General features: G+C 34.7%; 2 protein-coding genes across 6 annotated transcripts in view; one reads left to right on the plus strand and one right to left on the minus strand.

Moving 5' to 3' along the window:
• The first annotated feature begins 358 nt into the window (after positions 1-358).
• On the plus strand, positions 359-161,304 carry LOC150100850 (band 7 protein AGAP004871-like). The gene is made up of 9 exons (XM_090401921.1): positions 359-517; positions 119,160-119,208; positions 121,796-121,902; positions 129,402-129,474; positions 138,629-138,711; positions 138,824-139,027; positions 154,511-154,566; positions 157,576-157,654; positions 161,107-161,304. The coding sequence occupies exons 1-9, from the start codon at positions 359-361 to the stop codon at positions 161,302-161,304; spliced, it is 1,008 nt and encodes a 335-aa protein (XP_090258047.1).
• Positions 161,305-177,177: 15,873 nt separating this feature from the next.
• LOC150100851 (WD repeat-containing protein 46) overlaps positions 177,178-288,358 on the minus strand; it is a 240,227-nt gene continuing 129,046 nt past the window's right edge. For all 5 annotated transcript variants that reach the window (XM_090401124.1, XM_090401126.1, XM_090401123.1 and 2 more), the window contains 8 exons: positions 281,656-281,791; positions 259,342-259,441; positions 238,600-238,753; positions 228,821-228,968; positions 212,553-212,647; positions 196,787-196,882; positions 185,464-185,568; positions 177,178-177,326 (listed from right to left, as the gene is read on the minus strand). In XM_090401124.1, the coding sequence (XP_090257250.1) occupies positions 177,237-177,326; positions 185,464-185,568; positions 196,787-196,882; positions 212,553-212,647; positions 228,821-228,968; positions 238,600-238,753; positions 259,342-259,441; positions 281,656-281,791 (924 nt within the window). In that variant the 3' untranslated portion in view covers positions 177,178-177,236. The remainder of the gene's footprint in view (positions 177,327-185,463; positions 185,569-196,786; positions 196,883-212,552; positions 212,648-228,820; positions 228,969-238,599; positions 238,754-259,341; positions 259,442-281,655; positions 281,792-288,358) is intronic.

A 288,358-nucleotide genomic window follows, 5' to 3' on the forward strand; every position in this document is an offset into this window, starting at 1 on the left:
CCATTCCAACAAACTAATCTAACTAACAATTGGTTTTCTCTGTTAACTGCGTGCCTCGTTTAACTATTCGCAGAAGCAAAAACCTGAGCAGTCCATACGAAACCAGCTAAAAGCCCTTGTATAAAGATTCTTGGTTCTCAGAGGATTTGAACCCAGATACAATAAAAAACGTCGTCGTTGCAGCCATCTATTGTTCATTGCTATTTTAAATCAGACAAATTTTATTACTCTCCATTCTATTTCAAACTGGTTATGAAAGTGGCACAGCAAATAAAAGGTACGCAGTCCTATCAACTAGTACCAGTGATAGCAACTACAAGTAAAGCGGTGGCGAAAGTACAGACAGAACCAGCATACGATGTTCCAGCACTGCATTAACCGGTACCATCCTGCAATGACCGAGGATGTAGATGAGAATAGATTTAATGATGTACACAGTTTAGGTATTAATGAAAACAACTTGCCTGAGACAACAAGAGCTTCATTTGGACCACAAGTGACAAATCCTGGCATCGAGGTAAGTATATACTACTAAAAACTACTCAAAGAGAGAAACAGAAACCCAGACTAGTTATTAGCGTACGACAGACAGCTGGCGTCAGAACAATTCGACAGCTTGGCGCCGTTTCAAAAAACATGAAATATGTGCATTCCCTAAATGCCTGACATATCCCTTCTTAATTTATATGCGTTTATTATTATTATTATTATTATTATTAACTTCCTCAAGCAGCATGTAACAGAAGGAACTCCAGGTCAAAAAGAGTTAGATTTGATTATAGTATCAGAGGGCGTTTCAGTTAAAGACATAACTATTCTGCTTCCACTTGGTGACAGTGATCATCCGGTACTCACTTGGGAAGTTAGTAAGTTTATGAATGTTCCATTCAAAAAAGGGGTCACATGCTGAACTACATAGCAGGAAATTATGACCAACTGAGGAGTATACTGAGTTCAGTGGAATAGGATCGGTTGCTGGATGGAAAGAATATCGACGGTGCATGGAAAGCATTTAAACAATACTTAAATGATGCGATATCAGAATGTGTCCCGAGAGTTCGAAGAATAAAGAAAATAGGAGTCAAATTGATGTGGAAAAAAAATAATAGATTGAACTCACATATGAATTTATGGGTTTTAGTGGTACGTAAAATACCAGCCGGCCTGGCTTGCCGAGTGGTTAGCATATCCGCTCTCCAGTCAAAAGGCTGCGGTTTCGAATCCCACTGTGCGAATGGATGTTTGTGATTATCTGTGGAAAAACTAGTGGCGGTAGATAGCGTTGGTATAGTTGCGGTTAGTTGGTGGATTGACAACTGTAGAGGAGGTGCCCTCCCTCGATGAGTCTTTGGACTCCCTGGTATCAAATAATAAATATAAAAATTATCAAATAATAATATTTTTTTAAACATTTTTATTATTTCTCAGATAAATTAAATACATTATAGGGACACAATTATGCATAACAAATACTTTCTCGTACATATTTTTTTTTAAAAAAATAATAATAATAACAATAACTGTTTACAACGTATATTATTATAATATTCATAATGGTGATTATTACAGATGTTTCTTTGCAATTTTACGCTCTATATATACAATATCAATGGATATAATCACTCTATATTGCATACTTTTGTTACAGTTATTACATACATTACTTACATTTATTTACACATGATACTTACATTACATACATTGGTTTACATTTGATATGCACATTACATACATTTGGTTACATATGATACGTCTTGGATGAGAACTAAATTCTCTGCTTTCATCTTCGAAGCATATATGTAAGCTTATCTGAGGATGACACCAGTTGGTTATTATTTATTGGTGTTTTTTTTTTTGGTTTTTTTTGCTGTGTTGGGAAGCTACGAAATCTATGATTGAAAAATTCGCGCGCGCACGCACACACGCACGCTCGTACGCACACGCACGCACGCACGCACACACACACACACACACACGCACGCTCGTACGCACACGCACGCACGCACACACACACACACACACACACACACACACACACACACACACACACACACACACACACACACACACACACACACACACACACACAATAACTTGGAATGTATTGATGCGTCGCTGAACTGGAAGCCTGAACGAATATATTGTGTTTCATTAAGTTTGTATGGTATTTTGGATGCGTGTTTCTTGTTCATAGTATGTCCTTAGAGCTCTTTTCAGGCTATTGTAGTTTGTAAGGTTTCTGTATTCAAAAGGTAATTCGTTTATCATGTCTGGGATGTAGAAGTTTCGCGTGGTCTCTCCGTAGTGATTATTGTATTTATATGTGATATAATTAGTTGTCTGAGGTCTTGTTATACGGTATGTATTTCTGACTGTCCTGTAGTTGGCATCGAAATAATGTTTTAGCAAAGTTGCATAGTGACATAAATGTTTTGCTGTCAGTATTTTGTGTTCTGACATTGCAGTATATATAAAGTCGTTATTTTCTTTGTTCCCAAAAGATCAGTTTTATCATTTTGTACTGTAGTGACATTAGTCTATTTAATTTGTAGGGTGCACAGAAAGCGTATGTTGTTATAGCGTATCTTAGTATATTTTGGCATAGTGCTTGGTATATTAGTATTTTAGGCGTATGGGAACTATGTCTTTTAACCTGCAGAGTTTGCCACATCTTGTTCGGAGTTTATTGTCTAGATGGTTTATGTGACTATTCCAGTTCATATCTGCATCGAAGTAAATTCCAAGGTATCGTATTGTTTCAACCTGAGTAATTGTAGTGGTTTTGCTGTTCTGTGTGTTTTTATGTTGAAAAGTGTGTTGGATGGCTATATATTTGTTATCAACTGGTCGCGTCAGTGGATTTATGAATATCATAAATTTTGTCTTTTATGAGTTTAAGTATATGGAGTTTTTCGTGAGCCTGTCTATGAGCAGATTTATGTCATGTTGCATATATATTTGGGGTATGCATGCGTTATTGTGGATGGATATTATTGCTGTGTCGTCTGCGTATTGGAATATCTTACCTTTCAGTGGTAGCTGATTAATATCGTGCGTGTAAATGTTGAATAGAGTTGGGGAGAGTACAGCTCCCTGTAGTACTCCACAGGTTACTGGTAGCTCTCTGTTTCAGTTTAACCCGATACGTGTGATATGCTTTCTATTTTGAAGGTAGTTCGTAAACCACCTGTGAAGAGGCCCGTCTATTCCAACATGCCTCAGCTTTTCTAACAAGGTTTGATTTGTAAGTGTATCGAATGCTTTAGTTAGATCAATAAAGACTACCATGGCAATTTTGTTTTTGTCTAAGGCGGTATTAATTACGTCTGTAAAGTCTTCCAAGGGAGATGTTGCCCCCTTATTTTTCTGAAAACCATATTGTGTTTTGGGGATAATATGAAAGGTCTCTGTGTATGCTGTGAGTTTCTTCAGTATGATCCGCTCCATAATTTTATTGATAATTGGTGTAATGTTGCTATGGGTCTGTAATTGCTATTAAATTTCTTTTCGATGTTTGTATACGGGTGTGATTATGGCGATCTTTGGCATACTTGGTATCTGTCCTGTTTTAAATATTTTATTTATTAATTTTAATAGGATAGGACTTAAACTAGTTGCATGTTGCTTTATATCTTTAGGTCTTATACCATCAATTCCTGGGATTTTGTTTGGTTTCATTTGATGTATTGAGGAGAGAAGTTCTGCTTCTTTTATGGTTGGGAACCATAATGTCTGTTTTGATTGTGGTCCAAGTGGAGGGTCACGTGTTGTGATTGGGGGAATATTTCTGTGCAGTTCTTGGATGGAGTCTGCAAAGTATTGGTTAAAGTCATTTGCTAGTTGTTGGATAGGTTTTGCGTCTTTCATGAAGCTGTATTTTATGGTTTCGGAGGCGGTGGTGTTGGGAACACAATCTAGCATCTCATTGATCAGATGCCAGGTTTGTTTCATGTTGTTTTGTGCAGAGGTTAGTTTGTCTCTGTAGCTTCTTTTTGCATTTCTGATTTGTGTTGTAAGACGATTCCTTGTTAGCTTATATTCAGTTTTTAAAGCTGTGTTATTTGGATATCGCTTTAATTCTTTCCATTAAGCGTCCTTTCTGTGTATTTCTAGGATTAAGTTTTGTGTTATCCAAGGATTTTGTGTTGTTTTTGAACGAATTCTGACTTTCTTTGTAGCTTTCTTATATATTTCCTCCAGTGTGAGTTTAATGTTGTTGTATACAATATCTGCTGAATCTGAGGCCAGGTGTTCCCAGTCTGCGTTTCTTATTTCGTGGTTGACTATTTCTTCATCTATTATTGTTTTTTGTCGCTTTTCTTCTGTGGGACATTGCATTGATATTGTCTTGGGGTGCAGGTTTAGAGAGGTGAAGTAATGGTCTGCTACTTTGCACTTTATGACTGATGCAGTGTAATTGTTTGGTGGTGCTCGGACGTTTATGTGATCTAGACAGGAGGCAGTGATAATATTTCCGAATATTTCTTCTCTAGTACATGATGTTATTGTTGGTATTAGATTATACATGGATATCGTGTCTAGGTAATGTACAGTGTTGTTCTGGTTTTCGTTTGCAATATTTATGTTTATATCGCCAATTATCATTAGGTATTCGGTTGAGCATATTTCTTGGTGTGAAAGGCAGCAATTGAGTTCGTGTAAGAATTTTATCATGTTTAGACTTGGTGGTCTGTAAATAGCATTTAGTATTATGGAATGCTGTCTATTGGTGGTATTAGTGATTTCGAGCAAAGGGTTTCAGCATGCTCAAACTGATAGGCCGTTTCTTTTGCTATTAATTTTTGTTTGATAAACAGTAATATTCCCCCCCCCCCTTTTTTTTTGTTTGGAGGCATGATCTATGTTGTTGGAAGCCTGGAATTTGGAAAGCAGTCGCTTCGTCATTAGTTATGGATGCTTCTGTTAGTATCAATAATATCAGTGCAATTCCTCAGATAAGCCTGTAACAATGACCAATGTTTTCGGATGCTTCTGATGTTAATATGCAAGATGGAGAGACTTCTCGCTTGTACTGTGTGTTGTTTCCATGCATCAAGCGATTCGAATAATAATAATAATAATAATAATAATAATAATAATAATAATAATAATAATAATAATAATAATGTGTAATCTTATTAAGCAAGAGATTCATAAGAAAAGGACAATACAGAAGGAATACCGTTTGCATAAGCATGACATCCGTTATGAACGTTATAAACAGCAGGCTAGAATAGTCACTGTTGTATGGAAAGCAAAGTCTGAGTATGAAAAGAAACTGGCTTTGCGTGTCAAAGACAACCCATAAGAATTCTATCGATATGCTGCAAGTAAAAGAAAGAATGAATATGAAAGAATAGCTCTTCTAAATCCAGATGGCGTGAGGGTTACAGATGCAGAAGAGCTTGTTCAGTTAATGAGTGTCCATTTCATTAAAAGCTATCAGCCTGGTGAACGCAACATTGAGCTCACTGTTACCTCTTCACTGGATGAAGAAACGCAGGTGTGTGAGGCCGAGGTATTAGAGTTGTTGCACAACTTGAATAAGAATTCAGCAATAGGGACTGATAGAATATCAGCGTGTGCTAAAATTGTGTTCAGCTGAACAGGCCATTCCTTTGACCAGGATGAGTCTCAGAAAAGGGAAGATTCCGCAGGAATGGAAGGAATGTGTGGTACTTCCATTGCACAAGAGTGGTGGAGAGACCGATGTATCCAACTATCGACCAATTAGTATCTCAGAAGTGGTGGTGAAGATTTTGGAAAATTGGTTAGGCCCAGCATTCAGAAATGGGTTGACAGTGAGTCTCAACTTTGCAATGAACAACATGGGTTTACTAAGGGAATGTCATGTTTTAGCAACTTGCTCACATTCTATAATAATGTTACCATTGAACTAGACAAGGGGGAATGCATATACGTGATACTTTTAGATTTTGCTAAGGCTTTTTGACAGCATACATCATTGGAAGACCTGTTGCATAAATTGGAGAAAATTGGTTTGGGTCATACAATATTTGCATGGATAAGAGGGTGGCTGTCTGACAGATATCAAAAAGTGGTATACAGCTGATCGGAATATGCAAAGTTTAAGGTAACAAGTGGTGTACCACAGAGCTTGGTCCACTGTTATTCAATCTGTACCTTAATAATATTGGGAAGGATTTGACAAGCGACATACAGTTATTTTCTGATGATGCAAAGATAGGTAGGGTAATCAGGAATGCTGCTGATATGCAGTCTTTGCAGAATGATTTTAATAGGTTGTAATTGTGGGCATAGGAAAATGGGTGTCATTTCAATGTTAGTAAATGTAAAGTCATTGACTTTAGCATGATTAGATATCCAATTTCGTATTATATTCGTGGGATTAGGCTAGAAGAAACTGGAAACTGACGAGGCTACTACCTTGGAGTGTTAATAGATAGGAAGTTGAAGTTTAGGGTTCCATGTAGCAAAGATCGCAAATACAACTCAAAAAATAATTGCAATGTTGAAACGAACCTTCACATGTAAAGATAAAGATGTTATTTTGCCTATTTACAAGGCCTTGATAAGACCTCACTTGGATTGCTGTGCACAGGTTCTGGTCTCCCATTTTGCGTTGTGATTTTGATATATTGGAAAGAGTACAAAAGAGAGTGTTAAAGATTATATCATAATTGTGGAATACTGATTATGAAGACAGATTGAGAATTTGTAGACTGCAGACACTAGCAAATAGGAGAAATGATTGAGACTTACAAACTTCTGAAAGGGTCATACAGGATTTCGGTTGATGGAATTTTTCAATTTATGGAGGGTGGGGAAAGGACGAGAGGGCATTCTTGGAAGCTGGGAATGAAGGCCGCCAAGAAGGGTGTGAAGTGCTATATTTTTCTCTCAGAGAGTGGTGCGTGATTGGAATGGATTGCCATTGGATGTTCTGAGTGCAAGCAGTGTGATGAATTCAAGAATAAGTATGATAGCTGGTGTGTGTAGTATGTGGCCTCCATCGATGAGTCTCTGACTCCCTGGATGTCTCCCTTGATAATAATAATAATCATTATTATTATTAATATTATTATTTCAATTTATTATTTAAAAGTTAATTTAAAAGTGTCACAAAGTAACTCTTCTTGTAACGCTGAAGACAGTGATATATAATTCATCGAAATCGGCCAAGTGAAATCCAAATTTGGAGTGTGCTGAAAATTGAGCAGAGTTCACTGTGGTCACTAACGATCATAGAACAAAGGACGTCGCCATCTTTACAGTTGTCCAAGGGAAGAAAGGTGAGTCATGATGTGCTACAAGTGCCTGAAGGAATTATCATCCAAAGGAAGTCATATAACCTGCAGGAAATGCCTTAGGAATCTTCACTTCACATGTTCCGGATTCTCAGAAACAACATGGCAACGCAAATCCAATGCCAAGCGAGAGGAATGGAGATGCCTATGCTGCAGAGAGAGCAAAGAAACTCTGCCACCCACGAAGCAACTGATGACGCCACAGGCACAATCGAACGATGAACTGAACAGACAAAAAAATACCGTTGAGTCTTATAATTTGAGTTCTGTAAATTTATTACTAGAAAAAGGTTTAGAAAATATAAAAGCCAGCTTGGTAGATCTTGTCCAAGAACTATTTGATAAACAGAATAAACAAATAACAAAAAAATTAGCGAATATGAAGAGTTTGTTAAATTTAATAATTCAAAAGTTGAAGAAGTCTTACAAACGGTAAAAGACATTAAAACCAGCATTAACGCACTAATTGACAGGCAGCACAAATTGATAAAAGACACATCGGAATTCCATCAAGAATTTAATTCCCTGAAACTACAATACGAAGTTTTAAACCAACAACTACAACATAAAGAAGACCTTGGCATAAACGGTCTTCCAGAAAGAATCCACAGAAAATCTCAGAGACATAGTTTTAAAGTTAGGCCACGCAATTGACATCCCCCTACAGTATAATGATATTCAGACCATAAATCGGATTCCCAGGAAGAACAAAAAACAAGGCTTGCCACGATCCGCACCAGTAATAATCCATCTGACAAGCAAGGCTACAAGAGACAATCTCATAAAAGCCAGCAGACGGAAAACCAGTAGTCAAGAATTTAAATGCATCACAACACAATATGCCAATCTTTATATCTGAGTATTTAACACCTTTCAATCAGAATTTTTGAACGAAGCTAGAAAAGAAAAAACAGAAAAAATGTATCAATTTTTATGGATCAATGACGGCAAAATATTCTTGAGAAAGTCACAGACTTCAAAGTCCATACAAATAAAAAGCTCGGAAGATATAGATAGGTTGCCAGAGTGAAACAAAAGACTCCAACGTACTTCAATAAGAAGATCTCAACACAACAAAAATGAATGTGAACCATCAGATAGATGTAATTACACCAGAATGCATCAGTAATTGTACTTTCGAATCGCTTGATGCATGGAAACAACACACAAACACACAGTACAAGTGAAAGGTCTCTCAATCTTGCATATTAACATCAGAAAACATTGGGTATTGTTACAGGCTTATCTAAGGAATTACACTGATATTATTGATTCTAACAGAAGTATCCATAACTAATGAATAAACGACTGTCAAATTCCAGGCTTCCAACAACATAGGTCATGCCACCAAACAAAAAAGAGGCGGTGTAATATTAATATTTATCAAACAAAAATTAATAGCAAAAGAAATGGCCTATCAGTTTGAACATGCTGAAACCCTTTGCCTCGAAATCACTAATACCACCAATAGACATCATTCCATAATACTACATGCTATTTACAGGCCACCAAACCTAAACATGATAAAATTCTTGCACGAACTCAATTGCTGCCTTTCACGCCAAGAAATATGCTCAACCAAATACCTAATGATAACTGGCGACATAACCATAAATATTGCAAACGAAAACCAGAACAGCACTGTACAATATCTAGACACGCTATCCATGTATAATCTAATACCAACAATAACATCATGTACTAGAGAAGAAATATTTGGTAATACTAACACTGCCTCCTGTCTAGATCATATAAACGTCCGAGCACCATCAACCACGAAATAAGAAACACAGACTGGGAACCTGGAATCAGATTCAGCAGATATCTTATACAACGACATTAAACTCACACTGGAGGAAATATATACGAAAGCTACACAGAAAGTCAGAATTTGTTCAAAAACAAAAAAATCCTTGGATAACACAAAACTTAATCTGAACTTAATGCATAAAGAAATGCTTATTTTTTGCATTTCCGATTTGTGTTGTAAGGCGATTCTTTGTTAGCTTATATTCAATGTTTAAAGCCGTGTTATTTGGATATCGCTTTAATTTTTCCATAAAGCATCCTTTCTGTGGATTTCTAGGATTAAGTTTTGTGTTATACAAGGATTTTGTGTTGTTTTTGAACAATTCTGACTTTCTTTGTACTTTCGTATACATTTCCTCCAGTGTGAGTTTAATCAACCATCACCCATAATTCGAAATTATGGGTGATGGTAAACATACATACACTGTTTTTTTTTTTTTTTTGCTCCGATGTTATCAGTTGGAGGTGACATCACTAAAACGTTATTATAATGACAACCTCTTTTCGAATTTACCTTATCTTGTTTACTAATGTTTGGGTAATGGTGTTTATTTTTTTACTTTACATGAAGAGAAAAAACCAAACGGTATTGAAAAAAATAAATTTAAAATAAATGGAGACTTAAAAGCTTACAATACTTTTTTTGTATGTAGTCTAGAAATTCTAATGATAGTTTAAATTTACTTACAGTCTTTCCAGAATAATTCTTCTTAATGCAAATAGATATTCCAAAATAGTTGAATTTTTATCAACACCACAATGCACAAAAACACAATCTTGAAAGAACGAAATTTCTCTAATAACCTGAAAAACTATTTGACTTTTGTTCCTTAGATTTTCTGTCCATTTGGTACACTTTTAATTCCTTAGCGTTGGGTCATACTATGTTTTTATTCCCAAGGTGGTAATTTTAACCTCAAAACTAATATATCCGCCAGAGATCGGTAAATGCTCACACAGAACAATATTTTTGAAAATAACCAGAAAAACCTAGCTGACTACATCGTTTAGATTTCCACCCGTTTGGTTCTGTTCGTTTTCTTGGATATGACTCATTTCCAGTTTAGTTTTCGACCTCCATCACAGTATTGGAACTGTTTGTATTAATCACATCCTGTAATATATGAGTTGCAGTATTGTTCAAAAGGTATCATTTTCGCATGGTTGGATGTTTCTCAAATACTTACATATGACTAAATGATTAGCATTCACATGATTGTGATGACACATATCCTAAAATTATTCATTCCTGATTAAGGATTTTATATACTTATTGTTTTCAAGTGGATGGCTTTGTTTATTTACATTTTATGTAGCTAGGAAACGGGAATTTATTTCAAATGAATATTAACTCTGTAATATATATACTTTGTTAATTTCTGTGTTATCTTTTATTTGACTGTAATATTATTAACAAATTGTATTTACTGAACCTAACATACAGAAATTAAATAAAGTGAAAAATACAGTATTTTGTTTTCTTCTTATTCTTCTGATTTCACATTTACGCTGATGTTCATAGTGTATGATTTTCCACTAGTGCATTACATATAATTCAGGTGATTTTTCTCCAAGTGACATTTCAAAACAATTTGAACTATCGTTTATACATTAGTACAATTGACTGTTGTCCTCTCAGCCCGATATTTATTTCACAATAGGGATATTTATATATATATATATATTTTTTTTTTAACACAATTATTATATTAGATATTGTTATGTCCCTAACTTATCTTATGATTTTATTTGTCTTACAAATTGCCTTCGTCTATATTCTTCTAACTTCTACTTTCAAGACATCACCAAAATTTCTACTAATATCTGAGTTATTGCTCCCCGTAGTATCCCTAGTATTTGTATTTTAACTGCGCCCTTTGGGATATTTAGTTTAGGATATTTTATACATAGACAGAGAAAAAGAACTGAAACATCTGAAAGTGTAACTATTGCAGTCGTGACACTATTTCTTGTTACTCAACATTAATTCCTTAAACTTCCCGTTTCTTAACATTAATTCCCCGCGTGATTAGGCTCGAATGTTTTTCTAAGGGGTGCATTGGATTAGCGATATCAGACAACTTTTTTATCATTAAACAAAAGGTTTATTATTTCTCTAAACATGGTACATATCAAAATACTCAACTAAATTACTTACACACTAAAATTAGCTTAATACAAGTAGTTGGGCTATGATTCGACAAAAGTTACTACGATCATGCCGCCACAAAATTTCATACAAAAACATGAATTCACTTAACATGGAAAAATTAGATTACCACACACAATTAGATTATTCAACTTCAAGTACACTAACAAAATCATGAACTACTCTAGCACATACTAATGACAATTCCGATTCTCTACACATCACACTAGGCATTCAAATTCCTCAGGCTACTTGATTACTCAATTCACACTAATCAAACTCAACATTAACAAAACCATTTACTTCATTAACATACAACTATGTCATTAACTTTCCTTTTACAATATAGTAGGCACTCAAGATTCTTAGGACAATTAATTATTCACAAATTATCAACTCTAGCTAACTTACTTTTAACACTCTCTATCAAATTCTAAAGTCCTATTATAATATCTCCCTAATCACTTTAACAGTTCCTTATTATGACAATGGTACCTATCACAAACAACTTCTAGTTAACATAAGACAAATTTCACAATACCTTTCTTTAGCTTCACTTACGGGCCTTTACCTTCTACTGAACGAACTTGCTTGCATATTTTCTTGCAATTCAGGGCTATATAAAGATCTGCGCGGTCGGCTGTACTATCCGAAACGAGGACATCGACATCTTCACAGTTTCCTATGACTCCATGGTATATTTCGCTTTCTACATAGGAATACAGGAATAGCTTTCCCGCTCACCTTCGATTCCTTGTTGTGGCATGAGGATATAAACCATATCTCTCCACTCAGGAACACCGTGAAATCCACTAGAAAACCAAACTAAGACCACCGCGACTATCTAAACGTTTCTTTTCCTCTGGCAAAAAGGCAGAAAGGCCTAAAGCCTCCTTGACTATCTAAACGTCTCCTCCTAAACCCAAAAGAGCCTACTCCTTGAAAAAAGCCTCCTCGAGGGGGGGTTACCAACCCTTTTATAGCTGCTCTCCTAACGGAGCCCTTTCTTACTTCTCATTCCCGCCTCCTACTTGTTTTCCATCTGTCTACCAATTGGGTAGCATTTTGCCGCCATACGTCATTTTGATCGGCAACTCGTAACGAAGTTTCTATCCGGACATAGGCCCTAAGCGATATTCCGTTATTTCTCTTGTTAGCTTCTATCTTAACCCCTTTCAAATACCTTTCTCAGAATTCTACTTAATGCTTAATCTGTAGCCTCTTACATAGCGTATTTCATGACTAATTCTTTTATACTTATGTACTTAACTCTTTCATTCTTAATCGCATTACTATATTAATTCATAGTTAGCTACTTATTTAATACAAATTCCTTGTTTAGTCATAATACATCTTAATACATTCTTTTCTTTTGTTATCTTAACTAAACAATAGACCTTTACATTTTACTCAATTTATACTGGATGCAAGAATATTTTATTAATTAAATCATTCTTTTTATGCAGGGGTTTTTATTTATGTTATTTATTTTTCTTGTTACACCATGATAACTGAGAATGTTATATTCTCAGGATATCAGGTGTAACAATATTCTTTCCAATACAAATAAATAATTATTTATTATTATTTAAAATGAAAATTAGCTCAGAAAGAAAGAACGAAAGAAAAACAAAATGTTTACCCTCAAGTAAATATTTATGATCACAGCAAACAAGAAATTCATCAGCTTTTTCAAAGTTTTAAAATTCATTTACATATTGTTTTCATCATTTGGTATCATTTAAATGAAGAACGGGTCTAGCTATTAAGTTCGTTAATGTTTTTTTGATTTTTCTCTTCCAATGGCGAGTATTTTTTGATATATGCATGTTGATTTACTTGTTATCTGCATGATGCGATACCTTTTTATTTTTTTTTTCACTTTTCAGGGGAAATATTCTCCACTAAAATTCTGCCTATTAATTTAATACCCATTTCCTTTTGCTTCCAAGAGTTGACACAGTTTCACTGACTGGATTTAGAAAAAACAATCTCTGGTTAGTTTGTGGCATGAAATTTCACAAGGAAAAAAATGTTACTGTCTTACTTAAATTTGTATAACACATCAACGACACCTAATTTGTTCAAATAAATTTACACATTTTATTTGAATGAAATATTATTTACAATTTGTATTTACTGAATCTAACATTCAGAAAATAAATAAACTGAAAAACACAATCTACTGTATTCTTTTGTTCCTTAATCTTCTTATTGTTAAATTTGCACTGTTTTTCAAAGGTTCTTCCAATGCTTGTGGAATTGCCATCATGTGGTTTTTGATAATGTGACTCTCATCTGAAAGTTAACTTTCATCTGGTGATCATGGGAATTTATTACGGTTGCATATTTATTTTTTTGAAACCAATACATATATTTCTTAGAATTATTAAAAGCACAGAATCTTTCATTATGTTTTCAAGTTTTGGGCATCCAATTTCATTTAAATCAAGAACAAGCCTCCCTATTAACCTCGTAAATGATTTTGATTTCTCTCTTCCTTTGGCAAGTAATATTTGATATTAGCATGTTGATTCTATCATCCAATATCTTAGTTTGTCCAGAGATAGTGAACCAATTTCCCAGTACAGTTGATAGTTATATTTTATTAACAAAGAATTTTGTTTTTTAACTCTTTCAGGTAATTCTTTCCAACTACAAGGTGATTTTGTCAATGCATATCTTACAATAATTCCATTAGAAATACAAATTTCTTTAGGAAATAAATTTGAAGTCTTATTCAAAAGAAATTGGCAATCAATTATTCCAATGATAACTGAAAATTCGTATTTTTCAGCCACTGTCGATTTTTCATATCGTTTTCCTTCATTCTTCTTCTTCTTACATTACTTCATATGGCACCACAAATAAATAGTTATTTATTATTATTATTATTATTATTATTATTATTATTATTATTATTATTATTATTATTATTATTATTATTATTATTATTATTATTATTATCTCTGGTCTTATATTTTATGTTAAATTTCTGTTACAAAATTCTAAACAAATAGAACTTTTCACAAAGAAACTTTCAAAGAATTTTGTGGCTCACCCATTATTTTTACATTACCAAACACAAAACAGCAGCTGCAGTGGATGAACGATTACCTTAAGTCCAAAGTCACTCAACTCTATGGTTTTTTCTTATAGTACTGTTTACACTTACTATATGCCCTACCCTGAACATAACTTCAAAAATGATCCTTTTGCACAGATGACTCAATGACATGTTTTCGCATACTGTTGGATATACTGTTGGTGTGATTTTATCTTACTTTGTGTGGGAAAAGGTAAAATTTGTACATGTGTTATCTGGAGAGTACAAACATTTTTTCTATACCAAACTTTAAGAGCTTAGTTGTGGTACCGTTTTTGGGTTAAATATCTGCTATCTCTCTCTCTCTCTCTCTCTCTGTAAAACAACCAAATTCTAACAATTCGGATTTTCGATTATGTGAATGAATTGTTTCAGATAACTCAAGCAATGTCAATAGGTATCATTAGACAATTTCTAAAATAATCAATACATGGGTATCAGTTTTCAACACTTTTTGTTTCTCCTTCCCTGGCATTAATTTCACAGTAGTGATTTTTTTTAAAAATAATTAAACAGAATTGCATTAAGGTATAAAGTTGTAGATTTAAATATCAAGTTCCATTCAGAATAACTGAGTAAAAAATTCATTATGGAAAAACACAACAACAAAAAAGCACACCTTTTTGTTCATTTAAGTTTACAAATGCATATTTTATTTTGCTGAAATACTATTTTCAAGTATATTCACTGAGAAAATGTAATTACCGAAAAATATTTCACAATATTTATTTTACACTGTTAACATTTTCCACAGAGTTCATTGAATAAAATTTTTGTTACTCACTGTTTCTTGGTTACATTACATCAAAAGAGCTGGTCACGCAAAAGTTTTTTAAATCAGATACCATGGTAAGCACACCTCCATACATTTGATATTGTGTCAGTCTGGAAATGACACCATGCGTCCCTAAACATTCTGTGTATTCTTTTGTCACCAAATATTATTATTATTATTATTATTATTATTATTATTATTATTATTATTATTATTATTATTATTATTATTATGTCGCTATGCAGCTTTGATAAAACATTATTTCAATGCAAGCTACAGGACACTCAGAAATACATACCGTATAACAAGATCTCAGACTACTAATTATATCACATATAAATACAATAATCACTACGGAAAGACCACACAAAACTTCTTCATCCCAGACATGATTAACAAATTACCTTTTGAATAGAGAAACCTTACAAACTACAATAGCCTGAAAAGAGCTGTACACGCATCCAAAATACCATACAAACTTAATGAAACACAATATATCAGGCTTCCATTTCAGCGACGCATCAATACATTCCAAGTTATTTGTGTGTGTGTGTGTGTGTGTGTGTGTGTGTGTGTGTGTGTGTGTGTGTGTGTGTGTGTGTGTGTGTGTGTGTGTGTGTGTGTGTGTGTGTGTGTGTGTGTGTGTGTGTGTGTGTGTGTGTGTGTGTGTGTGTGTGTGTGTGTGTGTGTGTGCACGCGCGTGCGCGTGTGCATATGTGTGTGCATGTGCAAATTTCTCAATCATAGATTTCGTAGCTTCTCAACACAGCAAAAAAAAACAATAAATAATAACCAACTGGTGTCATCCTCAGATAAGCTTATATATATGCTTCGAGGATGAAAGCAGAGAAATTAGTTCTCATCCAAGATGTATCATATGTAACCAAGTGCATATAATGTACATATCACATGTAAACCAAAGTATGTAATGTATGTATCATATGTAAACCAAAGTATGTAATGTATGTATCATATGTAAACAAATGTAAGTAATGTATCATATGTAATCAAATGTATGTAATGTAAGTATCATATATAAACAAATGTAAGTAATGTATCATATGTAATCAAATGTATGTAATGTATGTAATAACTGTAACAAACGTATGTAATTTAGTGTGATTATAGCCATTGATATTATATATATAGAGTGTAAAATTGCAAAGAAACATCTGTAATAATCATCATTATTAATATGATAACAATATATGTTGTAAACAGTAATTGTTATTATTATTATTTTAAAAAACGTTATGTACAAGAAAGTATTTGTTATGCATAATTGTATTCATATAAAATATGTAATTTATCTGAGAATTAATTTTTTAAAAAAATTTTTAAAAAAAAGTATTATTATTATTATTAGTATTATTATTATTATTATTATTATTATTATTATTATTATTATTATTATTATTACGGACGACTCCGGGGAGTCCTTAGACTCATCGAGGGAGGCCCTAAACATTATGTCCACACAACTATATGACATTATCACAGTATCTATCATACCTTGCCTTGAACACCCATAGTGTCTGTTGTGGGTGTTTCATAGCACCCACAACAGACTGTGGCAGCTTATTCACTCATTTACCACTCTAAAAGTAAAGATCCCAGCTCTAACACCCTTGCTAACCACACTCTTTCCCAGCTTCCATAAGTGTCCCCTAGTTCTCCCACCACCAGTCCTGATCTCAAAAATATCCTGTGAATTACTCTTATAGAAACCCTTTAGCAATTTGAATGTCTCAATCATAACTCCCCTTTTCTGCCTATCAACTAATTTCTGCAACCCACAAATCTTCAACCTGTTCTCATAAGGTTCACTCCATAGACCGGCTATCATCTTGGTCACTCACCTCTGGATCCTCTTCACCTCCTCCCCCATCAAGAAGAAACCTAGGTCACCAAATCTGGGCATAGTAGTCGAGATGAGGTCTTATCAAGGCTCGGTACAGAGGTACAACAACGTGCTTGTCTCTCCTCGTCAAAGTATTTTTCAACAACCAAGTGAGTTGATGAGCTGATTTAGCCACTTTTGCAAGGTTTCTCCTAAACTTCATCTCCCTATCCACCAACACTCCCAAGTCCCTGGATTCATCAATCTCCTGGAGTATAGTTCCACCAATGTGGTATACTGCTGCTAATCGTTTCACCCCAAAATGCATAAGCTTACATTTTGTCACATTAAATTGACATCCATTCTCCTTAGCCCAGAACTCCAATCTATACAAGTCTTCCTGCAAGATTTTGACATCTTCTGCATTCACTATTGCCCTACCTAACTTTGCATCATCAGTGAACAAATGAACTGTTCTTCTTATGTCCTTCCCTATATCATTGATGAACAAATTAAACAGCAGTGGTCCAACAACAGAACCATGCAGCACACCACTAGTCACAGGCCGTCTGTCTTTTGGACTCTACTCCTGAATAAACTACTCTCTGATATCTCTCCATGAACCACCTACCTATCCCTCTCACCAACACTATATCAAAAATAAGGCTTCTAAATTAAGCATTACTTATAGTAAAAGCACTTCGCCCCCAGATGGGCTCCAACCACCAACCTTTCGGTTAACAAGCAAACGAACTATCCGATTGTGCCACAGAGGCTGCAAAAATACACACAAGCAGTTTTTGTAAAATGTTCGTAAATGTCCCAAAATAAAGAATCTTTATCGAATTGGATAAAATCTTGAGTCTAATTATATCATTGATGAAATTAAATGATTTGCGAAAATTATCCCCATGATACGAATAGCTGGTAATTTAGTTTTCAAAAATAGTAAATGTCGTACATTTTTAATGAAAATCTCTCAGCTTCTTCACACCTAATAGAAAGAATTTTACTTCCATCAGCTCCTGTATTATGAAGTATTTGTTCCCTTCTTGGCATTTCAGAATATAACACTCACCAAGCTCCATTTTGTAGTCAACTCTTCTTTGCAAGTAGCCGAGGATATCAGACCACTTCCTGCATAACTTTTCCCAAATGGTCCTGGATAAATACATCACACTGTACGTGTCTTCTAAACTAATAATCAGTTTCCATCCTTTTAGAGCTATGTGAAGAGTTTTGTCTCATGCTATTTTCCTGAAGAAAGAAAATTTCAATGACTTTTGTGGTTCACCCATTATTTTACTTTAATTTCCTGGATACAAAACACCACAACACAATACGATACCTGCACTGGATGAACGAATTGCTGTAACTGCAAAGATACTTCACTCGTTTGTTTTTTCTTATAGTACTATTTATGTGACCTTTAACATGGACAGTTCCTTCCAAAATGAAACTTTTGTGCAGATGATTCAGACATGTTTCTACATGATGTTCATATGAGATTATCTTACTTTGAGACATCATAGGGTAAATCTTATCTCTATGGCTCGAAGGGTATTCTATATTATTTGTCCTTATTATGTTAAGTATTTTATCCTCAAAAATGTTTTTTTGATGTTAGACCTTGTGACTAGTTCTCTCACTCATATGTTCAAAATTGTTGGGAAGGGGAAAAACATAGCATTAGGTGGTGGAAGTGAAAAGGTCATCAAGAGGGTGCCAGAGGTCTTCCCTGTAATGCTTCCCCACCCCACCCGTAACCCCATCATCCCCCTATTCTTCCCCTCTCCTCCATAAGATGTATGCTCAGGCTAGTGGAGATGAGCGAGCTCATCATTTGCAGATATTTTTTAGTGATGTCACCTCCAACTGATACTGATAATTTTGGTGGGGAAAAAAATGCATTTTTTTTCCTCCAAAATTATCAATATCAGTTGCAGGTGACATCACTAAAAGATATCTGCAAATGATGAGCTCGCTCATCTCCACTAGACTTAGCAGACATCTTCTGGAAGAGAGAGGGATGAGGGGTTAGAGAATGGGGTGGGGGGAGCATTGCAGCGAAGCATTTCTTTCTTTTTTTCACTCTGCATTTAACAGTATCAGTTGGAGGGTTTTTTCCCTCCAAAATTATCAGTATCAGTTGGAGGTGACATTACTAAAAGATATCCGCAAATGATGAGCTTGCTCATCTCCACTAGCATGAGCAGACATCTTCTGGAGGAGAGGGGGAGAACAGGGGGGATGATGGGGGTTAGAGGTGGGGTGTGGGAGCATTGCAGGGAAAACTGGTCAGGTGCACCACAGCTTTCCAAGGCAGCAGCTTGATCACCCTGTTTGAGATGCCATCTGGTCCAGGAGCTTTATTGTTCTTAAGTTTTTTAGTAATATCATATAATTCAACAGGTGATGTGGGTGCAATATGGTCAGCTCTGATATCTGGGAGATTTAAAGCGTGTCTGACCTGTCTGTGGATTTTGTACAAGTGATTGAAATCTAAGTTGTTGTAAGAGTATTTGCACTGCTCCTCTAGAGCCTTTAGAATGGCTTCTGCCTTATCTACATCTGTGTGAACTAAGCCCTGGTTTGAGATTATGGGGGAACTGTTTTTATTTCTGTTTCTCAGTAATCCCCAGATAGAGTGATCAATAGTAGAGATAGAGGATAACTTTTTATCCCAAACTTGGTTTCTCTGAGTTTTAAGTGCATCTGTAACTGCCCCATTTATCATGTTTTGAGTTGTTTTATCTTGTGATGCACGCATGTTACAGAATCTTTTCCTAGTTCTGTTTTTGTCTCTGATCAAGTTCATGATGTCTTCAGGCAAACGATCTGGCTTGCAGCCAGATTTGTAAGAGGTAGCTACCTTTATAGCAGAATTAATTTGTTGTGTGAGATTTGTAACTGCAGTTTCTACTTCTCCTTTTGTGAGGAGCAGGTCCAATATAATCATTGAGTGCTGTTGACAGTCTTTCCTATGCAATGTAAGAGTGAGAAGGAGGACACAGGTATTCTTGATTTCCCAGCTGTAGTAGAATTGGATTGTGATCGGATGATAGTTCATCCATAGATATGATGCTGTATTGAAGTTGAATATCCTGCAGGATAGCTATATCCAGGATGTCAGCAGTGCGAACATACTGAGATGAGTTGGTTCAGTGGGGCCTGCCACAACAGCATTGCTTGATCCTAAGTAATTAGAAAGGATGCAACCATTCTTGTTTGTGGTTGTGCAGTTCCATTCAGGGTACTTGGAATTCAGATCCCCAGCAATAATGGTGGGCTCTCTGACACATAAGATGGCATTTAGGTCAGAGTGAAGTAGAGATTTTTGGGGAGGGTTTTAAGCTGAGTAGATTTTCAGTTTGCCAGTGGAGCTGGTGACTACTTCCACGCCTGTGATCTCAAGGTTAGTGGTTGAAGGATTACCCACAGAGTGGTGCTTAACATAGTTTTTAATGGAGATGGCAGTGCCGCCGCCTCTGTGGAGTTGTCTGTCATTTCTGTAAAGGTGATAGTCCCATATTGTAGGATAGTCTGAGGGTCTTAAATGAGTTTCACTGATTAATATAACATATGGTTGATACCTATATGTGAAATCTCGGAGTTTCAGAATTTTGTTTTTGAGGCCATTTGAGTTCCAAGTAACTATCTGAAGAGATGCTGGAATGAGTTTGTTACTATTCATTTATGAGAGCTGTGAAGATGACTTGCGTTTTTTCACCAAGAAATCTTTTAGTGGAGGTTTCAGTAGGGTTTGATAGGCTGAAATTTTGTAGCATGTTTGCTAGTGAGGCTGTAATAACAGCTGTTAGATTTTTAGGTGCTGTTGGTTATTTTTGTTCCGGTATTGGTCTATTTGTACGGGTCACATCGGCATTACTTCTTGTTTGCCTTTGGGTGTCTCTATTTTTGGAGGTCTCCGACTGTGACAGCTGAGTCTCCGGTTTTGATGCCTGGGCCTCTGTTGTTCTTATACTGTAGGAGGAGGGCTGATTGACTGCCTCCATCCGTCTGTTCTATAGGTGCTGAGTACTTCCTTTGTAGTTTGGGATGAGGGCCACCGCAGTTGGCACATTTGGCCGAGGTAATCCTCGGCTTTGTGCAGGTATTGGTTGGGTGGCTGTCCCCCACATTTCAAACATCTATATTATGCTCTACAAAGATTCTGGGCATGGCCAAACTTCTGACACCTGTGGCACTGCCCAGAAGATGATCTTTTCCGGAGTGGTTCTGGTGTGATGATGAGACCACAGACTGTTTTTAAGTTGTAGATATCCTTGTATATTTTATGAATCGCAACTAGGACTAATGGCATAGGAGTCTTGTCTGCTTTGTACATTCTGCTGACCTTGACTGGAGGCAGATCTTGAGAATTCAGGTCAGCACTATTTCTGCTGTGTCAATGTCTTAACAGACACCACGAAGGACCACTTTTAAGTTTATTTCAGAACTGAGCGCAAACGTATGATACTGGATGCCTCTGTCGTCCAGTTCTTTGGTCAACCTTCTATAATCTGTCACTGTTGCTAGCTGGATCTTTATGCCTTCATCCATGTTTTTGGTCTTAATGAAGCCAATGTGCAGATTGGACATTGTGGATGTTAGAGCTGCCCACTTCTGCTTTTCTCTAAGGATGATCGGAGGCACCTTTTCTTTGGGAGAAATAGCGGCGTCCGAACCCTGAGAATCCTGTTCCATTTCATTATTGTCACTGTGCGGAAATGCTCGCACTTCTACAAAGTCTAAAGGAGTAGAAGGCACTGAATCTGACTGACCTTCTGCGATAACGTCTGTGACACTTTCCGGGGTAAACATGTCATAAAGTTTCACTTTTCCTGGCCAATTTTTGTTAATTAGTTCACTTAGTCTTATAAATTCTTTATATACCTCCTCGAATATTGTCTCATTTAGCTGTTTTTCCATGATTATCAATGTGAAGTTTCTATCTTAAAAAAAAGAAAAAAAAACATGCTTACCGAGCAGTTGTAGTCTTACTGGCACTGCTACAGGACTCTGTACTATTTTGGCAAGAGCACTGAATCAAAAATTGCATGATATTCAAGACACATAATATAATAAAAGCACCACAATTCCAAAACTGACCAAGTGGTGGACATCACTATCTTCATCTCATGCTTCATGCTCCAGCAAAATAAAATATGCATTTGTAAACTTAAATGAACAAAAATGTGTGCTTTTGTTGTTGAGTTTTTCCACAGTGAATTTTTTACTCGGTTGTTCTGAATGGAACTTGATATTTAAATCCACAACTTTATACCCTAATGCAATTCTGTTTAATTATTTTTAAAAAAATCACTACTGTGAAATTAATGCCAGGGAAGGAGAAACAAAAAGTGTTGAAAACTGATACCCATGTATTGATTATAATAGAAATTGTCTAATGATACCTGTTGACATTGCTTGATTTATCTGAAACAATTCGTTCACATAATCGAAAATCCGAACTGTTAGAATTTGGTTGTTTTACAGAGAGAGAGAGAGAGAGAGAGAGAGAGAGAGAGAGAGAGAGAGATAGCAGATATTTAACCCAAAAACGGTACCACAACTAAGCTCTTAAAGTTTGGTATAGAAAAAATGTTTGTACTCTCCAGATAACACATGTACAAATTTTACCTTTCCCCACACAAAGTAAGATAAAATCACACCAACAGTATATCCAACAGTATGCGAAAACATGTCATTGAGTCATGCAAAAGGTTCATTTTTGAAGGAACGGTCAGGGTAGGGCATGTAGTAAGTGTAAACAGTACTATAAAAAAAAACCATAGAGTCGAGTGACTTTGGACTTAAGGTAATCGTTCATTCACTGCATCTGCTGTTTTGTGTTTGTTAATGTAAAAATAATGGGTGAGCCACAAAATTATTTGAAAGTTTCTTTGTGAAAAGTTCTAATTGTTTAGAATTTTGTAACAGAAATTTAACATAAAATATAAGACCAGAGATAATAATCAGTGAAATAATAATAATAATAATAATAATAATAATAATAATAAATAACTATTTATTTGTGGTGCCATATGAAGTAATGTAAAAAGAAGAAGAATGAAGGAAAACGATATGAAAAATCGACAGTGGCTGAAAAATACGAATTTTCAGTTATCATTGGAATAATTGATTGCCAATTTCTTTTGAATAATACTTCAAATTTATTTCATAAAGAAATTTGTATTTCTGATGGAATTATTGTAAGATATGCATTGACAAAATCACCTTGTAGTTGGAAAGAATTACCTGAAAGAGATAAAAAACAGAATTCTTTGTTAATAAAATATAAGCATCAGCTGAAGTGTGAAATTGGTTCTCTATTTCTGGACAAACTAAGAAATTGGATGATAGAATCAACATGCAAATATCAAATATTGCTCGCCAAAAGAAGAGAAAAATCAAAAACATTGACGAGGTTAATAATGACGCCTGTTCTTGAATTAAATGAAATTGGATTACCAAAACTTGAAAACATAAAGTGTACTTTTAAATGCTTTTGGAAACATAACGAAAGATTCTGTGCTTTTAATAATTCTCATAAGTATATGTATTGGCTTTAAAAAAATAAATATGGAACCCTTAATATTACTACAGTAATAAATTCCCAATGATCACCAGTTGAAGATTAACTTGCAGATGAGAGTCACATTGTCAAAAACCACATGATGGCAATTTAACAAGCATGGGAAGAACCTTTGAACTACAGTGCAAATTTAACAATAAGTAGATTAAGGAACAAAAAAAATAGATTGTGTTTTTCACTTTATTTATTTTTCTGTATGTTAGATTCACTAAACACAATTTGTAAATAATATTTCATTCAAATAAAATGTGTAAATTTAAATGAACAAATTGGGTGTCAGTGATGTGTTATACAAATTTAAGTAAGACAGTAACATTTTTTCCTTGTGAAATTTCATGCCACAAACTAACCACAGCTTTTTTTTTAAATCTGGTCAGTGAAACTGTGTCAACTGTTGGAAGCAAAAGGAAATGGGTATTAAATTAATAGGAAGAATTTTAGTGGAGAATATTTCACCTGAAAAGTGAAAAAAAAATAAAAAGGTATCGTGTCATTCAGATGACAAGTTAATCAACATGCATATATCAAAAAATGCTCGCCATTGGAAGAAAAAAATAAAAAAAACATTAACGAACTTAATAGCTAGACCCGTTCTTCATTTAAATGATACCAAATGATGAAAACAATATGTAAATGAATTTTAAAACTTTGAAAAAGCTGATGAATTTCATGTTTGCTGTGATCATAAATATTTATTTGAGGGTAAACATTTTGTTTTTCTTTCTGAGCTAATTTTCATTTTAAATAACAACAAATAATTATTTATTTGTATTGGAAAGAATATATATATATATATATATATATATATATATATATATATATATATATATATATATATATATATATATATATATATATATATATATATATATATATATACAGTATATATATATATATATATATATATATATATATATACTGTATATATATATGTATATCCCTATTGTGAAATATATATCGAGCTGAGAGGACAACAGTCAATTGGGACTAATGGAAATGAGTTTTACAACTCATTTCCATTAGTCCCAATGAGTTGAACTTTTGTTTTTACTATGTAAAAATAAAAGTTCAACTTGTTTTCAAATGTCACTTGGAGAAAAATCACGTGATTTATACATAAGCACCAGTGGGAAATCATACACTATGAACATTAGCTTAAATGTGAAATCAGAAGAATAAGAAGAAAACAAAATACTGTATTTTTAACTTTAATTTCTGTATGTTAGATTCAGTAAAAACAATTTGTTAATAATATTACAGTCAAATAAAAGGTAACATAGAAATTAACAAAGTATATATATTACAGAGTTAATATTCATTTGAAATAAATTCCCGTTTCCCTACACAAAATGTAAACAAACAAACAAGTACCCACTACTTGAAAACAATAAGTGTATAAAATCCTTATTCAGGAATGAATAATTTTAGGATATGTGTCATCACAATCATGTGAATGCTAATCACTTAGTCATATGTATTTGAGAAACATCCAACCATGCGAAAATGATACCTTTTGAACAATACTGCAACTCATATATTACAGGATGTAATTAATACAAACAGTTCCATACTGTGATGGAGGTCATAAACTAAACTGGAAATGAGTCCTCTGCAAGAAAACGAATGGAACCAAACGGGTGGAAATCTAAACGATGTGGCCAGCTATATTTTCTGGTTATTTACAGAAATATTGTTCTGTGTGAGCGTTTACCAATCGCTGGCAGATATATTAGTCAGTCAGAAAAAGATAGTTTGAGGTTACAATCACCACCTTGGGAATAAAAACATAGTATGACCCAATGCTAAGGAATTAACAGTGTACCAAATGGACAAAATATCTAAGGAACAAAAGTCAAATAGTTTTTCAGGTTATTAGAGAAACTTCGTTCTTTCAAGATTGTGTTTTTGTACGTTGTGGTGTGGATAAAAATTCAATTATTTTGGAATATCTATTTGCATTAAGAAAAATCATTCTGGAAAGACTGTAAGTAAATTAAAATTATCATTAGAATTTCTAAACTATATACAAAAAATGTTATTGTAAGCTTTTAAGTCTCCGTTTATTTTAAATTTATTTTTTGCAATACCGTTTGGTTTATTCTCTTCATGTAAAGTAAAAAAATAAACACCATTACTCAAATATTAGTAAACAAGATAACGTAAATTCGAAAAGAGGTTGTCATTTGCCAATAATCTTTTAGTGATGTCACCTCCAACTGATAACATCGGAGCAAAAAAAAAAGTGTATGCTTGAGGGACACCAGCATATAATTAAATTATTCAGAAAAGCCTAAGCACAACAGTTATCACGAATCTACTCTAAGAATTCCCATCCTTTAACAGGAAGGAAATACCCCAAAATGTATTGGAAATATTTTAAAACTTAAACATAACAATTGATAATTGTAATTTCAATAATCACTGTTCATCTGTTTTGGTAAGCGTAATTCTAATACTGGATAGTTTTTTTCAGGAATAATCATAGGGTACATATTAGAGTATCATCATGGATACATTAGTGAGTTTTCAAGTCTAATGTGTGTGTGTGTGTGTGTGTGTGTGAGGGACACCATCATATAATTAAATTATTCAGAAAATTCTAAAACACTGCCGCCATCACGACTTACTCTAAGAATTTCCACCCTTTAGCAGGAAAGAAATACCCCAAACTGTAATGGAAAATTAGTTCACCCATCTATAGACAACCAAACACAAAACTTGACGACAATGACGGATGTGTAACCCTGGGAAAATTTCAAGATATCTTATCTCAAAAACACACCCACAATTCCATAGGCAAACCAAAACACCATGTGATATCACAGAGAGAAATATGTTCCCCAGAAATTTCCAAACACATAACGTCACGATTCTTATCTCTCTAAAAAAAATACCCACAACGGTTTAAGCGAACCAAAGACACGACGTGATGTCCCTGACAGACGAGGGTCTCAGCGAAATTCCAAATATTCCAAACTCTATAATAACACACATCCACGTCACGATTCCTTATCTTATCTTGATCTTGATCTTGTCAGAAGTGTCCCACCAATCACGACACGATTCCTTATCCACTAATATATCTTCCTTTCCATTCAAAACAATAACGTCACTTATTTACAACTAACAAATGACGTCACTTATTTACATCTAACAAATGACGTTACTTATCTTCATCTGATAACAACAAACATTCACAACACAATCCCTTATCTTATCTTGATCTTGATCTGGTTAGAAGTGCCCCACCAATCACAACATGGATCCTTATCTCTACCATCACCCATAACTCCATACGCGAATCAAAACACAAGAGCTGACGTCACTGACACATATGCCCCCAAGGAAATTCCAAACATTACAAACTCATGACGCCATCAAATAAACAACCAATCACGTCACGATTCCTTATCTTATCTTGATCTTGATCTTGTCAGAAGTGCCTACCATTCTACTAAGGTATCGTATTGTTTCAACCTGAGTGATTGCAGTGGTTTTGCTGTTCTGTGTGTTTTTTATGTTAGAAAGTAGATGTTGGATGGTTATATATTTGTTATCAACTGGTCGTGTCAGTGGATTTCTGAATATCATTAATTTTGTCTTTTCTGAGTTTAGGTGTATGATGTTTTTTGTGAGCCAGTCTGTGATCAGATTTATGTCATGTTGCATATTTGTATGGGCTATTCTTGCGTTATTGGATATTATAGCTGTATCGTCTACGTATTGGAATATCTTACCTTTGAGTGGTAGCTGATTAATATCGTGCATGTAAATGTTGAATAGAGTGGGGAGAGTATGGCTCCCTGTGGTACTCCATAGGTTACTGGTAGCTCTCTGCTTCGGTTTGACTTATAAAGAAGTTCGATACCGTACCTCTTTATATGGCTTTGAAAAGGTCCCTTCCCCTCTGGACTACATCACGGATCTGGTCACCTGGATTTCTTGGGGATAAGAAAGATGTGTAGAGGATCCAGAGGCCAGTGAATTAGATGGTGACAGGTCTATGAAATGATCCTTATGAGGACAGGTTGGAGATTTGGGTTTTTGAATTTTGTGGATAGGTGGAAAAAGGAATCTATGGTAGAGACATATACGTTACTGAACGGTTTTTATACGATGGATATAGAGGAAATTTTTCAGCACAGGCCTGTTAGGGAGGAATTAGCAGTGGTTTCTGGAAAGTGAACAAGGGTATGGTCAACAAGGGTGTGAAGACTAGATTCTATGCGTGGAGAGTGGTGAATGAGTGGAATCAGTTGCCATGGTCTCTTGTAGGTGTCATGACAGTGAATGAGTTCAAAGCGAAGAAATGACAGATGTGGAAATGTTTATTACCTCCCACGATGAGCTACTCACTAGAAATTGTCCATATGATAATAATAATATTTCCAACTTTTTTACTATGAAATTGCTAAGGTTTAAATATTCAATCATCTAATATTCCGAAAAAAGACACTGGTAATGAGCCCAAGCTATCGATGAATGATGAAGGCTTTTCTTTCAGGAGAGAAAGCGAGAGAGAGAGAGAGAGAATAAGGGGACAACTGACACTATCTCCTGGTCCTAAAATCATAACCTTCATAATATTGTTTGTATTAGTGTTAGTTCAACTTCGAATTTTTTGAAATCTCTGGTTTAAAATTCGAGTTTCCTTGGGAAAAAACTCAACTTACCTTACCAAAGGGGAAACTAACTCAAGAATTGGCTGAAGAGCGACTTACAAAAAAAAAACATTCCTCTAACTATCATTTAGAAACGAACCTACAAAGATTTTTTTTCAGCGACCTAGCAGCAGGATGGTTATTAAGATATAGGGTGTCGCTAGGTAAGCACTGTCTTGTTGCACCTAAATTCAAGAAAATAAGGAAAATTAAAAACGAAGGTGTTTTTATGTTGAGGAACAATTTTGTGCTCTTTTGCTGCCCTCCAAACTGGCAGCTCTTACGCACTGCCTTAGTTGCATAGTGGGTCCAGTTGATCAAGCCAATGGGAATTATGATCGGTTTGAATAATTTTGACAAATTTCGACAACACGAATGATCAATTATAACCAAAAGTGAATTCTTGAACATCTTCTGGTGTTCGAAGAATTCATATCAACATTCGAAGTATTAAAAAGTACTGGCTAATCTCCAAGTCTATCCTCATCATGGCTCCCCGCAGGGGTAGGGCTGACAGGGCTCTAGCCTGGAGGCCCAGAATTAGGGGGGGGCCGTCTTGTTGGGTCGGCAAGTTAAGTAAGATTAACAAAAGACAAAAGAAACTTTATAAAATAAGAATGAATATGTACTGAGAGGGACTACTAGATTTTGCAATCGTTTCCTCAGGCTTATGGTTACGCTTCTGAACTTTCCATTTGAAAGGATTGACTTTAGTTTTCGTATTTCGTTCGCCGTCTCGCTTTCTATGCACGCCGTCGTTTCAATGCCGACGCTTCCCCGATGTTACCAGCACACTACGCTACCGGTGCGTATGCTACGGATGCTGAGAGAATTTTATTTTATTCATAAAAGAGAAAGCTTTATTTGATAGTTTTAGTTGGCTAAGTTTGATCTCAAGAAACTGAAAATTTTCTACAAAATTCTTTATTTGAGAAGAATTTGTCTTATTTGAATTAAAATTTTGCTAGTTCGTAAGTAAAAGAAAATATAAAGCTTTTTTAGTTATGATTTTTTTGTATGAAACAAACTTAATTTTTTTTTCCAGATCATACACATTTGAGATATTGAAAATATTTAAATAAATTGCTCTCAAGCAAGCAAAGACGTTCTGGTTAAAATAAATAAAATCCCAATGTCTGATTCAAAGTACAAACATAAGTCCAGAGCTCAGAAGAGAAAACTTAAATCCGAGAGAGAGAGAGAGAGAATCGAAAGCATCACGAGGTCGTCAATTCATAGCCAAATTTTTAAAATCTGAAAATGAAAAGGACATAGTTCTCAGTACTGATCATAGTGAAGGTGGTGATAATGTTTGTGACATTGAAATCCAAACAGAATATGAGTGTCAAATCGAAACTCATAAGGCAGTCGAAAGTCAAGCGACTGTTACATGTGAACCTCTTGCAACGGAAGAAAAGATTTATAAGGAATTGCCAAGAGATCTTAATGGTATGAAATTTCAACGAAAATGAAAGATGAAAGAACAAGAGAACATTTTCCAAGAGAATGGTTAACATTGTGTGTATCGAAAGAAAATCTTTATTGTCTACCATGTCGTATTTTTTGCGACTCTAATAACAAAAACTTAAGCAGTTTTGCCAAAGAAGGATTTTCGCCTAGAAATAAGCATTGGAAAAAGTTGTATGGTATGTTGCCTCTTCATGAAAATAGTGCCGAACACAGAAAACAATATCTGGCTTGGAAATCCCTTTTGCAGTCATTGAAAGGAATAGAATTGATAAAGACTTGCAACTACAAATTCAATATGAAACAAATAAGTGGAGAGAGCACTTCTGCAATGGATTGTAGATGTAACGTTATTTTTATAATCCAGATGTTTAGCATTTCAAGGAGAGAACACGAAGGTTGGAGATATTCATAATGGGAATTTCTTAGGTATATTAGATATAGCCAAGAACGACTTAATTCCCTAGCAATTTTGAGCATCGAAAATGATTTGGCTAAGGTTTTGTGTTATCGTTTAAACTAATTGATCCTAAACCCTGTAGAGCAATGTGTTGTGCTTAACCTGAGCGACAGGTAGGGGCTGCCAAAAATCCTGGCCTGCGAGCCCGCTTCAGGATGTGGGGGGCCCTGATCCTCATAATATTATGGCACATACAGATGTTTTAATCTTTAATGAAACCACCTGAACAGAATGAGAAACAACTGGCTACTCACAAAGGAACTATCAGCTGTATACTTACAGCACAGCAAAAGATAAGGAGTAATTCATCTATATTAAATCAACTAACAGTGTGAGAGAAGGAACTATTCCATTTATAGTAACAGAATATAAACTTTTAAAAAAGAGAGCAAAGATATCAGGGAACGCTCACTTTACTAGTATTATACTGTCCGTCAGACTAAAGCATGATGACTTTCCGTAACAAAACAGGAAATGTCTAAGCAATCTCATATTAAACCACAGGGATCAAAATTGGCAGTATGAACATTAATACTACTGACCAATTTTTAATTATATTTCCATCTACTTCAAAATATGTAGATTATTTGCCATCTACAACTTTGCAAATGCCACAACATACGTCACTTAAGATGAAATTAAGAAAAAACGCCATGTTAGCTCATTGATCGATAAGATCAACCAGATATTAAGAGCCCAACCAAGGCAGAGTCTAGCATAGATTCGCTAGTAAATTAAAATTCAGGACACCGATTAGAACAGCTTAATCTATGAAAAGTCTCTATGGAATATGCGATGTTACTAGAAAAACATTAAAGGATATACACTATGTTGACAAAAGTATTTGTTGGACACCTAGAGGGGGTCAAAAAATGTGTTTTAATTACATTTCTAGTACCTGTGGCTTGAATGATACAATGTCACAGAAATACCACTGATGTGACACCCAACTACTGTCCCTGTTGAAAGTCTATCAGTTCAGCTGGACATGGAATCTTCACATTCAGCACAGTGTGAAACATGCAACACATCCCACCTTTTATTGCCAAACTTATGCATATATATCTTGAATATTTGCGTGTAGTAAGATCCAAAATTTGGATGGCACATAAAGTGTCTAAATACTTTTGTCATACAAGAAAGCAATTAGACGAAACAAAAGAAAATTAAGATATTCACTCTGAATTAACTTCAATATTTCTTAATCCAGCAGAAAAATTATTCCTTTTGGGGGGGGGGGGGAGTCACAACACCTCCTAAAACATAAATATTAGAAATTATTATTTATGGGGTAACAGTAACAATTGAAGAAAGAAAAACCATACGATTTTACTGCATCACCTACTTCCAATCAGTGAATGCAGATTCTAAGAAAGCATAACAGCACATAACAGAAAAAAGGATAGCGTAAAGAACAGCTAGAAAATATATTTCATCTAAAATATTCAAACCTATACATCGTCAATAAATTCAGCATATTTTTTTTCAAACATAATAATTTCGACATAATAATTTTTCAAAATTAAAATAAAATAAAATCTCTCATCTGATCGTCACAAAGCCAAAAAAAAATTAGCTAACGCCTTTTTTCCCGTATAGGGAATAAGCGAGGCCGTTTTAGACCTATCTAACTTTTAGAGACTGTGTGGGCAGTTCAATCTCTACTGGTACCCAATCAGAGATAGCTGGCCCAAGGTAATTACTAATTAAGCGGTACGCAGTGAAGAGAGACGGCTCAACAAGTGCCGCCATCTCGTGGTCCCCAACCCTAACACAATATATTTAATGTCTAAAATAGTGTGGGTTCTACAGTCGATTTTCTTAAGTTTATGGGACGGTTGACTTTATGATGGTTGAAAAAACCCGAGTTTCCGGGAGAAAAAACCCACTTGCCAGTGATCGACTAACCCTGGAACGCATCGAAAAAAGGCTTAGAAAAATTTCCTCTAGGTGCCGACTAGATTCGGAAACACCGAGTCTTCATTCGTGCGGTCAAGCGCCGTGGTATGCAAACGCCACATCCACTGAGCTATACAGGCTATTTTTTTTAAAAAAAAATCAGCTAACACTTTTTTATTCCTGCATATAATGAGTAGGCGAGGCCGTTTAGCCCTATCAAACTTTGGAGACTGAGTGGGCAGTTCTAAAATGTATAAAATGTTAAATTCGTAATAAATATCGATTATTTAAACAATATCTCATCAATTACACCCTATGCATAAGTAAGAAATATTTATTCATGTATTAAGTACCCAATAGCTATAATTATTTGCAGAAATTTATAATCATCCGACAGAAACTAAAATATCCCCTAATTGTTTTGAGCACTATAGAAGCTGGGGATGTAATGGTTGTGATGTGTTTATGCCAGGAGAGGCTTGATGTCAGGGTGATTCCAAGAAGAGAAATCTTGTCTTCTCTGGAAATTCGAGTGTCAAAGATAATACTGGGATGTTTTGTGAGAAATAAGGCAAAACTGGGTTTTGTAAGCATTCAAGTTGACGAGATTATTTGAGCACCATTGGAAGATGGCTCAGAGATCAGAACTGATGGCAGTGGTGGTTGACGTTCTGCGGATTGAAGTGAGTTGTGTAGGGTAACATTTATCAAATAAAAGGGTGGAGTACAATGTGCTGTCATCTGCAAAAATGCTTATTGGGTTGGAAGTCAACTGAAGGTCACTGATTTTACAACAATCTGTTACAACATTCGGCAGTTAAAAGTGACGATCACGAGCACACCATTACAATTAAAAAACTAACAGCAATGATGGCAAAATAATCAAGTGGTTCCTTACTATCTCATGGAGAATTCGATGCACAAGAATGGGCAGAGAACTTGATGCACAAAGAGAAACATGGCGTTGTTTGCCGTAAAGCAGATGTCTCCGACGCTATTAAATATTTACTTGAATGACATCATACACTGACCATAAATGACTGCCATAAATCGAGCCACCAGATGACTCGTCACTGATCGTAGCCATACTAACCTTCAGAAAGCAGTAAGATAAACACAAAATATATACGTATACTGGCCACTGAATTAGAAACTTTTATTTAATACTGTGTTTTTTTTAAATATTTTATTAATACTACCAATATCGATTCTCTTCAATTCCATAAGCGCAGTTCGATGAGATATGGGTCGGGAACACCTTCATTAAATGTCTTGGTCGATTGCTACACACAGAAAGTTCTCTTTATCTATACAAGCCTTCTCGGATGACGGTGATCCACTGATAAAACACTCGGAATGTCTCGCCTTTTGAGAAACCAGTAAGCTGTACTGTTTTCAAAATCGTGGCTCCAGTTAGCCGGGCACCCACAATAAGCCCCTTTGTCGAACTCCAAAAGATCCTTGTTTTTACCATTATGATCAACGCAGACATTCTTAAATAGTTGTCTAAACACGTAGTGATACGCGTCACCAATCATATATGCTGCGTCACTTACGCAGCATATATGCTGCGTAAGTGACGTTTATGTAAGTATATATACATAAAGATTTCTGATTCAGTGGCCGGTGAGTGTGTATAAATAAACATTCAATGTTGTTCCGCAGCAATTCCATTTATCTAAACAGAGGAAAAGTACACACGATGCTGTTTAAATTCTCGAATTTAATCACCATCTATTGAAAAGGCAATAATATACGATACGCATTTCAACAGTCAATGAGAATTATGTTTATGTACCTCCATAACATGGATCACAAAAGTAAAATATCTCATCATCCATGTAGATAACGATATTAAGTGGATTAGCCATTGAATGCTTTCAAAAGAAATTAAGAACTATCACAGCGAAACTATTCTAAAGAACTATCAAAAAAATCAGCTAACGCCTTTTATTCCCTTTATAGGGATTAGGCGAGGCCTTTATACCCTATCTAGCTTTCAGAGACTGAGTGGGCAGTTCAATCTCCGTCGGTAGCCAATTAGAGATAGCTGGCCCATGTCTATCACTAATTATAGCAGCCACCGATGAAGAGGCTGGCAAACAAGTGCTGTCATCTCTTGGTACCTAACCCTAATGAGATATTTTACTGTATGAAATAATGTGGGTACTTCGGTCGATTTTTCTTGAGTTTACGGGATAACAAACCCGAGTTTCCGGGAGGAAAAACCCGCTTGCCCGTGCCAGAGATCGACTAACTCGGGAATCGGTCGAAGAAAGGCTTAGAAAAAGTTCCTCCAGTCGGCGACTAGACTTGAACTTGAGTCTGACTTCAAGCGACCAAGCGCAGAGGACGCAAGAGCCACTTCCACTGAGCTACACAGCCCTACCTTCTAAAGAACTAAGCACCACAAAACTCTTATACAAATCTTTGTGGGAAGCAAGAATGAGAGAGACAGAGAGAGAGAGAGAGAGAGAGAGAGAGATCACATATCATAAATTGCAAATGCAACTCAGGTGATAATTATGATGGTGGAACGAACATTGACATGTAAAGATATGGAAGTCATTTTGCCTATTTACAAGGTTTACAAGGCCTTCATACGCAGCATCTAGACCGCTGTGTACAAATTCGGTCTACTGTGCTCGGAGAGGATAAAGAAGCTTTGGAAAAATCTCAAAGAAGAGTTACAAAGACGATATCGGGAATTTGGAAGGCAGATTGTGAAGACAGATTGAGAGTATGTGGACTGCAGACACTAGTAGACAGAGGAAGAGAAGCTATATGATAGAGGTCAATAAACTTCTGAGGAATTAGAGGATATCTGTTGATAAAAGTTTTCATTATTTGGAATATAGGAAGAAAACAAGGGAATCCGTGAAAGTTAAGTTTGTGTGCGGTTAAGAAAGGGGTTAGAGCAAGATTTTTCTCTCACAGAACCATGAGTAGAACAGTTTGCCTACTGATATAGTGAGTTTAAATAGAAGATATGACAGCTGGTGTGAGTGACGTGTAGCCTCACTCCATGAGTTCTTGATTCCTTGGAGGTCTAAGGATGATAATAAAAATTAAACATTTCGTGCCAGAGACAGAAGCCAGTGGAAGTTAAAATAATACCAGATGGTAGTTTAATAAGCAGTTGTTTGCAAAGGAGCATATGAGAATGCACAGTGCATAGGATGTCACAAATGGGTTGCAGCAGCTGATTACTTCACTGAATTCCACTGTAGTCAGCTAAAAGCAAATACCTATGGACACATGGACACAACGGGCATAAGAACATCAGCCAATGGTTGCCAAGTCTGGTAATCCTGATTCAAGTAGTTCCATGTCTACTGTATGGTCAAGGAATGGCAATAGCAACATAAATCGGTGGACGATATTGTCAAAGGAGGAAAAACTGCTGTCCTGTAGCATGGCGTGGTATGATGGCATGGAGTGCATATTCTTGGGAACTGAAAAATTTCCTGATACGGCTTTTGAATGTAAAGGAGCCTACTTGAACATTTTTTGTTGGAACCTTCATGCCTACAGTTTTGCTATCTGTGTATGGATTTCTTTTATCAGGACAAGGCAAAAATCGTTCGTGAATTGACCAAAAATCTCAAGTGAGCTGAAACTATGTAGGATCCACTGCAGTTTAATCCGAGCGAAGGCCAATATGGGATCGGGTATACATTGGGTCAGTATCCCTGAGGTATATTGCAATTTTCGTGATATTCATGCACTCAGGCGTTGAGGCTGTTCCGAATAACGGATGCTAATCATTATTTGGTAAATATATTAACCAGTGGCGGCCCGTATATAAGCACTGCGACACTGTAGCACCTCCAAGGAAAAATGAAAAAATAAAATTTTGTTTGTGTTTAGAAATAATAACAATGCTTACAACATTATATAAATGCAATACAACATGATAAAGGTTACAGCTTATGTTTTGACATTGATTGAATAGTTAATAATTGGAATTGTTCGATTAACGCTTTTGATTACGAAACAAATGCACTGCGATGTAACGCCGATATTCGTTTGCGCTTGTCATTGCACGTTACGTCATTCCTAGTGCATCTTTAGTATGCTTATGCGCGTTATTTCTGTGAGATATGAAACGTTATTATTTCTGTGAGATATGAAACATGTGCTTGGTGAACTATTTTTTGTAAATCGTATTTTATTTTGTTAAAATAATATAATTATATATTTATTATAGATACAAGGCTGAATTATGACAAGTGTCACTGTTGAAAATATGAAAAGAATTATATATTTTTTCAATTATCGTTACAAGAAACAAATGCACTGCAATCTAACGCCGATATTCATTTGTGCTTGTCATTGCTAATGATACAAAATTTTTATTATTGGTGTTTGTTCGTGGTGAGGATGAAATATTTTTAATAAAGCAATTTTTAATATGTAAATGTATTTATTAATAAATTCGTTACTGATTAGGGAAAAAAGTTTTTTTTTTATATGCAGCACCCTGACTTAACATTTTCACCGGCTGCCACTGATATTAACATACCAACAACTCAGTGTTCGCTATGTAACCCAGTATAGGGATCTCAGTAGGTAATAGTGAGGTAAGGCACATCCCATGAACATTTAGAAAAAAAAATAATAAAGTAAACTTGTTTCCTAGACTATATTTCTTGTCCTGCAATCCCTATAAAATTTTCATTAAAAATTCCTGGAAAGGAATTAGGACAATGACCTTGTAACCCTGAGCTATATTTACCCACCAAGGCTCTCGGCTAGTATAACTATTTCATATGCACTTATCCAAATTATTTCATCTTTCAAGAAGGTAAGTAGGAATTTTCTCCAGAAAGAAACAATTTTTAAGATTGTGGCCATGTAGCTCGGTAGAAGTGACGCCTGCATCCTCTGCACAAGGCCACCCAAAGATAGACTTAAGTTCAAGTATAATTGCCGACTGGAAGAATTTTTTCTAAGCCTTTCTTCGACCGATTCCCGAGTTAGTCAATCTCCGGCACTGGCAAGTGGGTTTTGTTTTCCTCCCGGAAACTCGTGTTTTTCGTCCCGTAAACTCAAAAATATCGAAAGTAGATCCCACATTATTTCAGACAGTAACACATCCTACTAGGGTTAGGTACCAAGAGATAGCAGCACTTTTCTGCTGGTCTCTTGATCGATTGCCGCTTATAATTAGATAATCATGGGCCAGCTATCTCTGATTGGCTACTGGCAGATATTGACCTGCCCACTCAACCTCAAAAAGCTAGATAGGGTCAAAAGACCTCGCCTACTCCCTATAAGCAAATAAAAGACGTTAGATGATGATTATTACTGCTGAAAATTTGCAATTGGCATGAAACTGTACGTTCACAGTGAAATACTGATCATGATTAGGAAGAACACAATATGGTGATATAATTGTTTGGCTCCATTATCTTCACCATATGGTCTATCAGGTTGGCTGAAATGTATCCAACTGTAAAATGAGGATAAAGCATGAAGACAAGTTGTTTATTTACGGATTTCCCAAAAAAACTCGTGCTGGAAATGCTCCAACTCCCTTTGAAGAATAAAATGCATTGTAGGTGATTTTTATGGGGAAGAAAATACTACAGATACATAGACATACCTATTATTCTAAAACATTGTACTGATAAAACACACATAGCACAGCTAGGTTAAAGTTAAGGGGTTGTATATAATACTAAAATTGGGACGCGATTCGATATTAATCAACTTCAAGTTTCAAGTGAAGTGTTATCTAGACTACTAGATGAGTCATCACTAAGTTTTCAACTGTAGCCGTGCATCCAGAATTAATATGACTAACACATTAAAAGACAGAAACGTAAATGTGAAAGAAAATCCAAAAATAGTCGGGCAGATTACATAAAGTATTGGAAAGGAACATGTCGGTGCTGAAACGCGGATGTGAAATTCCATCTATCATGCGTCAATGGATTCTCTCACGTAGGAGTTCAAGCTATTCACAGCCATAGAGGATTGTATCAAAACCATACGCAATAATTCCTGTAGATTCGGTTTATAAGGGAGGTAAATTACTTATTAGTTACCATAAACGTTTCCATAAGAAAGTGCAGGCTCAACTTGACTATAATGTATGCCGTGATTAGGAGTCGCATTAAAAATCACAATAATTGGACAAGTCTGTAGTTATACTAAAACTTGTCCAATTATTGTGATTTTTAATGCGACTCCTATCCATCAAAGATTGTAAACCCATAATACATTAGTACCTTGGATGGGCTAAGAATTTTTTATCCTATTTTTATTATTTTGTATATATATTTGTACTTTTTTAATTAGTTTTTACCTAATCCGGAAATTCTGTCCTAAAGACCAAATATGGGACCGTTCGTCATTTCAGACCTGCAATAAGCAGAAGACCAGACAATAAAATTCAACTGTCATCTACAAACAATCACAAACATCCATTCGAACTCGCAATATGTTGGTTTGAAGTGGGAACCTTGAAATGTCTCCTCGTGACCATCATCACTCATTAAGGTTAATCTTCCACAGTCATTCTTCCTCTTACTTGCTACATAACGAAAGAACTTTCTGGGATTTCCTTTGGCTTGCTTGGCTAGATTCTTCTCATAATCTGATTTTGCCTTCCTTCCTTGACATCCTGGTCACCTTTCTCTTTATATACCCTCCATAACATTTCCATTTTCTACAGCTCATGCTTAATGATATTTCTCATCCATCTAACTCCTATCTGATTAACCCTCCTTACCTTAGGTATGCAATTTAACATTGCTTTCTCTTGATGACCCTTATCTATATTCCATGCACTACTAACATCCTTACCCTGCAGTGTTTTATACCATGGCACAGACTTAAGCCTCTTCCTAAGCTTGTCATAATCACCATCCTTGTAGTTCCACATATACTTTCTTGAGAGAATATTCCTCATGTTTTAAAATCTCCCAAGTCAAGACTGCATGGTCACTTTCATCAATCGGAAGCAGCCTTAGTTACGGATAGCTCTTTTGATCATGTAACCAGGTCCAATACTTTCCCATCCCTATTCTCCTCCATCACATACTGCATTAAGTAATTTTCTGTTAGTAGTTGTATAATTTCTGCTTTCTTCCTGCCATGTGTTCTTTCTTCCTTCCAGTCTATATCTCCGTAGTTGAAGTCCCAAGCACTCGACCTATACTCATTGTACTAATTTGCCAATGCGTATCTTCCAGATCATCTGTGAAACTCCCTGGCCTATGACAACAACAACTGTATATTTTGTCTTACTGGCCTTAATCTCACACCAAACTGTTTCAATTAACAGCCACCATCCCGCCTATCTCCTATTCTTTTTGGCTGTAATCGCTATCATCAGCAGTACCCCTCCCCCATCTTATCTTCTCTGTCTTTCCTGAAAATACTAAATCCTTTACATTACATCCCTGTAACTTACATCATCTGCTGTTAGCCAATCTCACTTTTGGCGAGGTTGCACTAACCAATGCCAAAAGCTCCTCCCTCTTGTTCAGCATCCCTTTAAGTCCCTATCAACCTTTACTTTCTGAATTGAATACCCTATTCAATATTTTTGCTTGAGAGACTAGATTCCTAACTTGGTCATTCTCACACTCACTCGCTTCATAGGTGCCTTTACACAGACTCAGTTGCTTCCACCCTAATTGCTTAAGTTTCCCTGAATTTGCACATTAGGCCACCAAAATCTATATGTATATGCTGAACAACAGTGAAATATGGTCAAGCTACAACAACCAAATCCTCTGCCTATATCTTCACCCCAGTGACATGTTAATGTCCTTGGATATAATCTCTCCACCAAGTAGTATTAAATCCAAACGGCCACAGGGATAAAATATATGAAAACTATAAAATATATCAAAGCTTCATATCCATGTTATGTCTATAGTATCCAAATGTTATATTTACTTCAATGGCCACTTTGCATCCATGTAATTATTGACGTGTAAACACGTCTAGGTCGGCATGGTGGTTAAACCAACCATCAGGCTGAAGGAAACTGGGAAGGTTTGGATCATCAATGATAAGGCAGTGCGGTGTTAATATCTTCAGATGAAAGGCAAAGTTTCTACAGTAGTACTATAGGCATTCTTACCTCCTAGGTGATAAAATTTCTCCATCCAGTGTAATAGCACTGCTTTGTTTATTGGACGTTAGAAATAGCAAAAAGTCATCATACTATTCCAAACAGCTTTTATTTTATTTAAATTGTTTTTTATCAATATGTAATTAAATAAATAGAAGTGGAGGTGATTTATTTTATTGATTGCTCAGTAACGTTTACCCAGTAAGAAGAGGCAAATGGTATCTGTTTGATTGAGGTGGTTTTCGGTTTTCTTCCTAATTTTTTAGTTACCAAAACGTATCTAGTTACTGTGGGAAAGTTTCACCATTGAGACCATATTAAGATGCAAATAAATAGTTTAATAAAAATGTACAATTAAAACCCGACAAATTTCATAAGTCGTAAGACTTACATCAGGAGAACTAGTACATAAAGTTTTACACAAGAAATGCCTTCTTCTCTTCTTCTTAAGCATTCTGCCAATAAGCAGGTTCTTCTCTTAGTAGCAAAAACTTTCCTTCCACTCTCTTTTGTTCTGAGCCTTCTCTTTCAAGGTTGTGTACCTGTCTCCATTCAGCATGTCATTTAACATTGTTTTTCTTACTCTTCCTCTGGGTCTTTTTCCGTCTATTTTTCCTTCTATGGCATCTCTGACGATTCTATTTCCTCTCAGAATATGTCCGATCCAGTTTCCCTTTCTTCTTTTTATCCTCTTTAACAGACTTCTTTCTTCTTCTATTATTCTCTTTAAGACCTCTTCATTAGTTATTTTATCTGTCCATTTGATTTTTTCCATCCTTCTCCAAATCCACATTTCAAAAGCTTTCCAAAATCTTAATTTCTTCTTTCTTCAATGTCCAAGTTTCAGCTGCATAGAGGGCAACACTCCACGCATAACATTTTATTAGTATTTACTTTAGGTTTCTGTCCATTTTACTTCTGAATAAATTCAATTTTCTATTAAAGGCATCTCTTTCCATTGCTATTCTTGCTTTTATGTCACTTTTACATCTTCCATCACTGCTAATCACACTATCTAAATATTTAAATGTCTTTAATTGATTCAATTTTCCCCATTTATTCTTATATACATATTTGCCTCGTTCCTTGCTGCTTTCATTACCTTTGTTTTTCTTATGTTAATTTTCATTCCATAATTTATAAAGGACTCCAGTAATCCGTTCAACAGATGTTGTAATCCTGTTTCAGTATTTGATAATAATGCCTTGTCATCTGCATATCGTATTGCAAATATCTGACTACCTCCAATCTTTATTCCTTCTTCTGAATTCTCCAGTGTTTCTTTTAACATTGCTTCGAAATACATGTTAAACAAAATTTGTGACAGAGAACAGCCTTGTCTTATTCCTCGTCCAATGATACCTGGTTCTGTTGTACCATATATGTCTCTCACCATAGCAGTTTGTCCCATACATAGTGAAATAATTAGCCTTCTGTCTTTCCAATCTATATTTTTTTTCGTTACTTCTACCATCTTATCCCATTTTACAAAGTCAAAAGCTTTTTCAAAATCTATATAACAGATATTAACTTCTTTATTCATTTCCAGACTTCTTTTACTTATTATTCTTAACAGTCCAATCGCATCTCTTGTTCCTCTACCCTTCCTGAAACCAAACTGATCTTCTCCAAGAAATTCTTCCACCTTAGTTGCAATTCTCAGTGTTAGAATTCTCATAAGTATTTTTGATGTATGGGAAATGAGGCTTATTGTTCTAAAATCCTTGCAGTTCACTGCATTACTTTTCTTTGGTATAGGAATAAATATTAAGGTCATAAAATCTTTTGGTAATTCTCCTTTCTTATATATTTAATTTATTATTTTGGTTATTTCTTCAGTTCCTTTCTTCTGAAGTTTTTCAGAATTCTATTCCTTCTGCCTTTCCACATTTCCCTATTAACAATTAATTACCCATATTAGATGTTTTTGATAACTTCACAACTGTTACATATAACTGATAAACCAGAAGAGACATTTTTAGAGCCATCGACTTTGCTCTAAGTTTATCTGTTTTCTAATTTCATGATCATATTGTAAAGTAGATGATCTCTTTAGTCTAGATTTTCCTGTCCAGGCATCAAAAGTCCTGAGTAAGATGTGATCCCGATGTTGGATCTTCATTCTGTTAGTGAATTTAACTGTGGAGAGTTTTCTTCTGTCTTCTGGTATGTGAAGTCCATACTCTTGTTGAGCTTTTAAATAATTTGTGGAGGAGACTGCACCTGTAGTAATTTTTGCTGCTCTTGATTGTACTCTGTCAAGTTTTTTTTTTTTTTTGAGCTAGTAGAAGCTTGAGCCCAGATGGATGAGGCATATTCCATAGTGGGTCGTATGTGTACTGTATATGTAGTCTTGAGTGTCTTCGGTTTTGCATCCCACTTTGTTCCATAAAGCCTTTTGATGAAATTAGGCTTAGCTCAGTGGAAGTGGCGCTTGAGTCCTCTGCACTTGGTTGCTCGAAGTCAGACTCAAGTCTAGTCGCGACTGGAGGAACTTTTAACCCGGCTGTTAACTTTCGTTATAGCCGGGTTTTTATTTTATTAACTTTTATTTTCATCACAGGAACTAAATAATCCATTGGATTATTTTAATCGAAAAATCAGACAAAATAAATTGATGAGTATAAAATAATAACTGCTTTTAATGGATGATATCACACTATAAAATAATGCCATACGAAACGAGTCGTGTTATAATTCATCATAACATACTAATAACGGAATAACTTATGTTAAATTAAATGTCTCTATTTGTAAAATTTTCGGCTAAGTTTCATGGCCATTGTCAATACAGTTATCGGTAAACACACAAAGAGAACAACAATTCAATTGACAGCCCGTGATATTATATGCACTATCGGCTACATGCGAAAAGCTTCATCTGCATAGATATAAAAATAATGACAATAAATAATCTAGTTAACAAATTATTTTTGAAATATAAACAATACATTAATTACAAATTAAGGAGCACATGCATGGTGAATACTAGTCAGTATCTCTTCCCAAAATTAAGAAATGTTTTAGGCAATCGTTGATGTTCAGGTTTGGGTTGTGAATGCGTGTGTGCTTCACAGCTTTCTTTCTACAGTCTTTCCAGAAGAAAATAACTCCTGTGTAACACTTTGGTGTTGTTCTAATGATTTCTGTTTAGTAGATAATTCGTGGCTTGCTAAACGGGATTTGTTGGGTTCTTTAAATGAAATATATTCCTGATGTTCTTCAAGACGAATTTGTGCAGAACGACCAGTTGTTGTTGTCCGTTGAAAAGCTTCTAGATATGACCGTGAGCCTGTAGAACTGCTTTGGAAATCTGTTGGACTTTGATGGAGTAGAGCTTTTCTATGGGGTTATTATCAATTTTCTGTAGAGCAGCGGCAATTGCTGAACAAGAATAGATATGGGCAAGTGTTAGTTCGACTCCTGGACAGTTCTTGCATATTTCATAGCTTCTAGTACCGTCCCGCTGAATATGTTCCGTCCTTAGTTCTGGTGGTGATTGTGGTTATTTCTCTATTGAATGATCAGTCTGTTCATAATAACATAAGCTTCAAGAGCAGAGGATTCTGTAAACTCCAGAATAAGAAAGAGGAGGATATTTATCTTTAGGTAAGGAAGGTATTAAGTTTGCGAACTGAATTGTAAGAAACTTATAAATCAATCTTTCGAAGTAATCTTGCTATTTTTTCTGAAAATCTTTAACACATGGTACGAATTCTGGTAATTTCTTCTTGAGGCTGATTAAGACGATGGCCATAATTATTAATTATTTTATCGATAGTTTTTATATTATAACTATTAGAGATAAAGATAGTTTTGATAATAAACAGTTCTTTGTTTAGATGAGAATCTGTAGAATATATTTATGAGCTCGTAAATATGTAGAACATATTTATGAGCAATCAAATCTGTCGACTACAGATTTGATTGCACCATATTTCTGACAAGGGTAATGAGTTAGAATCAAATATTTACCAGTATGAGTTGGTTTTCTGTATACTGAGAACTGTAGACTGTTATTTGATTGTAGAATGAGAGCAACCAGAGGATAAATTTAATTCTTGTATTTATCGAATTAATTTTTTTCAAGAAAATCTTGAAGATCGGAAGAAAGGAGTTGTTTCATATAGCAAAAACATCATTAATGTATCAGTACCAAATCGATGGTTTAGGTGAAAAAATGTCCATAATATATTGTTTGTTCGAAATATTCCATAAAGTAATTAGCTCGAGTTGAGGAAAGGGGGAGACCCCAAATAATTTTACAATATCAGGAGGAAATTCATTATGAAGTAATTCAATCTTATCTGAAAGAGGGACATTTGTAAAGAGTGAGACTCCATCAAAACTGACTAGATATGTGGATTGTGAGGATAATCCTGAAATTTAATCCAATCTTCTTTCTACATTTACAGGAAACGCTGCTTCATTTATAAAAATTCAAACAGAGTTTAAGAATAAAATTTCAGGATTACTACTGTTTCCACTGCCAAGCACTTCTGTCTCTTCAGTACCACTCTCCTGATTTTTCTCTTCATCCCTTTCTTCTGATCTCTTGCACACATCACACACACTGTACTTTCATCCAGCAACACTTTCTCAGTACACTCACTGCAAAGTTTTGATGGAGTCTGATTTCATGGAGCAAAATTAAACATGATATGCAATGAAGAATATAACAAACCTTGTATTAGTAGTGTCCAGTATAAGTGGACATTAAAAAATAAAATCAAGTAACAGATCAGGAGAAAGAGAAGGGGATGAATTATAAAAATCTTTTCTAATAAAAAAAAACCCTTTAAGACAGCTGTCTTAAAACATTTTTAAAATAAAAATATTTTTCTTTAATTTATAATTAAAGTAATTGTGTTACTCTAATGAATAATATATTGAAAGATTGATTGTTAGGTGACTTTTCCCCATATAATGGAGAATTAAATGGCAGCATTGCAGTATGTCCTAAAACATATCGATACATGGGTTTACGTTTTAATTCATAACCAATGTTCAGTTTACGTGCGAGTTCATATCGTTCTTAAATCGTAGATGGAAAACTGAGTACAATGGAAGATATTTTTTCCCTTATGAGATATGGGCTTTATTAATTTACATCATCAATTCTTATTTAAGAAGAATAGCAGTAAAATTTTGACCGTCACTAAGAATAATATTCCCGTAATCTCATCACCACTTGTAATGTTATTCTTTGTGCCCTTTGAGAGCCATCGGGTCGAGTCAGTTTCAGAATAGCTTAAAGTCGCCAGAATGCACGAGGATTCCGCAAATGCCGTGCACAAAACATCACAAACATAGTCTGCGAACATTTTCTTCGACGCTTCTGTAGAAACGAAGCAATCGATCGCGCATTCCGTTCCTCACGTCCCTCAGAAAGATCGGAGCAGCGCAAACTCGACATCCAGTGTCGGCTGTCAGGTTACAAGGAATAATATTCAGTTCACTTTTCCCATTCGTTTATCTGCAACCGTTTCAGGTGAGAAGCAGTAACAGTAAAAAAGTGTGAATTTCGAGGCGTTTTAAATGACCATGGCATATGACGGAAAGGGTAGAAATAGCATTGAAGTCCAAAAATTTGGAGGTAAGTTAACGGAATTTCTAAGAAATCCTTATATACATATGTGTGCTGTTCGTATAACGTTATCGTCTGCATTTGATCTTTTTGTTACCGCGAAGAAAAAGAAATATGCAATTGCTATAAATATCATTTGGTGAACGATGTAATAACTCCACTGATATCCTTTTTCTTTTCCTTATCGTTTAGTCAATTCGCAACACGATAAGCATGAAAATGCGATAGAATATACTTACTTATATTTTTATATCATGAAATATATTTTTTATGGGGAAGTTTAAAAGTCAAAGACTTATTTTATTGAAGTGTCTGACAGCTGTGATTAATTTTTCATTTAAGTCTTTTGATTTTTTAAAAAAATTTTAAAACATTTATGAAATCTCCAGAAGATCGTGGATTCCCTTTTATCTTTTGCTTTGAACTACAGCTAGGTTTTTTCATGAATGAGTTCCGTTAGCATGACTTGTTGCGAAATGGACGACAGCATATGAACTCCGTCCTTTAGCAACAAGCGAGTTCTATGAATGATTAAAATCGCAGCACGCCTTTATGCATACCATACGAAAAACCACTAATCAACAGCAATTCCATATCTACTAGCAACGTTGAAAGTCTCATTTTCCGACCACTAATTCATATATTAATATGAAATTGTTAATGCGGTAAGTTTAGATAACCTACACAAGCAAGTATTTGATCATTAATAGTACTATTATTAAAAAAAGACGATGAATTGGCTAAGCACATAAATTGTGTAAAGAAAAATAAAGTATTTAATAGAAAATATATTTAGTAATAAGTATCTCGTCACATCATCGAAGTGAATACAAAAGGACAGTTACGTAAAGTAAGAATGGAAATGAAAATCGAACATTACAAAGTGTACATTCTTTCTGCCGCTTGCTAATATATTATTTGAAGCCAAGGAACAATTTAAGCACAGCTAATTAAGATAAAAGAGTCTCCGTAGCTCACAGACGAATTCCTTTGGTCGGAAAGACCTGGGTTTGATTTCCGTCCATGAAGTGAGGAACCTTTATCCGATCTCTTTCGACTAAAGGTGAGTTAGCCGGCCTCATACGAAGGTAGAGAGTTTTTCACCCGGAAACTCAGGTTTCTCGTCCCTTAGAACAGGCAAACCGGCCCCGTGAACGCACATGGATTTACAGCCATGAATATTTACCACCCAGCAATAGGCCTGATTCGTCAGCTATGTGCCGGTTGTGTGTTTGGTTTATAGGTAACTTCTTCTTCTTCTTCTTCTGCAGCTTCTCCCATTTAAGTGGGGTCACTGTTTGTTATGAGTCTCCTCCACACCTTCCTGTCTTGGGCTGTCACCACATCCAAGTTCTTCATCTTCAAGTCCTCTTCTACCAGCTCCCTCCATCTCTTCTTTGGTCGCCCACGCTTCCGCCTTCCTTGCACATAGGAAGGCGGAAGCGTGGTAACAATGAGTTTATATTTTTTCATAATTTTTGCCACACGTTCAGAGATGCCTTTAATATATTATATAGGAATCATGTGGGCTTCTTCTTGTCTAGGTTGATTTATGGGAGAGTAGTCGATTGTTTTTTTGTGTTATTCTTGGATTATATATCCATTTAGTAATGCTGTTTCTTTGACAATTTCCAATTCTTGTTTATGATATCATATTTTTGAGATGGATGGTGAGTTGATGTAGTGTGGATATAACGACCTGAAAAAAGATGGTTTTTCGGTAGACAGAAGTGGAAATGAATTTATCTTGCTCACGTTGAATGTGTACATCAAGAAAGAAAATATCTTTTGATGATTCGTTTTCTAGTATGAACTTGATACGAGGATGTAGGGTGTTGATTTTTTGTAGAAATGAGTATCAAACCTCACAATCTGGTCTTGCACAACAGAATTGAAAACGCTAACCGCAGGATCCAATGGCAAAACGCTAAGTTGCTACATAGATCCATATATAAACGAACGTTTATATAAAGAAAGTGTTGAAGCCTTATTTCACAGACCTAATCTTAATCGGAACGACTATTTAACTATTCCGAAAGTTTGGGAAATTGTTACCCTCAATTGCATTAAATAAATATATCTGTTATATTTTAATTTAATTATTTTTAATCCATGAACATGGGACTGTATACGCAGAGGGATTCCAATTTAACCATGAACGCTAATGTTTTTTAATTCAATTCCTATTGTTGTTCGATGATTGTACGGATGATGTCTCATGATACATAAGACGAATATTTACATAATAAAAAAGTTATTTACTGTGGCATACGCATGTTATTCTATAGTTATGGATAGTCAACAGGTTTTACTATATAAGAAAGTGTAGTGGTAGTCTTACACCGGACGGTGAAATGTCCAGCCGGCAGTGGGATTCGGACTCATGTCCTATTAATTGGTGAGAAGAAGCACTATCTACTCGGCCAAAAAGACCAACAAGTTTGTAAATTACTTTTTCATTATGTTAGTTGCATGCGATTAATATACGAAAACGCTAAATAACAAAAGATGGAAAACACGAAATGTGATTTTTTAAATAGTGGTCCATAGCATTTTTTTTAATAATGGATATTCTAATTGTGGAGTATTATAATATTATTATTATAATTAGATAATATTATTCTTCTGTTAATCTCTCTCTCTCTCTCTCTCTCTCTCTCTCTCTCTCTCTCTCTCTCTCTCTTTGTATAGTTTGTAACATACATCTAAATCATATAAACCTTTGAAAATACAGGATTTATTTTATTTTTATACCTTTTGTAGTGTACAATAGGTAAAAATGCATAGGTACAATAGGTAAAGTGATATCAGAAAGGGCAAGGGAAAGAGAAGCAGGGTTAGATCGCGTGTTTCACTATTGTAAAATATGAATAGAGTACATTGAAACCATGCTGTGGAATATGCCTTTCCCATATAAGGATGGAAATATGCATGATATGTCATTTCTGCAAAACTATGCATGGGTGAACAGAATTATCTATCATTTAAGAAATTTTAAAAGCATATATTTTGTTTCTTAATATGATTTTTATAATGATAATGCGACATTTGGCCAAGATTGGTATCTATGCTTAGTAGTTCGGGATCTACTGGCATTAGTTTATTTTATTTGATTTTTTTTTATGTGAATTTTATCCGATAAAGATTGTAAATCTATCGAACATTTATTATCGTGGGATAAGGGTTAGATAATCAGGTTTTCCTCTCTATTGAAAATATGGTACATTTTTAGCCCAATTCTGGTAAGAAGTTCTGCTGTGAAGAAATACAGTATTGTGATCAATACGAGGGTGGTCTGAACGGTTCTCGGCCTAACAATGAAAAAAATAATTTATAATTTCAAAATTATTTTTATTTTTAACATAATCTCCCTTAAGATTAATACATTTATTCCAGCGATGCTCCAGAGCCATTATCCCGTCCCTGTAGTGGTTGTCGGTAAGATTTGCAAAATACCCCTCTACAGCTGCAATCACCTCTTGATTCGAAGAAAAACGTTGACCACAGAGGAAAAGTTTTAGTTTTGGAAAGAGATAGAAGTCAGAGGGGAGCCAAATCTGGGGAATAGGGTGGATGTTCGAACAATTCATAGTACAGATCCCTTAATTTTCCCATTGCCAAAACACCTTTGTGGGCAGGTGCATTGTCCTGATGAAAGATAATTTTTTTCTTCTGCAAACCGGGTCTTTTCTCACGAACGTTTTTGTCTAGTCTGGTTAAAAGATCGGAATAATATTCCCCGGTTATTGTTTTACCCTTTTCAAGATAATTAATGAACAAATTAATTTAGCATCCCAAAACACCGATGCCATGACCTTTCCTGCTGATAGAACCGAATTTGTCTTCTTTGGCGTTGAACAACCGGCTTCTATTCACTGTTTTGACTGCTGTTTGGATTCTGGTGTGTAATGGTGAATCCAAGTGTCATCCATAGTAATAAATTGACGCGCACAAAATCAGTTTTATTCTCGTTAAAACGCTCCAAGCACTGTTCAGAGAGTTTCATGCGACCACGTTTTTGTTCTGCTGTGAGCAAGCACGGCACCCATCTTTCGCAAAGCTTTTTTATTTGCAATTCTTCATGCAAAATACCATTCAATTTTATCCATTTCAAGGGATACAGACAACACTTTTTGCTTCCTACACGTTCTTTTGAAATGCCTATAGTCTCAGCAATATCACGCACTTTGACTCGCCGGTCATTCAATAACATATCGTGCACTGATCAATGATTTCTGGTGTTGTTACACTTTTTGGACGTCCTTCACGTGCATCATCTTCAAGGCTAGTACGGCCATGTTTAAATTCGGCAGCCCATTTCTTAATTGTCGAAAACGAAGGAGAAGAGTGCCCATAAACTTTTATGGCCTTCGAATGAATTTTTTTGACATTATATCATCTTTTACAAAGAATTTTATAACCGCACGATGCTCAATTTTATCCATTTCAAGGGATACAGACAACTTTTGTTTCCGACAGCTGTATAAACTACTTGATAGAATGACTTGCAATTTCACACTGATGCTTATGACAGATGTATCAACTTAGAAAAAAAAATCTTGCCGATAGCGTTGTCATTTATTGTCGAGGAACGAGAACTTTTCAGACCACCCTCGTAGCTCAACTCTAGTTTTGTGGACATGGGACTATTGGTGTTACCGGAAAAATGCTGTAATTAGGAAATGTATCTACAACTTAACGTCACAGGTTCATTTACAAGATTAAAGTTTTTTAGTTAACGACTGTTACTTAATAAACGAACAATCATTGAGTGACTACGTTCAATCATCGGCATCCAAGGATAATCCTAGTACTTTTGCGAGCTTAGTAAAATTGCTCAAATATCTCAGTAGAAAAAAAAAAGTCTTTTGGTCTTCGTGTGTGTGTGTATGGGGGGGGGGGATAAAAATGAAGAGTGTTCACCGGTTTATCCTTAACATCTTAAATACTAAGTTTTATCAAACTAGATCACAAGTTATTCAGTGTTAAGCATAAATCAAAATGTTTTGAAAATTTATTTCATTCATAAATTAGTTGCTACGAGATTGTTTAATATTTTAAGCCAACTCGTTCGCTTAATGGTGGATTACAATATCGGTCAACTTTTTTGTTTCAGAGTAACTTTGGAGATTTTTATACTTTTCTCAAAAGTCTTCGAATTTATGTTTTTATCTTGCGTTTTCACTTTACTAATGTCATAATAAATAATTATATCTTTTGTATAAAATTAAAAAAAAAGCTATTTAATTTATATACGGCTCCTGTGTGAATGGGGCTAGTAGAGCACACCATTTGTTTTGGTCGTGATGACGGGAATTTCTTCTTCTGTAGAGCATCAGTTTTAGTTATTAATAATAAATTTAAAAAAGAATGACGTCATCCACAGACGCCATTCCTCAAACTCTTCGAAGACCAATCTAATGTTTGATTTCATTTCATTGTGTCTTTCCTCTCTCTCTCTCTCTCTCTCTCTCTCTCTCTCTCTCTCTCTCTCTCTGTCTGTCTGTCTGTCTGTCTCCTAAAAGAAATTTTAATATGCGAAAGTTTTTTTAGCAGTTTTCATAATTTGAAGGAGATTGATGTTGGTTGTCTGGTTGTTTAGATTGTGTCAATGATGCTGGGACTATTAGGCCAATGTACGTCAGTAAATTTAGAATCTTTTCCGGTTGGCTTGCATATGTGATAATAATAATAATAATAATAATAATAATAATAATAATAATAATAATAATAATAATAATAATAATAATAATAATAATAATAATAATAATAATGAGTTTCCGAAGGAAAACGTTTGTCATTATAAGATCACCTAACTACCCCGCCTTTAGTTGAAAAGCCCTTTTGTTTCTCTCCTCCTCCTATAAACGAAGTTAGTTGAATTCAGATCTTAACTAATTAAAGTAGTTGCCACCAACTGCGCTACTGAGATACACTTTCTTCTTTAAGGACTGCCAAAATCTTCATAGAAGAAAATGCGCCTCAGTTGTGCAGCCTGTACTTTTATGATATGATAGAGCGAAAATGTTCTCCTAAAACGAAGGAAAAGGAAAAGATTTCGCGAATACAGTTTGTTCAATAATTTTAATGCCTATATGTATGTGTGTGTGTGTGAGAGAGAGAGAGAGAGAGCACAAAATAAAATCATAAGGCAACAATAATTTCATTTTAATATTTAATAAGATTAAATGTTATCTAATAAATATGAATGCAATACTTATACATAATTTACAACCACACCTTTCCCCGCCTCCCCTCCCCTTGTACTTAATAAGTAATTATTCGTTTTTCATTATCAAAAATGCGGACCGCGGACCGTTAAGTAAAAGGTAGGGAAATTTATTCAGCGTATGGCTCCCACATGAAAAGTTACATTACATTAATCCTTAATATATAGGTAGGGAAATGACTGCAGACAATACAAAAAAAAAAAAAAAAGTTCGCTTCATAATACCATGATTCTACAGCAACATAAATAAAGCGTAATTTTGTTTCTCATAGTTTTGCCGCTGAAACGATTCTACTAAGGCGATGATTTTTATTCCGTTCGTTTATTCCGGTTCTAATGCAGGGTCCGCCTGTTACATTTGATGCGACTTTTTGTACCCCTCCTCAACCGGCCTGTCGCCGGGTCTGTCTTTTTTGTCTGTTTTTGACTGCAGCAGCATGTGTTCACGGGACCGGTAGGCCTGTTCTGAGTGAAAAACTCCGAGTTTCCGGGAGAAAAACCCTCTACTCCGGATGAGACCGGCTAACTCACCTTTAGTCGAAAGACCAGTAAAGGTTCCTCACGTCACTGACGGGGATCGATCCCAGGTCTTTCCGATCAAAGGGCTTCGTGTATACCGACTGAGCTACGGAGGTTCTTAATTGCTGATTCTAAATGAATTCCTGTTTATCATTTCGAATAGTTTTGATATTTAAAATACAATTTTAATGGCGAAAAAATCTCTTATCAATCAGTCTTGAGCCTAGGACTGCTCAAACATGAACTATACACCTTTTTGATAAATGAACGTCGGACTTAATACACCTTTAATAATTGCTTATATACAGTACGATTTGAAATTGTTCAACGTTTCATTTTTGACTATCCATATTTCTCTTATCTTCGCCAAAACTATCACGATATCTGTAACATATCTACATTATTCGAATAGTTCTATAAGCTGTGATACTTTTGAAAAAAAAATCTAACGAGTGTAGTGTATCAAATTTATAGGGCATTGAGGAAACAAATATGTGACTGATTTACTCCATGCACGTAATTTGATTTCACCCCCCCCCCTAATTTTCCACTAAAATGGTCTGACTGAAACGGTTCCACAAATATTGATGGAGATCATAAATACCAAATTTCAAACAAATTTCACTGGCATCGAGCCAGTGAGGGTGAGGCATAATTAACATCTCTCTGAATAATTTTGTCAATAAAAACGATCCAATTAAATCCAAACTTCAACCAATTGAACATCTTTTCTTTTGCGAAATTACAAATTTTATTTATATTCCTTCCAAACAGAGCTTAGTTATTACAATATATAGTATAATTGCTACAAGTTCTGCCTCATTTTACTAAACGTACCTAAAGTCTGTTGATCCCAGCTATAATTTACAAATAAACAGCATATGACACAGCTGATTCTACTTTATACTTAAAAACTTGGTGGTCAGTCCAAACTCGTTTTGATCATATCGCGTAAAAAAAAAAAAAAGGAAAAAGGAAACTGCATTAAAGAAAGGAAAATGTCAAAATATCATCCAATAATTTTAGATTGCAGGGTGAGAAGCATGTTTGTAATCTCTATTGTTTCTTTACACGATGTGCGAGAACCACTTGTGAAGAAAGAGGTAAAAGAGAGAGAGAGAACAAACTTTTTTTGTGGAGGGAATGTCATGAAAAAAAGTGGAGGAAGGTGGTAATTTGTTCAGTTTGTAGTTTAACTGCAAATGAATGTTGAACGGCAGCTGCTCACCTTTTAATCGTTATTGTGGAATGATGGCACATTTGAACAAGTGGCTGGAGTGAACCCGTGAAAGTTGTGGGGGGGGACTCATAAATTAACTCGATTGCACCATGCAGTCGCTTTAACTGATGGATAGGATGAAAAATGTCTGCGAAGTTTTTGGCACTGCAGATAGGGAACAGTATTTAAAACTGGGTGAATTTGAGATTTGTATGATGTTGGCAATTGCACAAATGAGGCTTAGTTTCTTGAAGTATAAAGTAACACAAAGTTATTAGAAGACTATGAATGAGATATGCGAAAGGCTAGAGATAAAAGTCAGTTCAAGAAGAAAATTCTAAGGGTGATTGAAGAACTGAGTGGTATCAAAGGTAAAAGGGAGTGAAGTGAAGTGAGATCTTTCCTGTGAGAAATAAGACAGGACTATGGTTTGGCAGCATGGAACCTGAGAAAGTTTTCCTCGCCCCACTGAAAAAGAATGAAAAGGAAATCAGTAGAAAGTTTTTTATTTTTTGCTTGGTTGTTAACCACGCTACCGGGCAAGACGTCAAGGTTATAATGGATGCGAAGTCCATATAAAAATTGTAATACCATTGATATTACATTTAAATATATGAAGGATACGAAGCATATGAGGATGCGTATTTGATCCATAATGGCCAGTAAGGTGGTTAAGTTAATTATAATAAACAAAATTTTTTTTTTTTTTTTAATCCTATACCCAAATGTAAGCAAACAAAATTTGCGCTTGAAGCATCTTCACGACTAGACTACTTGATGAGATTTCAATAACAGATCTAGGTAGTGAACACTTCTCATAACGCACAGCAATATAGACATCCGAAACGGGCTTGCATTTTGGGATACTAAGGCAAAGTGATTGAAAGTCGACAGCACTCTATGCAAGTAGCTAATGTTGTGAAGATACTTCACTCGCAAACCTTGTTTGCTTGCACTTGTATATTATTATTATTATTATTATTATTATTATTATTATTATTATTATTATTATTATTATTATTTCGAGAAACTCCGAGGAGTCGACAGACTCATCGGGGGAGCCCTAACATCATGTCAAGAACAACTATTCGACATTCACACAGTATCTATCATACCTTGCCTTGAACTCATTCACGGTCATAGCACCCACAGCAGATTCTGGCAGCTTATTCCACTCATTCACCACTCTCTAAGTAAAAAACTTAGCTCTAACACCCATGCAAATCACATTCTTGCCCAGCTTCCATGTATGGCCCCTAGTCTTCCAACCACCAGTCCTATTCTCAAAAATATCTTCTGGATTAATCTTATAGAAACCCTTCAGTAATTTGAATGTCTCAATCATATCACCCCTTTTCCGCCTATCAACCAATTTTTGCAACCCAGAAATCTTCAACCTGTTCTCATAAGGTTCATTCTGCAGACCTGCTATCATCTTGGTCACTCGTCTCTGGATCCTGTCCACCTCCTCCCCATCAATAAGAAACCCTGGCGCCCATATCTGGGCACAGTAGTCTAGATGGGGTCTTATCAAGGCTCGATACACAGAGGAACAATAACTTGTTTGTCATTGCTTGTTAAAATATTTTTGAGAAACCAAGTGCTTTGATGAGCTGATTTAGCCACTTTTGCGATGTGCCCCTTGACTTCAACTCCCTATCCACCAACACTCCCAAATCCCTGGCCTCATCAATCTCCTGGAGTACGATTCCACCAATGTGATATACTGCTGTTAATCTTTTCATCACAAAATGCATAACCACATTAAATTTTGCCACATTAAATCGACATCCGTTTTCCTTATCCCAGCCCTCCAAACTATTCAAATCATCTTGCAAAATTTTGACATCCTGTGCACTCACAATTGCTCGAGCCAACTTTGCATCATCAGCAAACAAGTGAACACTTCCTCTCAGATCCTTTCCTATATCGTTAATGAACAAATTGAAAAGTAGTGGTCCAAGAACAGAATCCTGTGGCACACCACTAGTCACAAGCCGTCTTTTGGACTCAACTGCTGAATAAACCACTTTCTGGTATCTCTCCATCAACCACCCTCCTATCCATCTCACCAACCCTATATCCATCCCCATCTGCTCCAGTTTACTGATTAGAGTTCCATGTGGTATCCTGTCAAAGGCCTTGACAAGGTCCAGTAGAATCACTGTAAACCCATTACCCTTATCCAGTTCAGCCGTCACTGTGTTATAAAATGTGAGCAATTTAGTGAGACATGATCTACCCTTCACAAACCATGTTGTTCCCCATACAGTATCCCATTTTCATCTATTCAATCCTGTATTCTTCTCTTGACTAATTTCTCCAAGACCTTGACAATGATTCCTGATATGCTAATCGGTCGGTAATTTACCACACTAGTCTTGGAACCTCCTTTATGCAGTGGAACTATTTTCCCCTCTTTCCACCCCCTCGGGACTAACCCAGACCCGAGACTCAAATTAAGCAAAATGGTCAAGGGTATTGACAATTCTTTAGCTGCTTCACGTACGACACGAACTAGTATACCATCCATTTGAGCGTATACATAGGGTAAATCAGCAGTTGGAGCGTTGGCAAAAATGTTTACCAAGCGTACCGACTAATAATCGGCAAAAGTATGATAGAAAAAATAAAGGCATGATAGTGAGTGTAAACAAAATGAAAGAGCGAGTGTTGCATGGAGATTCCTTAGTAAGAGGTGTGTTAGTTGAGAGTTTAACAAAATCGTACCAACCTGGTGCGAACGTTAAGAATGTAAGCGAGTCGATTAGAATGCAAAAGCAGCGGGTGAAAGAATTGATAGTGGTAGCAGGTACAAATGATTTGAAAGGAAACAAAATGGCTATGAGTGAGGATGTGAAGGAATTGCTTGAGGTAGCAAAAGAGAAGAATGAGAGAGTTTGGATGGTGAGTCTGTAACCGCGGTATGACAGTGAAGAGTATAGAAGGAGGCCCATAATTGCTAATGACTTTATGCGTGAATTATGCAGTATGAGTGGTATGAAATTTGTGGATGTGTGGAATGAGTTCGATGGGTGCTTAATATAAGTATATTAAGATAAAAATAAGAATATTATAAAAGAAAATAAATGTTTAAGATAGTACAGATACAGAGCCTGTATAGCTCAGTGGACGTAGCGTTTTTGCACACCACAGCGCTTGACTGCACAAAGGAAGACTTCTTGGTTTCTAGTCGCTGACTAGAAGAAATTTTTCTAAGCATTTTTTCGACCTGTTCCCGAGTTAGTCGATCTCTGGCAAGGGAAAGTGGGTTTTTTTCTTCCAGAAACTCGGGTTTTTCGTCCCTTAAACTCAATAAAATCGACCACAGAACCCACATTATTTCAGACATTAAATATGAGTGTTAGGATTAGGGACCACGAGATGGCAGCAATTGTTGAGCCGTCTCTCTTCACTGCATGCTGCTTAATTAGTGATAGTCTTGGGCCAGCTATCTCTGATTGGCTGCCAGTGGAGATTAACTGCCCACTCAGTCTCCAAAAGTTAGATAGAGCTAAACGGCTTCGCCTACTCCCAATATGGGAATTAAAAAAAAGGTATTAGCTTAGCTGATAGTACAGATTTGAATGTTTTCCCAAATGATGAGTATATCATCAACAATGCCATAGATAAGATCGGTGAAACAAAATCATTAACATAGAGGAGAGAGTGGACGGATGAACATACAGACCCATTGTTCAGAGAATTTGAAGAGAGGACATGATACATAGCGAACGACCAGAGAAAGGAAACTGGTGACTCATTTGCGAAGGATGAAAGGCAGACCATAAGATGGTAGCTTGGTAAGCAGGCCTCTTTGCCAGATTCAGGTAAATGTTCTGGAAATGTGAAAATATGAGAAATTAAAAATGTGAAATTAACTAAGATATTTGCTGTGAACCGAGAGTGGTGGAATCCATACAGGTAGTAGCAGATTAGTTGATGGGCCTCCAGGGTGGGGAAGAAGTTGCTTGTCTGTTGAAGACATACCCCATTATTTTTAAGATAACTGAAGTGAGGACAATGTAATGATGGTTGAGGTAGTTTTTACCTTCCAGATGCATAAGAAAGTGTGTGTGTGTGTGTGTGTGCGTGCGTGCGTGCGCGCACAATCCACAAGATTTGTTAGTCATCCCTAGACGAGAGTGCTGTGGATAGAACTAAGGGTTAAATAATCCGGAAATCCTACCACAGAAATTAAATATAGAACTTGTTCATTCCATTTCATGTCTCCAATAAGCATCTGGTGGTGATCTCACACTGGAAGATAAAATTTATCTACAACCTAAAGGCATTCATAATCCATGCCCAGAGCGTGATTCGAATCCACTTGGTTGGAGAATTAGTTAACCAGGAAGCTGATCCTTTCACCGTTGGAATGTAATTGAGGGTTATCATCAGGATCGAAAACTTACTGGTATTATTTAAGTCATCAGTCTGTGTAGCTCAGTGGATGTGCGACCAAGCGCCGTAGTCACACCACGGCACTTGGCCGCAAGAAGAAAAATTTCGTTTCAAATCTAGTCGGTGACTAGCGGAAATTTTCTAAGCCTTTTTTCGACCGGTTTCCGAGTTAGTCGATCTCTGGCACAGGCAAGCGGGTTTTTTCTCCCGGAAACTAGGGTTTTTCGTCACGTAGACTCAAGAAAATCGACCGTAGAAACCACACTATTTCAGACATTAAATATATTGTGTTAGGGTTAGGGACCACGAGATGGCAGCACTTGTTCAGCCGTCTCTTCACTGCGTGCCACTTAATTAGTGATAGCCTTGAGCCAGCTATCTCTGATTGGCTACTAGTGGAGATTGAACTGTCCATTCAGTCTCCAAAAGTTAGATAGTGCTAAAACGGCCTCGCCTATTCCCTATACGGGAATAAAAAGGAAGCATTAGCTGATTTTTTGATATAAAATCATCTTAAGATGATCTAAGAGATGAGAGGAAAGCAGATAATTGGTCTTGGTATATCAGGAATTGGTTCGTTTAGGTTTTCTATGTACGATGTGGAGGAGAAGACGTAATCGTTGTTACTATCGTGCTATCATAATGCATCTAGGGTAATATTTTATATGAAATATGATCCAAAAACAACTACGATATGTACTACGAATAAGCTCAGTTGTAATTCCACGCTCTTGTCAAATCTTGAATCGTTTACAAAATAAAATACAAGATATATAGTTGTATTTACGTCCAGTTTAATTATTCCAATCGGTTAACGATGCTGGGGATAAATATAAAGTTGGAAGGCATAATCCAATGGGTTATGTCTTCGCTTTCCAACCAACAGGTGATATGTACAAATCTCACTGTGGCATGAAGGCCTATAGATGTCTTTAGGTGGCAGATCATTTTCATCGCTGGCATGATATTATTCAAGGCCTAAAGAGGAATTGAAAAGTTGTCTGTTCGGTCTCAAGAGCAGGGTTTCTGGATTACCTATCCGGTAGTTTGAAACGTTTTTTTTTTTTTTTTTTGCTTACGTTACAGTGTTCTTGCCGAATTAGTGTAAACTGAACTTTATGTCGCCAATACTACGATAGAGTCAAAAGACTCACACATGCGTAGCCTGTATGCAGTTAAGCTCTTTGCTTAACTACATACATTCGAACTCTGGATACTAAACATGGAGCTCCATCAAAAACAGAGGGCGATTATTTTTTGAATACTATACTTACTTCATATTACATATACTGCGTAAATAAAATTTATATTTAAATTTGAATCATTTACTAATTTTATTCCATTTGTAATAAAATAATACTCAAATTTCGCTGCGCACCCTTCTTTGAGAACCACATCTAATGCAAAATTCCTAAACCAATCCACGACAGGTCTACAACTTTCATTGGTGAAAGGAAAGAAAAAAAAAACATATCAGACATGACCTGCCATAATTGCAAACGCCATTTTGTCTCTCTTAATGTTCTTAATGTAAAATAATACTCAAAATTCGCTGCGCACCCTTCTTTGAGAACCACATCTAATGCAAAATTCTTAAACCAATCCACGACAGGTCTACAACTTTCATTGGTGAAAGGAAAGAAAAAAAAAACATATCAGTCATAACCTGGCATAATTACAAACGCGATTTTGTCTCTCTTAATGTTCTTTGCTACCTTTATGCCACCTTACATCAAGTACTGCACCCCGTAATCCATTCTATAATAATAGAATGGATTATTGAATTGGTAAAAATATAGCCGAAATAAACTATAGTAAGAAAAATAATTTTTTTTTTCGTCTTTCACCGCACACAGGAAGAAGAAGAAGAAATAACTTTCTGGGACTGAAATATAAATTTCTGGGACTGAAATGAAAGAGGGGCGTTTTGAATGAAACCGATTGCGTGATACTGCTACTAATGGTGTCTTAGTTTATGATTCTAAAATTTATTTATTTCGGCGTACTAGAAGAAATGCATCTGCACGATGTTCGAAAGGAATAACTGACAAATAAACTATTTATAATATGCGAATATTTTATTCAGGCATCAGTATATCTGGTTAAAATGATGCAAAGTGTATAAAGCCATCGCGTATTCTATACGATGAATGGCTTGCTGTCAAGAATGACTCTGGGCAGAGGTTGTTGGAGACGAGAATTTTTCGCAGTTTCCAAAGGTAATAATTTTCTTATTTCGTGAAAGCCGATATTACCTATAGTTATTATCGGCTTTTATGCTGATAATTTCGTAATGAGCACTGTGTCCTAAACAAACTGTCTCTTTTAACTGGCCAAAATTATTAATAGTGTAGCCACCAATTTAGTTAATCGAATAATCTCTGTTGAATGACAACAGATTTTTTTTTTTTTTTAATTTTGCTAATAAAGTAATCTTGACTCTTTGAAGTTAGTTTTATATGAGCTTAAACCGCTGTAAAATAATATTAATTCGCAATAAACGCAATAAATTACATTCAAAGTGGCTCTGATTGGTTGGAGGGAGGGCTTTCGTTCATATGCGTTTATGTAATCCGTGTTTATTTCAATTATTTTTTAATTGATTCTTTTTGAAAAGTTAATAATCTAAGTCAGAAATCTAAGTTGGTTTACAATTAGGTTTTGCATCTGTCGATGCGAGAAGGGATTGATGCTTAACTTTAATTTCATTTATTTGTTTATATTTTGATGCGTAGTGCTGGGCATATTGTTAGAGTTATATGTCTCAAGAAAGGTCCGAGGCTGGATCCCATCAAAGGTGAGGAACATCTATATCGTGAGGTGAGGAAAATTGTCTGTATCATGAGGTGATGAAAATTGTCTATATCGTGAGGTGATGAAAATTGTCTATATCGTGAGGTGATGAAAATTGTCTATATCGTGAGCAAGGTTGAGAACCATTCATAGAGAAGCTTAGCCGTTATCCAAAAAATAATATTAAAAAACTTTGTAATCCATTTAATTTCGAAAAACAAACAAACAAGTAAACTGGTCTAAGAACACACAGAACTGACAATGACATAAATTTGAGCACTTTATGCTGCAAAGTTAGAAAGAAAAAAAAAATTGGCTAACGCCTTTTATTTCCAAAAGGGAATAGGCGGGACCGTTTTAACGCTAACTTTTGGAGACTAGGAGGAAATCAATCTCCACCCTTAGCCAATCAGAAAAAAAAAAATATATATATATATATAGCTAGCTGAAATTACCAATGATATTAAATGGCATCCGGTGAAGAGAATGGGACAGACCAAGTAATTAAAATATTTTAATTATTTGGTCTGCCCAAGTAATTGTGGTAGTACCATTCTTTCTTTGTTTAATTGATTTTGTTCGATAGTTCGCCCACGAATCCTAATTCCTGATACATTAGTACCTTAGACTGGTGAAGAGATAAATAATTGGAACGTTATTAGAGAACACAGTGTAGAAGTATTTGATCAAGCCAGTTCAGGCTTCCAACGGGCGAAGAAAATCATCTATCAATTAAAACTTTAGTTTTCCGACACAAACAGCAACAATGGGTCCATAGTTTAACACTGTTTTTTTTTTTTTTTTTTTTTTGTATGATCGTAAAAAATATCTGCTAAATGTTCTAAACGCGGTCATTTACTAATGACCTTTAAGAAATATAAAATGGCCAAATTTGCGCATTTCAAAAGTAGGTCAAATGGCTAAATTATGGAATTGTGCCATAACGCCATTCTTCATGACAGAAAGAGTAAGAAATTCTCTCTCTCTCTCTCTCTCTCTCTCTCTTTCTTTCTTTCTCTCGCTGTTAATTTCCTATAATCTGCAAGACGACAAAACATTGCAAACGATCGTTTGAGATTTACAGTTGTTTACTTCACCCGAAAAGTGTACAGTAATCGTAAAGCATAGTAGATTAAAATAAAAGTTTTGACTAACCGCGATTCCTTTTCATTTCGCATTTTCATGTTTTTGCTGTATTAAGACATGCGAATTAGCACAGTATCCCCGTCTTTAACGCAATAACGCTTAATTAAGGCAGCCTTTCCATTAATTAAACGATTTCCTCATATGATATAGCGTAAAATGAGCAGTAAGGAATTATGCACTGGGTGGCTAGAACTTTATGATTATATTTAAACGAAATCAATTATCATTAGTGACAACAGAGACGAAAAGAATAGTTTTTGTATGAAGACACCACACTGTTTGCGATAATTGTTACTTTAATGTCAGTTACTCGATAAACTATTAAAGAAAATCGCAGTGCATCAGCTTACCTCAACTTAACTCGGCTTCTCGATACATTAAACGTGTGTGATAATGAGTCTGCTTGTTTTAATCGTAAATAGCAAGTCTAGAAAGTATATGGGTACCAGATTAGAATAGAAATCATTATTACAAATTCAAGATTATATTGAAATATTTGGTTGTGAGATCATTCGATTTCTTGGAGATTAGAATTCGGTTTTCAGGAGGTGACCGTTTCCATTAAATCATAAAAGGATTATTGCAACGAAAAGAGTCAATCAAGACTACAAATCTATTTAAAGTGAAAGAGGACGACAACTCAAGTTTTCGGAAACAACATCAATTCAAAAACTGTTTTTTTTATTTAATCCATATTGTCAACTCACAAAACAGAATAAATGGATAACAATATTTATTTTCTCCTGAAACCTTGTTACTAGTTCATATAACAACCCGCATGTAATACAAATATGTTACGTTCTGACGTCATTAGTGATGGAGTGAAAGTTACCAGTGAACAAGAAGAAATCTTAAAGGCATGAAGTCTATAGGTTGAAGAGTGACGATGATAATTTACTTATTTAAACTGTATTGTAGGATATACTTTGTTAAAAGTTAATTGCATTGTAAAAAATCTTTTTTGTAGTGTAAAAAAAAACAAACATGAATATAATATTAAACCGTGAAAAATGTTTTGTATTATTGTATTATGCGAAAAACATGGTTTCTCTGGAATAGAGAAACTTTGTGATCACAATTCGGCATGTGAAATCCCTTAAATAAGGTTATTTCGTAAATTTTAAAGCTTTCGAAAAAGAAATAGTCGGCCTTCCTGAAAATGCTGGCTTTATTGGCATAGTAAATAGTCTCTCTCCACTCTCCAACTGGCTTCTGAGTGTCTTCTTAGAAAAATCCCATTGTTCAGTGTGAGACCACTATAGTGCCGTGCCTACCAGAGACAAGAATCGTCTTGTAAAGGTTCTATGCTTGCTATCTAGAGGAAGATTCCTGGATTATTTAATAGTTAGCCCAACCACAGTGTTAATATGCTTTATTCCAAGTTCATATTTATCAATGCTCATTAAATAAAACCGTTTCCTCAACATAGGGACAAAATAATAATAATTATTATAATAAATAAACCGGAACCCTCTCTGGAGACCAAACTTTTTTTCTAAGTCACTTCAGGCCTCAAATAAGGAGGGTGGTAGTTTTCATATTAGGAAGTGAAAATCATCAATCGCCCTAAAGACATTCCCTACAGTGGAACTGGAACTCAAAACTTATTGGCTGAAGAGTGGAGACGATTTCCATTCGATCCACCTGGCCAGTAAATCGGCAGGTAATACATTATGAATGTTTAGAAAAAAAAATCTTGAATATCCTTATATATTATTTTTTACATCCTTTCCTGTCTCTCATACGAGGTAGAAGAACTCTTCCCCCCCAAAAAAAAAAAATTAAAAAATCGATTTCTTTATCCAGCAACATAGGTAAACTGGCCAGAATAGTGTACGCAATTTTCATGCTGGCCTTACATTATCAGGCGCTTCAGCGTGCAATTCCAGCTAATCAACCACACTTCTCTTCCTACGTGCATTTCAGATGTAAATCCATAAAATGTAATGCAGGTAATGAAATTCAGTCTTCTTTTTTATTTTTTGTCAAAATGAAATTTAAAAAAAGCTGGTGGATTATGCGTAGTTTCTGCTGGTATATATTTCATCTGAGATGAATTCTAATATCATTTTATGATCACGCTTGAAATCTTATGGTAGAATGAACGGCGACATCTTTATTCGTTATCGAAATGCCATTGGTGTTTACGTTTTCCTTTGGAATAAAATTTTCAAAGGTTGTCTATAAATATTAACTGTTTTTCATTAACTACGGCGCTACTGTTCCTAGATCGTCTGCGGAAATATTTATTTTTTTCATACTCGTCAAGCGATACGAAGCCACAGCTTGTTGACACAGTAGCCATAGCAACAGCGCTGTTCTCAGCTTATTTTCCCGGAAGCTGATGACGCGTCTCTTTATTGTCGTAAAACTCACTTTGAACTGAACTATAAATCACCCGGATTCTCATCAAGCGAACTTTGTTGGGAGTGTATTACTTTCCGTCACCATTCTTTGCTGGGCGGAATATAAACACCATTATGGTACTGGAGTAGTCAATCTTCACCTTACAAGAAGAATGTGCATAAAAGTAGTAAGGTGTTGCTGCTCACAGATGAGTCAGAAACATGTCATCATGCTTTTTTTTGGTGTGAAGCTCGTGACTTTGTTAAAAACAGAAGAGAAAGGTTTAAGATAGATAAGTTTTTAATAAAAAGTTAGTATAAAATTTGTCAGACATGTTCACGCTTTAAATATTCATCAGCATTTGTTGTCCACAAGAATTTTCAAATACTAGATTGGCAAAAAAAAGTAAAAGTTAAAATATTACTATTGTATCAATCAAATTTTAACCCTAAAAATGGGCACAAAATAGGCCAGAAGAATACGCAATTAACAAACATAATACATTGGCTTTAAACAGTGTCATGGCTTAAGTTGTTTCGGCCGTAATTCTAAATAATAATAATAATAATAATAATAATAATAATAATATAACGATACAACAGTAACAGCTTATTGGCGAATTATTTTTATTGAAGTGGGTTAGGGTAAAAAATTGGTTTTCAGATTATTTAACCCTTAACTTACCAAAGGTACTGATGTATTTAAGATTTACATCGCTTCGTAGATGGGAGCGTCAATAATAAGCCTTTAATAAGCAAAGATTATTATTTATAATATTCAAGGAGAAATGGTTAGAATTAATGTAAGAATTTTGTTTTTAATCATGCCCAAAACTTGTTTACTTGTGTAACCTATTTCAAAGTTCAAAGTTTGTTGCAACGTTGTATATGTTATTATTATTATTATTATTAACATTTCAATAATATCAAAGGGCGCTGTGTATGCATACGAACAGGCGCGCAGTGATATCGCTGGTCCCGTTTTTTATAGTTTTAAAGTGGTTCCAACTCCTTTTTTTAATTTCAAAGTGTTCCCAAGTCACTCTACTTGTCACGCCGAAGACGGTGATATAAAATTCACCGAAATCGGATAAGAAGAAACCAAATTTTGAAGTGCTGAAAAGGGAACAGAGTGGAGCGTGGTCAACAACGAGCGAAGAACAACGTACGTCGCTATCTTTACAATCACACTACAGTTGCTCAAAGGAAGAAAGGTGAGTCATGAAGTGCATCAAATGCCTGAAGGATTTATCGTCCGATGGAAATCATATAACCTGTAGGAAATGCAGGAGGATTCTACACTTTACATGTGCTGGCCTTTTAGAAACAACCTGGCAACGTAAATCCAATGCAACACAGGAGGAATGGAAGTCCCTACTCTGCAGGGAGAACAAAGAAATGTACCTAGGGCAGCCAGCCAACTACGATGCAGCCGATTATACTGGAGGCAAAATCAGACGACGAACTGCACAGACTAAAAAATACAGGTGAGTCCTATAATTTGAACTCCTTAAATATACTAATAGAAAACGGTCTAGAAACTATAAAAGCCAGCTTAGTAGATTTTGTGCAAGAACTCTTTGACAAACAGAAAGAACAAATAACAAAAAAAATTAGCTAATATGAAGATTTGGTCAAACATAATAATTTAGCAGTGATAGAAGTGTTGCAAGCGGTAAAAGACATTAAAATCAGCATTAACTCACTAACTGACAGGCAACAAAATTTGATGAAAGAGACATCCATACTCCGTCAAGAACTTGATTCCCTCAAACTACAATACGAACGATTAAATCAGCAACAACATAAAGAAGATCTTGTCATAAGCGGTCTTCCTGAAACTGCACCTATAGAAAACCTCAGAAACGTAGTTTTAAAATTAGGCCATGCAACTGACATCCCAGATTAACGACATTCAGACCGTAAATCGGATCCCTAGGAAGAGCAAAAAACGAGGTTTGCCATGACCTGCATCAGTCATGGTTCGTCTTACAAACAAGTCCACAACAGACAATCTCATAAAAGCCAGCAGACAGAAAAAACCAGTTGCCAAGGACTTGAGCGCATTGCAAGACAATACACCAAGCTTCCTATTCGAATATTTAACACCATTCAACCAGAATCTGTTGTACCAAGCAAGAAAAGCAAAAACGGAAAAAAATTATCAATTTTTGTGGATCAGAGATGCCAAGATATTCTTGAGGAAGTCACAAACTTCAAAGCCGATACAAATCAAAAGCTCAGAAGACATAGAAAGATTGCCAGAGTGAAAAAAAAGTCTCCTAATTAGTTCAAAAAGAAGACCACAACAAAAATGAATGTGAACCATCAAGACAGATGTAATGTCACCAGAATATATAGGCAATTTCACTTTGATTAGACCTTTCCGATCATTCATTTGACCTCTCAAACATCAGCCTACTTCTAACACAGCAATGAAATCAATCAAAAATATCTTCGAGGATGCAAGCTGAGACATTACATCTCAACCGAGATCAACAGAAAAAATATATATATATTTATTACATTGAAGTGCTGTAGTTACAGCTAAAATATATTAAAAGCAAAAATTGTAAAATATAACAGATTGTTATACTATAAATGCCGTTAAAAAATGTAATCTTATTCAATTGCAAACTATAAATTACCATCTATAGTAACTATTATTAACACATTATATAAAAAAAGGAAAATTTGTATGAAATTCATTGTTAAAAAAAAAAAAAACTAGAACAACATGTTTTGTAAATGCATAATATAAAATCACAATTTTAATAATAACAATCATTGAATTTAAAAAATACTATTATTATTATTATTATATGTATGTAATTTTTAGAATTTTGTAATTTCTATAATTTTATAATGTAATTATTATATGTAGGCAAGACATAATAAAGTGCTTAAAAAAAAATTGACCTCCATGGAGTCAGAGACTCATCGTGGGAGGTACACAATGCTCATCCAACTGATTCAATGCGTCTACACACACACACACACACACACACACACACACACACACACACACACACACACACACACACACACACACACACACACTCAGGCAATGCATTCTACTCGCCAACCGCTCTCCATGCAAAGAACCTACTCCTCTGCTCACACCCTCCTTATACAGTTTCCAGCGATAACCTCTCTGTCTTACCCCCCTCTCCCATTCTATGAAAAATTTCCTCCATGTCGACGTGATAACAACCCCTGGCTAGCTTATATGTCTCAATCATATCCCCCGTCTTCCTCCTATTCACAATGCTCTGCAACTTACTGTATATTCTCTCAATCTGTCCTCATACACCACATCCAAAGACCACCTTTGTAAATCTTCTCTGGACCCTTTCCAACATATCCTCGTTACCATCAAAACCAGGCGACCAAATCTAATTTAAAAAACATAAAATTACAGCAAAAAAATAATGTGCATTACTCTTTTAGTAAAACACTATGTAGTGCATAAAAATTATCATCGCATTAATTTTTTTTTGATGTTGTTGCAAACAAAACGGCATAAAAATTAGCAATACTATTACTATTTTGTACTGTTTAATTTTAAAATAATTATCGAAGTTCTATCGAATTCATTACACAATAATTATCGGGCGAAAAAGAACTATGAATTCCAATGTTTGTCTCTACGATTTGTAAATAGCTATTCCAAAGGCAGGGACGTATATTGAATTGCTTTCGTGATAATGAAAGACAGTGTAATATTAGACGATATCAAATTGTCTGTATTAAAGCGATAATATTTTTAAATTGAAACAGTAGTTTAATTAAAAAAAGAATAACTATTATTATTATTACGTGAAACCTTCAGGTAGTGCATGCATTCATCGCTGGAGGGCATTCTTCACCTATATCTCACGCAATCCATCGTCTACAACTACTACCATCCACACACACTGCATAATCCATCATCCACACTACGCCATATGCAAATTACTAGTAGTACTTTTATATATAGTACTTTTATCTGTTAAATGTGTTCCGTGGTCGATTTGCCTGTATGCGATTTGAAAAAATCCAGGTCTCCCGGAGAAAAAACTCTGTCCCTTATGAAATCAATTAAGTCAGCTTCAATTGAAAAAAGGTCTATAATAATCCCCCTCTCCAAACAGTAAATTTCCACGCACCTAGTACCATTTGTTATACCGATTTTATATTCAAGTCGCAAAGCAATTGAACAACTGTAAGTACTTTTAGATAAGCTCACAGTACAGCAATTCATTTATAAATAAGATGTAAAAATTCTCCTGTAGCGTAAATACTAATTGTCATTTTGGAACTCTTTCGTTCACATTTCAGGATGTCCAAAATCAAGGAATCACTACAAAGTAGTGACTCCTTGATTTTTGATACAAGATATTAACTACGTTGAGATACAAGATATTTTGTATCTCATTTTGTTTTGATACAAGATATTAACTATGACACCATGATATGTTTGGACTTTGATAAAGCTTTTGACAGGATACAGCATAGAAGGCTGTTGCATAAGTGGCACGATATGGGACTGGATTACAGAATAATAGTTTAGATAAGAGAATGGCTGACTGACCAATATCAAAAGGGAGTATATGGGGGATATCAATCTACAAGATTTAAGGTGAACAGTGGTGTACCCAAGAGATCAGTTCTTCATCCAGAGTTATTCAGTCTTTAAATTAATGAAACTAGGAAGAATTTGAGAGGAGGCATATAGCTGTTTGTTGATGATGCAAAGATAGATAGGCAGGGTAATCAGGAATGAGACTGACATGCAGAACTTACAGAGCGATTTGAATAGGCTGTAACTGTAGGAATGTGAAAATGGCTATCAGTTTAATGTTAGTAAATGTATAGTTATGCATTCTATTGTCATATGATATCCAGTGGCTCTTATTATATTGATGGGACTATGTTAGAAAAGAAAGTGATTAGGCTTAGAATAAAATCTTAAAGTTTTAACAGATAAGAAGCTGAACTTCAGGAATCATATAGCAAACACTGCAAATGCCACTCAGAGGATAATTGTAATGCTGAAACGAACATTGATATAAAGTATAAGGAAGGCATTTTACATCTTTAGAAGGCCTAGATATGACCTCAACTATTGTGCCAAAATCTGGTCTCCTGGTTTTTGAGGCGATGCAGATAGAATGTTAAAGATGATATCAGGATTGCGGAATACAAATTATGGGGACAGACTAAGAGTATGTGGACTACAGACACTAGCAAACAGGAGAAAGAGGATGAATGCGGTCAAGGAAGGGGAGAGAGCTAAATTTTCTCACATAGAGTGGTACGCGATTGGAGTGGATTGCTTTTCGAAGTGAATGCATGTAATACGAATGAATTCAAAAAAAAATACTTCATTCACACAACCAGCTGGAGTGGGTAATATGTAACTCCCTCGAATAGTCTATGATTCGGTGGAGGTTTATGATAATATTAATTTATGAATCTAATGAAAAGCGTATGCAATTTCTAAAACATACATTGAAAAGAAATATGCTGTCGTATTACAAGGGAATATTATTCAATAATAAATTGGAGAAAGATGAATTGTTTTTCTATTTTTTTTTCAATTTTTTTAAAACCGACTAAAAATTCCAAAGAAAATAATGATTGTACTTATAAAACTGATGTAAATTGTAATTTTTATAATCATTGATTGGTATACGTGTAATTTTCAACAGGAAAAAAATTATTATTCAATTCAATAAATTAGTTTTAAATTTTAATGGATTAAAGACATCTTTAGCATTTCTCCCCTTAATTTGAATCATGAAAAACTATCTAATAAGACGTTATTACTTTAAAAAAATTCGTTAACCTTTTCTTATTTCTCAAAGATAATAAACGAGGCCATTTTAGCTCTAACTAACTTATTGAAGATCGATAGGAACGACTATCACTGACAGCTAGCCAAAGGCTGTTAATGATATATCATCCAGTGAGGAGAGTATCCCAGACAACTGCTTTCATCTCGTGGTCCCTAACCCTAATAAACTATATTCTTGTCTAACATAATGTCAGTTCTACAGTCGATTTTCTTGAGGTAAGTGGGGGAGGGGTGTAAAAACAGAAGTTTTCGAGAGTGGAAACTCCCCCCCCCCCATTGCTTGTGCGGAAGACAACTTGAAATAGGCCTAGAAAAAAGTCTTGGTAATCTAGCGCTATGAAAGCAAGCGATATTTTCATAGGTCCTGGCTATACACAAGCACATTATTTAAAACAATAATAATAATAACAATCAAGTAAACAACATTTATACCCGAAAGGAAGCTGAAAGTTTTATATTTGTTAGAGATGTGCAATAGATCCCAGTAGAGTAGAGATTTCAATTAATTTTAATAAAATATTCATTTATTGTTCATAAAACTTGGTTTGAAATTATTATTATTATTATTATGTATTATACGAAATATTTAAAGTACATTTCTAAAAATTAAACTACAATTTCTCCCCCATCCTTCTCTTCCATGATATTTGTAATTGTAGTTTAATTTTTAGAACGTGCTTTAAATATTGCGTATAATACATAATAATAATTTCGAACTTAGTTTTTATGAACAATAAATGAAGATTTTATTCAAGTTAATGGATTTAATGGATTTTATTAAAGTTAATGAACTTTGGATTTAACGGGTTTTTTTTTTTCACTTACTGAAGAAAATACAGAATATCTGAGCACTTAACTTATAGATGGCATTTTCGTATTATCAAGAGTGGTTACTATTTTTGTTACTTAATAAAAAACTGGAGACTCCATAGCTCAGCCAGTATAGACGAAGCCCTTTGATCGGAAAGACCTGGGTTCGATTCCCCTCCATGACATGAGGAACCTTTATTAGGTATTTTTGACTAAGGGTGAGTTAACCGGTCTCATGTGGGGTGGAGGGTTTTTTGATTCCTTGAACACGCACGTCTACAATCATAAATACTTAAGGCAAGGTAGGCAACTTTGCTTCATAATCATCGCCCTAGTATAGCAGCATATTGCTACCCAACCAACCATAAGGTTGAAGGGAAAACACACAGTAAAAAACTACATCATTTTTAATAGAATACTGGAAAAATATATTAAAAGGTGCTCTGTGAAGTCTTTAATTTATTTTAACAATTATCATAAGCTTCAGTTCAACTCGGAATAAAACGGGAAGTAAAAGATGGGTTATATTATTTAATTCTTATTCCTTCTTTTAATGGCATATGTGGATGGCTTTGTTATTATATACAAAAAAAGTTTTACTTCATGTAACAAAAATAATTTCCTGATCAACAGACTGCGCTCACCAGCAAATGAATAAGAGATCTGATTTTTTTTTAAAATATTTATATTTATAAATATAAATTATTTAGAAAGAAAAGGACTTAATTCTCAATTTACGAGGGAAAAAAAAAAAACAGGTTAAAACAAAATTAAGAGATCCGAGACATGACATATGGACTACTTTACGTTCAATTTCCAGCTTAGAAAACAAGCTTAACGGTTTATTCCATAAAGCATCTATGACTTCGTTGAATTACTGCATCTCAATATATCAAAATCATCTCTGTATTGAAAGAGAGAACATATATTACACCAACATGCAACGCTTAAATGGATCGAAAAAGTATATTTTCAGTTCACCCTTTTCTGTTATATAATCGATCTACATGAACAATTTATATAATTTATACACTGATTTCCATATTCTATCTGGCGAAATATGTTTCTCCCCATTTATTTTGTCATATGAACAGCGTATTCACATCAGGGTGTATTCGCAATCGTTGTTTTTCTGACAAGGCAATAGACAGCGTGTTGCTATTGCGCACAGCTTAATGTTGCTGTTTATTGATTGTACAGGTGATATAAAATGATCGATGGGACAAATATTTCGTGTTTCTTAGAACCATTCGTACAACGAAACAGGGGATGAAGCCGCTTAGTCTTTTCTTATTGGGTCTATTTTCGTTCGATCGCAGGAGGTTATTTTGGTCGTCCTCTCATTCTGTGCTGATCAGAAATTGTGAAACAAATTAGAACACTTCTTTAATGAGCTCCTCAATAAAATTCAACTGCTATTTAATCTACCGTTACGGAGAGCCAGTGAAATTAGATACAATTTTTTCTCGTGACTATAATATACTGTATTTCGATATATATATAAATATATAAAATACTTAGTATGGAGCAAAGTTTAGGAAACGTAGTGAAGCAAGTCCTAATGTTGAATTTCTGAAGCATTTTGGCTAGTTTTGGGGAGAGAGAGAGCTGATGTATAGTAACGAAATAAAAGCTCTTGGTGGAGAAGAATCTTCAAAAGCAGTTAGCGGTGGACAAAGAGAAATTTATTAATCTTTTTAAGAGAGAATCTTAAAACAAAAGAACTTTAAGTGAACAAAAGACTTTTTAAGAAAATTGAGTTCATATTCAATTTCTGTTTCATCTGTTAATAAAGATCTGGCTCGATGTGCCAGGATTGAAATAATAACAAACTTTTGTGGAGGGCAGTGATGGGAAGAAGCTGTCTGTGTAAGTGGATTTTCTAAAAATGGAGATTTTGATATTTTCAGCACATCTCGTAAGTTTTAAGTCCAGAAAGGGAAGACAGTCGTCGGATTCCAGTTCAGAGGTGAAATTGATTTTCTGATGAAACTTGTTGAGATGGTCCAGAAAAAAGTTGAGGTTGTTGACACCGTGTTCCCAGATGAGAAATACATCGTCGATATAACGATACCATACTTTAGGTTTAAGAGTCGAGGAATTAATTGCTTTTTCTTCAAAATCCTTAAGAAATATGTCAGCAAGAATTGGAGACAGCGGACTGCCCATAGCTAAACCGCTCAACTGCTTTTGAAGATTCTTCTCCACTAAGAGCTTTTATTTTATTACCATACATCAGCTCTCTCTCTCTCTCCCCAAAACTAGCCAAAATGCTTCAGAAATTCAACATTAGGACTTTCTTCACTACGTTTCCTAAACTTCTCTCCATACTAAGTAGACCTAAAATGAAACATCTTCCTACTCAGTATCCAGGAGTCTAAAGATTTTGTGTGATTGTGGCAAACTATACTACCGCCAGACAGCTAAATCCATCCTTTTACGCATGGAAGAACACCAAAGAGACATTTCCTACAACAGAACCAGGGCCAGCGCTCTCTCTAGCCACGTTCTCTTCTCTATCAACTCGGATGAAGGCCGCCAACACCTTGTAGACTGGCCACAAACTTCTAATATCCATGTGTGCTATGATGAACTTGGAAGAAGAATAATTGAATCTAGAGAAATATCGCTTGATTCCTCTCATATTAATAACAGCCTTAGCTACAATATTTCTGATGCACACATTGCCACTGTCCAAAACTGGTGCACTCGTGTCAGCTCAAGCACGTAGTCAACTTCAGTTAGAACTCAAGCACGCATTCCTGTTTATAAATATACTTGTGTGTTTTATACTAGATCTGTTAATGTATTTTATCATGTTTCTATTATTTATTTATTTTTTTTTTTTGTAATGCTTTGCCTGTGATACCTGAAGAAGTTGAATCTCAACGAAACTAGTTGCATCTTAACATTAAACTTTTCTTTCTGGGTATAGAGTCATTTAAATCCTTTATATATATATATATATATATATATATATATATATATATATATATATATATATATATATATATATATATATATATATATATATATATATATATATATATATATATATATATATATATATCAGTTCAAGCTTTTGTGAGTGGATTACCAACAAAATAATTAGAAAAGTTTTTTCTCCTATGAGACTGTTACCGAGATCGCTTAAAATGCACATAGGTTGTTTTGCAAGATTCGGAAAAACCATCAACAAATTGTTTCTGTACAATTAATTTTGTTAAAAGATTTTGTGCTGGAGACACTTTTTATGAGTCAAAGCACTCTGAGTATCTAAATTATTAGCAGGCTGATGTTATCAGAGTGAAAAACTCTGTCAAATGGATTATACCATTTTAAAAGAAGGGGGATAAGGTCTCTAACCTTTGTTATGATGCGCATCATGAAGAGCATAATGGTAGTTAGGGATTTATTTGGATAACAGACGATAAGCAAGAGAGAGAGAGAGAGAGAGAGAGAGAGAGAGAAACATAGTGAGATGAATTAGAGATAAGGTAAACAGATGGAGTACGCATTTCACCTAATGTTTGATGATGAAGCAACGCTATGCACTTTCATTGTAACTCTCTCCCTCGCTTCCCAATATATCCTTTCTTACTTTTTTCTCCTCTCTGCATTGTTCCGAACCCATTTTCTTTATATAGAAAGAAAATGGGTTCGGAATGTATGGAAAGAGTTAGGTTCGAATCCCCTTCGAGACGCGGAATATGTATAACGCTTTGCACTTAAAGGTAAGCTAGATGGTTTCATACAAAGATGGAAGGCTTTTCTTTCTAGAAACTGGAATTTTTCATAACGCATAACAGGAAAACTTCCCAGAAGAGCACCCGTAATTAAAGACAATTCACGAATAGCCACTAAAAGGTAAACTACTTTTTATCTGCCTACTATCCTCTTTTCCTCTTTTAAAATATCGCATTTCAGCATTTGGTCCGCCACTCTGAGCACAGAAGAATTGCTAAGAAAAACTAATTGAAAAGTTTCATTACTATTCTAAGAACTGTTTCTTCTCAACTTTTACTCAGTTTAAATTAACTAAATTAACGAATAAATCAGTTTTAAAGTCATTACTCAAAAGCGCGATTTTATTTATTTTATTTATTCATGTTTTTTATTTTAACGAAATTCATTTTTTTCTGAGATCAATTAGATTTTAAATTCAGTGTCGTTAATTACTATCCTCAATGTCATTTGAAAGTTTTACCCGACCACATACGCTCATTGTCTATGAAACATGAAGCTGAACCTGAGCCAAATTGTGCGTTTCTTCTGATGATCTGCAGCATCTCGTTCTTCTTCATCTCTTACGGATCCGATTCCTGAGTATTTTCCCATACATGCAAAAGTGAGTTTCATAATGTCGAACGGTGACGAAAGATAGTTAAGAGGATGTCTTTCCTAAGCGAGTTTACTATCGCTTTTGAGTATTGCATTTGAAGAAGAAGAACGAATTAAAACTGGCAGACTTTTGTGACAGCGAGAATGAATCATCACAACGAGAGCCTCAAATTTTCACTTCTCAAATAATAGCACGAAGCTATGCTTCACTGGAGTGAACCAGCTGTTGATTATAAAGTAATGGAGCATCGGTTTGGCATTCAAGGAGCAGAGAATAATTTCGATAATGCGAGGATGTCAGTTTAAGGCTCTAAGCTAATGGTTTTAGATTCGAATAACGGGAAGACAAGCACATTAAGCACGATCTTTATTGATTCAGGAAATACAGAAACTAACGATTCTTTTGTAAGGATGCAGCTACGCTACTTAGATTAAGCAAAACAAAGTACTAAAATGAGTACTTTAAAATGAGTCTTGATGAACTGTTAAGATAGTATGGGACTGTGAGATTTCTATAGTGTGGTGACATTGCATCAGTAAGAAAAATAAGAATGGCAACAAAGCCATCAGAGAAAAAAAGTTTACTTATGCGGTTCTTCTTTTATTCGTGTTTATATGGTATACATAAAGGCATGCCTATACAAATTTTGTTATACCTAAAATTAATTACACAATCCGATATAAAAACAAACAAAAATTCGCTGATGTGTCTAGATCAGTGGTTCCCAAAGTGGGCGGTACCGTCCCCTGATGGGCAGTTTGATTACTTAAGGGGCGCTAAGGGGTAAGCAGGCAGCGGGGGGGGGCGCTGAAGGTGTGCTGCAAAATGCTGAAATGTGCAATAATTAATTGCGGCTGTTTGATTATTATTATTATTATTACAGGTTAAAAGACAGTTCCCATACGCCTAAAAACACTAATATACAAAGCACTATGCCAAAATATACTAAGGATACGCTATAACAACATACGCTTTCTGTGCACCCTACAAATTAAATAGACTAATGTCGCTACAGTACAAAATGATAAAACTGATGTTTTGGGAAGAAAGAGAAAATAACTACTTTATATATACTGCAATGTCAGAACACAAAATACTGACAGCAAAACATTTATGTCACTATGCAGCTTTGCTAAAACATTATTTCGATGCCAACTAGAGGACAGTCAGAAATACATACCGTATAACAAGACCTCAGATAACTAATTATATCACATATAAATACAATAGTCACTACGGAAAGACCACGCGAAACTTCTACATCCCAGACATGATAAACGAATTACCTTTTGAATACAGAAACCTTACAAACTACAATAGCCTGAAAAGAGCTCTAAGGACATACTATGAACAAGAAACACGCATCCAAAATACCATACAAATTTAATGAAACACAATATATTCGCGTTCAGGCTTCCAGTTCAGCGACGCATCAATGCATTCCAAGTTATTGTGTGTGTGTGTGTGTGTGTGTGTGTGTGTGTGTGTGTGTGTGTGTGTGTGTGTGTGTGTGTGTGTGTGTGTGTGTGTGTGTGTGTGTGTGTGTGTGTGTGTGTGTGTGTGTGTGTGTGTGTGTGTGTGTGCGTGTGTGTGTGTGAAAAATGACTTCGAGCTGATGCCAAAATTTAAGAAATCTTATGAAGAGTTTTGGTGTTGTAGAAAGAGATCTCTGCTCTTTCTGCAAAGAGATTTCAGTGATTTTAGATAGTGATCAGTATTTGGATTTCAAAGCCGAATAGAGAAACTACAAGAGTTTCATGCCGAATATAGAAACTATAAAAGTTTCGGCGGATCCAAGGGTAAGCAAACCTTTCATGACAGGGGCAACTCGTAGTAAAGATGGAGTAAGCTCTGATCACTGTCCTTAGTATTTCCCATAATATAAAAACACATCTCCTAGTGGACATGTATGATGTTATGCATGTCCACTAGGAGATGTCTTTTACATTATGGGAAATACTAAGGATAGTGATCAGTATTACTCCACTTTTACTACGAGTTCCTCCTGTCATGAAAGGTTTGCTTACGCTTGGATCCGCCGAAACGTTTATAGTTTCTATATTCGGTATGAAACTTTTGTAGTTTCACTGAAACTCGGCTTGGAAATAATGTCGGATTCAATATCCACTTAATTTGAATAAGACTCCAGATAACTCACCGTGGAGATTTAAGACTACTGCTAAGTTATATTAAACCAGACATAAGAAAACTGTCTCCATGAAGTCCATCACTCCATGAAGCCCATCCATCACGTTAAGGATTTTCAAAACATTCAAGTCAATAGCTGCTATTGAATAGCCTTATAACACAATCTTTTATTAGATTTTAATGTAAAGTTGCTATTAAAGTTAAATGTTTTTTTTTTTGGATTTAAAATAAATTTAAATTATAAATTAATATTTGTTTTTAAAATGTTATTACCGTTCCTTGTGGGTTGTGTGAATCGCTTTTCTGAATGTAGGGTGGGTTCAGGTAAGACACGGGGGCACTGACGATGAGTTTATGGATTCAAGGGGGCGGTAGCCCGAAAAAAGTTGGGAACCACTGGTCTAGATAAAGGATTGTTTAGAATTAACAACATGACAACCAAATCTGAGAAGCAAATGTATCATTATTATTAACCGTATATGTTTAATGGATGGGTTTTGTCTATTTGGGCAAAAAGGAAAAAACGGAGTTTCCGGGACAAGGAAAAAAATCCTTCCATCAGCAAGCTTAACTTCGAATAAAAAGTTCATAGGATGCATTTATTATGTGCCTGATAAGTTTAGAACCGTAGGCTGTCTAACCAAAGGACTGTTCCGAATGCATCCGGACAAATTACTGCCTTAATAGATATGGTCACGTCTCAGTGTATTTCTCTTTGTTCTTCGTCAGTTGAAAGTCAATGCATTGTTACAGAGCGTCATATACTGCAATATCTGAGATCAAATTTAATGTATCATGTTTTTCGAAAAATCGGCAGTGAAGGCACCAAAACAGTAAGATATGAATATAGGCGGTTATATATTTAAGGTTACACTAATGGACGCAGTTATGGAAAGCTACAGTTAACATTACTGATGTGATCCTATTGTACATTGAGTTTGAATGTAATTCCCATAGAGCATTGTTATAAGAAAATAATTATTCATATTGTGCAGGTAGATTAGCATTAATGGTAATCATATTTTGATCGACTTTTATATGCATAAGGACTTCTGACAATAATGATAACGAAACAGCTTTAACAGTTTCTTTGTAATTATTAACTCTTAAAATAGGTTGTAATTTTTACAATTATATAAAAACGTTATTCTTGAAAGGTAGTATTAGGCTGCGCACCTTCAGTCCTAAATTTCGGAAATCGGTTCTGGGTCAGCCTCCATTCTTCGTCATCGCAGCAGTTGAGTGCATTCCTATCCAGCGTGCTTAAACGAAAAGTTCCACAAAAATACAGCAGGCAACGCTGCCAACTTATATCCCGAATCTTGGTAGTACTCTGCGGTCGATTTTTCTGAATTGAATGATTAACAACAAGAGTTTCTTTCAAAATGAATAAATAAATAAATAAAACATTTCTTAACTGTTCCAAATATAGAAAGAACCTGCGGAGGAAAAAAAAAAAAAGGCTCCTGGAAAAAGTGACTCTAATTGGTGAAATTGTATATTATATCATCCACCTTCACCGCCCCCCCCCCATACACAGCATACATACAAAATAAAAATTAAAAAAAAAGTACATGATTAACTGTTTATCTACGGACCACAAAGACCATAAAAGCAAACATTTTTTTTAACTTTCATTTAAGAAAATGGTTATTGAGAAGTAAATTACTGAATTATTCTGTAAATGTTTAAAAATTAACGAGCGTATGATTCATATACTACTATTGAAAGTTAAATTTACACATCCTGTTCACTGGGGTTATTAAAAATTAACAGCAGTTTCTAAGCATTTATAAAACGAGAATAGTAACCAGTACAATATTAGTTCATCGATGGACATTGATTTTATTTTAGTAAAAGGACTGTGGCTCTTTCCGGGCTTATGCAGCAAATTCATTTTAATCAAGCATAATATCTGAACTATAGAAATCTTTAATAAACAATATTGTATTATTATTATTCGTGACACCTCCAAGGAGTCCGAAGACTCATCGCGGGAGGACACCTACAACAATATATTGTTTTAATGCTTTTTAAGTTAAGAGGACCACTTTAGTGAATGGAGTAGAACATGTAAGGAAAGGTTTGAGAATCTGTACTTTTATGCAAAATCTATTGACAAAACGCTTTTTTTTTTTCGGTGAAATAAAGGTAAAGGGTAGAAATTCAGGTGTTAATGCATGCAATAAGTGGTAAAGAGGAAGGTTTTTTTTTTATGTAGGAATAAAACGTACAATGGGGAAGTAGAAGAAAACATCTCAGTGAGTGAAAGAGTAATAATGCCTATCAAAGATAGCAGAAGAAATTGTGAGATGGGCGAGAAAGAGGTTGCGTATCGTAGTCTTCCCCACTAACTGCTCCAATTGCCATGGCAACCATTCTGTGCGTCAATTTGACGTTCTAAAGCTCAGATCGATAATCGAGTCTCGTTCGTAAACATCTAATGCACTGGAGACAGGTTGCATTTTATAGGGGAACCACATCTGTGGGAAGGTGACTATTTGCAATCGTCTAGTTTGATAGAATATAAAAGTATTTACAGCGGTCCTGTCTTTTCTGTGAATCAGAACTTGTTACCTGTCTTAAAAGCATCCGAGTTTCTTAGTAAAACTTACAATACAGTGAGCATATAATCATTGCTTCCAGTGCCCTCTATCGGAAACAAACTTGTGTTTACATTGACTTTCTTGCGTTACGGCCAAGTGAAACAGATTGGCGACTTCGTTAAAGATGAAAGGGGATAGAGGCGCACTTGATGAAGGTAAGCGACTTGTTTTTGTTTTGAAGAAAGAAACTAAGGACTTCGTCTTGGTGATTATTTAAAAGAAGAACAAACTGTCTATATTCCTTCCCCAGTAGGCAAAGTAATGTTTGCGTTAAGAAACCGAAGTTTCTGAAAGTGACACTACTATGATCATATATGCAGGTTGCATCACCTTGCCATGAACTGTCTTGATATTGCATTACTTTTCAGTACCATAACATCAAGGGGCATCAAAACTATCCGAAAGGACCGCATTTTCTCCTTTTTTTTTATCAGTTCTTTATCTTTCGGATTTCATTGAACAGAGAGTATTGTTTCAAACTAATTGGTCTTCAGAAACAAAATTAAAACATTGAACAATGAAAACATCTTGGTAGTTTATGTACTTCGTGTTTGTTATCGGTTAGTCATTAAAACTATTATTTTGAATAAACATCCTCAAATATTTCATCCAGGTGATAAAACTATTAAGCAATACTTTAATCATTAATAGTAGACACGAGTAATGTTTTACACTCACCGAAGCAAAAGTAAAGTTTGTTTTGGCTACTTTGCGCGTAACATTACTTATGGTTTCTTAGCGCAAATTTCAAGTGGCTGATGATTTTTACTGCCCGTTGTGAAACCACTAGCGTGCATACTGGAGATCGGAAATTCAGAAAAGTGCCATATTATAGTATCTAGGTAGGATTTCCAGATTATTTCATCCTTAGAAATGTAGATAGGTGAGTGTATGAACCTTGACTGGGGTCAATTGCCATTTAAAAAAAAAAAAAATGAAGTAATGCTCTTTGGCGTGAAACATCATTCTTTTAAATAATAAACCCCTAGTTAGTTTTATGATTAATGTCTATATAGTCTATAATGTCTATATAGCGCCCGTTTCAGGTATAATAATAATAATAATAATAATAATAATAATAATAATAATAATAATAATAATAATAATAAACTCTTCTACTTCCATATGATACTGGTTAACTTCCCTTCAGCTGAAAAATCCTTATAAAGGTTCTTTGCATCCTAAACGAAATTCGAATAGTGGTCTCTCCAAACATAGGACATGCACGGTCTTTTGTATATCCAATCTGTATTAAATTTGTCGGGTCGTTTCAATTTTGGTTTCACTAATCACTAGCGATGATAAAATCATCCCAAACCAGAGTATATAAGTCACAAATAGTGATCGAAGATTCAAGATTCAAGATCTATTCAAGTCATAATCGAAAATTTTACCTTGCACAGTTACAACTTCACTTGTTCTGTATTTAGAAGTTTGTGGTATACCTTTTGTGAGAACACTTCCGTATAGTAATTTCTATTATTAAACTACTCGATGCACTAATCGATGATTTTTGTTTCTTTGTTTTCTTTCAATTCCATTTTTCTTGACAAAACAATTTAAATTTTTTAAGATTATTTTAATGTGGTGATAAAAGGCAAAAATAATTCCTCCTTCTCCCAGCAACTTGACTTTTAATCCTGCAACTCAGAAAAACCAAACACAGATCTTGCACTACTTCACAAACAACACGAATTAGGATTAGTAACATGAGATCGCAGCAGCTGTTGGCTGTACTTTCCCCTTAAGTCTGTAATCGATGATGACGAAAAAATAGACACCGATGGCCATCGATTTTTTTCAAATTTAGGACTAAAAGAATACAAAGTATATTACTTGCAGTGGCTCTGATATTTGTTCGTGGATATCATGCAAATAAAAAAAATATTAAAGTAAATTTTCGTTTTTCAGATAAGTTGGAATGCGAAATCTTAATTCCTCAAAATATTCTCTAATGTTCTCTTCATTTCACAAAGGGAGTACTTAAAACTCTTTTAGCTCTGTTAAATAGAACATAAGTGTCTAGGCACTCAAAATACAGTACATAAATATACTACGGATAACTTATGTAAAAAGGAATTTTTTTCCACTACAATAAGTAATTTTCTTAAGATGTTTAGACCCAACTTTCGGAATCTGGTGAACATTTAGTCTAAGCCCATCGTCATCGTCGGCAGTTGAGTTCATTTCTATGCCCACAATACTGTAGACAACCACTACTTTTTCGTGTTTCTAATTTTAAGTGGCATTACTATGTGAAATAGCGTGGATTCTACAGTCGATCTTTCTGAATTGCGGAAATTACTACCAGAATTCCCCAAATTTCGAAAATCCCACTTGCCTGAGATAAAGACAGATTAATTCATTAATTGAAAAATCAAACATATAATAGATATCTTCGATTTCATTTACAGATTTTAGAATGCTAGATTCTGCAGTCTTTCATCTACAGATTCTAACTTCACGAAAATTAACACAAGGACTTTTCCTCTCAACCTATAAGAATGTAGGATAAAGAATAAAGAATAAAGAATATAGAATAAAAGGACATAAGTTAACATTACAATAAGAATATAATATAGATTACTCAAGTAAAAATGTTATTTTTAATTCACATTTTAGTTTATTTATACATATTATCCTAACCTATGAGGGTGGTCTGAAAAGTTCTCGGCGTCGACCATAGATGGCAACACTATCCGCAAGATTTTTTTTCTAAGTTGATACATCTGTCATAAGCATCCATGTGAAATTGCAAATCAAGTAGTTTGTTCTATACAGCTGTTTGAAGCAAAATTATTGTCTGTATCCCTTGAAATTGATAAAATTCAGTATCGTGAGGTTATAGGTTTAACGTCAAAAGAAATTAACAAATTAATTTAAAGTTCATAAAAGTTTATGCGCACTCTTCTCCTTCGTTTTCGACAATTAAGGGATGAGCTGCCGAGTTTAAATACATGTACTCTATTCAGCGACAATCAGTGTAATTAATTGGAGAAGCTAGAATAAAAACGACCGTGCATAATCGCATACACGCAAACAAAAGTTTTAGTGTTATGCTAAACACAGTATCTAACTAAATACAATGTCCTAGCATCCTATTTCAAAGTTTCAGTTACAGAAAATGTGTGGTAACACCTATATATAATGTTAGAAGTCATCGGATGTAGTAGAATGTGTGTGTGTGTGTGTGTGTGTGTGTGTGTGTGTGTGTGTGTGTGTGTGTGTGTGTGTGTGTGTGTGTGTGTGTGTGTGTGTGTGTGTGTGTGTGTGTGTGTGTGTGTGTGTGTGTGTGTGTGTGTGTGTGTGTGTGTGTGTGTGTGTGTGTGTAGAAAGTTTTTTTACCTTGGGTATACTATACGTTAAAGATACCAAGCAATTTTATAAACTTAATTTTAATTCTTTTTCCCAAGTAAGCAAACAAGCAGGTAAGTCAAGTTTGCGCCTGAAGTATTTTCAGGTCTGAGGCAACTCGTGGTAAAGGTGGAGTAAGCTCTGATAACTTTCCTTAGTATCTCCCATAATGCAAAGCACATCTCCTTGGGGACATGTATGATGCTATGCATTAAGGGAAGTAAAAAACTTTCTGCATCTTTCTCTCATCCTGTGATTTTTATTTAATAAGGTCAAAGCACTTTGTGGAAACTTGTATAGGTAAAATTCATAAGTTCTTCATTACTTCAACCTTGGCATCTCAGGTCTGGCTCACACTGACGAGACCTCAATAAAGGTCGAAACTGGGTAGTGGTCCTTTCCTTAATGCATAGCATCATACATTTCCGTAAGGAGATGTGCTTTGCTTTATGGGAGATACTAAGGAAAGTTATCAGAGCTTACTCCACCTTTACCACGAGTTACCTGAGACCTGAAATACTTCAGGAGCAAACTTGATTTACCTGCTTGTTTGCTTACTTGGGAAAAAGGATTAAAACCAAGTTTATAAAATTTGGTTTATCTATACTAATAAACCATTGTTTATCAGTATAGATAGAGTTATCTAGCTATAGATTTACAAACTGAAGTCATTCAGAAAAGAAAGAAAAGTCAGTGTAAAGTACATTGTTCAAACATTTATCATAATTTTCTTTTGAATACATTTTATTTGTAAATCTTTTAAAAACATTTTATAATCCTTTATAGTTATGGTGGCAATAGAAATAAATATATTAAAATATAGCAAAGACTTTGAAAGTCCAAGGGTAAGTTACAGTGTTTTTCATTGCTTATTATATTCGATTAACACGTTTTAGCTTAGCGCGGCATTTTCACAGGATACATTAACCGTGTAAAACGAGGGGTTCCTCTATATCCAGACACTGGAAGTTGATAGCTTCTGAATGATATCATAAATACAATCACTAATTGAGTCACAGAAGTGGAGTGCTGTTTAAATGCAAGTCTACTTCTCTACTTTTTCCGTGAAAAGAGAATAAATTTTTGAATGTTCATTTTTGATTTTGATTTCATATTTATTTCCATGTTCTGCTATAAGCCTGCCATGTAGATAGAGGACAAAACTATAGCTGTATTATCAGCAGAGCTGATTAGGTTTCCTTCAAACCCACTGAACATAGGTCGTTTATATAGATTAAGAATAAGAATCTCAGACTGTGTTTTGAGAAACTCCAGTTTCCAGTTTTGATTCATTCAATGGGAGATTTATCTCAGCTGTCGGATTATGAATATGATTAAAACCATAGCTTACTTTATTTTTTAGAACGAAAATAGCTTTTTTTTTATCGTTATTAATGCTTTTATAAATGAGTTTTCAGAGAATTTTAAGCAAACTGTTCATTATTTAGCCTTGTCAGGAATCCTTACTGATTAATATTGAAGTTTATTGAGTTTTAAAAAGATTATCAAGTCTCTTTTTTATTGCAAGTTCAAGGATTTTTGAGAGAACTGGTAAGATAAAGGCCTCTTAAAGATAACTACAGTATATTGATTTTTAAACGTTATGAATTCTCCATCAGTTAAGAAGGATTGAATAATATTTAGTAAAAGTGTGAATCATTCTGGCAGTCACTTAGTCAGACTCTACAGATTTGTTACTTCTTAGCCCACTAATGATTAGATTTCGGATAGAAACATGCAGTTTAATCTTGTATTAAAACAAAGAATTAAGGTGTGAGACCAGCACATTGGATAACCTTGTGCATCGCTACTGATGTTTACAAAACATGTGCTAATTTACTTAGTTTTCAGATTAATATAATTGGGACATATTTTTGGCTTCCGCTGCTTAACTTACACAGAAGTGAATGCCTCTCTATTGTTTTCTTGGATCTTTGTCGAAGTATGCAAATTCTGTTTAGAAGAGCCTCCCTTGCCTTTTAATTTAGTCCACGAGTTTGTTAAATGATCTATATTTGGTTTATATCTGTATATTTCCGATATTCGTTTAATGCTATATTATGTTTTGTTTATTAAGTGAATTAAGTTAATTAACTATATGCTTTGTTTATTAAGTTCAGTTTTTATTTATCTATTTTTATTTTTCTCTTTGAAGTATTTAGCCTTAATTAGCTTTTGAATACTAGTGGACAGTCGGACTCCGTCCTGATCATCATCACCTACAGCTGAGTACACGGCTACCTATAATTTTGAAGACATGGGCGAGAGTATGGCAGAAAATGCCACCATCTCGTGTCTTAAACCCAACTAGTATAATATTAGTATTATCTGAAACAGGGTGAATTCTAACGTTTATTTACCGTACTTGCCTGGCCAATGATCAGTTACCGAAACTGGCTGAAAAAGACATAAAAATTAATCAAGTCGATGACTAAAGTCGAATTTATAACATTCTTTCTTTCTTCTGACACTCTAGCGTTATGGAACTATAAACGGTGGCACAAGGCTACTCAGGCTTTCATTACTCTCACTGTATTACTTCCAAAAAAACTACCCCGTTACAAGGATCGACGATATTTATGATTGGAAGAGGTTGAAGTGGTTAGGAAGGCTGCCATTCGAAGGATAAACACATAAAAAATAAATAAATAAAGTAGCCTCCAAAACCCGTTTAGCGATTCTTTAGTGGAAAGGAAAAAAAAAAAAAAAGAATATATAAGAAACCACTGAAACCTCATTGCAGCTAAGATTAAGTGGTATGGTATGGAAAAAGGCTGAGAGCATACACAGAAGTATTTATTGCAGTTTTCCTTCCGTATAATTACAACAACAACATAATCGCCATGCTTGCTATTAACAATTCTTGAAAGCTGTTAATTAGACATGAAAGTTAATCCCTGCATGTACCTTCTTAGGAAAGTCGCTCATTATGAGTTCTGAGATTTTGTGTGTGTGTGTGTGTGTGTGTGTGTGTGTGTGTGTGTGTGTGTGTGTGTGTGTGTGTGTGTGTGTGTGTGTGTGTGTGTGTGTGTGTGTGTGTGTGTGTGTGTGTGTGTGTGTGTGTGTGTGTGTGTGTGTGTGTGTGTGTTCTTTTACCTAAGAAGATAAGGATGAAATAAAATGAAACCACAAAAGAGGCAAAATTATAAATACATCGCAACTTTGTACATTACTGAAGAATACATTGTGAACTTAGGTATTTAATAGTTTCATTGAAGTCAAATTATAAATTTCCCTACTCAGTCACAAACGATCAACTGTTATAAAATCAAAGTATAATTTGCATTGCAAAAGGATGTCGCCGATCGATAGTGATAAATTTTTAAGTGTTATTTTATCTGCTTTTACATTTTTACATATTATGACTTTAAATTAAGAGGAAAATTTTAAGCATGTCATGTTTTTCGTGTTGACGAAGTCGAAACTTGTGTACTTTGTCCCATTAAGAATATGGGACAATGATTTTTCACTGTTTAAAAGTGAAATTTGTATAATTTTCTATGTTTTAATTGAGCTAGTTGACATTAAAAATAATATTGTAACTTACTGTAGTACAACTCAAGAGTTGTACTAGAGTAGCATGTACTAATCACCACGGTCTAATTATAACTTAGCAAGTTTCGGTAAAGGTACACATAAAAAATCTTAGATATGAAAACATGAAGACAAGGAAAACAAAGTTTATTGATAAACCCACCACCAAAGATAGTGGATAAGAAAAGTGATATTTCTTCAGGATTCATAGCAATAGGTTCGGATAGTTCGGAAACGTAAGAGATATGAACTTTGCGTTCAACAGTGCATTAACAAGAGATTTGGAAGTGGGTTTAACTCCTATAAGATCCAAAGTATTATAGGACTGTAAAAATCTATAATACATCCATTTAATTACATGAATATTATTGAAATTACATGAATATGGTTGAAAGCAGAGTGAGTCCATATTTGTCTCGAGCCTTGTTGATGAAATCATCGCTAATATTATTTGATAGAAAGATAGGGCAAGAAAGCGCATGAATATATTTCCTTGTTTTCGTTTTCTTCTGAAAAACCCTAGAACTGAAAGTCTCCACTGATTCATGAAGAATGAGGTCAAGTGAATCTTAGGATGAATTACGTTAGTTTTGTTTGTGAGCTTGCACCTCTCTCCTTGAATCCCGTGGTTCTCCAAAAATGTCATCCTTGAATATGCACCATTAAAGGCTTATGTTTTCCATTCGAGTACCTTCAGAATATATTCAAAGTATTTCCAACGATATGTTGGAAACAATATCAAAATTAATTAGGATATTTGTAGACTAGTGGCAAGGTTCAGAAATTTTGTTTATAAAAATCGATGTACTGTATTTTTCATATAAAGAGTAAATAACAATGCAGATAATTGCTTAACAAGTTTATTTCTGAGACAGCCAATACACTCTACCACATATCTCAATTATCCTGAAAATGCTTAAGGCACGTCTGATTTCCAACCACTTAATCAGTAATTGTTACTTTCTGGGTCATTATTTTTCCCCCGGAGTTTTCTTAAAATATCAAAAAAAAAAACATTCTTCTTAATAGTGGGGGAAAATATCCTACCGAAGTTTTAAATATTTCCGATAGCACAAAGTTCTTCCACGATTCTTCATTATTGACGCCAATTTCAAGCAGAAATTTTTCACAACAAAATTTTCATCTGCCTTCTCTTTGAATAAATAAAGCAAACATTTAAACACGCATAGTTTGTAGATATCATTACATAGAAGGTTTATCTTCGGGTTTGTTTGTGACAGTTCATCGACCATAGCAACTAGTTACCATGGTAAAACCCTAACAATATTTAGTCTAACATCCTATGTTCGTTTAATCACTTAAACAAGCAAGTCAAGTTTGCGCCTGAAGTATGTTCAGGTCTGAGGCCTCGTGATAAAGGTGGAATATGCTCTGATCACTTTCCTTAGTATCTCCCATAATGCAAAGCACATCTCCTTGCGAACATATATGATGCTAAGCATTAAGAGAAGGGCCACTACCCAGACCGGTTTTGACCTTTATTAAGGTCTCGTCAGTGGGAGCCAGACCCTGAGATGCCAAGGTTGAAGTAATGCAGAACTTATAAAGTTTACCTATACAAGTTGCCACAAGGTGCTTTGACCTTATTAAATAAAAATCTCAGGATGAGAGAAAGATGTAGAAAGTTTTTTACCTTGGGTGTACTATACGTTAAAGATACCAAGCAGTTTTATAAACCTAGTTTTAATCCTTTTCTTCTTGTTTGCTTACTTGGAAAAATATATATATACAGTATATATATATATATATATCTGCCGGCCTGGTTGGCCGAGTAGTTAGCGTATCCGCTCTCCAGCCAATAGGCTGCGGGCTCGAATCCCGCGTAGGCATGGATGTTTGTGATTGTTTTCCACCTTCATACATTCCTTCACTCAAGTATAGATATACTCTCCCAATATGGACTGGGTCACCATGGGAGTAATAGACCCACAACCTCCCGCAACGGGAGAGGCTTTCACCCTACAGTCGGTAGAAAAATAGGCTGTTCATCATCATCATCATATATATATATATCAACTCTATATATATAAAAAGATAAGCCGAAATTTGAAACGTTTATATGTCACGTTTTTTGTCTTACAAGCTTACCGGCTTACCAGCCCGGAACTCGGTGGGTTGGGCGCCGTAGGCGCCAGGGGAGCAGAGCCCCCCCAATATATATATATATATATATATATATATATATATATATATATATATATTCCGACGAAACATGTTGTGTGTTAAATAAAATTAATTGTGTGTCTAATTCTCGGAATTGAGTCAGTAAAAAATATGAACATATCTTCATACCGAGTAGATACAACGAATAATCGTGTGTGTATATATATATATATATATATATATATAGTGAGTGACATCTCACTATATATATAGTGAGTGAGGAGTAAGTGACAGCCCATCTCTTTTTTTCCGTCCCCCAGTACTTAAGGATATCTTATTCAAAAATAATGTTAAACGCTATGTTTAATAGACGTATGTCTCAGGCTTAAAAAACATGTGGTATGAGATTAAGGAAGATTTGTATATATATGTGAGAAATGTAAACTTATTGAATAGATTATACATGAAAACATAAGGCAAAATATGCATGAAAGTGGGAATGATTATGGGATGAGTGAAGAGCGGAAGTGCGGAACCGATATTTTAAAGAGATATTAAAGCTCACTGCAGACAGTACAGAGTGAGGTTTTGGGTTTGGATAAGAGATCTTTGGGAATTGAAATGAAAAGGAGGAATTAGGTAGAGATGGATAGACAGCGGAGGGAAAAGGTAGAGGGAAAAGTTGAGAAAATAATGCTAGGAAATTCGATGATTTGTAGAGTGAAAAGCAAGATGTCTTTAAAGAATGTTGGCATGGAAGTACTTCAGAGTGTGTGTGACTAAAAGAGAGGTGCAAATGTAGATGAAATGAAAGCAATGGTTGGGGCGAAGGATTGGAGAAGCAGCGTAATTCGTATGGCAAGGAATGTGAGGGAGATGTTGGAGACTGTTGGATTTAAGAGTAAGAGTGCTAGGATAGTCAGTGTGCTGCCTAGATATGATAGCGGAGAATTGAGAAGAAGGGCATTGATGATGACGAACGAAATGGTAGCTAGAATGAGTAGGGAGAGAGAGGCCTTGATTATGTGACTGTGTGAGATGGGTTCGATGGGAATTATATGCTGATGATTGTCTGCATTTAAATAAGCGGGAGTAGAGGTTTACAGATGATACTGTTTAATGAAAATGTGGGCATTAGGGAAACGAGAGTTATTAGGATTGAAGGGAATGAGGATGGCTGTCAAAAATAACATTGACAGGGAGGAGGGGAAATTTTTAAATCAAGGGTAAAGCTTAAAAATACCCTCCTCTGTTTATATACCAATTCTAGGAGTATAAGGAATAAGTTAGAAAAGTTTATAGCATTGGTTATTACCAATGCTTTAAATTACCTGAGGCTACCAGCTCGTATTATCTACGTCTAACCAGATAACCAGTCTCAGATAATACGAGGGTGGTCTGAACGGTTCTCGGCCTAACAATGAAAAAACGCATTTATAATTTCAGTTCTTTTCTTTATTTTTCAACATAATCTCCCTTAAGACTAATACATTTATTCCATTGATGCTCCAGCGCCATTATCCCGTTCCTGTAGTGATTCTCAGTAAGATCTGCAAAATACCCCTCTACAGCTGCAATCACCTCTTGATTCGAAGAAAAACGCTCACCAGAGAGGAAGAGTTTTAGTTTTGGTAAGAGATGGAAGTCAGAGGGAGCCAAATCTGGGGAATAGGGTAGATGTTCCAACAATTCATAGTGCAGATCAATTAATTTTCCCATTGCCAAAACCCCTTTGTGGGCAGGTGCATTGTCCTGATGAAAGATTTTTTTTCTTCTGCAAACCGAGTCTTTTCTCGTGAATTTTTCATCTAGTCTGGTTAAAAGATCGGAATAATATTCCACGGTTATTGTTTTCCCCTTTTCAAGATAATTAATAAACAAAATGCCTTTAGCATCCCAAAACACCGATACCATGACCTTTCCTGCTGATTCAACCGACTTTGTCTTCTTTGGCACTGAACAACCGGCGTCCGTCCACTGTGTTGACTGCTGTTTGGATTCTGGTGTGTAATGGTGAATCCAAGTCTCATCCATAGTAATAAATCGACGCACAAAATCAGTTTTATTCTTGTTAAAACGCTCCAAGCACTGTTCAGAGATTTTCATGCGAGTGCGTTTTTGATCTGCTGTGAACAAGCGCGGCACCCATCTTGCGCAAAGCTTTTTCATTTGCAATTCTTCATGCAAAATATATCCTAAACGTTCTTTTGAAATACCTGTAGTCATAGCAATTTCACGCAATTTGACTCGCCGGTCATCCAATACCATATCGTGCACTTGATCAATTCGTGACCGGAAAATTTGACGTAAACATTTTTGACGCAAACCTTTACGCCGTAAGATATTTTCGCCGTAAGACATTTTGCATTAATTTTTGTAAATAATCAGTGGATGATAAAGGATATTATAAAATCATTAAAAAGGCAAATGTTTGTGAAGGTGAATGTCAATGATACATAACATAATGAAATCATTTAAAACTTGTGCAAATTACAAGAGATGCTAAGTAAATAATTACCTTTTTTGCTGCGGCTCGTCAATTCAATAAATCCATCAGTAACATCGCTCATTGAAAGAAATACTAATGCTGTCAAGCATTTAATTTTCGTGTTGAATTCAGCATCTGTTTGACAGCGTAACTTCAAACCAATGGCAACAATTTTGCGATAAAGATTTGTGCCATATGAAATAAACAACCTGTTATAGTTGTTGGTGTAAATATGTTAGAAAAAACGTTGATAGTTGCTTTCTCGAAGTCAACTATTAATGTTTAGGGATCTAATGATGAACGAAAGCCTTTCAAGGCACTGAATAATCTGCTGTAAGTTAATTCTGATTTGCCAGGAAGCAAAGCAAAAATCCCCCATGGAATCCTCAGTGGTCTCATGCCTGTTTCATGTGTAAAGTTATGCACTTTTGCATGATTAGAGTTCTAGCGGCATATTATATTAGCGTGGTTATGATACAAGAAACTGAAGAGGCAAGAAGCACCCTTTCCAAGAAGCTGTGGAAAGGGTGCAAAGAAGAATTACAAAGATTATATCAGGATTATAGGATTTAGATTATGAGGACAGATTGCGTGTATGTGGATTACAGACTCTGGTTAACAGGAGAAAAAGGGTGTATGATACAGGTCTATAAATTTTTGAATGGGTGTTATAAAATTTCAAATGAAGAAATTTTTTGTTATATGGAAGGCGGGGAGGGAACACAGGGGCATCCATGGAAATTAAGGTTGTTCTCACTCAAGAAAGGGTTAAGAGCTAGGTTTTTCTCCCAGAGAGCAGTGAGTGAGTGGAATAATTTGCCCTTATGGGTGGTGAGTGCATCTAGTGTAAATGAAGTTAAGGGAAGTATGATAGCTGGGTTGGGTAATTTACAGCCTCCCTCGATGAGTACACGACTCCCTGGAGGTCTTAGATAATAATAATAATAATAATAATAATAATAATAATAATAATAATAATAATAATAATAATAATAATAATAATGTTCAATATTACTGCATTGGGATTCTAACAATTCCATCATATTCACTGCTTTTTTCACCTCATTACACTTTCTTCTATATTGCTCCTCTATTTGTTCTGATGTATCCCTTCTTATCTTCAACACAAGTAGGGAGTTTCTCCAGTAGTAACTTCAGTGTTTTTTGTCTAATCTATTTCTTCTTGATCTTCTCTTCTTCTGGTACTGTTTCTTCAACTGCATCTTCTATCGCCTTCATTACTCCTTTCACTCTTAGATTCGAAATTTTTTTATTTGTCCACTTTTAAGTTTCTCCTCTAACACTGTTTTATACCTTCTTTTTATTCCTGCTTCACTTACTCTTTCTGTATTTCTTCGTTTCCGATGATGGGGTTTATATTTTCTTTTTAATTTCAACCTGATGTTTGCTATCACTAAACTATGATCCGAGTCTATATCTGCTCCTTGAAAAGTTCGATACTGCTGTACTGATGTTATCCATCTTCTTTTAATCATAATCATATCAATCATGTTCTTGGTTTTCCTATCATTCGATCGCCACGTCCATTTTCTACACTCCTTTTGCTGGAATCCAGATCATCATCTCGTGGTCCACAGCAAATTTTAACATTTTTTCACCTCGTTCATTTCGTTCTCCGAAACCATATTTTCCCATGACTCTTTCCCAACCAACATTATCTATTCCGACTTTGGCATTGCAATCTCCTTCAATAATTAGAACATCTTGCTTTGGTATTGTTCCTATTGTCTCTGTCAGATCTTTGTAAAATAAGTCAATATCCTCATCTGTGCTGTCATATGTGGGTGCATATATCTGGACTATTGATATATTAAATGGTTTTGCTTGAAATCTTGCTGTTGTGATTCGTTCATTGACTGGTTTGTAGCCTAATAGTGCCTCTCTAGCTCTTTTGTTAAGAAGGAAGCCAACTCCTGCTTCGTGTTTGGTGTCATGTCATGACCATATGACTTCGCATCCATATTTCTCTTCTGATGTTGCCCACCGCATCTCCGCCAGTCCTAGTATATCACATCGATATCTCTTCATTTCATCGAGAAGAAATTCTAGTTTTCCTGACATTCAAAGTGTCTGTACATTCCATGTTCCTATTGATAATAGTTCTGTTAGTTTCAGTTTCTGTTTCCTTTCGGTATCCCACTTTTCGATCCGACCCCGATAGTTCGATTGGTATCGCGGACCTTGTTCATCCGAGCATCAACACTCATCTCTCCTCCTTTATTCAAGTTTGGGACTGGCATGAGACTCCTAAGGATTCCATGGCAGTTGCTTCGATTTCTGGCAAATCAGAATTAACTTACAGGAGATTATTCAGTGCCTTAAAGGGCTTATTTTCATCCTTAGATCCCTAAACATTAATGGTTGACTTCGAGAAATCAACTATCAACTTTTTCTAACATATTTACATCAACAAAATCTTTATCGCAAAAATGTTGCCATTGATTTGAAGTTACACTATCATGCAGATGCTGAATTCAACACGAAAATTAAATGCTTGACAGTATTAGCATTTCTTTCAATGAGCGATGTTACTGATGGATTTGTTGAATTGACGATCCGCAGCAAAAAATTATTTACGCAGCATCTCTTGTAATTTGCACAATTTTTAAATGATTTCATTATGTCATATATCACTGACATTCACCTTAATAAAGATTTGCCTTTCTAATGATTTTATAATATCCTTTATCATCCGTTTGATTATTTACAAAAATTAATGCAAAATATCTTACGGCGAGAATGTCTTATGGCGAAAATGTCTCACGGCATAAATGTTTGCGGAGAAAATGTGTTCGACGAATTTTCCTAGAACCATCAATGATTTCTGGTGTTGTTACACTTTTTGGACGTCCTTCACGTGGATCATCTTCAAGGCAGGTACGGCCAGGTTTAAACTCGGAAGCCCATTTCTTAATTGTTGAAAACGAAGGAGAAGAGTCGAATGTAGTCCCATAAACTTTTATGAACTTCGAATGAATTTCTTTTGGCGTTAAACCTTCTTATACAAAGAATTTTATAACCGCACGATACTCAGTTTTATCCATTTCAAGGGATACAGACAACACTTTTGCTTCAGACAGCTGTATAAAGCAAACTACTTGATAGAATGACTTGCAATTTCATATGAATGCTTATGACAGATGTACCAACTTTGGAAAAAAAATCTTGCCGATAGTGTTGCCATCTATGGTCGAGGCCGAGAACGTTTCAGACCACCTTTAGGTTTATCGGAAACGTGGTTGACCGGAAATGATATCTTGACTGAAATTGAAGTTAATGGATATAGTATTTTTAGAGAAGACAGAAATCATAAAAAACGGAGGGGATGTATTACTGATGATAGCAAAGGAGTTGTGTCCATGTAAGTCTGTAGAAGTAGGAGGTAATAATAACAGTGATTTTGAAAGTGTCTGGTGTGAAATAAGAATTACTAGAGAGAGAGAGAGAGATTAGTTAGGGTGTGTTATAGACCTGGGAATAATGACCGAGATGAGAAATAAATGTGTAGAAATTGGTTTAGCTAGTGAAAAAAGTATTATAATAATGGGAGATTTCAATTTTCGAAATATAAATATGAAAGAAAGGAAAGAGAATTTCGTGAGTTTTTAAGGAATCACTATCTCATACAGTTGGTGATGGAAGGAATTCGTGGGCAAAATATACTGGATTTAGCAGTAGTGTTGGATAGCATAATTATCAACAACATATCAACATTGCCACCAGTTGGTGACAGTGATAATGTAGTCCTGACCTGGGAGGTGCGAAAGTATGCAGAGGCATCCAGAGTAAAAGGATACATGTGGAACTATGGGGCATGAGATTATGGAAAACTCAGAAAACAGCTTGAGGGAGTTCTTTGGGAAAAGAACTTGAAGGAAAAGAGATTAATATGGCGTGGGTCGTTAAGAAGTATTTGATGATAGCAATATCAGACTGTGTGCCTAAATCAAAAAGGATTGAAAAAATATTGAAAAAAATGTTAAATGGATGAATAGGCGAAATTAAGCAGGAATTGCAGAAGAAGAGGAGACGATTATGGAGAAAATATAAACTTGAAAAATGTGAACAGTTACATGAAATCTATAAAGTGCAGGGAAGAAGAGTGACAAGTATAACAAGAAAGGCGAAATTAGATTATGAGATAAGATTAGAGAAACAGGCTAAGAAAAATCCCAGGGAGTTTTTTTACTATGCAACTAGCAAGAGAAAGAATGATTATGGGAAGATAACTGCTGGATAGAGATGACGCAAGAGTGAGCAAGGAAGAAGTTATTGTGGAGTTGTTCAGTGATCACTTTGCTAAGGTTTTTCATACCGATGGTAATGATAATTCTAAGGAAAACAGGAAGTTGAGGAATCAATACGTGAACCTAGTTTCTTGAAGTTTAATGAGGTAGAAGTCTATGATTGTTTAAGTCATCTTAATGTGAATAAGGCTATTGGGCTGTATGGAATTTCACTAGGTGTTATTAAAGAATGCGCTAAGGAACTGACACTTCCGTCTTGGTTGTTTAATGAGAGTCTAGTGTCCTTAACAATCCCTAATAAATGGAAAAAGGGCAAAATTGTTCCATTCATAAAAGTGGAAGCAAAACAATGTTTCAAATTACATACCAGTTTGCATTTCTGGAGTGGTTGTTTAAGATCTTGGAGAGATTGGTTAGAAGTAGAATACAGGATTGGATGGAGAAGGCAAGGATTCTGTATGGAGATCATCGACATAGGTTTGTCAAAGAGAGGTTTTGTTTTACAAATTTACTTACAGTTTATAATAAGGTGAAGGGTGATTCCTATACATTCATACTTCTTGATTTTACAAAAGCATTTGACAGGCTACCACATAAGAAAATATTGTATAATTTACGGCAAATGGGATTGGAAAATCAGTTGGTTGGATAGATAGCAAACTGGCTTTCTAATCGATATCAAACAGTGGTGTATAGAGATGCCATATCTTTCAGGAGGAAAGTTACCAGTGGAGTCTCACAGTGTTCTGTTCTGTTCTAGGACCACTGCTGTTTAATTTCTTTGTTAATGATATTGCGAGTGGTCCGCAAGCTGATATTCAGCTGTTTGTAGACGATGCTAAACTGGGAAAAGTTATTAGGAATGATGCAGATGTACTCGTGCTTCAGAGCGATTTGAATAAAGTGGCTATGTCGGCTAGCAAGTGGGGATGTTAATTTAACACCACTAAATGTACGGTTTTGCATTTTGTATCTCAGAAAGCTAAAGCAGTGTATCATATTGGAAACGTTGTATTGCAGGAGGTAGAGGAAGCACGGATGTTGGGATATTGGTGGATAAAGAATTGAAGTTCAAGGGACATATTGCAAAAATAATGAAAAAAAAACAGCACAAAGAAATGCCAGTATACTAAAAACATTGACAAGGAGAGATAAGGATGTGGCCATTCCGCTGTATAAGGTTTTGATTAAACCACATCTGGACTACTGCGCATCGATTTGGTCACCTGAGTTCCTAGGTGAGAAGCAAGCTCTGGAAAACGATCAGAGGGGAATCACAAGAGCAATATCGGTTTATTCAATCGCACCATAATTTATAGAATGCTGACTATGAAGACAGGTTGAGAAAATATAAATTACAGACTCTAGGCAATAGGCGGAAGAGGGGAAATATGATAGAGACATATAACTTGTTGAGGGGTGCTTATCAAATAGATACCCAGGATATTTTTCAAAAGGTTGAAGGAGGGAAGGGGATAGAGACAAGAGGTCATTCTTGAAAGTGTTGTATAAAAGAGTGGTGTGTAAGAGAGTGCGGCATGACTTTTTTGCATGAGGAGTGGTTGGTGAGTGGAATTTATTGCCAGATGAGGAAGTGAGTGCGCAGACATTGAATCAATTTAAGATGAGGTATGATAAACATTATCTTTGTTAGAATGCATCTTACTATTGCCTCCCTCGATGAGTCTTAACTCCGGGAGGTGTTTGTATTATATATATATATATATATATATATATATATATATATATATATATATATATATCGAAACATTTATAATAGCAGAGACATCAATCAAGTGATTAAACGAACATAGAATGTTCGACAAGATATTGTTAGGGAGTTACCATAGTAACTAGTTGCTATGGGGGATGAACCGTCACATACAAACAAACCCGAAGATATGCCTTCTACATAATGATATTTACAAACTATGCGTGTTTAAAAGATCGCTTTATTATGTGTGTGTGTGTGTGTGTGTGTGTGATTAAAAAATTAATGATTAGAAGGCGAGAAATACCAAAATAGAAAAAATGCTATTTATTATTTGATTGCACAATTAGTTTCGTCTTCTTAGAACATATTATGCGCCCAATGAAGTCTTCTAAGAAGACCAAACTAGTTTTGAACGCAAATAATAATTTTGGTATCTCTCGGAGTCTATTCATTAATTTTTTTAATTAATGTCATATAGCCCAGTAAATCCGTTCCATCATATATATATATATATATATATATATATATATATATATATATATATATATTCATTTTTTATATAAACTGACTAAAAATCCCAGAATTATAAAAATTGAGATTTATTGGATACGCAACATGTTTCGTCGGGATCGACTTCACCGTTAAGCCAATATATATATATATATATATATATATATATATATATATATATATATTTTTTTTTTTTTTTTTAAGATTTAATGACTTAAACCGAGATAACTTATAAAGTTTTAATGAGAATAATACAGCTAGTTTCGGCTTATAACAGCCTTCATCAGGTATTCATTAAAGGAAGAGTATAGTAATAAACATTGAAGTATCTAAAAGACTGGGAATTACAGGTAAAAATTGCCACACATAATTGAAACAAAAACGTTGTATTTTTAAGTTGTTCTAACTGGCGCGCTATTGTTTATTGCGTGTAAGCGTGCAGGCTCTAGTGAATATTGAATAACTGAAGTATGGCTATCTGAGATGTTATAACTCAAATTGCTGTTTAAGTGTTCAGGATTCAGAATGATTTCCCTTGATTCTACAATTTGTCTCTCGAACTCATCACCACAGCGAAAAATATTTTCTGATTTATCCCAGCAAACGGAGTGACTTTGGAGATCATCATTAGGATTGTTCAAAAAAAGAACATGACTGGACAACGCAGTTGCACGTGATCTTTTATAGGAGGTGTCTCTCTTATGCTCCTCTATACGTTATTCAATAGATTTGTCGGTTTGTCCAAAATAAGGGATATTACAATCACACCATAATTCATATACACCTGGATATTTTAGGTTGTGATGAATAGGTTTTGGATGGCTGATAAGAGAACGGATTTTTGGAAGTGTGGTGAAGAACGTCCTGATGTTGTATTTTTTAAGGAACTTAGCCAATTTGTTAGAGACTGTGCTAATGTAAGGAATGGAGATGTTACCTTTAAAATTAATAGTTTCTGTGGTGCACAGCCTAGGAGGATCCAGAAGAAATTTCTTAATCGTTTTTTCGGAGTATCCATTTTGTTTAAAGATAAGAGAGGGGTTGTTTATTTCTTTCTGGAGTTTTCTGGTTCATTCAAAAGATAGCGTGCTCTGTGTCCTAAGGTAGATATAGTTCCAAGGTTCTGTGGTGGGAAATGATGAGAATGACTATGTAGATATCTATTGGTATGAGTGGGTTTTCTGTATATAGAGATTTTTAATCTTTCAGAGCATCGTGTAATCATTACATCCAGGAATGGTAAGGAGTTATTTTGTTCTAGATCAGCAGTAAATGTTATATTAGGATGTTGATTGTTAAGATGATGAAGAAAATCCATGAGAGATGTGCGTCCGTGACTCCATATAATGAAAATATCATCAACATAACGTTTCCAAAGTTTTGGTTTAAATTAGAAGGAAGATATGGCTTTCGTTTCAAAATCTTCAAGGAAGATGTTAGCTATAACTGGGGACAATGGGTTCACCATTCCTAGGCCTTGTTTTTGTTGGTAAATAGAATCCCGATATCGAAAATAACCCGAATGAATGCAATGTTTTAATAAAGCAAACATTTTTGTGGATAATTTTTCCTTTAGTAATGTAAGTATCTCGTCTGTAGGAAGTTAGTAAATAAAGAGATAATGTCAAAACTTGCTAAAATGTCATTTTCATTCATGGAAATATCTTTGATATGAGAAACAAAATCTGTGGTGTTTTTGATGAACGATGAGGATTTATTGGAGAAACTTGAGGTGCTTTGCTAGATATTTTGAAAGATTGTAAGTAGGTAAATCAATTCAATTTAATTTCATTAAATCTTTTTTAAAAATGTATCAAAACAACCGAGTAGAAGTCAATAATTACACACACACACACACACACACACACACACACACACACACACACACACACACACACACACACACACACACACACACACACACACACACACACACATATATATATATATGTATATATATTGGCTTAATGGTGGATAGAAATTTGAAAGGCCACATAGCAAAAGTTGCAAATACAACTAAGAGGATAATTGCGATATTGAAGCGAACCTTGACATAAGAATAGGGAAGTTATCTTGCCACTTTATAACATCTTGATAAGATCGTACATGGATTATTGTGCGCAGATTTGGTCTCCCGTGTTCCAAGAGGACAAAGAAGCTGTGAAAAGGGTTCAAAGATGAGTTACAAAAAGTTACCCGGATTATGGGTTTAGATTATGAGGAAAGATTGCAAGTATGTGGATTACAGACATAAACTTTTGAATGTGTGTTGTAGTATATGATCATGAAATTTCTCTTTATATGGAAGGTGGAGAGAGAACACGGGAGCATCCATGTGGAATTATGACTTTATGAAATTAGGACATTACGACCAGTGTTAAGCTTGTTTGCAGCCAAGAAAGGGATAAGAGCTAGGTTTTTCTCCCACAGAGCAGTGAATGAGTGGAATAGTTTGCCTTTAGGGGTAGTGAGTGCATCTAGTGTAAATGAATTTAAGGGAAGGTATGACAGCTGGTTTGGGTGATTTATACCCTCCCTCGATGAGTCCTTAAAATGATACCATGAACAGAAGTATAAAAACCGGAGTCAAAAAAAGGGACTATTGCAATTTATTGCACGTATCGATTTCTGAAAGAAATAGAATAACTGGTCCGTTTACTAGGTAAAAGTTTACGATGTTTGTTTAACGATTCATTTTCTGAAAGTAAATTAACTACAGGCTTAATTCGCACAGTTTTTTCTCTTAAGTTTCACGCGTTTGTTAACCTAATTTAATAAATTCTTCGGAAAATCTTTTACAGTATACCAAAGTAAAATATTCTTTAATTCATTAAATTGATACATTGTGCGCGTTATTTCTGTGAGATACGAAACTTTTATTATTGGTGCGGGTTCGTGTTGAGGGTGAAATATTTTTGGTAAATCTTATTTTATTCTATTAAAATATCATATAATTATTTATTTATCATACATACAAGGCTGAATTATGACCAGTGTTACTGTTGAAAATATGAAAAGAATTATATTTTTTCAATTATAGTTACATGAAAAATTATCGTTACACGAAACAGTGTCGTAATTATCGCGTTCGGCCAATTGCAGCTAGACTCGCTGATATTCGTTTGCACTTGTCACCGTAAGTAACAAGTGAATCCGACACTGCTCGTTGAGCAGTGTCGCTACAGATAAAATGTATGCTTGCGCGCGTTATTTCTCTGTGAGATACGAAACTTTCATTATTTGTGTATGTTCGTAGTGAGGGTGAAATATTTTTAATAAAGCAATTTTGTAATGATGTAAATTTATTTATTAATAACTTGGTTACTGATTAGGAAAAAATTAATGAATTTTCGTATTTTGTATATGCAGAACCCCCACTTAAAATTTTCACTGGCCGCCAAGTCTGAAATTTGACCTGATGATTCTCCTGACTCCTTGAAAAGTCTTTCATATCGATTGCCTTCATTGTAGAAGCATGTGGCTTCTCTTCTGATGTATCTCGTGGGCTAATTTGGTTACTCTTTTTTTTTCTAATTCGAACAGTGCGTCACTGATATATTTTTCTTTTTCTCATTTCGCTTGACCTTCCTCTTTGATCAATGTACTGTACTTTTTTCAGAAAGGTATTTTTAGGTGAATGATGCAAGAACAGGAGGTTTTGAAGGTTTAAACATTTCTTTAATGTTGTGTCAATCTCCATTCTTGAAGATCAAGCCTCCGTAGCTCAGTCAGTATAGACAAAGCCCTTTGATCTGAAAGAGAGAGAGAGAGATAGTTCGATTCCCATCCATGACGTGAATAAACTTTATCTGGTCTCTTTCGACTAAGGATAAGTTAGCCGGTCTCATACGGAGGTACAGCAATGAGGCCCCAGGTTCAATGGAATCCCAGCAGAGTTAATTAAGGCCACAGGGATACAGGGATAAGAGTGATTCGTAGATTGATTACAAGGATCTGGGAGACAGGGTCATGGCCCAGAGACTGGAAGAAGTCTGTTTTCATACCACTGCATAAGAAGGGAGATATTAAAGCTTGCAAGAACTACTAGTTTAATATCTCATGCAAGCAAAATTTTATTGAAAAAAATGCGAAACAGGATTGAGGCAGAGATGTCCAAGGAACAAGCAGGTTTTAGGACAGGTAAGGGCACCAGAGATCAGATCCTTTGCCTTAGACAGATCATAGAAAAATATAAAGAATTTAGACTCTCTCTGGTAAGATTACTTTGTTATCTAAAGCTTTGTTATCTTTAGATGACTCTAAAGCTTTTGACTGTGTTCAGCATGTGAAACTGTGGGAAGTAATGAAAAGAATGGGTTTTCCTCGGCACACTATCAGGTTGATAGCCAATTTATAAAGGGAGCAAGAAGCAAGAACAGGGTAGATTAACTGATTGGTTTCAGGTTGGAAAAGGAGTTAGGCGAGAATGTTTACTTTCTCCTTATATCGGTACACAATAAATAACGGACAAAACTCACGTAGAAAGATTATTTATTAGTATAATTTTCGCCTGTGTGTCACAGGCATCTTCAGTACATTAAGCTCAAAATTAAACACTAACTGACAATTCCAAAAAGCGCCACCTAAGTAGCTGGTGTAAGATAACTAAAAAGGTCAATAACTTTCCTAAAAAAAAAAAAAAATTAATACAATAAAAGATTATTTATTAGTATAATTATTTATACTAATAAATAATTATATTATTATTTATTTATTTATTTATTTATTTATTTATTAAAGATTATTTATTAGTATAATTTTCGCCTGTGACACACAGGCGAAAATTATACTAATAAATAATCTTTCTACGTGAGTTTTTTCCGTTATTTATTGTGTACCGATATGTTTACTCACGGTTTACCTCTTTTAAAACTTTCTCCTTATATGTTTAGTATATATGAGGTATATACTAAACATATTTTAGTATATCATCATGTGTGAAGCATTGAATAAGCTCAAGACAGGAATTAGGATAGGTCGTAGATTGATCAGTAATCTGAGGTATGCTGATGAGTCTGTACTTCTCTGTAATGACAAAGAACTAGGACAAATTTTTCATAAAGTTAACAATAGCAGTAATAACAGAGGACTTCAATTCAATCCCAGAAAGACAAAGATTATGGTTCTCAGAGGAAATACAAACAGGGAATCTCTTGAGAAACAAGTGTACCTTAATGGAGAAAGAATTGAGGAAGTCAGCAAGTTTGATTACCTATGATCTATTATTAATGTGAAGAATTGCTGTTCAGAAGACGTTATAAGAAGATTAGGAATGGCTAAAACAACAGTCAGAGACGTCTAAATCTGGAAGGATGGATCTATCTCTATGGGAATAAAGTTGAGAATTTTGGATGCAGTTGTTTTTCCAATAGCGACTTATGAATGTGAGACTTGGAACCTAAAGAAGTCAGATAAGAAAATAATAGCTGCTTTTGAGATGTGGTGTTACAGAAGGCTGTTGAGGATATCATATGCTGAAAGGCGTACAAATGAATGGGTATTAGAAAAGATCAGTAGAACTTTAAGGATCCTTAAGGATACTGACAGAAGGAAGTTAAAATATTTTGGACACATTGAAAGGAAGGAAGATTTCTCAGAACAGTAATAGAAGGTAAAGTTACTGGAAAAAGAGGAAGGGGTAGACCGTCAGTGAGATGGACGGATGGTGTGTGTGTGTGTGTGAAGTGACTGATCTTCAAAGAGTTCAAGCCTCCAGAAAAGCATACAACAGGATTACAGGGCGAGGCCTGGTATGGTGGCACATCACCGAGCATCGGAGTGACCATACGGCATCTGTGGATGCCCGGTGAACATATAACATATGATTAGGAGGGCTCAACACGTTCTTAGGGAGGGAGGAGGAGGGGGGGGGAAACCCATACGAAATAATAATAATTCTTGACGATCACTTTTTAGGGAACTTTCAGAAGAAAGTTCCCTAAATTTACTAGAATAGCACATTTTCGAGATATGTCAAACGGATTTCTGTGATACATAAAGTGAAGTCGTTAAAAGTAAGAAAAAATCCACCCCAGAATTCCAACAGTTCCTGGATATAATTATGAGAAAGATGGCCGATAATTCTAATTCAAATAAATCAATTATATCCCCAACCTAAACAAACAAAACAAAAAAGATGAGAGTAATATTTCGTAGTCCTTTCGGCTAAAAGTCACTAACTTAGTCGCCAACAAATCTGTGCTGATGGGTTGATGCAGACAAAGGCGGGAGAATTTATCTTCTCACGAAATGGACAACCAAACTGGAAGATACATGCAATTGAGAGACGATACTCTCCTCTCTTTATCAAATCTTTTATCTCTCGCAACTTTGTTGCACAATAACTGCAATATCATAACTGTTATATTATTTTGCATGTTCTGGACATTATTCTAGGAGTGAGAAAAATGCAGGATCTACAGTTCCCGAACAAAGCATTATAGGTTCACACCCAAATCGTAAATAAATAAATAAATAAGAATAATAAGAGTTCGACATTACAGAAATACGAAATTGAGAAACCGGAACGTACATACACTGCTTGGAAAGAAGTCAACGGACACCATAGTGTGAAGAACAAACAGCCATGGCGCCCACCTTAATAAGAGGTAGGACCTCCTTTTGCCGTGATGACTGCAGCAATCCTACAGAGCATACTTTCCACAAGAGTACAATAGCGATCAATGGAAATTTTGGACCTCTTTCTGTAGGCATGTATGAGGTCCTGGACTATTGTGGAGCGGATATCCTTTGACCTCGCCCGCCGCTCCAGTTCATCTCACAGATGTTCAATAGGGTTGCGATCAGTGCTCTGTGGAGGCCAGTCAAGTGTGGTGACGTTCATGTCCACAAATCACGCAGTTACAGCAGCCATATGATACGGTGCATCATTGTTTTACTGAAAGAGACAATGCTCAGTTCCGTAGAAAATCCACAAAGTAGAAAGCATTGCATTGTTCCAGAATGTTCAGATATCTCGGAGTTCAATGTTTGTGGCACCACAAACAGAGATCTGAGGCTAAACCAGGAAAAACAGGACCATGTTATCACACTGCCACTTCTGAATTTCATAGTTTGAGCTATGTATTCTGGCAAGAGGCGTCACCGAGCATCCTCCACGTTCACCTGTCCATCTGCTCGGTAGAGGGTGTAGCGTGATTCGTCACTCCATAACACAGCTTTCCAAGCCCACTGAACAAGCTCTTTGTACCACTGAAGACGAAGCTGCGTATTGGTTCGGTAATGGGCCTTGCATATTGTGGTCCTACCGTGGAAACCCATGTAATGAGCCTCGGTTCTGAATGTTTTTGTACAGATTAGTGTTCCAGTCGATGCTCGGAATTCCGCATTCAGCATGTTGGCCGACGAATAGCGGTTTTTACATATTATCCTTCGTAGTAGCCTATGGTCATTTTTGGTGAGTGTAGTGCACTAAGGGCAGCACCATGTAGTTGACTCCCTGCGCTTCCATCTCAGTATGGTATCATTGACTGTTGACTTCACATGGCCGAACAGATAGGTCTGCAACGTATCATCCTATATAAACGTTGTGATAGCATCCCATTACAACGCTTTTTCAAACTCCGTCAGCATCCTGTCTCGCAGTCATTTCACCCGGACACGGATGCACTGACTTGTTAGCATCATATTCCTCCAATTTATACTGGCTACAAACACATGACTCGTTACACGCCGCAATGCACCTTACTCATGGAGTGTCCGTTGAGTTCTTTCCCAGTAATGTGTATCAAGATAGGAGAACATTTTTTAAGCTATATGTACATCCGAAAACTCTATTAAGCTGGGAGTAACACACACACACACACACACACACACTTCAGTTGCAGTAATTGTAAATATAATTTTAATAAAAGCGAAATAACAATAATCCATAAACTTATTATAAGATAAATTTGTGTGAATTAGAAAAACTTTATCGCTTGATGAACTGAAAGACCTGCGGTACCTTCCTATCTCTATTTTTTCATTTCGGTGGCATATTAAGCCGAGATCTATTTTCTTCAGTTATCTGTTGAAACTAATTCTACTTCTTTCTCTCTCCATCTCTCCAAACCGGCCATCTTTCTTTTTTTTTTTCTGTCATTCTTTACCAAGATAAAGTTTAGACTTTCCGTTTTTCCCTTTTCCTTCCATGCTAAAGCTACCCTTAGATTTTCTCTTCCGCCCATTCTCAGTACATGGCTAATTCATCCATCTGCGATTTTTATTATTTATTTATTTATTTATTTATTTATTTCAGTGGCAATATTTTTTTTTCTATTTTAGTTTTAACTCATCATTCGTTAAACGTTGTGACCAAAATATTTTTTAAAAATTTTACGCAATCAATTGTTTTTCTTTTTGAAAACCATTTAATTTTGCTTCCAGTTTGTTTGTTAAATTACATGCCTCTGATTTCACAAAATAGAAGCCTTGATAGTGCTATTGAAGAATTTCATTTTAATTTTATTATATTTGGATGATTTCCATATATTATTCATACTTGCTGGATAGAGGTGAGGGAAATGGTAAATTAAAGGAAATGTATTATGCATGTATGAATTGGGTCAACTGCACGCATGCAACAAAGATACCTATTGTCTCGATGGTGTTTTCTTGGAGATGAATCTATTATAAAAGAGAAGCCAATGACCGAAGAGGGAGATTTTGTTTTCTATTTCTATTCCGACAACAGTTTTTCGCCGGATAGTACATTAATTATATATGTACTCGTAATTATGATAGCTCTTGATTGGAACTTTTTTTTTTCAATTTCCATACAAATTTAACTCTCTCGTTTTCATTTGAAATGTATTCCTGGTATTCCTGTTAGGACATTTTTTTGTCTCTTTTTCGTTATTATCTTTAATTTAATTGGAAAGAAAGATTATTTAGTGTTTGTTTTTCATTTTAGGTATAAAAAAGTGTAATGGTAATCATTATTATGGTAGAAATTATACAGAAATTATATCGTACAAAAAAAGTCGCATTATTTTTATATAAGCAAATTTATATGCGTTATATATTCATTCATGAGTATTGTATAATCTTGCACACTACATTTCGCCATATTATTGTATTTTCATTCGATGTTCGAGATTTGGATGCATCACTCAAGTTCAGTTATATCCATTTCCGCATGATGCAGCACCTTTGGCAGACAATGAGTAGTTTAGTCATTAGCATGTACTTAAATAGTCAGATAGTTCGCAAATATCCATGGAAATTTTGCGACATGGCAAACAGTATTTGGCTAAATCGTTTTAAGAGTATTAAGTTATCAGATTATATTAACATTTCCTTCAGCTGTCATCTCATAATATAAATGCGATGATCACATATCCAGAGGAGAGTTTTTTTGGGCGGGGGGGGGGGGTATTCCCTATTATAGAAGGACAATCCAGTGGTTAACGTCTCAGCTCCAACCAACAAGTTGCGGGTTCGAATTCCGCTATTAGCATGAATGTCTTTAAGTGGAATATGAACTTTGATCGACCATCGGTCCGCTTATGTGACACCTGAAATGGCATGAAAAAGTTCCTTGTTTGGTCTCTAGAGTATGGTTTCCGAGCTATGCAAAAAATCAATAAATAAAATTAAAATAAGTAAACAGAAATAAAAATAAGAAACGTAGTCCATGCATGGTGTTAATGCACTATAGGTTTAGAACGTTCTGTGAGTGAAGCAACCACATAAAAATCTGCAACTACTAAATGAAGGAATGAGTCATATTACAGGAAAAAAGAAAAAAAAGAAAGAATGAATCACAAAAGATTGAGAGCTATAAAATGGAGAATTACTACCTAAAGAAGCATCTTGACTCACGAAAACGTACGCTACTATTCGTTTATAACTACAAAAGTGGTTTGGACGCTTATAGAAAGTGGGGAAGGCGATGATTGGCCAGAATCATTCCAGTTACAGCACCTATAGATACCACTAAGCTTTACGCTTATTGGTATGTGTAAAGTGTAGTGGTATTTATAGGTGCTGTAACTAGAATGACTCTGGCCAATCATCGTCTTCCCTCCCCCAATTTTCCTTAAGCATAAGCATATTTTGTCCCGTTGGCGATTGTTTGAAAACATCCATGTTACCAAACAACCGCCACCGAGACAAAATTTGAGCGGCCAGTCCCCCTATTTGTCATCTTTAGCTGCTGAGAACAGATACTGCACTCAGTCTTATGATGACTATTATAATAAGGTACTTAACATTTGTTCTGAACGGTTTGGAGTTTCTTGATATTGTAGACTGCCGTGTGACTCCAGGCCGATAATCTGTCAGGAATTGATGTGACTGTTGGTTTTTACAGAAACAGTTTATTTTCTTCGCTTAAGCGACTACGTTGGTTGAGGACGAATAGAGTTGTCCAAAAATATCTTGCTAACTTTAAAGTAGCGAGTCTCAAAACAAAACCCTCTGTCACAGATGTACTCCCAACTCTAACCTAAGAAGCGCGTAGCTCGACTATAAAAGCAATAATAATAATAATAATAATAATAATAATAATAATAATAATAATAATAAGTGTGCTTTGAAACTTTTAAAAAATTAAAAAATATAATTAATTAGCAAAATATTTTGAAGTGCCATTGAAACTGCCCACTCGGTCTCCAAAAGCTAGATATAGATAAGGTATAAAGGCCTCGCCTAGTCCCTATATAAGGGAATAAAAGGCGTTTGCTGATTTATTTTATTTTATTTTATTTTATTTATTGAATATATAACTTTTTTTGTATTCTATATGAATAATCTAATTATTTATTTTTGTACAATTTTTATGGATTATTAGTTCAGAAAATAGTCAAGGAAACTTAGGTCAGGCTATTTTGAATTTACGACCGAAGCATCTCAGGCTGGCTCGTATATTATGTCTATTAATTGTGCATGTTCTTATGGCCGGTTTATCTGTTTTGAGAGAAAGTGCACTGTGTAGGGCATTTTATCTTGCAAGCATCATTTGATTTTTTGATCATCTCATTTATATGTTTGTAACTTACGACATATTATTAGAATAAACTTGAAGTCAAATCCTTTTTGTTTAAAGTAATTTACGGAAATGTTCTGCATACGTAAAAGCCGTTTCTCATTTTCAGCTATGAAAATGAGAAATTTTCAGCTTTGTGTGCTAATGGCGCACAGCATTTCTCAGAAGAACACTAATGTACTTTAGTGACGTATAGAACAAAATTTATTATAACAGCACTTCCCAGGTTACGCTAGATCGGAAGTTACTTTGATGTAAACATAACGAGGTAACGATCCTTTCATCGGTTCCGCATCCATAAATATTTAATGTACCTGATTTTCGCAGAACGTCAGAAGTCTTAGTAAGAAATCCGATTTGTTGCAGAAATAATTAGAGAAAATGGAGAAATTGCTTTCCTTGGTATGTCGATACCAAATGGAGAAAATGCATGAAAAGCACTTGAGCAAAAAAGATCTAGTGCACTCTCTTTTAATTAAAATCTAGCCCACTTAGAAAGCAAGGAAGATATTCAACTTTACTTTTCAATATCGTTTCGTTTGATCACAGTTGAAAAATAATGAATTTGAAAATTACTTTGTTTTGCTTCTTATTCATTTAAAAACGATAACATCTGGCACGAGAGAGAGAGATTTTATTGAACGGCATTTAACTCATGAAAAAATTTCGCATTTTCTAATGCTCAGTAATCAACTACTTTTCTACTAAGATGTTGCTGGCATTATCGAAAATAACCGAAATTTTCGTTATTTGTTTTTCAATGAAAGTCAAAGAAATAAGTGCGAAAAGGTTTCTTATAGCAAGAGAGAGAGAGAGAGAGAGAGAGACTTTAAATTTTATACCATCGTTAAGTCATCGTTGCACTTCATTCTTCAGAAAGTGCAAACAGATCAAGTCCCTTTAATTAAACATTCATAGTACTAGATTTCTTTGAAGCAACAGAAACTATTGCTGCCATTGCTGCCTCTCCCCAAAAATGAAAACATTCATCTCCAAAGATTCATCCAAAATGCTGCCCACTCGGACATCCAAACATAGTGGTTCTGTTTATCGTTTAGATGTGGCTTTTCATCCATTGTGTTTTCAGCTATTCGTTTTTCAAGTGCAGGCATACGTTGGATCTATCTCGGGTTGTCGATGATCTTTATGAAAAATCTTTAAGGAAATTAATATGGGAGCTATTGCGGCCATAACTGATTATTCTTCTTGGTATTTAAAGAAGCGAGTATTTTGTGTATAATATTTGAACGATAAATATCTTATAATAAATAAGATGTAGTTTCTTTTGATAAAACGTAGTAAAAATACACTTTTCAGCCTTTAAGGTATCAAACATCTTAATATCTTGAAGAGAAAACATCAGTTTTCTCTTCAAGACTGCTGTGTCCGACTGGCACTATGACAATTATTACCCCAAGATTGCTATGGTGAATAATGAATAAGCACCCTTCAAGACTACATTCTGAATATTAATAGTTTCAGGTTGTATGAGAACCGAAAAGTTTAATGTGATATACAGTGGAGTCGACAGAGACCAAAGAGCACAAGCAGGAGCATGATTTGGATTCATAACTCCCTTTCAAAACAGTTAAAACATTAAAAATTATGGAATTAAAGAATAATAGAAGCTAGAATAAAAATAGATAGAGGCTATTTAACAATAATTGGTTTATATGCCCCAGAAGAAGGAAGAGAACAGGATAATATTGATTTTTATAATCAGCTACAAAACATATATAATAAAATAAATAAAAATGATTACATAATTTTAGCAGGAGACTTAAATCCAAGAATTGGAAACACAAAAATTAATAATAACATAGGAATAATATAAAATAAGAATATAGGAACATACTCTAAACAGGAATGGTAAAAAATTGATTGACTTTGTAGTTTATAATAACCTAAAAATAATGAACTCCTTCTATAAACATAAAGACATATATAAATATACTTGGGCAGCAAGAGGATGGAAATCAATATTAGATTACTTTGTATTAAATGAAAAGACATCAAACTTTTCACTAGATGTTAGAGTTCACAGAGGATATGAAATAAGCAGTGACTACTTCCTTGTTAAAATAAAATTAAGATTACCACCTAAATGGCTACAAGTAACAAGAACAGAAAGAAAAATTGAAACATTTTATAAAATAGACTATTGAATGACACAAATGTACAATGGCTATATGAACAAAGAATTAACCAATATCTGGATAAAATAAAACAAAATGAAGAAATAGAAATAGAATGGCTTAATATAAAAACGATACTAAATGCAGCAGCAAATGAAAGCTTAGGAAAGACCAAAAAATTCAATAAAAGGAAAAACCTGAAGATCTGGGATGATACAATCAAAGAAATAATCAAAAAGAAAAAAGAAGCCTATCACAAATGGTTAAGCAGTAAAATATTAGAAGATGAAATAGAATATAAAAGAATAAGAGCCATAGCTAAAAGAGAAGTCAGAAAAAGACATAGAGAATCATGGAACAAATTTGTTTCTAATTCAGAACATGATTTATATAAAATAAGACCCAATCTATATAAGATTTTGAAACACTTAAATGCAGATACCAAAGAAAACATAAAATTAAACACCGAATTGAAATTAGAAGAATTTCTAAATTATTACACAGAATTGTGGATAGACAAATATTTTAAAAAAGACAACTGGCAAACAATTAACGAAAATGTAAAGGAAATAACTAAAGAAGAATTAGAAATCAGCCTGAAAGAAACAAGAAACGGAAAATCACCTGGAGAAGATAAACTAGGTTTAGAACTATATAAATACGCAGGAACAAGATTCCAAGAAAGACTCTTATTATTTTTAAATAAAATATATTCAACTGGTATACCCCCAATAAATGAAAAAAAAAAAAAACAATTGTGATTCCTATCTTTAAGAAAGGTAATAGAGATGGCCCTAAAAATCAGTATACTAAATAGAGGTATCAGTATACTAAATTCCTGTTACAAAATATATAGCAGAATCATAAATAGCACTAACTAATGAAATATTCCGAAAACTTTATTTTAGAAGTACAGAATGGATTTAGAAAAGGACGATTATGGATAGACTCGGCCTTTTGCCTAAAATTAATAATAGAGAAAAGAAGAGAATACAATTTAGAAATACATATTGAATTTATTGACTTTGAAAAACCATTTGACCAAATTAAAATAAACATATTATTTAACATATTAAAAAAAGACAAATACCAAATAATATCCTAAAAGCTATCACAAGTATATAAGAAAATAATCCAATACAAATAAGATTAAATCACGAGCTATCATATACGAGAGAGATAAACCAAGGAGTCCGACAAGGATGTCCCCTCTCAGAAACTCTTTTTAATATCTACTTAAATGAAATAATAATAAAATGGAATAAAAATTTACATCAAGGAATTAAACTTTCTCCTACAGTGAACTTACACACACTCCTTTTTGCCGATGACCAAATAATAATTACAAATTCAGAAGATAACTTACAGAAAGCTATTTTAGATCTAAATGAGATAGCCAAAGGTTATGATATGATAATATCAACAGAAAAATCAAAAACTATGGCCTTTAAAGGACAAGATCCAGCAAGAAAGAACTAAAATAGTAATAGATAACAAGATCTTAGAACAGGTGAATTCATTTAACTACCTAGGATGTATGATCATATATGAAAATGAAAAAGATATACACGTAAAAATTGCAAAATATTTAGAAATAACAGGTGTAATTAACTCTATATTTAAACCAAACCTAGTTTAAAAACAAACCAGACTAAAAGTATACAATACATTAGCCCTACCAGTCTTAATGTATGGAAGCGAAATCTGGACAATAAAACAAAAAGACAAACAAAGATTAATAACAGCAGAAATGAAGTTTATGAGAAAAATTGCAAAATATACCTTATTTGATCACAAAAGAAACGAAGAAATTTTGAAAGAATTAAACCAAGAACCAGTAATAGAAAAAATTAAAAAATATAAACATAAATGGATAGAACACGTTCAAAGAATGAAAACAGAAAGATTACCAAAACAAGCCTTAGAGTACAAGCCATTAGGAAAACGAAAACCAGGACGTTCTCTTAAACGATTTCAACGATGACTTCTAAGGCCGAAACACGCCATGCTAGGCCTAAATCCTTGATACGCATGATGATGATGAGGTTGTATTGCTACAAAAAAATGCCAAAAATCAAACGTATATAGTTCGCCCACCGTTTGTAGGTCCCTGCTTCGCGTCTTTCCAAGAATAGTCGATTCATGCTGAAGGGGAGAAAGATGAAGGACGTCCGAATTGGTCGCCAACACGCGAAATCACGTGCTTTATAGGTAAAATTTTCCAACTGTTATACAAGCAACATAGTTAACTACAATAATATATCATAAAAGAGAAGTTAATTTTCCGACCGGTAATAATAAACAATTCATCCCACAATACGGACTGATTAGCTATTATCGGAATGGATTCTCCTTTTTCTGGGATGCGCAGAAGTGTCGAAGGATCTCTAATCGGTGGGCAAACTATAATTGTAAATGGAAAGTTGCTCTCTAGAGAAGATAGGCAATCTAGTTCATGTTAGGAAAACGTTCACTGTTACGGACAAGGCGTCTGTTTTGTTGACTTTAATCTGAATCAGCTTTTATTAGTAGAAGTAACTGTAGTTGGTTACCACTCCACCAAGATCTGGCAAAGTGCACTCCAAGCTAATGCATCTTTGTCATTAAAAACAAAAAGAAAGGCGGAAAAAAAGTGTGATAAGGCTTACTTTAACATTGTTCTTTGTCCTGCTTAATGAAGATCCATTTCCCCTAAGGAAAACTCACAAGACCTGAATACAAACGCATTCAGGTCTTGTGAGTATTCTTTCGTGGTAACAGGATTAAATACATGAATCCGACTATGAAAATATATTGGTTTCATCGCGCTGTAGACTACTTTCGAAGAGTTTTTCTAAACATTAGAAACAGTTTTGCGAAATACTTTCTTTCTCTCTATAGATGCCTCTAGCACTATCTCAGAAAATAAGGTTTATATTTTTGTTGTTGATGAATGCGATTTCTGAAGTGTGGCAATCATTGGTAGAGCTTTAGAAATCATGTTTTCGTCGAATATTGATGCGTTAATTACACAGTCTTGCCATAAATACTGTTGTAACTTCCTCACACCCCGGCGGTGCCCACAGAATTGCACGAGCCCAATTCCATTAGTGGCACTGTGCGCAGCTAATATCCGCGTGTTTATCAGGAGAGAGGGGGGGGGGGAATTGTCTAGCTGTACAGGTTAACATGCAGTGGGGAGATTATGAGAACCTTTGGAATGCCTTTTATTTTCAACACGCTAAAAACACTCAGGATCAGCAGGATGTTTGTGTATCGGATTTAGTGGCGCACCCAGAGGGGGGGAAGGGCCCCAGCACTCCCCAAAGAAAAGGAAAAAACTAGAAAATTTTCCAAAAATTTTTTCCTAATTAAAATTCATTTTTTTTATTTATGTTGTGTCGTGTCTTCTATTTCTATATTACTTATGAATTAGCGATCACTGCAGATGCTCAGTCATAGGTCGAATGCGATGAGTAGTGTGTATTCACAAATCGTCTACTCAACTCTATCCCCTCCAAGATTAAATCCTGAGTGCGCCACTGATCGGATTATTAACCGTTATAACGATATAGAAGGCAAATCTGACCACCAAAGAACAGCTCGACCAAGCTGCGTTAGGACGCAACAGCTTGGGAGGGCTATGAAGGCACCCTTCCGCTGTAATCCTGTGAGAATGCAGAAAGTGATGTCGCGAGAGATGAACGTTTCGCAGAGAACCATGTCACGTGTATTAACTGATAATCTGGGGATGAGAGCCTATTGTCGTTCTAATGGACATTTCCCAACACCCTCTGCCGCATAAGCTGTGGGTGATAAAATCAAAGACGCTTCTCCGGCGGTACAAAAGCAACAAACAAAGGGATATCTATCCTCTTCACGGATCAGAAGATTTTCACCATTGAAGAGCTGTTTAATCTCCGATCATATCACCCCGCGTCAGTGATGGTCAAGACGCCGTGCTGGAGGAACCCATGGTACGACTCCTGATCAACACCTTGTTTCACGGTCGGCAGTGGACCTTCCAATAGGACTCAGTGCCTGCACACAAGGCGAGACCCACACAACAGTGGTCACCATCTGATTGGCCGCCTGGAAGTCCCGATCTGAATCTGAATCTGTTGGACTTCAAATTGTGGTCGGGGCTTGAGAGAGAGAGAGAGAGAGAGAAAGAGAGAGAATAGCCTGCAAGAAACCCGCACCAGCATCACCAGCCTGAAGGTGGATTTGGAGCGTACACTGGCAGCGTTTCCGTTGGATGTCGTACGTGTCGCCATCGATATGTGGTCTCACAGACTTCGGTGGTGCGTGAAGGCAAAATGGGAACATTTCTAACATTGAGTATCCACGTTATAATATGGTCTGTATGTGCTGAAAGGTGTAAATAAATGATTTATTGATAGCAAGCTGTAACAGTATTTATGGCCAGACTAAGTATTTAGACCTATTCATGAGAGAAGGTGCAAGTAGTTTTTGAAGTGCGTTTTTTTTTTTTTTTTCATTTATGCGTTATAGTTTGGTATCAGTACCGGCGTGATAATTCATATGGAAACCTTTGTAATTTAAAGCAAATAGTTGCATTTTTCTCACTCCCTTCCCAATTTGATTCTCCAATACCTCATGCAGTTTTGTTTCCTAATATTATTCAACAAGGTGTATAAGGGTAAATTGCAAGAATATTTTGTAAAAGTAACGATGATCCATCATTAGTCCTAAAAAAATAATAAAAAATGTAATGAACAAAAAAGCAATGCACAAAGGATGAGCACTTTTTTTTTTTGAAGAAAGATTCTTGCATTCTTAGTTCTAGGAAGAGTTAACGAAACAAACTAGAATCTTTCGAATAAGCATTTCGTTCGTTTTGAAATAGAAATCCATTAATAAGTATGGTTTGCATGTATTAATCTACCTATAGTAACATTACACCAATGGTTTTAGTGTTACTAAAAAAAGTACTAGTGTTTAATGTTACTATTGTTACTATGCTAAGGATGTTCAAGACTCAAGGAATTGGTTTCTGAATTATAAGTTCATGTTCTGACAAAAATGTGTTTAAAAGTGTAAAAAAATTAAAGGCAGCATACAAAACTGAATTGGGTAAAGAGCTACAAGTTTTAGCATTCTAGATGAAAGAAAGCAGAAAAGTACTGTGATATCCGACGTGTTTTAGTATCACAGAACTTTTTTCTTTCTTTCTTCACTTTCAACGCATTGCTGAGATGTAAAAGTTAGATTAAGTACTATAGTAGGGGAGGGGGCGAACTCTCCCTAGGAAGAATAATTTATACAAAATTACAGTAGTTTTGAAATACGATATTTTACGTTGTAATGTTTCATAATGTGTCTTTTTTTGAAGAAACAAACTGTAAATAAAAATTAAAAACAATTCTTATGTTGGAGAAAGTACATAATTATTATTTCCTCCCTGATTTCCTCCCTTGGCTACATTGTGATTGGTCGGTGAATTTAGCGTTCATGTAAAATTGGTGATTTTTGTCTGTTTTATTGCGTTTTGTTTTTCCCTTAGAAAATTAGTGTTTTATAGTATATTAGTGTAGGTTTTCGTGTTTTTAGTGTTTTATAACATATTTTTGTTAAGATATTGATGTAATAAATATTGTTCATACAAAGCAAATTATCAGAGACACGACACGGGAATTAGAGAAAGTCGAGACGCGTTTGAATGCACATAGGGAGAAAAAAAAAAGCAGCAAATATGAGATGTAAAAGTTTTGAAGAAACAAAACGTTACTTACCTAATTTTCGTTACGTAATAACGAAAATTAGGTAAGTAACGTTGTTTGTAAAAAGAAGGATGTTGTTTGGTATGGCGACTCTATCATAAAACATGCTGTTGATGAGCGGGTTATAACTTCAAGTTTTCCTGGAGCAAAAATTAATAATATAATGCAAGCAATTTAAAAACAGAAAAGTAAACGAAATCGTAATTGTAGTATCTATGAACGACTTAACTAGCGATAAGTTCAGTATGATAGAGGACATGAAAAGGGTTGTTGGAAGAGGCGAGAGTGAAGAGTGAGAAAGTGAAAATAGTACGTATATTACCTCGATATGATATGATAAAAATGAATTAAGAAGAAGGGCTATGATGGCAAACGATTCGATGCGCAGGCTGTGTAGGAATGGATGCGAGGTTTCAGATGTGTGTGGAGTGAGTTTGAGGGAAAATTGAGTTTCTACACGGCCTACACTTGAATGCGTCTGGTATCAAGAGTCTTGAAAAACTAATAACTGATATGAGACCTAACACAGATAATCAGGGAAACTAAATCATAATGGGAGGAATTGTGAGATTATGAGAGTAAGAGTAACAATGTTATATAATTGTGCTAATGAGGGGAATGGGCATTATCATAAAAATGATTACGAGGAGAGAACGATTGTGACTTTGTGTTCGTCCGGTTCGGAGCCATCAAACGTGTGCAAAGATGTCTACATGTATAAGGCACTAGAGAAGAATAGAGGTCTGCAAGTTGTTCCAACTGTGTCATACAGACCCACAGACAAGGGCATGCAAGTAGATTATTATGTCTGTATACGAATGCTAGGAGTATCAGAAACAAAGGGGTAGAGTTTGTTGCCTTGGTCAATATATTGGGACCTCAGATTGTAGGCATTATTGAGATCTGGCTATCAGAATCATACTAACTTGTATTGAGTGTAAAGGGTACAGTAATTTTAGGAAGGATAGACAGGATAGGAGAGTTGAGGTTTGGGGAGTTTTTCAGAGCTGAGGCTGATTCTAGGAATAATCTCTCATATTTATACTTGCTGCAGTGTAGTAAAGTGGCTTTCGTCCAGCGTATTTTGTGGCGGGTGTCCAAAGCATGGTCATCAAGTCCTGAGTGGCTGTATTAGTGGAACCGGATATAATCCTTATGTTCAGATATCCTGATATTAACTGTCCTGCCTGTTTGACCGTAATAAGACAGTTTGCAACTACAAGGGACCTGGTATACTCCAGGTAGGTCTAGGGGAAGTGGCTGGTCCTTGGGGGAGCGGATAAGAGATGCCGATTTTTCAAATGGTTTGTAACAATTTGTCAAGTCATATTTTTTTAGGATTTTTGTTATATTTTCAGAAGTACCTCGAATACAAGGAATGGTGATAGATTTAGAGTAGTCCTTGTTATGGAGGGAGATTGATGTTGATTGGTTTAATATTTTTTTGAATTTTATGAGGGGTTGTAGCCATTGACTACAAAGGTGTTAAGAATATGGTTAAGTTCAGTAGTAAGGGCATTGTTATCTCAACTGATTAAATCTGCCCTGTTATGTAGGGCAGATTTAATCCCATATTGTTGGGAGGAGGGGGGGTGATTGCTGGTGAATGTATCTACCTGTATGTATAGGTTTTCTGTAAACAGAGAAAGCCAGGAAATTTGGCTTGGATAACGTCTAAAGTATCTTTGAGTGGGACATTGGTGAATAAGGAGGAGACATCAAAACTGACAATTATGTCAGTGTTGGAGTGAGAGGTTTCTATACTGGCTTTAAAGTGGGCTGAATTTTTTATGTGTGAAGATGTGTTGCCAGTATATTGTATGAGAACTTTGGCTAAATGTTTGACTAATTTGTACGTGGGGAATCAATACCATACACAATGGGACGTAATGGCACATTCTGTTTATGGATTTTTGGAAGTCCATATATTCGGGGGAGGAGGTCTAGAGTTAAAAGGTTTTAGTTTGTTAGTCACTTCCACAGGCCAAGAAGTAACCGTCTTAAGGAGCCTATGGAGTGTTCTGATTTGGGAGCTGGTGGAATCATATTCTATAGGGAGGTGGGTAGACTGATCTAATAGTAAAGAGGAAAGCTTAGGTGTGTAGTCAGTTTTGTTTAGAACTACAGTGGCATTTCCTTATCCCCTTTAGTAATTATTCTTTTACTGTTATTTTTTATTTCCTGTAGAGCTCTGAATTCTTCTTTAGATGGATTGCTTTTTGGAGGTTTAGCTTGGGTAAGAACACCGGCTACATTCAGTATGATATTGTTAGCAATATGGTTGGAAAGGTTGCGGATATCACGTTCTACCTGAATCATTATTTCTTCAGAAGGATTTTTTTTTCGGTGCTACGACGAAGTTGTGACCGAGCGAGAGTGTGCTAATGTTTATTTAGTGTTAGTGCCTGCGTGTACATATCATTATTGTTAATATCCCCGAAGATGGTAATGTAACATTATCGAAATATAGAAAGTATTGATTAAAGTTTTTTTAATTAATATTATAGCATACGTTGTCTTTCCCTAAAATGTGACAGTTATGTATCACCAACGTATAAGTTTATCTACAAGTATTTCATGTGGCAGTGAGTTCTCGTGTCTCAATGTACTTTTTTTAAGGCACAACTCTTAAAATATTCCATAATCTTCACCGAATCTTAATCACAAATAAACAAAAGAGGCAGAGCGAAATTGGTTGGAACCCAGGTCTTTCCAAAAAAAAAGGTACTATCAATACCGATTGAGCTACGGACGCTTCTTTCTTTTTTGTATACAAGCAGAAACAACTACAAAGAGCTTCTAAAAAGAGAATCCTGAACTACCTCAATCTGGTACTGTCCTTCATATATAATGAAAATAATTCATTTCATTTTAACTGAAAAAAGAAGGTATTGATTTATTCCATTTAGTGTTGAATAAGAGTATTAAAATTAAAATGTTGAGAATAATATTTTACCGCTTTGCCTCCGAGTTAATCACCCCCCACACACACACAACACACATTGCTATTCGATTATCATGTATAATCTCGGAACAATACTGCCTGAAGGTGCATTTCAGGGTTACTGTTTGCATTGTATAGAAAAAGTATAATTCAGTAAAGTCTCTGTTTAATAGATTACACGTCGAAGTGGAGTTATTTCGAAGAACATTTCGTTAGAATTTTCTGTGTACTTACTGTTGGCAATATTGGGGGCAGACTAAGTTGACATAATTTGTTACAATGGCATCATTTGCTTTGCGTTAAAGATTTTAATTAACGGGGATAAGGCCAAAGGCTAACGTCAACTAAAAATTGAAACTTTCTAAGAGTAGAAAGAGGGAAATCTCTTCTGAGAATCATGCTATAGGGAAGAGCTAATTTAGTTGCCGAAAACTGTATCATGATTAGTTGTTATTCTGTATATAATCCAAATCCACTGAAAACGTTTCAGCGAGATCTTCACAAAATATGTTTGATGACATAGTTAATTGGTTCTCTGTAACTAACCCAAGAAAAATTAAAACTTGCCTAATAGTTTTTAGTGGAATAATATGCAGATAATTCCTTTTTTTTCCCTCGACCTTCGTTCAGCATGCTCAAGAAGTCATGAATGGTTGTTTGACTATGATCCACCATGGAATTCCAATACATTGTACACGAAAATTAGCAGATCACATTCGATCAGTGCCTAAAGATATTCTGAACAAGTCGGAAGAACTTTGGATTGAAAAGTTATACACTGGTTCAACGCCAGAAGAAACAGAAAGAGATTAATAACGGACGAGGAAGCTTAGAGGAGAAACTTTTTTTCTTTTCTCTCTTTCTTTTTCTTTCTCCCTCTATTTACTTTCTTATTTTTGCTGACATAGAAATAAGTAACATACACATAATAAAACAATTAGAGGATTCAGAAATTTTACCTTCTTTTTTATAGGCACGGAACGTCCTAGCTAATCCTTGAACTTTCCTGATAAAAGAAAACAAAACAAAAAAGGTTCGTGTTACATGAATGAAAATTATTAACTGGCGAAAAAAATAAGCACAACAAAGAAATTAAATTAATTAATTTAAAAAAAAACGATTTTATTGAGCTGCACCTTCTGATTTATACTACTCTTCTTTTTCCATCATCACAGAAATATTCTTTGTTATTATGGAATAAGATGGTTAATTAATTTAGATTATGCTAACATAACTAAGGCTATAGAAAGAGTTTACTAAGGTTAACTGAGTATGTTCTTTGTCTTTTTCGTGTGAATCGCAACCATAATTCAGGAACCTTGCTCTGAACATTAAATATCATACTTTCTAAGGCACTTCAGATCTCTATCAGACAAAATTTCCTTTACCAACAAAAGATATTCAGATATTCGAGCCCGCAATGAGATTTGAACCCACTGCCTACTGAAAGCAGAAGCTAAAGCTTTAATCCCTCGGAAAATCGTGCCTATCTGAAACTGTAACTTGTATTATTCACAAAAACAAAACTGTTTAAATATTCCCATGTTTTAAATTATTCAATAATTTTAATAGGGAAGTCTCTCCAGAATATAAAGAACGCTTAAGATCTAGGCTTAATAAATGCACTGGAAATTTCGATTGGTTCCCAAAACAGCTAGCAGGAATTTTCCCGAGAGAGTTCACTCGGCCAACAAATAAATAAATAAAATATGGTAAAATAAATAAGTTTCTCCTCTCCCTTATACCAGACTCTTCCCACACTCTATGATATCTTTAAAACAGTTCTCATATACCCAGTTCTACATCACTAATGAGATAGCTCATCTCTAAATAACCAATTAAAAGTGTACTAATATTCGACTTTTGTTTTCTTCTAAAGCTGATACATCGGACAACGACATTGGATTATGTGGATGGATCCTCACTGTACTCTCAATGCTGGTCGTTGTGGTGACTTTTCCTTTCTCTTTGATGTTCTGTATCAAGGTAAAGATTCTGCTCTACATGTCGTAATTATTTTATAACTAATAATTAAATATAAATTAATTAGAGAGAGAGAGAGATTATTCAAAGATGTGGGAAAACTTGAACGTAAGCGCACACGATATTCAAATATAGGCTTCGATAAACTTAGAGTGAGTGATCAGCTCAATGATATAAATCGAACCTTATTTATAAAAATGAAAATGTACCTCTCTCTCATTTACATTCTAAATTCCCTGAAGCAGAACTCAGACATTTCGAACATGGACAGGTGATTGGGTAGCTCAATGCAGAACCAAGTACTAAAATTTCGGAAGTGTCAACGTTCCAAAAACTACAGCATAGTATACTCGTATCATAAGAAAATGGAAGACAAAAAAGACAATGTTAGTATTATACTGAGAACCTTTCCTTCTTTTATATTTACGGGTAGAGACTTAAGAGCAATCACCAAATAAAATTGCAGTACTTATAGATGTAAAATTGTTGGAGTTACGACAGAAGGAACTAGGGCGATGTATTATGTCTCTTAATTAGTATAGTATATTCTTCTGGCTAGTTTTCCTGTTTTATCACATGAAAAATCTGCGTTTCCTATAGGAAAAACCCACCGTTGTTTGAGACCAGAAGCTTAACTTTCAGATCAAAATACCTTGTAAAAGTTCGCAGCTTTCCAACCAGAGTAACGTCGTTTCAGACTGAGCTACGGAGGCTCTCATAGCTGAGTAGAATCTCCCAAAAGGATTTTTAAGTGCAGCATAGGCCAAACGCACAACATTCCATCGATAAGCTGCGATCCATGAATCCATGATGGCAAACATCAACGTTCAGCGGAAGGTTACAAGAGTGCCATAGCCGCAGGTGGATTCTAGATGCAGGGAAAGACATTCTCTCCAGCAATAAATTTTGCTGCTACTACTTTCATCCTTGAACATGTATGGATCTCTGAACGGCCTGACGAGAGCATGCAACAGGACTATGTGGTCAGCTCTGAAGAATAGTAGTAATAAACACACTTAAAAAAGCTAACTGTAATATACCTTCTCATGTAACGCTCATGACTTCGGGGTAGCACATGTAAGCCTTTCCACTATAGCAAGGTTTAAATGACTATTATATTCACTGCGTTGCAATTTAACTTGTTATTACGTAAGGAAAAAATTGGGGTATTAGTCTTTCCTTTATTTGCAATTGCACTGTGGTTAACTATATGTCTGTTGAAATAATAAAAATTTACGCGTGGTTATCTAATTGAGACAAATAACACTCCATTAAAGAAACCACTCATGCACAGATATCTCTGAAAGAACAAAAATAAATAAATAAATAAAATAAAATAACGCTCCACGCTACGCAGAAACGCAAACTTTCTCCTCGTATTTTAATACCAGTCACTTTTAATTATCAACACTAAAAAGTAATCCTGGCATTATAGCCAGAAAAAATTTCTGGTTTGACGAGAGAAATGCTCCCCATTTAGAATTTAACAAAACAGTATAAGTAACATTTTGAACTCCAAATTTATCACACAAAAAAGTAAGGAAGTGAGTCAACGGTCTCATTTACTGTCTCCCTTTGGCTGTCAGTGGCTTTAGCAAATTTTAAGATTGAAATTACGTAATGTCCTCAAGTTACAAAATGCCATGAGAAGCGGAACTCAGCAAAGTATATCAATATAAATAACAAGGTTTAATGAAAATATATAGAACTGACGAATTTCTAGCTACTGAACTACTCCTCAGGATTTAGGTGTTTCACTTTAAATATTTAAATTTGAATTTAACTATTTCAATATCAACAGTATGAAATGTTAGGCGTTTCACTAAAAGACAGAAGCATAATATACTCTTCTAGAAGATCTGCACAGAGCAAAGAAGTGAGAAATAATCGATGGATGCCTGACCTCATAGGAGAAAACGATTGTTTTGATCTGTGATGTTACAATTCCACTGCTGTTTCTAAGCAACCCAAGTGAAACGTTGCGTTTCCTATTCGTAAACGGAATGCTGAATAAATAAGGTCAAAAGCACCGGGAATAATCACTTTATGACTCCAGATATGTACGTTGCTACGGAATAGTTTGTAATCATTTACTTAGTTACTACAATATTTACAATGTTTTTAGCACAAAGAACTGTAATTTCGTATAGTGGTTAATCATATAAATATGCTATTGCATTGATAGGGGCGTTCTTATTCTTTTTTATTGCTTAGAAATGAATGTAATTTTACTTTTTTTATTTTAATCGACTGTTGTTTATTCGATACAGTATGAAGAGATACATCACAGTTTATTCTAATAAGAGAAAATATTTTTGGATGCATACTTTGAAATGTCTTTTAAATTTGCCTTTTCATATAATTAGCTAAACAAAAATTTTGATTTAGCGATTAAAAAAAAACATGAATTGCGAGGAACAAAATAATTATACTCTTAAAACTTAAAATAGTACAATACTTAAGAGTATAAACAGTATTTAAAAAAAAACCATGCTACAGAAAGGAATATGCTTTTCTTAAAAAACAAAAAAAACTGTCAGGAGCGTGGAAAAGTGACACTGAAAAGCACAGTTGACCTTCCCATTTAATTTATGATCTTTCAAGTAAGTTTTCATTCGTCTGGTGAAATATGACATTCTGCATTCTACGGTACTATCAACTATCAACTTTACTGACATAAGGGGTGAAGCAAACGCTTTTCATATTCCCCGCTATCTTAAGAGAAACTGTGAGTGGAGAAAGTTTATAAGCTAATTGCTCGCCCTGCGTGGGCTAGGAGATTAGTCCTCAGTGTTGAAGTTTAGGATGGCTTTAGGTCTTTTATGTTTGGAATAATCCATTGCATCATAATCTACAGCCAGTTGGATCAGTTTGTTAGGGTGCACAGATTCTTTTGAGAAGAATTTGATTGCTATAGTCTGCATGAAAGTGTAAAAATAGGGGACATCTGTGTCCCGATGTAGCTGAACAGTTTGGATGAACCATTGGGCGCTCAGGATCATTATGAGACATTCATTCTCAATCTAGATACGTTGTAATTTGAGAATATTAGTATTTGCCGTATGACTCCAGGCCGGTGAAGCGTAGCTGAGTATTGGACGAACCATCAGTTTGTATATGAGAAGTTTGATTCTGGTGCTCAGCTTACTTTTTCTGTTAATTAGCGGATAGAGCTGGGCTATGGTTTTTGATGTGTTTGCACAGAGAGTCTTGATATGGGAACTGAAAGTCAGTTTTCTGTCTAATATTACTCTAAGATATTTGATCTCAGTTTTCAACGGGATTTTTGTGTTGAAAAGGAGGATATTTTCTTTAGGAAGCAAAGATCTTCTAGAGAATAGGACGTCTACGTCCTATTCTCTAGAAGAATAGGACGTAGGCTACGCTCTTCAAGGGATGCACTTGGAGTTGCCATTTGGTGAAATATTGTTCGATTAGCAGTAGGTTTTCTTGCAGTTTCTTGATGGCTAGGTGCAGCTTTAAAGATCTGGCCAATATCGCTGTATCGTCTGCATATAGAGCTTTAATTGAAGATAATTGAGGATCCTTGTGGAACTCCAGCCAAGATGCGTTTTTGTGTTGAAACTACTCCACACATTCTGACTTACATACGCCTATCGTAGAGGTATGCCTTTATAAGATGAATGATTCCCATTGGTACACCAGATGATATCAGTTTGTATAGCAAACCATAATGCCAAACCTTGTCAAATACACTGGCTATGTCAAGGAAAACAGCCCCAGTGCTTTGACGGCAGTTAAAACCCGTGATGATGTGTTCCACTAATCTGTGTATTTGTTGCGTGGTGCTATGAGATTGTCGGAAGCCAAACTGCTCCTCAGGCAGGATATTTAGTCGGAGTACTGAATCTTGGAGTCTGGTAAGAATTACCTTCTCGGCAATTTTGCCGAGATTTGAGATAAGGCTGATTGGTCTGAAATTTTGAGGCAATCTCGGATCTTTTCCAGGTTTATGGATTGGTATTATGTCCGCCAGTTTCCAGTATGAAAGGAAATGTTTGTAGTGAAGGATGGAGTTAATTATATTTGTCAGATGGACAATAGCTCTACGTGGTAAAAGCTTTATTACTTTGTTAGCGATACCATCGGGTCCAGGAGCCTTTTTGTTCTTAAACTTCTTAATAATATCATATATTTCAGCAGGTGAGGTGGGAGCAATTTGAGTGGAATATGTGACAGCAGAATTGAGTGAATATCTAACGTTACGGTGGATCTTGTATATATGGTTAAAATCGAGGTGATTATATGCAGGTTTACATTGTTTTTCAAGATGATTTGCTATTGCTTCAGCTCTATCAGCATCAGTGTGGATGAGACCTGAATCTGTTTGCAGAGGGGAAAGAGTTTATTTCTGTTTTTAATCTTTCGGATGAGATTCCATATGGAGTGGTTATCAGTAGAGATGGAGGTCAGTTTTCCTTCCCAGAGTTGAGTTCTATGGGCTGTGATGGCATCTCTCACTGCAGAGTTGAACCTGATCAAGATCAGTTTGTCCTGCGGCGCCCTGGTGTTGTAGTATCTATTTCTTGCCTTGTTTTTTTTTCTCTAATCAGATTCATAATATCTTCTGGCAAGTGCTTGGATTTGCGGGTAGTTGCAGGGGTAGTAACTGCTGTACAGGCTGCTTTAATCTGTTCTGTTAGATTTTTAACGGCTGTTTCAATTTCCTCTTTTGATTTTATGATGGGAACAGGACCAATATATTTTGGAAGCGCCTTGGAGAGCCTTTCCCAAGGAATGAACTAGTGAGGGGGAGATAATTTTTACAAGGTTTCCCCAATTTTAACCGTATTGGGTTGTGGTCTGATGAGAGATCATTAATCGTCATTAAATTGCATTGGAGTCTGATGTGCTGAAGTATGGCTATTTCCAACACATCAGCCCGACCATAAGTATTGTGATGGGTGGGGTCAGCGGGACCTATCACATGAAGGTTGTTGAAACCAGCATAGCTTTGTAGTATCTGTCCATTTTGGTTGGTGGAACGGCTATTCCAGGTTGAATGCTTGGCATTTAAATCACCTGCCACAATGATAGGCTCTCCGGTATCGAATAAGGCGCTCAAATCCGAGAACAGTAATATTTTTTGTGGAGGATGATATGCTGCAAAGATTTTTAATTTGCCCGCAGAACTCGTGATAATCTCAATGCCGGTGACCTCGAGGTTGGTGGTAGGAGGAATGTTTATGGAGTGATGAGAGATGAAATTTTTAATGGAAATGGCCGTGCCTCCTCCTCCTCCTCTGTGGGATAGTCTATCGGCTCTATACAGATGGTATCCACAAATTTTGGGATTGTCTGAAGGTCTTAGGTGCGTCTAGTTTAGTAAAAGGACATCTGGCTGATGTCTTTGGATGAAATTTTGAAGTTCAAAAATCGTACTCCGCAGGCCGTTCGCGTTCCACGCAATGATCTCTAGAGATTCTGGTTTTAATTTGTCACTGTTCATTAGTTAGTGCTGAGATGATGGTTTGTGTATCCTTTAGGAAGCTTTTGGTAGAAGAGGGTGAGGGGTTAGATCTACTAAAGTCCAGCAGCATTTGCTAGTGAGGCAGTGATGATAGCTGTCAAATTGAATAGTGGAATTGGTTGAATCTTTTCCTGGGTTAACTTTTTTACACGAACTACGTCTGCATATGTCTTTGTCTGATTTTGTTAGGATGATCTTTTAGAGATATCTGGTTGCAGAGGATAAGTTTCTGAGCGTTTTTGGATGACCGTGGTGGAGTGTGGAGTTGTGGTCTCTTGGATAGGTCTACTATGGGGAGAGGAGAATCTGTCTGCTTCCGTCTGCTTATTTTTAGAGTTTTGGATGCAACCTCTATAGTTGGCAGTATGAGGGCCGCCGCAGTCGGCGCATTTTGCTGGAGTAGTTTTTGGTTTTGTACATGTGTTGGTAGGGTGGCTTTTAGAACACTTCAAGCATTTGAACTCTGCCTTACAAAGTCTCTGCGCATGACTGAATCTTTGGCATTGTCTAATAGAAGCCTTCTTCCTCAAAGGCTCAGGGGGTGATTCTAAGACCACATACTGATTTGGGGACATAGATGTTTTTGTAGATTTGATGTATCTCTGTTAAAACTAGAGGCATAGTGTTTTGTCTGCTCTAGTCATCCTGCTGACCTTGATAGGTGGTAGGTACTGGAGGCGGAGATCAGCCTCTATTTCGTCAGAGGTTATATCCTCTGAGAGAACCCTTAGAACCACCTTCAAATTTCGTTCTGAGCCCATAGAGAAAGTATGGTATTGGATAACTTTTGAATCCAGCTCTTTAGTTAGTTTTCTAAAGTCTGACACAGTAGTAGGCTGAATCCTATCGCTATCGTCAGTATTTTTGGCCGAGATATACTGTATCTGAAGGTCTGACATGATGGATCTCAGTTTTGTGTCCATTTCCTTTTTTCACGTAGGACAATCGGAGGTACCCTCTCTTTGGGGGAGGTAGTGTGATCAAGGCTGGGGTTTCCTCTTCCATACCTAAATCCATGAGACGTTCAGTGTTTAGAGGTTTTACGTTTCTTACAAGCCCGAGTTTCATCGAGGTCTGTAGTAGGGGAAATCACCAAATCGAGTTTCTCTTCAGTCTGGGAACTATCTTCGCACTCTTCAATTTCACTTGGCAAGGAGTAGAAATTAAGAGTGCCTGACCAATCATTTTTAGCTTTTTTTAGTATCTGTTTTGAGAATGCTAATTAAACGTCCTTTGGGTGACGAGTGAGTTAATATAAGCATCATCGTCCTCTTCCTCACACATTGCGAGATATTAAGAACGATAAATCAATGGCGATTAGGCCTATATATAAATGGAGAATCACTTACCTGTGAGTGATTAGTTAAGGTAACCACAGGCACTTCCACAGCACGCACAGACTTGTCTGGAAATTCTTACCAAAAATCAGATGTTCACAGACATTATTCGTGCTATTATTACTATTTTATGGATAAGCATAAGATCCGCGTAAGCATCGCGTACCATCGAAAACACCATATCCACTCGTAATCTGCATTCTACTGATATCCTGTATTTTAATAGCTTCTGACGTGCGCCAAAACTTCCGTTGGGGTGCGCTGTATTTATTGAACATGAATCTTACAATTAACTGTATAAGAGACTGACTGCAACCAAACGCCGATCAGCGAATATTGAAAAAAATTCTGCGCTTAATTCAATTCAATTTATTTTCGCAAAGGTCTATTAGTGTCCACACTGCATTGTTTTTAATATCAATACTTACTTCATAAATGAAATATTATTTAAGTATTATTTACTTACGCTTTCTTAATACTGCCACGCAAATTATAGTTTTTTTTCTTTATATTATGTGTCTAGTATTTGTTCAGTATTTTAAGGAAGAATTTCATTTTCTATTACTTTTTCTACTAGTAATTTTCTATCACTTTTCCTATGATGAAATAAATTATAAACTTACTAAATATTCTGCAGGGAAATTCCTTAATGATCCTATTTATGCTCATTTTAGGTTGTTCAAGAGTATGAAAGAGCTGTAATATTTCGTTTAGGGCGTCTGCTTCATGGAGGTTCGAAAGGACCAGGTATCGTAAATTATTTACATTCTAAAATCCATTCTAAAATATTTGATTCAAACAAAAAATTGTGCGGGCAAGTAGTTTCAAAATAGATACAGCACATATAAAAAAAGTCATCATTGTCACACTGATGTTTGCGGTATTTTAGAAAGATAACCGGTGCGATATTTTTACACGAATTTACACTGTACAGAGTGACCTCTGTCGTTAGTTTTCATATATACAAAAGTCATATTTTAGGACTAGTTAAACCACTTTAGAGTAAATTACTCTTCTTATTAAAACTATTATTAAAACTATGATGCGTTACTACTTTATCGCTACGAACAGTAACATATATATGGGCTGAACAACGCTGGATAATTTTGATAGTTATACCATTTAGTTTTCTTGTTTTGGGAATTTAAAAAATAAAAAATAAAACTAACAGCTGTATATGAGAACGATTTAATCTAACCCTCATTTGAAAAATCCTTATGAAGGTTCCTCTCACATGCAACGGAAATTGAATTCAAGTCTTTACAACCAAAGAGCATCGTCCCTAACGTCGTCGTTATAGATATTCACCAAAAATAAAAAATAAAATAAAATTATACAGAAAAAATAATTGCGGCATGCTAGTGATAGATTTGGAAAAACTCTTTTTCCAAATTTCTAGGAATAAATTTCTTAAATCAGAAACGAAATCTTAAACATGGCCATCTACAATAACAAAATGACAATATTTGCTTCAGATTGGAAGCAAATGCTCGGAAACAGTTGAGAGTGTGATATTCCAGTTTATTTAGTGTCACCAAATAAACGGAAATATCTGTAGTATTAGAAAAAAAGGTATATCTCTATATATTAATAAGCTTTCATGAATTAAAACAGCATAAATAAGAATTGTTAAATTCCTTTCATGACTAAATAATATTTGCATATCTAAATGTATAAACAGCAGAGAAAAAATATATATTATTATTATTATTATTCTTGATACCTCCAAGGAGTCCAAAGACTCATCGCGGGAAGACACCTACAACTGTCTCAACCACTACCCGAACCTCTACTATGAATCAATGCCATCTACCGCCCATCTCCACCACCACCACCTCCACCACCATATATAATGAATCCCTGTAAAATATAAAAATTTAAACCATTTATTTTTTAAGGTGGCATGTATTTATATATTTTATTTATACATATTTGTTACATAAACACTTATCTAAATATTTATTTTTTATAAAATAACTTATCTAGCGTAAATTGAACAGTGGTAGCTTTTTTTTTTCTCCCCTATGATTTTGCGATAACAATCAATTTGTTTATCTAAACCGTGACTAACGTTCATTAGTCACGGTTTAGATAAACCGTGACTAATGAACGACGTTCATTAGTCACGTTCATGCTTCTCTCTACATTTGGATCTATCTCTAGTATAAGTTCTTTTGCCTTCTCAATTGTCCTAAACAATTCTTCAAGTTCTTTGATAGTGATTTCTTTAGATATATCTTCCATTTCTTCACTTTCCTTTTCTTCTTCCTCTTCGTGTGCCTGTTGATGTTCGATTCCAAGAAGATCGTTACTTAGGTCTTTCGAATGTGATTCCAATAATTCCCGAATATTTTCTGAATCAACATTCTCAAAGTCAAGAGCACTTCCAATCAAAACAATAATATCGATAACTTCGTTGACGGGAAATCAGGCAAAAGATTCTTCCAGACTGCTCTGATACAGTTGGCTGTGACTTCTTCCCAAGACTCGTGAATGTTTATAACACTGCATGTTTAATATCTTATTTTTTTCCATAATTCCTCTAGAGTGATTGGATCGTCTCCAGTTGTAGCTTGAATTGCCCGGGCGAAAGTTCTTCTATATAGTAAGCCTCGAATGCAGAAATGACTCCCTGGTCAATAGGCTGTATTAAAGATGTCGTATTCGGTGGTAAAAATACAACCTGCATTACTATTTAAATCATTAAGTGAGGTGGGATGTCCAGGGGCATTATCCAATACTAAAAGAACTTTGAAAGCTAAATTATTTTCGTTGCAGTATTTTTCAACTGCGGGACAAAAATGCGAAGTGAACCATTCTTCAAACAACTGTTTGGTAAGCCATGCCTTTTTATTTGATTCCCATATTACTGGAAGGGATTGTTTGGTGCAACCTTTAAAAGCCCTTGGATTCATTGTTCGATAAATTAGCATTGGCTTTAATTTAAAATCACAATCACCTTCGGTATTACCTCCAAGTAAGTGTTAAGCGATCTTTGAATGCTTTATAACCAGGTGTGGTTCGTTCTTTTCTTGCTAAAAATGTTTTGTTGGCATTTTGTTCCAAAACAGGCCAGTTTCGTCTACATTGAATATTTGACAATCGTCGTACCCATTTTCTTCTATTATTTTCTTTAATTCAGCTGGATATCTGGCTGCAACCTCTTTATCAGCACTTGCTGCTTCGCCTGTTAATTTTACGTTTTTCATTTCGGATCGAGATTTGAAATTTTCTAACCAGCCTTTGCTTGCAGAAAATGTTGCAGTCACATCTTGATATTTGTTTTCTTTAAGTGTAGAAAAAAGACTTAAAGCCTTGAGCCTAAGATTATTGGTGTCGATGAGAATACGCTTCTGATTACAATCTTCTAGCCAAAGAAATAGTAAATCTTCCATTTTGATCATTAATGGGCTTCTATTCCCAGTACACTGCATACTCAAAGATGCAGATGCCACTTTGCCTTGTTCGCGGTACTCAGTCGCTTTACTTAAAATGGCTCGTATAGTTGATTCAGCAAAGCCTACAGCTCTTCCGATGTTTGCTTTGCTTTATCCGTTATCAAAACTTTTAATAATGTAAATTTTAGTATCCAAAGTAATAAGTTTTCATTTATTACCCTTTTTCGGGGCCATGGTTGCGAAGAGTAATGCTTTACATAATTTGAAAATTACGTGATATGCGGATAGGCCGTAAGTGTACACTGTAATACATACACATACATGTCTTTATCGCCATGCTCTGCTGATAAATTGAAGCACTGAGACTGAGGCCGAGAGTGAGTTAATAACGTTGGAGCATGACTCGTACCACGTGATCTTATCGGTTTCATTGACCAAGTCTAACGCTTTACTTATTTTCAAACTTTTTGGGCCGCACTTATTTATTTATTTATTCGTATGGCATGAATATCAAAACATGCAGTACAATACACTTTAATAACATATAAAATTAAAAGTCAAAAGTCATTTTAAAAACCAATAAAATTAAAAGGTTACATCCATATTGGTCAGATAGTTCATAGCTTCGGGTGTAGCACTAAAAAGGCCAATTTGTCTCCTGAATATGCTCTGAGATAACACTGAATCACAATATGGTTCACAGTTTATCTCTGAGCTCCACAATCACAATGCGGGGATGGTCGTTTACCCCATTTAAAAAGCATGTCCGCACATACACCATAACCAGTTCGTATTCCATTAAGCTGAGTCCAGGATTTTCGTGGGAGGTGTGAGCAAGCATCAAAACTTTCTTGTAATTCATTGAGAGAAAATTTTGTGATGTCATCTGTATGGCTCTCCCACTGTTTTTGCCACTTTTGCTCCAAGTCAAAGTTGGAATGTAGTAGTAGTTGGGCTACTTGTAGTGGTGGATGTCTTGATCTCAATCGTCGTACACTTAAGTCTGGGAGATCTAAATCTATTGGTAGGGCTGTGTTCTCTAAGATTTTCTTATACTCCTGTAAGAGAGCCTTAGTCCTGCGTAGATTCGGTGGAACAATGTTACTAAGAGCTGGAAGCCAGTGTGTGGGCGTTGATTTAATTGTGCCAGAAATCAGTCTCGTTGTATTATTTAGTTGGCTATCAACAAGTTTGACATGTGTGCTATTTAGCCACACATGTCAGCAATATTCGGCAACAGAGAAAACTAGACCAAGAGCAGTAATCCGCAGATTATCGGCTGTTGCTCCCCATGTCGTGCCTATTAATTTTTGTATTATGTTGTTACGGGTTCTTAACTTAGCAGAAACGTTTGTTAGGTGTCGCTTGTAAGAGAGCGTGCGGTCCAGGGTAACGCCCAAGTACTTTGGAAACTTATTGTGTCGTAGTAAACATCCTTCAAAGAAGATATGTAAAGTGACACCTGCCATGTGATTATTAAGGTGAAAGCTTGATACTTCTGTTTTGTCTGGATTGAGCTGGAGCCTCCATTTTTTATAATATTCATCTATAGTTTTCAGATCTTTTGTCAGTACGTCTTTAGCCTGACTCATTTTTTGTGTCGAATGGCAATTACAGTGTCATCAGCATAACAGAACTTGCGTGAGATGGTAGCAGGCAAATCATATGTGTATAGGTTATAAAGTAAGGGTGCCAATACTGACCCTTGTGGAAGACCATTATTAAGTTTTCGTTGTCGGGACATTTTATTTCCTAATATAACTTGAAAGAAACGTTCAGTGAGCATGGAGGAAATTAAGTGTGTAGTCCGTTTACATGGGACAATGCTAAGAAATTTGTATATAAGATCTTCACGCCATATTGTATCATAGGTTGCTGTTAGGTCCAAGAAGACAACTGATGTTTTTTCTTTCTTCTGAAATCCAGCTTCTATGTATGATGTTAAAGTGAGCACTTCATCACAGCAACCACGTTTTTCTCTAAAACCTGCTTGCTCAATCGGGACATGCTGCATAATTGGTGTGGACAATCTGTTGTACAGAAGGCGCTTTAAATTTTATAGGTGCAACTCAATAAAGCAATAGGTCTGTAACTTTTTGCCTCTTGGGGTGGTTTTCCAGGTTTAAGAATAGCAACTATTTTTGACTTCTTAAACTAGCTAGGTAGTCGGCCAGTCAATAATATATCAGAAAAGAATTCACAGAGCCATTTTATAGTATTTGGCCCGCTATTAATCAGAAATTCAGGATGGACACCGTCGAAACCTGGAACCTTGCCTGCTTTGATATCTTTTATGACTTTTACGGCTTTTACTTCATCTATAGTGAAGATTGATGCATATTGTGAGAAAGCAGGGGCATTTATTTTTAAAGCGCTAAGTTCTTTCTTAACTTTCTTGGTATGTTTACGGTCCCTAGGTGCCCTTGATATATTAACGATTTGATTAGCTATTTTCTCAGGGGAGATGATTGTGCTTTTTCTTTTAGGCAGATTAGTTGTGGATAGTTGTTGGAGAAGATTCCAAGCTTTTCTACTATCGTTTGAAGTCAAGGTTTTCAACCGTATCAATCCATTTTGTTTCTCGAGATGAGTTCAGGCTATGTAGTAATTCATCTGCTATTTCAGGATCTTCACTTTTCAGGAACTCTCTGTAGAGATGTTCACTCTCTTCATTCCATCCGGGGACATAATCTTTTCTGTAACCTCTAGGGATATATTTTTTCGCAGTTGATATGATTGCTCCTACAAATCTCTTGTACTCTGCAACTCTAGCAGGTATCCACCGAACACATTTATCCAATTCATTCGCAAAATTTCTCCAATTTGCTTTTTTAAAATTCCAACGCGGTCGTGGAAAGGATCTTGCTATAGGTAGTGTCATATCAATTTCCAGTAACACCGGTCGATGTTGCCTGTGTGGGAAGTTAGAAAGTACATATCGTTTTGCTGGTAATGTTTGCCCTTCTGTGATTATTGAAACAAAACATAAGTCTGGATTAGACTCTGTTTGCCATACTGATAATCTAAAGGTGTTTCTATCTTTGGCATCAAATACAAGGTGTATATTATTTATTTCTGCCCATTGAACGATGGTAGTCCCGCAGTCGTTGATATCACGGTGCTTCCATTCTTCATGATGGTTATTGAAATCACCAATCCATACTGTTGGATGTTGATAAGTAGGTATCACATCTATAGACCATGATGTTAAAGGAGGTTTATAGACATTGACTATTGTTATGTTGTGAATTTTCACACTCACAAGATGGGTTTGATATATGTTGCAATGCCATAATTCCGGTGGTATGTAGCACCAACCAGAGTGTAACCAGTTTTTTTTCCTCTTCTATTAAGGTCGTCTTCGTTTTCAGCATGTGTTTCTTGAAGAAGCACAACGTCAATGTTATTTTCTTGTAGTATTTTGCAGAGATAGTCACATTTTGCTCTGTTAATTCCCTCGATATTCAGTTGACATATCTTAAGGCTAAATCCCAGTTTTTTGTCAGCATCATCAATAAAATTAGAAAAATCAGTATTGTTTGACTGCATGCCTTAGCCAGGAGAACTAAGTGTTGGACTGGCTGCCAAATCGCTCTAGCTCAATTAGCGTTACCCAGGGTGCACCACGAGGAGGCGAGCTAGATTACACCCTTGGGTCGCATTAATCAAATTTGATACCACATATATCAAGTTTATGGCCACAATAATTTTTTGTGCACTAATCAAAGCCGCATATATCAAGGGATACCTATATATATATATATATATATATATATATATATATATATATATATATATATATATATATATATATATATATATATGAATATCTGGAGTGGTTTGTTTTCTTTCCTATGTTGTATGAAATTTTATTATTATTATTATTATTATTATTATTATTATTATTATTATTATTATTATTATTATTATTATTATTATTATTATTATTATTATTATTATTATAAAAATGTCTATTATTTCCTCTCTCTTTCTCTGTTTTTTTCCCTTTCAAATATTGAATTACAGGCACATTATTTTCTAAATTCAAGAAAGCAGTTTTAGGACCCCTAATTTGTCTCAGATAGAGATTTCTTAGGGAGAAAAAAACTATGTGTACTTTTCTAAGGTAACGTCTATTTAGAAAATGAGAAAGTGTGCTGTTTCGTCTGCTTTACCTTTAATATATGGGTATACGATATTTGCGAAGTGAGTTTAATGAGATATTTGATTTACTTATTGATGAGTTAGTGTGCTTTTATACTGAAATGCTGTTTGATTATAAAGACGGTTCCATTTCCACCTCTGTCTATCGCAAACCGACATTTTCAGGCCACTACATTCACAATACTTCAGCTCATCATCCCTCTCAAAAATTTGGCATCATGAAATCATTGGTAACCAGAGCACACAGATTATCCTCCTCCGAGGATTCTCTAAAACAAATAATCAAAAACACAGCCACTCTAAATGGTTACAATCTCAAAACAGCATCAGCAATTTCTCTGCACTTCAACCTAGACAAGAACAACCCCATAGGATTCCCATACCTTATATCAAAGGCATCTCTGAACGGCTCTCGAAAATTATGAAGAAATACAATCTTGCTGCCACCTACAAACCCATCAATCAGATCCAAAACTTGTTACCCTCGCCTAAAGACAGACCTGCACCAATGCTACTACCTGGCGTATACGAGGTTCCATGCTCCTGTAAACTCTCTTATTTTGAACAGACAGGCAGATCAGTTTTTAAACGCATTTCGGAATATCAAGACCATATCCGCCTCATCAAACCGCATAAATCAGGCCTCGCTCAACACGGAGTGGAAAACCCAAACCACAAGATCCATTGGAAAAAAGACAAAACTTCTACACAGATCTTCATATAAATATGAACGTTTATATAAAGAAAGTGCTGAAGCCCTACTCAACAGACCAAATCTAAACCGAAACGATGTTCTTGCCATCCCTAAAGTATGGGAAATCGTCATACAAAACTGTGTAAAATAATAACTTAACTGTAATTCATTTTAATTTAATTTAAGTAATTTAGTTCAATTTAATTTAATTTAATTTCAGGCCGCAACGTGCCGCTGCATGCAATTTGGATTCCTTTGTACATACGCGCCCTTTCTTTTGTGATTCCTAGTATTGCCTTACTGTACTGATGATGTCCTAAGATACCTAGGACAAAATATTTAAATAGAAAACCTACTACTGTGGTTCACGTGTGTTAAACTTAGTCATGAAATGCTGTTGTTCCATATGTTGAGAATCTAGGAGATTTAAAATTTTGGAGCATATGGCTGAATGACAAAGAGATTTCAATATACTGAAGAATAATTTAGGACTTACATAAGGTTTCAAAAAACTCAAGTATAGCTTGGATATAGGGAGGATTAGAATGTGAAAAAATTGAAAGTAAATTATACCTTCAAATTTTTGTTCACTTGCTTTTCCAATTGAAAAGTTTTTTTTTTCTTTTTTCGCTGGGAGACTAAACTTAGATTATTTCTCTTAATTCGGAATAATTAAGAGGAATAACCTAGTACACTACTCTTATCTAATCTAATACTCTTTAGCAAATTATTTTATTATTCTTAAAGTTAATTTTACCTCTAGACATTTGCAATTTAAAACTAATAATAATTGATCAATTTAACTTCTGAAACGTTCAGGGCTTGCTCATTAAATTAATCCTGCAGTATTCCAGTCTGTGGAATTTTGGAATGCTCGTTTTAATTATGCTATACAACCAAGGAAATCTTTACTGAGAAACTGAGGTGTATACTTCCCTTTCTGTCTCTCATATAATATTTAGTTAAAAGTAAGTAGTGGATAACTTTTACAGCTGTATCTGCCTCGAATATAATATTCAATACTGAACGATGTAACTCTTGGCTGACTTTCACTATATTCTAGCATAAAGCTGTATTGTCATAAATAGCGTTCTCTGTTATAGGTTTTTTGTCAAAGAAATACTAAGAAAGAGAAATTCATCCGGTGAAAAAGCTCTCAACAGGCTCTTGGAGATCCTTCAGAAGCTTCATATGCCCCACATTTCTTTGGTTATCTCGACCACACATGCACATAGAGTTTCGTACAATATGACAGCTACGTCTCTGATTACGATCATTTATAATTTTCATTATAATTTTAAATATAATGTGAAAAGTATTCATTAGCAGCCACAGATTTAGATGTAAAACAAATTCCATCCAGATAAAAGTATATATAAGCGCACATAAATAAAATATTTAAGGATGTCTTGGTTATCTGGTTACAAAATTTGTAACTGTTATTTGGTACTCAGAAACATCCTGGTATTTTTGGAACTACAAAGTTTCCTAAAGGTAAAATAAAAATAAATACGTGTAGCGTCTGTATACGTTGCCAGGCTTGTCTTAACGTGTATGTGAGTAGGACGGAGCTCAGCATGGTCTATGAGGCCATCATCGTGCAGAAAGACACTTGAAAATAATTCATCGATGTTTCCATTTTCAGGCATCTTCATAGTTCTACCCTGCATAGAAAGTTACACCAAAGTAGATCTAAGAACGCTTACCTTTGATATCCCACCCCAGGAGGTAAGACAAGGGCTCAAGTAAGATGTGCATAATCATATTTATTTGTTTGTTCTTGTTAAGTGACTTAAGTGACTTGTTAAGTGACTTAATTCAGCAATCAACTTCTTCCCAGGTATTGACAAAAGATTCCGTCACAGTATCCGTGGATGCAGTCGTCTACTACCGCGTTCATAATGCCACAGTTTCGGTGGCGAATGTCGAAAACGCCCATCACAGCACTCGTCTGCTGGCGCAGACAACCCTCCGCAACATGCTGGGGACTCACCATTTGCATGAAATCTTGTCCGAAAGAGAAGCTATCTCCAATTCCATGCAGGTATCAAATTATATTTTATTTCAGCAAAAGCTCACTCATCTACCTACACAGTCCCTCCCTTGTATTTATCTATAAATGTTTTTAAAAAAATGTCTGGAGTAACTGGAAAACGCTTTTACACAATCTTCACTCACTTCATACTGTTTAATCAATGAAACCATGTTCTTATAGTAATCAAAAGGGAGAAAGAGCGCACACTTTTAGAGAAGGTTTAGAAACTCAAAGGTCAAAGACCCAACAATCATTTTGGGAATGCTAATTGTACATTTGACTTTTATATAAAATCGACGGGAAAAAAGATAGAAGTAGACCGAGGAGAATGTGGTTTGATAACATTAAGGACTGGACTGGCTTAAATTACTATAAATATTCCAGAGCAGCAAAAGAAAGAAAAAAGTTCGGCGATATGGTTGCCAACCTCCTTCTAGGGGGATGACATTCGAAGAAGAAATTAGACGCATCACGCTCGACAGGATGGAAATTTCTTCGTAAACACTATGGAGACTTCCATAGAGTTTTAGGTCTATTCTGTCCCAGATAAGATAGGAAATTCTGCCACGGAAATTCTGCCACATTTTGTACTCAGAAAGACCTCAAAAAGAAGAGAGTCTTCCGGCAAAGACTCATTTTGCGGGAAGACTCTCTTTATAACCATTCTCCAAAGCCATAAGAAGTGAAAATCTTCATTATCTATTTGATGATTTTCTGTGGTGAAAGGTATAACTCTGAGCCTATGCAGTGTTTACGAAGAAATTTCCATCCTGTCGAGCGTGATGCGTCTAATTTCTTCTTCGAATGTCATCCCCCTAGAAGGAGGTTGGCAACCATATCGCCGAACTTTTTTCTTTCTTTTGCTGCTCTGGAATATTTATAGTAATTTAAGCCAGTCCAGTCCTTAATGTCATCAAACCACATTCTCCTCGGTCTACTTCTATCTTTTTTCCCGTCTAGTTTCCCTTCTAATATTAATTTCTGAATCCCTTCTTGTCTAGTTAGATGTCCAAAATATTTAAGTTTTTTTTCCATTAACATTCTTTTCATTTTTGCTTTCTTTAAAACATCTTCACTTTTCAGTTTCTCTGTGCATGATAATTTCAACATTCTTCTGATAGTCCACATTTCGAAAGCTTTTATTTTCTATGCGTCTTTATTTAGAGTCCAAGTTTCACTGTTGTAGAGAAGGCTTGACCAGATATAGCACTTCACTTCATTAATCTTTTTCTTGTGTCTATTTTAATGTCCCTGGATGTTAGAACAGTTTTCATATCAATAAAGGTATCTTCTTGGTATCTTCATTCTTCTTTTTATTTCCTTAAGGTAATTTCTTCCATCAGTAAACATTTGTCCTAAATATATAAAAGACTGAACCTGTTCAATTTTCTTTTGGTTAACAGTTATATTTAGTTTTAATTATTATATATATATATGTAAGGCCTGTGTAGCTCAGTGGAAGTAGCGCTTGCGTCCTCTGCGCCTGGCCGCTCGAAGTTAGACCTAGGTTCAAGTCTAGTCGCCGACTGGAGGAACTTTTTATAAGCCTAACTTCGACCGATTCCCGAGTTAGTCGATCTCTGGCACGGGCAAGCGGGTTTTTCTTCCTGGAAACTCGTGTTTTTCATCACGGAAACTCAAGAAAATCGACCGTAGTACCCACATTATTTCAGACAATAACATATCCTGTTAGGATTAGGCACCAGGAGATGGCAACACTTGTTTGCTTGTCTCCTCATCAGTACCGCCTATAATTAGTGATAGACATGGGCAAGCTATCTCTGATTGACTACCGATGAAGATTGAACTGCTCACTCAGTTTCCAAAAGCTAGATCGGGTATAAAGGCCTCGCCTACTCTCTATTTGGGAATAAAAGGCATTAGCTGATTTATTTATTTGATATAATCACGCATTTTGTTTTCTTCAAGTTAATAATTAATTCCATCTAATTTTAGCTGTTAATTATTAACTTTTTGGTAAGAAAGTCTGAGAAGGTTTCCTAAGTTTTGCTAAAGCGGTCATAAGCATGTAGGAGATTGTTCTTGCTTTTGCCTACATATGCAAGATCTGTGAAAATTTTTGATAGGATGCGTAGAAGTTTTTCTTGAACTTAGTTTGGTGTACTCATTGGATAGAACCAGCAAAGTCTATTTCTTGATGTTCAGGTTGTAGTGATTTTCTATGTACACTTCATTATAATAATTTCTTCTTCTTCTTCGTGTAGCTTCCTCAGTGAGAGGGTACAGTACCATGTCCTTCCAGTTCTCTATAATAAGTTACACAGTTTTATTTATGACGCATTCATTACTTTTCTGCTGTGGTTGGAATTTCATTAACGTTTGCAAACAATTTAATCTCTTTGTTATTCGATTCAACTTAATCTTTCTGTAAGAAAACTACTTGCATTATGCATGCATATGATGGCTTTATGTCTTCCAGCGTTAGTAACGAGTTAATTAAGCACAACATACTGTTGTTAATTCAATCTCTAGTGTGAAAGTATCACAAGAAACATGTTATTTTAATACTAAGAGACAATAGTGAATTGTATATCAAATGTCTGTCATAGCAAGAAGTACGCTTCTGGATTATATATTATTTTTCCATTATGATGATGATATTAATAATTTTGTTCTGGTTAATCTACCAGTTCAACTTCTAACTTCATTTTCCAGATTAATAATAGTAAGACATCTCTGTAGCTTGATGTAGAAACCACCCAGCTACAGAGATTAGAACTGAAAGCTTCAAATCCAAAATTTATTAAATCATTTTTTAGACAGTAAAGTTAGTCTGCTTATACGAAAATAGAACTACTTTCGTTTGATTTCCAGCAACAAAGAAAACTGGCCTGCAAACATAGGAGCAATGTGATGGTATATGCTCTCCCTAAATTCAAGAAAAATAAATAAATTTGTGTGTGTGTGTGTGTGTGTGTGTGTGTGTGTGTGTGTGTGTGTGTGTGTGTGTGTGTGTGTGTGTGTGTGTGTGTGTGTGTGTGTGTGTGTGTGTGTGTGTGTGTGTGTGTGTGTGTGTGTGTGTGTGTGTGTGTGTGTGTGTGTGTGTGTGTGTGTGTGTGTGTGTGTGTGTGTGTGTGTGTGTGTGTGTTATTTAGTATTTAATGACTAGAACACCGAGAATTAAAAAACTAAAAGCAGATTTTATTCGTAGGACTAGTTTCGTCTTTCACAGACTTATTCAGGCGCAAAAAACATAGAAATAACCAGCAAGATAAACGTAGAGTCATTGGTTCTGAGCAGTACAAAAAATAACTGTTAAAGTTTCAAGCTTTGGTGAGTTTAGAAATGAACTCTCTCTACTGTATCATTAGGCATACGCTTGCGTTTAAGATGTCGAGCACCGCAATATTGGATGGCAGAAAAGTGACAATCTGACAAGTTGTGACTAGGTTACTGTTGATATGTACAGGGTTAAGGATTATATCTTTCGATTCTATTATTTTCCTCTCTATTTCGTCGTAACAACGATTAATGTTATTTGACTTTTCCCGGAGAACTGGGTGTGTGAGCCTTTCTTCGTTTGAATTTGCAGAAAATAAAACATGGCTAGATAAAGTACTGGCTCGTGTCCTCTTGTAATTGATGTCTCTTTGATGTTCCTCGATGCGAAGTTCAATTGATTTTTCCGTCTGGCCAAAGTATGGTTTACCACAATTGCAGAAAATCTGGTAGACGACGGGATATTTGAGGTTGTTATGTTTAGTCTTCGGCCGACTTAAAAGGAAACGTAGCTTTGGTAGTGTAGTGAAGAAAGTCCGTTTGTTATATTTCTTAGAATCTTCGCAAATTTTAGTGTGACGGAGCTGATGTAAGGAATAGAAATGTTCCCTTTAAAAATTGTAGTATCTGCATTGCGACGAGTGAGAGGATTGAACAGGAGTTTGTCGATAGTCTTCATTGAGTAACCATTTAGTTGACATGTATTTATAAAGAGACTGAGTTCATAGTTAATTTCTTCTTCGTTAGAAAGAGGCGAACGAGCCCGATGTTCGAGTGTAGAAGTAATCCCGAATTTTTGTGGAGGATAGTGGTGGGAGTTAGCGTGAAAATACCTGTCCATATGGGTAGCTTTTCTATAAATAGAAATCTTAAATTTACCTGCTGAACCGGTCAGTTTGACATCCAGAAAAGACAGAGAACCGTTAACTTCCAACTCCGCTGTAAACATTATGTTAGGATGTATATTATGCAGGTGGTCTTGGAAGGATTCAAGGCCATGTTCCCAAATTAAAAAGATGTTGTTGTAACGTTTCCAAATCTTCGGTTTTAAAGGGAAGGATGCGATCGCCTTTTCTTCAAAAATATTCCAGGTAGATGTTAGCGAGAACTGGCGATAAAAGGTTTCACATAGCTAGTCCCGAATTTTGTTTGTAGATTGTGTTCTCAAAAATGAAGTATCCAGAATTAACACAGTGTGTCAATAAGGCTAAGATCTTCTTGAATACTTTGTCTTTTAATAGTGAAAGAATTTCCTCTGTAGGAACATTTGTAAATAAGAAAATTATATCGAAACTGGCCATGGTTTTTGTGTCTTTGATGGTGATATCCTTATGGCTGGAGACAAAATCCGTTGAGTTTTTGATAAAGTTGATAAAATTTACGTCCTATAGTTGAAGGTATTGATTCTTCTGTCGAAGAATCAATACCTTCAACTATAGGACGTAATGGGATATTCTCCTTATGGACTTTAGGTAATCCATATAGACGAGGGATCAGTGGATGGAGAGAACAGAGGAAAATACGCAAATTTCTGGGCAATTCCATTATAGTTCTCAAGAGATTATTAGTGTGGTTATTAAGTTCTCTAGTAGGATCTCTTTCGAGAATAGAATAAGTGTCAGTTTGTGACAAATCTATTATCTTATTGTGATAATCTGCTGTGTTGAGAACAACCGTAGTATTTCCTTTATCCGAAGGAAGAATTATAATGTCTTTATTATTCTGAAGATGTTTAATAGCATGTCGTTCTGAATAGGTGATGTTGTCTGCGGGAGGGGTTAGCGTTGTTAATAGTGAAAATGGATTCAATACGGTCTGCGGTCGGTTTTCTTGAGTTGGTGGGATGAAAAAGCCGTTTCTAGGTTTAAAAATACGCTTGCCTATGCAGAGATCAACTAATTCGGGAACTGGTCGAAGATGGGTTAAAAAAGGTTTCTCTAGCTGGCGACTAGAATTGAAACTGTTTTTCTTCTGGAGGCCTAGCTCTGTGGAAGCAGACGCCATTTCCACTGAGCTACATAGGCCTTCAAATAGCTAATATAGTTATGATAACGAAGTTGAGTTGATGAAAGTCAATTTACTTTACTGTAGCATACTTATACTCATCATACATAAATGAATGTACAATGACGAATGATAGTATTAATAAAAACTAAGAAAAAATTATTTCCGACAATTATATAAAAAAAAAATTTGCGTTTTGTAATAGCGTTCTTTATAAAGAACGCTATTACAAAACGCACATTTAACTCAACAGTTGAACCTAGTTGCTGTATATCTACTGTAGACAATTTTGTTCTGCCATTAAATGGTCTATTATTAAATCTTAATGGTGATGCTAACTATCAAACTGCATTAAATCCATTCTTCATTCAGATAGGATTTATCATCATAATTTCGAATCCTTTTACCAATAAAAATAGACTAGTTACACACACACACACACACACACACACACACACACACACACACACACACACACACACACACACACACACACACACACACACACACACACACACACACACACACACACACACACACACACACACACACACAGAGAGAGAGAGAGACTTGCATCAACTGGCCTGGTTGGCCCAGTGGTTTCATCGTTCTCTGTGTATGGTTACCATCCTGCTCACTTTGGCGGCCTGAAGTGGCTTGAAAAGTTTCATATCAAATATCTAGAGCAGGGTTTCCGGACTATCTAAAAAATACAAAAAATACATAAAATTAATTTTAAAAAATGTTCAGCCTACTCCACAGTACGTATGTATTATAAGTTTAAAAAAAAAACATTTAAAAAAACTTTCATGAGTGGGAACCAAAAAAAAAAAAAAAAGTCTTGAACATACCTAAAAAAAAAAAAAAATTGAGTACTAAGCATATAACCAATTATGCAGAATGTTTATTATTTATTATATATATATATATACATACAGGCACCTTCAGTGAGTCCGTATAGGTATCATGTGAGGCCTAATTAAAAAAATAATAAAATAAAAAATAGTAATCAACAATTGTCAATACTACACAATATCTGTCATATTTTGCCTTGAAATTATTCACCGGCAAAGCATACACAACCGACTCTGGCAATCTGTTCCACTCATTCTCCACTCTCCAAGCAAAAAATTTAGTCCTCACTCCCTTGCTAATCACACTCTTACTTAGTTTACATGGATGGCCTCTAGTTTTTCTCACATTATTCATGTACTGAAATATTTTATCCGCATCAATTCTGAACGCCGACTCTAAGCAACTTATATGTCTCTATCATATTTCCCCTTATCCGCAGATCAAACAGCTACTGTAACCCATAAAGTTTTAATTTTGTCATATGGAGCATTATACAGCGTAGCCCTTGGGTTGGAAACACTTGCGTTCGAATACCGTCTAGGATGCGAAGAACCGTTATCAAGGCTTTTTAAACCTTGCCACGTCCGGTCACATACGGACGTGGCAAGGTTTTCCTCCCGGAAAGTTGGGTTTTTCATCCCGAAAAACAGACAAATTGGCCATAAGAACGCATGCAATTAACAGACATAATACACTGGCTTCATAGCCTGGGTTGCTTCGGCTGTAAATCCAAAATATTTTAAGTATCCAACAGTGGAATTCGAACTCGCAGCCTGTTAATTAGAGAGTGGACACGCTGACCACCAGCTTATAACGTTATGCTAATAAAAACAATTCAATTCAAACTAAAATTGAACATTTTCTAGTGTTCATCCTAAATTTTATTAGTCTTTCTAACCGGAGTGGAACTATTGTTATACACATAACTTCACTGGTTAGACAAATTTTTGAAAGGCTCCAAATTCGATAAAATCTCTCTAGTCATAATCCAGTACATAATCTTGTGTACGCAGGAACGAGAATATGAATCTAATAGGTACGCATTTCACGACCTGTATCTTAAAATGAATTTCAGTATTCAGGTATCTTGATAAATATGATTTAACTAAACTGAACAAATCAAATGCATTAACAGACACCAGTAAAATCTAAGAGTGGAAATCAGAGAAAGCTCTTTGGAGAGTTTGACTCTTTTACAAAGAAATAAATGACTGTTAGTGAGGAGAGTGGCTAGCCATTATTCAACTGAGGAATTTTACAAACAGTTTGAAAAGTTTCGAGTTATTCTCAAATGAAATAGTTAATTTCGAAGATGAGTTAATGTATTTCTACACAGAAGAAGGAAAAAACTATTCCCATCTTCTAAGAATTTTTCTTTCATATGACAATATGTAGCTGATCATTTCTTAGTTGTTAAAAGTAATTGGCAATGGTGGTACTATTACTTTTAGGTAGTATTTCCAATGGCCTCAGAGTTTGGTCATCACGCAACAGCGTGAATACTGAACAAGTGAATTTTCTTCAGCGTAGTTATACAATTAAAGCAACAGGTTCTCATAACCTAAAGAAAAAAACGAAAATGCTTTGAGGAAATTTATAAATATCTGGCAATCTACAAACAAGAAGGAAACTCTTGTTTGTAGATTGCCTGAATAATTTTCAGTGCCTCCATAGTACAGTTGAAGGAAGGGTGGTACACATTCACTCTACGATGAAGAACGATCTCAGTTCTCCTTCTCATCATGAGGAGAATTTTATCGAGGCTTTTCTCTCAACTTTCAGATGAAGAAATCCTGCTATCTCCATCTCCGATGTGGTGGTAGCATTTTTTTGGGGGGGGGGGGGAGACTTGGGATTTTCTTCCCACAAAAGAGGCAAATTGGCCGGATTACAGATGCAATAAACAGGCAAAAATGCTATGTAGTGAATGGTACGTAGATTATAGTGTAGTCGGTGGATTGACTAGTATTGTGCACCATAGAGTATCCTCTTGCGATGAATATTCACACTCTGTGGAAATATCATGTAATAATAATAATAATAATAACATTGATCTAAGCAGCACTTCCTTTGTTTTCAGGTGTTAACTCCAGTCACGTTCATGATGAGTGTGCTCATTATATCATTAGTTATTTGATAGTAGTACATTTAGCTCAGGTCTTTGCGTGCTTGCGTGACAGTTTTAACAGTACGTGCTACTAACAACTGTAAACGGTGACGGAAAACATCACGTTCGCTTCTACAGCTCAGCAGAAATAACAGTAGTGTAGTGTAACGGGTAAAATCTATTTATCGACCAATCGAACATTATAAATTCTCTTTCGCTTCAACGTGGCTCTGTTGGTGATAATACTTTGTACGTGCAACGTGCAGTAAAATGGTGCGTGCGTGCGTGCGTGGGTGTGGGTGTGTGTATATATATATATATATATATATATATATATATATATATATATATATATATATATATATATATATATATATATATATATATATATATATATATATATATATATATATATATATATATATATATATATATGTCTGTGTGTTTGAGAGGCTACGTCCTTCACAGAAGCTTTCTTTGTGCTCGCTGACGTCAAATGATCTCTCTTGGTTTGTTTTCTTTAAGGCATTTCAGTTCATCATTTACGCAGTCAATACTTGAAAGTGGTTAAATATACGAATATGCATCATTAAAAACAATTGATTTTCCAGATATATGTTGAAAATGTTTTCCGTAATAGTGGCTTTATTTAAACGGTATGCAATGGCCTCTAAAGTGGATCCTCTTAAAATGAAATTGACGGAAATGTTCTCGCTAGAATGCATTGCTTTTTAGATTTTTTTTTAAAATCACTATCACCACACGAGAGGCAACAAATCCTATAATAGATCGATGTCGTGGTGTGTGGGTAGGAGTTAAGAGAGAGGTCATTTGTTTATATACTTTTTTGAACAGCTGGAGGTTGTAGTCTTTTAGAGAATACTTATGGGAACAGCTGCGAGGTAGATGGAATGAAAGATGAATGAAATTAGCAGGCTTCGTAAGCAGTTGAATGTAAAAGGATGTTGGAAAGCTATTGCTCATGTTACCATAGGTTTAGCAGAAATGTGGAGCAGAGGACATGATGGATGCCAGTTCTACTAACGTTACTCATGGAAATATATGTGAGATATACTGTACTGCGGAAACTGACCGTTTGTTGAGACAGTAGCTGGAAAGTCTATAAGCTAGGGATCATTAATTAGCCGAAGTGTCATCTTCTGAACAGTCTCAAGATTTTTTACAGGTTTCTGATGCACACTCCAAATGCGAGAGTATTCCAAGGCCAGGCCAGGTTGATTTGGGATTTGTACAGGTACGTAGTTGGACGAATGAAAAGTAATATCTTGAGAGATAAACGCTTCTTTTTAATTTCTAAATTGTCGTATGTTGTAGAATCGATGTGGTCATGCCAGAAAAGGCTAGAAGTGAGGGTTAGTCCGAGCAACGAGATACAGCCTTGACTGTTAAGCTAAGCTTAAAATGTCTTCTTTTTTTTGCATTAAAAAAAGACAATATTGTTGTTTTTGGAAGAATTAAAAGTGACTATTATTATGCCATCGAAGGACGATATGAAGATTAGTACTTGGCTCATAGTAGATGATCTTTGAAGCTTCAGATGTTTGAGCACTGCAAGGTTTGTCATATAAGTTAGGAAGAATGAAGAATGCTATTATAAGCAGAACTGTGAATATGTTTTTGAGGTGTGAGAGAGAGGGCTTTTAGTTACATAAGAAAGAGGGTGGGTGAAATAACAGAGCTCTGAGGAACACCTGCATTAATAGGAAGGTTTGAAGAGAGAATACTCTTAACCATAACACGCAGTGCACTATAAGAGAGAAAAACAAGCAATCCCTTACAAAAGGGAGATCATAATATGGAAATTTGCTACGTTATTGATGCAAACAAAATATTTTGGAAATATCAAGTGCAACAACACATTTTTCCAAACCTTTCGGTGGCACGTGTCCAGAGATTGGTGATGCGAGATCTACTGTGGATATTAGCTTGCAGAATCCATATTGGGAATTACTGATTAGTGATGAAATTAACTGCTGATGACTTTCTCCATTACTTTAGACAGAACTGTGAGAGCAGTAGGTCGATCAAGTCTGATAGTAGACCTTTTTTTCATTGATATCAACGGAATATGGGCTTACTGCCATGCTTTTGGGGTAGATACCAGCAAAGTATAATAGAGAGAGAGAGAGAGAGAGAGAGAGAGAGAGAAAGAGAGAGAGAGAGAGAGAGAGAGAGAGAGAGAGATGATAAAAAAAAACAGGCGTTATTTCAGCATATATCTCTGTGATAAAATCAGCACCAGAAAACTTTTTGGTATAGTGGTGAAAGGTCTTCTGATGACTTTCTGGCAGAAGGAGGCATGTGGTGCAACATTCCAAGTAAAGTTGGAGGTGATTTATATTGGTCATTTATGCAGTAGATGAATGAAAAGAATGACAGGTCAGCTTTAGGTGATGGTGCAATACTGCCAAGTGGTTGTGTGTGTGTGTGTGTGTGTGAGAGAGAGAGAGAGAGAGAGAGAGAGAGAGGGGAGGTGGACAGAAATTGTGCCGTGCCGACAACTTTTATAAGAGACCAGAAAGAATAACTTCCATTAGCACAGGTAGCGAGTTTTTTTACATTTAGTCTTTTCAAAGTCAAACTCAGTACTGCTAATGGCTGTTATACCAGTGTTGTGGAAACAAGTTGCCCCTCAAGACACAATTGCCTTGCGGAGAGTCTATATATTGCTCCTTACTAGTCCAAAATGGAAAATAAATAAATAAATACCATACTATCAGTGATTAAATATGAATCACAAACACTGCAACTCTTCTGTTTATTAATAATTGAAAACATGGAAATTAAAGTTGCGAAAGTATAAAAAACTACAATTCATTTTTACATCTAATTTTTATCGAAAACTAAACCAATTTTGACGCAGTGTGGGAGAACTCGAACATAAATATAATCGTCGTATATATATATATATATATATGTATATTCATTCATTCATTCATTTTTTAGACACATTGTAAAAACTATTTAAAATCTGATTTATAAATTTAAACATGTTATCATTTCAAACAGGTGAAAGAAAACATGTTATATTGGCAATCTGTGCTATAAAAATATTATATATGATCGCATTTGTCATAAACTATCAAACAAAAATTTTATATAGATATATGAATTAGGGATAGGCAAATTCATCTTGAAAATCCTGCCTAAGGCATAACACAACAAAAATTGTCCCTGTTATTGATAAAATGAACCATTAACTAAACTAACACGTTGTTTGCTATGCTAATCACTGATGAACATAGCAAACACAGACATTATTTACTTTGGCATTTGGTTCACTATCTTATATGATCTCATGTTACGATAGTTTTAACACTTACTGGATATAAAGCTACAGACATTATCATGGAGAAAAAACTGATTCACATTAGGAATTTTGTCTTCTATGTCAGATCCTTGCCAGTCATTCCAAACTTTTAAATATGATGCACTGATAATTTATGCTTTATTTTGGATTGTTAGGTATGGAATTTCTTTAGTTTTAGTGACATCAGCAGTGAACCTTTTTGAATCATGCTGAAAACGCAACTCACCACCAATAATGACCACAAATGATTTAAGGAGATGAAGCTAAAAGAATTGCTCAAATTTGGAAAGCATGCAAGTGAATGTTCTTTAATGTTGTTCCTACACCAAAAATGGTATGGTAATCACTCTCATGCTTCTAAACCGCTTCCAAATTGTTTGTGCAATTTGGAAGTAACATAGTTGAAGTAGGATACTTCTTTTCTGGAAAAAAGGTGCCGGTACTCACCATGAAGATTTTATTACAGCAACTTCCACACTTTTAACATATCCTCCGATATACCCTCGTCGTCTCTAGTTTGCTTCTTGCTTTTGGTATCAACTGCAGGATGACAACCTCGGAGCAGCCACGAGTCCACATATTTGATAAGGTTGAACTGAGTGAGAGGAGGTCCTACTATCCTGATGAACATAAGTGCAGAAGTTGTCCGTACAAGAAAAGATGACCTAGATGAAGTTACTATACGATTCATCTGAGAGAAACTCCTTTCACATTCACTGGAAGATATTGCAATCGTGCCCAAAGTGTGCTTTAGAGGAAGTAGTATGCCCGGGACTTATATATATATATATATATATATATATATATATATATATATATATATATATATATATATATATATATATATATATATATATATATATATATACAGTGGAACCTCGGTTGTCGAATTTAATTCGTTCCCGAAGGCTGTTCGGAAACCGAATTGTTCGAAAACTGAAACCATTTTCCCATAAGAATTAATGTAAAATGGATTAATCCGTTCCCGAACCTAGGTGATTGTTTATGTAAACCTTTACAACAGTACTTCATGCATAAGATCGTATACAAACATAATGAAAATGCATAAAATCTTACACAAAAAGAATAAACACAATAAATAGATAAAATAAAAACGAAAATTTAACCTCACTTTAACTATACATACGGAGGAGAGTTGATGGCGTAAGTGGAAGAAGGTGAGTAAGGGGAGTCCTCTTCCATAAAAACATTAGATTACTGTCCTTCTGGGGCTTTTTCTCTTTTCTGTCTCTTGGCACCATTCGACTCTGCTTGAGACACACTGGGCCTCTGTCTCGCTAAAAACCTGTCCAATGACATTTGTTTTTGCCAGCGTTTTAAAATGTTTCTGAAGTGAGACAAGGCACTGTTATTGAAATGGTTTATGATGCGGTTTGCTACAGCTTTGTGAGGGTGGTATCTTACCACAAAACTTTGCACCTCACTCCATTTTGCACACATTTCTTTGATCCTCAATCCCTTCCTCTGTGTCTGAAGACATTTCCTCCACCTCCATCTTTTGCTGCTCCTTCTGAAGGTGTTCCAGTTCTTCCGTGGTGAGCTCATTCCTGTGATCCTCCACTGACTCCTCCACATCAGTATTGTCAATTTCCAAGGCCATGCTTTTGCCCAGAGACACAATATCATCGACAAGAGCAACATGCTCAGCCTCAATGTCTCTGTCTGCTACACAGTCTGGCCACAATTTCCTCCAAGCCGAGTTCATCGTCCTGTAAGTCATTTGCGCCCAGGTTTTGTCATGAATACTTAAGCAATGGAGGATGTTGAAGTGATTTTTCCAGATTTCTCTGAGTGTTAATTCTGTTTCAGAGGTCACTTCAAAACACCTTTGAAACAGTGCTTTGGTGTAGAGTTTCTTAAAGTTCGAAATGACCTGCTGGTCCATGGACTGAATTAAAGAAGTTGTGTTGGGGGGGGGAAGGAACGTCACTGTGATAAAATCAGGCTCCTCCACTAACTTGTCCTCCAAGCCTGGAGGGTTAGCAGGAGCATTGTCCATCACAAGAAGGCCTTTAATTGACAAATTTTTTTTCTTGAAGGTATTTTCTCACACTTGAGGCAAAGATTTAATGGATCCACTCAATAAACAATTGCCTGGTCACCCAAGCCCTACTATTAGCCCTTCACATAACAGGCAATTTATTTTTCATTGCGTTATTTTTCTTAAACACCCTCAGATTCGCAGAGTGGTACACAAGTAATAGGTTGACCTTGAAGTCCCCACTTGCGTTTCCGCATAGCAAAAGAGTCAGCCTGTTCATTGGCTTGGGTCCTGGCAATGCATTTTCCTCCTGAGTGATGTAGGTCCTCTTTGGCAATTTTTTTCCAAAATAGGCCGGTTTCATCACAGTTGAACACTTGTTGGGTAAGAAAACCCTCAGCCTTTATATAGTCACTAAATTCTTCCACATATTTCCCAGCAGCTTCATGGTTCGAACTCGCAGCCTTCCCATGACTAACCACACTATGCATGTCGCTTCTCCTCTTAAATTTCTAGAACCCTCTACGAGCTTTGAACACATCAGTATCAGCACTCGTACCTGGGGTTTTTCTTTAACATGTAATCGCCTCGCTTTTTCACAAATTATAGCCTCAGAAATACTATCACCAGCTAACTGTTTCTCGTTTATCCAAATCAGCAACAATTTTTCCACTTCTTCAATCACCTGTGATCTTTGTTTAGTAAGAACTTTCACTCCTCTTGCAACATCAGCTCTCTTGACTGCCTCTTTATTGTTGATTTCGCCATACAGAACTACATAGCAAGATTGGAGACACGAACGCCGTTTTCATGTTTGGATATTTCTTTTTTCATCTCTGTCATGGTTCTAACAACTTTTCTTTTCGCTTTGCTGCTACCACTATTCTTCTGTGGCCCCGTGGTGACTTAGTTAATAATAATTTATTGAATAAAAAACACAAAGAAAATCAAGAAAATTCAGTGCAAATTCGAGCAGGTGTCGGCACTGAACGAAGGCTGCCGCGTAACTGGCTTTCCCGCCTTACAGCTCATTATCGGAGCACGTGGTTGCCGTTTGCCTGTTCGGGAACCGAAATTCTGTCCGGAAACCGAGGCGTTTTTTGTTTGTAAAATATGTTCGGGAACCGAACTGTTCGAGAACAGAGGCGTTCCACTTAAGCATATATATATTATGCTTAACCTCGTTGGCTTCTTAACAAAATGTTCTCTTTGGCTACAGGACTACTACTAATTGGATGTTGAACTCTTCTTGGTACATTCTGAACACATATTCCGCACAAACACTTCAGCAGGCATCACTTTCCTTGATATTATACTAATGCTTGTTACTGTCACACCACACTCAATCATACTGAACGCTTGAGCATGCTAGTGGTGGCAAATTTTATTATCCAGTATAAGGCCTACCACTCTGCTTATTGGAAGGCTTGTAGTATCTTGAAAAGTTCCATGTTTGTCTCTAAAGCAATTTTTTGATAATCTAATCCTTAGTCTATCCTCAGAACTAATATCATTCACTAAAGGGATTCACACATACATACAGCATGCAAAATAAACACAGGCCATACTTTGATACATTATTGTACTAAACTGCATATATTGATACAATAATGCAGAAATCCATGGAATACGTACCTAATAAACTGGCCACTCTGCGTGTGTGCATGTATGCATACGGATAGAAAAAATATCATAAACGAGATATATCTATTTCAGCTACTCTCAATTACATTAACTAAAATGCAAATATAAATCTGAGGTGGGTCTTTCAAAAGTCAGAAAAAATAGCATAGTGCAGCTCCATTGTTTAAAATCCATATGTTCCTCTATACATATAATTTATATTCCGATGTATTGCTGCAAAAACTGTTTTATCTTCCAATTTATAAAATTATTTCCTTCTACTTCTGATATACATTATAAATATCTAATAGAGTATTTTTATTGTTTCAGAGCTCTCTAGATGGCTGTACTGATGCCTGGGGTATCAAAGTAGAGCGTGTGGAAATGTAAGTCTGTGTGTGTGTATTATGTGCTTTTTATTAATAAAATGAATAGTGTTACTTAGAAGCATAAGAATTATCACTGCATTGATATTACTGATCAGAAATATATTATACAAAATTTCTGTTATAATGATGTCACATAACAAATTAATTGGTTAAATCAATAGATCCATGAGATTTTGTATTCAAACAGCAGCACACATAATCAATATGAATGAAAATACGAACACTCGGAGTGTAAGAAACAAAGGAACAGAGTTCGTTGCTTTGGTCAATATGTTGGTATCATAGATTGTAGCCATTAGTCAGACCTGGATATCAGAAGCAGACACACAAACTGGTATTGAGTGTAAAAAAGGTACAGTATTTTTAGAAAGGTCATATGGGATAGGAGAGGAGGGGGGGGGGTGCTGATATGATACTGGATGATGACTTGAATCCAGTTAGAGTTGAGACCTATGACTGTACTACTGGTAAATTTTTCATGTGGCAGTGAGTTTGATCACATCTGGTGTGACATGGAGTCTAACAAGATCAAATACATACTGGGTTGTTGTTACAAGCCTAGCGACAAAGAAATGCATTATGAAATAATGGGTGTGAAACAAGTAATAATGATTGGGGACTTTAATTATCCAGACACTGATTGGGTAGCAGTGAAATCTCATGAGAATGAAAATGAATTTATTGAACGGTAGAGAGACAACTTCCTCAAGTAGTATATGAATATGACAGAGTTATTTATTGACAGAAGAAACTCAAGGTCAAAGACAGTCAGATACAATTATAGTTTTTTTTTTTGGGGGGGGGGGGGTTAAAGATGTAACTATTCTTGTTGGCAACAGTGATCATGCAGTACTCACTTGGGAAGTGGCTATGTTCCATTCAGAAAAGGTTACATGCTGAACTACAAAGCAGGGAATTATGACCGAGGAAAATGCTGAGTTCTGCACCATCGTATCAGTTGCTCAATGGGAAGGATATCAACAGCAGTGCAAGGGATGCGTTTAAAAAAAAAAAAAAAATTATAATGATGCAATATCAGAATGTGTCCCTAAGGTTTAAATTCCAAGAATAAATAGCACAGGAGCAAAATGAATCTCTTTTTAAATAAGATTATTTAAAAAGAGATTCGTAAGAAAAAAGATGATGTGGAAGGAATACTGTGTGCATAAAAATTATGTCAGTTATGAAATTTATATAAGCAGCAGGCCAAAAGAGTCATAGCTGCTGAATGGAAAGTTAAGTCTGAATATGAAAAGAAACCTGCTCTGGATGCTAAAGACAACTGAAAAAAATTCTATCGATATGCTTTATGCATATTGATAGAATGCATTTTATGCATTAGATCATTGAACTGCTCATTTTGCTAAAAGCTATCAACCTAGTGCATGCAACTTAGCACTCACTGCTACTTCTTCACTGGATGAAGAAACTCAGATGCGTGAGTGAGAGGATTTACTAGAGCTGTAGCACAAACTTAATAAGAATTTGGCAATATGGACAGATAAAACAGTGTTCTGCTGAACTGGTTATTCCTTTTACTAGGGTATAAAATTTAAGTCTCGGAACAGGGATGACTCCTGTGGAGTCATCATTGTTCTGAGAACACATGATTATCCCATTGCACAAGGATGATGCAAAGGCTGATGTATCCTATCCAACTATCAACCTATTAGTATATCTGGAGTAGTGGTGAAGATTTTGGAAAAGTTGGTCAGGGCTCACATACAGAAATGAGTAGACAGAGAATTGATACTTTGCAATCTACAGCATGGATTTACTAAGGAGAGGTCACATTTGAGAACTTGCTCACATTCTATAATAACGTTACTGTTGAGTTAGACAAGAGGAATGGATACACCATGATACTTTTGGATTTTACTAAGGCGTTTGACAGAATATGGAAGACAGTTGCATAAATTGGAGAATATGTGATTGGATTACAAAATATTGGTGTGGATATGAGGATGGCTGACTAACAGATATCAAAACGTGATTATGCAGAGAATGTGAAATTGCAAGACTTAAGGTAACCAATGGTGTACTACAAGGATCTATCCTTGATCCATTAATACACATTAATGACACTGGGAAGGATTTGACATGTGACATACAGATATTTGCTGATGATGCAGAGATAGGCAGAGTAATCAGGAATTCGGCTGATATGCAGAACTTGCAAAAAGATTTAAATAGGCTGGAATTGTATGTGAAAATGGCTATCAGTTCAATGTTAGTAAATGTAAAGTCATGTGATGAGATATCATATTATATTGGCGGGATTATGCTAAAAGAAACTGATCAGGCTAGGGATCTTGGAGTGTTAGTAGATAGGAAGCTGAAGTTCAGAGGCCATGTAGCAAAGACTGTAAATATAACTCGGAGGATAACTGCAATCCAGAATTGCAGTTATCCTCCGAGATAAAGATGTCATTTTGCCTCTTCACAAGGCCTCACTTAGACTACTGTGTGCAGTCCTGGTTTCCACAGTGATTCTGATACAATGGAGAGAGTGCAGAGGAGAGTATTAAAAAATGATATCAGGATTTTGGAATGCTAATTATGAAGACAGACTGAAGATTTGCAGACTGCAGATACTAGCAAACAAAAGAGAGTTGAGATGATTGAGACTTACAAACTTCTGAGAGAGTCATAGAGGATATCAGCAAATGAAATTTTTCATTTCATGGAAGGTGGAGAAAGGATGAGAGGTCATCCTTGGAAGTTGAGAATGAATGCCATCAAGAAGAGGACGAGACAAATGGATTTTTGTGTACAGAAATGGATTTTTGGTCAATCCATGTCTGCATGCAAGCTCTTGCCAACTTTTCGAAAATTTTCACCATCATTCCAGAGATATGGATAGGTAGGTAGACGCATCATTCTTTGCTCAATGGGTTTATCATATAATTTCATCTCATGAAAACACACAGCATAATATGTGCTGTTTTAGAAAACATGAATGATTTTTGTTTCTTTTTTGCTTAATTTACCATTTTTTCCTAACAGAAAAGATGCAAGGTTGCCTGTCCAATTGCAAAGAGCTATGGCTGCTGAAGCAGAAGCTGCTAGAGAAGCACGTGCAAAGGTAAATAATAATTTGCTTTGTTAATTGATGTAAATGAATAAAGAAATAATAACTAATTTTTGAATAAGAGCATTGAGAAATTAAAATAAATTCACTTTTATTTCAGCCTCCCTTGATGAGTCCCTGACTCCCCTAGCTACATTTTTTAGTCGTTATTTATTGCAGGAGTGCAATAGATATACTGTTGTATATTCTCAGAAAACAGCATGTGTGAGAAAGTGGTTAAGAAAAAAGAATATTAATCAGACAACCTATTTTTTTAGACAACCTTCTAAGAAAAAAAAAGAATATCAATCAGACAATCTTCTATTTCTGAAACATATTATCAGATTATTGAATTATGGAAAATAATTTATACTTGCATTTTTTTTTATTCCACAAATCGCAAAAAAAATGAAAGTATAGATAAAATTTTCCCAAGGCCTCTTATCACTTTCAGGGAAGCATCACAAGAGACTATTAGTATAAGTGCATAAACTAGATGTAAGATTATTTTTATATGATAACATACTAGTTTTCTTTAGATGAATGTTTGCTTCTTGAAATTTATATTTTTGCAATGACAGTGGATAGCCTACAGCTTCTCCTTGATTGAATTGTTTATGTGATGGCAAGCAAAACTTAGCCTAAAATGGTAATGTGCAGCATCTGCAGAGGAAGATGACATATTGTGTAGGAAAGGATAGGGTGGTCTCCTTACATAATAATAAAAAAACTAGAGAAAACATATTTTGTTTTTTATATTAACACCCATACAAGAGTGATCACAAAACCTATAACAAAGAGCACCATGTGTGAGAAAGTGGTTAAGAAAAATGAAAAAGCTTGTTAATGCTTTTTTTTTTTTTTTGAACAACTGAAGGCTATTGTAGTTCTTTGGAAAAGCAGCATGAAGATATCCAGATAACAGAGATAGATGCAACGAAAGATAACAAGAAAAGTGCTATTTTCACTGACCTGCATTTGAACTCCTACTCTTTGGTTACAATTTATCAGCTATCATCAATAATACTCCCTCCCCCCCGACCCATTCTTTTCTGAACACATTACCCTTCACATTCTATCCCACTAACTATATCATCTTCTGTCCAGGATAAACTAACCAATGCCAAAAACTCCTTCCTGTGTTCTGAATGCTCCTGGCATTGAGCATTAGTGTACATAAAGTGCAATAGCCCCTTAGGCCCACCACTGTCCTTGTGCTTTTCACTAACTACCCCATTCTGATTTGTTACCAATTGTACCAACTTTACACTCAACTGTTTCAGTGGTATCTGTGTACTTGCACAACAGCTTCCTTCCCTAAAAACTGTAGTTTTTAGGGAAGGAAGCTGTTTTTGCACATCCACTTTCATTGCATCCAACAATTTTTCCAGATCCTGAATACCAAATCCATTCAGATGCAAACCATCCTTCTTGAATAAGTCCTTTCATCGGTGAAACTCACATCCACAAATTAAAAATAAATAAAACTATGTGGACATACCAGGGATTTAAAGCAAGTGCTGCAAAAAACAAAAAACATTGTGGAGGGAATATAAAAAAGATTATCAGCATACTCATATGAGCAGTACAAAGTGAAAACAAGGAGGTTGACTAGTATGATAAGAAAGGCCAAATTATGAGAGAAAAACCAGCTAAGCAGGCCAAAATAAATTCAAGAGTTTTTTCATTATGTAGAGAGTAAGAAAAAGACTGACTATGGAAGGATGAGATGACTTTAATCAATGGTGATGGTAGATATTAATGTGAGAAGAAGAAAAGGAAAAAAAAAAAAAAAGAGTTGTTGAGTTGCTGAGTGATCATTTTGCAAAGGTGTATCATCCAAGTGGATGATTTTGCATTTTTCAGAAGCTGATACGACAGTCTGATGTCAGAATCGAGGTAACAGAAGGTGCTCAGCACATTGAAAAACATCAATGCAAATAGAGCAGTGGGACCGGATGACATGTCGGTTCATGTGTTATGCAAATGTGCAAAAACAAGTAGCAGTGCCTGAGATGAAGTTTTTCAATCTGTCTCAGCTCTGGCAAAGTTCCAAGGTAGTGAAAAGAGGATAAGATAGTTCCATTACAAAAAGGTGGCTCCAAGATAGAAGTAACAAATTACAGAAAATTAATATCTCAAGAGTGTTGATTAAAGTATTAGGAAAGTTGGTCAAAGGTAAAATTCAGAAGTAGATGGATGGAAGTAAACAGCAGGTTTCCTGCCTTAGTAATTTACTCACATTTTATAATAGTGACAGCAGAATTAGATAAGGGGAATGGCTACACCATGATACTGGTGGACTTGGAATACCACATGAAAAACTTAGATAAGTTAGAGCAAATGAGAATGGATAGAAAGCTGGTGGCATGGATAGTGGAGTGGAATCTAGGAGAATGAAGGCAACTGGTGGAGTACCTCAGAGTTCTATGCTAGGACCACTACTCTTTAAATTGTATATATTAATGATATAGGGAAAGATTCAGGGGGGGGGGGATATTAGATTATTTGCTGATAATGATGCAAAACTGGGAAGGGCAATAATTGATGTGATGTAAATATCCTGCAGGATGATTTATATAAATTGGCATTATGAGCAATGGATAATGATTGTTAATTTAATGATGCAAAATGTAAGGTTATGCGCTTTGGGTTGCAAAGGTTACATACTGTTTATCACATTGATGGTGCTGGGTTGCAGGAGATTGATGAGGTTGGGAAGTTGGTGGTAATGGTGAGAGGATATATTAAGTTGAGGACATATTGCAAAAGTTGGATGCAGAAAAACATGCCAACAAGTAAAGCTAGGGGAGGTTATTGTCCCTCTTTATAAGGTTATGATTCAGCCACATTTTGACTACTGTGCACAGATTTAGTCATCTGGGTTTCTTGGGGGTTCAGAAGGTAGTGGAGAGGATTCAGAGACAAGTGACTAAGCTGGTGACAGGTCTGTGGAACTCCCTATGAGGAGGTTGCAAAGTTTACTTGGTAGGCAGAAAAGAGGAGACATGATAGAAATTTATAAGTTATTAAACGTATTCTATAAGATTGATACAAAGAAAAATTTTTAACACATGATGAATAAAAAGAAAGAACTAGAAATCATTCCTAGAAGTTGTGTAAGTGTGGTTAGTAAGGCTATGTGGACTAGATTTTTTGCTTAGAGAGTGGTGAGTGAAATTGATTGCCAGAATTACTTATGAGTGCCATGACAGTGAATAAGTTTAACTAGAGATATAAGTATTGTGTGTATAAAGGTTAGTGTGGATCTCCGGCAATGAGTAACTCCATGGAGATGTCCATGTAATAATAATAATAATAATTTATTTTCTTTTACTTTATTTCTATATGACAGCAATATATAGGTAATTTTAGATAAATATTTAGTTACTTTCATTGTGAAATTATGTTACTTTAAACATATAACTAAGTGACTATGAGATTGTTTTTTTTTTATTTATTTCTAGGTCATTGCAGCTGAGGGTGAGCAAAAAGCATCTCGAGCTTTAAAGGAGGCGGCTGAGGTCATTGCTCAATCCCCAGCTGCCCTCCAGTTACGTTATCTACAGACACTGAACACTATCTCAGCAGAGAAAAACTCTACTATTATATTTCCTCTTCCCATTGATTTTCTCAATGAGTTTCTTCCCAAAAAGAATAACTAGTATCTGCTAATGTTCTCTATCATGTGAACATGAAAAACAGTATGCCCCAATGGGGAATGGGGAAAATTGCCAGAATTGTCCACATTTCTAAGTGAACACTTTGTGTATGTGCACCACTTTCTCATGTGCAATTTTGTGACTTTGTTATTTTTTGTCCTTTGAAACATAAAAGGAAAGAAGTAAAAGTTGGGACACAATTAATGAACAGTTTTCTTTTCATCAAAATAATCAAAAACTGCTTTTTATTTAATCTAATTTATACTGTATAAATATTCATCCACTATTAAGCACATATCAAATTTGATGGTACTTTGCAGAATTGTGCCAATGTTCATAATTTCTAATGTTTAACATTCTGTGTAGTGGAATTTTGAGTCTCCTGCAGAAGCTGCTTTCAATGCCCTCCCATTACAAGATTTCATGATTTGATAGTTACCTTTGATTATGTTCTACTCATGAAGTTAAAAGTTTTCAGAGCCTTCTTATTAACCTTTCAGAGTTGAAGCAAAGTACTTGCAAGAAAAGTATTATTGTTTTTAAGTAAAAACCCAAAACGACTTTATGTATTCACAGGTTTAATATTTTAAATATTAAATTATTAATAATTTAAATATTAATTAACATTTAATTTAATCCCATTCAGCACTGCATACCACAAACTGATTTAGTATATTAGAGATTAGCGATATGATAAGTAATAAACTGGAGATGACTTAGATAACAAAAAAAAGTGATTCTGAATAACTACAAAGTTAAATAAGGATTAAGAAATGTAACAGTTTTTGAACCTCACATAATGAAAGCAATACTATGTAGAAATCAAACTTTGTTAGTATCTTTTAACATTTTATATGATTCTCAAGATCAAAATAATAACACCTATTCCAGTACTACAAATCAAGCAGTTTGGGTATAATGTGGATGAAAACAATAATGTAGTTTCTTGCTTAATATAGTATGCCACTAAACCAAATGCAAAAATCTTCCAGGTAACCATGTAACTTTTTTTACTTATCTATTTGTATCTGTATTTCATATTATTAGTGTTATTAATTCCTGATGATGGTATTGTGAGAGATCCTACGTCTCATTGTATACCTTAAGCTCCTTCACACTTTCTTTATTCACAACACCCTCTGACAATTCATTCTACTTACCATGTAGAAAACTACAACTTACATAATTACTACAAACGGTTTTTCTTTATTTTTCCTTCTCTTTTTTCTCCCTCTGCTCTGAATAATTTCTTCCATATTAAATCTGGTAAAAGCCTCGCAACGTAATTGTCTCTATCATATCACTGCTTCTCTCCTGTTCACAGAGATCTACAATTTACTTCAAATGATCCTACAAACATATCATTACTCACTCCTCTCTGGACCCTCTCCTGAGTTTCTTTATTTCTACTGAAAGCAGTGACCAAATTTATGCATTATAGTCTTGTGTGTGGTCTGATCAAGATATAAATGGAACCACATTCCTTCAATCACCATTTGTGTCTTCCTTATTGTAACAATATATTATGTGGTCATGACAAATTTTAAAAACGACTGCATGTAACTGCAGTAGAAACAACAATTCTTTAATGACTATTGATAATTAAAATATCACAAATATTCTGAATTGAAACTAATGCTATATTAGCTAACCTTTTAAGACAGGTACCACACTAAAGAAACCAAATACCTTAAAAAAGAAACTGAAATAACAGTTCTAGGGATATAGCTTAAGCAAAAAATGAATTACACTTGATTAAGGTTAAGAATCTCTCAAACCTTTGGCAACGATAAACCATCGTTATGATTTATGTTATGTGATGTATTTAAGCCTCAGGACTCTCTCCTTGAACAAACATTCATATTTAAAACCTCTGTGGACAAGGGATGTATTCTTCGAAGAATCCTGTAGTCAGTTTAACTTCATGTTGTGCGAGACCAAAATGTGAGATTCTCCATACTGAATGTAATTTTGCCATTCATTAATTCTCTTCTCCATAGAGTGAAGAGAATTAGTCCAAAATAAGAAAGACAACACTCACATAGGACCTGATAAATTATTTAAAATATGTGACTCTTCTATGGACTGAAACTCTTAGTATCAGTTGTATATGAAGCACTGTATACACTACTTCTTTCAGATAAGTTCTATCCAATCTCCATGCACTATTATCTTTCTTTTGCAGTTCATCATTCCATTGTATCAATACAAGTTGACTACAGAGCCTTTCATGATCACCCACCTTACATTTCCATGCATGTGAATGAATGAAACTTTCTATTGCTTAGCTAAATCAGAAATCAGCTGAGACAGCATTGATACCTCATTCACAAACTATATCCACTGAGGCTATAAAAAAATCCAACACTAGAATCTCATGTTACCTCTAATCAAAAGTAGCAAAGAGACTGAATTCAAGTAATTCACTCTCTTTGCTTCCATATGTTATCTCCTCTTCTTCATTCCAAATCTATTTTTCTATATTTAAAATCTCATGGAGATTTTAATTTCAGTCATTTTCCTGTAAATTACTAGACATCACTTCTGTACATTGCAATTTATAATACAGCCATGATAGCTTCCATTATCAAAGTAATAACTGTTACTATTATACATATAAGTTAAATCATCCTCTTCAATCATGAAAGTTAGTTCACTGCAACCTCCTGTCAACATTATATTATTAATAGCTGTTTTAAAAAAAGAATTAGTTTGTAATTCATAGGAGAATGTTTCTTATAGCTTGCTGGCAAGCAGACAAGCATGAAACTATTGTGCAGATATAATCTGTAAAAGTTAGATTAAAATTAAGTTAGAGAATATTTTTAATGAGAGATATGATCATGATATCTTGAACATCAAAACAGATTTGCTGTGATAACATTTAAAGTATATATTAATAGAAATGGTGAAACTGACACCAATTTCAATTATCTGCAGTCACTTTGAAAACTTTAATACTACGTAAAAACTAATTAACATTTTCTAAAGTATTTTGTATTCTGAAGAAAAAAAATTTTTTTGTATAACAAACAAGCAAAAATATCTACTGGTACATCCTTAATCTTTTAATACAAACATACAGTTTTAGGATTCTTGTTGAAGAATTAATTAATTTTCTCATTTTATTTCATTTCTCAAATTCCAGTGAAATTATCAAAACCAAACTACTTTTTGAATTAAAAGCTACCCACAGTGCTCCATCTGAAATTAATTTTAGAATATGATATCACCATATAGTAAAATTAAGTAAAAATCTAATGCTCTTTATTTACTTATTTATTTAATTTTAGATTTATATTTCAAAATATAATGTTTCAAGAAAATTTTTCTAAATTTTATATGATTTTGGGATGGCTTTCTCTGGCAGGTTGAACTAATGCATTTAGTGACACTTATTTTACTTCAATAAATAAGTACAGCAGAATAACATAAATAAACAATATACTCTATTTTAATGTGCTAGAATAGATATGGGAGCCTCCATAGCTCAGTCAGTATAAACAAAGCCCTTTGGTGAACAACCTAGATTCAATTCCCATCCATGATGTGAAGAACCTTTATCAGGTCTTTTCAACTAAAGGTGAATCAGCTGGTCTCATATGGAGGTGAAGGATTTTTTGGCCAGAAACCTGGGTTTTTCATCCCTCAAAACAGGCAATCCAGCCCCGTGAACACATATGTCTAGTCATAAAATACTTACTGGGCAAGGAAGGCAATGGTAAACCACCTTGTTCCATAATCACTTCCCTGGTTAAGCATACTGCTTCCCTACCAATCCACAGGTTGATAAGGAACTACACACCACACCAGAATAGATATGAGGGGGGAAAATAATAATAAAAGCATTTTCATATCCAAACAACAGCAGCTATTCAAGATTGGCAGGTGATGATTCATTGCTGATTTGAAAAGCAAAAAATTACAAAAAAATCATGTGCTAACTTTATGTCTTCTCTCCATAGTGACACAGAACATTTTCAATTTTTTGACTCTGGCTCACATAGAGGGATTTAACATTTGGGTTATATCCTTTAAAATTCCTAAAATGTTGGTCAATTAAGGCTTGCTTTACTGTAAGGCTTTTAGAGTTTCTATTTTCTTCTTTTCATGTGGCTCATCGTTTTCTTCCAAAGCAACAAAATATCTGTGTATTATGTCCTTAGTATGAAATTCTAGTAACTTCTTTTATCTCATTGATATAATCTATCAATTGTGTCTAACCTTACAAAGTGATGTAATATACTGTGATCCCCCAATAAAATCATTCACAGTTGCAATTCTAATTTTTTATTTCATGAATCAGCATGAAAGGAGAGAGAACATGAAAGGAAGAGGCTAGTAATCGTTTTTGTGTGAATCTTAAGGATGCTTTGAACACCAAAGCAGAATAAGATTCACCTTACTACAGCCATTCAGTGCCTGTCTTTGGACATCTGGAGTCATAAATTACAATCATCCCACTGCATCATTACTTCAAAGAGGTTCAAGGTGATTTTTTAAAGAAGAGATTGACTTTTTTTTTGCCTTCAATATGCAAGTGATATGATGTGATGGCAACTTAGTTATAGTATGCAAAATTTCCACATTGCCACCAAAGCTACGGGTTCAAAATACCATTGTGGAAGGATGTTTATATAAATCTTCATGTAGCAGAGATAATTTTCAGTCCCAGTTCTCACTCCAAGCTTGCTTGTTGAAAGCATGAAAATGTTTGGATCTTAGAATCAAAGATCCTGTTTTATTTGACCCAACCCACTTGTGCCACTCTAGGTCTTTTTTTTTTTTTTAATGGAACTGCTATTGAAAAAAAATAATAATCTTCTTTAAGTGGGTCAGTCTCATTTATGCTTGAGACTTTTTTTTTTTTTACTACTATGGCTACTTTTTTCCTTTCAATGTATTCATCTCATCCAAAAAAAATGTTCAGTCATTATTTACAATAGCTTTAAATGTTCAATGGCTACTATGAAGACTTGCACTATCTTCGTGTTTACTTAAGTCCTCCTGTAATGAGCTATCTTTTTTTTTTTTTTTTTTTTTTTTTTTTTTTAAGTTTTAACTGGATGCTATGGTTCAGTAAGTGATCCTCAATGGATAGCATGGATTTTTTTCTCCCCCAGGTGTCACTGTAATTGGAAGAATGATCACTGATTGTCCTTTGGTTGGAAATACCTGGGGTTAAAAGGCTACATGTGTAACTCAGAAAGTTTTTCTGAGTATGTGATTGTGTTTGCACTAAGTAAAGGCTACATGTGTAAGTCAGTCCAAGAAGACATTGGATCTTGACTGAAGATCTGAATATTATCACAAGTAAGGGGGAGAGGTAAAGTGAGATCTTTATTATGAGAAAATAAGAACAGGATTCTGTTTTGGTTGCACTAAAAAACTGAAAGTTCACTAGATAATCCTTACCCCTACAGAAAGGACAAGAGATCAGCATTTGGGATATTGGTTATGGATGATCTTGAATGAAAAGGAATAGAGCACACTGTAATTAGCAAAACCATGAATAGGATTTGAAGTTAGTGAGAGAAAATCAGTGTATGGGAGGAAGGGTATGTTCAAAAGCCCAGAGTCCCAACAGAGAAAAGAGAGAAAAAACATCCACCATGCCAAGCAGAGAACTGACAAAAAAGTTAACCAGCAGTCCAACAGAAGGGGATTTAATAGATCACAAGATGGCAGCCTGGAAAGAATCTCCATATCCAAAGGTGGGCAAGGCTGGCCAGATGTTCCTTTCCAGAATGAGAGCAAAATCCATACTGGCAATCATTAACTGGTGAACCTACTCCCCACCCCCATCCAATTCCCATAAGTAGTGAAAAATATGGTTACTGATGGCTCTAAACCATCTTCAACAGAAATGATGAAGTGAAGACAATGGAACGTCCAACCTTTATCTCTTTTTTTTTAAGGAATGGGCCAAACACAGGTGTCAAATATTGCAGGTCAGATCCCAGATGAATATGAAAGCTTCAACAGGTGAAAAGGAGCCAACACTCTGGAGTCTAACTTGTAAACAAAGCCAGATGCCACTTTCTATGCCAAGAGACTCACTAGTAGCTGGCATAGTTAAGGTGGACAGTGTTTTTTTTTTTTTATAGGATTTTTTTTCTGATCTTTATTATATTTTTTATTTTTTGTGGGAGATTTTTTTTACCAAATTTCAGTGTCATTGTTAAAAGGCAGGGTCACCTTATCCATTTTGCTGCCAATGTGAGAACATTTAAATCAATCCTTGCATAAATTGGGAAATGCCTGCACAATAAAAAAATTTTTTTTTAAATTCACTAACAGGTTGGAGGGTAAGGGGACCTTTCTATTTCGAACGGAAGGATTATTTTCTTTTATTTTGATCCAGTGTCATGACTGTCCACTGATTCATACTTTTATTTTTTATTTTTTTCCAACTAAACATTTTAATAATCTTAAAATAATGATGTATTAAAATGCTTAAACTTGTGACTTGGAGTAGTTTAATTCAGATAGAGCACGTTTTTTGTTTGTTGGGGGGGGGGGGGGATTTATAGATTCAATAAATTGTCCCCCCCAATCTATAAATCTAGAATCTATAAATTGTATGGCTTTGTGTTATTTGTAAAAGATGCATTTTTTGGCATACAATGTTCAAATTAATTAATAAAAAAACATTTTGGAATAAGTTAATAGCAGTAAGTTTAAGTGGTTTAAGGCAATAATGATATTAGCATGTAAAAGTTTGAAACAATAAAAATATAAAAGGCAAAAAAATTTCAAAAATAGCTATACTTATTTCATAAAACAAAAGTTTAAAAGTAAGAACCTTTTATGGTTGAGGTTAGATCATCCAGCTATGGTCCTACATCAGCTGCCTAATCCAGCTGTTTAGAACATACCAGGAGATATTCAGTAAAACAAGTTGTACTATCAATCATGGTGCATTAATTGTTCAGTGAAATAAAAAATAATAGGGTAAATCAGACTAAAATGACTCCTGGAGTGAGAAGATGTGTTTCGAGCTGTATAATTAATTAATGCCACACTAAAATTCCTTCTTAACCCCAAGAAAATAAGCACTAAAAACACCAAAAAAAAACTAGGCTTATCTAGACATGGCACTGCTGACATACAATATCTGTAGCAGGAAAGGTGGAAAAAAAATACAAGAAAAAAATCACCAGTCTTATATCGTCAATAGGAAATCCAAGAAATCTGGCCTTCCAAAACATGGAATAGATACAGACCACAATATCATAGTCTGAAACTTACTCCATTGTCACCACTATAAATTTGAACATTCATTTAAAGAAAGCACCAAAGCCTTACTTTATCATCCAAACTTGAACAGGAATGACAGCCTCTCAATATTAAAGATATGGGAGAGCCTGAGAGCCTTATTTTAATTACACATAATTAAAGTTTTAATTAATAATACAGTTAATTTCAGGCAGAAATATATGGCCTTTGAATAAATATTATTCATTTATTTCCTTGTGTTTTCATATGAAATGAAGAAAGGGATAGTAAAGATTAAGAGCTGGGAAAGTAGGAATAGTTAATTTTTAAATGTTATTATATTCATTTATTTAGCAGATTCAAAGAACTGTAAGCTTTCTATGATGATAATTATATTAGCACATTAACAGAGATATAATCAAAATATAAAAATTTGTCTGACAAAAGTCTCCTTAAGAAAGAAAGAAAGAAGGGGGATGGAAAGAGAGAGAGAGGGCAAATAAATTATAGTCTGATGATTAGGTATCCTGCTTTACTTGAGAATGAAATCAAATCTTGCATGTAAATCTGATATTATTTATTCAATCTCCATATTACTCACAGAAAAGTGAAATGACATCGATACGTATTTATTCTAAGTAAAATAATAAAATGGAAGTCTAGTGTATACGTGTCATATTTGCTTACTATATTTGGCACCGATTTCATGCAATGCATATTACTGATGATTTTACTTTCAGACTGAAGCTTGTGTCTTCAGAGAATAACACTAAAACTTCAATAAAAATTTTCAATGTCAGACTTCAAAAAATATATATAAAGAATGCATAGTATGCCAATTTATATAAGACGTACTTATATATATATATATATATATATATATATATAAATTTAAGCATACAAGAAGTTATAGAACCACTTGATGTGTGTTAGTTATGAGTGGGAACTTATTGATACTCTTTTAGATGAACTGCCAGTTATATTTCTTGAAAAAAAAAAACAGGAGCAAGAATTATAGAAATGTTTATCCAACTTTGTGGACATGAACAGAATCATTTTAAACAGGCTATGTTATTTTAAGAAATTATCCTAATGTAAAATGATATGATTAAATTCATATATGTAGTTTTCTGAACACTATTTTTTCATGAAAAAAAAAAAAAAAAAAGGATTAATTGAAAAATGATTGTTAAACACAGTGGAACTTGCCATGTGAACAGCTACTCAATGCATGTACAAATGTGTGGTGTATGCACATGCACTTGATATTGTAAAATCTAGTTTTTCAATATAAGTATATCTGTATTTATCATTTTAAAATGCTTCTCATGTAGACCTCATTGAGCTTCAGGCACCAGTTTGACTGAACCATTTTAGCTACTAAATACAATAACATTATAATTACTTTCACTGCATCCAGTGGAAGCATTTACAGTAAAGTATTTTTTATGATCTGGTGTAATTCCCTGAGGATGCCAGCTACAGTAAACATTTTCAGTATGTTTCTGAAAAATTTTCAATAATTGAAAATTTTCTGTGTAAATGATATCATTCCAGTGTATGTAAATATAGACAGAGAAAAATTCTGACTTTTAAGTATATGAAGTTTAATTTTTCTTTAAAAATCATAAACACAGAAGTTGTAATGGAACTTGATTAAACCCTTGTGCAGGTACTCAGTCCTGGTATATTGAAAACTTTTTAGTATACCAGGACTTAGTGCATGGCAAAGCATACTAAAAAGTTTTCATTTTATAACATGACAAAACAATAACATTAAGTGCATATTACTGCAAAATGATGGCTATTAACCTAACTAAACTTAATGTTCCTGGTGATTAGCCTAGTAAAAATCAGAAAAACAAAATAGTATACTATCAAGATGGTAGTACTATTTTTTAATCCCGTTGAAAATTTAAGGAAACATTTCATATGGTAACAGAAAGTTATTACACAGAGATAACAGTCATAATTTTGTTTACTGATGAAAACAAGACTGTCTTTTAAAAACTGAATCAATTAGTAATACTCATATATATTACATGAATGTTATATATTCAATTGCTTATGTTATAGACTTCTTTTAATAAAGACAAAATTGTTTATTTTAAATAAATTTAGTCCACAGCAGTAGAATTCTTTTGAGCAGAAAAGTCTTTTTTCTTTTAATAAATGGTTTCTTATTATGATTCAGGAGTTCATGTTTCAGTGGTTGATAAAAATTATCCCTAACAATAGAACCATAACTCATTATACTGGTGATAAAAACTGGAAATAAACATTTATCTCTAGTATACTTTTAATAATGTTTCAATCCTAGACCTATTTAGCAGAAAAAATACTTTAAGTAAAACATGAATTTTTACAACAAATTTTCAAAGTTTGAAGAGCAACCTGTTAACTGATGTTTGCCAAGAGATATTTTTGCTCAAGGACTTTGGTATGATTTTAATTTGTATAAAATTGTAACTTATTTAGAAATATGCTATTTTTAAAGAATGTTTAAATAAATCCTTGAAGAATTGGTATAAAAATTTTAACTCTGTTATAAAGTTGACGTATTTTTTCACATAATATAGGCCAACTGTGTATATATATATTATATAATGCATTATGTATGCAGATATATCCATTAAAATGCCTTCATACTGACATGTACTAGAGTAAATTTTCATTGTTACTAATATTGTATAAAAATAAGGCACTGAAATAAAGTATATGCATAATTTGGGAATGTTCACTCAATTTGAGGATTGGAAATTATATTGACTTCTTGATTGCTAAATATGCAGCCTACTCTTCCCCATTTTTGTAGCATTTATTTGATTAATCAATTTAGTTTTTAATAAGTAACAGAACCTTTATAAAAACAAAGTGACAAATTCATTGGACAAGAATAATTCATAAACAGTGTTATACTTTGATTTTACAAAGGCTTTTGATAGACTGGCATTACAACTGTACCATATTTGGGTTACTCACTGAGTTGGACAGGTGATTAAGTGTTAGATAAGTAGTGTTGTGTATGGGGGGGGGGGGGGTTCTATATCCCAAAAGAGAAAAGTCACTAGTGGTGTGCTGAAGGGATCTGTTTTGGGGTCTGGAATATGCAGATGATGCAAAGATGGGAGAATAATGAGGAGTGAAGAGCAGACATTGTGGCCCTACAAGAAGATCTGAATGGAACATGTGAATGGGCAAGGGAGTGAAATCACCAGTTTAATGTGGCAATTTGTAAAGTTCTTCTGAAATTAGGAAGGATGGGGGGAAAATGGAGGAGATGAGAGATCTTGAAGAGGTGGTGCAAGGGGAACTGAAGTTTAGGAATCACACTGCTCAAGTTGTGAAATCATTACATCAGATTATGGCAATAATGAGGAGGATCTTGACATGAAGAAGTAAGGAGGTTATGGTTCAATTGTATAAGATCTCAAGCCTCATATAGATTATTGCATGCAAATTTGGTTATATAATTTTCATGGAGGAGGAGGATATAATGGATATATATATATATATATATATATATATATATATATACACACACACACACACACACACACACACTTGTCTACTTGCATATGAGATATACATGACTTCTGCATTACTTCAACCTTGGTATCTCCTTTGTAGCACCCCTATGGTCATGTTTGGTGAGTGTGGTAGATCATCCACTGTGGGCAGTACTTGCAGTTGACTCCCTGCATGTCCATCTCAGTATGGTATCACTGATTGTTGACCTGGAATGGCTCAATTTGTCAACAGTTTGCTGAACAGATAAGCCTGCAACATGGCATTCTATCACAATGCCTCTTTCAAAATCTGTCAGTTCAATTCTCACAGCCATTTCACCTGGACACAGTTGTACTGACTTGGACGCATCAAATTCCTCCAATTCATACCAGCTACAAACATGTGACTCATTACATGACACATGCACCTTGCACACTGGAGTGTCCATTGATTTCTTCCAAGCTGTGTGTGTTTCTCACACTCTTTTTCCTACCACAGCATCATAATTGACAAACTGAATGCTTATCTTCTAAAAATTATCATAGAAAAATGGTGGAAAAAAACATTAGACATAGAAATGATTTAGTGAAAATTAGCAACAGATATTTTGTACTGAAAATAACAGGAAGTTATCAGTGTGGGACAAACATGCAATTTAAAGAGGTAAAAACAGTTGGTTCTAAATGTCATATTTATCTTGGGATACTGAGAAAATATATGAAATCAAGAGCTTCAATATCATGATAGCTCAGCTGAGTAAAAGAACATCAATAACAATCTTTAATAGTTTTGCAGATTTTTTTCCCCAAAATCCTTTCAAAAGAATGAACTTGTAAGGCCACATAGTATCATGTGATTCAATGATTAACTTCGTAGTATAGTATAAAATGGATATATAGCAAGTTACATACGTACTATTTCCTCCCCTTATTTCCAAAGGAAGGAGATTGATTACTTAAAAGAACTGGATATTAGGCTAGTGGGATTTGATGTTTATATTATCAGTAAAACTGCAAATCATCATCATCAAATTCCTGACATGTACCCTCAAGGGGTGTAGAGGATATGATAGTACTACATGAAAAATTTATATCATTACTAACTTCCAATCTACAATTATCATTCAAAATCAGTCTGTTACTTGTAAAGACTTCAACATTATCAGATCTTATATTTCAATCATCTAAGTCACTTTGTACAGTATCAATCCACCTATGTCTTGGTCTTCCTCTGGGTCGTTTTACTGCCAACCTGGCAGAGAACACTTATTTTGCTAATCTTTCATTGCCCATTCTATTTAAATGACCATACCACCTGATATTAGCTCTGCTAACACATTCCTGGATGCTGACAATGTCAAGTTCTTTCCTAATATCCTCGTTTTAATATGATATTGCCATTAATGCCATCTGTTCAAGTCTCTAATCTTTCTCAGAACTCTCATATCTGCAGTCTCTAGTCTTTGGTCAAGTGTTTTACTTCTAAACCAGCTCTCAGATCCATAAGTTAAAACTGATTTGAACACTGTCTTGTATACAGCTGCCGACTAATTTCTCTCTTAATCCATATGAATTTATTCAATTGACTTCCCACCATACCAGCTATGTTGACTCCATTGTCTATTTCCATATTTAATTTACCATCTTCACTAAAAATCATGCCTAAGTAGCTGAAATGTTTTACTTGTTCTACAGTTTCCCTGTTCACAACACAGTTGACATTTTCAATAATTCTACCTAGTTTCATTGTCTGTGTCTTTTTAATGCTGACCTTCATACCATATCTATTACAACAGGTATTCAATTTAGTCAGGGAATCTTGCAAACTTGAAGTGGATTTATTTATAAGTATAACATCGTCTGCATAAAGCAAAGAGCTAACATTAACATCTCCAATTCTGATCTCATGTTTAATACCACTTTCCTTCATAATGTGATCCATATAGATAATGAATAACAGAGGGGATAATGCACATCCTTGTCTCACACCAGATTTAACATTAAACCATCTTCCTGTACTTCCTTCAATTCTAACTGCTGACTTACAACTCAAATACGGACTAAGTATTGCTTGATATAATGCCCCATTGACACCATATAACTGCAGCGTATTGAATAGCTTCTCTCTTGGCACCTTGTCATATGCCTTTTCCAGATCGACAAAACTTAAATACAGATCTTTGTTATATTCCCATGCTTTCTCAACTATTTCTCGTAAAGTGAAGATCTGATCCTGACAACCTCTATTTGGCCTGAATCCAGCTCATTCTTCACCAAGCTTTTCTTCCACAATTCTTCTCAACCTTTTCTCAAGTATACTTACATAGAACTTGCCAGGAACACTCAGTAGGGAAATACCTCTGTAATTCTCACATGCAGTTTTATTTCCCTTTTTATATATGGGTACTATCAGAGCTCTACTCCAATCATCAGGAATTCGTCCCTCTGTCCAGGCTTTCTCAACTATGCAGTGCAGCCACTGTAAGACTCTTATACCACCATACTTCAGCATTTCTGGTTGAATATTGTCTACTTCTGCTGCCTTTCCACATTTCAAGCCTTTGATGGCTTTTTCTACTTCAAGTATGGATATGTATTCCTGACTGCATGCCTGGTCAGTGTTTTTTACCACTGTGCTGTCATCACTGCTTGTTTCATTTAGCAATTTTTCGAAGTAATTACTCCATACTTCAAGGATATCTTTTTCTCCCGTTTTCATGTCACCTTTATCATCCCTAACTCCTTTTACAGCACTGTTTCCTCCATTTCTAAACTTCAACATCCTCCAGAATATTTTGCCACCTTCTTGATATTTATTCTTCATACTATGTTCTTGCCAAAGTCCTCCCATGACTTTTGTTTAGCTAGTTTTACACAGTGTTTAGCATTTTTGCATTTGTCTCTGTATTCTCTAAGAGCACAAGCTGAATTATTTGACAGGAACTTTTGATATGCTTTCTTCTTTTCCTTCACTGCCTCTTTAACTTCCTGTGTCCACCAGGGAGTTCTGATTTTTTTATCCTTGCAGACAACCTCACCACATGCCTCTCTGGCTGAATCAATCAATGTTTTCTCCAGAGATTGCCACTGAATCTCCAAGGATTGATTCCTGTTCTCAAACTCTTTCATTTTTTTTAAAATAATCTTTGTGTATTTTAGTCTACAGTTCACATCTGAGAGCTGCTCAACTTTTATTCGCTTTAAAACTTTCTTACATGTTATTCTTTTCCATATGAAATTCAATTTTATCCTGCTCAAGACTAAATAGTGATCACTTCCAATTTCAAATCCTCTGTACAATCTGGTGTCTTGCACAGGGAGAAAACATCACTATCAACAATAACATAGTCAATGAGACTTTTCTTATTCCTAGCCTCTTCTCTCCATGTGAATTTGTGCACATTTTTATGTTGGAACATGGTGTTAGTAATAACCAGTCCATGTCCTGAGCAGAAATCCAACAGATATTTGCCATTATTATTAGCTTTGCTCTTTTCTCCAAATTTTCCCAAAATATTTTTGTATATTTGACAATCATTTCCTACTCTGCTATTAAGATTCCCAACAAGGAACAACTTTTCCTTTTTCATTGTGTCAGTTGCTTTTTCTAAAGAATCAAAAAATTCCTCCACTTCTACCTTAATAGACCCTTCTGTGGGACCATAGGCACAAATAAGTCTCATTGTCCAATTTCCCATTCTGATATTAGCCCACATCACTCTACTTGAGACTGCCTGCCATTCAAGATTAGCTTCGTATTTTGTGTTGAATACTATGGCTACTCTTTTCCTTGATTGTCATTTCCTGAATATAACATTTTGTATTTATTGCTCAGAAAGATCGCACCAGTTTTTGCCTTTTTTGTTTCAGTCACCCCTATTATGTCGATCTGGTACTTATCTAATTCCTCAGCTAGCTCCATTTCTTTGCCATTCAGGCTTCTTATGTTGATAGTACTGATCTTTAACTTTGGTGATGTTGAGTTGGGGTTTGTTTTCAGATTTGTTCCAGTAGCTGACTTTTCGCTGTTCACCCTGGTTGCCTGGCGAAAACAACGGAGGCCTTGTTTAATATGGCAACACCCCAGTCGGCATGAAATTTTTTCATGTCGTACCATCATATTTTATTTTGATTTAACCAATAAGAATACAATTTGGTCCGCTAAATCCCAAATTGGGGGTGCTTAAGGGTCAAAGCTGTATAACTGAGAGGAGACCTCCACATAGCCTTTAAAGGAATGCAGAGAACCGACCAGGGCTTCTGACCTAATGTCCAATCCTCATCTTCTCGTGGTGCACCCTGTTGGGTATCTACTTGGATACTGAACAAATGAGGATGGGCTGGCAATTTGGGATTTGGGAACATGATACTGCTTGGCCTTTTTTTTTTTTTTTTAACACTTCTCTTCATTTCATATTGCCATCATTTAGGAATTGAAGAGCAGATGGAATCCTCTGCATGTAATCTAGCACGAAATACAAACAAAAATGATTCAGTACCAGATGCTCTTGTTAAAAATAGGTCAGTCACTGATATCAGTTACATAAACTAGTGCTTAAACATCTGGACAAACAATAAATACTGCATATAATGTATGTGACATGATTCAAATGTTATAATTAGAAGAAAAGTTTCAGAATTATAGTATTTGTTCTGTATAATAGAGCACATCAACTCTCATTATAATTCATCCACTGTAACAAACTACTGAAAGTCCCAACCAACTTCATAACATAATACTATATGTATAATATTAAGTAATAATACTAAGTATAATACTATACTTAGATGGTGCACTGTAACAAACTATCCGCTATAACTAAGTGTTCTGGCCTTGAGTTTGTTATAGAACGAGACGTTCATAATGTGATTAACTCAGCTACATTGTGTGTGTGTGTGTGTGTGTGTGTGTGTGTGTGTGTGTGTGTGTGTGTGTGTGTGTGTGTGTGTGTGTGTGTGTGTGTACATACATATATGTCTTGATGGTGTTTTTACTATTCAGTATTAACATGTTACAGTCTAACTTTGGTTTACCTGCCCATTTGATATCCTGAAAATTGATAACCCTATCAGTAAAATACTAGGATACCAGCATAAATGAAATAAACAATAAAGTCTACAAACGGATATTTATACACTTTAAATATTAAAAAAATTTATTTATTTATTCATTATTTCTTTCTGTACAAATCATTTAACCAGAAGAGGCTATGATTTAAATCGGTCTAATATTCTTTCAGACTTTTTCTTCTGTGACTTCATGTCATCCTTATGCTTTATAATTTCTTTAACAAAGGCCTGAAAATAAAAATACTTTGATTTTTTTTTCTATATTTAATGGCATGCAGAAAACAAGTTATGGCTTTTGTAAATAAATTGAAATAATAAGTAAACATGATAAATTCAGAAATATTGCACATAATATCTACCTGTCGAAAAGAAATCATTCAGCATTTCTTTCCAAAATGCTGACTGATTTGGTTGATATTTAGTCTCAGACTGTAAAATAAAATATTATCCTGAATTATGTAAAAATGTATTATTTGAATAAAATAAAAGGTAAGCGATTATCTATAATGTTCTTATCCTAACATTCTCCTCGGTATTACTACTGAATCAATGAATCCCCCTACAGAAATTCATGTTATTTGTCCAACAGTAAAACACAAAAATAAGTAAACGAAGCACATAAATCTCTATTATGTTGGGTATGATCTTATCATTTTGAATGAGAACCATTATGATGAGTTCAAGTTTGCAATAATGCTTCTTGACTACTGTAAAACTGTCCAAAAGGGATGGACAAAATCTGTTTAGAGAGCATGTAATTGTCTGTTGCATGGATAAACAGCAAGTACATGTAATGTTCAATGAAGAGACTGGTTTGTGTATCTCTGTAAACAAACTGAAAACACATTGGGCACCCTACCTAAGATTTATGGGCTATCTGGCATGAAAAAAATAAAATAAAATAAAGGGGTGGGAGGGGGGGGGGAGTTCATTTTGGACAAAAGTATAGACAGCCCAATCTACATGCAGAATAAAGAAGCATTCATCATTCCTGATCTATTAATGACAAAGCTTTCGATTACTTAATTTTACAAAAAATACAATATCATCATCAAATGCCTGATATATACCCTCAGGGGATGTACAGAATATTATGGTTTCCAAGAAACCAAACAAAAAGTCTTGATGATTTTTTAATCACTTTTTAATTTTTGGAAATCACCTGTAATAAAAATAATAATAATAATAATAATAAAAAAAAAAAAAAAAAACAGAACTTAATGTGCCATTCAGTTCTGTTCAGACCTTAAAGTCTGCATTTTGAAATATGGTGATATTGCTGAGACCAATTTATGCAGAAATATGTCAAATAACATATTGTTATAGAATGTTCTGGTTTTATATTACCCTGCTTTGACTTTGTTTTCACCTTTTACTTAATACTTCAGGAATGGTCGAGTGCCTTAACAATTAACTGCCACCATCTTTCTATTTCTACTATATCTTATGTTCTCATGCTCTATAGTCTAACAAATTTATTTGTTTTATGACTGCACCAGTTAGACTGTATATTGAGTGCAAGATTATGAGATTTTAAACTAAAGACAAAGAAGATATTGTTTGTATTGCCTGCTTATACAAGGGTGGTCTGAAAAGTTCTCAGTTTAACAATAAAAAAACAAATTTATAATTTCAAAATTATTTTTATTTTTCACCATAACCTCCCTTAAGATTAATACATTTATTCCAGTGATGCCCCAGTGCCATTATCCTGCCCCATAATAGTTCTCAGTGAGATCTGCAAAATACCCCCTCTACAGCTGCAATCACCTCTTGATTTGAAGAAAACACTGACCAGTGAGGAAGAGATTTAGTTTGGAAAGAGATAGAAGTCAGAGGGAGCCAAATTGGGGAATACAGTAGGTGTTCCAACAATTAATAGTGCAGATCCCTTAATTTGTCCATTGCCAAAACAAAATTCAGGTGCATTATTTGTCCTGATGAAAGATGATTTTTTTATTCTCCAAACCGGGTCTTTTCTCAAGAATTTTTTTGTCTAGTCTTGTTAAAAGATCAGAATAATATTCCCCAGTTATTGTTTTATCTTTTTAAAGATAATTAATAAACAAAATGCCTTTAACATCCCAAAACACCAATGCCATAACCTTTCCTGCTGATAAACCAACATTGTCTTCTTTGGGCTGAACAACCAGCTTCTGTCCACTGTTTTGACTGCTGGTTGAATTCTGGTGTGTAATGGTAAATCCAAGTCTCATACATAGTAATAAATCGACGCACAAAATCAGTTTTTATTCTTGTTAAAACACTCCAAGCACTATTCAGAGATTTTCATGCGAGTGTGTTTTTGATCTGCTGTGTGCAAGCACGCCACCCATCTTGCGCAAAGCTTTTTCATTTGCAATTCTTCATGCAAAATATATCCTACATGTTCTTTTGAAATGCCTATAGTCTCAGCAATTTCACACACTGACTTGCCAGTCATCCAATACCATATCGTGCACTTGATCAATGATTTATGGTGTTATTACACTTTTTGCACGTCCTTCACGTGGGTCACCTTAAGGCTGGTATGGCCACTTTCTAAACTCAGCAACCCATTTCTTAATTGTAAAACAAGGGAGAAGAGTGCCCATAAACTTTTATGAACTTCAAAGGAATTTCTTTTGGGATTAAACCTTCTTTTACAAAGAATTTTATAACCACATGATACTCAATTTTATCCATTTCAAGGGATACAAACAACACTTTTGCTTCAGACAGCTGTATAAAACAAACTACTCGATAGAATGACTTGCAATTTCACATGGATGCTTATAACAGATGTACCAACTTTGAAAAAAAAAAATCTTGCTGATAGTGTTCCAATCTAAGGTCGAAGCCGAGAACTTTTCAGACCACCCTCATATTAATTCTTACCTTAAATTAGTCGTGGCTTAATTATAAATCACATAAACTTCTATGTTATGCAGGTTCAAATTTTTTAGGATAGTGCATTGACAGAGTCAGTCCAACGTGTTGTTCACAAACCATTTAATTAAATCAAAAAGGAATATTTACAGAATGATTCACATTAACATATATAGAATTTTATTACAATTCTTTTGTTATTCTCAATTCTTCCTAATCTAAACTTAGTTCTAATTTTATTCCTTTAAAGCTAATTCACAATATAGGATAACCTGCCAGTCATATATATATATTAACTGACAATATGGGATACCTTATGCAAGCCGAATTCAACATCTATATACAGGGTGTTCGGGATAAATTTGACAGTTTCGTAAGGAAAAAGAAAATCTTCTTTGTATCTATTAAATTTAATGAATTGACAAAAAAACATTACAGGCAGAGTTAATTACAATACTATCAACAAGATTTACTCAAAATAACCACCATTAGCATCGATCACAGCTTCAATTCTGCTTCGGAACCTCGAACAAGCTGATGCTACAGTCTCCCTGGGAAGGGCCGCAAAAACTGTTTTAATTTTATCCATTAACTGGGCTTTTGTATTACTGGAAGTGCGATTGGTGTCTTTTTCAACTGCGCCCCATACAAAATAATCCATGGGGTTAAGGTCTGGGGAGTTTGGAGGCCAAACATTTGGACTGGTGAAGTCGTAGAAATTTTCAGACAACCATTTTTGACTTTTCCCAGAGGTGTGGCAAGGGGCCGAATCCTGCTGCCATACATACGGCCTACCATTGGCTACCCTTGTTATCCAGGGCTTGACTACAGTTAGCAACTCCACGAACAAAGCCCGAATTCCAATGCCAGGGTTCTTCAACACCTGTTCCTGCAGATTTGCGAGGAATTCTGCTGTACGAACGCAATCAGATCGTCTGCTAGGGATCTTTCTTCTTGCTACATCCTCGTAGTCACCATTGCAAGTCTCTAGTTCATGCCTGATTGTTTTTACTGTATTCAGGGAGCATTGGGCAGCAGTCGTAATATCCTTATTTTGATGGCGGGCACGAATCATCATGATACAAGTTATTCTCTTCCATGATTCAGGTAGGTTCCAGCTATCCATCCTTTCTGACATCTTGTATATGAATGAAGAAGGGTCCAAACTTTTAAATGAAGAGAAGTGTGTGTTAATACATGTAACTTACGGAAAAATATAATTAATTATAAATATGTCAAATTTATCCCGAACACCCTGTACATTATCACATAAACGGACACACTTGATATACATTCTTGTTCAGAATTATCACATATATAACTACTTACAATTCTTGTTCAGCACACTGCCTTTTACATGAATATTTTGTTCACACGTAAGTGCTCCTTCTTGTCTTTCTTTCCGTCTGCTGAGTTTCTTCATTTCCCACTAAATTTCTTCCTTTTCTGAGTTGTCGATTATTCCATGCACTATAGGACCCGCAATATGGCGGCGATGTGCAGCTCTTTCCTTTTGAGACGATCAACACAGGACATCTCACGTGGCGGCAGATCCAGGTAGAAGACTCTGAACCTATGATGCTTCTCTTTAGATTCCCGACAGCGGATCTTACATGGCGGTGGACCCAGGTAAGAGAAGATTTAGAAAACCTTAAGACAAAATTCCTTCGATGACTTGCTTTATATACACACAGACTTCTGTTGTATGCATGCACGCATTTCTTGAACTTTCCATACATGGTCATGCATTGACCTTTGGACATGCTGACATCATTCTTCATGCATCTTTGGAAATTCTTGGAATTCTTCACTATTCTTATAATTAGACTTACTGATTTGAGATGAGTTAACAGCATTACATGATGAAGTCATGTGCCACACTATTTCAACAAAGCCTCATTTAAGTTATTAAAATTACAAGATTATTACAAACAAAATTAATATTTCTCTAAGTATGCATTCCTCTTAAAAAAAAATTATCTACCGTATATTCTGGTGTACAAGTCGACCTGGCATATAAGTCGATATTGGAATTTTTTGAATTTATTTGAGTTTTTATACTATACTCGTCGTATAAGTCGACTCGAAAAATTTCTTTTTCGTATTGACCAGTTGACCAATAGTGAACTAAAGTGCAATGGCTCCTTTTAAAAGAATGAAATATGACGCGAGTTTTAAGTGCAAAGTGATTAAATTTGCAAAAAAAAATACTAACTGCGTTGTTACACGTCAGTTCAGAGTAAACGAAAAACTAGTTCGTGATTTGAGAAAAAATGAAACTTTAATAATGAAAATGCCAAAAAATAAGTGCGCATTACAGAAAGGAATTTGTAAGTGCCTATTCTGGAAAATAACGTTGCGGATTGGGTTCGAGAAAATCGCCAAAATGGACTCATTATAACGAGAAATAATATTCATTTATTTGCTTTGAAGTGGAGCAAAGCAAATAAAAAGGGCAGCGAAAACTTCAAAGCTACAGTGAGTTGGTGTAGCCGGTTTATGGAAAGGAAAAATTTAGTGCTTCGACTAAAAATGAAAATCGCACCGAAGCTGCCAAAGGATTTGGATGATAAGTTATTAAGTTTGCAAAGATTTATAATTGCTAAAAGAAAGCAAAAAAATTATTTATTGTCTCAAATCGGAAATATGGATGAAACTCCGGTTATGTTTGACATGATCAGAAATAGAACAGTAGAATTGAAAGGAAGTAAAACTATTTCTTTAAAAACAACTGGACATGAAAAAAGCCATTTCACAGTTGTACTTGCTTGTATGGCTGATGGTACTAAATTAAAACCTATGATAATTTTTAAAAGAAAAACAATGCCAAAGATCAAAATTCCAAGAAACGTTTTTGTCCATGTTCATGAGAATGGTTGGATGGACAAAGCAGGAGTTAAGCTGTGGATAAAAATATTTGGAATACACGACAAGGTGCATTAAAAAATCCAAACAGTCTTTTAGTGTGGGACATGTTCAAATCCCATTTAACGGAGAGCACAAAATCTTTATTAAGAGAGAATAATACCAATATGGCAGTGATTCCAAGTGGGTTAACTTCACTAGTGCAACCGTTGGATGTTTGTATAAACAAGCCATTTAAAGACAGTTTACGAAAACAGTGGAATGCATGAATGCAAGAAGGAGAGAAAAGCTACACAAAAGGAGGACAAATGCGACATGAGTCTTTGGTAACTATGTGTGAATGGGTAGTGAAAGCATGGGATGAAATAAAACCAGATACAGTAATAAAATCTTTTAAAAAATGTACTATATCTAACAAATTAGATGGCTCGGAAGATGATTTTGTTTACAATGATGAGGAAATTGATACTAAATCTGATGGAGAAAACGAAAACAATTTATATGACGATATACCGGAAGAAATTACAGAACCAGAGTACAATGAACTTTTCATACATTCAAACAGTGAAAATTAAATTTTAATTATGTAGTTACCTACCTATTTTCTTTTGTAAATAAATAATTATATAACATGTAAATAATTTTTTCTGTAAATAAATTTGATATAAGTTGAAATATTTTTACTTATTTACCCTTTTTGTATATTGCTAATAAATACTGAGTATGATACATACTAGTTTTTTCTTGGAAAGCAATCAATTTTTGACCTGCCGTATAAGTCGACCTAAAAAATTTAGTACAGTCATACCCCGACTTACGCGAATCCGGAGTTACGCAGTTTCTTATATGTATGTATTTCTGTCCCTCTTCATGCCTCACCACTAGTCGTATCTTTATGGCGCCAGCCGCATTCGGCAGTGTGGCACATGCTGTGAACAAGCACTGACGTGTTTCACACGGTCTCCATTCATACACGATTTTTATAGTCTACAAACCGTGCAATTGTTTAATGTTATGTTCTTGATAAAAATTTTATCACAAAAAATAATAATGTCGTCCAAAAGAAGCAAGCCCGAATCTTCTACAGCTAGCAAGAAAAGAAAAACATTGACTTTAGAAACAAAACTCAACATTATTAAGGATTTTGAAGGCGGAACGAAAATTTGTGAGCTAGCAAAGAAGTTCGATCTACTGGAATCAACAGTAAGAACAATCATAAAAGAAAGCACTACAGATTTTGGAAGACATAGATTCTAACGAGGAACGAATTGTAGCCACAAGGCAAGGAATAAAAATATCATTAGCTTGATATGAAGAAATTTTACATGAAGAAAAAGACATTATGCCATCAGACAAATCTATTAGATTTTATGAAACCATCGACATCGAAATAACTTTCTTTCTTTTATGTATGATAAACTACAATTATGATTATATTTCTTAAAAAATATAGGTGTTTTTGTAAACCTTTGGTCCCAATTAACTAATATTTTGTATGTTTGTATATATAAATTACATGCAAAATTATACCCAGAGTTACGCAAATTCAACTTACGCGCTTTTTGTTGGTCCGACCTACCGCGTAACTTCGGGGTATGACTGTACTTTTTTTTCATGCTGAAAAGTCGACTTATATCTGGAATATATGGTAATTATTCTATCAAATTAACAATGATGTTCTGTTTTTGAACATAATCTTTTATTTATTTTCGATTACTTATTGGGGAGAATAAAAAAACACTCACTCTTAGTTTAAAATTACTGAATATATATATATAAAGCTTTTGATTATAGTGATTGCCTTTGTTTTCTCCTGTTGCTTTCAGGGATCACTCAATCTTCTACACTCGTAAAAATTTAATAGGCATACATACATACATCACTAAGCACAGAAGTCAATCAATTTCTATAAGTATAACATTTTAAAAGGCAAGCTCCATGCCACTTCAGGCCTCCAAAAAGCAGGGTGACAGTCTCATACTAGGAGATGAAATTCGTCCACCTAAAGACAATTACAAATATCTATGCCCAAAGCAGGAATCGAACCAGTGACCTGTAGGTTGGAGAGCAGATACATTAACCACTCAGCCAACAAGGCCAACTAAACTGATGACCCAACTCTCACAGATTCACTCCTATCATCCTCTCTCGCACAGATGTTCAGTTTCTTCCCAATATCACTTCTATAGGTACTTTCACAGCCAATGTTTTGTAGCACTGCAATAACAAGAGCAGCTGTCAGTCAACACTTATTTACCATCCAACTTCAAACTTATTGCACCAATTTTTCTCTACCTCTGTTCATTGGAACAGCTTCCTTGCTCTGTCTTACCCGAAGATTACAATCTTAAAATCTTCAGCTGTTCAAGAAACATCAACAAAATTCCTTCTTTCTTCTTACTTGCATAAAGCACTATAGGTCTTGTGACCATTCATACGTGATTCTGATATTAAAAATGTTTATATTTAAACAATTTTTGCAAATAATTCAACGAAAATAAAGCAAGATTTAGGATGATGATAATATAGCAAACAATCAATAATCTGTTCTTAAAAAATTACATAGAAAAGTGAGGCATTCAGATAAGAATTTAAACATATTGCAATTCAAATAAAATGCAATAAAACTTACTCTTTTTCCTTCTTCCCTAATCTTTTGCTTAGCTTTTGTTAATTTGGCTGTTCCTAATTTCTTTCTTTTGCGTGGTTCAAATTCGATCTTACGTGGCTTTACATACTACAAAAGAAAAATTCAAAATTAAATGTTTGATTATTATTTGCTAATTAACATATAAAAATTCCGTTTTGTTGCAATTTAAAGGTTAGAAGCTGGACAATTTGTACTCCGATTTAAGGAAATTAGAAGCAATTAGCAATAAATCCAACAAGATGTTCTAAAAAAAAAAAAAAAGAGCTATTGATTGCATCTGCTGTTAAAAATGACATTATACCTGAATGATATCAGAACTTATAAACAAGTCAACACCTTCCAAATAATCAGAAATTAAACCTGAACTTTTCTCATTTCATCATCTCATCTTCTTTATACCCTCTTTTACCTTGCGGTGTCCAGAGTTTATTAATCATCGGACCTCAAACCGTTCATAGGATAAAGTGGTCAGCCCTACACCCCAGTGTATCCTATGTCCTGTAGTGTTGAGTTCTCGAGGCGGGTTTGCCTGCTTGGCAGGACGAAAAACCCCAGGATAAACTGAGGAAAAAACCCTACTATCCACGCCCAAGACCGGCTAACTTGGCTATGGCTGAGGAAGATCCTTCAGCTCCTCGAGAGATTGTGTAGCTCAGTGGATGTGGCGTTTGCACACCATCGCGCTAGGCCGCACGAAGGAAGTCTTGGTTTCGAGTCTAGTCAGCGACTAGAGGAAATTTTTCTAAGCCTTTTTTCGACCGGTTCCCGAGTTAGTCGATCTCTGGCACGGGCAAGCAGGTTTTTCCTCCCGGAAACTCGGGTTTTTCGTCCTGTAAACTCAAGAAAATCGACCGTAGAACCCACATTATTTCAGACATTAAAATATATTGTGTTAGGGTTAGAGACCACGAGATGGCGGCACATTTGAGCCGTCTCTCTTCACTGCGTACCGCTTAATTAGTGATAGCCTTGGGCCATCTGTCTCTGATTGGGTACCAGTGGAGATTGAACTGCCCACTCAGTCTCCAAAAGTTAGATAGGGCTAAATGGCCTCGCCTACTCCCGTATATACGGGAATAAAAAGGCGTTAGCAGATTTTAGCAGATGTGCTTTCATTTTTTTTTTTCTGTATTATTATCTTGCTATTTCATATCTCTATGTACATTTATTGGTTATTCTTCACTTTCTGCATATTTTTAATTCTATGCTATTTTTGGCAAACTGCAGCTGATGCTCAATATTTGATATAGCTATATCAAATTTTTGTTTAGCATTATACGAGGAAGCGCTGATTGGAACTTTTTCAGTAGTTTGTAAGAGTGAGAGGCCTTGTAATAGTAGTGCTTGTTATAGGGAAAGTTGAATCTATTAAGTTCAATACTAATTTAAAAAAAAAAATTATATATATGTGATTATAGGCTTTTCTTGGTTGTGATACATTTCAAAAACATAGATTTAATGACTTAAAAACTGAGATAACTTATAAAGATTTTAATGAGAATAATACAACTAGTTTCGGCTTATAACAGCCTTCCTCAGGTATTCATAAAGGAAAAGAATAGTAATAAACATTGAAGTATCTAAAAAAAAACTGGAAATTACAGGTAAAAATTGCCACACATAATTGATACATAAAAAACTTATTTTTTCAAGTTGTTCTAACAGGCATGCCATTGTTTATTGCAAGTGTGCTTGCAGGCTCACATGAACACCAATATTGAATAACTGCAGCATGGCTATCTGGGATGTTATAACTCAAATTGTTGTTTAAGTGGACAGGATTCAGCAGGATTTCCCTTGATTCTACAATTTTTCTTTCAAACTCATCATCACAACGAAAAATATTTTCTGATCTATTGCAGTAAACGGAGTGGCTTTGTTCATCATCATTAGGATTATTTGAAAAAAGAACATGACTGGATAACGCAGTTGCATGAGATCTTTTGTAAGAAATGTCTCTCTTATGCTCTTCTATACGTCGTTCAATAGATTTGTTAGTTTGTCCAAAATAAGGGATATTGCAGGTTTTGATGAGTAGGCTTTGGATGGCTGATTAGAGAACGGATTTTAGGAAGTGTGGTGAAGAACGTCCTGATATTGTATTTTTTAAAAGACTAACTATTTTAGAGACTGTGCTAATGTATGGAATGGAGATGCTACATTTAAAATTAATAGTTTCTGTTGTGCACTTTCTAGGAGGATCCAGAAGAAATTTCGTAATCATTTTTTCAGAGTATCCATTTTGTTTAAAGATAAGAGTGAGGTGATTTATTTCTTTTTGTAGTTCATCTGGTTCATTCAAGAGAGAGCATGCTCTGTGTCCTAAGGTAGAAATAGTTCCAAGTTTTTGTGGTGACAAATGATGAGGAAGATTATTTAGATATCTATTGGTATTCCGTATATAGAGATTTTTAATCTTTCAGACCATCGTGTAAGCATGACATCCAGGAAAGGTAAGGAGTTATTATTTTCTAGATCAGCAGTAAATTTTATATTAGGATGTTGGATGTTTAGATGATGAAGAAAATCTATGAGAGATGTGTACCCGTGATTCCAAATAATAAAAATATCATCAACATATTGTTTCCAAACTTTTGATTTAAATGAGAAGGAAGATATGGCTTTCGTTTCAAAATCTTCAAGGAAGATGTTAGCTAGAACTGGGGACAAAGGATTGCCCATTGCCAAGCCTTGTTTTTGTTGGTAAACGGAGTCCTGATATCTGAAGTAACCAGAATGAATGCAATGTTTTAATAAAGCAAACATTTTTTTGGATAATTTGTCCTTTAGTAATGTAAGTAGCTCATCTGTAGGAACGTTAGTAAATAAAGATATAATGTCAAAACTTGCTAGAATGTCATTTTCATTGATAGGAATATCTTTTATATGAGAAACAAAATCTGTGGTGTTTTTGATGAAAGATTTATTGGAGAAACACTTTGCTAGATATTTGGAAAGTTTATACATAGATAAGATATTCCCATCAATGAAAATGACATTCTAGCAAGTTTTGACATTATATCTTTATTTACTAACGTTCCTAAAGACAAGATACTTACATTACTAAAGGGCAAATTATCCAAAAAAATGTTTGCTTCATTAAAACATTGCATTCATTCTGGTTACTTCAGATATCAGGACTCCATTTATCAAAAAAAACAAGGCCTGGCAATGGGCAATCCTTTGTCCCCAGTTCTAGCTAACATCTTCCATGAAGATTTTGAAACGAAAGCCATATCTTCCTTTTCATTTAAACCAAAAGTTTGGAAACAATATGATGATGATATTTTTATTATTTGGAATCACGGGCACACATCTCTCATAGATTTTCTTCATCAAAGGTAAGGAGTTATTATCTAGAAAATAATAACTCCTTACCTTTCCTGGATGTCATGCTTACATGATGCTCTGAAAGATTAAAAATCTCTATATACGGGAAAACCTACTCATACCAATAGATATCTGCATAATCTTTCTCATTATTTGCTACCACAAAAACTTGGAACTATTTCTACCTTAGGACACAGAGCACGCTCTCTCTTGAATGAACCAGATGAACTACAAAAAGAAATAAATCACCCCACTCTTATCTTTAAACAAAATGGATATTCTGAAAAAATGATTAAGAAATTTCTTCTGGATCCTCCTAGGAAGTGCACAACAGAAACTATTAATTTTAAATGTAGCATCTCCATTCCATACATTAGCACAGTCTCTAAAATAGCTAGTCTTTTAAAAAATACAATATCAGGACGTTTTTCACCACACTTCCTAAAATCCGTTCTCTAATCAGCCATCCAAAGCCTACTCATCAAAACTTAAAATATCCAGGTGTATATAAATTATGGTGCAATTGCAATATCCCTCATTTTGGACAAACTAACAAATCTATTGAACAACATATAGAAGAGCATAAGAGAGACATCTCTTACAAAAGATCTCATGCAACTGCATTATCCAGTCATGTTCTTTTTTTCAAATAATCCTAATGATGATCAACAAAGCCACTCCATTTGCTGCAATAGATCAGAAAATATTTTTCGCTGTGATGATGAGATTGAAAGAAAAATTGTAGAATCAATCGAAATCCTGCTGAACCCTGTCCACTTAAACAACAATTTGAGTTATAACATCCCAGATAGCCATACTGCAGTTATTCAATATTGGCGTTCACGTGAGCCTGCAAACACACTTGCAATAAACAATGGCATGCCTGTTAGAACAACTTGAAAAAATACGTTTTTTTATGTATCAATTATGTGTAGCAAATTTTTACCTGTAATTTCCAGTCTTTTTAGATACTTCAATGTTTATTACCATTATTTTCCTTTATGAATACCTGAGGAAGGCTGTTATAAGCCGAAACTAGTTGTATTATTCTCATTAAAATCTTTATAAGTTATCTCGTTTTTTAAGTCATTAAATCTATGTTTTTAATATATATATATATATATATATATATATATGTTAAAGATACCAAGTAATTTTAAACCTGGTTTTACTCCATTTCCCAAGTAAGCAAACAGACTAAAAGTCAAGTTTGCGCCTGCAATTGATGCAAGTCTAACTGATCCCACAGGTAGTGCAGGACCAGGGCAACTCGTGCCAAAGGTGGAACAAGCTCCGATCACTAATCTTAATATTTACCCTTAATGCCAAAACACATCTCCAAGAAGGGGATGTATGATGTTTTGTATTAAAGGCAAGGGGCCACTACCCAGACCGGTTTCGACCTTTATCTTGGAGATGTGTTTTGGCATTAAGGGTAAATATTAAGATTAGTGATCGGAGCTTGTTCCACCTTTGCCAAGAGTTGCCCTGGTCCTGCACTACCTGTGGGATCAGTTAGACTTGCATCAATTGCAGGCGCAAACTTGACTTTTAGTCTGTTTGCTTACTTGGGAAATGGAGTAAAACCAGGTTTAAAATTACTTGGTATCTTTAACATATTTATACCCAAGGTAAAAATACTTTCTACATTTATATATCTCCTCCAGAGATTCTTATTTAATAATAAGGTTAAAACACCTTATGGTAACTTGTTTTGGAGAAATACTTACAAGCTCTGTACTACTAAATCTTGGTATTTCTAATTCTAGCCTAGCTCCCACTGACGAGACCTCAATAAAGGTCGAAACCGGTCTGGGTAGTGGCCCCTTGCCTTTAATACAAAACATCATACATCCCCTTCTTGGAGATGTGTTTTGGCATTAAGGGTAAATATTAAGATTAGTGATCGGAGCTTGTTCCACCTTTGCCACGAGTTGCCCTGGTCCTGCACTACCTGTGGGATCAGTTAGACTTGCATCAATTGCAGGCGCAAACTTGACTTTTAGTCTGTTTGCTTACTTGGGAAATGGAGTAAAACCAGGTTTAAAATTACTTGGTATCTTTAACATATTTATACCCAAGGTAAAAATACTTTCTACATATATATATATATATATATATATATATATAGCATATATATATATATATATATATATATCAATTTCCTGATATGTACCTTCAAGGAGTTTACAGGCCACTAAAACACCACTACATAATTATGTTTACATTATTATTAATCTCCTATCAATATTTTTCTCCAAGTCTATTACTTTTCAGCATTCCAATATTATCATAACTAACATTTCATGTTGCTAAGGCACATCTGACTGAATCAATCTATCCAGCCCTTTGATTTCCTCTGGGTCCCTTTAGCATCAAACACCTGCTTTGCTAATCTCTCTTCGCCCATTCTATTTAAGTGGCCATACTACGTTAGATCAGCTCTGCTCACACATTCTTGAATGCTAAAAAATGAAGTTTCTTTCTAATATCTATTTTAATATGATTCCACCACTGATACCATTTTTTTTCAGAACTCTCATATCTATGGTCTATAGCATGGGTCAGCAACCAGTGGCCCAAAAGTGCATTTTGGCAGCCCATAAAAGATTGACCATACTTACATGGCATGTGGCCTGTATGCTGAATTATTTAAATAAATAATACATTTTATAATATGAATAATAAATTAAAAATAATTTTATACCTATACTTCGTGATATCACCTGTGCAATTTGGAAATGCCAACAAAAGGAAACTTTTGTTGGTATTATTGAAGATTTACAAATGGAAGTTTCAACAAGATTTGTTGATTTTCATCAAAATGTGATTATGTTTGAACCTTTTTAATGTCGACATTCATGATGTAACAAACCAACTACAGATGGAAGTTTTGGAATTACAACACAATGAAACATTAATGAACACATTTTCATTAGAAAATATCCAAAAATTTTATTGATGCATACCAAAAAAATATGAAGGATTAAATGGTTTTGCAAAAAAGATGTGGATCACATTTGGAAGCACATACATTTGCGAACAAGCATTTTCTACCAAGTTTTAGAAAAAATTAATTTTCTTCTCGACTGACTGATGAACATTTGCGTGCTTTGATTCGAATTTGCACCTCAGGTTATAAAGTGCATATAGATAATTTGGCTAAGGAAAAACAATCACAAAAGTCACATTAAGCAGGGAGACACACATATTGTGATGTATAAACTATATTACTTTGTTTTTATGTGATGATAATTTTTCATTGAGTTTCATTTTCATGCTTATTTCATATCTTGTACTTTAAATATTTCTGTTTTTTAAAATTGATATAATAAAAATTGATAACTTAAGTATTTTTTCACTCCCTATTTTCTCTTAATTAAATGCTTGTATCCCAATTATTAAAAATAAAAGTTGAATGTGGCCCACAAGCCTGAAAAGGTTGCCGATCCCCGGTCTACAGTCTTTGATCAAGTGGTTTATTCCTAACCCAACTCTCACATCCATATTTAAAAGTGGTTTGAACACTATTCAAACACTGCTAGTTTGGTGTTTTGGCTAATTTCTTACTTATTCAATATAAATTTATTAAACTGGCTTCCCACCATTCCAGCTTTGCTTATTCTGGTGTCTATTTCCAAATTCAATTTTCCATCTTCACTAAAAAACATGCCTAAATAGCTGAAATATTTTACTTGTAATACAGGTTCTTCATTGAGAATGCAACTGAAGATTTCCATGTTCCTGCTTGTTTTCATGATTTTTTGGCTTTTTATTGCTGATTTTTTCATGCCGAATTTTTTACAGCTATTATGAAATTTAGTTAGACATCCTGGAAACTTCACTGGATGTACTAAGGAGTACAACATCATCTGCATAAAAGCAAAGAGCTAAGTTTGGCATCTCCAATTCTTATATAAGGTTTAATGCCAATTTCTTCCATAATGCATTCCATATGTTGTTGTTATGTGCCATCCAGTTGTTTTCGACTCTTGGTAATCTTGTGAACAAAAGCTCTCCATTTAGCCTGAACCCAGATTGGTTTGCTCCAAATTTCTCCCATGATTTTTCTCAGCCCTCTTTTCAAAAATGCCTGCATAAATCTTACCTGGACACTTAATACAGAAATTCCTCTATAATTCTCACATTCAGCTTTATTCTCTTTTTATAGGTGGAACTATGAGAGCTCTACTCCAATCATCTGAAATTCGATCTTCTGATCAGGCCCTCTGAATTGTGCAGTGTAGCTACTGCAAAGCTTTTATTCCTCTACATTTGAGCATTTCTGGTCAAATATCATCTACTCCAGTTGTCTTTCCACATTTCAAGTGCTTGATGGCTTTTTCTACCTCAAGTATTGATATGTGCTCCTGTTTACATTTCTCTTGAAAAGTTTTTACTACTGTTCTGTCACTGCTTGTCTTGTTTAGCAGTCTTTCAAAGTAATTACTCTGGACATTGAGAATATTCTCATGTTCAGATTTCATGTCACCTTTATTAACTTTGATTCCTTTGATACTCTTTCATGCATTTCTAATCTTCTTCAATAGCCTCCCGGAATATTTTGCCACCTTCCATATATTTATTTTCCATACTCTTACCAGTCTTCCCATGGATTTTGTTTAACTACTTTTATACATAGCCTAGCTTGCTTACATTTTTCTCTGTATTCTTTTAGCGCATCTGATGAATTATTTGCTAGAAAATTTTGGTTAGGTTGTTATTGCCGAAAAATAACATACTATACTTATGCATTTTCCAGGCACACAAAATTTAAGTACAATCTATGATTTTTCAGCTATTTGTCTTAAAGTGAAAATCTGATACTGACAATCCATATTTGTTCTGAACTCAGCATGTTCTTCCCTGTTTCTCTCTGACAATTTTTTTATCATCTTTTCAGGTATGCTTGTATAAATCTAGTAATTCTATAATAAATTTAGTTTAATCATTTACCCAAGTGTAAGCAAACAAAGTTTGCGCCTGAAGTATCTTCAGGACTGAGGCAACTCATAGTAAAGATGGACCAAGCTCTCATCACTCCATGTCTCAGTATCTCCCATAATGCAAAGCACATCTCCTTGCGGACATGTATAATGCTATGCATTAAGGGAAGGGCCACTACCCAGACCGGTTTCAACCTTTATTGAGGTCTCGTCAGTGGGAGCCAGACCCAGATTACTCCTGCCCTAGTAACTCTCACATTCAGTTTTATATCCCTTTCTATATATGGGTACAATGAGACCTTTTGACCGTGTCATCTGAATTATGCAGCAGCCACTGCAAAACTTTTATACATCTATATTTGAGCATCTGTCATTGAATATCATTTATCCTAGCTGCCTTTTCACATTTCAGATGGCTTTTTTTACTTTAAGTATTGATGTGTACACTTAACTGTTCCTCTTGAATATTTTCTACCACTGTTAATAACCTTTCAAAGTAATTACTCCAGATATCTAGAATGTATTTATCCTCAGTTTTGATATCACCTTTTTCATCCTTGATTCCTTTTGTAGTACTCTTTCCTCCATTTTCTAAGCTTGTCCAACAGCCTGAGAACATTTTGCCACGTTCATGATATTTTTTTTTTTTTTTTTTTTTTTTTTTTTTAAATATATTCTTACCAAAGACTTCCCATGACTTCTGATTGTCTACTTTTACACATAGCTTTCATTTATTTTTCTCTTTTGGACACATACTGACCTGCCAGGAACTTTCAATATGCTCTCTTTTCAAAGACTACATCTTTAACTTTTTTTTGCATCAACCACAAAGTTCAGATTTTTTTTATATCTTACAAACAACTTTACCATGCCTCCCTGGCTGAATTGATCAGTGTTTTCTTCAAACTCACCTACTGTCTTGAAGGGTTGGCATTTACATTCAAGTTCCTTCGTTTGTTACTGAATAACATTTGAGTCAATTATACTCGCCAAGAAATTTTATTCTTGTTTACTCCTTTATTCAAGTACAAGTAAAAAGTATGCGTATGAAGTATCTTCATGACTTGGCTACTTACATATGCGACTTCAATTGCCTTAGTATCCCATAATGCCAAGCACACTTCCTTTCAGATGTGCGTAATGATATGCATTATGATAGTATTACTGCCCAGACTTTATTGAGGTCTCATCAGTGGGAGCTAGACCCAGAAAGATAACCACGGTTGAATTAATGAATGACTCTCTCACTGGTAAGACCTCAATAAAGGTCAAAACCAGTCTGGGTAGTGACTCTCCCATAATGCATAGCATTATGTATGTCTGAAAGAAAGTGTGCTTTGCATTATGGGATACTAAATTAAATGCTGTGAGGTCATCAGCCTCTATATACAAGTAGTCTAGTTGCAACCAAGTGAAAAAAATCCAGGAGGTACTAGTTCTGATCTTTTTTTCCCCAGAAATAAAGTTTTTGCTTTCTAAATCCACCAAGAATTTTTTTTATTATTATTATTGAATTCAGCATGTTAAGTTTCTTAAACTGTCACCAAACTGTTTACCATTTTTAGACTGAGTTAAGAGCAAGCAATTGATGTTATTTTTGTCTTCAATGAAACAAAAATGTGTGAAACATTCTTGCTAGATTATTTTTTTAAATAATTCCTATTAACTGCATATATTTTCTGGACAGTTTGTCCTCCCTCTTCCATCTTTCTTTTTTTTTCTTTTTCTTTTTTTTTGTTAGTATGAAAAAAATACAGTTTCTGGAAGGAAAGCCTAGCTCATCATGAAACTTGATCAACCTTCAGATGAAATGCCCTTATAAATGCTCTTATGTCCCAGATGGGATTCAAATCAGACATTCCAACCAAGGGATAAATATCACATCATACTGATGATGGTGATATGGAAGCACAACTAGGACACAAGAAATAATAACGGCAAGCACAATATGTACATAGAATGGAACTAGAATGTTTGTTGTTGTACTATACAACAACAGATGTATAGTACAACACAACACCCATTTGGAGTTTTGGATTAATGGTCGAAGCAGCATCCTTACAAACATATTGTGTCTTAAATTGCATTGTTCTTTTGGCCAGTTTAACCACTTTGTAAGATGCAAAACTTGAGTTTCTGGGAGAAAAACCCTGCTACCTCCATATGAGATCATAATATCTGTAACCATACATACTGGCTCTGAATAAGTGAAATGAATGAATGAAAACTTGAGGCTTGTTGGCATTAAAACTGAGGAAAAAAGGGAGAGGACTATTTACTTTGAATTTGTATGTCAGGAAAAGGTATGGTTTAAAATTAATAGCAGTCACTGCATTTAAACTGTACATGTGGAGTGCACATCACTATTGCAAATAATGAGTTCAAGAAATCAGAAAATAAATTCAAAATAATATTTGTAATTACATTTCAAACTATGTATGCTAAATAATTTTAAAAAGAAGTTTTATAGCTTAAATTATAACAATTTAGGTGTAAAGATCTGAGTTTGAATTCCATCCAGGATATGAGAAACCTTTATAAAGGAATTTTAGAACTGCAGTGAGTTAGTTGTATATAGGGGTGGCAAAATTTCTTCACCCAGAAACAAATTTTTCCTGAACAACACACAATTCAGCCAGAAACAGACTATGGTTAGCCATAGCAGACCATGCAAACAAGTTAAAGGGAATATCATGACATGAATTACGGTTATATGTAGCCAAGTTACTTGACTCTGATAAGACATCAAGTCTAATATTGAGGAGATGAGATGATTTTAAAATATGAACAATATCTATGAAAAGAAGAAAAGACTGAACATCTAAATTTAATAAAGATTTTTTTCAAGTGAATTTTAGTAAAGCAATGGCCAATACTTGGTCAATAAGTTTCTAATTCTCTTCCAAGTGAAATGGAAGTGCAGTAAGATATTATTATTAAATTAATAAACTCATTAACCTAATGATAATTTCCATTTTCATTTTAACTGTTTACCTAAACATTTGACTTCATCAATAAAAAAAACTTACCAATAATTTTTTCTTTGCTTCAAGCTTCTCTTTCAAAGCATCAACGTTGATTTTGGATAGCTTATCAGGTTCTAAAACAATCATCTCAGGCTGGATCTAAATGAAATATACAAATGAAAATGAAACAGCTTAAGAACTAAATTAATACGATAACCAAATAATATAATTTGCAGTTAGCATTCTAAAACTATAAGCAATTTTATATTCAATCATCTCTTTTTTTGAAATCCGAACTGTCCAAGCAAAGATAAAGGAACTCTAACAAATCACTAATATCTCAAAAGAACTCTTTACATAGACTCAAGTTTCCATTTGGTTATAGCTATGAAATATATCTGGCTGTTTGTAATAATGCTCTCAAACTTATGCTGATTTGATGAAGTGTACATTTCAGACAATTATAGATTTGAAACAGAACACTTTCATCAACACTGGATATAACATTAATCTAGTGCAACAAATAATAAATAACTATGCTCCTCACACCTATTCAGATGAATAGGTTAACCAAGTCAGACGAATACGTTAACCCAGTTTCACATGTCAACATATCTCATCTTCCCCTTACCATGCTAGGCTCAATGGCCTGTCATCCAAATAACTGAAAGGTCTTATAAAAGTTCTTAACATCCTACAGACAGGAATCAAATCCAGATCTTTTCAATTACGGGGTATTATCAATGCTGAGTAAGCAGCAGAATTCCTCCATATGCCAAGAGAGTATCTCAAAGAACAGAAAAAATACTTCAACATTCAATGTGCACATCACTTCTACCAAATTGGCTTCTTGTATATACTACAATCTTAAGCAGACATTTGCCAGATTATCTTACATGTTTGTGTTATACCTCAGACAGAATGGTAGATCTCTAGTTGGCATTCATCACATAAGATATGATGAATACTAAGATTATATTTGCTATCTGGAACCTGAAAAATCAGGCTTTTTGCAGACCATGGAATCTAGCCCTAGTCTACAGCAACAAGACAGAAATACTACATAAAAGCAAATTCTCGTTTAAAATATTGGTTAAAGAAAGAAAATATCCTAAGTATTAAAACAAGTTGACATGAGAAGACCTTCAAACCAGCTTACAAAAGTTTCCTACATTCCCCTAAAGATGATGTTCTGTTTAATAAACGTCCCAGAGAATACAAGGTTCCTTTCTTGTGGAATGATGTACAGGTCACACTGGGAGAAGTTTCAAAATCCACAAAAAATAACATGTAAGTGATACTGAAAACAAGACAGAAGAGGAAAAAAGTGGACTCGCAGCATACATCTTCACAGAAGGTCACACAGTAAATTGGCAAGCCTTCTCCATGCCTCAGAAGAGAATAATTTCATCAGGTTGTTTAAGGAGTCTTTTGAGGTTATTCAGAAAGACACAAGGCACACTAAATAGAAACCAAGGACTGGTACTTCATGAAATCTGAACGTCATTAATTAGTATATGTAACATTCAAGACTTTTCCTATGCTAGCAATCACATACAGAGTTTCCACAACAATGTATAGACTATGCATGATGTGCCTAAAGATACATGTAATTAAGCTATCAATCCAGTATTTTTGTTAATTATCTTCCTGAAGATGCTATCAGCCATACAGACTGAGAAGCATATCAGAGACATTAATCTTTAATAAATAAAAAAAAGTCTATGAGTCAAACCTGGTTAATTATTAAAATGGTTAATGCAGTAAAATTTCAAAAAAGAAGCAAGGAATATTCACTAAATCACAAATCTATGCCCCCCCACAAAAAAAATGTAATTTTTTTTTTTATTTGTATCAATCTCATATGTTGGAGGTTTGCATCTGCTAGCATATGAGATTGTTGTTGATCCACTAATCTGCTCTGAAACTGTTTTCAGCATCCAATCATTGTAAACATTCAATGGAGTTTTGTAAAAAAAAAAAATCAGCTAATGCCTTTCATTCCCATATAAGTAAGCAAGGCTGTTTTAGCTAACTTTTGGAGAGCTGGCCCAACCTTTCACTAATTGTACATGGTGAAGAGAGGCAGCTGAGAAGTGTTTACACAATGTTTACTATCTGAAAATAGTGTGGGTTCTATGGTCGATTTTCTTGAATTAACCTAGTTTCTGGGAGAAAAAAAAACTCACTTTGCCCATGCAAGAGATCAAATAACTTGGGAACCAGTCGAAAAAAGGCTTAGTAAAAGTTCCTCTAGTCACTGACTAGAATAGAATGCCTCTTTCTTCAGGCAGTCTAGCACCATGGACACTACTTTCACTGAGCTACCACACCTATTAGCATAGCTCAATGCTCACAACTGTCAGCTAAAATAGCAAGCGGCATGAATTTGGGCAGTATGTTCTCATCTTTGTTAAACTTCATCAATTCATTAAAAAGGCATCCACTATAATGCACTCTTATTGTGGTGTCAATGATAATGCTTATGGATTATATTTTTTACAGTTAATCCTTTTCTTGTATTCTTAATATTTTCATGTTTACTACTTCATTGTGCTGTACTGTATGTATGTATTTCTTTCAGCTAACTAGAACACAATTTCAAGACTAAGTCCAAAATGTTGAAAGGCAACTAAATGAATAAATAATAAACATCACAGAAGAGCACTGATAAGTTCTTTGTGATTATTATAAAACACACAAAGGTGAGGCATGTTTCCAGCTCTGAAAATAAAAGTAACTCTCCTTAAAATGCCAAAACTGTGAAAACATACAGAAAACCATAAATTGCATTCACAATAGTGAACGACTAACAAAAAACATAGTAGAGTTATTGAAAGTATAATTTGCAGTAAGGAGGTGAAATTAAATATAACAACAGATAACCAAATGAGCACGGCTGGTATAATGGGTAGAAAGGTGAATGAATTTATATGGAAACATGAGAGAAATCAGCTAAAGCATCTAACTAATAGTATACAAAAAAAGCAGCAAAATTAATTTTAACACATGAATCTTTGGTTAAAAAAAAAACAGTTCATCAAAGAGTTCCTTGAATTATAAGGAAAATTAAATACGCAAACCAACATATGGTGTAAGACTGTTTTTTTTTTTTAAACAAACTGTGCCAACCAAATAAAGATTAGAACTTAATAAGAATATTTATAAAGCATACATTATGAAAAATTATGGAGACAACTACACTATTAAAGCAAAACTTTAGTTTAATATAAACCAAAATGAACAATCGACGTTTCGACCTTCATATCAAGGTCATCATCTGGAGCATACACATATACACAAAGAAACAAGTTGCACTACAATCTACATGGTTTGCTAAAGTAACTGACCAACCGTTACAACAATTATTGGCCTATATCTTGTGGAAAAAAAAAATCTATGCTACATCAAAGCTAGAGTCATATTCAGAATTATTATTTATTAGATTACAAAATTAAATTTGGCCTGGAGAGCATATTTATATATATATAAATTATGTAAATATACATATAAATTCCAACCAACTGATATGGAATAGTTTCCAATAAAAGCTGAAAATTGCTTCAAGTCCTACAGTCAGGGTATGGTGGAAACTAAGTAGGCTAAATATGTGCCATCCAAATTCTTGGAATTCTCATGCTACCATTATTGTTGAGATTAGGGTGGTTAATCAGAATTTCACAGGCTTCTTTAAATTTTCATTCATACCAGGTTTTGTATGATGTAAAGAGCAGGTACTTTTCCAATCAATTTGGTGTAGGGTGTTGAGAGCATAATCCGAGAGGCCTGCTTCACCAAAATTGTTATATTTAATGTCTCTTTTCTGTTTTTTTTTAGATATAAGGATTGCACATAAAGTTTCACCAATATAAAGTAAGTTACAGGTGCAGTAGATGCAATAAACTCTTGGATGTGCCAGTGGGAGGAGAGGATCCTCAGAGGAGTTGAATATGTTTTTTAATTTTATAGGTGGTTTAAAAGTGGCATTAAGATTATAATGGTGTAGGATTCTATTGATTTTTTTCTGATAACCCTTTAATGTATGGGATAACTATGGTTTTACTGTAATCTATATTATTTTTTGATGAACTTTTATGAAGAACTTTATTAATAGTATTTTTGTTATAGCCATTATTTATAAATCTGTTGCTAATAATCTTTAATTCTTGTTTAAGAGCTTGTTCATGGGGTGCTTAAGGGTCAAAGCTATATAACTGAGAGGAGAACTCCACATAGCCTTTAAAGGAATGCGGAGAACCGAACAGGGATTCTGATCTATTGTCCAATCCTCACCTTCTCGTGGTGCACCCTGTTGGGTATCTACCTGGATACTGAACGAACGAGGCTGGGCTGACAATATGGGATTTAGCCGACCAAATTGTATTCTTATTGGCTTAAACCAAAATACAAAATGATGGTACAACATGAAAAAATTTCATGCCGGATGGGGCGTTGCCCGTTTAAACAAAGCAATCGTTGTTTTTGCCAGGGAACCAGGGCAAACAGCAAAAGGTCAGCTACTGGAACAAATCTGAAAACACACCCCAACTCAACATCACCAGAGTTAAAGATCAGTACTATCAACATAAGAAGCCTGAATGGCAAAGAAATGGAGCTAGCTGAGGAATTAGATAAGTACCAGATTGACATAATAGGGGTGACTGAAACAAAAAAGACAAAAACTGGTGCGATCTTTCTGAGCAATAAATACAAAATGTTATATTCAGGCAATGACAATCAAGGAAAAGAAGGAGTAGCCATACATAGTATTCAACACTGAATAGTAGGCTAATCTTCTTGAATGGCAGTCAGTCTCAAGTAGAGTGATGTGGGCAAATATGAGAATGGGAAACTGGACAATGAGACTTATTTGTGCCTATGGTCCCACAGAAGGTTCTACTAAGGTAGAAGTGGAGGAATTTTTTGAGGCTTTAGAGAAAGCAACTAACACAATAAAAAAAGGAAAATTTGGTCCTTGTTAGGGGATATATATAGCAGAGTAGGAAATGATTGGCAGACATACAAAAATATTTTGGGAAAATTTGGAGAAAAGAGCAAAGCTAATAATAATGGCAAATATCTGTTGGATTTCTGCTCAGGACATGGACTGGTTATTACTAACCCCATGTTCCAACATAAAAATGTGCACAAATTCACATGGAGAGAAGAGGCAAGGAATAAGAAAAGTCTCACTGACTATGTCATTGTTGATAGTGATGTTTTCTCCCTGTGCAAGACACCAGATTGTACAGAGGATTTGAAATTGGAAGTGATCACTATTTAGTCTTGAGCAGGATAAAATTGAATTTCATATGGAAAAGAATAACATGTAAGAAAGTTTTAAAGCGAATAAAAGTTGAGCAGCTCTCAGATGTGAACTGTAGACTAAAATACACAAAGATTATTGAAGAAAAAATGAAAGAGTTTGAGAACAGGAACCAAACTTTGGAGATTCAATGGCAAGCCTTGAAGAAAACCCTGATTGATTCAGCCAGAGAGGCATGTGGTGAGGTTGTCTGTAAGGATAAAAAAATCAGAACTCCCTGGTGGACAAAGGAAGTTGAAGAGGCAGTGAAGGAAAAGAAGAAAGCATATCAAAAGTTCCTGGAAAATAAGTCAGCTTGTGCTCTATAAAAAATACAGAGACAAATGTACGAAAGCTAAACACTGTGTAAAACTGGCTAAATAAAAGTCATGGGAGGACTTTGGCAAGAACACAGAAAATAAATATCAAAGCAGCGGAAAATATTCTGGAGGTTGTAGAAGAAGCTTAGAAATGGAGGAAAGAGTGCTGTAAAAGGAGTTCGAGATGATAAAAGTGACATGAAAACGGGAGAAAAAGATATCCTTGAAGTATGGAGTAATTACTTCGAAAAATTGCTAAATGAAACAAGCAGTGATAGCACAGTGGTAAAAAACACTCAATAGGCATACAGTCAAGAATGCATATCCATACTTGAAGTAGAAAAAGCCATCAAAGGCTTGAAATGTGGAAAGGCAGCAGGAGTAGATGATATTCGACCAGAAATACTGAAGTTTGGTGGTATAAAAGTCTTACAGTGGCTGCACTGCATAGTTCAGAAGGATTGGACAGAAGGAGGAATTCCTGATGATTGGAATAGAGCTCTCATAGTACCCATATAGAAAAAGGGAAATAAAATTGAGTGTGAGAATTACAGAGCTATTTCCCTACTGAGTGTTCCTGGAAAGATTTATGCCAGTATACTTGAAAAATGGCTGAGAAGAATTGTGGAAGAAAAGCTTGGTGAAGAACAAGATGGATTCAGGCCAAATAGAGGCTATCAGTATCAGATTTTCACTTTACGACAAATTGTTCAGAAGTCATGGGAATATAACAAAGATCTGTATTTGGGTTTTGTCGATCTGGAAAAGGCATATGACAAGGTGCCAAGAGTGAAGCTATTGAATAGGCTACAGTTATATAGTGTCAATCGGGCATTATATCAAGCAATACTTCGTCTTTATTTGAGTTGTAAGTCAGCAGTTAGAATTGGAAGATGGTTTAATGTTAAATCTGGTGTGATACAAGGATGTACATTATCCCCTCTGTTATTCATTATCTATATGGATCACGTTATGAAGGAAAGTGGTATTAAACATGATATCATAATTGGAGATGTTAATGTCAGCTCTTTGCTTTATGCGGACGATGTTATACTTCTAAATAAATCCACTCTAAGTTTGCAAGATTCCCCGACTAAATTGAATACCTGTTGTAATAGATATGGTATGAAGGTCAGCAATAAAAAGACAAAGACAATGAAAATAGGTAGAACCATTGAAAATGTCAACTGTGTTGTGAATTGAGAACCTGTGGAACAATTAAAACATTTCAGCTACTTAGGCACGATTTTTAGTGAAGATGGTAAATTAAATATGGAAATAGACAACAGAATCAGCAAAGCCGGTGTTGGTAGGAAGTCAATTGAATAAATTCATATGGAATAAGAGAGAAATCAGTCAGAATACTTAATTAGCTGTATACAAGACAGTGTTCAAACTAGTTTTAACTTATGGATCTGAGAGCAGGGTCAGAAGTAAAACACTTAACCAAAGACTAGAGACCGCAATATGAGAGTCCTGAGAAAGATTAGAGGCATGAACAGATGGCATCAATGGCAATATCACATTAAAAAGGAGGATATTAGATAAACAATGCTCTCTGCCAAGTTGGCAGGAAAATGACCCAGAGGAAGACCAAGATATAGGTGAATTGATACTTTTTGGTTTGATATATTTGGTTATCCTAATATACAATATCCCCAAGTTAAAAAATTTATTACATCTATATCTACTCCAGAGATTTTTATTAAAAATAAAAACACCTTGTTGCAACTTCAATAGGTAAAGTTGATAAGGCTCCGTATTACTATAACCTTGGTATTTAGGGTCTAGCTACTCACTGAGGAGACCTCAAAAAAAGGTTGAAACTGGTCTGGGTAGTGACCCCACCCATAATGCATTGCAGTATACATCTTCTATTGAGATGTGCTTTACATTATGGGAAAATACTAAGACTAGTGATCAGAGCTTTACCCACCTTTACAATGAGTTGCCCTGGTGTTGTATCATCTTTAGACTTGAACTTTGTTTCAGACGCAAACTTAATTGTTTGCATACTTGGGATTAGGAGTTAAAATAACCAAGTTTATAAAATAACTTGGTTATCCTAATATACAATATCCCCAAGTTAAAAAATTTATTACATATATATATATATATATATATATATATATATAAACATGTCGCTCTCCAGGCCAAATTTAATTTTGCAACCTAACAGATAATAATAGTAATAAGACTAGCTTTGATGTAGTAAAGGTTTTTTTTTTTCCCACAAGAGGTCAGGCAATTGTTGTAACGGTTGGTCAGTAACTTTAGCAAACCATGTACATTGAAGTGCAGCTTGTTTTTTGTATATATGTGTATGCTCCAGATGATGACCTTGATATGAAGGTCGAAATATCGAGTGTTCATTTTGGTTTATGTTAAACTAAAGTTTTGCTCTAACACGGTAGTTGTCTCCATAATTTTTCATAATGTATTCTGATCACCGTGTAAGCATGAAGGAAAGAATATTTATAAAGATTACTTAAATCCAGGAACTTTGCTCTAGAGGACAAACATGGAACTTTTCAAGCCATTTTAAAAATATAAATACAGTTATCTCTCAATATGAATTTCGTTACCCAGTGAGGAAGGCCTAAAGTGGGTGCTTGAAAAATTCATGTTCATCTTTAGAGGAAGGGTTCCAAGACTATGTAAAAAAAATAAATAAAAAATACCAAAGAAATATATTATTAATAGAAATAAAATCCTTAGCCAACCTACAGCACTTAATAAACTATAAGTTTACAATGTTTCATGGATGAGTGTCACATTAAAAAGAGAGAGCAAACATCACTATACTGAACTTGTGCACTAAGATACTACCAAAAAAAGTCACAGCAAAAGTCTCATAACGTTAATGCTATTGTATTGACTTCTGACTGTAACAAACTATTCATTTGATACACATCTGTGCTAGTGAGAGTTGATTATGTTAGAAAAAAACTCAGTATTGTTAATACAGTCAACTCTCCCCATCATAAATAGCACTATTATAATGATCTCACTCACTATGACAAACTGAGGAGACAAAGACAAAATCCTGCAGCAACAATGTTATTTTAAAGAAATTTACAAACAGAAGACTTCCCACCATAACACTGAATCCTTTGATCTCTGTGAATTTATTATACTGAGTATCAACTGTATTCAAGATATATTCAAGTCTCGTGTAGTCAAGAAATGCCAAGCAAAATAATTTAAGATGATGGCAAACAGCAAATGAAATTAAATTAGCAAAACATATCTCAAGAAAATAGCAAGGAAAAGCCCCAGAGAAAAAGCCAGAATTTATACGTATTCATCAGTCAGGAATGACTCAGAAGACAGAAATGTAAGAATTGATCAATACTAGAAACTTAACAAACAGTAATAATTAACTTGGAAGAAATTACAGCTAGAAATAAAATCTGGAGACTCAACAAACAGTAACAATCGGGAGGGGGGGCTTCTGTAGCTCAGTCGCTATAGACAAAACCCTTTGGTTGGAGAGACCTGGGTTTGATTCCCGTCCATGACATGAGGAACCTTTATCTGGTCTCTTTCAACTAAAGGTGAGTTAGCCAGTCTCATACGGAGGTAAAGGGTTTTTTCACCTGGAAACTCGGGTTTTCCATCCCCCAGAACAGGCAAACCAGCCCCGTGAACACATGCATTGACAAACATAGGACACACCAGGAGGCATAGGGCCAACCGCCTTATCTTCAAAATGGTCGCAGTTGCGAAGTGCACATCTAAAGAACATCGATGGTTCGTGAAAAGCTTAAGACAAGACAAGACGACAATTAGGAGGGAAAAAAATCTGATAGGGCTACTAATGAAACCTTGTTTTGAACTCATAGTATTCTATATGTCACTTGAAGATGTATTGTAGAAAATGATGATGATTATGATTACTCTGCTAATGCTTTTTAGTCTCCAAAGGGGAAGTAGGCAAGGCATTTCAATACTACTTAACATTTTTAGAATTGGAAATGGGGGAAGGGGAGAATCTTCATTCTTAGCCAATCAGAAATAATTGGCCCAAAACTATCAATGATTTTAAGTGGGACTGAGTGTAATGGATATACTATTTTAGGAATGACAGAAGCGATAGGAGAGGAGGAGTAGGAGTGCTACTAATGGTATCAGATTATTTAAGTCCAGTTAAGGTAGAAACACAAGAAAACCATGATGGTAACAATGTCCCATGTAGCACTGAATTTGAGTCTATCTGGTGTGAAGTGGAGGTTAACAGAATGAAATGTGGGTTGTTGCTATAGACCTGGTGGCTCAGTTGCTGGGGACGAAGAAATGCATCGGCAATTTAACCTTATGGGTACCAAACGAATGATCATTATGGGTGACTTTAATTTTCCAAACATTGACTGAGTAGAAGAGAAATCTCGTGATAAGAAAGAAGAGGAATTTATTGAATTGTTATGAGACAACTTTCTCAAGCAGCATGTGAAAGAAGGAACTTGAGGTCAAAAAGTGTTGGATTTGCTCATAGCATCAGAAGGGGTCTCTGTTAAGAATATGGCTATTTTAATAGCAATTGGTGACAGCGATCATGCTGTGCTTTCTTGGGAAGTATCTAATTGTAGTGATGCTCTGATTAAAACAGGTTCCATACTGAACTACAAAGCTGGAATTATGATTAACTTAGGAGAATACTATCTTTGGTACCATGGTATCAGTTACTGAACGAGAAAAATGTCAGCAATGCATGGGAATCTTTGAAAAAGTGCTTAAATGAAGCGGTATCTGAATGTATCCCTAGTGTTCGAAGAATAAATAGGTTGGGAATGAAATGGATGTGCAACCTTATTAAGCTAGAGATCCACAAGATGATGATGTGGAAAGAATATCATGAGAATAACAGTGAGAAGAGTTATGAAATATATAAAGCTCAGGCCAGTATTGTGCAGAAAGCTAAATTAGAGTATGAAAAGAAATTGGCCATGCAAGCTAAAGGCAATCCAAAAGAATTTTATCGTTATTTCCGCAAGCAAAAAAAAGAATGAATGTGAAAGAATAACTTTATTAAATGCAGATAATAATACTTTGAGTGTTGGAAGCTAATAAGATTGTTCAGTTAATCAGCGCTCACTTTGCTAAGATATATCAACAAGGTGTATGTAGCATGATGCACAGTGTTACTGCTACATTGGATAAAGAGTTAGAGATTCATGAAAATGAGTCTGAAGAGCTGTTGCATAACCTGGATAAGAATATGTCTATAGAGACAGATGGAATACCAGTTTGCTAAAGGAATATTCAGCCAAATTGGCTACGCCTTTCACATGTTTGTATAACTTGAGTCTCAGCTCAGGAATGATACCACAGGAATGGAAGAAATGTATGATAGTTCCATTGTACAAGGGTGGTGCAAAAACTGATGTGTCTAATTACCAACCTATCAGTAACTCTGGTGTGGCAGTGAATATTTTAGAGAAGTTGGTAAGAACTCGCATAGAGAAATGGGTAGACAAACAAGCTATACTCTGCAAGGAGCAGCATGGGTTTACTAAAGGAAGGTCATGCTTTAGCAATTTGCTTATATTTTACAACAATGTTACAGCTGAGTTGGATAAAGGGAATGGATATACTATGATACTGTTAGATTTTTCTAAGGCATTTGATAGGATACCACATGAAAGGCTGTTGCATAAACTGGAGAATATGGGATTGGAATATAAACTCTTGACTTGGATCAGAGAATGTTTGACAGACAGATATCAAAAAGTGGTATACAGTGTGTGTGTGAATTTGCCAGAATTAAGGTGACCAGTGGTGTACCTCATTGTTTAGTTCTTGGGCCATTATTGTTCAATCTATACATTAATGACATCAGGCAGGATCTGACATCAGATGTGCAATTGTTTGCTGATGATGTGAAGATAGGTAGGGTAATCAGATGCTACTGATATTCAGCACTTACAAAATGATTTGAATAGGCTGGAAATTTGGGCAAACAAAAATGGCTGTCAGTTTAATGTTAGTAAGTGTAAAGTTATGCACTTTGGCATGATTAGAATTCCAGCAACAATTATATTAGCAGGGTTATACTACAAGAAACTGAAGAGGCAAGGGATCTTGTTGTATTGGTGGATAGGAATTTGAAGTTTAAAGGTCACATAGCAAAAGTTTGAAATACAACTCAGAGAATAATGGCGATGTTGAAGCGAACCTTGACATGTAAGGATAAGGAAGTCATTTTGCCTCTTTGCTTCCAAGGGATAAAGAAGATGTAGAAAGCGTGCAAGGAAGAGTTACAAAGATAATATCCAGATTATAGGACTTAGCTTATGAGAACAGGTTGCAAGTATGTGGACTGCAGTGAGTGCATCTAGTGTGAATGAATTTAAGGGAAGGTATGACAGCAGGTTTGGTGATTTTTAGCTTCCCTCAATGAGTCCTTGACTCTCTGGAGATCTCAAATAATAATAATTTGTTCCAATGACAATGCTCTCACTGCTGAACTCACTGACTTACATCACACCTTCTTAGCCAATGGCTATAATCCACATAAGATAGACAAATTACTAAATGCTTTCCAGAAATATCCCCTCCCGATTATCTACCACAGACAGTGGGGGAGATTTCTGGAAAGATATCTGAATCTGAAAAGATTCAGATATCTTTCCAGCACATAGCACATCTGAAAAGATATCTAGAGTGCTTAAGAAACATCAGCTATGCACTGTATTTAAACCATATGTCAAATTGGCAACTCTCATCCGTTCACCCAAGGACAGAATCTCTTCATCACATCCAGGAGTCTATGAAGTGCCCTGTTCATGTGATCGAGCCTACTATGGACAGAAAGGAAGAACTGTGGACATCTGCCACAGTGAATGTAAAAAATACATCCAACACTATCGCTAGGCAAAGTTGCTAAAGGAATATTCAGCCAAATTGGCTATGCCTTTTACATGTTTGTATAACTTGAGTCTCAGCTCAGGAATGATACCACAGGAATGGAAGGAATGTATGATAGTCCCTTTATACAAGGGTGGTGCAAAAACTGATGTGTCTAACTACCAATCTATCAGTAACTCTGGTGTGGCAGTGAAGATATTTGCCAAAGATTTGGAAGACAGTCATCTTAAGACCTAATTAATACCTGCTTTTTCTCTCTCTCTGTGTGTGTGTGTGCGTGTGTGTGTGTGTGTGTGTGTGTGTGTTTCCCAACATAGATAGTGCTTAATTAGAACTTTAGTCTTTGTGTTGTAGTTACTATTGTTCAAACTAGTTCCACTGTTATACCAGATTGTTTATTGTTTAGATTATATTTGGTCATTCAAACATATAATTAAATTGAAATATATATTGATCTTTAATTGACCATGATTTATAAACATCTAATACCAACAAGTTTCGCTGACGGGACTGTCCGGCTTCTTCAGGGCTTATAACGGTAAGAGAAAAAACTCAAAGTGGCTAATACAGAGAAAATGGAGTAACACTATCATATAAATTAAACATTAAAACAGAACGCGTAACTTTCAACATCAGAGTTGCATTCAAACCGGTCAAGATTGTCCGTCATTAATTAACCCCATGTGCTTGAGGTCCAAATTATACAGGACAGATGTCGAGAAGCCTCGAAATCCGAAAAAAATAACATATAGGAGATGTTAATAACAACAGGACAACTCAGGTCTAGCCCATCATTTCGCAATTACTAACCATACCATTGAATGGGATAGCAGCTCCATGCCTTACCTAGAAGATTTCCATTGCAGAAATTTCAAAGAAGCTGTTGTAGTCCTCCGTTCTGGAGAAAATCTCAAGGATAATAGCTGACATATGGAAAACCTTAATGAGATCACTCAGTCTGCCAGAGTTTAATTTCACTCAAAACTACAGAACATTCTCTCATAACAGTGACAAACACAGCATGCTCCATGCATGTAATGTTACGCATTCTGTTTTAATGTTTAATTTATACGATAGTGTTACTCTATTTTCTCTGTACTAGCCACTTTGAGTTTTTTCTCTTACCATTATAAACCCTGAAGAAACGGATAGCCCCCCGTCGGCAAAACTTGTTGGTGTTAGATGTTTATAAATCATGGTCAATTAAAGATCAATATATATTTCAATTGTTATTTCGCAAACTGTAACAACTGTTTTTATGCTCTGAAGATGCTGGATTGAATACCAGTGAAATATCAGCAATAAGTTAATAAATAGTTATTTTCTTATCAGTCTGTGTTCTCACCTATACCATTAAAATTAATCAACATGTACGATGAACACATAAGCCTTTCTAGATTTTAAGCAGTATCTGGAATAAAGAGAATATGGGAGACAATTGCCATTATCTCATGGCCACTAACACTATATATCATTGTCTGAGTTCTAGAGTCAGGTTACTCTTGAGTTTTCAGGGAAAAAGGAACCCTACTTGTCTCTACAGAGATCAACTAACACTTAGAAACAAGTTGAAGAAAGGCTCAGAAAAAGTTCCTCTTGTCAGTGATTAGAATCAAACTTAATGGACAGCCTAGTGCAATGGATGCACAAATGTCATTTCTGCAGGGCCAAACATTCCTAAAAAAATATGGCTATGATGACCCTTTGCTAATAAAAATCGGTTTGAACACTTATCATCTTATATCATGAAATTTGAATGCAAATATTATCATTCGTTCCAGATTTTTACAGTGCCCTTCATTAAGTGATATCTTGCCACAGGCCTTCCATACAGTGTTCAAAGTGATGTGTTAATTAATCTCTTCTGAATAAGAGTATAACAATTGTCAAATCATGAGGTAAAAACTGCTGCAATTAAATAAAATATTACTGCAATCTTACAAAATACATATATATATTTGCATGTGAGATAATCTCTATGCAAAAGCGGATTAAACTGTTATATATCTCCAAAGAATACATAATTACTGGACAGATAACAAGCATATTTTATATAGTGGCATTCATACTGAATTTACAAAAGATATTATTTGAATCTTCTAATGTTATTTTAGATAAACACAAAAATCTTATCTATATACAGGGTGTTCGGGATAAATTTGACAGTTTCGTAAGGAAAAAGAAAATCTTCTTTGTATCTATTAAATTTAATGAATTGACAAAAAAACATTACAGGCAGAGTTAATTACAATACTATCAACAAGATTTACTCAAAATAACCACCATTAGCATCGATCACAGCTTCAATTCTGCTTCGGAACCTCGAACAAGCTGATGCTACAGTCTCCCTGGGAAGGGCCGCAAAAACTGTTTTAATTTTATCCATTAACTGGGCTTTTGTATTACTGGAAGTGCGATTGGTGTCTTTTTCAACTGCGCCCCATACAAAATAATCCATGGGGTTAAGGTCTGGGGAGTTTGGAGGCCAAACATTTGGACTGGTGAAGTCGTAGACATTTTCAGACAACCATTTTTGACTTTTCCCAGAGGTGTGGCAAGGGGCCGAATCCTGCTGCCATACATACGGCCTACCATTGGCTACCCTTGTTATCCAGGGCTTGACTACAGTTAGCAACTCCACGAACAAAGCCCGAATTCCAATGCCAGGGTTCTTCAACACCTGTTCCTGCAGATTTGCGAGGAATTCTGCTGTACGAACGCAATCAGATCGTCTGCTAGGGATCTTTCTTCTTGCTACATCCTCGTAGTCACCATTGCAAGTCTCTAGTTCATGCCTGATTGTTTTTACTGTATTCAGGGAGCATTGGGCAGCAGTCGTAATATCCTTATTTTGATGGCGGGCACGAATCATCATGATACAAGTTATTCTCTTCCATGATTCAGGTGGGTTCCAGCTATCCATCCTTTCTGACATCTTGTATATGAATGAAGAAGGGTCCAAACTTTTAAATGAAGAGAAGTGTGTGTTAATACATGTAACTTACGGAAAAATATAATTAATTATAAATATGTCAAATTTATCCCGAACACCCTGTATCTATATGTCTATGTTACTCATATTTCACAAATATAATAGCTGTGTGCTTCGTAGGTATTTTTAAACAAAAAATAAAGGGAAAATACTGAAACTATTAACCAAGTCAGAATGAATCACATGGAGCAATTTAGTCATTTTATTACTTCTAAGTGTTCAACCTGACATTTCACTTTATTAATAATTTAAAACTGACTAGAATATAATAGGATTAATGTAAAAAAAATAATGAAAAGTATGAAAAATAGGAAACATGCAAACATTGATATAATTCAGTCTTACTTTGTCTAGCAGAGCTTTCACTTCCATTTCTTTTCTCTGTGACTTAGTCATGAATGGATTACTTTCAAAAGCATCAAAATTAGGTTCACCAGCACCTACAACACCAATTTAGTTCTCTTTAGACAAGTACAACATTAAAGTAATGCTGCATTTTAAAATGAAACATAACTGAGAAGTTGTATGAACTTAGTGCATATATGAAATTCAATTAAATAATGTTTAGGAAAATATTGGGAAATAGATTAATATCACTGCAATAAAGAATGAATTTTCCTTTTGAACATCCACACAGACACATAAAAGAAGCTCGGCAAATGCCTCTTATTTCTAGATAAGAAATGTTTTCACTTATGTATTGAGTAAATACATATTCAAAAATGGCATTTTGGCAAATGTTATTCAACTGACTTTGTAAATGATGGATTAATTGTAGAGCTTATATGATTTTTTTTAAATACCCATATTGTCAATGATAAATTTTTATTTAGCACAAGTTATGATTTTTTCAAAAAATTATGCAGCATGGTTGTTGATGTGCAAGAATTATAATATTATTGTGTGTGGTTCAATGAAATTCGAAGATACAGAGTAAGATAAAGTTTTTCTATAATACTGCAGAGCTTTACAAGGTCACTACCCACATGCAAATTCATCATACAAGTTCTGAAATAAATTATTTGGTAATTTTCCAATAACATCTTCTACCTTTTTCATTCTTGTGATTTATTACACTACAAGCAAAATAAACAATATGACATTTACTTGCAAAATGTAGCAAATTCTACAGAGCAACTTTATACTTATAGTAAAATGCAAATAGTGCATGCATTCCTTACTTAAAAAAAAAATAATAATAAATAAATAAATAAAAAAGAAAAAAAAAAAAACCCAGCATATTTATAATACATAAAATGCTGCTATAGATTAAATTCTATTCACTGATTTTTTTTTCAGCCAGTTCTGAGTTAATCAATTTTTGACATAAGTAGGATTTTTTTCTCTCAGAAACTATGGTTTTAATCCTCCCCCACCAAAAGACTAGAAAACTCAATTATTTCAGATAAAAGTAAGCATTATGATCAAATGCCGGAAGCATTATGATCAAGACCTCAGCAAGTCTAAATCCGGCCTGATTATGATTTAGAATCAACAGATGGTGATGGTTGTCTCTTGTACTCTCACTCTGATGCTTTCAAAAATCATTGGCAGCAATAATTGTCATTGACTGCAAACTGAGCAATGACTGCCAACTGATTGAAAGGGCAGAGACTCGCTGCTCACTGATTTTCAAATGACAGCTACGGCTAAAGGAGTTCCATCTATTCCCCTTTGAGGAATACAAACGGAATTAGTGAAAGAGAGAGAGAGAATATATAAAATACCAATTTAATACTTTGTGATATATTAATTTTAATGTGCTATTAAGTATTTCAATAATAATATTTAATGATTATAAAATTAACCTTTTAATAGCTTTTCAGTGCACTGGATGGATTTTAAATTTATAAAACTTGATGTCTCAGACAAAGCTTTTTTTTTTAATTTCACTGAAAAAAATATACTTAATCACATGCAAAATGCAAAACATAAGATTAAATGTATAAATAGCATGCTTAGTGAATTTAAAGTTAAAGGTAATCATTCACCAGCACCTTACTGCAGTTAAAGGTAATCAAACTGTGTGCTTGCACACAGTTTATGATTACCTTTAACTGCAATTTATTACAATTAAAGTACATTTTAATAGCTATAAAAGAATTACAATGCAATAAAAACACTGTCATACTTATAAAGCAGATAAACAAAGTGCAACAGTGATGATGAACACAAACAAATACTGTACATAAGAAAGATGAACAACCTATTAGAAGATTCAAATACCTATGCAGCATAAGACTGGGATACCACATGACACACACACACACACATAATAAAACTAATGATGTAACCAAAAAGTTACTTAATTCATCATCATCTTGCGTATCAAGGATTTAGGCCTAGCATGGCCTGTTCCGGCCTTAGAAGTCATCGTTGAATTGTTTAAGAGGACGTCCTGGTTTTCTTTTTCCGAATGGCTTGTACTTTAAGGATTGCTTTGGTAATCTTTCTGTTTTCATTCTTTGAATGTGTTAAGTGACTTAATTGGCCAGAAGAATTGAAAAAAAAATCTCTAACATCAAAACATCCTTGAGTCAATCTCAAGAATTTATAAGGAACCAAAGCAATAGTTTGTTATAATCGAAAGCCGCAATGAATTCCTTATTAAACAGCAAAGTCATTAAAGGCTTTTCTGGAGAGTTTTCAGCATTTATTATAATATTATAATACATTAGTTTGTCATAGTATCATTATTTTATTTATTTTTTTCATTTTTTGACAGTTGACTACAGTAAATTAACAGCTGGTGCTGCAGCTATTATAGCATAGGGAAAAGAAGAGTTCATACTTATAGCATAAAGTATAATAAATTTAGTTTAATCCTTTATCCAAGTATAAGCAAACAAAGTTTGCACCTGAAGTATCTTCAGGACTGAGGCAACTCGTGGTAAAGGTGGACCAAGCTCTCACTACTTGTCTCAGTATCTCCCATAATGCAAAGCACATCTCCTTGCAGTCATGTATAATGCTATGCATTAAGGGAAGGACCACTACCCAGACTGGTTTCGACGTTTATTGAGGTTTTGTCAGTGAGAGCCAGACCCAGAGGTGGAAGCAATGGAGAAGTCATATCTACCTATATGAGTTGCCAAAAAGTGTCTCAAATACTTTTACCACGAGTTGCCTCAGTCCTGAAGATACTTCAGGTGCAAACTTTGTTTGCTTACACTTGGATAAAGGATTAAACTAAATTTATTATAGTCTAACCAAGTGAAAAAAACTTCCAACATCTTTCTCTAAATCCAGAGTAATTTAATAATAAGGCGAAACACCTTTTGGCAACTCATATAGGTAAACATGACTTCTCCAATGAATGACTGCCTCTCAATATCAAAAAATATGGAAGAGTTATTTTAATTACACATCATTTAAAAAAAAAAAAAATTAGCTAACGCCTTTTTATTCCCGTATATACGGGAGTAGGCGAGGCCATTTAGCCCTATCTAACTTTTGGAGACTGAGTGGGCAGTTCAATCTCCACTGGTACCCAATCAGAGACAGATGGCCCAAGGCTATCACTAATTAAGCGGTACGCAGTGAAGAGAGACGGCTCAAATGTGCCGCCATCTCGTGGTGCCTAACCCTAACACAATATATTTAATGTCTGAAATAATGTGGGTTCTACGGTCGATTTTCTTGAGTTTACAGGACGAAAAACCCGAGTTTCCGGGAGGAAAAACCTGCTTGCCCGTGCCAGAGATCGACTAACTCGGGAACCGGTCGAAAAAAGGCTTAGAAAAATTTCATCTAGTCGCCGACTAGACTCGAAACCAAGACTTCCTTCGTGCAGCCAAGCGCGGTGGTGTGCAAACGCCACATCCACTGAGCTACACAGGCTCTTACACATCATTAAAGTTTTAATTAATAATACAGTTAATTAAAACTTCTGCCTTGTTGCATGTATAACATTATGCAGCTCTCACCATTTCAAATCAGTTCGTTGTTCATGTTCTACTTTGTATTAAACTACCACTTGTCACTGAATAAATATTATTCACTCCTTCCTTTTGTTATCATGTGAATTGAACAAACCACATAGCACAAGTCTCTAAAAGAACAACTGCACACAGTTTATGATTACACTTAGCTGCAATTTATTAGTATTAATTAAGTTTTTTTTTTAAGTCATTGTTGCTCCTTTATTTGGACTTTTGGTTATTCTTCTCTAATGCTCTCTGTAAAAAAAAAAGGCATTTCTAATGCACATAACATCACAATAAAAAAGTATTTCTATTTAAATTTCCAAATATACAAACCAGTTCAATTTTTGTAATCATATTATATTCTCATTCAACAGTATTTTACTATTTTTTAAATAAGTCCTTAATTTTTTTTTTTTGTAAAAAAATATCAAATTGTGTTTCTTATTCGAAAAATTTTAAATTTCCATGAAAATGCTTATATCTTTTTTTTATCTTTTTTTTTTCTGCTACACTTTCCTGACACCCCCCCCCCCTGCTGTTCAAAGTTCATAATTTTTAGCAAAACTCATTGACTTTTTTAGCTCAATGCCATAAGTAAAACTTATAACACAGAATCATGAAATTTAACAAAATTTTCCAATAAGGAAATATCAATATTCCCCCCCCCAAAAAAAAAATTGATATTTTTCCAATGACTAACATAGCATTATTGCAGCAATCAAACACTTCAGTTTTGCATGTAATATTTATTTCAGTGCCATTGCAAAGCAGGTGGCTGTTCCAAAGAACAACCACCTGCTTCCTGCTCTGTACAGACAACATGATAAAAAAATCATGCTGTCTACAGAGTAGCTAAAATACCTTCAAATGAATATCTCTTATAAAGATAAGAGATAGTTATGAAATACATGACTATACAATAACATATATATATCAATTATGTTATTGTATCAGCGATAACATAACTAATGATGTGAATTTATACTCCTCTTTAGTTTGGAACATAGTCCATGTCTTGAGCAGAAACCTAGCAAGTACTTGTCATTATTATAATTAGCCTAGCCTTTCATCTAAATTTTCCTAAAATGTCTGAGATACATTTCCAACTTTTGTGTTTAGTATTCCAATAGGAACCAGTTTTCCTTTTCAGAAAGTTGTACTGTTCAATTTCCTATTTTGAAATTTGTACCATCACTCTAGTTGAAACCAGCTTCATTCATTCAGTTTATTTTCATGTTTAATGCAGAATTAAATGATTATAATCCTATACCACTCCCTCCTTTTTACTGATCTCTAGCAACTGAATAAATCATCTTATATTTATTATTTAGCTGGATCCTATTTTAGTCTTCTTAGTTTCAGTAATACCAATTATGCTGAAATGGTACTTATCTAATTCTCTTGTTTGTTTTTTATGTGAATCCTATCTAGAAAAGATTTTAAACATATAAGTATTAGCATTAGTACTATTAGTATAACAACAGTACTAACAATACCTATTAATTTAGCACTGCAGATAGATTAAAGATTAGAAAATCCAGAGACCCTACACTCTAGAGACCAAACATGCCAACTAGTACTTTTACTAGTACATATTTAACTAGTACAACTAGTATGTATTTAGCAACCTCTGTTAACTAAACTTCTTTTTATTGCTTCTTACAATGATATTACCTAACCTTCAGTCCTGTTGAGGCTGTTCCAGTTGCTGACTTTTGGCTGTTTGTCTTGGTTTCCTGATAAAAATGGTTATTCCTCTTTGTAATCAAGCAATGCCCAAGCCAACATGTTATCTGATTATGTTGTACCATCATAATGTAAATGTAGTTTCATCTAATACAGAACACAATCTGGTCAACTAAGTCCAAATTGTTAGCCTATTCCCATTTGTTTGGCATCCAAATTGATACCTGGTAAACAAGATGCATCACAGGAAAGTGAGAATTGGACAATGGATTCACTCAGTTCTCTGTATTCTGTATAGGTTATATGGAGATCTTCTTATCTCAGTTATCTAGCTTGATCCATTTCCAAATTCTAATGCAAAATGTTTGACAAGCTATAGAATGCTGAGAAGGACTTATGCTAAGACTGTTTTGGCATCCTCAACAGAAATGTTGGTATGCTACAAGAGCAACAATAACAACATACAACTGCAGCAGGCTATCTTGCAAAATAGTAGTAAATGGATATACTGTCAACCTACCAGAGAGAAAGAGTGAAAAAAGGCATATGCTGCCAAATGATTTTTTGGCACTCATCAAATGCTTTCATTCTCAGATGTTTAAAATAAAAGTAGTTAATTACTTTGTTTGTTATTGTTATTTTTGAAATTTTATTATTGAAATTTTTCAAACCACTTCAGATGTCCAATAAGTGGGTCTTACACCAGAAGATAAAATTCATTACCCACCTAAAGACAATCACAAGCATTCATGCCCATGACAGGATTTGAACTTGTAGCCTGTTGTGTGGAGAGCAGATATTCTAAGCACTCAGTCAGGCAGGTTATCTACTAAACTAATACACTTTATGGTAGTTCAATATCTTTATCACTGAGAGAATTGTAGTAGGAGTTTTTTCTACTATGTGAATTTGAAAATTAAAGAAATTATCTCATGCCAAAGAAAGAATTTTTTTTAATTTCTTTCTATGACATGTGATAATAAACATCTAAAGAAAATTATCACTAAACTAACTATTTGACACATCAAAGCACAGACATCACTAAACACATTGGTATGATATATATTTCCAACACATGGTGCAATGATGTATTCTACTATCTTTAACGTGCACGTTCTGTACTAAATTTTTAAAAATTGTCACTGTATTTGAACTAATGATATCACTAACTTGTACTGAATTGCAAGTGCATAGGTGAATAGAGGTTTCTGTAAGGAACTCAAAGCACTGACATAAATTATATAAAAACATTTAATTAAGCTCATACAAAAATTAAAGAAATTATCTTGCACTAGAAGCAATATTGGGTTATCAAGCTTGACATCCCTGTTCATGACCTAGCGTGCAAATAGTTTTCTAAACTTTCTTTTACTTGCAGCTTAAATAGAACAATGAGAACATGGTGTAGTTATGCAGTTATAAAATATAAGAAATATTTATCTGATATTCTCTCATTCTGTTTTTAAGATGCAATATTTTTACATTACTAATCTTTTTCCTAGATTAGTAATTAGAAATTTTATATTAAATCTCTTAGATTAGTAATATAAAATTTCTATATAAATTTCTAAGTCAGCTACTTCTTAAGAAGCAGGTCATTGCATACATAAAAAGATTAAATTATCTTTTCATTAACTGAATGTAAAATTATTTTGCAACTTACTATTTTATGGAGTTGAAAAATAAGCTCATTTACACCTGATGCTTTAAACAAATTCTTTTCACAAAATTGCTTTAAACGTAGTCTCCTTTTCTAGAATTTATTGTATGCTTTTAATGCTATTTATCAGTTTCCTATGTATATGCACAAATTAGCAGTAAATGACAAAAGCATGGGGAACCGAAATTGTTTTTTTTTTGTATATGCAAACAGGACTTAAAATGTTTCAGAATTTAAAATTATTTAAATCTTTGCATTTACAATAAACAACCCACTACAGATAACTCTTATTATAACAAACTTGTATAGAACTAAAGGAAAAGTTTGCTACAATAAAATTTCCTTTGGCAAGCCATTGATGCTGTGGAGCTTTTGCTGTGATGGTTTGTTATAATGAGTGAATTCCATAATGGTGTTTGCAATAGCAAGGGTTGACTAAGATAATAAATTATAAGATATATTATATGAGTTCTGATTGTTAACACAGAATTACGTGTTAACGATTAGCGGAATAAACAGCAATTTCTTAATGAAATATTTGTTTTAAAGTGCTTTCATTTCTTTTTATTTAGCTCAATAATTATGGAAATATGAATACTAACAAATCTTGCTATAGCATAATCATATTGATCACAGGAATAGCTGGTCATTTGTGTAGTTCATTATAATGAAATACTTTTAGCACAGCATTCTTCCTATCTATAGGGCCTTGGCTGGAACTTACAAGTAGTTTGCTATCAGCCCTGTCACTAATCAGGGAAGAAATTTCCACCTGATAAGCATCAGGATTATGGAATTAATCTCAAATCAAATATAATAGCTTGGGATAGTATTTTGTGAATGTGTGTAAATTAGAAATCAAAATGAACAAACTGAAAAGCATAAAGTTCTGTAAAGTGTGATAATAATCATTCCGATTTGCAAAAAAAAAATTCACAACACAGTGGTTTCAAAATTGTGGAGTTTATTTTCACAGTGAATTAAATCATAAACCTTAAATAAGTCATACCTTAAACCTTAATAAATCATATTATATCACATGAGAGTGGTCTGAAAAGTTCTCAGTCTAACAACAGAAAAAACAAATTTATAATTTCAAAATTATTTTTATTTTTCAACATAATCTCCCTTAAGATTAATACATTTATTCCAGCACCATTATCCCGTCCATGTAATGGTTCTCGGTAAGATCTGCAAAATACCCCTCTACAGCTGCAATCACCTCTTGATTCAAAGAAATCCCTTAATTTTCCCATTGCCAATTTGTGGGCAGGTGCATTGTCCTGATGAAAGATGATATTTTTCTTCTGCAAACTGGGTCTTTTCTCACGAATTTTTTCATCTAGTCTGGTTAAAAGATCGGAATAATATTCCGTGGTTATTGTATTACCCTTTTCAAGATAATTAATAAACAAAACGATTTTAGCATCCCAAAACACTGATGCCATGACCTTTTCTGTGATGGAACCAACTTTTGTCTTCTTTGGCGCTGAACAACTGGCTTCTGTCCACTGTTTTGACTGCTGTTTGGATTCTGCGTAATGGTGTCCAAGCACACTTCAGAAATTTTCATCGTTTTTGATCTGCTGTGAGCAAGCATGGCATCCATCTTGCACAAAGCTTTTTCATTTGCAATTCTTCACACAAAATATATCCTACACATTCTTTTGAAATGCCTATGGTCTCAGCAATTTCATGCACTTTGACTCGCCAGTCATCCACCATATCATGCACTTGAACAATGATTTCTGGTGTTGTTACACTTTTTGGATGTCCTTCACGTGGATCATCTTCAAGGTTGGTACGGCCACGTTTAAACTCGACAGCCTATTTCTTAATTGTTGAAAAATGAAGGAGAAGAGTTCCCATAAACTTTCGTGAACTCCGAATGAATTTCTTTTGGAGTTAAACCTTCTTTTATAAAGAATTTTATAACCGCACGATACTCAATTTTATCTATTTCAAGGGATACAGACAACACTTCAAACAGCTGTATATTACAAACTACTTGATAGAATAACTTGCAATTTCACATGGATACTTATGACAGATTTACCAACTTAGAAAAAAAAACATCTTGCCAATACTGTTGTCATCTATGGTCGAGGCTGAGAACTTTTCAGACATCCTCGTATTATTTCGAATATGCATTCAATTTCATTTGTGCCTTCTATAAAAAAAGCAAAACCTAAGTAGTTTTACTGATGTAAAAATATTTAGTACATATAAAAGACAACTTTGTCTTAATTTGCATGAAAAATCGGTTATAACATCAATCATTCATTTATTTATAATGGCAAATATAAAATCAAATATAACTTTATAACAGGTAGTTATAACAGATGCAGAATTGTTAATTAAATTTATATGATTTCATTAAAACTAAAAAATGAACTAAAAAAAAAATCTGAAGTGAGTATTTTGATTTACGAGGATTGTTTGAAAAGTTAGGTAAAAAAATAGGTTAAACACATTTTTTTGATAAAAATCACCTTTATTTCTCAACATAGTCTCCATCGAGGTCTACACATTTGGTCCAGCAAGTTTCAAATTTTTTCATTCCATCTAAAAAGTAGGATTTGTCAAATTGTACAAAATAGTCATTGACAGCTTTGATGACATCCTCATTCAACGAAAATTTATTCCCACCGAGCCAAATTTTTAAGTTTGGGAGCAAGAAGTCATGGGACCAATCCAGAGAATACAGTGGATGTGGAACCAATTCAAACCTCAATTCGTGCAATTTTGTCATTGCAACCGCCGATGTGCGAGGCGGTGCATTGTCTTGATGAAAGAGCACTTTTTTGTGTGCCAATCTTGGATTATCATGATAATCCAAATAGATTATCATGATAATTCCTTGGGAATCCCAAAAAACAGTGGCCATCAGCTTCCCAGCTGACAAAATGGTATTTGCTTTTTTCAGTGCTCTTTCACTGGGCATTGTCCACTGTTTTGACTACTGCTTGGACTCAGGTGTGTAGTGGTGGATCCAAATTTCGTCTACAGTCACGAATCAATGCAAAAAATCCTTTGAACTGAGATTAAACATCACCAAACACTGTGTTGAAATGTCTTTTCGCATGTGTTTTTAATCGACAGTCAACAATCACGCACACAGCTTTTTCATGTGCAATTTTTCGTGCAGGATATTATACATCCATTCAGTTGAGATGCCTGCAATTTCACTTGGCAGTCTTCCATAACGATACCATGGATCTTGTCAATCATTTCCTTCACAGTGACCTCAGTCAGGCATACAGAGTTCATTTCATCTTTGATGGACTTAAGACCCCGTTTAAACTCATTTATCCAAAAATAAATAATCTTTAATGCTGGTGCAGAGTCCCAATGAGCTGCATCTAATTTGGCTTTGATCTACACAGCTCTCCACTTCTTCAAATAAAAGTATTTTATCACTGTGCAAAACTCGTTTTTCTCCATTTTTATGAAAAATGTGAACATGGTCATATGTCTGCCAAACAAGAAGTACACGTTGCACATGGCTAAAATTTTGCCAAGGATCATGAAAAAGGTGATATGTGCAGACACTGGTTGAATAAACAAATTATGTCGCCGTCTATTGGAAATTTACCAAACTTTTCAAGCAACCCTTGTACATACATATCATATATACAGTAATACGACACCTTATGATGTGTTGCTTTAACGATTCACTCAGGTGATGCTTTTTAATTATCAATGCCATTTTTTATATGATGCTGCGTTCTCTCATATGATGGTATTAGCTACATGATGTCCTTGTGAATTAACCAATGCTCACACATTTGATTAGAAGTTGCTGCCTCTAATCAAATTGCATGAACTGTTTGTTTATAACACCATGGCTTGCTGCATGTCTCTGTCATTTAGTATTTCATTGTAAATTATAAACTGCTTATACCTATTATTTTATTGTTAATAATGGCAGATAAAATTCAAAGTAAGGGTGCATTGCTTCCATTGTAAAGAAGACAACATGTAACCCAATTACTATACAAGATTAAAATGATCAAACTGGTGATGATGGCATATTGAACTGAGATAGGCTGCAAGCTAACCTTACTTTGCACTACTGTTAGATTGTTAAAAAAAAATAATAAAATTCTTAGTGAAGTGAAAAGTGCTACACCAGTTAATAGTAGTTATCTATAAATTTGGAAATCTTATTGTCAAAATAGAAAAACTTTGAATGGTCATAGATGTCCAAACAAATTAGCATGTCACCTTAAGTGAAGCTATTCAGAATAACTTTTGTGTTTGCAAAAATTATTCTGAATTTCTCATTTGTATATCAGTGTAAATAAGCATTTTATTTATGTCATTAAGCACACATGTAACTGCTTAAAAAACATTACTAAAGTATTATGTGCATTTACAAGTAAGTGTGTGTGGGGGGGGGGGGGACAGTGATTTGCTATACAATGAAATTTGCTATATGATAATGGTCTGGAACCTAACATGTTTTATAACTGGGGTATGCCTGTATATAAAATCTGGTTTACTGAAACTTTAGATTTTATTTTATACAACCAAGATATCCACACATAATTGGCCTATGTACTTATCACTGTGACCAGGGGTGTTCAACCCATCGATCGCAGAGTGATTTTTGGTCAATCTCTTGTGTATTCCTCCTTACTTAAAAATTTAATTAAAACTGAAAACATATTTTATTTATCATTATTTTGTATTATTTTTAATTCGCTTTAAGTGTAGTAATTGCTATTGTTTATTTATTTTTCGTTAAAATTGTCAAATCAGTAATTTTCTTATAAGTCCAGATAAATGAATTAATTTGGATCAGTGGAAGTCAAACAGCGAGCCGAGTGAATACGATTATAAGCAAGGTGTAAAACTCGATTGTAGCTTAAATATTAAATATTCCAAATCACATTACATCGATTTTTTACTTAGGTTAAGTCCCATGTGAATATTGTAAAAAAATAAACTTTGTTTGTCTCGGTATAGTTTGTATTAGATGTTTTTGTAAATAACTCTTTTGAAGCTAACTGTATATACTGCTTTAATAAGAATATGTTAGGGTGTTAAAAACAAAGGCAATGTTTTTGTCGCCGAAGCTGTACATGGCAGCATTAGAAAGATTGTTATTGAAACTGTATGTATTAGAAAGGCTCTTGCAGCCACTAAGTGTAAACATCTCTGAACTCAGTCAGAAAGAGTTCAAACAACTTTCTGATGGTCGGCTACTTACAGTCAAAAGAAAGCAGAGGAGAACAAAAGGCATGCCGCACTTGAAACTTAAGATGAAAGACTCATACCGATTCTTTGGGGGTTGCCAAACTTCATGCGAGGTCTCAGAGGAGGTCTAATAAAAAGGGACTGAAGCAAGCAGAAGGGGTCCTGGTTCCAGAATTGCTGTCAGCGAGGAGGCTGCCTGGTCCAGAGTCACTCGCCGTCAGAGAGACTGCCCGGATCCATGTTGCTTGAGAGAGGACTTTCCCGCTTCCAGAAAGGAGCTTCTCGATTCGAGATGTCGCTAGAAAGAGACTACTTCTAGGCCGTAGACAAGGTTTCGAATTGCCAAAAGGAAGATTTCCAATTGCGGAGAAAAACATGGGGAGAAGAGGCAAGGAATAAGAAAAGTCTCATTGACTATGTTATTGTTGATAGTGATGTTTTCTCCCTGGTGCAGGATACTAGAGTGTACAGAGCATTTGAAATTGGAAGTGATTCCTATTTAGTTTTGAGCAGGATAAAATTGAATTTCATATTGAAAAGAAGAACACGTAAGAAAGTGTTAAAGCGAATAAAAGCTGAGCAACTCTCAGATGTGAACTGTAGACTAAAATACACAAAGATTATTGAAGAAAAAATGAAAGAGTTTGAGAACAGGAACCAAACCTTGGAGATTCAGTGGCAAGTCTTGAAGAAAACCCTGATTGATTCAGCCAGAGAGGCATGTGATGAGGTTGTTTGTCTGCAAGGATAGAAAAATCAGAACTCCATGGTGGACACAGGAAGTCAAAGAGGCAGTGAAGGAAAAGAAGAAAGCATATCAAAAGTTCCTGGCAAATAAGTCAGCTTGTGCTCTTAGAGAATACAGAGACAAATGTAAGAAAGCTAAACACTGTGTAAAACTGGCTAAATAAAAGTCATGGGAGGACTTTGGCAAGAACATAGAAAATAAATTTCAAGAAGGTGGCAAAATATTCTGGAGGATGTTGAAGAAGCTTAGAAATGGAGGAAAGAGTGCTGTAAAAGGAGTTCGAGATGATAAAGGCGACATGAAAACGGGAGAAAAAGATATCCTTGAAGTATGGAGTAATTACTTCGAAAAATTGCTAAATGAAACAAGCAGTGATAGCACAGTGGTAAAAAACACTCAACGGGCATACAGTCAGGAATACATATCCATACTTGAAGTAGAAAAAGCTATCAAAGGCTTGAAATGTGGAAAGGCAGCAGGAGAAGATGATATTCGACCAGAAATGCTGAAGTATGGTGGTATAAAAGTATTACAGTGGCTGCACTGCATAAGTCCTGGACAGAGGGACAAATTCTCGATGATTGGAGTAGCTCTCATAGTACCCATATATAAAAAGGGAAATAAAATTGAATGTGAGAATTACAGGGGTATTTCCCTACTGAGTGCGCCTGGTAAGATTTATGCAGGCATACTTGAGAAACGGTTGAGAAGAATTGTGGAAGAAAAGCTTAGTGAAGAACAAGCTGGATTCAGGCCAAAGAGGCTGTCAGGATCAGATCTTCACTTTACGACAAATAGTTGAAAAATCATGGGAATATAACCAAGATTTGTATTTAAGTTTTGTCGATCTACAAAAGGCATATGACAAAGTGCCAAGGGAGAAGCTATTCAATACGCTACAGTTATATGGTCTCAATGGAGCATATATCAAACAATACTTAGTCTTTATTTGAGTTGTAAGTCAGTAGTTAGAATTGAAGGAAGTACAGGAAGGTGGTTTAATGTTAAATCTGGTGTCAGACAAGGATGTACATTATCCTCTCTGTTATTCATTATCTATATGGATCACGTTATGAAGGAAAGTGGTATTAAACCTGATATCAAAATTGGAGATGTTAATGTCTGCTCTTTGCTTTATGCAGATGATGTTATACTTCTAAATAAATCCACTACAAGTCTGCAAGATTCCCTGACTAAATTGAATAACTGTTGTAATAGACATGGTATGAAGGAGAGCAATAAAAAGACAAAGACAATGAAAACAGGCAGAATTGTTGAAAATGTCAACTGTGTTGTGAATGGAGAACCTGTGGAACAAGTAAAACATTTCAGCTATTTCGGCACAATTTTTAGTGAAGATGGAAAATTAAATAGGGAAATAGACAACAGAATCAACAAAGCTGGTATGGTGGGAAGTCAATTGAATAAATTCATATGGAATAAGAGAGAAATTAGTTGGAACACTAAATTAGCTGTATACAAGACAGTGTTCAAACCAGTTTTAACTTATGGATCTGAGAACTGGGTCAGAAGTAAAACACTTGACCAAAGACTAGAGACAGCAGATATTAGAGTCCTGAGAAAGATTAGAGGCATGAACAGATGGCATTAATGGCAATATCATATTAAAAACGAGGATATTAGGATAGAACTTGACATTGTCGGCATCCAGGAATGCGTTAGCAGAGCTAATCTCAGGTGGTATGGTCACTTAAACAGAATGGGCGAGGAAAGATTAGCGAAACAAGTGTTCTCTGCCAGGTTAGCAGGAAAACAACCCAGAGTGGTGGATTGATACAGTACAAGGTGTCTTAGACGATAGAAATATAAAATCTGATAATGTTGGAGTTTTGACAAGTAACAGGCTGATTTGGAGGAAAATTGTAGATAAGAAGTTAGTAATGATGTAAATTTTTCATGTAGTACTATCATATCCTGTACATCCCTTGAGGGTACATGGCAGGAATTTGATGATGATGAACAAATTTCAGTGATATCAAAACACAGTTCAATCTTATTTTCCAGAAGAAAAATCATACTTCAGTCACTCTTACTTTTCATAATGTTCTGATCTCCAAAATAAGTTTTGTTATTAGGTTGACTTTTCCATCTAGCTTATTCTTGCATGAACACATCATGTCAATAACCTCCTCAATCTTCAAAAAACTTGGTATTGATAAATCCCAAATCCATCCTAAAATTCTCAATTGTGCACTGAAGAAGGCAATCGACTTAATAGGCAATCCTCTCTAAGACTCCATCCAGTTGCTTTCTCACAGATGTTGTGTTTCTGAATTATGTCCTTTTCATAGGCACCTTTATAGGTGCTACACTAAATCGTCCACTACCGCTCCTCCACTTTCTATTATTGTGTAAAACATGAGCAGCCACTGGTCAATATCCATACATAAATCAACTCCAAACTTATGGAATCAAACTTCTCATCTTCATTCTGTCTACATGAAATAAGTGTGAAACATCTGTTCCTTGGAAGAATCTATTGCACACTATTTTGCCCAATGAACAGAACCCCCACCCCAGCTTTTCAAACCAAACAGATTCCTTCTTTCTCTCTAACCACAATTTTGTGACTGTTCACGTATGTGTGGGGTTGGTATTAAAAGTGTCAATGACTTTGAGGTCAGTCAAGAAATGTAATTATCTGTAATAACCCAAGTAAATGTTCTGCATATATGGACTAGATATGATACAAATCATTTCTGGATGAAGCCAGATGGATCTAGATGACTTGTACTTCAGACAGGATATGAAAATGACAAGTCATATGTTCCTTACAGGGTATGTACTATATATCGCAATAAAAAAATCAGTATACTAATATGATAATCTATCACCCTTTTAAATTTTTGCAATGTGTTAATAGTTTATTGGCAACTAATACACAGTAGAATAGTGTAAGTTTTAAAAAAATTTATCTCTGTTCTTTTCCCTTTCAAACAAAAAAATTCTGCATGCAACACTGACATATGCACACTGCTATTTAGATGATTGGTTTATTTGGAACATAAAAGTGTATGTTTAGATAGGAATACTGTTGCAACCTTTCCTAAGTGTTTTGTGGATTGGTTTAATTATGTAATTTTTTTTATCACTACTAAATTAATGTGCTTTCTATGTTGCTATGATATCTTGATCTAATTTTTAAGCTTTAAACCTTCTAAATATGAGACAAGCACATAGTGTCAAGGGAAGCAACATCCTGAGAGAGAGAGAAAGATGATAAACATACAAGAAAAAAAGTCATTGCAGAAATAAATTACACTTTATTTTCAAAAATATATTTGATATTCTGGAAAAGGGTATATATTTAGTATGAATTCAAAATAAAGGCAAATATATTATATCCATTAGAGGCAAAAACAGGACTCACCTGGAATTAATATGCTAGAGAATCCATTATTACGGCCGATGCCTAAAACATCCTCATAAGGACAAAACATAATATCACTTACAGTACCTCGAACTTTATGACGGATGTAGGGAGCAGATGCTGCTTGAACAAAACAGTCTTTATAAACCTGAAGATAGAAACATTAGGAATATATATATATATAATTATGCTAATTCAATCAACAGTGAACTAATGACAGTATTTTGTAAAAATAATTAATAAAAAAATCATCTTTTTTATCACATCACTGTTCTCTTTCCAATCAACAACCACCGAAAATTTAAAATGCAGATCAATACAGTTAAAAGAATGGTGTCCATTGAATGAAAAGATGTTTTCAAGTTCTATCTAGGATGTAATAATATTTGTAACTGCTTTTCAAACATGTGCAACTGGATAACTATGGAGAACATATATTCCCTAGACTATGGACAGGATTAATTGCCTCTCGTAGTAAAAATTATATTTAGCAATTTGCCAATAGAACCATTAACAAGCATTAAAAGAACATTCAACCTAATACATGATTGGAGGGGGGGTCTTTCAAAATCCCTGATTATAAAATGTTATTTCATTAAATAAAAATGACTTAAACATAGTAAGACAACTCCATTTAGCATAAATACACTGTTGCATAATAAAATGTAATATCTGAATGATTTATGTATTTTTTTTTAAATCACAACAATAAAATGAGCTAGAATCAGAGTGGGAGTGACTACTATTTTTAACCCTTTCTTTTTAATTTATATTTTAATTGCTTCATGATTTAGCATATCTAGTAATTTGTTTTACAACCAATGGTTATAAAGAAGGGTATAATGGAAATAGGAGTGAAGATGACAAAGCTTTATTTCAAGATTGTCTAGAATCATCCATGACTGACATTATATTATTATTAAGTGGGATATAACAACCATAGAATACTGTTCTATAAATTGTTAAACTTTCAATACAAAAAAGTTAATAAAAGTTTAATCATCATCATCAAATTCCTGCCATGTACCCTCAAGTGGTGTAGATATGATAGTACTACATGAAAAATTTACATCATTACTAACTTCCTATCTACAATTTTCCTCCAAATCAGTCTGTTACTTGTCAAGACTCCAACATTACCAGATCTTATATTTCTATTGTCTAAGGCACTTTGTACCATATCAATCCACCTATATCTTGGTCTTCCTCTGGGTCATTTTCCTGCCAACTTGGCAGAGAACACTTGTTTTGCTAATCTTTCCTCACCCATTCTGTTTAAGTGACTATACCACCTGAGATTAGCTCTGCTAATGCATTTCTGGATGCTGACAATGTCAAGTTCTTTCCTAATATTCTCGTTTTTAATATGATATTGCCATTGATGCCATCTGTTCATGCCTCTGATCTTTCTCAGGACTCTCATATCTGCAGTCTCTAGTCTTTGATCAAGTGTTTTACTTCTGACCCAGCTCTCAGATCCATAAGTTCCCTTTAATGCATTTTTATTTAAATTTACTCAATCCAACTGAATAAATTTAAATTTAATTTAATTTTAAATTAAAAAAAAAAACTAGTTGTGCTAAATGTACATGCCAAGCTGCATGTCTCTGTAAGTACAGTTGAAAGAATGAAGCAACATTATACCCTTCAACTAGAAAAAGACCTAAGTTCAATTCTCATCATGATGAGAGGAATCTTTATATGTGCTTTTTTGCCAACTGATGGCGAGTTTAGCTGATCTCACATGGAAATAGCAGATTTTTTTTCTTTCCTTGTAATTCATATTTGGTGATTACTAATTAGCTGGTAATGAGGAAGTTGGATGTTAATTACCCTCCACTGTTTCCTAAAGATGATTGAAGTGAAATGAAATGATAGTTTGATGGCTCAGTTTTATCCCCCTTTTTTGAAATGGACTGAATATAAGCTGGTTTCAATAAAATCTGAAGTACAACTAGGAGGGATATCTGGACCAGGAAACTTAATGGTATTCAAGCTATTAAGGAGATTCTTCTGATTTCTTTCTGGTAGAGGTCATGTAGTGAGATATTCTTGGTATCGTGGGAAAAGAGAGAGGAAGGGGGATAGGGGGAATAATGCAAGTAAATCAGCTTTATTTTTGGTTGATGCTACTATGGTATCATTTGAATGTCAGAGTTGTGGAAGTGGGAAGAGAAATTTAACACAATAGCCTTGACAAGGACTAAAAATCAATTATTCTACATTTTGCCTTTTCCAAGTCAGATTTTGATATGTTAATGTGTTTTTAGAGATGTTATAGGCTGCAGTATGAAGCGGATTTGGGGCTGAGTCACTATGTGCATGAGAACAGAAGGGCGAGGGATATTCTGTACATAAGGAAACATTGTAAAGGTTGGTGGTTGGTGTTTGAGTTACCAAGTGACAACATGATATATTTAGAAAGAGGTTGAGATGATGATGATTATCTGGAATTGTGGTGGACATATAGACAATTTGAGTTGGATCATTACTAATAACAAATACATGCACTTCAGCATCTATTCCAGCTTGATCAGTCAGAAAACAGAAGGGAGTCTGTTGTGAATACTGAAGTTACCAAAAAATCAATCTCACTGTTGGAGTAATTAAACTAGAAAATCAAGCTTCAGAGATAAATAATTCAGGAGGTCAGGGTGGTTAACAGAATTTAGAGTAATAAAGACAGCAAATGAATGAAACAAATTGTGGCCAAGGAAATTTTGAGCAGATCATAAAGAAGGGATTCTATGTTTTTCAGATCTGACATGCTTCCATGGAAGTGATGAATTACATAGTCCAACACAATTTTTGCTAACTTTTATATGAGACTCGTTTTTTACTAATTTGGGTGTGCCAATTTCAAATATCAAACCCATTTTTCTCTGTCACGTCAGGTTTTTCCTCTATGGCATTTTCTTTTTGCTAATTTGTAAGTTTTTGATAGTTTTAAGGAGGCAGTCCTATTTAGAGGATCAAAAAAATCGATTTTTTAATATTATTTTCTGAAAGTATGTACTTTTAAAAATCTGTTCCTAACTTTTTATCAAGAAATTCGAAAAATTCCTGAAGATATAGCTTATTATTCAAAGCAGTGCGCAGATCAGAATCAGAGCGCTCACCGCTCTCACTTGTTAGTAAACGAATAAATGCGTAAGAACCTGCAACGGCACGTACTGGCGCTTTGAATGCGAGAGAGGCCGATAATTAATTACATAACTACTTAACAATATTCATTAAAAATTACAAAAATATTTATAAAAAAATAACAATTTTACTTACACATGAGTTTCAGGGAATAAATTTTTGTTTGTAGCAATTTCTGCTGTGTGTTCTGTTTTGGCAATCCCTTTGAATACTCCAACAGTAGCCGGCCATCATGTGAGAATCCCATCTTCCTTGGTACCGATCTTCCATAGTTTTTAAGTCTTGATGAAATATTTCACCTTGTTCATCGCTTACAGAACCTAAATTCTCGGGAAATCTATCAAGATGACTGTATAGGAAATGAAGCTTTATGCTCATGTTGCAACCTGGGCGCTGGAAATTTTCAAGCATTGTTTCCACTAGATCTTTGTAATTGCACGCTTTCCAAGAAAATTATTCGCAACCATCGTAAATGAAGTCCACGCGTCTTTCTCAATTTCATTCATAGAGTTGATGAAATTTGGATCTCTCATTAAAGTTCTAATTTGCGGTCCATCAAATACACCGGCTTTAATTTTTTCATAACTAAGTAGTGGAAATTTTTCACATATGTATTGGAAACAGTCACCTTGTAAATCTAAAGCTTCAACATACTGCTTCATAAGACCTAGTTTGATGTGTAGAGGTGAAAAATGATTTTTTCTCTGTCGATTAAAGGCTGATTTATAACATTCTGTTCTCCAACATTTAAGGATATTCTAAGAGGCCAATGTTTCTGACTCCAGTGTTGGTTTCTAGCTCGACTATCCCAGAAGCATAGAAAACACAGAAACTTTGTATATCCTCTTTGAAAGCCAAATAAAAAGTTCACCATTTTAAGATCCACACAGATGATCCAGTTATGGTCTGTATATTTTAATAGCTTCAGAACCTTTTTAATGTCCTCATATGTTTCCTTTAAGTGGACTGAATAGCCAATAGGAATTGAGCCATATACATTCCCATTGTGTAGCAAGACACACTTGAGACTTCTGCTTGAACTGTCGATAAATAAACGCCACTCATTTAGATGATATTGTACAACACTCATTTCAGTAAGTAAACCTGACACATTGTTACAGTAAACAAACCCACACTCGTGTTTAAAATATTGTACAAGATTACTTTCCCTGCTATGATAAAAAGTTATCTTTGTATCTTGCTCCAGTAAGTTTTTTTCATTTAATCTTGAAGCTAACAATTCCGATGATTCCTTTGATAGGCCCAAATCTCTTACTAAGTCATTCAATTCCACTTGAGTAAAACGTTGCGGTCCAGAACTAGAAATTAAATTTTCATTGTCTAAATCAACATCCGGGTCTTGCTCCTCAAGAACATCTGGCATATCCTGATCATGCGCGTTCTCAAGTAAAGGAAGTCCTTTATAAATTGGCACAGCTATTTCATTGGAATGAGCAACTGGCCGAATTGCTGAGTCGAGATTTGGATACACAATTTTTTTCTTATTCTTCTTATTATAACCAGAAGTCTGAACTAAACAAAAATAGCAATCATCTACATGATTTTTCGGTTCACGCCAAATCATTGGAATGCCAAAAGCTAATTTTTGACGTTTTCCCTTGCTCCACTGTCGTAAATTTTCTACACATGACTTACACACTTTATTTGGAGCCCATGACTTGTCCTGATCTGCAAGTTTTACGTCAAAGTATGCAAAGTACACCTTCTTAACGAAATCAGTGATATTTGTCCTTTGACTGGGAACAGTAAAGCTGCCACAAATGTAGCAGAAGGAATCTACACGATTGACACAATTTCGAGTAGTAGACATGATGTATTTTCTTCACTGCTGACTAACATGCAATTAACAAGACAAAAAAAAACAAGCTTTATTGAAACGTTATAAGTGCTCATCACTTTCACGATCGATTAACGATTGAATGATTTCGATCGTTCTTTGCCCACTATGACGCATATAGCTTTCATTTGTTTTAGGCAGTTGTCATCACCTACTTTTCATCACCTAAATGTATTAGGTCGGTTATCGGCCTCTCTCGCATTCAAAGTGCCAGTACGTGCCGTTGCAGGTTCTTACACATTTATTCGTTTACTAACAAGCGAGAGCGGTGAGTGCTCCGATTCTGATCTGCGCACCACTTTGAATAATAGGCCATATCCTCAGGAATTTTTCGAATTTCTTGATAAAAAGGAGGAACAGATTTTTAAAAGTACATACTTTCAGAAAATAATATTAAAAAAATCGATTTTTTTGATCTTCTAAATAGTACTGCCTCCTTAAAACTATCAAAAACTTACAAATTAGCAAAAAGAAAATGCCATAGAGGAAAAACCTGACGTCATAGAGAAAAATGGGTTTGATATTTGAAATCAGCGCACCCAAATTAATAAAAAGCAAGTGTCAGATCATAATCAGCAGAAAAAAAAATTTTTTTTGTTGGCCAGTGTTATTTGCTAAACAACACATATTCAGAAAATTTAGGCTGTGTACAAATCATAGCCTAAAATCAGCTGTACTAGTATTCAGCAAGTAGTCAGATTCCTTCGAAGCGTATTATGATAGTAACAGAACATGATAGCAAAACTATTCACTAAATGACCTTAAAAACACTACTATAAGATTAGGTTCAACACATTATTCATAATCTATATACTGATTGAATAACTGTTTTAAAATATATCCTTAAAAACAAGAATTGTATTGATTCTATGCTACCTAACCTCATTCTGAAAACATCACTCACAATGCATGACAGAATAAATATAGTGAGATAGAAAGTATACCCTTAACAAAAATAAACACTGATGAGCAGTGTTAAGTAACAGTATTTCCTGCAATGCAGATAAATCAAGTTTGGGTTAGGATGAGGTAGTAATGCTTTGCAACTTTTCTTATGCATCTTTAAAAGGAACTTGCTTGTAAGTAGGACTTTCCATCCCACCCCCCCCCCCCCTTCAAACTTTATATCTAGAGGTGATATCATGTCCCCTATAAGCCCAGATTGTTCTGGTTCATGATACCTGACATATTTTTTAAGTTCCTTATGACAAACAGTAAAACTGATCTTACAAATAGCCAAGGTATAACTTATAGGCGCAAAGGATCTGAAAAGCATTAAGGAATGCCAGCATTAGAGGGAGCTTATCCCTCACAGAAGCTAAAAATGAAACAAGCATTCACATAGGAAGAAATGCAATGAAATAAAAGGGCTAACCACACTATTAACTTCTATAGTAATAGAATATGAAGTAATTTTATATTTTTTTCTGGTCTTGTTGATGAAGGTATAGCTAAATGTTCAGATAGAAAAGTAATTTTATGTTCTATTTCTTGTTGTAACAAAGTGCTCATGAAGCAAAGAGAATCGGTTTTATAGAAGAGTTCTTATAGCACCCAATTTTAGATATACACACACATATATTGATATGAGATAGAGAATGAACAACATAAAATCCTGTCTTCTTCCAAAAAAAAAAACTGTGAATTAAAGACTTAACTGGTTTGAAAAGAATAAGGAGATCTATAAAGAAGACACAATTGTGAATTTAAGTTTCAAATATAAATTGTATATCCTAGGGTGAACAGCATTTTGTTGAAAAATTTGGAGCTTTATTAATAAACTCTTGCCATACTGAAAAAAAAAAATCATCCACGAATCTGGATTACAATGAAGTCTTCAAATTAATATTACAGGGGTGTTGTTCAAAGCAATTAAACAAAGTGACAAAAAGAGGACTTTCAAGCAGAGTCCCTTCATTGTGTTTGTAAAATTGTAAAGTTTTATTCTGACAACTGAAATAACCAAAATGAATTAGAAATCTTGTGTAAGCAAATTCAGATACCAACCTACCACAGGTAAGTACGTTTGTGAATAATGAAATGATATCTCAGTTAATTAGAATATCGGTAGATGCAAGATGAAGTTCAGAATGTTGTTTTTAAATCCAAGGGATTTTTTGATATATGATAGAGATTTAATCATATAACTTGGGCCAATGCCAGGTCTTATAGCCTCATTTAAATATTCCAATTAGTCTTACTAATGTTTAATTATTCACCAACATGCCTCTAGGGAATATAGTGAATTTGATTAAATAAATTCAGCTCATCCATTCAATGTCATCAAACTCTTTAATTTTTTAATTCATTCTGGTCATTTCAGTTATCAAAATAAACTTTACAAACAAGTTGAAGGTACAGAAATGACCGTTTTTCTTTCCCTCACTTTGCTTAACTGCTTCACGAAGAATTTCGAACATCACTGCAATAATTATCCCAAGCCTTCAAAAGGGGCCCAGATGACATTCTTTGTTGCAGTATGTCAAGGTTCAGTAACAAAGCTTCAAGAATGTTACAAACAAATTGACATCATTCATCGAGGATATGGTTAACAAATGAGACTGAAAATAACAACTGTATCTCCTTTTAAGTTTTAGAACTCCTCATTCTCTGTCAACCAAATGAGAGCTTTCACTTATCAGTCTTTCAAAAGACACAATATGTTGTGGTCTTCACTGGAAAAAAGGCTTAAAGTAATGCATAAAAGCAGGTTCCTTATAAGAAGATTATATAAAGAAAGTTGTTGAGTATTATTAAAATACTCAACAACTTTCATAGTATTATTATGAAAATATCCATAATTCACAAGCTTTATCCTCACTGTGGGAAGAGTACTATTGCTTAACACTTCTCATCAATATTAATTTCTTTTTTCTTTTACTTTTTAATATATACCTTACTAAAACTCATAAATCTGTATCTGGATAATTAATCTTTGTCATGTACACTTGGGCTATTGTACAATTTTTCAAATCATGCTGAAGATGCCCAGCATGCATGAAAATTTGATGAATAAACAACAACAACAAAATGATGTTTCCAAGTAAATAGAGATCTTTATATTTATTGTTTTTAATAAAGTAACTCAACTTGGTTTGACCAAAAAAAAAAAAAAAACCATTTTTTTTCTTTTAATATTTATGAAGCAATATGAAAATAGTGTGCAAGAAGAGACTGAAATTAAATCTTCTGCTTCTCATGCAGTAAAATCAACAATTTTTGATATTAACGAAATGATTTCCTAGTATAGAAAACAAGTAAGAAACTAAACTGGGCCACTAATAGCTTCTCTCAGTCAATTACAACCCTTCCTTCTCTAGTGAGGATTTGTTTTCACAAAGGCAAGGGGAGGTTCTGACAAATTCAGTGAGTATTCCTGTGGTAATGGATACCATTAGAGTCTGAGGAAATGTCAACTAGACAACCTGACTGGTAGTGATTTCTCATTACTTAGTAAAATATCACCTTTCTTAATGGAAGCCTGCAGTGACTAATGCTTTTTGGCTGGGGTTCCAGCTTCTATTCTGTCCCCCCGCTCTCCACAGTGCTAGTGAGTGACACTCTCCAAGGACATGATAAATATTTTGTGAAGATCCAAACTTCCTCCATTAGAAAATGATTCCATATTTCTCTGTCTATAAACAGATCTCTCTCTCTATGAAAAGAAAATAATGTGTAACTATCATGAAAATAACATCTAAACATAAAAGTTGTGAAACAGCATAAAGTGAATAAGGAAATTGATCTGCAATTTCTGAGAACAAAGTAGAAAAAATAAACAAACATTTCCTATATTTCCATATCCAATAAAGTAAACTCTCACTACAACAAATTCACAGGAAACATGCATGGGTTGTTTATAGTGAATTTCTTTCATCATGACATTTGCTATGGAACTTTTTAGCAGTTAACTACAGTGAGAGAATTGGCTATAAGCATGTTTACTATAATGAGAGTGGACAATACTTAACGCTCCTCTTTGTGTAAAACACAAATGGCTAAATGAACCATCTAGCACAAGTGACTGAAGACATTTAGATATTCATGTCTCAGATTTCCAGACAATAATCTAAAGTAGTAGAAAGAAGGGAGATCGATATGTGCATCCCCCTCCTTCCTATTATCGATAGAGATCTCATTTTTAATTCCTTCAATATGCTTTCTGTACTCTAATCTCCTAGAAGGCTATCAACTACTACCAAATATTCAATACAGTGAAGATATCTGCCAAATGAGCAATAAAGTGATATGAAGGTGTCATTTCAATACTGTTCTTTGGTACACATATACACACTAAAAACAGGGGAAGAGTTTGTACCTCATTGATGTCTTTGATACATACAAATATCACTAAACAACAGCAATCAACACCATGAGGTCCAAACCTCTCCTCTGTTTTAGTGTAATGAACAGTATTGAAATGACACCTGCATATCACTTTAGTACTCATTTGGAAGATTGCTTCACCGTATTAAATATTTGATAGCAGTCAATAGCCTTCTGGGAGATCATAGTACAGAAAGCATATTAAAGGAATTAAAAATGAGATATCTATCACAGGAAGGAGTTCACCATGTGGATCTCCCAAAAAATATATCTTATCACTTATGCACAATTCTCACAATTATCAGATATCTTTTTAATGTTAAAAGAAAATAATGTTTGACTATTATGAAGATAACATCCAAACATAAAAGAAATGAAACAGTGAGCAATGAATAAGGAAAATGATCTGCAATTTCTGGGAAAGAAGTAGAAAAAAAAAGATAACACGTACTTCTACTATATTTCCATATCCAGTACTTAACACACCTCTTTGGCTAAAACACAGATGGCTAACTGAACCACCAAGTACATATGACTGAAGACATTTGTATGTCCTTAGGTCCCAGATTTTCATGCTTCGGTCTAAACCAGCTGTTGCCATGTACCTAAATTAAATAATAGAAAATGTGGTATTAACATAACATTCTAATTAAATACATATTTTCCTATCAACAAAATTTCTCACCTATTACCATCTACAAAAGAAAATCTGCTGCTTCTATCTTTTGCTGGTGTTTACCAGATCTCTTGTGAATGTAATTTGGCATGCTTTAGATCAGCGCTTCTTACTTTTTCCACTCGCGACCCATTTTCACCCGAGAAATTTTTACGTGATCTTGGGTATATAGGTTTATAAAATAGGTATACAAATCAAACATTTACTGATAATAAATCATAAAGAAATTTATTTTAACATAATTCTTCGGATACATATAATTTAACCATTTACATAAAAAATTATAAACAATAGCCTAGAATCCGAATTAATTTTTGGTGGTTGCGCATTCAGTAATCTTTTACTGTTGCCAAATTTTTCGCGACCCACAGCTTAAGAAGCTCTGCTTTAGATAACAGGCTGTTTTGTTGAGTAAGAGAGGATATAAGTTTTAGAATGCTGAAGGAGACCATGTTATCATTATCCCTGTGGATGATTTAATTGACTGCAAATCTTTTAAAGGCATGTTTGCATAATGCAAGATATCTGAAAGAACATAAAAAAGACTGCTTTCGTCATTGATGTTTGAAGGAAGTGTGCAATCAAATGAAATAGGGTCACTGAAATAAAGAGAACAAATAAAGGAAATTACATTTCAATTGTAAAATGTAGAGGAATACCATGGGACCTCTGAAAATCCTTTCTGAATCCCCTCCTTGTAAAAAGGTGAACAAGAAACCTAGATCTGCTGAAGAAATGGTTGGCAGAATCCCTAATTACCACTGATAAGGTGGTGGATTCCAGGTAGTAGAGAAGTTAATGAATTTCACCATTATTATTATTATTCAACATAATGGGCTGAGGAGAGAGTAATAAGTTAATAGCTTAATATCAAACTATTTCTTGATATCCAATTTAAGACCTTTTATCTATTAGTATCTAGGTTAAGACTTTTGTGATCTTGCTTTGAGCAAAAGATCAAGGGAATATATGGACTATATAATCCATGGTGTGGAACAAGGTTTTTCTTCTTAGTCAGTGATGTAGGAAATCAGATTTGTATTTTTGGATAACCTGCATATAGTGTTATAAGCAGGTGCTGATTGGAAATGGTTGAATTTACAGTTAAGGTAACTAAAGCCAACCATTTGGTTTGGCTGGATTTAATTTATAGACAAAACAATCAAGGCTATGAAGTGAGCATATTAAGTCTGTTAATTGCATATGTTCTCACATCAGTCTGTGTGTTTTAGTCCCAAAGAACCCCTGGCATGGATGGGTAGGGCTGGAAATGATTAGTAGAACTTGACTCCTTAAGGGAGTTATTGACAAATACCCAGTTATCTGCCAATGCTGCTAAACTAGAGAGAGAGAGAGTAACAGATAATAAATATGATGTGGAGATCATGCAGGATGATCTGAACATAGTGGTAGTTTGGACATAAGATAATGGCTGCAATTCAATGTGTCAAAATGTAAAATGATGTACTTTGGGATGAAAAATCTACAGGGTGTGTATTGCATAGGTGGAGCCTAGGGTAATAGTGGACAGAGAGTTGAAGTTTAGAGGAGATACTCTCTGTTCACTATTACCTTAGGCCCCACTATGCAATACTCAGCCTGTAGTTTTTTCATCCCAATGCAAAAAGTGAGCAAAATAAACATAGATGTTAATAAATACTGACAAGCATGGATAAGGAAGTTACCATTCCTCTCTGTACAGCTTTGAATCACATGCTCTGATTTGATCACATGGGTTTCATGGAGATGAGGAAGTGCTGGAGAAGGTCCTGAGGCAAGTGACCAAAATGGTGAATAGTTTGTGGCATCCCTATGTGAGGAAAATTGAAGGTTTGCAGATTACAAGTTTAGCTAAGGAAGGGAGGATATGATAGAAAAAGATGTTACTAAAGGGGGGGGTAGTAAATTCTAAAGAAATTTTTCAGTATAAACTGGACCATAGAGGAACAACAAGGCACCCTTGCTAACCACCCTTTTACATACATAACTCTGGAAGTTATGCATGTAAAAGGCAGATAGTGTGGGTTGCCAATAATGAGTCACTGGACTCACTCATGGGATGCTTGTATAATAATAGTAATAGCAAATGACAACATTACAGAAATTATTCTGTAAAATTATGCTTCAATTACATAATTTTAGTTTCAAATGGATTAAGTTATTGCCAAATAATCCAAAGTGATAGTATTAATTCTGCTCTAGTTGAATTTAATAATTTTGCTTGCTTGGAATTACAGCCAAAGCAACTATGATTATGAGGCTAGTATGTTGTCTTAATAACTCTGTGTTGCTGAGTTATTAAGTGTATATGTGCACAATTTACACACACAAAACTAGGTAACTCATTTTCAACTGACAAAACCATATAAAGATTCCTTGCATCCTAAACATAATCTAAATCCAAATCTTTCCAAAAGGCAAATGTTACAGTTTATACAAATTAATGAATTTTGGATGGGATCTCTGCTAAAATTTGTCAAGTTATTTCAGTTTTTTTCAAATGAACATTTCTTTTTCTTCTTCCTTTCTAGGCTTATAGGCCAAGTGACCTGTTCCAAACTCAATTCCATCTTTCCAAGGGATCTTCCTCTGCATCAGGTACCTTTTGGGTGGTAATTTAGAATTAGTTTAGGTATTCTGCTTCTATTCATTCTCAGTATGTGTTCTTTCCATTTTTCTCTATAGCAAATAACTGTTTCATTTAGGGTGTCGGTAATTCCAAGTTTATTTCTGATTTCGCTGCTTTTCATTTTATCCATTATTGTGACTCCTTCAGTTCTGCACAGAAATTTTATTTTGGATAATTCAATTCTTCTTTCATCTGCTTCTTTTAATGTCCATATCTCACTGCTATAACGTAAGGTAGTTTTAGCTACTGTATTGTAGATTCTTATTCGTGTGAGTTTTTGTACATAATTAGGTTTAAAAATTTTATTTATGAAACTTGTTAATTTTACAAAGTTTGATAGCTTCTTCTATATCAGCTTCATTTTCATATGACATTGTGCATCCTAAATATTTGAATGTATTTACTTGCTCTATAATTTCATCATCATCAAATTCCTGATATATACCCTCAAGGGGTGTGTGTGTGTACAGGATATTGATAGTAATACATGAAAAATTTACATCATTACTAACTTCCTATCTACAATTTTCCTCCAAATCAGTCTGTTACCTGTCAAGATTCCAACATTATCAGATCTTATATTTCCATCTTCTAAGGCACTTTTTACTGTATCAATCCACCTATATCTTGGTCATCCTCTGGGTCTTTTTCCAGATAACCTGACAGACAGAACTTGTTTTGCTAATCTATCCTCTCCCATTCTGCTTAAGGGACCATATCAACTAAGATTAGCTCTGCTAATGCATTCCTGGATGCTGACAATGTCAAGTTCTTTCCTAATATCCTCGTTTTTAATATGATATTGCCATTGATGCCATCTGTTCATGCTCCTAATCTTTCTCAGGACTCTCATAATCAGCAGTCTTTAGTCTCTGGTCAAGTGTTTTTACTTCTGACCCAGTTCTCAGATTTATGAGATAAAATTGGTTTGAATACTGTCTTGTATACAGCTAATTTAGTGTTCAAACTAATTTGCCTCTTATTCTATATGAATTTATTCAGATGACTTCCTACTATACCAGCTTTGTTGCTTCTGTTTTCTATTTCCATATTTAATTTACCATCTCCACTAAAAATCATGCCGAAGTAGCTTAAATGTTTTACTTGTTCTATAGGTTCTCCATTCACCATGCAGTTGATATTTTCAATACTTCTGCCTGTTTTCATTGTCTTTGTCTTTTTAATGCTGACCTCCATACCATATCTATTACAACAGTTAATCAATTTAGTCAGGGAATCTTGCAGATTTGTAGCGGATTTATTTAGAATTATAACATCATCCGCATAAAGCAAAGAGCTGATGTTAACATCTCCAATTTTGATATCAGCTTTAATACCACTTTCCTTCATAATGTGAGCCATAGATGAGTAACAGAGTGGATAATGTGCATCCTTGTATGACATCAGATTTAACATTAAACCACCTTCCTGTACTTCCTTCAATTCTAACTACTGACTTACAACTCAAATAAAGACTAAGTATTGCTTTATATAATGTCACATTAACACCATATAACTGTAGCGTTTTGAATAGCTTCTCACTTGGCACCTTGTCATATGCCTTTGCCAAATCTACAAAACTTAAATACAGATCTTTGTTATATTCCCATGATTTCTCAACTGCTTCTCTTCCACAATCCTTCTCAGACATTTTTCAAGTATACTGGCATAAATCTTGCCAGGAACACTCAGTAGGGAAATAGCTCTGTAATTCTCACACTCAATTTTATTTCCCTTTTTCTATATGGGTACTATGAGAGCTCTATTCCAATCATCAGGAATTCCTCCTTCTGTGCAAGCCTTCTGAACTATGCAGTGCAGCCACGGTAAGATTCTTATACCACCATACTTCAGCATTTCTGGTCAAATATCAACTACTCCTGCTGCCTTTCCACATTTCAAGCCTTTTGATAGCTTTTTCTACTTCAAGTATGGATATGTATTCCTGACTGTATGCCTGTTGAGTGTTTTTTATCACTGTGCTATTGTTAAATTGTGAATGAAACTATGTTGTGTAATTTATTTTTTCATTCACATTTAACATTGCTTATTATACATTAATCATAATTTGTATAAGAATTATTTATTGTTCCTTAATTAAGGATTACTATTTAAATATTTGTTCTAAACTTAACCTACTACTAATTTATTAAATAATAATATGTGTAGAAATTTATGATAACTAAAATATATATGTAAAGTAACGAAAAGTGTATTATAAATAATTGTATGCGTAATGAAAGAGCTGATTAAGTAGCTCAAATATTCTGTTTATTCTTATTTGTGAAAATTTAACGTTATGTAATCACTTATGTAGTAGTAGAGCGTTGTATTACATTAGCGAAATGTTTGCATTCATGCGTTGTAATGGAGATGCATGAAATAAACAAGCACGAGTCGTAGAGTGCGTGACCTTGGAACCAGAAAGGAGAAAGGAGGCAATAAGAATTTGAATGAGAGAAAAGGGAAGAGTTTTGTGGAGCCTGAAGGAAAGTAGGATATAAGCAAGGAAGTGAAAGAAAATTGTAAATTCTTTAGGGCAGAAATTCAAGAGCATAGTGTTTAGAAGTAAGCAAGAAACGTAGTGAATCTTATACTCAGCTGCAATTAAATCAGCTGTTGTTATAGAGGAAAATTGATGTCGTAATCAGATAAATAAAGAACTGGACATTCAATGGGAAGTTCTGATTAGTTCCAGTTAGTCTAGGATTACATCTTAATTCTATGTTGCCCTGAGAAGAATTATAATGAACTTAACTAGTTGCAGAAAAGTAAACAAGGAAGGATATCAGTACCTTATTGCTGTTGTTTAGAGTAGTGAAGTGCGATTAACAGTAGTTCAGTTAAAGCGTTGGAGAATTTTATTTAATGTGTTCTGCTAGCTCAAATATGTTAATTCATAAGTGTGCTCGCAATACATTGATGTATTGAAGATTGTATCTGGTAAGAGTAGTCATACATGTTTATTTATTCTAACATTAACTATAGCGTATCTTCGAAGTTCAAGGTCCGAAATAAGATTGCTTGGAATATTGTCTACCTTGATTAGTGCCTGCTGTGAATTTAAACATTAAGTACAACTGATAGATATGTGCAGACTGATCAAAAGAGAAGTTTTGTTTTATTAACTTGAGTTAAGAAGGCTTGTAATTTTAAAGCTGTGAATTGTATGTTAAAGTTTAGAACATTGAATTGGAATGAGTGACTTAGCAAGATGTATTAAGTTATTTATATTGTTTCATTTAAAAGTAGAATTCTTGTATTTGTTATATATCATATATTAAATGTTTTATTTTGTTAATCTAAATATTGTGTTTGCCTGAATTCCCTTTTATTGCACCGTTCATAAAAAATTCGAATCTTGCGGATGCCCCAAGTAGAATAGTAATTAATTCGGCCTAAATGAGAAGACTGCTAACTTAATTAAGAATTGATCCTACTGTTTTATATAGACTAATCTAAAAATAGGGTGCTGCAGTATAATTATAAATTTCCCTACTTTTGGATCGGTGATCAATTTGCAATTAGTTGTTTTATTGATAAGAGTGACTTGAACCAAGATGGCGGATTTAGAACATAACATGAAAATAGAACGTCACGACAAATGGCGCAGTCGACAGGATGTGATTTAATCAATAGGAATTGAATTTAACAACTATAAGTTAAGAAATTGAGTTTAGTTTTAGTGTTAACAATTATAGAAATGCTCCCTGAAAATTAAAAAAAAAAATTGAGATAAATAAATCACAGTGAACTGGTTATAATCTGGAGTCAGGCAAGGATAAAAGTTTATTTTAAAGTAGAAAGATTGTATTAATAGAATTAGTAATTTATTAATCACTATGGCTGTTACATCAAGCTCTGAAATGAATGATAGTGAATTTTTTCTTACAGTAAATCCGCAACAAGTTTTTCCCCAATTTTCAGGTGAAGAATCAGATGATGCACTATTTTTCTTTACTTATGTTGAAAAACGTAGAGAAATAGCAAGTTGGACTGATTTTCAATTGCTAGTTTTGATTAGAAGTAAATTAATAGGTAAAGCAAAAACATTCTTATATTCTTCTCCAATACTTCGGGAAACTTTTGAGTATTCCAAATTTAAGGAAACTTTGTTATCCCAATTTTGTAAACTTAGAAGTGTAGGTCCTAATTTATGGAAATTACAGAAAATTATTCAAAAGGATAAAGAGACTTTTTACTGATTTTCACAATCGTTTATTAACATTGGCCAACAGTTTGAATGTTACTAGTGAAGATAAACCTCACTTGGATTGGGCTGTGTTCCAACAATTCCGACAAGGTCTTAGGCAAGAACTGCGAGAAACAGCCTATAAAAAGAAAATTTCCACATTAGAGGAGTGTCTCAAAACTGTCAAGGAAAGAGAACAAATACTGGGAGACCTTTATCCCTCAACCAATGTAAGTCTTGTTAATGTTGTGAATAAGACTAATTCTTCCTTCAACCAATCAGAAGTAGAAAAGAGAAGTAAGGTTGAAAAAGGAAAAGCTAGAGATATTGGAGAAAACTCAAGCAATGTTAACTGCCTAACTGAAAGTAAGGAGCAATTGGACAAGAAACTGATGACAGAAGTAAAAACCTTGATTCACCAGGAAGTGAAAAAATTAAATCAGCCTATAATGGATAGATAGTCTTGATGAAGTTGTAAAGCAATTGTCGACTATTACCTTGAGATCTCAAGAAAATCAAAACCTCACTACAAATAAAATTAATGAGATGATCAAACATGAAGTTGAAAAACAAAGTCAACATATTTTAATTAGTCTAGATAAAGTAATCCGAGGATTAGATAATGTTAGACAACAAATGTCTGTTATTCCTCAATCCAAGACATATATAAAACAAAGAAATCCTGTTAAATGTTATAATTGCAACAAACTTGGACATTATGCCAGGAACTGTTTCCATAACAAAGAAAACTACTATAACAACAGATGGAACTCAAAATTTGGATATATGACTCACAGGAGAAATAACAGAATTCAGAAATATCAAACATCTAATGAAAGGAGATATCCTAGGCTCTAAATGCGATATCTTATTGGATACAGGATGCAATGCCTCTACAATCAGAATGGATTATTTCCTAATCTTAAAGAACAAACTGTGGAAGAGCACTGCCAAGCTGAGACAACCTGTAAGGATTACTTCTCTCTCAGACTCAAACTCTGTGGCATATGAGAAACTTCGAGCAAGGATATACCTACCAGAATTTGGACTGTACGTGTGGCAAGACTTACTTGTTGTCCCCACTACTTCCAATCTAAGTTCTCACATTATTTTGGGTACAAACGTCTTAGCAAAATATCAATTCTCTTGTAACTTTACTAAAAAGGAAATATCCCTGATGAACAAGAGGAGAAATACCAGAAGAAATGAAATTCTTGATTGTGATAAGACTAAGCATCAAACAAAACAATTTAGATTGCCATTTGAATTAGGATCATATACTAAAGAAACGTCGGCTGTGAATCAATCATCTAAAAGAGATAGTGATGATGACTGTCATGTGCACATTCAGTCTGACACACCACTTGTCACTGATGAACAACAAGTAGTGGTGACAAAGCCTAAATCAGAAGTTGCCACTAATAGTAAAATGACAGTTGAAGTCAATTTTGGTAAAATGACCAATCTATATAATGGAACAAATCACCAAGTTATGAAACAGCTAAAACTTAATTCTGGTAATAGAAAACGTGAATTTAATTCAGAAGAGAAAATCCCATACTGCAGACATAGAAGACACGCAAAAATTGATAATGATAGTAATAAGAAATTTAATGAGAATGTAAAAGAGAATAAATACATTAAACATAATAAGGAACCAAGTTTCAGTCAAACTAGGTACTACTTGAGGAATCGGAAAGGAAATATGTAATCCAGTCCTTCCGTGTAGGAGCCTAGTATAAAAAAAAAAATTAAAAAAAATAAAAAAATTTTCTTGTAACAAAAATTTTTTTTTAAAGAAAGGGTGAGCCTATGTTAAATTGTGAATGAAACTATGTTGTGTAATTTATTTTTTCATTCACATTTAACATTACTTATTATATATTAATCATAATTTGTATAAGAATTATTTATTGTTCCTTAATTAAGGATTACTATTTAAATATTTGTTCTAAACTTAACCTACTATTAATTTATTAAATAATAATATGTGTAGAAATTTATGATAACTAAAATATATATGTAAAGTAACGAAAAGTGTATTATAAATAATTGTATGCGTAATGAAAGAGCTGATTAAGTAGCTCAAATATTCTGTTTATTCTTATTTGTGAAAATTTAACGTTATGTAATCACTTATGTAGTAGTAGAGCGTTGTATTACATTAGCGAAATGTTTGCGTTCATGCGTTGTTATGGAGACGCATGAAATAAACAAGCACGAGTCGAAGAGTGCGTGACCTTGGAACCAGAAAGGAGAAAGGAGGCAATAAGAATTTGAATGAGAGAAAAGGGAAGAGTTTTGCGGAGCCTGAAGGAAAGTAGGATATAAGCAAGGAAGTGAAAGAAAATTGTAAATTCTTTAGGGCAGAAATTCAAGAGCATAGTGTTTAGAAGTAAGCAAGAAACGTAGTGAATCTTATACTCAGCTGCAAGTGAAATCAGCTGTTGTTATAGAGGAAAATTGATGTCGTAATCGGATAAATAAAGAACTGGACATTCAATGGGAAATTCTGATTAGTTTCAGTTAGTCTAGGATTACGTCTTAATTCTATGTTGCCCTGAGAAGAATTATAATGAACTTAACTAGTTGCAGAAAAGTAAACAAGGAAGGATATCAGTACCTTATTGCTGTTGTTTAGAGTAGTGAAGTGCGATTAACAGTAGTTCAGTTAAAGCGTTGGAGAATTTTATTTAATGTGTTCTGCTAGCTCAAATATGTTAATTCATAAGTGTGCTCGCAATACATTGATGTATTGAAGATTGTATCTGGTAAGAGTAGTCATACATGTTTATTTATTCTAACATTAACTATAGCGTATCTTCGAAGTTCAAGGTCCGAAATAAGATTGCTTGGAATATTGTCTACCTTGATTAGTGCCTGCTGTGAATTTAAACATTAAGTACAACTGATAGATATGTGCAGACTGATCAAAAGAGAAGTTTTGTTTTATTAACTTGAGTTAAGAAGGCTTGTAATTTTAAAGCTGTAAATTGTATGTTAAAGTTTAGAACATTGAATTGGAATGAGTGACTTAGCAAGATGTATTAAGTTATTTATATTGTTTCATTTAAAAGTAGAATTCTTCTTTTTCTTATATATCATATATTAAATGTTTTATTTTGTTAATCTAAATATTGTGTTTGCCTGAATTCCCTTTTATTGCACCGTTCATAAAAAATTTGAATCTTGCGGATGCCCCAAGTAGAATAGTAATTAATTCGGCCTAAATGAGAAGACTGCTAACTTAATTAAGAATTGATCCCACTGTTTTATTATAGACTAATCTAAAAATAGGGTGCCGCAGTATAATTATAAATTTCCCTACTTTTGGATCGGTGATCAATTTGCAATTAGTTGTTTTATTGATAAGAGTGACTTGAACCAAGATGGCGGATTTAGAACATAACATGAAAATAGAACGTCACGACACTATCACTGCTTGTTTCATTTAGCAATTTTTCGAAGTAATTACTCCATACTTCAAGGATATCATTTTCTCCCGTTTTCATGTCACTTTTATCATCTCAAACTCCTTTTACAGCACTCTTTCCTCCATTTTTAAGCTTCTTCAACATCCTCCAGAATATTTTGCCACCTTCTTGATATTTATTTTCTATGTTCTTGCCAAAGTCCTCCCATGACTTTTATTTAGCCAGTTTTACACAGTTTTTAGCTTTCTTACATTTGTCTCTGTATTCTCTAAGAGCACAAGCTGACTTATTTGCCAGGAACTTTTGATATGCTTTCTTCTTTTCCTTCACTGCCTCTTTGACTTCCTGTGTCCACCATGGAGTTCTGATTTTTCTATCCTTGCAGACAAACAACCTCACCACATGCCTCTCTGGTTGAATCAATCAGGGTTTTTCTCAAGATTTGCCACTGAATCTCTAAGGTTTGGTTCCTATTCTCAAACTCCTTCATTTTTTCTTCAATAATCTTTGTGTATTTTAGTTTAGCGTTCACATCTGAGAGTTGCTCAACTTTTATTCGCTTTAACACTTTCTTCTTTTCAATATGAAATTCAATTTTATCCTGCTTAAAACTAAATAGGGATCACTTCCAATTTCAAATGCTCTGTACACTCTAGTATCCTGCACCAGGGAGAAAACATCACTATTGTTAAATTGTGAATGAAACTACGTTGTGTAATTTATTTTTTTTTCATTCACATTTAACGTTGCTTATTATGTATTAATCATGATTTGTATAAAAATTATTTATTATTCCTTAATTTAGGATTACTATTTAAATATTTATTCTAAACTTAACCTACTATTAATTTATTAAGCAATAATATGTGCAGAATTTATAATAACTAAAATATATATATGATGTAACGAAAAGTATTATTATAATTAATTCTATACGTAATAAAAAAGCTGATTAAGTAGCTCAAATATTCCGTTTATTCTTATTTGTGAAAAATTAACGTTATGTAATCACTCATGTAGTAGTAGAGCATTGTATTACATTAGCGAAATGTTTGCGTTCATTTGTTGTCATGGAGATGCATGAAATAAACAAGCACGAGTCGAAGAGAGCGTGACCTTCGGACTGAAAGGAGAAGAAAAATATAGAAGATTTTTAATTAGAGAGAAGAGAGGAAGTTTTTGCGGAGCGGGAAGGAAGGTAGGATACAAGCAAAGGAAGTGGAAGAAAATTATAAGTTCTCTAGGGCAGAAATTCATGAGAATAGTGTTTAGAAGTGAGCCAAAACATAGTGAATCATATACTTAGCTGCAAGTGAAGTCAGCTGTGTTGTATAGGAAAATTTATGCCGTATCCGGATAAATAAAGAACTGGATATTCAATGGAAAATTCTAATTAGTTCCAGTTAGTCTAGGATTACGTCTTAATTCTATGTTGCCCTGAGAAGAATTATATTGAAATTAACTAGTTTGAGAAAAGTAAACAAGGAAAGATATCAGTTCCTTATTGATGTGTTTTTTTTTAGAGTAGTGAAGCGCGATTAACAGTAGTTCAATTAAATCGTTGGAGAATTTTTATTAATGTGTTCCGCTAACGTAAATAAGTTAATTTATAAGTGTGCTCACAATTAATTGATGTACTGAAGATTGTATCTGGTAAGAGTAGTCATACTTGTTTGTTTATTCTAACATTAACATATCTTCGAAGTTCAAAGTCCGAAATAAGATTGCTTGGAATATTGTCTACCTTGATTAGTGCTTCCTGTGAATTTAAACATTAAGTACAGTTGATAGATATGTGGAGACTGATTCAATAAGAAGTTTCGTTTTATTAACTTGAGTTAAGAAAGCTTGTGATTTTGAAGCTGTGAATTGTATGTGAAAGTTTATTACATTGAATTGGCATGAGTGACTTAGCAAGATGTATTAAGTTAATTGCATTGTTTCATTTTAAAGCAGAATTCTTGTATTTCTTATATATATCATATATTAAATGTTTTATTTTGTTAATCTAAATATTGTGTTTGCCTGAATTCCTTTTTATTGCACCGTTCATAAATATTCAAATCTTGCAGGAACCCCAAGTGGAATAGTAAATAATTCGGCTAAATAAGTGAGGAGACTGCTAACTTAATTAAGAATTGATCCTACTATTTTATATAGACTAATCTAAAAAAATAGGGTGGCGCAGTATAATTATAAATTTCCCTACTTTTGGATTAGTGATCAATTTGCAATTAGTTGTTATATTGATAAGAGTGACTTGAACCAAGATGGCGGATTTAGAACATAACATGAAAATAGAACGTCACGACACTATCAACAATAATATAGTCAATGAGACTTTTTGTATGTATTCCTTGCCTCTTCTCTCTAATGTGAATTTGTGCACATTTTTATGTTAGAACACCATGTTAGTAATAACTAGCCCATGTCCTGAGCAGAAATCCAACATATATTTGCCTTTATTATTAGCTTTGCTCTTTTCTCCAAAGTTTTCCCAAAATATTTTTGTATGTCTGCAAATCATTTCCTACTCTGCTATTTAGATCCCCAACAAGGACCAACTTTTCCTTTTTCATTCTCTCAGCTGCTTTCTCTAAAGCCTCAAAAAAATTTCTCCACTTCTACCTTAGTAGAACCTTCTGTGGGACCATAGGCACAAATAAGTCTCATTGTCCAGTTTCCCATTTTCATATTTGCCCACATCACTCTACTTGAGACTGCCTGCCATTCAAGAAGATTAACCTCGTATTTAGTGTTGAATACCTGGCTACTCCTTCTTTTCCTTGATTGTCATTTCCCGAATACAACAATTTGTATTTATTGCTCAGAAAGATCTCACCAGTTTTTGCCTTTTTTGTTTCAGTCAGCCCTATTATGTCAATCTGGTACTTCTCCAATTCCTCAGGTAGCTCCATTTCTTTGCCATTCAGGCTTCCTATGTTGATAGTACCGATCTTTAACTCTGGTGATGTTGAGTTGGGGTGAGTTTTAGGATTTGTTCCAGTAGCTGACTTTTCGCTGTTTGCCCTGGTTCTCAAGCAAAAACAACGGGGGCCTTGTTTAACTGGGCGACACCCCACCAGGCATGAAATTCTGTCATGTTGTACCATCATTTGAAATTTTGGTTTAAGCCAATAAGAATACAATTTGGTCAGCTAAATCCCAAATTGCCAGCCCACCTTATCTGCTCAGTATCCAGATAGATACCTAACAGTGCACACCACAAGAAGGTGAGGATTGAACATTAGGTCAGAAATCCTGGTCGGTACTCTGCATTCCTTTAAATTCTATGTGGAGGTCTCTCAGTTATATAGCTTTGACCTTTAAGAACCCCTCTATTATATTAATTATTTTATCTCTATTATTTTTATTGTTTATTGCTATTTTGCTTCTTATTGGATTAAGATTAATAGACAAGAAACAATAGAAATATCGACAGACAAAACTTTTGTTTTGTCAGTTGATATTTCCATACCATATGTTTTTATCAGATTATTTAGACTGCATAATGATTTTTGTAGTTCAACTTCATTATTTCCAAGGATAATTTGGTCATCAGCAAAAAAAGTAGGGTAGCTAATCTGTTGTTAAGATTTATCTTGAATCCTTCTTCATTAGTTATCTTCCATTCTTTTATGATTTTATCTATGTATATATTAAATAAAACCGGTGACAGAGGGCAGCCTTGACGTACTCCTCCATTTATAGGTTTCAAGCTTGATGTTAATATATTGTATTTCACAGATATTTTATTAACTTGATATATATTAAATAAGGATCTAAAGAGTTGGTTTGGTATTTCATATTCTTCCAGGATTTCCCATAGTTTTTCTCTGATAATTTTATCAAATGCTTTGGTGTAATCTATAAAAGCTATGTGTGTGTTTCTATGTTTATTTCTCTGTGTTTTCCGATTAGTAATTTTAATATAAATGTAGTCTATGCAAGACGTGCCTTTTCTGAATCCATTTTGTTCTTTTATTAATTTTGAGTCTACTATATGTTTACGTTTATATGATAAGATTTTTGGATTGTTGTGAATAAAACATTTAATGTTTGTTAAATGTTTATTCACAACATATGTTGTATAGAACAAATGTTTACAACATTTGTTCTGTACAGCAAATCTGAGGAATAGACAGAGGAGAGGAGATATATATAATAGAAACATATAAGTTAGTAAGGTGGATCTTACAATATGGACACCAGTAAGATTTTGCAGCTTATAGATAGCGGAAATAGAACATGGAGTAATAAATAACAACTAACTATGAAATAAATTATGTTTCTATTCATCATATTAAAACTTGGGGGTGGGGGTCATCCCTGGAAGCTTGCTGGAAGGGGGACTGTTAGGAAGCATGTGAGATCCACCAGGTTCTTCTTGTGGCATGTGGAGAGTATGATGAATGGATGATTACAATTAGTAGTTGTGAGTGCATTTTAAGAAATGTGTTCAAGGAAAGGTATGATAGGTGTTTAAGTATGAGTGTCTAAATGGGCTCTTCCTTGATGAGTAATCAAGACTTATTGGAGATACAGTAATAATCTTTTTGATGGTGATTTTATTTTATTATATTATATTTATAAAGCAGATTTGGTTTTACTTGTAACGCATATATGGAAAAACAGGTAATGTAGAGGAGATACACAGAATACAAAGAAATGAACATGCTAAAATATTTCATACATCGGAGAATACCAGAATTCTCTCAAATGTGGTCTCAGCAACATTCTACATACCATTACTTGGACTTCCCCTGACATACCTAGCAGAGCAATTGGCAGCAAGTGTTTATCAAATGATTGAAAATCCTCTTCAGTGCAGTGTGATTACATTTATTTTTTATATTACCTGGCAGATTGCAGAACCATTTTGCACTGTACTCTTCCAGAGTATCCTGTTTTATCTTCAAAAACAAAAGCAAACATGTTGGTATCAAAAATATCCAAAGTGACCAATGTCTATAAAGTATATGTTGAGGAGTGAAATGTAATGGATGATTACTGAAATAAGAGCCAACAGGCTTCACTTGGGCAAAGTAAAATTATTCAAAATTAAGTGGATATTGAATACCACATTATTTCTTAGCCGAATAAGAAACTCAAAGATAGGAAATCTAATCTAAGAGTTTCATGCCAAATATAGAAAACTATATAAAGTTCGGCGAGTCCAAGCATAAGCCAACACCTGGTAGTGCAATGCCAGGGCAACTCGTAGTAAAGGTGGAGCAAGCTCCGATTCGAGTCCTTAATATTTTCCCATAATGTAAAACACAGCTCCTAGGAGATGTATTACTGTTCTACACTATGAGAGAAGGTCGCTACCCAGACCGGTTTCGACCCTTCAGTAACTGTATTTGTGCACCTTTTGGCAACTCGTACAGTAAAGAAATAAGTGCTGACTATTGAAACCTAAGTATTACATCTAGTTCTACCTACTCACTGATGAGACCTCAAAAAAGGTCAAAACCGGTCTGGGTAGCAACCTTCTCTCATGATGTAGAACAGTAATACATCTCCTAGGAGCTGTATTTTACATTATGGGAAAATATTAAGGACAGTGATTGGAGCTTGCGCCACTTTTACTATGAGTTACCCTGGCATTACACTACCAGGTGTTGGCTTACGCTTGGACTCGCCAAACTTTATATAGATTTCTATATTCGGCATGAAACTCTTAGATTAGATTTCCTATCTTTGAGTTTCTTATTCGGCTAAGAAATAATGTGGCATTCAATATCCACTTAATTTTGAATAATTTTACTTCGCCCAAGTGAAGCCTGTTGGCTTTTATTTCAGTAATTGTATTTGTGCACCTTTTGGCAACTCGTACAGTAAAGAAATAAGCTCTGACTATTGAAACTTTAGTATTACATCTAGATCTACCTACTCAGTGATGTTGTTGTTTGTTGTTGTTATGATCCATCGAGTCGTTTCCGACTCCTGGCGACTCCACGAACATACACTCTCCATTCCAATCTGTTCCTGACCATGTCGTTCAGAATATCCAAGCGCACTCCAGTTGCTTCTTTAACTCCATCCACCCATTTAATTCATGGTCTTCCTCTTCTCCTGCTTCCATCAACTTTAGCAAACATATTAATCTTCTCCAGACTGTCATTTGCTCGCAGAATATGTACGAAGTATGACAATTTTTGCTAGATGATCATAGCTTCAAGGGAGCAATCTGGCTTTATTCTGTCTATCACTGATTTACTGGTTTGCTTTGCAGTCCATGGTATTCTTAGTAAGTGTCTCCAAACCCATAATTCCAATGCATCTATCTTCCTTCTTTCACTCTTCCTCAGGGTCCAACTTTCACATCCATACAGCACCAAAGGAAATACCATTGCTTTCACGATTCTGATTTTTGTTGTGAGGCTAATATCTCATCATCATCATCAAATTCCTGCCATGTACCCTCAAGGGGTGTACAGGATATGATAGTACTACACGAAAAAAATTACATCATTATTAATTTCCTATCTACAATTTTAATCCATATCAGTCTGTTACTTGTCAAGACTCCAACATTATCAGATCTTATATTTCTATCGTCTAAAGCACTTTGTACCGTATCAATCCATCTATATCTTGGTCTTCCTCTGGGTCGTTTTGCTGCCAACCTGGTAGAGAACACTGGTTTTGCTAATCTTTCCTTGCCCATTCTGTTTAAGTGACCATACCAGCTGAGATTAGCTCTGCTAACACATTCCTGGATGCTAACAATGTCAATTTCTTTCCTAATATCCTCATTTTTAATATGATATTGCCATTGATGCCATCTGTTCACGCCTCTAATCTTTCTCAGGACTCTCATATCTGCAGTCTCTAGTCTTTGGTCAAGTTTTACTTCTGACCCAGCTCTCAGATCCATAAGTTAAAACTGGTTTGAACACTGTCTTGTATACAGCTAATTTAGTGTTCCGACTAATTTCTCTCTTATTCCATATGAATTTATTCAATTGACTTCCCACCACACCAGCTTTGCTGATTCTGTTGTCTATTTCTATATTTAATTTACCATCTTCAGTAAAAATCGTGCCTAAATAGCTGAAATGTTTTACTTGTTCCACAGGTTCTCCATTCACAACACAGTTGACATTTTTGATGATTCTGCCTATTTTCATTGTCTTTGTCTTTTTATTGCTGACCTTCATACCATATCTATTACAACAGTTATTCAATTTAGTCAAGGAATCTTGCAGACTCATAATGGATTTATTGATAAGTATAACATCATCCGCATAAAGCAAAGAGCTGACATTAACATCTCCAATTTTGATATCATGTTTAATACCACTTTCCTTCATAATGTGATCCATATAGATAATGAATAACAGAGGGGATAATGTACATCCTTGTCTCACACCAGATTTAACATTAAACCATCTTCCTGTACTTACTTCAATTCTAACGGCTGACTTACAACTCAAATAAAGACTAAGTATTGCTTGATATAATGCCCCATTGATACCATATAACTGCAGCGTATTGAATAGCTTCTCTCTTGGCACCTTGTCATATGCCTTTTCCAAATCGACAAAACTTAAATACAGATCTTTGTTATATTCCCATGCTTTCTCGACTATTTGTCGTAAAGTGAAGATCTGATCCTGACAGCCTCTATTTGGCCTGAATCCAGCTTGTTCTTCACCAAGCTTTTCTTCTACAATTCTTCTCAACCGTTTCTCAAGTATACTTGCATAGATCTTGCCAGAAACACTCAGTAGGGAAATACCTCTGTAATTCTCACATGCAGTTTTATTTCCCTTTTTATATATGGGTACTATGAGAGCTCTACTCCAATCATCGGGAATTCGTCCCTCTGTCCAGGCTTTCTGAACTATGCAGTGCAGCCACTGTAAGACTCTTATACCACCATACTTCAGCATTTCTGGTCGAATATCATCTACTCCTGCTGCCTTTCCACATTTCAAGCCTTTGATGGCTTTTTCTACTTCAAGTATAGATATGTATTCCTGACTGCATGCCTGGTCAGTGTTTTTTACCACTGTGCTGTCATCACTGCTTGTTTCGTTTAGCAGTTTTTCAAAGTAATTACTCCATACTTCAAGGATGTCTTTTTCTCCCATTTTCATGTCACCTTTATCATCTCTAATTCCTTTTACAGCACTCTTTCCTCCATTCTTAAGCTTCTTCAACAACCTCCAGAATATTTTGCCACCTTCTTGATATTTATTTTCTATATTCTTGCCAAAGTCCTCCCATGACTTTTGTTTAGCTAGTTTTACACAGTGTTTAGTATTCTTGCATTTGTCTCTATATTCTCTAAGAGCACAAGCTGACTTATTTGACAGGAACTTTTGATATGCTTTCTTCTTTTCCTTCACTGCCTCTTTAACTTCCTGTGTCCACCAGGGAGTTCTGATTTTTTTATCCTTACAGACAACCTCACCACATGCCTCTCTGGCAGAATCAATCAATGTTTTCTTCAGAGTTTGCCACTGAATCTCCAAGGTTTGATTCCTGTTCTCAAACTCTTTCATTTTTTCTTCAATAATCTTTGTGTATTTTAGTCTACAGTTCACATCTGAGAGCTGCTCAACTTTTATTCGCTTTAAAACTTTCTTACAAGTTATTCTTTTCAATATGAAATTCAATTTTATCCTGCTCAAGACTAAATAGTGATCCCTTCCAATTTCAAATCCTCTGTACACTCTGGTGTCCTGCACCAGGGAGAAAACATCACTATCAACAATAACATAGTCAATGAGACTTTTCTTATTCCTAGCCTCTTCTCTCCATGTGAATTTGTGCACATTTTTATGTTGGAACATGGTGCTAGTAATAACCAGTCCATGTCCTGAGCAGAAATCCAACAGATATTTGCCATTACTATTAGCTTTGCTCTTTTCTCCAAATTTTCCCAAAATATTTTTGTATGTCTCACAACCATTTCCTACTCTGCTATTTAGATCCGAAACAAGGACCAACTTTTCATTTTTCATTGTGTCAGTTGCTTTTTCTAAAGCCTCAAAAAACTCCTCCACTTCTACCTTAGTAGAACCTTCTGTGGGACCATAGGCACAAATAAGTCTCATTGTCCAGTTCCCCATTCTCATATTTGCCCACATTACTCTACTTGAGACTGACTGCCATTCAAGAAGATTAGCCTCGTATTTTGTGTTGAATACTATGGCTACTCCTTCTTTTCCTTGATTGTCATTGCCTGAATATAACATTTTGTATTTATTGCTCAGAAAGATCTCATCAGTTTTTGTCTTTTTTGTTTCAGTCACCCCTATTATGTCGATCTGGTACTTATCTAATTCCTCAGCTAGCTCCATTTCTTTGCCATTCAGGCTTCCTATATTGATAGTACCGATCTTTAACTCTGGTGATGTTGAGTTGGGGTTTGTTTTCAGATTTGTTCCAGTAGCTGACTTTTCGCTGTTCGCCCTGGTTCCCTGGTGAAAATAATGGGGGCCTTGTTTAACTGTGCGACGCCCCAGCCGGCATGAAATTCTGTCATGTTGTACCATCATTTTTTATTTTGGTGTAACCAATAAGAATACAATTTGGTCGGCTAAATCCCATATTGTCAGCCCAGCCTCGTTCGTTCAGTATCCAGGTAGATACCCAACAGGGTGCACCACGAGAAGGTGAGGATTGGACATTAGGTCAGTAGCCCTAGTCGGTTCTCCGCATTCCTTTAAAGGCTATGTGGAGGTCTCCTCTCAGTTATACAGCTTTGACCCTTAAGCACCAAGGCTAATATCTTTACTTATTTATTATATTTTGAGGTCTCACTGATGAGACCTCAAAAAAGGTCGAAACCGGTCTGGGTAGTGATCTTCTCTCATAATGTAGAACAGTAATACATCTCCTAGGAGCTGTGTTTTACATTATGGGAAAATATTAAGGACAGTGATCGGACTTGCTCCACCTTTACTACAAGTTGCCCTGGCATTGCACTAGCAGGTGTTGGCTTATGCTTGGACTCGCCGAACTTTATATAGTTTTATATATTCGGCATGAAACTCTTAGATTAGATTTCCTATCTTTGAGTTTCTTATTCCGCTAAGAAATAATGTGGTATTCAATATCCACTTAATTTTGAGTAATGGATATTGTGAGAATTAAAAGTGAAGAACAAAAATAATTGATATTAATATGATCAAATTACTTCTGTATGAGAATCATTTCTTCAAATTTGGGAAATAAACAAAATGCATATCATTTAAATAAATCATACTACTTAAAAATATGTAGATGCATACAAAAATACATACAGTCCCTGGTTATGAACAGCAACAGCACGGATTGGGTTTTTATGACACAACATTTTTACAAGAGGCTCATCAGAATTTGGAGACCACATACTGACAGTTCCTGTACTTGTAAAAAAAAAAAAAAATTAATCATCAATCTGGTTTCAAATCAAGCATCAAAAGAATAATGCACAGTTCTAGTTCAGTTTTATTAGGAAGAAAAAAATAGTAGTAACTCAACATTTGATTCTCTACAATTTCTTGTAGCAGTAGAATTTCTTTCAAACAGCCTATTCCACATCAGATTGTATAAGCTAGCTCTTTAACAGACATGTTATTTGTTGCTTTAAAAATGTGCATTGCAAATTTTATCTCATGTAAACTGGCTTGTATATTTTAAGTATCAGTGGTTCCCAAACTGCGTGCTGTAGTGAATAATTTATGTTATTTGTTTCAAACAGTTACTAACTTTTTAGGACACAAATAAGTCACATAATAAATGGAACTGTTAGGTATTTCTCTTGACCTAGGAGCACTGTGAAAAAATTACTGAGACACAAAGGGCACCATGAACCAAGAAAGTCTCGAAACCTCTGATGTATTCTTATCCTGCAAAGTGCTTCAGCTACTAGTAAACAGCTGGTTCACATGATCTAAACTAGTGTCTTAATGATCACATGCTAGAGAAAAACAGGGTTTTAGTCAAGCAACTGTTAACTGAACAGTAATGTTGGAAATGAACAGCTAAGACTTAATTCTGTAAGATGCCAGAAGAACTATGTGGTAGTAGTCATTATGCCAAGAAATTCAGTACTGCAGAGCTGTGATGACTAGTAGTCTTCAAGAAATGTCTTTACTTATGATAAAACAACTAAGACTAAAAAGAGATCTGTGAATTGAATATTCCATATGTTCTGCATGGTTAACCTAAGTTTCCAGAAAGGAAAACTATTCCATCTTCACAAGAGACTGAAAAACTCACCCTTATTTTATTTTTAAGTATTTTTTTGTTTGTTGTTTTATAGAATCCAGAAACCCTTCTCTAGAGACAAGACAAGGAACTTCATCATGCTACTCCAGCTTTCAATAAGGACAGTAGTCGCACTAGATGATGAAATTCATTTCCTACCTAAAGACATTCACAAACATCTGTGTCCACGTTAAAATTTCTTTTTGGTTATTTCTTTTTCTCATGTGTTTATTTCATCTGGTGTTGGGCCTAATGAGATGAAGGGAAAAAGTGAATATGGGAAAATATGTAGAGACCACATTAATTGATCATATGCTTCAAGTATGTGATCAGAAAGACCTCCTTTTCCATGCTGAAGGTACTTGATGAACTGTTTTCTTTGAGCCTCATAACAGAAAAGCAGGTTTTTCTGGAGTGATTGGAAAGGCATCTAGTCCTTACATTGGACAAAATCTGGTACAAATGTAAATTCAAGAAAGCTTGTGAAATGCTTATCAACCAACCAAATCTAAATAAAAATGATGGCCTGAAAGTCGCAACGATTTAGATGCTGATGTAGTTGTACTAAGATAATTATGTTTGTTTATTATCAAACATAATTATCTGAGATGCAGATAATTATATTTATCTTTTTATATTCTTAACAAAGTCCCATAACATTTATTTAGCTACTTTTATATAATGCTCCAGTTTCTTATATTTTTTCCTTTTATTTTCTCAGAGCACAAGCTGATTTATTTGTCAGTAACTCTCAATATGCTTTCTTCTTTTTAAGGATAGCCTCTTTAACTTCTTGAGTCCACCATGGAGGTCTGAAGTTTCTATCCTTGCAGACATCTTCTCCACGTCTTCCTCGCTGAACTTTTTAAAAGTTCAGCAGTCATTTTATATCTTTTTTAAAACTTTCATAGATATTTTTCTTTTCAATATGAAATTTATTTTTATCCTGCTCAAACTAAATGATCACTTCCTATTTAAATCCCCTATGCACTGTTACATCCTGAACCAGCATGAAGATATCGCTATCGACAACAATAACATAATCAATGAGACTTTTCATTTCATGTATCATCTCTACTTGAAACTGTGCACATCATTATTTTGGAAAATGATGTTAATAATGACTAGTCCACATCCTGAACAGAAGTCCAGCAGGTATGTATCACTGTTATATGCTTTTCTTTTCTTTTCTTTTTTTTTTTTTTTTTTCAAATTTTCTCAAAATATTTCTATATGTCTGGTATGCATTTCCTACTCTGCACTTTACATTTCCAATAAGACAAAATTTTAATTGTATATATACATAGATATAGAGAATACTATCTTTTGATAGACTGTATTATTTGAAACAAAAAAGGGGGGGAAAAAAAAGATGTGGAAAATAAAGCAAATTTACATAGATCTACTTAAATTTACCTATATTTTTCAATGAGTAAATTTAAAAATCTGAAATAAAATTTTTTTTATTTTCAGAGCACAAGCTGATTTATTTGTCCGTAACTCTCAATATGATTTCTTCTTTTTCAGGAGAGCCTCTTTAACTTCTTGAGTCCGCCATGGAGGTCTGAAGTTTCTATCCTTGTAGACATCTTCTCCACATCTTCCTCGCTGAACTTTTTAAAAGTTCAACAGTCGTTTTATATCTTTTTTAAAACTTTCATAGATATTTTTCCCTATAAATTTCCCTGCCAAAAAGACTGTGATATCACCTACATGGGTTCAACCATCAGGTCTTTATGGGCAAGACTACAAGAACACTTCCACTATTGTAACATACCTATTCCAGAACATTTAAACACTAAAAAACGCAACATCAAAAAGAAAAATCAAATACACAACCCAGGGAAAACGGAAATAGCTGTTCATGCCCTTGAACAAAAACATACCCCGCAGATCGACAAGGCCATCATAGTAGACAGACAAGACAATGAAACAATGCTTAGAATATCGGAAACAATAGCCATAAAATGTGACGCGAACTCTATCAATGTCCACAGGCACTACATAATCTCCAAGGTTTGGAAGCTTCACAACATAAAATTGAAGTCACAACCCCGACCAATAGGCGGTAACACAAACACTTCAAAAGCAGAAGCACACCTACCCCGACCTGACATAGCATCCACTTCTTCCATGTGTTCAGACGACGACCAAGCATAGTCGAAACAAGCCGCACCCCGTCAACCCCCTCCCCTCTAAAAAAATCAATTGCTGTTTTCAACCCCTTCACCCTTTCCTACCCTATATAAATATAAAAAATGCTCCACCCATCCCTAATAATATAATATATGTGTGTATATATATTATTCAAAAAACCCGGGGTTTTTTTTCCATTTCTATTTAATTCTCCCACATTGTCTAACCCCACACACACACAGTAGTTTTGGACATCGCAGCAGAAAGAAGAAAAGCCACAACACCCAAAAAAAGTATGTGTAAATTTCTCTTCCTTTATGCTACATATATATTTATTGGTAAATATACATCTACAATGCCCTAAGAATCTGTGAGTAAAAAAGCCAATGACATTTAAACAGGGGCACTCCTAAACAGAAGCAGGCAAAATAGCCGTAAATATAATAGTATGTTAAGAGGAATAATGGGAGTTTTCCCAGAAATAATAACCATAATAAAATATAAAGTTTTCAAGTGTTTACACAAATGAAATAATTGCTGACAAATCTGATAAGAAAATCAGCAATTAAAAAGAATAATCCACAAAAATAGGCAAAAAAAAACTATATTCTTACAAATTTCCAAAAATTAAAGAACAAAGAGAAAACTACAACTCAAAAGCTGTATGATGAATTTTTATGCAATTCAATGAAAAGCAGTATGACATGAGACATGAAGGAAACACCCACAAAAGTTGTAAAAAAATAGTTTTATGAGGTAACAAATGGATACATGATGACAATGGTCAAAAACAAGAGGTCAAAATGAGATCGTCAAAGTGTCTCAATAAAGAATGTGGTCAGCCCTGTATTGTGGCCACATCAGCAATACACTGCTCACAACAGGTTTGTACTGTTTAAAATGGTGTTCAGGAGTTCAGTTGATAATAACAACCATTACTCCTGCAAACGTCTAATTAGTTCTTAAAGATTATGGGAAGGGAACTGAGAGCAGCAACATGTCTACCTGGAGAATCCCATGTGTTCAACAAGCTTAAGATAAGGAGACCTGGCTGGTATGTATGATAGCCTCTTCCTGAAGATACTGGTCCATGAACAAGCTTTGCTTGATGAGAATTATTTGTCTCTTTGCGATGCCTTCTGTGCACAGTGGAAGCAGATACCAATGTTCTTGTGGCTGTCATGAGGTCAGATTGTAGCTGATTCAGGGGTGGCGGCAGTACTCCTTCTGGGTCTGCATATAATCGTAGATATCAGTAAATCACTCAATGTGGTTGTAGCCTTCCTTCACTGTATCTCTGGGATGCTGATTGTGACTGCTGAAATTAGTTTCACAGTCTGTGAACCACAGAAGGACTCACATGCAACTATCTAGCTTTGGTCAGCTTCTAGTCTTATGATGGCTCACCACATGAATTCATCAATTATATCATGTCTTGCAGCAATATCCAAGAATTCTGCTATCACAAAATGGAAAACCACACAAAATGCTTGCTTTTAAGTCTTTGCTCATTTGCATACACCAGTTTATTTTTATATACCAGTAATTTCTGGTATCATTTCCTGGAGCCGACATTGGCAGCGACCACAACATGGTCATCACAACTGTGAATATGAAAATGAGAAAAATATTACCTACAAAATCAACTCGTAAAAGATATAATATAGAAAAATTAAAAGATCCCCAAATAAATATACTATATAATACAAATTAAAACAAATTTTTGACACAAGCTTCAAGAAATATAATATCAAATCTAAAACCAAATACTTCTCACAAAAGATAACTGAGACAGCTGAAGAAATCCTTGGATACAAAAGGAAAATAAATAAACAATGGATAACCAAAAATATTTTGGACCTATGCGACGAAAGAAGATATTTGAAATCTCATATTAATAGCAGTGATAATAGAGAACAGTATAAAAATATTACTAAGATTGTTAAAAAAAAGAAATCAAACATGCTAGAAACTTATGGATATTAGATGAATACAATAATATAGAAGAGGACTTAAATAAAAATAATTCTAAAAGTGCTTTTCAAATTATCAATAAGTTAACCAAACCTTTTACTGCAATTAATTGGAGCATAGAAGATGAAGATGGAACTCCTATCACGGACAACCAGAAAATAGTTGAGAGATGGAAATGTTAAGCAACTAAGCTTTTTTCAAAAGGACCCTCAACTGACTGATGATATTTTGGGCGGAATTTTGCCAGGCGGTTCGGAGGAAGGAGATTACCCAATATTAAAAGAAGAAGACATTGCAGCAGTTAGCTCCTCAAAAATAGGAAAATCACTGGGAATTGATGGTGTTACAATGGAACTGATACGAGAAGGAGGTGACATCATCATAGACACCTTGATAACTTCATTCCAGGACGTATGGAACACAGAAACTTGGCCTTCTGATTGGCAGACTTCTGTCCTTGTACCTATTCCTAAAAAGGGAAACAGCAATAAATGTAGCAACAACAGAACAATAAGTCTTATTAGTCATCCCAGCAAAATCCTGTTAAAAATACTATTGTCAAGAATTGAAAAGAAAATAGAAAGCAGACTATCAGATGAACAAGCAGGTTTCCAGAAGTACAATCGACCATATTTTTACAATACATATACTAGGCGAAAAATACATAGAACATAACAAGATAATCTGTCACAACTTTTTAGACCTTCAAAAAGCTTTTAACTCAATATGGCATGAGGCATTATGGAGAATTTTAGAACATTATGGTACTGACAACAAAATCATTAGGATTATTAAATCTCTTTATTCCTCATCTGACATGAGAATTGAAATTAAAAATTACAGCAGTTAACATTCAGAACGGGGGGTAAGACAGGGATGCATCTTGTCCCCTCTTCTTTTTAATTGTTTTCTGGAATATGTCATACATGAACTCTTCATGAATATGACACTGGAATAGTAGTTGGAAGACTAAGAATAAATAACTTATGTTTTGCAGACGATATCGATCTTCTGGCAGAAAGTGAAGAAGTATTACAAGAGATAACCAGCGAAGTTTTTGGAACATTAAAAAAATATGGATTATACATAAACCTACAAAAAACAAAAACAATGATAACCTCAAAATCAGACATTGAATTCTTAAAGATACAAATTAGCAATAAACAAATTGAGAATGTAAACAAGTTCACTTATCTAGGAAGCACGTTGAGTCAAGATGGTCGTTCAAAAACCGACATTAAATATCGAATTGCTAAGGACCATGGCCCTACAGAAGTTAAAACCATTCTGGGGAGATAACAGAATAGTAATCACAACCAAACTAAGACTAATTGACACCTTGGTGAATTCTATCCTCTTGTATGGTTGTGACGCCTGGACTTTATTGAGGGAAGATGAGAGGAGACTCCTGTCTTTTGAAATGAAAACTGACAGAAGACTTTTAAGAATTCCCTATACCATTCCCGAAACCAATGAAAATGTCCGAAAACTGATTGATTCAATAGATGGGAGAAGAAGGGAAAATATTCTGACAGTCATCAGAAGACAGATGAAATGGTTTGTACATGCAGAGAGGGCTAATGGCATTCCAAAGCAAGCACTAGAAGGAATTGTTTCGGGACCAAGGGTTAGGGGCCGACCTCGATTAAAATGGACTGATAACATCAAAAAATGGACAAATTCCTCCCTTTCTCAACTGACATCAAGAAGAAAAGACCGAGATGACTGGAGGAAGCTAACAAAGAATATCACCTACTAGCCATGAATGACCCAACGGTCCATTTAGGACTACGGGAGAGAATTTGCAAATATACCAGAAATTGTCAGTAATTTCTGGTATATTTGCATATACCAGAAATTACTGACAATGCCACTCCTTTGTATATCATAACAAGTTTCAGCATCACTTTTTGCATAATGTACCTAACTTCTATATGTTTCTTGTTTCCTTTCTCCCCAAGTTATTGCAATTTTCCTCTTTGTTACTTAACTTATATAAGGAAACCAGTGTAGTCATCATCATCATCAAATTCCTGCCATGTACCCTCAAGGGGTGTACAGGATATGATAGTACTACATGAAAAAAATTACATCATTACTAACTTCCTATCTACAATTTTCCTCCAAATTAGTCTGTTACTTGTCAAGGCTTCAAAATTATCAGATCTTATATTTCTATCGTCTAAGGCACTTTGTGCTGTATCAATCCACCTATATCTTGGTCTTCCTCTGGGTCGTTTTGCTGCCAACCTGGCAGAGAACACTTGTTTTGCTAATCTTTCTTCACCCATTCTGTTTAAGTGACCATACCACCTGAGATTAGCTCTGCTAACGCATTCCTGGATGTTGACAATGTCAAGTTCTTTCCTAACCAGTGTAGTAATGAATGCAAAACTGGTACAGCTTTGTTACTTAACTTATGGAAACCAGTGTAGTAATGAATGCAAAACTGGTACAGAACTGGTTACACATCTTAGCCATTTATGCATATATTTTAGTGAAAATAACCTATTAAATATGAAAATAAAAAATATATTAAAGCATAAGTAGATCTATACATTTTTATATATATATATATATATATATATATATAAAGAACAAAGTACATTACAATATACTTATAGTAAAGTCACACTAATCAATCATAAATACTATGGGCCTCTGGTGGGGATGGGAAAGGGACTTAATGCAAAGCTAGAGACCTGTTTTCTAGAAATTATTAATAGATAAATTAACAAAAGTTAGCTAAAGATTACTCACAGTTAAAATGGAATAAAAACAGCATTGATAGTGGCCAACAAATGAAATAAGAGCTGAAATTATTGTTTAGAGCAGCGATTTTCAACCGGTGTGTCGCAAGAGGTCTTCAGGTGTGCCGCGAGATTTGTGAAAACAAATTAATTGAAAGAAATAATGTCGTAATTTATGCATTTATTCCCTTGAAGCTCCCAAAAAGGATAAGTAATTACTATTATTAAAAAATTATTATTACTATTAAAATTATTTTAAAAAAATATGATTAGTATTATTAAAATCAAAATTATGCCTATTTTTTGCCAGATCATCAAAAAAATTAAAAGAATATATTTTTAGTGTGCCACAGAATTTTAATTAGTCTAGCTGTGCCATATTATGAAAAGGTTGAAAATCACTGGTTTAGAGTCCTAAAGTGAGGGTTTCTGGAGTACTACTTGAAAAGAAGTTATATGGGCTGATTATGTGCCATCCATATTCTTCAAATGTTTATTCCACCATTATTGTTTAGATCAGGATGGTTGATTAATTTAAATTTTATGTGTCATTTGTGTTCTTTTTTATGGAATGGAATTGTGGTCTAATTTCACCAATATAAGGTAAGTTACAGGTGTAATGGATTCAGTGTGAGGGAAATCCTTGGAAGAGTTGAACATGTTTTTTAATTTTAAAGGTGGTTTTAAAGTGCCATTAAGGTTGTAATGGTGTAGCATTCAGTTTATTTTATCTGATAACCCTTTAATGTATGGAATAGATATGATTTTACTGTAGTATTTTTGCAATAGCCATTGTTTATAAATGTATTGCTGATAAATTCTGCTTAAGAGCTTACTAATTAAAGCAAATTGGTATAGCTCTGTTTTTGAAGGTGTTAATGACTCCAAGATTTTGTGAAGAGTGGCAGTATGAGTTAGCATATATGTATTGACTGGTATGTGTGGGCCTGCAGCAGACAGTGAAGGATAGAGTACCTGAGAGAAGATATATGACAAGTGTATCCAAGAAAGAAAGATAATGGAAGCCAGATAATGAAAACATCATGAAAACACATCTAAGCCAAAGTGTAGGTTTTAAAATATAGGAATCTAGAGCATATTACTCAAAAGCTTCCATATAAAAGTTTAGTAGTGGGGGGGAAGATAGTGGTGAGTCCATGGCTAAACTTCTTTTTGTAGATAAAAATTATTTTGCAACAAGAAGTAACAAGAATATACTACATGGGTAAAGAGAGCTAATACCAAGCAAAAATTGTTCTAAAAGAGAATTATGTCACTTTTCATTTGTGAAAAGGGCAGGAACATCAAAACTGACTAATAAATTGTTTTTTTGCAGATCATTATGTTTTTAATTTTGTTTATGAAGTGTTATGTTTTTATATAGGATGGGGGTGGGGGAGAATGACCTACCAACTCTGTAAGTGTTAAGCTAATTTCTTGGCTAGGTAATAATTAGGGCTGTGTATACATTCAACTATCTCTGAATATGGAACATTATGTTTGTGTACTTTAAGAATACCATAAATTCTTGGAAAGCGAGTGTAATGTGGTAATAGCTTTTTAACAATGTCTGATGGCTAAGAAGTGACAGACTTAAGTAATTTAAAAGTTTATTTTTCACTTGGTTAGACTATAATAAATTTAGTTTAATCCTTTATCCAAGTGTGAACAAACAAAGTTTGCACCTGAAAGTATCTTCAGGACTGGGGTAAGGTGGTACAACACCAGGCAACTCGTTGCAAAGGTGGAGCAAGCTAACATCACTCCTATCTCAGTATCTCCCATAATGCAAAACACATCTCCTTGCGGATATATATAATGTTATGCATTAAGGGAAGGGCCACTACCCAGACTAGTTTCGACCTTTATTGAGGTCACTTCAGTGGAAGTCAGGCCCAAGTGGAGATACCAGGCAGAAGCATTAGCAAGGTCGTCTCTACTTATAGGAGTTGCCAAAGACACTTTCAGGTGCAAACTTTGTTTGCTCACACTTGGATAAAGGATTAAACTAAATTTATTAAGTAATTTAAGTTTTCTTTTTAATCCTGTTAGTCAAGTTGATAACTGCTGCTGTCAGAAACTAATTGATTCATTTGATGAAGCTAACATGACTCTACCATTACCTTTGTTATAACAATATCCTTATTAGGTTTTAATAAGTTAATGGCTGCTAGTTCTGTTTTGGTGAGATTGCTACATAGTGATTTGATATTAATCAAAAGTTTCTAAACAAATTTAATCAACTATATTAACTGGAAGAAATTTGATGCCCCTTTTAATATGTATCTAACATCTAGTTTATTAATAGTTCTAGATGCTACTACAAAGTTTATGCTTTTATTAAGATTACTGTCTCTACACCTTTACCTTTCTTTCAAAAGATTTCAGCAGCACATTCAAGCAGAATATCAATAGTGGTTGTCTTTCTCATAATTATCATTCTTCTTCATACAGCCTTCCCTTGTTAATTTTTAATAATATATGTTATAATAAAATATGTCAGGATTTCAGAGCAATTTGGATCATGCTACTCTAATTTATTCATATGTGGCTAACATGTTCTTGTTGTTGTTTCTTCATTACATTTCTTGTGCACTGTTTAATTTTGAATTCATAATGAAGATGCCCTTCATGGGGTGCTTAAGGGTCAAAGCTGTATAACTGAGAGGAGACCTCCACATAGCCGTTAAAGGAATGCGGAGAACCGACCAGGGCTTCTGACCTAATGTCCAATCTTCACCTTCTCATGGTGCACCCTGTTGGGTATCTACTTGGATACTAAACGAACGAGGATGGGCTGGCAATTTGGGATTTAGCCGACGAAATTGAATTCTTATTGATTAAACCAAAATAAAAAAATGATGGTACAACATGACAAAATTTCATGCCAGCTGGGGCGTAGCCCTGTTAAACAAGGGCCCCCGTTGTTTTTGCCAGGGAACCAGTGCGAACAGCGAAAAGTCAGCTACTGGAACAAATCTGAAAACAAACCCCAACTCAACATCACCAGAGTTAAAGATCGGTACTATCAATATAGGAAGCCTGAATGGCAAAGAAATGGAGCTAGCTGAGGAATTAGATAAGTACCAGATCGACATAATAGGGGTGACTGAAACAAAAAAGACAAAAACTGATGAGATCTTTCTGAGCAATAAATACAAAATGTTATATTCAGGCAATGACAATCAAGGAAAAGAAGGAGTAGCCATAGTATTCAACACAAAATACAAGGCTAATCTTCTTGAATGGCAGTCAGTCTCAAGTAGAGTAATGTGGCCAAATATGAGAATGGGGAACTGGACAATGAGACTTATTTGTGCCTATGGTCCCACAGAAGTTTCTATTAAGGTAGAAGTGGAGGAATTTTTTGAGGCTTTAGAAAAAGCAACTGACACAATGAAAAAGGAAAAGTTTGTCCTTGTTGGGGATCTAAATAGCGGAATAGAAAATGATTGTGAGACATACAGAAATATTTTAGGAAAATTTGGAGAAAAGAGCAAAGCTAATAATAATGGCAAATATCTGGATTTCTGCTCAGGACATGGAGTGGTTATTACTAACACCATGTTCCAACATAAAAATGTGCACAAATTCACATGGAGAGAAGAGGCTAGGAATAAGAAAAGTCTCATTGACTATGTTATTGTTGATAGTGATCTTTTCTCCCTGGTGCAGGACACCAGAGTGTACAGAGGATTTGAAATTGGAAGGGATCACTATTTAGTCTTGAGCAGGATAAAATTGAATTTCATATTGAAAAGAATAACATGTAAGAAAGTTTTAAAGCGAATAAAAGTTGAGCAGCTCTCAGATGTGAACTGTAGACTAAAATACACAAAGATTATTGAAGAAAAAATGAGAGTTTGAGAACAGGAATCAAACCTTGGAGATTCAGTTGCAAACTCTGAAGAAAACATTGATTGATTCTGCCAGAGAGGCATGTGGTGAGGTTGTCTGCAAGGATAAAAAAAAATCAGAACTCCCTGTTGGACACAGGAAGTTAAAGAGGCAGTGAAGGAAAAGAAGAAAGCATATCAAAAGCTGTCAAATAAGTCAGCTTGTGCTCTTAAGAATACAGAGACAAATGCAAGAATGCTAAACACTGAGTAAAACTAGCTAAACAAAAGTCATGGGAGAACTTTGGCAAGAACATAGAAAATAAATATCAAGAAGGTGGCAAAATATTCTGGAGGTTGTTGAAGAAGCTTAGGAATGATGGAAAGAGTGCTGTAAAAGGAGTTAGAGATGATAAAGGTGACATGAAAATGGGAGAAAAAGATATCCTTGAAGTATGGAGTAATTACTTTGAAAAACTGCTAAATGAAACAAGCAGTGATGACAGCACAGTGGTAAAAAACATTGACCAGGCATGCAGTCAGGAATACACATCCATACTTGAAGTAGAAAAGCCATCAAAGGATTGAAATGTGGAAAGGCAGCAGGGGTAGATGATATTCAACTGAAAATGCTGAAATATGGTGGTATAAAAGTCTTACAGTGGCTGCACTGCATAGTTCAGAAAGCCTGGACAGAGGGACGAATTCCTGATGATTGGAGTAGAGCTCAATAGTAACCATATATAAAAAGGAAAATAAAACTGAATGTGAAAATTACAGAGGTATTTGTATTTCCCTACTGAGTGTTCCTGGCAAGTTCTATGGAAGTATACTTGAGAAAGGGTTGAGAAGAATTGTGGAAGAAAAGCTTGGTGAAGAACGAGATGGATTCAAGCCAAATAGAGGTTGTCAGTATCAGATCTTCACTTTATGACAAATAGTTGAGAAAGCCTGGGAATATAACAAAGATCTGTATTTAGGTTTTGTCGATTTGGAAAAAGCATATGACAAGGTGCAAAGAGAGAAGCTATTCAATACGCTACAGTTATATATATGGTGTCAATGGGGCATTATATAAATCAATACATAGTCTTTCTTTGAGTTGTAAGTCAGCAGTTAGAATTGAAGGAAGTACAGGAAGGTGGTTTAATGTTAAATCTAGTGTGAGACAAGGATGTACATTATCCCCTCTGTTATTCATTATCTATATGGATCACATTATGAAGGAAAGTGGTATTAAACATGATATCAAAATTGGAGATGTTAATGTCAGCTCTTTGCTTTATGCGGATGATGTTATACTTATCAATAAATCCATTATGAGTCTGCAAGATTCCTTGACTAAATTGAATAACTGTTGTAATAGATATGGTATGAAGGTCAGCAATAAAAAGACAAAGACAATGAAAATAGGCAGAATCATCAAAAATGTCAACTGTGTTGTGAATGGAGAACCTGTGGAACAAGTAAAACATTTCAGCTATTTAGGCACGATTTTTACTGAAGATGGTAAATTAAATATAGAAATAGACAACAGAATCAGCAAAGCTGGTATGGTGGGAAGTCAATTGAATAAATTCATATGGAATAAGAGAGAAATTAGTCGGAACACTAAATTAGCTGTATACAGTGTTCAAACCAGTTTTAACTTATGGATCTGAGAGCTGGGTCAGAAGTAAAACACTTGACCAAAGACTAGAGACCGCAGATATGAGAGTCCTGAGAAAGATTATAGGCATGAACAGATGGCAATATCATATTAAAAACGAGGATATTAGGAAAGAACTTGACATTGTCAATATCCAGGAATGCGTTAGCAGAGCTAATCTCTCAGGTGATATGGTCACTTAAACAGAATGTGTGAAGAAAGATTAGCAAAACAAGTGTTCTCTGCCAGGTTGGCAGCAAAACAACCAAGAGGAAGACCAAGATATAGGTGGATTGATTCGGTACAATATGCCTTAGACAATAGAAATATAAGATCTGATTTTGATAATATTGGAGTTTTAACAAGTAACAGACTGATTTGGAGGAAAATTGTAGATAGGAAGTTAGTAATGATGTAAATTTTTCATGTGGTACTATCATATCCTGTACATCCCTTGAGGGTACATGGCAGGAATTTGATGATGCCCTTCATTATGAATTGATACTTGAGTAAAAAAGTATGATATATATGGCTCTTGTAGACAGGCTTATATGTTGGTTATGCATTTCTAAATCACTTAAGGAATTGAACAACGTAGATACGAATATAAATTAAATTACACTTTAATAAATATTTCCGATATTTTGGCAACGTCATGTTGCCATTTTCGAAAGGAACTTACAAAAAGTCACATGCATGTAGGCACTGCAACACAGTAACTGAGAATGAAGAGATGAAGCTATTGTTCTCCTAGAAGTCCTGATGGTGCCCTCTAGCGGGCTAAGTAGGTGTTCTTGGCCGTTGGGCTGAAGGTCTGCTGATGTATGCCTCTCAAATTTGGGGCAGTCGCATACAACCAAATTTGTTGAGGTTTGGAGAGTTTCTTAGGGCTGAGGCTGATTCCATAAATAGTCTTTCGAATTTGTATTTGCTATGGTGGATTACTGTAGCTTTCTTCCACTGTATTCTGTGGTGCAAATCCAGAGCATGGTCTGCAAGACCAAATATATGGCATATATGGCAAATATATGGGATATATATGGCAGTGAGTCTTCTGACTCCATAGAAGCCAAGAAATAAGATTAATTCTAAAACTATATTCACCAAAAATTTTCAACAGAAAGTTGTGAAGTTTTTCTGCATGAATCCAACTGGAATTGAAAAAAATTATGGTCTGAATGACTCTTCAGGTTGTCAGAAGGTATATAGTATTAAGTAATCTACACCACTGCAGATATTGATTTGTTTTTTAAACAGCTATTTTAATTTTTCATAAGATCAACAGTACTGAGAACTATCATGCCTGTATAATATCAAGCTTATTGTATCCATTATTATCAGGTTTTATTCTGTAATTCTAGCACCATCTAATTCCATCATTTAATTACTGTATATTATCGCGTACAATGCAATCCATGTATAATGCGAACTAGAAATTTCGTTTGAAAACTAGCCGTAAAATGCCATGTCCACGTATAATGCGATCTGTTAATCTTGTGCCATAATATTATAAATAATACAATACGAATTAACAAAAGAAATATTTATTTTAAAACAAAATATCAAAATACAAGACGAATTAACGAAAGAAATATTTATTTTAAAACAAAATGTCAAAATACAAGACGAATTAACGAAAGAAATATTTATTTTAAAACAAAATGTCAAAATCCTTTAAATTCTTCATCTTTTGAGTCATCAAACATTTCATTTATAAATTCATCTGTAGGGATTGCGTCATCAGTGTAGCAGTTGTTGTCATCGTCTTCATGCTCTCCAATTTGTTGTGCGTCATCCTTGCTTTCGTATATGACGTGATCTTCGGATCCATCCATTGAATTACTTATTCCACATTTAAGAAATGAGCGCTGAATCATTTCAGATGGTATCGAATCCCATGCTTCTTTAACCCAGCTGGTGACTAGGGTGATCTAAGGCGTCTGAAAATTCCCACCCTTTGTCATCTTCACCAAACCAGATGACATCCATTCTCTCCATTTTTCACATAAGTGATCTTTAAATGGCTTATTCAAACTGACATCAAGCGGCTGCAAAACTGAAGTTAGACTACCCGGTATGACTGCTAGGTCTGTACATAGCTCACATACTTTCTCTTTGCTTGCCTCTGTTAAATGCGCCCGGAACATATCCCAGACTAGCATGCTTTGTTGACGTAACAAGCTACCTGGATGTATGTTCCATACTTGATCCAGCCACAACTGTACACCTTCTTCATCCATCCAACCTTTCTGATTGGCACGAACAATTACACTTGGTGGAAATTTCATATGCTTGGAATTTTCTTCCTTTTAAATATCACTGTTGGCTTTAATTTGGTTCTGTCTGACATGCATGCTAGAACAACAGTAAAATGTGTTTTTTCATTTCCCGTTGTTTTTATGAAAACACCCTTTTCACCAACTGAGTTTACTGTTCGATTCCCAGGCATATCAAAGTACATGGGCATCTCATTCATATTGCCAATTTGGGAAAGTTCATATCAATGACACTTCCATAATTTTATGATAAATTTATGGAAGGATTGCACTTTTTCTTCAAGCTGCTTTGGTAACTTCTGTGCAATTTTTGTTCGGTGTCGTAATGTTAATGCTTTGCGTTCCATAAATCTGTTGCACCACCCAGGTGAAGCAAGAAAAGATGAAATACCTGGTGTGTCCTTGAATTTACCATTCTTGAGTTGTAGAGCTCGAAAACAAATTGCATTTCTTGTTACTATAATGCCATCTTGCCGTTGCATCAAAATCCATTCATTTAGCTCTTCTTTGAGTTCTGGAAAGAATGCTACATCTCCACGACGAGCATGTTTCGTTTTGGGGATTTTTTCAAGACTGTCTTTTTGCTTATGCCAAAGTCTAATATTACTCTCTGCTACACCAAATTCTCTCACAGCAACACTGTTATTATGTTCTTCTGCAAACTGCACGACACGCAATTTAAATCCTGCTTCAAAAGATGAACGTTTACGTTTCTGTTGGCTCATTTTCAGGCAAGGTTTGTTTAACGAATAATAATTAAAATATATGTGGTTAAACCGATATACCTAACTGTGCTCTATCATTCGGCGATGGAGAGCGCATCGTATCTGAGCATAATGCCAGTAATGTAAGTAGCTTTATGCGCAGATACAATGCACACTCGGTCGCCAAATGCGAGTGGGTCAAGTAGATTTGGTTGAATAGGCATTAGGTAGTATATATTGTGGGTGCAAGTCTAATAAGATGTTATATTTTTTAGGATCTGCATATAATGCGAACCCCTAACTTTAAGTAGTATTTTTTACCATAAATTTTTCGCATTATACGCGATAACATACGGTAAGCCAAATGCCTGCTATAATGTAATACATTGATGATGAGTCCGTTAAAAATAAATAAATAAATTTTCTAATCTTTTATTCTCCAAAAGAGTAAGAAGAACTTTTTTTTAGCTGTAATTAACATTTAAAACTTGGACAGCTGTCTCTACTATGAGCCATCATCATAAATAATATGCCATCGCTCCCAATGAATTTAGAGCTAATGGGGCAAGATCTCATAATCCTAAAGCTTAATACTCATATTGTTATCTGTAATAGCGGGTGCTACAGTCTTTTTTCTGAGGTATGAAGTTAAAATCCCAAGTTTCCAGATTTTAAAAATTCTACTCACTATGTCAAAGACTGAACTCGGAAAGAAACCAGAGATAGGCAAAAAGAGTTACAAGGGTACAAAGGAAATGGTTGCACTGTGAAGTTAAAAATTCTGAGCAAGTCAGCTTTCGATTTTTAACGTCACTGACTTACATTTCAATTCAAACGAAAATGTATGGAAAGTAAAACTGTTTTTTTGATTTTCTACATAGTACTCAACATGCAAGAAACACATTAGAAGCACATCATGTCCTAATGTTTAAGAATTATCAACAAGTTAGCAAAAGAAAAGTATATTTAATATAATGCCACATATTTAAGTTTGAAAATAACAAACTAGGGGTGCTTAAGGGTCAAATCTGTATAACTGAGAGAAGACCTCCACATAGCCTTTAAAGGAATGCAGAGAACCGACCAGGGCTTCTGACCTAATGTCCAATCCTCACCTTCTCATGGTGCACCCTGTTAGGTATCTACCTGGATACTGAACGGACGAGATAGGCTGACAATTCCGGATTTAGCTGACCAAATTGTATTCTTATTGGCTTAAACCAAAATTTCAAATGATGGTACAACATGACAGAATTTCATTCCCGTTGGGGCATCTCCCAGTTAAACAAGGCCCCCATTATTTTTGCCAGAGAACCAGAACGAACAGCGAAAAGTCAGCTACTGGAACAAATCTGAAAACACACCCCAACTCAACATCACTAGAGTTAAAGATCGTTCCTATCAACATAAGAAGCCTGAAGGGCAATGAAATGGAGCTAGCTGAGGAATTAGATAAGTACCAGATTGACATAACAGGGGTGACTGAAACAAAAAAGACAAAAACTGGTGAGATCTTGCTGAGCAATAAATACAAAATGTTATATTCAGGCAATGACAATCAAGGAAAAGAAGGAGTAGCCATAGTATTCAACACAAAATACAAGGCTAATCTTCTTGAATGGCAGGCAGTCTCAAGCAGAGTGAAGTGGGCAAATATGAGAATGGGAAACTGGATGACAATGAGACTTATTTGTGCCTATGGTCCCACAGAAGGTTCTACTAAGGTAGAAGTGGAGGAATTTTTTGAGGCTTTAGAGAAAGCAACTGACAGAATGAAAAAGGAAAAGTTAGTCCTTGTTGGGAATCTAAATAGTAGAGTAGGAAATGATTGGCAGACATACAAAAATATTTTTGGAAAATTTGGAGAAAAGAGCAAGCTAATAATAACGGAAAATATCCGTTGGATTTCTGCTCAGGAGATGGACTGGTTATTACTAGCACCATGTTCCAACATAAAAATATGCACAAATTTACATGGAGAGAAAAGGCAAGGAATAAGAAAAGTCTCATTGATTATGTTATTATTAATAGTGATGTTTTCTCCCTTGCAGGATACCAGAATGTACAGTAGATTTGAAATTGGAAGTGATCACTTTTGACTCTTGAGCAGGATAAAATTGAATTTCATACTGAAAAGAATAACATGTAAGAAAGTTTTAAAGCAAATAAAAGTTGAGCAGCTCTCAGATGTGAACTGTAGACTAAAATACACAAAGATTGTTGAAGAAAAAATGAAAGAGTTTGAGAACAGGAACCAAACCTTGGAGATTCAGTGGCAAGCCTTGAAGAAAACATTGATTGATTCAGGCCAGAGGCATGTGGTGAGGCTGTCTGCAAGGATAGAAAAATCAGAACTCTATGGTAGACACAGAAAGTTAAAGATGCAGTGAAGGAAAAGAAGAAAGCATATCAAAAGTTACTGGCAAATAAGTCAGCTTGTGCACTTCGAGAATACAGAGACAAATGTAAGAAAGCTAAACACTGTGTAAAACTAGCTAAACAAAAGTCATGGGAGGACTTTGGCAAGAACATAGAAAATAAATATCAAGAAGGTGGTAAGATATTCTGAGGTTGTTGAAGAAGCTTAGAAATGGAGGAAAGAGTGCTGTAAAAGGAGTTCGAGATGATAAAGGTGACATGAAAACTGGAGAAAAAGATATCCTTGAAGTATGGAATAATTACTTCGAAAAATTGCTAAATGAAACTAGTAGTGATAGCACAGTGGTAAAAAACACTCAATAGGCATACAGTCAGGAATACATATCCATACTTGATGTAGAAAAACCCATCAAAGGTTTGAAATGTGGAAAGGCAGCAGGAGTAGATGATATTCAACCGAAAATGCTGAAATATGGTGGTATAAAAGTCTTACAGTGGCTGCACTGCATAGTTCAGAAAGCCTGGACAGAGGGACAAATTCCCGATGATTGGAGTAGAGCTCAATAGTAACCATATATAAAAAGGAAAATAAAACTGAATGTGAGAATTACAGAGGTATTTCCCTACTGAGTGTTCCTGGCAAAATCTATGCAAGTATACTTGAGAAACGGTTGAGAAGAATTGTGGAAGAAAAGCTTGGTGAAGAACGAGCTGGATTCAGGCCAAATAGAGGTTGTCAGGATCAGATCTTCACTTTATGACAAATAGTTGAGAAAGCATGGGAACATAACAAAGATCTGTATTTAGGTTTTGTCAATCTACAAAAGGCATATGACAAGGTGCCAAGAGAGAAACTATACAATATGCTACAGGTATATTGTGTCAATGGGGCATTATATTAAGCAATACTTAGTCTGTATTTGAGTTGTAAGTCGGAATTGAAGTTAGAATTGAAGGAAGTACAGAAAGATGGTTTAATGTTAAATCTGGTGTGAGACAAGGATGTACATTATCTCCTCTGTTATTCATTATCTACACGGATCGCATTATGAAGGAAAGTGGTAATAAACATGATATCAGAATTGGAGATGTTAATGTATGCTCTTTGCTTTATGCGAACAATGTTATACTTCTAAATAAATCCGCTACAAGTCTGCAAGATTCCCTGACAAAATTGAATAACTGTTGTAATAGAGATGGTATGAAGGTTAGCAATAAAAAGAAAAAGACAATGAAAATAGCCAGAATCGTTAAAAATGTCAACTGTGTTGTGAATGGAGAACTTGTGTAACAAGTAAAACATTTCAGCTACTTATGCACGATTTTTAGTGAAAATAGTAAATTAAATATGGTAATAAAATCAACAAAGTTGGTATGGTAGGAAGTCAATTGAATAAATTCATACGGAATAAGAGAGAAATTAGTTGGAACAAAACATACAAAACATGCTCAAACCAGTTTTAACTTATGGATCTGAGAGCTGGGTCAGAAGTAAAACACTTGACCAAAGACTAGAGACCGCAGATATGAGAGTCTTGAGAAAGATTAGAGGCATGAACAGATGGCATCAATGGCAATATCATATTAAAAACGAGATATTAAGAATGAACTTGACACTGTCAGCATCGAGGAATGCATTAGCAGAGCTAATCTCAGGTGGTATGGTCACAGAAACAGAATGGGAGAGGAAAGTTCTCTGCCAGGTTAGCAGGAAAGATCAAGATATAGGTGGATTGATAAAAAGTGCCTTAGAAGATAGAAATATAAGATCTGATAATGTTGGAGTCTTGACAAGTAACAGACTGATTTGGAGGAAAATTGTAGATAGGAAGTTAGTAATGAAGTAAATTTTTCATGTAGTAATATCATATCATGTACACTCCTTGAGGGTACATGGCAGGAATTTGATGTTGAATAACAAACTATCATCGGTGGCTTGACAGGGAACATTTTTTTACAAGGTAGAATACAAAAAATTGATCATTCAAAAAATGAGCCACATGAGTTACATTGCTAATCACAGTATCATTTTACTGAAGAAAGGTAAGCATAAGAGTTCAAAAATTTTGTATGACATGTATACATTTACAAAGTCATACAAATAACTTAACTTATAAAATCATATTAAAGATATTATTAGACAGATGATGTATCTAGAAGGTCTTAATTAAAAAAAAAAAAAAATTAATGTGTTATTTGGATCAAACTTTCCCATATTTTTAACAAGGATATACAGTCATTTCAATTCAAGTTAGGATGTTGAAGTAAAACCTCGGCACTCTCTTTGAATAGGCATTTGAATTTATACTGACATCTGTATAGAAGGCAAGTTTTGGACCAGAGAACGGTGTGTTTGTATCTATTCTGTGTTGCGCCAATCCAGACTTATCGGATCTGTGAAGAATATAAGATTGATGTTCTTCCATTCTTTTTTCTATAGAGCATCCAGTTTGTCCAAAGTAAGAAAGATAGCAGTCACATGGAACTTGGTATACATCAGGAAGAGACATAGTTGAGCATTTATCTTTAGACAATGGGAAACAGGTGGATATTTTATCCACCTATTTCCCAGATATTTTATTCATTCCAATCATGCCACCCTCTAAGAGAAAAATCTAGCCCTCACCCCCTTCTTAGTGGCCTTCATTCTCAGCTTCCAAGGATGCCCTCTTGTCCTTTCCCCATTCTCCATAAATTGAAATCCTGTATGACCCTTTCAGAAGTTTGTATGACCTTTTCAGAAGTTTCAATCAAATCACCCATCTTTCTCTTGTTTGCTAGTGTCTGCAGTTTACAAATTCTCAATCTGTCTTCATAATCAATATTCTACAATCCTGATATCATTTTTGGCACTTCCCTTTGTACTCTCTCCAATATATCAGAATCACAATGGAAACCAGGAGACCAGACCTGCACACAATAGTCCAAGTGGGGTCTTATCAAGACCTTGTAAAGAGGCAAAATGACATCTTTATCTTTACATGTGAACATTTGTTTCAGCATTGCAATTATCTTTAGAGCTGCATTTGCAATCTTGACCACATGGCCACTGAACTTCAACTTCTATCTACTAACATTCCAAGATCCCTAACCTCATCAGTTTCTTCTAGCATAATCCCATCAATATAATATGACATTGGATATCTAATCACGCCAAAGTGAATGACTTTACATTTACTGACATTGAACTGACACCCATTTTCCCATAATTCCAGCCTATTCAAATCATTCTGCAAGTACTGCATATCAGCAGTATTCCTGATTAACCTACCTATCTTTGCATCATAAGCAAATAGCTATATGTCATATGCCACTGTTCATTGCAAAGTATAAATTCACTGTCAACCCATTATATATCTTAAAAGAAAAAATTATTACAGTTTGATGAAACATGGGGTTAAAGGGTTTTAAGATATGTTCTTTTTGTGTTATATCAGTTGCTTTAATATCATTTTTGTTCTAGGTGTTTATCAGAACTTTCCAGGCCCCCTCATAATATCAGGTAATAAATGTGATATTCTGCTAAGCACTCAAAGAACAGTATATTTAATTGATGATGATAATAATAATAACATATATTAGTCACATGCAAAATATGGCCATTGACTTAAAAGCATTAAGTGAAGACAATGATGGTTCATTGATTAACTAATTGTTCATACCATTGGGATGACCTGTTATTAAAAGTGCATTATTTGGATTTTGTGTAAGTACATCCAGGCGGCCTGCTTTGGTGTAAGTTTCTTTTACCATTTGTCCTATAGAAATGTCTAACCAACAAAGAAATCCCTTCTCGCTCTGGGAAAAAAAAAAAAAAAAAGGTTGGTTATTGGGCAGGGTAAGCAATCAACACTTAAAACAGATTTATATATAAATGCAGCTAAACCTAGAAAGATATGACCATCTAATGAGATATTTGAACAAAAACAGTACTTTCCTTAAACTTTATTTTGCAATTTGATCCAATTATTCTTAACATAATCACTTATGCAGGGGCGAATGCCCGTCTTGAAATTCACACTTGCTCTTGTTATCATTCAGGGAGTGAGAGGTGTGATTGAAGTCTGATTAGCAGAATAGTGAATTACTGACATTTAAAACTATATATTTAGAAATGTATGTACATTTAATTACACAAATACAACATTTATTTTACAAATGATATTCTATCTTTTCCAATTTAGCTGACCTACTTGAATACAAATTCTACCCTACAGTTCTTCTTTATGAACTGGTCAATAACATCGTCATAAAAAGTTGGTTGTAACTTAATTTTCCCAAGCAACATGCCCACTTGTAAAGGCTAGCTGAAGCTCACTGGCTAGAGCTACTTTGATTGCTTATGGCCTGTGTTTAAGCAACAGAGTGAGACGACGTGAAGGGAGTGGAAATGGCTATGTACGCATGAAATCACAGAGCTGCAGCGAGGGCCTGGAAGCTCCCACAACCGAGCAAGCCAAGGTAGCTTTTGACTAGACGAGCAAGCGCTGGCCTTCAATACCCAACACAAAGCTTAATTATTGTCGCGCAACTTGAGATGTCTTCTGTCTACAAAAATCTAAATGGAATGCTTATAAATGCATGCATTTATTAACGAATAAATATTACTTCTTTCTCAAGTAATGAGCTTGTGCAGCAAGTATAGCAAGCATGGAGAATTCGCCCCTACACTTATGTGATTATGTTGCTTTCTCTCAACTACATGAAAGACTTGATAAGAAACGTGGGAAAAACTATAAGCCAATAAGAATATAAAATCTATTAAAATTAATAACAGAAGTTGATATATGTGTACCTACAACTGTAGGTCATTATTAGGACAAACAACACTAGAAGAGTTATTTCTAGAAGCCAAAAAGATAAAATGGGACATCATTGAATTGAGTGAAATTCTGAGACTTCCCAAAATTAGTATTGATCTAAAGAATAAATATCTACTCTATAGTTATGATGAAATTCAAACATTCCAGGGAGGAATTTGCTTCCTAATTAACTGCTCCATAAAAGATCAAACAAAAGAGATAAAACATGTCCCAAACAGAATTGCAGAACTCTACCTCAAAATAAACAGATTACAAATGAAGAATTATACAAGTTTATGCACCAACCTCAGACTACCCAGAAAGGTAGTCTGAGGACTACCCTGAAGAAAAAATAGATGCATTTTATGAAATACTAAACAGCAATGATACATTCTTTACAATTTTGATGGGAGACTTTGATGGTAAAGTAGGTGATAGTGATGCAAATCTAGCAGCAATTGGAAGATATAGACTTGGCCAGAAGAATGCAAATGGAGGACTGATAGAATCTGCTGAAAAACGAGTCTCTACATAATGGACACTTTCTTCAAAAAAAAAAAAAAAACTTAAATGGACATGGAAAAGTGCAGATGGAGAGGTATTTAATGAAATAGATTTCATTTTAACCAACAGAAAATATACTGTCCAAAACACAGATATTATAATAATTTCAATACAGATTTACATACCACAGATGAGCGAGATCAAAAATTGTTATCAACGAAAGATGGGAAAGACAGACACTGGTAAAAAATAAAAAACTCTATTAATTTACCAAATCTGGGGAGGAAAAAAAGTTTTTTCCAAAAAGAGATAGAAGAAAAGTTTTATAATACATGTATATTGTATGTATTTGTATGAATAAAGACTGACATAAAAACCACCAAATAATTAAAGACTCTACTAAAATAATGCCAGAGAAGATGATCGAATTAATAAAAAGAAAGATGAAAGAAACTTATCTGAAGAAACCCTAAATCTTCTCGGAAAGAGAAGAAAAATGAAAAGAGATCTAGACAAGACAAGATATTAATTCTTGGGGTTCTTTTCTTTATTGTAAAACAATAAAGAAAAGGATGACACAAGAATTAGAAACTTCAGAACAGGGAAAATCAGATTTACAATAAAATACAAATGAGCCTAAAAGGGATGAGAAGCCAGTTGTCCATAGAACAAAATAAATGAATAGATCTTAAAGATGAAAATGGAATATCAATTAAAGAACAGATCCTTCTATGCCAAATTATATGATGCTTCCCAAAAAAACTTAAACCAACATGAAAACAAAAATGCAGTACCATAAATGTAAGAGAAAGAAGTATGCTCTGATGCTTTAAAAGGAGTTCAGTAGGCAATGGGTAGCATGAATAGTGGAAAAACGCCAACTGAAGATTCACATAAGCAATCACATCACCCAATATTATGGCATCCTCAAAACACTTATTCACAAGGCTATGTGTTCAAATGACAACCTTTGAAACTGAGCTCAGGAACCTTTGCAACAACTTTTAGCCAATGGCTGCAGCCTATATAAAATAGATAAAGTATTGTATGCATCCCCATCCCTCCTACGCCAAACACACAGGATCAGAGCAAAACCATTCCTATCCAATATATTAAGGGTACTTCAGAAAAAATAGTCAAAGTTCTCTGCAAATATGATCTCCATGCCACTTTCAAACCTTTCATTCAGCTAGCTATCTTCATACATTTTCCTGAAGATCAACTGCATCATCTTGAACGTCCTGGAGTGTATAAAGTTCCTTATGTCTGCAGTCTGCTTTGGACAGGACTGGTTGATCAATTAATATCTGCCTTGAAGAACGCAAAAATGGGATAGTATATCTGTGATCATTCATATGGCAAGTCAGGATTGGCAGGCCATGTTCTGGATACTCCTTCATATAGGATCAGATGCAGAGAAAACATTTATATTACACAAAAGTCGTTATAGGTCTGAGAGACTATTTTTAGAATCTGCATCAGCTATGAAGCACTCTCTCCCAACCTCAACATGTATGGTTGCATTAATTTACCTAAGATCTGGAAGACTGTCATTTTAAGACCTGATAGCTTGTCTACTCTAAATTAACTTCATGGTTATCTGACCCATGGAAGGCACCACGTAAGGACATTAGTTCTGTTTTCAGTTACAATTTAAACTGTTTTCCACAATACTTGGTTCACTGCTGTGAACAGTCCTGTCACAGTTATAATTGTGCTCTGATAATGCTGGATGGAAAACCAGCAAATTTTTAGTGAGTTTAATAAATGTGTTTTTCCTCTCTTGGTATTGTTTATATAGTGAAGTATTATTATTGGGAAAGAACTAAATCATCCACAATTTGCTGATGGCATTGTTCTTTTAGAAAACTGTGCAGAAGAACTTAACAAATGATCAATAACTGAATGCAGAAAGTAAAAAAAGAAAGATAATATAAACAAAGACAAAACAAAAATAATGTATAATAAAAACATGACCAAAATTCCATATGTATTGGCTTTTTGATATAGTAACCTCCTATGTTTATCTAAGACAAAAAAAAATCGCAGTAGAGGAAAGTTGTTAAGAATAAATATGTAGAATTCAACTTGGTTGGGTAGCCTTTAGAAAACGCCATGAAGCACTCAAAGGAGACAATTGGGATGTCTTCTTTGATCTACCTAAAAAGAAAAATATTTCACAGTTGTATATTTTCAGCCATGAAATGTGAAAGTGAAACGTGGACTTTGAAAATTGACCAACCTAGAGGAAAATGAAAAGATCATTGTTTGATATTACCATTCGAGATAGAAGGCACAATACTTGGATAAGAGCTCAGACTAAGATGAGAAGCATTATAACAGCCATTAAAAGATCCAAATGGCAATGGGCATGTCATACTGCACGAAGCAATGCACAAAAATAGACGAGTCTGATAATTGAATAGTATCTCAGAAATGGAAGAAAAGACCAAAGAGAATGGTAGGATGAGATTAAAGAGATGGCTGGAACTCAGTGGCATAGAAAAGCTCAAGACAGGAGTGAATGGAGGACTCTGAGGGAGGTCCTCAAATAAATCTTTGTCTAGCAGTGGATAAAAAATGGATGATGAAGCATCACTTATGTGGTCCACAGGTGAATGTGTTAGGCACACACTTCTGCCTAATGTACAAGTAGTTCCACGAATTCATCACAAACTTCTTCAAACCATCTTGACTTTGTCACCTAACAGGTGATGAAGTGGTCCTTCCTTTCAGAAAAGACTTCAAATATTCTTCAGAAACAAATCTCTGATGAATCTAGATTGTCAATATTTTGAGCACAGATAACCCTGATTTATGCAGATTCGCTTTTATGCAGTTTTCTTCTCACCAATGTATACATATATATGTTACACCACTGTTTATATGTTGCTCTGCATGTCATACTGCAAGGTGCAGCACATTGCTTCATATTTGTGAGTTCAAAATTCATTGTAGATTTGAAGACAGATTTTAAAAACAAATACCTAAATGTTGGTTCAATACACTTCTGATACTATCGTTTCCACACAAATAATTTGTTACAGGCTTAATTTGCATGCTTATTAAACATGTTAATAACACTGACACATAAATAGAGGCTTGCTGTTATCAATTTGGATAGAAGATTAAAAATCATACAAAAACTTGAGTCCTGTTTTAAGATTGATGATGTTGCACAAGAATTTAAATTAAGCAAGTCAACAATAAGAACAATCTTTAAAGATAAGGATAAAATTAAAGAAGTGGGTGAAAATGTTACTCCCTTCTCAGCAAAGAAAATCACCCATTCTCAGAGTGAAATCATCTGAGAGTTGGAAAAATTAATTGCATGGATCGAAGATTTAAATCAAAAATCAATACAAATCGACATGCAAATAATATACCTTTTATACACTGCATTTATATGAAAAAAGAAAAAAAAATCAGTCAATGAATAAAACAGTTAAAAGACATGAAAAAAATAGTATCCCCTATTTAACACAGAAATTCACTTTACATAGGCTTCTTGGAACACATTATGTTAACGGAAAAGTTGTGACATGTTAGACTGAGCCCTCAAATCTTTGCCTTCAATTTCTGAAGTGATCAAACCATTCAGAGTTAATGCTGACACTTGCAGACATAAATTCTGAATGCATTCATTATACTAACATCATTTGCATACCAAAAAAAGTAGTGCAGGGATAATAATTCATTGCAGACATATAGCCAACCAATGAAGCACTTATGTTTCTATACTCATCATCACAAATAACACTCATTCAAAAAAGGATTTCAATTAGTGCAATGTTTCCTACAGTCAAAAATGCAGTCACTGCATGTTCTTTCATCTATAATCAACAATGTCATATCAGGCTGTACTATTTTCACTCCTATAATTTTGAGCAGTGAATTATAGAAGTATGAAATTTCACACTTTAGTGAGGAAAACATTTTCAGATTAATTGCTAAAATGCAGAAAAGTGGAAAGAGTGCAATTTGGTTCACACTGCCATACAGATTTGTTCAGCAAAAAGAAGCATCACTTTTTAGCAAGCTCTCATATTTCAGTTAAATGCCAAAACAAAACCATTTAAAGTTATTAATCATCTTTTCAACTTTAAAAAAAGATAAAGCAAAAGGCTATACTTAATAGAGCAAAATATTTAAGCAAAACAAAATAAGTATCCTTATTTCTAATAATATAAAAAGTAAATAAAAGTTCTCTCTAAATGAAACAAGTATTTCATATGAAGATTTCTTATATGAAATACTGTTTCTATTCTGTAATTAACTATCTTTGCCACTGAAGATAGCCTGTAATATTTGGGCTGAAATATATGGCCTTAAATAAATAGTATTACTTATCCCTCGTGTCTTTTCATGTTAATTCAAGAAACCTCTCATGGCACAAGTATCTCTTAAACAACAATCACATGAAGATTACCAATACTGATTAGACTTAACTTCACATGTAGTAAGATCATCTTAAAGTTTAACTGGCAGATGCCTACTACTTAACAAAGAGATGTCTTTCAATTATTATGCAACATTGCAACATCTAGACAACTTCATAAGAAGAAACCATCTCATCTTGATAAACTTTATAAGATGAAAATTTTTTTACTTTTTTTTTTAATATATATATATATATATATATATATATATATATATATATATATATCGGATCCACACACAAAAGATCAGTGCTGTGTGTGTGTGGGCAAGAGGATAAAGAAAAAAGAATGTATATGACTGTTCACATTTTGCTCGAACAGTTGAAGACTGTATTCTTTGGGGAATGCAGAGTGGGGAGGCTCTTCCAAAAAAAAGAAAGCAGATGGAATGAAAGAGGAAGCAGTGCAGTTGGTTTGGTAGTTGCAAGATGGACTGTAAAAGGGTGTTGCTTAGCAGTGGATCTTGTTCTAATGATTCTGGTGGAAAGTGGAAGAATAATAGTGGTCAATTCAGCAGAGTAGTGTCCATGAAAGTATCAGTAGAAGAGACACAATGCAGAAACTGAATGTCTGTGAAGTGGATATGTGAGAGAGGGATCATTAATTAACCAAATTACCCT

Source organism: Typopeltis vanoorti, chromosome 12 (genome assembly GCF_054136105.1).
Source record: "Typopeltis vanoorti isolate ZY-2024b chromosome 12, IOZ_Tvanoo_1.0, whole genome shotgun sequence".
NCBI classification, from domain to species: Eukaryota; Metazoa; Arthropoda; class Arachnida; order Uropygi; family Thelyphonidae; genus Typopeltis; species Typopeltis vanoorti.

What these genes read in the sequence shown, in the direction of transcription:
- LOC150100850 (XM_090401921.1), top strand. Translation starts at nt 359, where the DNA reads ATGTTCCAGCACTGCATTAACCGGTACCATCCTGCAATGACCGAGGAT. An exon ending in TTTTTGGAGGTTTAGCTTGG is followed by an intron (nt 119,209 to 121,795) that starts GTAAGAACACCG and finishes TTTCTTCTAAAG; the next exon opens with CTGATACATCGGACAACGAC. An exon ending in CTTTGATGTTCTGTATCAAG is followed by an intron (nt 121,903 to 129,401) that starts GTAAAGATTCTG and finishes TGCTCATTTTAG; the next exon opens with GTTGTTCAAGAGTATGAAAG.